We start from the raw sequence: 243,793 nt of genomic DNA, 5'->3' as shown, positions 1-243,793 counted from the left end.
CCGGCTGGTCTTGAATTCCTGACATCAGATGACACCCACCTCCGGCCTCCCAAAGTGCTGGGATTAGAGGTGTGAGCCAGCGCACCCCATCTGGGCTTAACTTGTTTTGCCCTATATTTGTGAGATTACCTATGATATTATATGTAGCAGCAGCTCATTTTTCATTGCTGTAGAGTATTCTACTGTATCACTGTATTAGTCCATTCTCACACTGCTATAAAGATACTACTCAAGACTGCATAATTTACATAATAAAGTAAAGAGGTTTAATTGACTCACAGTTCTGAATGGCTGGGGAGGCCTCAGGAAACTTAAAATCATGGTAGAAGGGGAAGCAGGCAGGTCTTACATGGAGCAGGCAAGAAAGAGTGTGAGAGCACAGAAAAAATTTACCGTTTATAAAACCATCAGATCTCGTGAGAATTCATTCACTATCACGAGAACAACATGGGGGAACCACCCCCATAATCCAATCACTTCCCTCCCTCAACACGTGGGGGTTACGGGTCCCTCCCTTGATACGTGGGGATTCCGATTCGAGATGAGATTTGGGTGGGGCACACAGCCAAACCATATCAATGACCATACCACAATTTATTCTGTTGCTAACAGGCAGGAATTTTTTACAACCTGGGGCTACTATAAATAACGCTGCTAGAAACATTTTTGTACACACATACTGGTAACATACACATAATATATTTCTGCTGGCCCACAACTAGGAATGGAATTGCTGGGTATGTTTAGCTTTAATAGATACCGCCAAGTCCTATCCGTGCTGTTATGAATTGGCAAATGTCTTCAAGCGTATAATGGACTGAACTGTGTGTCCCCAAATTCATATGTTGCAGCCCTAGCCCCCAGCGTGATCCCATTTGGAGATAGGGCCTTTAAGAGAATAATTAAGGTTGAATGAGGACATATGAGTGGGACCCTGATCCAACAGGACTGGCATCCTAAAAAGAGACACCTGAGCTCACTCACGTGCTCCCTTATTGTGTACCAAGGAAAGGCCACGTGAGGGTGCAGCAAGAAGGTGGCCACCAGCAGCCAGGAAGAGAGGCCCACTAGACCCAACCCTGTGGACATCTTTTGTCTTGGACGTTGAGCCTCTTGACATGTGAGGAAATACATCTCTGTCGTTTAAATCCACCTAGTCAGTGATTTCACATTTTATCAGCTGGAGCTGGCAAATCCAGAGGAGTGGTGAAGAACCTGAACTCACTTCAGTGTACTTCCTTTCTATATGGGATCTTGGCCTCTCCGATCCTGGCAGCTGGGCAACTTTGTGCCTACAGTCTTGTCTCCCTAGCCCTTTGATTCTGTCAAAGCTCATGTCAGGGTCACAGACTCTTAATGGCTTTGTAGCCTCATCCTGTGCCACTTCCAGCCTGGCAAAAGACTGGAGGGAAAAAAGTGCTTTAAGGGTGGTCTGTAAAACGTTACTCTATCATTACTGGAAATGGAAATTTATTTATAGAGTAAATAATTAACTCTAAATAAAGTTTAAATAAACTCTTTAAATAAAAAATAACTTTATTTTTTAAAGTTATTTGTAAGTCAGTTGTTTTTAACTTACAAATAACTTAAAAAAATAAAACCGTAGTGGGACTAGCTTACCAAATCTGGCTGCTGGCTTTTTTTTTTTTTTTGTCCCTAGACATGGGGTCTTGCTGTGTTGCCCAGGATGGTCTCAAACTCCTAGGCTCAAGTGATCTTCCTGCCTCAGCCTCTTGAGTAGCTGGAACTACAAGTGCCTGCCACCATGCCTAGTGTCTGGCTGCTTTTCATTAAAGTATTTCTCAGAGTCAAACAGCTATTCATTTGTGGTATTTGCTAATTTTTGAGATATCAATCTGATAGAATATTTTCCTTTAAGGATGTCTCGGTTTGAAAACCCATACTTTCTAGATCTTGTAAACTTAGAGAACTTATAATTTCCTAGACACTTAGAAAGGCGACTCCCCTCAGAAAGATTAGACTGGCTTGGAATGTTTTCCTAAGAAAGATGTTCATTTATAAGAGATATAACCATTCAAGGGCATCTGAATTTTTAAAAAACGATCACTTTTGATGGCTGTAAAACATAATCACAGATAAAACCAGAACAAAGCCCTGTATTTGAGAATGCCTGGTCCCGAGGCCCTTGCTGTCCCCCTTGTTAGCAGTGAGGCTCTGGGGAGTCACTTAGCTACGTAGGGCGTCAGTTTCTTCATGTATAAAGGGCATAATCATGCTTGTGAAGTGTTTCCAAATCTCCAGAGCACTGTTGGCTGCTTCGCCCTGGGCACTCCCTCAGCACTGCCGAGGTTAATCCTCAGCACTGACTGCAGGGCAGTGCTCCATGACTAGCACACACATCTTGGCCTCCTCCACTAGACCATGTCCTTGGTCAGGCAGAGGCCTATCCTGTTCTTTTATCCATAGTCCAGTGCCTTGTATGTGGCAGGTACTGAATGATGAACAACAAGTCCTCCTGCCAGCACCCAGCACACTGCCTTTAACTCTCCCGGCCTGACCCTCTGAATGTTCACTGAAATGGTGTGCCCCACGCTGATATATATATATATACACACACACACACACACACACACATATATATACACACACATATATACACACACATATATATATATATATATATATATATATATATATATCAGGGCAACTGCATCTTTGATGGATTTGGGAAGTGGATTTGCTACACGATGTGAGATAATCAGTATCACCCTAGAAAACTCCTTTAAAAGCCCACAAAGTACAGTATGATTGTATATTTAATCCAGTACAATCCTTAATGCACCATCAATTTTGAGAACCATAAGCTAGGGTAAAAAAAGGAACTGGCGTAGCAAAGATCTAGGCATTCAAACTCCTTTTTGAAATATCTGTTGAAATACACATTGAGACCAGGCGCAGTGGCTTACACTTGTGAACCCCACACTTTGGGAGGCTGAGGTGGGTGGATCACCTGAGCCCAGGAGTTCAAGACCAGCCTGGGCAACACACGAAACTCCGTCTCTACCAAAAATACAAAAATTAGCTGGGTGTGGTGGCATGTGCCTGTAGTCCCAACAACTTCGGAGGCTGAGGTGGGAGGATAGCCTGAGCCCGGGAGGTTGAGGCTGCAGTGAGCTGTGATCTTGCCACTGCACTCCAGCCTGGGTGACAGAGTGAGACCCTGTCTGAAAAGAAAAAAAATAAAAAAGATACCTATTGAGTCCCTGCCATGAGGGCTGAGGAAGGCCTGCTCGCCTGCAGTGTCCTTCATTCTGCTTTCACTGATACCTCTATGACTGCTGCACCTACGTGTGTTAGAGATTTTTTACTGTGAAGAAAACGAAGTGAGGCTGAGTTCTCAAGTCAACGACTAGCCTGGGTCCCTGGAACATCCCTCTTTTGAAACCCAGTACACATTAGCTTGGGATCTTTAAAGGCTTTGAAAAAGTCCTGTGGAATATTTACTTGGTTACCCCAGTTTCTCAACCTTAGTTTGACACAGAAGCTTGATTCTTCTTGGTATATGATACCTATTAATATTCTGTGGAACATCTTCAGTGTGACATGCTGGGAATGAAGCCTTAGGCCATTACTCAAAGCATTTCTGACTCTGATTTTACAAACAATTCTTAACACAAATGTTTGGCTTCAGGGCAGCAGTTGAAAACAAATTAGAAATGAGTAAGGAAGCCTGTCAGATTAAAAAGAAAATGGACAGCTAGCATCCTGGCAGGTATGGAAGGGACAGAGTATGACAAAGCAGCCACAGGGTTAGATTCAGGTATTTAATGAATATTGTTGCATGGTACAATCATGGAGGTTCAAAATAATAGCAATTGAGTCCATAAGGGAAGATGACATTCTTGCTTGACAAGAATGTCATTATATTTCACCAAGACTAAAATTACAAAGTTTCGGTGTATAAAGGCAAGATTTAATTGTTGGGAAAATTTATCAGAGCCAGCCACAAAAGCCAGGCTGACCAAATCAAATGGATTCTTTACATCTTCCAAGTTTCCAGAAGAACCTTGAACATCTTTAGCCAGAAGATATGGTAAATTTGACCCCAGACATTCTCTTGAAGGAGTAAGGTCTTCTAATGAGTGAATGTCAAGACATCAGCACATAAGTAATGGTTTATTTCTCCTGTAGGTCATATCCATCTGTGAATCAAGCTGCCTTGCAGTCCACATGGTCAGCATCTCTCCCATGGCTCAAGGTTCACTGATCAAGGTTGTTTAGCCAGTCTTGTAGTATATCAAAAGCCTCTCCATTTTTTCTGTTTGTTTGTTTTAGTGACAGAATACACAAGGGAATTCTTCACAGGAGGAGCAGTAGTCCTAAATCCCTTCTGCTTTCCATTGTATTGGATGTATTGCTTGTTCTCTTTAATAATCATTTTTTTCTATCCTCATTCATTGTACTTGGACAGTTTTAACCTGGGGATAATGTTCATAGACTGTAGCTCCTGGAAGAGCAGCTTGCAGGCATATGGAATACGGAGGGAAGACACGTGGCAGGATGACTTGCAGTAATGGCACCTGAAACCCAAGTCAGCAAGTGTTAGACAGCAACTCGGAAACAAAGGCCTTCACGTAGGAAGTGAAAACGGTCTCTATAAAGTTCTATTATTATTCTATCAAATTATCTTTCTGTTCCTAAGTGTTCAGTTGCACTGTCATATAAGTACATATGTGCCCAGAAAAAAAGAAACATCCAAGGAAGCAAAAGAAAAAAATGAAACAAACACCATTCCCTCCGGTGTTCAAAGCATGCAAGTTGAGTCAGTTGTTACCACACATCTAGCCCTTTCTCCTTAAAATGTAAAACATCTGCCTATATACTTGTTTTGAAAGAGCTCCAGAAATCTGAACCATTGGGAAATTTACCCAAATTTAATTTTTTTTCATTGTTTAAGGAGTTTTAAACTAATTCAGTCAATTTCCATGTATTTGATAAGCATCTACTATACTAGCAGTATATTATTCTAGGCAAGGTGCTCAACAATTATAACTTGGTTTCTGTCATTGAGATACATAAAGTCTGATGGAAAAGACAAAACTTCTGAATAGGACAGTGGTATTCAATCAAATGGTAATCAGGCTTGGTTATTTCTATGAGTGTTGGAAGGTACAACATGTTGTCCCTTGTGTGAAATTAAGAAATGTATGTATGTGTGTATGTGCATATATATTTCCACTTAACCCTAACAACAACAGACCATGTTCCTAACCAATTTGCCTCATATTCCAATTAGGACTTTATTTTCTCTTCTTTCCGGAAGAGCTGGTAAACTGAACTTAGTTCTTAAATCAATGGCTACAACTGTAGAAGGGTCCCTGGGGAGAAAGTGATTTATTCTTTCAGGTTTCAGATCAAAATAGGACCTTACCCTACTCCTCAAGGGTCCGCAGCAGCCGGGACAGTAGGTATCCAGTACAAATCCTGACTCTTAACAGGTAGAAAACTAGGTCCTCACAGTTAACGAGGAGGAAAATGAATCCAAGAAGAGTTGCAACTGAGGCTTGGAAGATCTGGTGCTGACCAGGAACTGGAAGAGGATTCCTTAGTGAACAAAGGATTGGCCATTCTGGAGGGCAGTAAGACAGTGTGTGTAAAAATGTAAATGTGCATATTCTTTGATTCTGTAATCCCAAAAGTGACAAAGGGATGTGTACAAGAATGTTGACAGCCACACTATTTGTAACAGCAGAACGTGAGACTATGCAAATGTCCACTGGGACATTTACATAGAAGACTGTGAAGCCATCAGACCTGCTGTTGTGGATGCACATTTATTGAAATGGAAGGTGTCCAGGACAAACTGTGAAGTGAAAAAAGCAGTTTGTTAATCAGCATGGTCCCAAGGGGGCCCTCAAACAGGTTTTGTAAGTGTATGGAGCCCCCAAAATCATATGTAAAATTTTAATTTTTTTGTGTGTATATTTGTATCTTTCTCCTCTTATCAGAATCTTGAAAGAGTCACCAAAATGTTAATAGTGGTCATCTCTGGGTGGTGCGAATTAACGTGACTCGCTTTATATTTGTGGTAACTTTTGAATGTTTTACAATGAGCAGGGATCATTTTTGCAATCAGTAAAATAAAGCTTGTATTATTTTAGAAAAGAAAAGCAAGCACTGAGGCTGAGAATGTACATGCGGTGCTGGTAACTATGCAGACAGTCTCCTGAGGAGGAGAACGAGAGAAGACCAACCCTCACAAATGCACAATTGAGGCTATGACGAGGCGACGCAGGGTGCTTAACCTGTATTTCATCCGTCGACAGTACAAATATAAACTTGGTGAGTTACTTTTTCTTAAAAGATTATTTAAATACCTATTTAATACATTCGAGTTTAAAAATTATCTTTTTAATGTGCTTGGGTGGATGTAATCTATCTAGGAATCATGTTCATGCTTTCATTAAATTGGGGAAATGGATTTAACGGGGGTAACTTTTCTCTTCTTCTCCTGACTAGTACATTACCCAATGACTCCAAGCTAATCTATTTTACATTTCCATATGTACTGATGCATATTCCAGAAAGCCCTTTAATCTTCTCTATTATTAAATATTTCTCCATCATTTAAAATGTTCCAGTGTGCATGTGTGTGTATAAAACCTGACCTTACCTTGTATCTGAACAATTTGCAAAGGTAGAAACTTGACCTGAACAACAATAAAATGAACGGATTTTTTTAGGGCAAAGGTAGCAAAAAGGGGAGGCTGTGGCTTCACATGAGAAATGACTGTCCAGTGAAACATCCTCTATGAGCTAATTATCTTAACAGGGATTTTCTTTTTCCTGAAGTCTTCCTTTTGGACCTTGCTTTTGTGACTTATACCCTTAGTGTCTTCTGTAGAACAACAGTCGTGCTGTAAACATCTCCATAGCAATGCCTCACTAATGTGCAAATCCCTGACAAAAGGCCAGTTTCAAGGTTCCGAACTGCTCTAATTACCCAGCCTCCATTGTGCCGCTCATTAAAGAGCAACTTCCTCCAACGATGCCCATGCTCCCTCCCACTCAACCCAGCACACATGATCAGGTAATGATGGGAAAAATGACAGCATCATTATGCTCCTCGGCCAGAAAGCAGCACCCGAGGCGGCGGCTAGACTACTAGAATGGATTAGGATTTTTTTCTGTTGGCAACAAGGGTATAAGTAGGCCACTCAAAATCAGACATACGGTATATATTGAGGTCTGTTTAATTACAGTAAAGACCCTCAAAGTGTATAACCTGATTTAGTTCTCTTTCAAAGGATTTCAAATACAATGCACACTGAACACATACGCTTCAAAATCAGACACTGCCATCAGATGCTCTCTAAATGAGACAGAAATGAAGCAGGAAAGAAGATATACATTTAGCAGAATGATGTTGAGGATCAATCACTGCTTACAGGTCTTCTTGCTTACATTACCTTCCCTGGGTAACCAGTGGCGGGGGGGGGAAGGTTCTCAAAGTGCATAAGTGAATCGGGTTGACTGTTTTCTTTTTTCTTTGGGGGTAGGGAGAGGGAGGAAGAATGCAAGGGGGAGGAAGAGAAAAGGAAACTCTTTTTGAAGTTCCATGACCTCTATTTTTAATGACATGATTCTTCTGTACCATCCTTTCGAAGTAAATTATTTAAAAATGCTTGTGTCAAATTTGAAGATTTAAGCATAGTGGAACGAGGATTCAGGCATCTACCTATTACATGATTTCTTTTCTTTTTTTTCTTTTTGGTTGCACAGCCCAGACTATAAAAAGCAAGCTCAATATGCATTTCAAAAGACAGACAGACATCTCAGGACTGAAGCAAACCCTCATCTCATTCATATAAGGAACAGCTAGGCTTATCCTCGGAGTCATGTCACCTCTTCTCTGCAACCTTATGAAAGATGAACTGCAAATGGCCGCCTCTTCTGTTAGTTTTTAAAGTGAAATCATCTCTTCACGGACAAAGAGTCTTCTACACCAAAATCATGAAATAACTGGCTAAAAGGTTTTGACATTTATCTGGCAAGGGATACACTGTGTTCTAAGAAGCCCACTTGTTCAACTTGTGATTGGCTTTTTTCAACTTAGAAATTAGTAGCTCAGGATGGCAAGAAGTTGAGACTCTGTCTGGAAGGAAACTACGGTGGGGACTCAATGGGGAAACGGTGGCCCACAAATTCCTCAAATTCCAGCAATGAATGTAATTTGGGCCTAACTATTATCTTGGGGATGGCCCCTATCTAGAGAAATAGCACTCCAGGGAGGGCAGGTGAGGGACAATGAGGGGGTGAGGCTGGAAGCTCTGTAGCTTCTGCCTTAGATCTTGTTGGACCTTGCCTCTGATTGAAAAGTTAAGTAAAGAACTCACTTTTGGCTGGGCGTGGTGGCTCATGCCTGTAAATCCCAGCACTGTGGGAGGGATCACTTGAGCCCAGGAGTTTGAGACAAGCTGGGCAACATGGTGAAACCCTGTCTCTACAAAACATACAAAAGTTAGTCAGGCGTGGTGGTGTGAGCCTGTAGTCCCAGCTACTCAGGGGACTGAGGTGAGAGGATCGCTTCAGTCTGGGAGGTTGAGGCTGCAGTGAGCCGAGATCACACCACCGCACTCCAGCCTGGGTGACAGTGAGACTCTCTGTCTCGAAACAAAACAAAACCAAAAACAAAATAAAAAACCCCTCGCCTCTGGGGAACTATGGATTCTCTTGCCCACAGGAGTGTTTTAGGAATAACCCTAAGCGAGCTTTTTGTTCTTCGGCAACAGAGTGGAATCATTACAAATAGGAAAGGTGGTGCAACTGCACAAAAACAAAAAAAAATCTAGTGTCATCTTTTAAGGTGACCTTTGTGTACCAAACTCTACACAGAAATTATAACCTTTACAAACAACATGATTTACTTATTGGCAATCCTACAAATGCAGGGTATCATTCAACCAGTATTCTTTCATGAAGCATCTACCAGGTCCCAGGCTGGAGAAATGAGGGTAAACATGACAGGATGCAATGAGAATAAAGTAGAAGATAAGCTCCTTGGGAGCAGCCATCATCTGTCTTGTTCACTGCTGCATTTCTGGGGCCTAGAACAGTGTCTGACACTTAGCAGATACTTACTAAATGTTTGCTGAATAAATTACGGAGACAGACCCGGTTTCTGCCCTCACAGAATCTACCGTACAAGTGTGAAGCAGCTAGCCTTGGCAGAGAGAGTACAGACAAGGGGGCAGGGTACCAGGTCGTCTTGGTCTTGGCTCTTGGCTCTGTCACCAATTTGCTGTAAGACCTGGGGCAGCATCCCTGGCTCTTTGGGTCTGAAGTTACAAATGAAAGCATTCAATGTAATCTTCCCTGAAGAGGTTTCTTTAACACACTGTGATTCTAACATCCAACAATGCATCTGCTAGAATTTTCACAGGCAAATAGTGTAATAAAAAGTACCTGAGATAATATTTAAAAGAAGATAAAGTTTGTACTCCTTGGGAGCTGAGCCTCTAGCTGTGTAGGAAGTAGATCACGATGCAGACAAATGAGACATGTACACAGAGTATCCCCAATGACAGGAATACATGCATGAGGGAGGGTATGTTAGTGATCACAGACAGAGGCTGGAGAATACGCGGATAGGATCCAGGGTCAATTCTTGAGCTGTGATTTAAGAGGCAAGAGGTGTGGTATGAGAGACATATGGTATCCACTTACCAGCCAGAATACCCCAGAAGTCCACACTGCCCACAGACATCAACCTCAAAGGCATCACTTGAAATCATTAGTCTCTCTAGCAAAAGCATACTGGCTCCATAACCGATTAAACAGTCACGTTCCATTTCCCCAAGACGCAAGCCACCATCACGAGACCGTCCTTCAGTGGGTTGCCTTTGAAACAAGTGATTAGACAAATGTGTTATTATTCTGCTAAACAAACAAAGAAGCAGCATCACATGCTGGCAGAGAGCACGAGGCTTTGGAGCAGGGCTCACCTGGATCCAAATCAATAACTGGACAGTGACCTTGAACATGCTACTCAGCCTCATCTGTAAAAGCACATAAGCACACCTATCCCAAACAGCCTCAATTGAGAAAAAATACTGATGGTTGTTATGGTTAAATGAAATTAATATATAATTACATAATCTCATATGATATAATAACATATTAATATATAATCACAGAAAACACCATTACTATTACCATCACTATCATTATGATTAGAACTTAGCAGAGTTTTCAAATCAGGAAACAATGTCTTTGAGTATTTTCAAAGATGTCTCAGTATTCTATTATTTAAAAGCAGAAAAACTAAGCAGAACAGACTGGGGGGGAACCTGGATCCTCCAGTAGTTGTGGCCAGAGCTGTTAGCCTCTTGAATGGATTCCCTGTGGTTTGTGTATATGCTGGGCTTGAGAATACTTCAAAAGGTTCAGAATCCAGGACCCAGAGATGTAGGTAAAATCAGGGGGATCTGAACAATTTAGGTAACCCCATGTAGGTATGGATCACACAAATTATTTGGGGGAAAAAAAAGCAAGCTCCCTGGCAGGCTTCTTAAAGGTAATCTTTGAGCAGGGGTGACCATGCAACCCTTGTTTGCTGTATTCCATAGCATCCTTTAATCTTTGTTGTTGCTGCCATCTCCCAAAGAATTAAGAAGGTGAACACAGGGTATGCCAACACATATCAAAATTTTACGATTTTTAGAATTGTTGTGGTTTTAAGTTTCAATGTGAAATCAAAGAAGTTGTAGAATACTTGTTGAAAGGAAATATGCACATGAATAACTTACAAATAGGTCTAAATAAACACATTATAGTGGAAACTTCATAACTGAGCACATCGATACATTTTTATCTGCCAGTAGAAACACGTATGGGCAGTTGCTCCCTCCACCTGAGGTCAGTGAACAAGGTAAAGGTAGACAGACCACATGTGGACAGAATCCAATACTTGGATTTTAACCAACTAAGATAACTGACTACAGACAAATGCACTCGAGGCAGTCTTCATATGGAAGGCACAAAAGTAATACCAAAGTAATAACTTTTTCTACACAACAAAGCAAAATATAGGAAATAACTGCTTTGACATTTATGTTACTCTGAAATAGTTTTTGGATGTTGTAACTGAAATGGAAGTTTAGGAGGGGACAGCATTTAGGGGAGAAACACATCTAACCCAATGAGGGTCCCATTGCTGAAGTGATTATTGTCTTGAGAATCTCAACTTCTCCTCCCTCTTTGCAGTTTTAAGCCCACATGTGTCTATCATTTCAACAGAAATGTGCAAGTGCTCAGTTTTAAATGGTCAAGGAATTGAGTCATCTACACCTCTCCCTTGGTTTTAAAAAAAATAAAACCCCCAGCATGAGCTGCCTCATCCTTGCCCCCTCTCCACATTGTTACATCCAGGCTGTGCTCAGTGAAAGTGGGGAGGGAACCGGATGCTTGCCGATGCCACCTGTGGATGGGCATTGTATACATTCTGTATTCACACTCTCGACATTTACCGGCACCTGTTAAGTAGGTATATTGTCTCTACTTTAAATATGAGAAATGCTGAAGCTGAGCATTTCATCAGACTGTGGTCATCAGTGATCTGTTCAAGGCTTGTGATGGAACGAAAAGGTGGAGATGAGAGCATAGCCTTGTCCGTCTGACTCCAAGGCCTGGGTTCCCTCCCTTAGCCCAGGGTTCCTCAACCTTGGCACTGCTGACATACTGAGCTGGGTGACTCTTTGTTGTGAGGGGCTGTCCCTATAGCATCCCTGGCCTTTCCCTACTAGATGCCAGTAGCTACTTCCCCAACCCCAAGTTGGGACATATGAAAATGTTTCCAGATGTTGTTAAATGTCCCCTGGGAGGCAAAATCATCCCTGGCTGAGAACCACTGCCCTCGACTATGCATTTCCAACTGGAAAAAATAGCACTAAGAACATGTGAAACTTAGTAGCTGTAATTCTCTTTCCCAAGAAATTTATCCATTCATTAACACACAGACACTGTGCTTGGGATCGAGGGTATACCTGTACGGGGTGCAGGTGGCCCCTAACCTCCTCTAGCTTACTCAAATAAGTCTGCAAGTGGAGGTGCCTTATGTTTCAATAACATTAGTTTTTAAAAACTCCAGTTGTGGTTTATGCTAACAAATAATGTATGCATGTGTCTTCTGTGTACACAGGGGCATATCAATGTGTGTGTGGGTATATACATACACATCTTCTTATATGAACCTTTATAAATAGGACCATATTTGCAGACATTTACACAGTAAATAGTTGTGTTAGGAGTCCACTGGCAAGACCTATGGTGGGTTTGCTCTTGCACTTGTGAAATATTTTTTAATTGGCTGCCACTTTTTCATGTTAATCATACATATATGATTTTCTTAAAGTCAAACTTGCCAAATTTTGACATCTCAGGAAAACAGAAACTTTGTTGAGTCTGCTTTTTGCCATATCTGGGAAATACAAGGTGGGCTTGACTGCATTATCAATTCTTTTTATAAGTACTTTTCTCTTACCTGGTAAGGACAGCTCTTGGGCCCCGGGCCCGGGCATGCATTTTATCCAGCACCATGTGTTTCAGCTTCTGATAGTACACGGGGCCAAAATATATGTATGCTTCTAAGGGCTCACTGAAAGAAAGATCAAGTGTTGTGGGTTAAGAAACTAAGTTTGGGCTAACAAGAGACAGCCTTTGGACCCATCACTGGCAGGTCCTTACTCATTTATGACTGACTGGATAAGAATGATTTTCAGTCTATAGTGAATGAAAAGAATAGTTCTAAAAATATGAAAAGTACCATAGCTATATTCAAAGATAAATAGTTTTACAAAGAAATAGACACTTAAACAGGTTGGGAAACAGTGTGTATGGGATGATCCCTCCTTCAGGGTGACCTCCCTGGTCAGGCCACCATCCTTTCTTGCTTGGGCTGCCACAGACCATCTTCTACTTAATCTCCCTGCTTCCACTCTAATCCCTCAACAATCTATTCTTTGCATAAAAAGTCAGGGGACTCCTTCTAAAATGTAAATCACAATAGGTCATTCTTCTGTCCTCAACTCACCAATGGCTTCCTATCATACTCGGAATCTGTACTGCCAACATTCTATATTATGGCCCTATGGTGAGACATACTCCAGTTCCTGCACACCTCACTATTCCTATTCCCGTGTCCCGACACTCATGCTACTCCAGCAACACTGGCCTCTTCATTACTCCTCAAATGGAGCAAGCCTGTTCCTCTCTTGGAGCCTCTGTCTTACTGTTTCTTTTGCCTGAAACACTCTCCCACCAGGTACTCACATGGCTCTGTCAAACATTTCACCTGTTCAGAGAGACTTTCCCTGAACATCTAAAGAAGTTCTCCTCCCAACTGACATCACCACTCCGGCCCCATCTCAACCTGACCCTTTGGCGCACTTGCCCCTTTTGATACCGTGCTGTACAATTTATTATCTCTCAGATTATTGTCTGTCTTCCCCACAAGAAGTAACTCTGCAAGGATAAGCACTTTGTCTCCTTTGTCACGGTGGCTCCAGCACCTGTGACCCTGCCTGGCACACAACTCGTACTCAGTAAATGTCTATTACATAACTGATTCAATGAATCTTTAGAAAGGCTGTAATAAGAGTTTAAGAAGAGGGTGAATATACATGTACTTTGACAGAAGAAACCTTTTCTCATTAGTCTGGAGCAAGAACAACCAGAGCACTGATGTCTTAAAAAATTTTTTTTAACTGCCTCAAACTTCCTTCTTCAAAGGCAAGGAAGCATCTACCATGTGCTACTTAATCCATACAATGATCCAGGGAGGAAGAACTGTCACCTCTATTTTGAAGATGAAGAAATGGACACAGACAGCCCGAGAGGTCAGGTAAGAGCTGGTGAGTGGTGCAGTGGGGATTCAAATCCAGGGCTCTCCCTGCGACACTGGTCTCATTTGGAACAAGTAAACTCTGGGCTACAGCATGATGTAAAAGCAGAAAAAGCAAAGGAAACAACAGACACAGCAGAGAGGCAAAGAAAAAGCTTGGCCCCTGCTTGCTCCATGTCCCTGATCACATTCTCAGCATCCTAAGCCAGGGCTTTTGCAGTCATCAGGCCATTCTGCTAACTTCAGCACAACCTGGTTCTTGGAAGACACAGAATAGAGTGGAAGGCACAATGGAGAGGGTATTAAGAGACCCTGTCCTTGTCTCAGTTTTGTCACACAGTAATTACATGACCTCTCTAGCTGAGCATTCTTAGTCGTACCAGGCGGTCAGAACAAGATTCTTTCCAGCTGTAACAGTGAATGATTCTATTCCTCAACGGTAGGGTTGCTCATGGTAGAATTTATGACACTCAGTTACCCAATGCTATTCCATCATCCATAGAGTAAAGCCATATGCAATTTTTCCTCCTACCTATGTTCAAGAATGAACAAAAGGCGAAAGCTGGTGGTGATATGTTTAAATGCCCTAGGGAATTTTTAACTAAACGGTGCTTCTCAGATTTTGTCACTGAAATAAATGGCAAAGAATGAAAACACTGGCTGGGGGCATAGGGGAAGGCAGTGTGGACTGGGATATAGACTAACCATTATCTATGGCAAGCAGGATATAACCCATCCAATTCTTTCAGTACAAATTATGTTCATGAAGGTCCACCAAATTGATCCTATGGTTTTGCACTTTCTGGTCAACATATGGCCAAAAATGTGCCTTATTTCTGGGTGGAGATGTGAAGAGAAGGTTAATGAATTTAGCAATGACAACTATGTTTTCTGAAATGGTCACAATTATTTTATTGAACCATTTCTGAAATGGTCCATTGGTCTTTTCCTGTAATGTGATTTTCTATAACATCTCAGGAATGATACACCTAAGAAATCCATATTATTATAGTCTTAATAGGCAATTTTTAAAAGCACTCCAACCATTTCAATCACATCTGGAGAGTCTATTTGCAGCACTAAAATCAAGCGCTGTTCTTACACATGCTTCCATGCTGAGTGTCACTAGTGTTCAAGTGGTTTAAAACCTCAGGGCGCGGTGGCTCACGCCTGTAATCCCAGCACTTTGGGAGGCTGAGGTGGGTGGATCACTTGAGGTCAGGAGTTCAAGACCAGCCTGGCCAACTTGGCAAAACCTCGTCTCTACTCAAAATACAAAAAATTAGCCAGACATGGTGGTGCGTGCCTGTAGTCCCAACTACTTGGGAGGCTGAGGCAGGAGAATCGCTTGAACCCCTCGGGGAAGCAGAGGTTGCCGTGAGCCGAGACAACACCATTGCACTCCAGCCTGGGCAACAAGAGTGAAGCTCTATCTCAAAAAAACCCCCCAAAAAACAAAAAACAAAAAACCCCAAAACCAACCAAACAAAAAACAACACCTAGAAGAACACTATAAACACTAGGTCCTGGAGTTTTATCTGGCATAAAATACATAAGTGTGTATTAATTTAGGCAACTAATTTGATCCTTTAAAACCACGGGGATTCCAGCTTCAGAACCTTGTCATTCATGATCAGTGCAGGGATCTGCTTCTCACAGGTTAACACAACAGCTCCCAAGCCTGGTCGCCTGGCTCTATCTCCCCTCCACCCTCAACTCGGGCCGCCAGCACGGCCTCTTCACTGCACCATAGCCAGGCTGGCCTCTTCCTGTTCCCTGAACTTACCAAGCTCTTTCCCTAGCAAAGTGTTAAACATAACTTTTCCTCTCCATTAAACACTCTTCGAAAGCCCTATCCTTGTCACCCTTTATCTCTCAGCTGAAATATCACATCCAATTCCTCACAGGGGCCTTCTCACCCACTCTGTCTCCATTTTGGTGAGAGCTATATGTACTTGTATTTATTTGTCTGCATTCCTTTTTTCAATAAATGTTTATGGAGTGCCTGCCGTATGTCAGGCCCTGTGCTATGCCCTGGAAATAGAACAGTAAACAAAACAGACCAACCCTGCTTTCATGGAGGTTACGTTCTAGTTGGGGAGACAGGCAATAGTATTATTATGTAGTATATTTGAAAATGGTGAGTGCTACAGGGAAAATAAAGCAGCAAATGGGCAGTACGGGGTTATAGTTTTAAATTAGATGGTCACAGTAGGCCCTACTGAGAAGTTACCTTGTGTCTGTTATTTTTTAATGTCTAGTAACACACCTAAATGGTCAGCTCCATAGAACTGGGACCATGTCCACTATATTTATTGGTATATACTCAGTGCCTAGCACATATTAGGTAGGTGCTTAGGACATCTTTAGTGAACACATGCACAAATGTTAGGCCTCGGTCTACCTGTCAAAGCATTTATTATTCTGATACTCATCACATAAATCCAGGGAAAGTTCAAGAGTTAAAGGAAAACTTTGCATTATATGTAATTGATGTGTTCCTTAAAAGTAGGTATAGGGTAAAAATCATATTATGGTAAATTAAATCTTTTCTACTTTATTTTTTTTGAGACGAAGTCTCACTACATTGCCCAGGCTAGTCTCAAACTCCTGGGCGATCCACCTGCCTTGGCCTCCCAAAAATCTTTTCTACTTTCTAAATTATAATCTTACTAGTACAAACAGCACTCCACAATTGTTAGTTTTCTAAATTTACATTTTCTGGCATCCAGTTTCTTAAAAAAATAAAGCTTAAGGCATATAGCTTTAACGCTTACACCTTAAGGTGGGGTGTCCAATCTTTTGGCTTCCCTGGGACGTATTGGAAGAAGAACTGTCTTGGGCCACACATAAAATACACTAACACTAACGATAGCTGGTGAGCTAAAATTTTCTTTAAATCATGAAAAACTCTCATAATGTTTTTAAACAAAGTTTACGAATTTGTGTCAGACCACATTCAAAGCCGTCCTGGGCCACATGCCGCCCACGGGCTGTACAAGCTTGCCTGCAAGTATACTTAATAGAGTACACCTTAAAGCTTTGTCTCCCCTATCCTAGTAAAAGCATTCTTTTTCTTTAAAATAGCTCAATCGCATGCTTACCCTGTGATGCCCGATGTAACATAGTCTTTCCCCAAGTAGTTATAACCGTGGCGAACGAGGTCCTCACACACATCCTTCACTTTACTGCCTCCAAACGCAGTGCCGTAGTGGAATCTGCCGTCCAGCACACCGGCCTTGCCAGCCAGCAGCTCAATGAGCTTCCCCACCTGTGGGATGTGAACAAATTAAGTGAGCACCTCCCTGCGGCACAAGCACTCTCTCTGCTTATTTATCTCCAGCTTATTTCCCCACGACCACTATTAATAACAGTGATAAATTAACAGAAGCAGTATTTAAGCTTGACATGTGTGATCTAATTTTATGACTCTCAATACCCTATGAGATAGGTCCTATATTTCTTCATTTTACAGATGAAGAAACTGAAGTATGGGGAGGGTAAGCAACTTGTCCAAGGCCACACAGCTGGTAAGAGGTGGAGCCAGGATCACCAAAAATAATCACTGAAAGGGAGATCCATTTAGGTTCAATACAAGGAGTTCTCTTCTGCTGAGGGGCAAATTCATCACTCAGAAGACTCCACTCTCAAAGGGAGGTATAGACAAGCTCCTCATTCTTTCTGTACAGGAGAGTGGCCCAGAATCGTCAGGGGCTGGAAGCCTGTTTATCTGGCAAGGGGCAAAAGAGCTCTACCTGAAAAAACAGCTTCAGAGTCCTTGTCACCTCCATTCTAACTAAACTAACTGCCTGCTTCTTCCTTAAAGGCAGTGCCTCTGAAAAACCTACAGGTCACTGACCGTCATTCGTGATGGGAAGCCGTGTGGGTTCATGATGATATCCGGACAGATGCCAGAATCACAAAATGGCATGTCTTCCTGGGGGACAATCAAGCCACAAACACCTGGGGGAGAGAAGATTTCATGCCACATAAAGCAAATCGGCAGAAAGGAAGAATACAGTACTTAATTGGGATTTCCCTGCTGCTATTTCTATTTCCACTGCTCTAAAATCTTCCCCATGGCCTCTATCAAGAGTAACAAAAGCAATTTTCAACAATCCTGCTGGACAAACAGTTCAAAAACGACTCTCCTTGCGAAAGGCAGTGCAGCCTTTCTGTGCTGCTGGCATGGCACACAATGGTGCTGTCAGGCTGCCTGCCCACCCTCCTGTGCCACAGAGACTGAAGAACAGCGGCTTCACTGGACCCCAGGCCTGTGGCCATCCCTGAAGCTTTAAGTCAGCAGCAGTTTTGCTCCTCATCAGCTAGTTTGTGATCTGCGGGGTTCTGCACCCAAGTTAAACAAATCCAAGTTCTCCGACCCCAAACACAGAAATGACTGGATGAGGGGTGTGCTTACAATGTGGTTTTAAAAAACAGTGACAAGAAGTACCTGTGTGTGGCTGATGTGCTAACAGGTTTACCTCTATATAGGCTGCAGTGCTCTGGCTGGTTGGCTGATTTTTGCCAGGGCTTCCCTGGCTGAGTCTAAACTGCCCAAAGGAATTTTAATTCCTATAGCTTACAACCCATTAGGAAAGTGATCTTTGATTGAACTTGTAAAGTTGAACAAGAAAATTAAATGCCAAATCGTTCTTGGAAAAAAAAAGGTTAGAATTAGAAATGGAATTCTAAGAATGAAAACAACAAAACAAAAATCTACCAACTCTATGCACTACTAATATTCTCTTAAATTAATTCCCTTAATATCATTCTAACCTATAGGGGATTTTGTTGCTAAATAGTTTTTTATTCCTCTGATTTCTTTTTCTTGGGAAGAGGAGTAGGAATAGAATTTAGATTGTTAACTACAATCTTCATAATTTAGAATCAGAAAACTAGTGTACAGTGGCATTGGATTAAGAAAACAAACGCTTTTACATTTGTAGTAAAAGATAAAATTCCTTTTCTCTGTGTGTAAAGTTATCCACTATCTGCCCCTATTGCAAAGAAACTGCTCTCAAATATTTCATTCAATTTGACTGTATGTAATTATTCAAACTATTTTAATAGTTTGTGATTTGTTATAATCACCAGGAGCTGAAGTCAAAAGAAAAAAGAATGCCATTTGCCTATGTAATACTGGTTATTAATATTCTGATTTCTTGTAGCTGCCCACAATATGGATATTAAGTTTGCGGAGTTGAATTCTAGAGCATGTAGTTAGTTTAAATTGGCTTTTGGGTTAAAATGGTATTGTTTATTATAAATATATGCTTTCCTACATGAAGAATAGAAACAATCATTCAGTTCACTTTATTTCAAATTCAGCTACAATGTGTTAGAATTTCAGTCAAGCAGAGTGTGTGACCCTTCTTTCTTCCTTCCAAAAATCCATTTTATCCACACTGAAATTATCTGACAAAACCCTAGGGCTACTGGGAAATCTACTTTGAAAGAGATCAAATTGTAAATCTAGGTGCACCGACAACAACATTGTTCAGCAGTGAACAAAATGTTAAAAACGGCAATCCCTAAAGGGGCCGGTTCTGGGACCAGCTCAAGTGAGAATGGAATTTTGGCTGGTGAGGAGATGGAGGGTTCAGCTATACCCCTGAAAAAACCAAACCAAAGAGAAACCTCAGCACCCCTTAAGCAGCGGTTCGCAGGAGGAGGCCGGCGTCTGCTCAGGAGGAAGCTGCCTGTCCACCCTCCATCAAGAGAAGGTGGGAGTGAGGGCAGGAGGTGCAGAAACTGACCAAGGAAGCATGACGTACTTATATTGGGGGTGGGTAAGGAGAGGATGACTTACATTTTGTGTTTACAGTTTGAATTGACATATTTAATTAAGCAAATGCAACTTTATTATGTTATTAAAATGAAAAAAGTGCTCGTTCCACTGAAATGTGAATCTCTAATACCTTTGCTTGAAATCTGATTAATCATATTTAGTGCAGAGCTTCCTTCTGGGGAAGCTGTTTTCTTATCAGCCCTCTTCTGACATTTTGTTAAAAAAATACACATAAGTAGCTTTTGGATCTTTTTCCTTCTATTATAGGAACTGCTTTGGCAATATCTGCACCAAGGGCACCTGTAAGTCAAAAATTAAATCTTAGCTGACTTAAAATTACTTTAGGCCCTGAAAACCCTTTTATATGCCAAGATGGTTCCCATAGCAGACAGCCCTGTGTTGTTTGTTTTGTGTGAAAGTGAATGATAAAAGATCCATGAAATCGACACAGAAAGCCAGAACAGCAGAAAGAACTGAGGGCTCTCCATCATTGCGGCTTCTACCCTCTGCTGACTTGAGGAACAATGGAAGCTACACATCCAACTGCAGATCTAACACAGCTGTGCATTTCATTAGATGAAGAGCACTAGTGACACAAGTAAATAATTAACTTATTCTGGTCCGCTGACTGTGCTTATGAGACCAGTCATAGCTGACAGATTTTAATACAAGTTAACACAAAGAGACCATAATGAGCTTAGAAGTTAAAACAAAATATTTAGACAGAATTTGATGATCTCGAATCTTAAATTAGACAGATGATTTTTAAAAGTTTGTATTTTACTGAATTCATTAGGGGTAGAAAGAGAGTTCTCAATCTTAGAACCAGACTTTTCTTTTTCTAACAGTATTTCTCTGTTTCAGAATTATTCAAATCCTTAATCACAGCGGGAAGGTTTCTTTTCTTATTTTCAAATGAAAGATTAAAACTGTTTTCTCCAGGGACAGAGGCATAAAGTCCATTCCAATATTTAGAAGTCTTAAAAGTTATGGTCATTTTCCCTTAACACTGGTTTAAAATGTAAATGATATGCGGTGCGCTTCAGTGTGTTAACACTCCCCTGGATCCTTGAAAAGAGGATGGACTACAAATAAACCATATCTAATGGAAGCTGTTGTGAAACAATTACCAATTCATACCTTAAATGCTTACACAGCATTTCAGATTTTAAAATAAAATTTCATCCCCTGGCTCAAGCTGGTGTCTCAACCCCACTGTTTACAGCACAACCTCCTGGCAATAAAATGCAAATACACCAGTTTAACATGCTCAGGAACATTTAATGCACTCAGGAGGGCCGAATGGGAATTGGACCACAGACTACAGTATAGAACTTTTAACAAATGCAAATAGATAGTAAGAAAAAAAAAATAGAATCACAGAAAGAGCAGAAAGGAACTGCCGATACCCCAATCAACAAAATATTATTCCATCACCATCCATCTTAATGTCTAGTTGTAAAGGGAAGAAATTTAGGGAGTCTAAATCTGACTGCCCATCCACTCAGGAGAGGCACTTCTGACATCCACTGTCACAGCTCTCTGTATCACGCTGCAGACACTGCTGGCTCCTACACCAATTTGTTATTTCTATTTCCAAGGCTTCACAGAACAACACAGTAATCATTTAAGAATAGGTTTGCTCAGGAAAAGTCGAGTTAATCTCAGGAATCATTTGGTTGTCTTTAAAAATATTTCTTTTTTCTTTTCTTGGACAGGGTCTCACTCTCTTGCCCAGGCTAGAGTGCAGTGGGCAATCATGGCTCACTCAAGTGATCCTTCCACCTCAGCCTCCCTAGTAGCTGGGACTATCACATCCAGCTGTGTGCCACCATGTCCAGCTAATTTTTATTTTTATTTTTGTAGAGATGAGGTCTCACTATGTTGCCCAGGCTGGTCTCGAGTTCTTGGACTCAAGTCGAAGGGCTGGGATGAGAGGCATGAGCCACCAAGCCTGGCTTAAAAAGTATTCCTAATTCTAAACAGCAACTGACTTATTCAAAAGTCATTTTTGGCCTTTAAAAAATACTGGTTTTAGTGTACTGTCTCTGTGTAATGGACTACCTTAACTCAAACAGGAAAAAAAGAAAGGTAAGAAAAGAAAAAATAGTAAGAAAAATTAATGCATTCTAGTAGCATATGAAGACAGGAAAGCAAATGGCAACTGCAGAAGACAACTGTAATGCCATCTCTAATTCAAGAGATGTTTTTGATGTGACTTCAATGTGTTGAGACCTGATTAGTAAATTGTTTCAATTTTGTTGATGGCCAGTTCTCATTTTAATATCACAGTCTGCTTTAATTTTTACATTTTTATTTAGCAAGTCTATCTTCTAAGTGGAATCACACTTGAATTAAATTTATCTCTCTGAGGTTAATATATATTATTACTCTTCCTTTTCTGATTGAGGAAAGAGAAAAAGAATCATTTCCCTCAATTGCTGGGGAAGTAGAGATTCAGGGCCTCAACTCCAGACAGGCAGAGGTAGCTTATGTCGAGTCATCTGAGTGAATATTGAAAACTTCATAAACATATTGTATATATTTATACAATTCAGCTTGCCACTTTCTAATGCTCTAAATGATGTGAAGCACATCTGGCAGAATGGTCTGCTGAAATAATCCCAATCAAAGTCTAAATTACCTCCTTTTACATTCTGCAGATACTCAGCCGTTGGACAAGACTATTTATTCTGCACAGTTTTACACTCTTTACAATGAATGATGAAATGATGCTGTGGTTTTTCTCCATCAGTCACAGTGCAAGAAGAGAGCCGTGTTTAGTAAGGGATGAACACTCAACCAGTGCCCAGTATTAGTGAGCTTTATAAATGTGGGCGAAATGCCGTCTGTAAAGAATTCATCACCCCTTGGACTCTTAGACCTATGTAGAGCAGGCGATCGAGGAATTGGGTGACTTTAATTTGACTCAATGCTTTTCCACTGATGTGTTACCTTGGGGGTGTGGGGGAAGCACCACTTTCTGGTGAGCCTTAGTTGTTTGCTCTTTGTAACGGGAATAATTAGCACCTATCTCATGAGGCAATTGTGTTAGAAGAACAGATGAGCTAATGTCTGAGAGGTACTTTAAGGTCCTTAGAGAAAGGCTGCATCTAAATACAAGGAATTATTATTATATAAGAAACCTAATTACTCTCAGCAGGAAGCAAACTAGCAAAGCAAAGGAGACCAACTTAATGAATAGAAGGAGCAGTTGCAGTTGCACTAACTTTGGCTGGAGAGGCAGAAAAGCAGATGACTCCTTCCTGGGTTGCGCAGGTCATTTAACATCATCAAGACACTGTCTCCTGATAACTTTCACGAGACCTGGGGTTGCAGATATCTATTGGGGAATAGTTTACCGCTGATGAACATGGTAGTAAATGGGGCCAAAGAAGCAGTAGGAATGCTTTCAAGTTTGACTGTTCCTATGAAGAAATGGTTTGCTTTGAGTAAACTCATCTCAATGAGCCATTATACATTCAGAAACGAAATCTCTAAATCAAAATGTTAAGGCTAACACAGGTGGTTATTCCTTTCTTCCCCTCCCCTTTTCCAGCTATCGAATTAACCTCCTTTTATTTTTCACACCACCACCTTAAATAATCCCCAGAGGGAGGGGAGTAGACAAAAACTGTTGAATCATATTGGCTTTGTTCTGTTGTTGAATCATTTCCAGATCTATCACATCACTTGCCATATCCCGGTTGACATAATTTTAATTCGGCTCTTCCTTACATGTTAACAGATAAATAATGCATAAGAAAACTTGATTAGCTTTCTTATTAAAACATCACTCTAAATGAGAGGAGGCGCTAGAAGACAATACAGTTTTTACACGGCTTTCCCATGAGCAGTTGAATGGTTTGATGTGATAAATTTGCATAGTCTGAAGCGCACAAAGGGCTGATTAATTGAAACCCTTACAATGCTTTTGCAAGCAGCTATTGTAAAACAATAACCATAGGAACTTTACAAAATACACACGGCTGAATGTGTCAAGAGCTTAATAAAATGTGTTGAGGCTACACTATTTGGAAACAGAATTGGAGATTTTTATTCTGGGCCATAAAACACTAAATACCCTAATTTCAAAGCTTTAGTTGGATATTTACTGAAAGGTCAGAGGGTTACTGGCGAGCTACTGAAGACCAAAATTTGTTCCTAAAAAAGCCAATTCGATAAAGTCTTCTTATAATAAAGTATCTGTGTGGAAGAAGAAACCCTGATTTCTAACATTAAAGTAAGAGCTGCTGGAGTTTTGGTTTTGGACTGAAACTCTGATGGATCGTTTGGCATCATACACCTTATGATGGGGCTCATACTGTGAGCACTACCAGCCTCCTTCTCCCCTCCCACTTAGAAACTTCCATTCAAACAGGATCAAGCAAAGTAGAGAGCCAAAGCTATCCAGACTGTTTAAAGCTGTGGACTTGCAGAGAGGATTTTAGACAGGCTCAAGTACTACATGAGTACAAGGTATTATTATTATTCTTACTTTAAATCGGGTTCTTTTCACTTTCTCAGTTTTAGAAAGCATAATACAGAAAAAAGGACTAACAAATGAAGGTCTAGCAAAATCAAACTTTTAAGCCAAACCTTGTTTAACAGATAAACTTTCTCCTTGGCTTTTCTGTCACACATGAATTACCATTTTCTTACTTCCCACAGCCTCTTTATATCTACTGTAAAAGGATTCTTTAACGTGTTGGAAACTCGGAGCAGGTTTTCTTTTCTTCTAAGAAACATTCAATCAAAATCTTAATAAATTAATTCAGCAGGTTATTGAATAACTTATTAGGGCAAAATGGAAGCAAGTGACCTTATAATGGAACTTTTTTTGTATAAGAGAGGGTCAAAGATGAATCTTCCAAACGATTTTATCCATATACGCATAATCCTTATCAATCACAGATAGGCAGACTAAATCTTTAAGTGAAAAAACTATATTTTTATAAGACTAGACTTCTATTGTAAAACAAAAGTTGACTTCACTCCATTTAAACTAGTTGTCTGGTCCTTAAGGATTTAGGGAGCGTATGCCATTATCTCAGATTTGCAGTTATTAAAAAGCTTCTGTTTGCCAGGACAAACACTCTTGCTCAAATACAGTTTTTCCTCTTCTTAGGAGTACTGCTTGGTATTGCTGCCTGATGCTGTGATCCACAGGACCTTTGTTGGAGGTGCTAATCCTTTTTCACATGAGAGACTGAGAAATGTTCTTTCAGGAAAGTGATATATTGCTTTTTTTTTTCTCTCTCTCCACATCAAAGGAGTCCGCTTTTTCCTCCTTCATTGTGAATGGCAGCAAAAGAAGAGGAAATCTGGAAATATAATAATTTGGTTTGCCTGAACACTGAAATGGAACTTAACTTGAGAATTCCTTGGGCTGTCAGATAATTTGTGTTGAAGAATTTTTTTAAAAAGGAGTAGTCAATCTTCTAATAAATGCACTAATCACCAGAGAAAACAAGGTTCAACATAAAAATATTTGCCCTTGATGAGTTCCCTCCATTAGAATTTACAACACAGTTGAAGAGGCTTACATATGTTATTTTGATTTTAATAGTCTAATTCCAAACATAATTTAAATCGGCATATGTGAATGTCTCTTCCTATCTTTAACTCTATCTATAAAAATGATTAGAATATACAGCGACACACAGAACATTCCACACCCATGTTCAGCTCTCTTTTCCCTTTGGAACATCATTATGCCTCAACCAGATAAGTCATGACTTCACTCAAAAATACCTAGAAGTCTAGACCACTTGGGAAAGGAGCTTAAGACTTCAGGGTTTACATATTTCTCCCCAAATAAATTTAAAACAAAACTAAACTTTCCTGCTTTTGTAAATAAACAAACAACAAATTCACAACTTTGGTGTATAGAAGGTTATTACTAAATAATTTCATTTTGGATGGCATTTTGCATACTACTAAAGGATGAACGGCTCTAGAGATTCTTGATCAAAGGTCCAGCTCTTTTGGGGGGCGCCGACTCACTTATCATTTATCATTTATCATTTATCACTTATCATTTACTGATAAGATATATAACTGACCTCACAATGCCCAAAGGAAGGTTGTACTTCATTAAGATTCTTTGAAAGTGTCAGTAGAAGACTGTATTGAAATGCCTTCATCGAAAAAGTACACTGTGAATGAATCCTGCCTGCCTCTGAGCCCACAGTAGTCTATGTTAATTGTGACGCCACCTTCTTTACAAAATATGGTTCCTCATTACTTGGTTCTCTGCTTAGTCCTCCTCCACTTTTGAGGTTACAGAAGGTGATGCTGCTTATTGACTCTGTCACATCTGTAACTGATAAAACATTTTCACTTCTCCAGTGGGCCTTCTCTGACCAATTGCATTCAATCTTTGCTTATCATGCAGCACTGATGTTGATTCCCAGGTACTCAGAATTGACTCCCTTATTCCAGTTTACCCATGCATTCTGCCCCCTTCAGTCTTCTCCATGAGCTGTGATCACATGCAGCACATAACTACCACTGTTCCGCCTCCTCTTCATGTTTGTTTCATTTAGCTACTAATTATCCTACCACCTTTGAAGTGATCAGGCTTGAACAGGACAGATGCACATGTTCTGTGAAACTAAACTTTCAAGTCTCCTTTAATTGTTAGAGAGGGTATCTGAAGAGACATTGGGCACAGAAATGTGATCTACACACAATTAATGTAAAAAAAAAGAACGCCTAACGACAGCTTTGTTAAAGTAAACTTTTAAGAAAAGACAAAAATCAGACAATCTGCAGGGCCATGTTACTTTCTGAACACCCAGAACAATACATTTAATGCTGTAAATGGAGAGAGAAAAAGAATGTGCACAAAGGTATATTAAATCAAAATAATTTTAAAATTTTCTCATAGATGATACATATGCGTCAACTTGCAGGAGATGCTACAAAAGAAAAAACAGGATTTCCAAACAATTCTACATCTCAGGATTAAAAACTAAGTTCAACTAACCACTGCTTTTATTCTGGCATGTATCTGGACCAAAACAGAAACAAACAAACAAACAAACAAATCTCTGCAGGAATCGTGGTGTGACACATATACCCTGAAAACTCAACACTTTGAAATTTTTATCAGCTCATTTCATGACAACTACAAATAGCATAGCTGATGTTGTGGACTACATTTTCTGTTTCGCTCACATTTTACTTGCCAATATCCAACTCCTTTAGGCCTGATGCAGTCCCCCTTTGGGCCCACACTAAGGGCTGGGTTATTGTGTGGCTCCTTACAGACACCTGCCATCTGTGCATCTGAAGGTTCCAAGTGCACTAACTGCAATCACTGTGGCCAAAACATTTTCTTCAAGTGCCCTCTTTTGTGGCTTTAACTATCACATCTAGCCAAATACATCGGGAGAACTGTCAAAGTTGAGGGCTCAAAAACTGACTTCCTTTTACAACTGTTTAAAATCCTGATAGATTTTGAATTTTATACAAGGCCACTAAAGCCTGACCAGAGGACCAGTTAAAGAAGGGAGTGGGGATAGTGTTTTACAATAAGCTGATTTTAGAAGGAAAGGGACACCAGAAAATACAGCTTTATTTTAGGAGTACATCTTAATATGGGGCCTTGGCAGGCATTTCTGTGACATGCTGTATGAGAGTAGTATTTATTCTGGATTTGTGGCAGCTGTAAAGCTGCTTATCCAGGAAGAATGGGAATTTTGAGAAGATGCCTATCTTAAGGAGGAGACAGAAAATAATACTAAGAAACAGCAGGATTCATCCTCAGGAAAGGTGGCGTCTTTCCAGTGAGAAATCTCCGGGTATATGGCAATCTCAGGAGCAGAGTAAGATATAAGAAGAGAAAAGAGCCACCTTTAACCAGATTTAACCAAATGGGCAATATGCTTGGAATCAAAACCCTGGATTCAAATGCAGGCTCTGCCAGCACTAAGCTGTAGGAGGCATGCTACTCACCTCCCTGAGCCTCAGTCTCCTTACTCTTTATAGTAGGAATAACACCACAAACTGGAACTGTACCAGTTAAAGGATGAAATATAGATAAAAGTGCTAACAAATGATCAATATGCCAAAAGTAAAATATTATAAATGTGGAGATAAACAGCATGCAAATGATTCCTCAATTTTTTCTCTAGCCCAAATCTCTCCCTGGAGCTCTAGACTCTATACCCAGTTGCCAACCTAATATCTTCACTTGGAGAAGACAGGCATTTCAACCTGAGGCCCAAACTCTCAACCTCTACCCTCATGCCAAAAAACTATTCTTTACCCAATCGATCCCATCTTGGTAAACAGCATTATCAGTTGCTCAGGCCACAGACTTCATCCTCAAATCCTGTATTTTCCTCTCACAACATCCATCCAAGCCATAAGCAAGTCCTTCTGGCTCTATCTCCAGGGTATGTCCAGAATCCAGTCACTTCTCTATATTTTTCCACTGCTGCTGTCCTAGTCCAAGTCACCAGCCTTTCTTGCCTGGACCACTGCAATGGTCTCCCTGCCCTCTTCCTTGCCCCTTCCAATCCACTTGTCATATAGAATCCACAGTGAGCTCTAGAAGTTGTAAGTTAGATCTTGTCACTCCTTTGCTTACATTCACTGTTACGGTTTGTATGTACCCACCAAAACTCATGCTGAGATTTAATTGATACAGGGCCTTTAAGAGGTGGTTAGGTCATAAGGACTCCATTCCCATGAATGGATTAATGCCATTATTACAGATGTGGGTTAGTTATCTCAGGACTGGCTTTGTTATAAAAGCAAGCTCTCCTGCCTCTCTGCCCGTCTGCCACGGGATGATCTTCTCCAGATGCTGGTGCCATGCTCCTCGACTTCCAAGTCTTTAGAACCATAAGCCAAATAAACTTTTTTTCTTTATAAATTATCCAGTCAGTGGTATTTTGTCATAGCAGCAGAAAATGGACCAAGATACCCACCATCCAACAGTTCTGTTGGTTCCCAGCCTATCTGGAGTAAAGTCCAATCTCCTTTCTTTTAGCCAAAAGGCCCTACAGGATATGCCACCATCCTCCTCCTCTCACCCCACAAGTCTTATACTACGCTCCTTGTCAGGCATATATGCCTGACCAGACTGGCCTTTTTTCTCTTCCTTGAATATACCAAGCTCATTTGTGCCTCAGAACTCTTACCCTAGTGGTTCTCTCTGCCTATAACTAAATCCTCCCAGACTTTTGCTTGGCTGGCTCCTTTGTATCCTTCATGTCTCAGCTCAATGTCGCTTCCTCCAATAGGCTGTTCCTGATCCTAATCTAAAGTACACACCCCCACCACTAAACCATCCATTCTTTTACATCATTCTTCATATATGGCACTTATCATTACCTTAAATTATCCTGTTTATATTTTTCTTTACATATTTTTTTTCTTGAAATGGAGTCTTGCTATACTGCCCAGGCTGGTCTCAAACTCCTGGGCTCAAGTGATCCTCCTGCCTCAGCCTTCTAAGTAGTTGGGGTTTATATTTTTGTTTACTTCTTTTCTGTCTGTTTCTCCCCCAGGAGAACACAAACCCTGGGAGAACGGAGATCCCATCAGTCTTGTTTACCTCTGTATTTTCAGTATCTAGAGCAGTGCTTGGCACACAGTGAAAGCTCAATAAATGGATGAATTAATCAACAATATAAGCACTTGAGATGATTTTCCATCATTGCATCATCTCAAGTCAATGAGACACAAATGCTTTGTGATTGGTGCCATCATTTACCAGGATTAAAACCACAGTCCCTGTGGTTTTTCTTCTTTATGCTGTCTTTATTTCAGTCAAGTCCATTGATTTGCTCTTCTCTGCTGTCCCCTGTTTTTCTTTCACATCTTTATCAAAGCCCTCTAAGCCTGAACCCCATCTAGTATCTGAAGCCTTCTTTTGCAAGCAGCCTGCAAAAGAAGACCCAAGACAGACTTGCCCGCAGCTCACCTTTACGGCCTGCTGCCTGTGCATCAGGCACTGCGTTCCCTGCTTTTACACATTAGTATCAAGGAGGCCAAGGCATAAAGGGACAAAATAGCTCACCTAGTTAGAATTCAAGACCTTTCTCTCTCTGCTATACTTTTCCTCAATCCAAGGGCTTTCTTTAAATACTGAACAGAGGGTGGTTGTGATGAAAAGGCAATGTGTTCATTCAGTATGGCCCACAAGACAAGGCAGGACTAACTGCAGTAACTTACAGACTCTTGAGCACTCTTACTAACTCTTGAGCACTTCTGACTCAGGAAAACCATCAGAACAGTGCTACTACAGAAGAGGCTGCCTCAGAAAATAGCAAGGGCCTCCCTTCACAGGCCACAATGAACATGGAAAACCATCTGCCAAAGATAATCTAAAAAGAACTCTTATACTAGAAGATGGATTTAGACTGGACTTCTAAAAGGACTTTTCAAACTCTAAGAATCTATTCCTATCTATACTAAACTCTAAACCTCTATATTTTTAGTGGTTTCTCCCATATAATTTAGCATGTAACTATGTAATCCTTCATATTGATCTTTTTGCTTCAGGTGTCAGTCAACTCCTCATGGGCATTAGTCAAGGGATTCATTTCCTTTCTATCCCCTAAAGTGCCCCACACAGTTTTGAGCCCACAACAGTGACTTAAATATGACTGAATAGGTTTCCCTGGGGCTGTCAAGGCAGGTTCTCATTTGTGCCTGGGGTGGACGTCGGGGGGCATGTATACAGTTGACCCTTGAATAACACAGGTCTTAACTGTGTAGGTCCACTTATATGGGGATTTTTCTTCAATGAAATGTGAAAAGAAAATTTGCGGAAGGTGAGCCCTTCTACACAGAGAGACAACTCTTCATATATTTGGGTTCCACAGGTCCAACTGTGGGACTTGAATATGTGCAGGGGTCCTGGAACCAATTCCCAGCATATACTGAGGGATGACTATATTTAGTTATTATGGTTGAAGAAGCTTTAGTGGGCCTGTGTGATCAGTTAGGGTTGGGAAGCTATGAGTTTCAGGTGTTGAAACTCCTGGTGCCAGTTTAGATAAAAATGAGGCATCTCATTTCTGGTACTTACTAGGAAGAATAAATTACACTTATTCTGGGAGTAATGAGTTTGGCTTGTTATATCAGTACAATTTCCAACAAGACCAATGAATATGTAAAATCCTTTATTTAATAAAGGATTCCTCAAACATCATAAGTGGATACCATGTTATATGCGAAGTGCTATGCTGGGTGCTTTGGGGTTAAGTAAATCAGCAGGGCATGTTTCCTAATCTCAATGAACCTAAAATATACAAATATACCTAAGTGATATGGTTTAGATTTGTGTCCCCACCCAAATCTCGTGTCAAATCCCCAGTGTTGGAGGAGGGACCTGGTGGGAGGACATTGGATCGTGGGGTGGATTTCCCGCTTGCTGTTCTCGTGATCGTGAGTGAGTTCTCACGGGAACTGGTTGTTTGAAAGTACGTAGCACCTGCCCCTTCTCTCTCTTCCTCCTGCTCTGGCCGTGTAAGATGTGCCTGCTTCCCCGTCGCTTTCTGTCACGATTATAACTTTCCTGAGGCTCTCCAGCCATGCTTCCTGTACAGCCTGCAGAGTTGTGAGCCAGTTAAACCTCTTTTCTTTATAAATTATCCAGTCTGAGGTATTTCTTTATAGTAGTGTGAAAATGGAATAATACACTAAGTTAGCCAAGAAGGTATTCTGGATATTTAACAACATATACAATTATTTTAACAAAACTATTAGTATCTTTGAATCTTTAGAATTTTATTAATAAAATTTCAAAAAATAGACTTTTGCTACTGTCATACCTCTGGCTTCAGATGGGTGACATTCAAGAAGAGGATCAAAGTTGTAGACCTTAGTTACAACAATGATCCAGAAAAAAGATAAGTTATTTTCAGATAAGAGCTGACAAACTATGATTAATGCTTCTCTCATGATTGTTAGCATTTATGTCATAATTCTCAGGGTGTGAGCTTTAAACATTTTAAAATTAATTTTCAATCTTGAAATGATTAAAGTAGACAAAAAAAAAAAAAAAAACCCCGAAGAAGCCTTAGAGGCAAGGCTCTGGTCAGGAAACAAAAGGTTAGTGCTCTGAAAATCCTTCTCATCTTTTACTAAAATAATTTTCAGTTCTATAAGTTGCACTGAAAAAAATCAAGCATACTCACTAAACATTTTTGTGTTGAATATTCTCAAATGATAAACAGATTTCTAGTTAAACATGACAGATGAAACACGTGTTTATCAACACTGCTTCTCTAAACCTTACTGAGTTTTAAAACTTAAGGTGTAAACCTACGTGTAAGGAGAAAGAACAAGCACAGTGTTATCAAGTGGGCATGAGATAATTTTACAACTTTGAAGGCTGATAAAGAGAGGAGAGAAAAGTAACAGAAGAGTAATCCTAAGTCCCTGCAGATGAGGTGTGAAGAGGCGAGCTGATGCGGCCTTTGGTGCCACCCCCACTCACCCACCCGATTCCTGGGAAGGTTCAGAAGACAGAGACACGAAGTACTAGTATTGCAAAAGGCAGTGTGAGGTGCGAAGCTGAAAGCAAGAGGACTGAGTCAAAGCCGACCAACCCATCAGCAATTCCAGGAGGCTCTACTTTCAAAATGTGTCCAGACTCTGATCCTTTCTCACCAATTCCTCATCGTTATGCTTTTCCAGCCCACCTCCAACTGTCATATAGCTTTTGAACTGGCACCACTGCAGTTTCTTTGAACACAGCAGCCAGTGTCAGTCAGATTATCTCTCACCAGCTCAAACCCCTTCTCCAGTGGCTTCCCTCTCCCTCAGAATAAAAGTCAAAGTTCCTGCTGTGACCTGTGAGCCTCATGGCTGCCTCCTCACCTCACACTCTGCTCCAGCCATAGGGCCTCCTTGCTGGTCTTCTATTAGGTGAGCTACAGCCGCAAAGCCTTCACCTCAAATGCTCTTCAGCCAAAGAGGGCTCACCCTCTTACTTCTCTCAGGTCTTTACTCAATGCCATCTTTTCAACATGGTGTTGTTCCCCAACCACTCTGCCTAAACATTGAATCACTAACCACATGCCCTCCCCTGATATGATTCCCATCCCCCTTCCCAGCTTTCAATCTTTTCTTATCTCATGACACATCATTCCCTCAGCACTTACTATTTTCCTTCTTGCCCACAAGAACACAAGCTCCGCAAGGGTTGGAACTTTAATCTATTTTGTTTACTGCCTGTCACCAGAGCCTAGAATAGTACCAGACTTAACAAATATTTGTATAAATAAATGTCTATATAAGAAATTGTCAGTTCTCTGTATTTCCTAGCCCATACAGCCAGGAAACCACACTTCTCCCCCAACTCTTACTTGAGTAGTCACTACTTCAGTACTTGATCTGAGACCCAAGGGTAGCAAGTACAGCAGAGGGTGGGCTGGTCAAAAGCTTGATACAGAGGAATTAAAAGTCTATGCACTGAAGAGTAAGCTCCAGTCCCTGCCCCTGCCTGACTCCTGGAGGTCAGCTGACAGACTTAAGCACTGTCCCCACCCTCATTCCAGCTCCAACCTTCAGGCAGGAGTTACAAAGATCCTAGTATGTTGAAACTGAATGGCACCAATAATAAAGAGGTTCAGTACCTGACCACCCTACGATGATATTCACTAGTCAACAAGTTCTATCCACACAGAGCTTTCAAATGCTTTCTAGGGTTCAGAGGTATTCCAGGTATTAGAGGAAAGCCTCCAACAACAACAAATCAGACACTAAAACAAATAGGAGAGGAAAATCCTATCGAAAGATAGAAATGGCCAGGCACAGTGGCTCATGCCTGTAATCTCACAACTGTAATCCCAAGGTTCAAATGCCACTTTGGGAAGCTGAGGCAGGTGTATCATTTGAGCCTAGGAGTTCGAGACCAGCCTGGGTAATATGGCAATACCCAGTCTCTATAAATAAAAAACAAAAAGCAAAAAACAAAAACAAACAAACAAAAAACCCAAAAATTAGCCAGGCATGGTGGTGCATGCCTGTAGTCCAGCTACTCTGGAGGCTGAGATGGAAGGATCGCTTGAGCCCAGGAGGTTGAGGATGCAGTGAGCTGTGATCATGCCACTGCACTCCATCCTGGGTGACAGGGCAGAGCAAGATACTGCGAAAGAAAGAAAGAAAGAAAAAGAAAGAGAGAGTGAGAGAGAAAAAGAAAAAAGGAAAGAAAGAAAATTAGAAACAGAAGAAAACTAAAAAGAAAAACCAAAAAACTAAAATTCAGAGACACTAAAATTACATATTTCTTGCTATAAGAATATAAATTAACTTTAAACATTTAATTAGAAATTTAAAATATGATAGGTTTTAAAAATCTGAAAAATAACATTGATCAAATCTAAAAAGAAAAACAAGAAGAGGGCAAAAAGATAAGAAAACTAGAGCATCAATCTGGAAGTTCCAATATTTGACCACTAAGAAAACCAGAAAGGGTATGGGGAAAATGAGGAAGAGGAAATTATTAACTAAATAAATAGAAGAAAATGTCCTAGAACTGAAGGAACTTAAACCTCCAGAATGCGAGGGTGTCCAATTTCCCAGCACAAGGAATGAAAAAAGGGCCTATGAAGTTTCAGAATTTCAAGAAGGGAGGAAGATAGTAAAAGCTTCCAGAGAGAAAGGAATAAAGTAGGAGGGAGATAAGCAGGGAAAAAGAGAAACAGGGCACAAAAAAACCAGGAAGAAGAGTGACATTACAATTTACATGGAATCTAGATGATGATGTGGCAAGGCCACCAAAATCCTTAGGGAAAACAATTTTCAACCTAGAATTTTATACCTAACCAAAGTTGGGTCAGGAGGAGAGACAAGGACTGATGGGTTTTTTTTGTACAAAGAACCCCTTCTTGTTCTGTTTGACCTTTTAAAACAATGTGCATTTATTATTTAATAATAAAATTATACTTAAGAGAAATAAAAACTATGTCTAGTTACGAGTCCCATGTCAATCCTTCTATTACTCTGTTAAAGTTTACACTACCTACTTTTTGTTTGTTTGCTTGTTTTTTCCCCAATCTTTAACATAAATTTGATGAAGATGTAAGAGAAGGGACTATCAAGGGAATCTAGGCTAATCAGAAGGTTTTTACCCTTGGATTAAAAGCCATCTGGAAAAAAAAAGGAGCAAGACAAACTCCTCACTACAAGGGAAAGGTCAGCTAGACCCAGGAGGACTCCTTCAGTTTTGTAAAGAGACATACAAGTCAAAGCTCCCCTAAGATTGAACAGCTCTCTAAAATCTGCTGTTTCAGATCACTGCAAATTAGAAAGCATGCCTGTTAATGAACATTATACCAATCATATTAACAGTCTGAAAAAATGCTATAGCACAAAGACCTTCCTGACGTTTTACCTAGATGTCTGTATTTTCAGGAGCTTACGAATTAGGTGTGTTGTTTTCACTTTTAAAAGCACTGCTTTGGCCGGGCACGGTAGCTCACATCTGTAATCCCAGCACTTTGGGAGGCTGAGGTGGATGGATTGCCTGAGCTGAGGAATTTGGGACCAGGCTGGGCAATATGGTGAAACTCCATCTCTATTAAAAATACTAAAAATTAGCCAGCCATGCTGGCGCATGCCTGTAGTCCCAGCTAATGGGGGATGCTGAGGCAGAAGAATCACTTGAACCCGGGAGGTGGAAGTTGCAGTGAGCAGAGATTGAGCCACTGCACTCTAGCCTGGGTGATAGTGAGACTCTGTCTAAAAAAAAAAAAAAAAAAAAGGCACTGCTTTGTCTATACACATACACGTAATCACACATAGCAGACAGATTAAAACCTGAATAAAATCAATCCATCAACAGTAGAGAATCTACCCCCATCACTTCCCTACCTCCAATTTATTAATTCATTCACTCATTCATTCATATACATTGTGAACTCACCTATTATCTACTATCTATTAAGTGTCATGTATGAGAAAGGCCTTATTGGGCTTTATGGAGAATACAAGGACATGGCCTCTGTCTTCAAGAAGTTTAGTGCAGACTGGTTGTATCCAAGATGGCCAAATAGGAACAGCTCCAGTCTACACCTCCCAGTGAGACCAACACAGAAGATGGGTGATTTCTGCATTTCCAACTGAGGTACCTGGTTCATCTCACTGGGACTTGCTGGACAGTGGGTGCAACCCATGGAGGGTAAGCTGAAGCAGGGCGGGGTGTCACCTCACCCAGGAAGCGCAAGGGGTCAGGGGGTTTCTCTTTCCTAGCCAAGGGAAGCTGTGAGTAACTGTATCTGGAGGAGCGGTATACTCCTGCCCAAATACTGCGCTTTCCCCATGTCTTCACAGCCAGCAGATCAGGAGATCCCCTCCCATGCCTGGCTTGGCAGGTCCCATGCCCATGAAGCCTTGCTCACTGCTAGTGCAGCAGTCTGAGATTGATCTGGGACTATGGAGCGATGAGTGGGGAGGGTCATCCACAATAGCTGAGGCTTGAGGAGACAGTTCTACGCTCACAGTGTAAACAAAGCGGCAGGGAAGCTCAAACTGGGTGGAGCCCACCGCAGCTCAGCAAGGCCTACTGCCTTTCTAGATTCCGCCTCTGAGGGCAAGGCACATCTGAACAAAAGGCAGCAGACAGCTTCTCCAGACTTAAACATCACTGCCTGACAACTTTGAAGAGAGCAGCAGTTCTCCCAGCATGGTGTTTGAGCTCTGATAACGGACAGACTGCCTTCTCAAGTAGGTCCCTCAGCCCCCTGTAGCCTGACTGGGAGACACCTCCCAGGAGGGGCTGAAAGACACCTCATACAGGCAGGTGCCCCACTGGGATGAAGCCTCCAGAGGAAGGATCAGGCAGCAATATTTGCTGTTCTGCAGCCTCCATTGGTGATACCCAGGCAAACAGGGTCTGGAGTGGACCTCCAGCATACTCCAACAGACCTGCAGCTGAGGGACCTGACTGTTAGAGAGAAAACTAACAAACAGAAAGGAATAGCATCAACATCAACAAAAAGGACATCCAGACCAAAACCCCATCCATAGGTCACCAACATCAAAGAGTGATAAAACCATAAAGATGGGGAGAAACCAGAGCAGAAAGGCTGAAAATTCCAAAAACCAGAACACCTCTTCTCCTCCAAAGGAACACAACTCCTCACCAGCAAGGGAACAAAGCTGGATGGAGAATGAGTTTGACGAGTTGACAGAAGCAGGCTTCAGAAGGTCGGTAATAAGAAACTTCTCCAAGCTAAAGGAGCATGTTCTAACCCATCACAAGGAAGCTAAAAACCTGAAAAAAGATTAGACAAATGGCTAACTAGAACAACCAGTGTAGAGAAGAGCTTAAATGACTTGATGGAGCTGAAAACCACAGTACGAGAACTTCGTGACTCATGCACAAGCTTCAATAGCCAATTCGATCAAGCAGAAGAAAGGATATCAGTGACTGAAGATCAAATTAATAAAATAAAGCAAGAAGACAAGATTAGAGAAAAAAGAGTGACAAGAAACGAACAAAGCCTCCAAGAAATATGGGACTATGTGAAAAGACCAAATCTACATTTGATTGGTGTATCTGAAAGTGATGGGGAGAATGGAACCAAGTTAGAAAACACTCTTCAGGATATTATCCAGGAGAACTTCCCCAACCTAGCAAGGCAGGCCAACATTCAAATTCAGGAAATATAGAGAACACCACAAAGATACTCCTTGAGAAGAGCAACCCCAAGACACATAATTGTCAGGTTCCCCAAGGTTGAAATGAAGCAAAAGTGTTAAGGGCAGCCAGAGAGAAAGGTTGGGTTACCCACAAAGGGAAGCCCATAAGACTAACAGCAGATCTCTCTGCAGAAACCCTACAAGCCAGAAAAGAGTAGGATCCAATATTCAACATTATTAAAGGAAATAATTTTCAACCCAGAATTTCATATCCAGCCAAACTAAGCTTCATAAGTGAAGGAGAAATAAAATCCTTTACAGACACGCAAATGCTGAGAGATTCTGTGACCAACAGACCTGCTTACAAGAGCTCCTGAAGGAAGCACTCAACAAGGAAAGGAACAACCGGTACTAGCCACTGCAAAAACACGACAAATTGTAAAGAGCATCGATGCTAGGAAGAAACTACATCAATTAACGGGTGAAATAACCAGCGAGCATCATAATGACAGGATCAAATTCACACATAACAATATTAACATTAAATGTAAATGGGCTAAATGCCCCAGTTAAAAGATACAGACTGGCAGACTGGATAGAGTCAAGACCCATCAGTGTGCTGTATTCAGGCGATCCAACGCATGTGCAGAGACACACATAGGCTCAAAATAAAGGGATGGAGGAAGATCTACCAAGCAAATGAAAAGCAAAAAAAAGCAGGGGTTGCAATCCTGGTCTCTGATAAAACAGACTTTAAACAAACAAACAATCAAAGAGACAAGACCATTACATAATGGTAAAGGGGTCAATTCAACAAGAAGAGCTAACTATCCTAAATATATATGCACCCAATACAGGAGCACCCAGATTCATAAAGCAAGTTCTTAGAGACCTACAAAGAGACTTAGACTCCCATACAATAATAATGGGAGACTTTACCACCCCACTGTCAATATTAGACAGATTAATGAGACAGAAACTTAACAAGGATATCCAGGACTTGAACTCAGCTCTGGACCAAATGGACCCAATAGATATCTACAGAACTCTCCACCCCAAATCAACAGAATATACATTCTCCTCAGCACCACATCACACTTACTCTAAAACTGACCACATAATAGGGAGTAAAACACTCCTCAGCAAATGTAAAAGAACAGAAATCACAACAAACTGTCTCTCAGACCACAGTGCAATCAAATTAGAACTCAGGATTAAGAAACTCACTCAAGACCGTACAACTACATGGAAACTGAACAACTTGCTCCTGAATGACTACTGACTAAATAATGAAATGAAGGCAGAAATAAAGATGTTCTTTGAAACCAATGAGAACAAAGACACAACGTACCAGAATCTCTGGGATACATTTAAAGCAGTGTGTAGAGGTAAATTTATAGCAATAAATGCCCACAAGAGAAAGCAGGAGAGATCTAAAATCGACACCCTAACATCACAATTAAAAGAACTAGAGAAGCGAGAGCAAACAAATTCAAAAGCTAGCAGAAGGCAAGAAATAACTAAGATCAGAACAGAACTGAAGGAGAGAGACACAAAAAAGCCTTCAAAAAAAATCAATGAATCCAGGAGCTGGTATTTTGAAAAGATCAACAAAATAGATAGATTGCTAGCAAGACTAATAAGAAGAAAAGAGAGAAGAATCAAATACATTCAATAAAAAATGATAAAGGGGATATCACCACCCATCCCACAGAAATATAAACTACCATCAGAGAATACTATAAACACCTCTAAGCAAATAAACTAGAAAATCTAGAAGAAATGGATAAATTCCTGGACACATACACCCTCCCAAGACTAAACCAGGAAGAAGCTGAATCTCTGAATAGACCAATAACAGGTTCTGAAATTGAGGGAATAATTAATAGCCTACCAACCAAAAAAAGTCCAGGACCAGATAGATTCACAGCCAAATTCTACCAGAGTTACAAAGAGGAGCTGGTACCATTCCTTCTGAAACTATTCCAATCAACAGAAAAACAGGGAATCCTCCCTCACTCATTTTATGAGGCCAGCATCATCCTGATACCAAAGCTGGCAGAGACACAACAAAAAAAGAGAATTTTAGGCCAATATCCCCGATGAACCTTGATGTGAAAATCCTCAACGAAATATTGGCAAACCGAATCCAGCAGCACGTCAAAAAGCTTGTCCACCATGATCAAGCTGGCTTCACCCCTCGGATGCAAGGCTGGTTCAACATACGCAAATCAATAAACGTAAGCCATCACATAAACAGATCCAACGACGAAAACCACATGATTATCTCAATAGATGCAGAAAAGGCCTTCGACAAAATTCAGCAGCGTTTCATGCTAAAAACTCTCAATAAACCAGGTATTGATGGAACATATCTCAAAATAATAAGAGCTATTTATGACAAACCCACAGCCAATATCAGACTGAATGGCCAAAAACAGGAAGCATTCCCTTTGAAAACTGGCACAAGGATGCCCTCTCTCACCACTCCTATTCAACATAGCATTGGAAATTCTGCCCAGGGCAATCAGGTAAGAGAAAGCAACAAAGTATATTCAGATAGGAAGAGAGGAAGTCAAATTTTCTTTGTTTGCGGATGACATGACTTTGTATTTAGAAAACCCCATCTCAGCCCAAAATCTCCTTAAGCTGATAAGCACCTTCAGCAAAGTCTCAGGATACAAAATCACTGTGCAAAAATCACAAGCATTTCTATACACCAATAACAGACAGAGAGCCAAATCATGAGTGAACTCCCATTCACAATTGCTACTAAGAGAATAAAATACCTAGGAATATAACTTCCAAGGGATGTGAAGGACCTCTTCAAGGAGAACTACAAACCACTGCTCAAGGAAATAAGAGAGGACACAAACAAATGGAAAGACATTTCATGCTCATGGACAGGAAGAATCAATATCTGGAAAATGGTCTTACTGCCCAAAGTAATTTATAGATTCAATACTACCCCTCCCTGCCGCCTCAAGCTACCAATGACTTTCTTCACAGAACTGGAAAAAACTACTTTAAAATTCATATGGAACCAAAAAAGAGCCCACATAGCCAAGACAATCCTAGGCAAGAAGAACAAAGCTGGAGGCATCATGCTACCTGACTTCAAACTATACTACAAGGCTACAGTAACCAAAACAGCATGGTACTGGTACCAAAACAGAGATTTAGACCAATGGAACAGAATGGAGGCCTCAGAAATAACACCACACATCTACCACCATCTGATCTTTGACAAACCTGACACATACAAGCAATGGGGAAAAGAGTCCCTATTTAATAAACGGTGTTGGGAAAACTGGCTAGCTATATGCAGAAAACTGAAACTGGACCCCTTCCTTAAACCTTATACAAAAATCAACTCAAATGGATCATAGACCTAAACATAAGACCTAGGACCATAAAAATCCTAGAAGAAAACCTGGGCAATACCATTCAGGATATAGGCACAGGCAAAGACTTCATGTCTAAAACACCAAAAGCAATGGCAACAAAAGCCAAAATTGACAAATGGGACCTAATTAAACTAAAGAGCTTCTGCACAACAAAAGAAACTATCATCAGAGTGAACAGGCAAACTATAGAATGGGAGAAAATGTTTGCAATCTATCCATCTGACAAAGGGCTAATATCCAGAATCTACAAAGGACTTAAACAAATTTACAAGAAAAAAGCAAACAACCCCTATCAAAAAATGGGCAAAGGATATGAACAGACACTTTTCAAAAGAAGACATTTATGCAGCCAACAGACACATGAAAAAATGCTCATCATTACTGGTCATTAGTGAAATGCAAATCAAAACCACAATGAGATACCATCTCATGCCAGTTAGAATGGCAATCATTAAAAAGTCAGGAAACAACAGATGCTGGAGTGGTTGTGGAAAAATAGGAACACTTGTACACTGTTGGTGGGAGTGTAAATTAGTTCAGCCATTGTGGAAGATAGTGTGGCGATTCCGTAAGTATCTAGAACTAGAAATACCATTTGACCCAGCCATTCCATTACTGGGCATATACCCAAAGGATTATACATCATTCTACCATAAAGACACATGCACATGTATGTTTATTGCAGCACTACTCACAATAGCAACTTGGAACCAACCCAAATGTCCATCAATGATAGACTGGGTTAAGAAAATGTGGCACATATACACCATGGAATACTATGCAGCCATAAAAATGGACGAGTTCGTGTCCTTTGCAGGGACGTGGATGAAACTGGAAACCATCATTCTCAGCAAACTATCACAAGATCAGAAAACCAAACACCGCATGTTCTCACTCATAGGTGGGAGCTGAACAATGAGAACACTTGGACACAGGGAGGGGAACATCACACACTGGGGCCTGCTGGAGGTGGGAGGCTAGGGGAGGGATAACATTAGGAGAAATACCTAATGTAGGTGATGGGTTGACGGGTGCAGCAAACTACCATGACACGTGTATACCTATGTAACAAAACTGCACGTTCTGCACATGTAATCCAGAACTTGAAAAAAAAAAAAAGTTTAGTGGAGTTAGAACACATTGCATAGCCACTGAAATATCTGCTAGTCTGCAACTCTTTGTATAATACCCTGACAGGATAAAGACATAAGGATTTGGGGTACCTTAGTCTTTTAAAGTGATTCAGAAGGGATATTCTCTTATGGTGTGCATTCTTGTGAAGCTTCCAGTGTCAATATTTTACAAGAAGAGTATCAACTTTGCTTTTGTCCAAGTAGGAGGCCAAGTAAGATAGAGACTACAAATGAGGTTAAGGTTACCCCACAATGACCTAGCAAATGAGGTTAAGGTTACCCCATAATTGACTCAGCAACTGTCAAGACCAAGAGAAAAGGGGAAATAGTTTCAATATACAGAATTTGATTTTTTACTGGCAAGCCATATAAAACGTTAGAAACTCAAGATACTTTAAAAAACACTCAAAGGGCATTAAGAGTTAGTATCTCAGGGAACTATATGAATTACAGGTGTCTCAAATTCACATTAACAGATGGAACCAATTATTTCTTAAAAATATTGACAGACTAAAATAATCTTGCCTCTGTCAACAGAACTAAAAATGATTTTGATGAACGAGTATCTTAGTCTGACATAGTTTCACTGGCAGAATGATAACTAAGGCTGGGTATACTTGACCAAGAGAACTGTAATATGGATATACTTGCTTGGCAAAGAAACTTAAAATCAGCAGAAACACAATGTGCAGTTATCTTCAAACCAATTAAAAATAAGAAGATATCGCACTAGTAATTTATAAGCAAATGTGAGAGTCAAGGTAGAAAAGTAGAAGTGATGTATTTTAAGTATATAGCAAAAGAATGATGGTCTTCTTGAGCACTTACTATGTGCCAGGCACATTGCTAACTGCTTAACAGTCAATGTGGCCCAGTAATTAAGAGCTAGGTCTCTGGAGCCAAGCTGCCAAGGTTCAAATGCCAGTTCTCCCATCAACTGTGTGACCTTGAGCAAGCTATTAATCTCTCTATGCCTCTATTTCCTCATCTATAAAATATGGATAATGATGCTACCTCCCTCCCAGAATTATGTGAGAATCAAATGAGTTAGCACCTGTCAAGTGCTGAGAACGCAGCCAGGCACACAGTTAGTGCTACAAAAGTGTTAGCTGCTGTTGTTCTTAAAGCTAAGCGACAGGCAGAGCTAAAATTCAAACCCCAGGACAAACTTTCCACTTTAAACACTGTGTATACTGACTAAACAAGACCTTACTGATAAATGAGTTAATTAACAGTGATACAGTGCTGTGTTTCTTGAAAATAAACAAAACTACAAATAGATGAAAACTGTGCAGTAACCATCAAAGGAATGAGTGAGGCTTGCCAATGGGATTAGATGTGGGAGACACACAAAGCACCCCTTGGGGTCAGGAGACCTAGGTTCTAACACCAGTTCAACAACGAAGTAGCTGCGTATCCTTGACTGGCCACTGAAAATGCGGGGTCTAAATTTCCTCATCTGTAAACAAGGGGACAGATAACTCTGAGGTGTCTTCTAGTGCTGACATCTTATGATACTATGACCCAACAGAACATATAGTAGTTTAAAGATGTACCTTTCAGAAAAAAAAAAAAAGGCACTACTATTTATTTTTTCAACAGCTACATGTATCTCAACAGGTGCATCACCTAGAATGTAGTTATAATTATAATTCTGGGCATAGCAACTGCAGGAGAATGAAATAGACAGCACAGAGGAGCAAGTCTACCATATATTTTTAAATGCCATTAAAACATAAACAGGTTAATCTAAGAAATAAAACAAGAATAATTTTTATAACCATGTAATACTTTTCCAAAGTAAATTTTATAAATGGGGTAATTTGATGTAAGTGGTTAACAAATCATTCATATCTTGTTTTATAATCACGTTGAGAAATGATACAGTTTACCTTTTTGCCCATGACGACTGCTGAATTTGTCTCCAATTTCTGGGCGCCTTGTCTGTCTCAGCAGCATTTTGATCAGAAAAGCATCTTCAGCATTTGAAGATATCATCACTTTTTCAATGTATGAATCTGTGGCTCCTTTATAGCTGGTGTTAAGAGAAAGTCACTAAAACAGAGTTTTCAAACTGCCCTTTGTGACCTTCTCACCCATGTTATATTTCATTTCACGCCTACCATAGAGTACTCTGACATTTTCATCTTAGGCTCTGAAAAATGACTTCCATTTTTTTAAAACATTAAATTCAAATTTCACAATTTCCCTTTTACAACACTACACATTTATTATGAGGAAGGCACAGTGCAATTTAATCCTCACAAGAGTCCATACTGTTATTCCCTTATTATAGATGAGGAAAACTGATGCTTAGAGGAGTTAAATAACTTGTCCAAGGGCACATGACTCATACAAAGTGGAACTGGGATTTCAGACTCAACTCCTAGCTCTTAATGGTAATAGTACTTTTACTTACTCAGTTTTTCAATTATTAATTTTTTTTTCACATAACAAACATTATTAGAAATCTACCACGTATCAGATCCTGGTAGCCTTTGGACACCTAACAATTAAGGAGACACAGTTACTGCACCAAAGGAGCTCACAATCCAATCAAGGAAGAGACAGGTAAGTGCAGTAATGACATCTGGTGTGAAGAACAGGAGAGGCTCAAGGGAGACAGTCAATTCTGCTGGGAGTGGGGGATGACAGTGGTGGCAGGGAGTGGCAGGCTGTCAAGCCCTGCCACAGAAGAGGTAACCCTCAACTTGAGACCTGACCAGAGTGGGTCACTGGCAGAGTGGCAGCCTGAGCGATTGCACAAGGCCTAATTGAATTAGGATGGCACATTTTGGATAATAAGAGGTGATTTCCTAGAAACATACAGCTTAGTGTGTGAGGGGGAGGCCAAGGAGGTGTGCTGAGGACGACTTTCCCACAGGCGCCCCTGTCATTCATACTTTCACTTAACTTACTCAAGTTTCACTCTATTTATCCAAGAGAGTAACATGGCCAGAGGAGTAGTTTAGAAAATCACCCAGCCAGGCACGGTGGCTCACACCTGTAATCCCAGCACTTTGGGAGGCAAAAGCAGACGGATCATGAGGTCAGGAGATCGAGACCAGCCTAACATGTGAAACCCTATCTCTACTAAAAATATAAAAATTAGCTGGGCATAGTGGCATGCCCCTGTAATCCCAGCTACTCAGGAGGCTGAGGCAAGAGAATTGCTTGAATCCAGGATGTGGAGGTTGCAGTGAGCCAAGATTGCACCACTGCACTCCAGCCTGGACGACACAGCGAGACTCTGTCTCAAAAAGAAAAAAATCACCCTAGCAGTGATGCAGAGAGAGCCTGAGAGGTACCAGCCTGGAGGCAGATGGACAGTTAACAGGAACTCCAGGCAGAGCAGAGGGCCACAGCACAGACACTGCAGCAGGAAGGAGAGAAGAGAGCTGCTAAGATGACAGGAACTACAGGATTGGTGTGTGTGGCAGGTAAAGGAAAGGAGTCAGATTGTGCTGGTGACCAGCTGGCTGCTGGCAGCTGATGCCATTTACCAAGACAGGGATCCAGGAGGAGGAGCCTGTTTGGGGCCACTGTAAAGCTGCCCAAGTGCTGATAGGAAGCTGACACCAGGCAGATGTCTATATGGGAGTCATCAGCAAAAAGAGGGTGACTGGAGTGCTGAGAATTGGGGAGCTTTTCCGGATGAGGCTCAAGAATCATCCCGGCCAGGGTGAAGTCACCACAAGGCCAGGAAGGATGGGGGGCTAAGAGTGAGTGATTAGACCGATAGGGAGGGCCAGGTGAGAGCAGTGTCACAACACCAAGGGAAGGGAGAGGTCAGTGGCGTCAAATGCTATAGAAGGGTCATATGAAATTCATTCATTCATATGATAACTATTTACTGAATGAATACCCACTATACCCACTATGTGCCAGGTACTATGCCAGACACTAGGGGGTACAAGGTGAAAAAAAGAGACAAAGTCCCAGTCTGCAAGAAGATTCCGATTGAAGAGTCTGTCTGATTTGGCAAATTCGACTACACATGGGTTTTGCTTATTTCTTTACTTCCTCTCTTCCAGCACTGGGGTGTGATTCCCACAAAGACAGGTACTGCTGGTTTTCCTCCCTGCACTATCCCATGCGCCCGGAATAGTTCCTGGCATACTGTTAATGCTCAAAAAGTATTTCTTAAGGGCTGGGTGCCGTGACTTATGACTCCCAGCATTTTGGGAGACCGAGGTGGGCAGATCATGAGGCGAAGAGTTTGAGACCAGTCTGGATAACATATTGTATTTTTTATTTTTGTAAAAATACAAAAAATTAGCCGGGTGTGGTGGTGTGCACCTGTAGTCCCAGCTACTCAGGAGGCTGACGCGGGAGAATCGCTTGAACCGGGAGGTGGAGGTTGCAGTGAGCCGAGATAGTGCCATTGCACTCTAGCCCGAGTGACAGTGCAAGACTCACTCTCAAAAACAAAAGTATTTCTTGAATGAAATGAACATATAGGATGTCTTTGGTGACCTCTTCTGGAGCTGTTTCAGGAGAATGAGGAGGTAGGTAAGAGGCCAGTTCCGAGGGTTAGGGAGTGAGCAGAAGGTAACAAAGTAGAAATGGAGATGACAGACGACTGCTCTGAGGAGCTTCAGAGTCAAAGGAAGAGGAACACAGTGGAAGCTAGAAAGGGACACAAAGACCAGAAAAAACTTTTATATTCCTTTACAGGTAAAAAGTATCTGAGCACATTTTCTAACCTGTAAAGAAGGAATCAATAGGAAACAGGTTGAAAATATGGGAGGATAAAAGAGAAGATGACAGAAAAAGGTCTCTGAAAAGAGTGAATAAAATTAAGAAACCAAAAGGAGAGATGAACTTTGCACAGAAAAAGAGATATCCTCCTTCAAGACAGGAAGAGAGCCAACCAGCATAGCCACCTCTGTAACTGTAAAATAGCTGTTCACCCTGTAGAAGTCAGTGTAAGAGTCTGGACCATCCCCTAAGCATAGCTGCCCATTTTCTCCTTGGTGCTCCTCCTCCAGAGACAAATCCATGGCACCCGAGATAACTCTCTTGCTGTGTTTAGCACAATGGTCAAGAGAAGCGCTCTGAAGCCAGATTGCATGACTTCAAATCCTGGTGCTGCCCCTTACTGCTGTGTGACCTTGGTAAGTTACTTAACTTCTCCTTGCTTCCATCTTATCTTTCTAATAAGCCACTAAGAGAACACAGCTCCTAGGGTGGTGGTAGGATTAACTGAGCTAACACATGTAAAATGTCCAGAACAGTAACTGGTACAGTATAAATTCCCAATAAGCTATTATGATCACGATCATTACCGCACTTTTTTTGTGTGGGGGTCTTTGCCAACTAAATACGACTCCTTGCAAGCAACGCCTGTGGCTTATTTCAGCTCTATATCACTGGCACAAGAGGCAGGGTGGCTGGCACACAGCAGGCCTCAGCTACTGTGTATTGAATACATTTGTAAAACTGCCATCACAGCTCAAGAATCCAGTTCTCCTATGTCACCCTCACTGCCACCTCCTAAACTCAGTTGGCCTAGTTCACCTTGGCTAGGTTAAATATCTCTTCTAGTTTGGTTTTTATATTACAATGTGGTGACTATCATTGGCCCTTCTCACTAGGTTCATACTTTATTAAATTTTAGAGCTTAGAAGAAATTTAGAGATTAACAAGTCTAACTCTTTCATTGTATTATACAAATGAAAAAACTGAAGCTAACAGAATTTAAATGCTTTACTCATGTAAGATACACAAGACAACCTGTACGAGAGCTGGGCTATGTTCTAGTATACTGTGATGCCATGCTGTGGCCAGTGTGTTTCACTGTTTAAAAATATGACTCTTATCATGTCCCTCTCTGCAGTGTCAATTTCACAACCTAGCCCCAGCAAGCTGCACTGATCCTCAAACCCAGGCACTATTATGCCATGTACCCTTCATCCTGTTGTTAATTCCATCAGGAACCCCTGCCTATGTGGTCCATACCTCAAACCCAGTTTAGGGTCTATATGATTCCACAGACTAGTTTTATATTCTATGCCATGCTTTTTTCATGACAAGTAATGTTACCCCAAATTGCTATTTCTAGTTCTCCAACACACCAAGACCTACCTTCTAATTTCTCCCATTCCTTCCCTTTTTTCTAACCTTTCTACATATTATCAAGGCACAACCAATACATACGTTATGGGTACATCTTTGTACTGTGGCTGCTGTGGTACATTACTTCCTTCCAAAGGAATCTGAGTCACCGTGGGCATGGACTTATTTACAAGCACTTGTTTGTTTTCTACTTTCTCACCTGAGAAGAAAAGAAAAGTGTTAGGCATATTGTTATCATCTGTGTGGAATAAAGATTACAAACTAGGCACAGATGAACATGCCTGTAGTCCCAACTACTTAGGAGGCTGAGGTAGGAGGACTGCTTGAGCCCAGGTTGAGGCTGCAGTGAGCTATGATCATGCCACTGCACTCCAGCCTGGGCAACAGAATGAGACAGACAGACAGACAGACAGACAGACACACACACACACACACACACACACACACACACACACACACACACCACAGTGTATATAAAATTAAGAAAATAATTCAGAGGACTATGTTAACATAAGAAACATCATCTCAGTAAATAGCAATTTTATATATCTCTTAGGATGTTAAGTTTTGATCACTTATTTTTATTTACAGTTATTTCAACCAGTAATAAGCCACCACCAATTCAACTTGGGCAATGAGAAAATCAAAATATTTCTTTGGTTTTGCTGTTATTCCCATTTTTGCTTTGTATCTCTTCCTGGTAAGCTCAAAGACCAACTACCTGTAGTACTGTCATAGCGCATATTTTCCAAGCCATACTGACCAGTGTTAGGATGAGAAAAATCCTCCAAGAAACAAAGGCAGACAGAGGGAGGAGAAGTCACGTACTCTGTGTCTCTTTGGAATCACAGCTTGATAAAGCATTCACCACCCACAGGCCAACCATGACAAAGTCATGTGGATTTTCCTCCTAACAACTGGGTTCTCTCCACCTTCACCACAGCTCCTGGTACCAGGTCTACCTTCTATTTCAGTGCCCTTCTAATCCTTTTTCTACACTGTAGTCAGAATGATCATTTCAAAACACATATCTGAATATATCACTGCTTTTAGGATCATAATGAAAATAGTATCACGGGCTCAGCATGGTGGCTCATGCCTATAATCCCAGCACTTTGGGAAGCCGAGGTGGGTGGAGAACTTGAGCCCAGGAGTTCGAGACCAGCCTGGACAAGATGGTAAGACCTCATCTCTACAAAAAATACAAAAAACTAGCCAGGCATGGTGGCACGCGCCTATGGGTCCCAGCTATCCAGGAGGTTGAAGTGGGAGAATCGCTTGAATCCAGGAGGCAGAGGTTGCAGTGAGCTGAGATTGTGCCACTGCACTCCAGCCTCGGTGACAGACTGAGACCCTGTCTCAAAAATAAAATTAATAAAATAAAATAAAGACAATACTAACACAGTTGCAAGGACTTGCTTACTCTGGCACCTACCCCGCGCGTCACCCACCAACTCATGCGCACCATGCTTCCCTGCACTCTCTTCTTGTTAGCCGCACTGGTCTTTCAGATCTTTCAACTACCAAGCTCCGGGACCCTTGCACAAGCTTTTCTTACTACTTAGAACACGCTCCCTGACCTTCTTCTTTAGTTAACTCTTCCCTATCCTTCAGATTCCAGCTCACTTCCTTGGGGAAGGCCATGCTGATCTTCCTAACTAGGTCAAATCCTCTTGCTATAAAATGGCCTCATAGCTACCTATATGATTTCTTAACCTGCGTTTGTGCATGATCCTCTGATCAATGTCAGTCTCCTGCACCAGCCTGTGAGACCCATAAGGGCAAGGACTATTTGTTTCATCAACAAAATGCATTACAAGTTTGTAATTATAATGGAGTCATACCTTTGCAGGGGGATAAAATTCTAAAGTAGTCTGTAAGCTAAATGCGTAAATGAAGAATACCAGTGCAGATGCAGGGACACGAACTACTCTAAATATTTCCTTAAAGTGGCTTTTCTATTATTCAAAATCATAACTAGAAAATTACAGTTAGCATAGATTACTGATAGGTAAAAACATAGTGTATAGAAAAACAAACTAGAAGGAAATTCATCAAAAATGACCTCACTGGTTGAGTCTGGATAGTGGTTTTATAGGTTGTTACGTTTTTCTGCCCTTTTTGTCAAATATTCAGAAATATTATGGAATAACACATGATTTCAAAGGTATATATTAAAAATATTTCTTTCAAAAGGCTTTTACCTGGAGAACAAATACCATCTGCATCTAAGATTTCATGTCGCCAGATAGGTTTCCTTGTAGCAGCATCCAACATGGGCCCCATTACTTTATCAAAAGTCTGATTGGTATATCGTTTCAATGTACATTTAGCATTTTTATATACAAGGCAACGCCCAAAGCCTAAAATGAAACCAAAATGGGCATTAGAACCACCAGTAATCCAAAGCTATAAGAAAACATGGATTTGTGCTACTCAGCAATCCACTCCACCTCACTCTCCCCCAAATCCCAAAGCTTCTCTGTATTTGATCATAATCTGGGACCAGTACAAACCAAATAAAAATCTGATAATCTGAAGAAGTGGCACAGGACTTGTCCCCTACCTACTGTCTGTGTAAACACTGGAATCTCTACAACCATTTTCTGCACGGAATACAACTGGAGAAGGGTGAGAGAAATCAAAGACTAGCACTGTGATTCTTTCAGAGGACAGAGCCATAGAATATTAGAATTGGAAAGGGCCTTAGAAATCACCTGCTTAACCTATCCCTTTCACAGGCACTAGGAGTGAGGTCCAGAGAAATTAAGTGGCCAAGGTCATCTAGCAAGCTGGCAGCAGAGTTGAGAATTGTGTTAAACAGCACAAGGCCACTGACTCCCGAGCCAGGACACACATCCTTTTGGTGCACAACTTCTGCTAACCTTCCCTGGAAAGTTTTTCTTTTTAAAATTTGGCATTTAGAGCAAGTTCTAAGCCAGCACGTAAAAACACTAATTTTCCTCCAGAGAAGAGACAGAATGAAAAAAGAACAATCAAATTATTTCAATGGGAAAAATAGTTCTCTGCCCTAAAGATTGGAGTTTAATGACATTTTTAGATTGCATTTATCTAGTGGATGAGGGAAAAGCTGTGAAGTCAACTAACAATCTGAACATTAAGAAAAAGAAGCTGTCTACCAATGGATCCGAAAAATAAAAGGAAGAAAAATAAGCAAAAAGGACAGAAGAAAAACCTTTGGGTGGGGCAAAAAAACTCAACCACTGAATCCCTAAAAGAAAAAAATCCATGAGTTGTAGAGTTACCCAAAACAGCTGTCATTCCTTCAACACTATAATTTCCTAAGATTCTGTGGCTACATTTCTTTCTTTTTTCCCTTTGGCCAAGCAGTTATTTTAAACTAGATTCTCTTACTAATCTCCTCAGGATATATTGAGCCATGCCAGAGTTCACTTAAATAAGAAAATGTCTCAGGATGCAATGCCAGTTATTACTGATGAAATAAATGCATGGCTGTAAAATCCTTCACTTAACAATTTTCCACCAAAAGCAGAAATCTAAGAATGTGACTTTAGAAATCAATCAGGTAAAAGTGGATTTATAAATAAAATCTCAGGGCTGTAATGTAATTTTTTAAATATGAAGGTGACTGTGAGATGAAGTAACAAATTTCTACAACTGGACGTCAGATGAAGACATTTGTGTCTTTAAGCAAGGCCGTAGTCATCATGGCTCCTAGGAAATTGTGTATGGCCATAATAAACTGGGCTCAGAATGCCAGCTGGTTTGGAAACATTTCATGATCTTGAAATTTCATACAGTAGCCATTAACTGCAACATGCTGGAGTGCAATGTGAATCTTAACTGCATGAAATCAAGAACTGTTTTCTTCAAAGTGTAAAGAGACATTTTATTCACAGGTGATAGCTTAAGAGCTAGCGGACAGTAAACTCAGATCATTAAATTGGGTTGCAGAGTTTCTGACAGACATCACAAAGTCTTCAGATTTCCACATAAATGTTACCAGTTAATCAGAAAGGAAAACATCTAGTTTTAAAGCATGGCTGTTGTCATTTGGAGGAAAAAAAGAGGCATAAATTAAGTGTGGCCAACATTAATGCCAAAGACACATGTCTAGGAGTACTATTATGGCTGCCTAGCAACTACAAAGAGGGAAGGGGAAGGCATAGTGGGTATGCCAGAAAGGAAAAAGAGAAATCGAGATTATGAATAGAGAAGTCAGACTTCAGATCAGGTGATGTCTAACAAATCACGAAGTGGTGACTTGCGAAAGTAATTGTCAAAAACAGAAAGAAAAGCAGAAAAACTCCACGCCAGAGTTTGCGGCCGTATATTTTTAACTTTCGTCACTTGGCCAAAGAAGGTACCAAATTATGAGGTTACGCAAATAAGAAACAGCTTTTTACATCCAGATATTGCTACTGCCCTCTCAAACAGGTTTGTTAATAATATATATCACTAGATACAGTGAAAACACATATTTCATATATTGTAATTCCTGCTGTAAAACACATTCTTACGTTTTTTTTCTCTTTGAAGGACTGTCTCACGTAACCAATACAATAACAGAGAAGAAAAATATTCTGTAGTAGTATGTTTAACAAATTATCTCCATATACTATTCATTAAAAATGACAAGAAAGCCAACATCAAAACCCAACCATCTCCTGTTTCTATATCATAAAATTCAAATAACTTGAAATGACATTAACCAAGTGATCTCTACATTAATCATCCCTATATCTAACTCTGCAAAAAGCACCTTTGGCATTAGTTTTGAAAATTCACTTACCTCTGTCTAAAGAGGCCTTGTTTAAAACAAGGGCATCTTCAATATCATAGCCACTATAGCTCATCACAGCAACTGTTGCATTCTGTCCAGCTGGCAGTTTCTCAAATTCTATCAATTCAATGGTTTTTGTCTTAACCATGGGTTTTTGTGGATATGCTAGTAGATACATGAGAGTATCAATTCTGTTTCGCTGGTTGTATCCTATAGTACCTGCATTGATATTGAAGAAAACAAAATACAACATTCTATTATGTGAAATAATAAGGTAGTAATGAAAATAGAGATAAATACATTAACATCACTAATTAAAATGAAGAAACTCTTCAGGTTCAAAATTTCAAAAGCAATACTCTCATGGTGGCTTAACAACTTGTAAAAGCAACTTTTCTCACTAATATTTAAAGTTTTAAAGTCCTACGAAGAAGGAAAAATATACTCAGAGTATATCTTAATCTAAATAATTTAGACTTTTTGGATTTATATTATCCCATTTAAGGGATTTAGTTTCCACTGGTTAACTTCACAATCAACAATTCTTTATTCGGTTCTACCATGTTCCAGGCCTGCTGGGGAGAGGTAATGTAAGATAACGCCCAGTGTTCACATCCAAGGAGCTTATAAAATGGATAAACAGGTATATTCCATAAAAAGAAATAAACAATTACAAAAGTTCTAAATGAAAAAGAATACAGGAGAGAAGGGAAGAAAAAGAATGAACAAAGAGGAATTAAAGTGAGAGCAAGGAAGAGGGGATTATTCATTTATTTGATGATTCACTTATTAAGCAGTTAATAAACATCTACTCTGTGCCAAACACTGGAGATAAAATGGGAAAAGGCTTGGTCCCTTCCTTAAGAAATCTAGGGTACAGCCCAATCAGGGGTGGGCTCTTCCCTCCTTAGCAATCAGTCTTTCCACCTGATTGTTCCTCAGAAGGGTGTTATTGGGTCACTGTCAACTGAACATGAAATCAGAAGGTTAACCCTTTCTCTCATCCCTTTCTCTCATTTCCCCTCATAAACACAGTGGGGTTCATGGACCTGTCTGAAGAAAAGTCTTTTAGTCTCCTGGGCTTGTGGGCACAGAACTGATGCTACACAGAGACGTTAAATTTGGAAAACTCAGTCTTGCTCTACCGTTGAGCTTGAGTGTGGGCTACAGAGCCTCTTTAACTTCTCCTAGGTATCTCTTTTTTTTCCCCCGTGAATAGCTAAGAACAGATGTTAGTGTTAGAAAAAAGAAGCTAGCTTTAAGCCTCTCTCTCTTGCACATGCTTCCATAGTGACACATGCACAACACACACACCACACACACACACACACACACTCCAAAGTACCTAAGTGCCATTTCACAGAGTTACACCCTAGGGTGTGCAGACACCAAAACTCAATATTCATTTCCTTTAACTTTTTCTCCATACTCATGTCATTAAATCAATGATGATTTCATTTTGGGGATGAAAGTAAGTTATTCAGGCTGGGCGTGGTGGCTCATGCCTGTCATCCCAGCACTTTGGGAGGTCAATGTGGGTGGATTGCTTGAGCTCAGGAGTTCAAGACCAGACATGACAAAACCATGTCTCTACTAAAAATGCAAAAATTAACTGGGCATGGTGGTGTGTGCCTGTAGTCCCAGCTACTTGGGTGGCTGAGGCATGAGAAGTGCTTGAGCCCAGGATGTAAAGGTTGCAGTCAGCTAAGATCATACCACTATACTCAAGCCTGGGCAACAGAGCAAGACCCTGTCTCAAAAAAAAAAAAAAAAAAAAAAAAAAAAAAGAAGAAGAAAAGAAAAAGAAAATAAACCAAGCAGCAAAAATGATATGGTACTCCTTGACAATTACTATTGAAATAAATAGTAAATATGTTGGGAATATCTAGTACAGTGACAGTGCCATGCTTATTATATAGATTATAGATGCTCAATAAATGTCAAGTGAATTAAACTGAAGAATCCCATTATACTTTTTATGACAGTATGTGCTTCAATCTCTAAAAATTTAACAGGATTCAGCTGAAAAACAAGTCGAACTGAACCTCATGAACTTTTTATCGAGTTTGCACTATAAATTGCCAATTAATTTATGCTATTTTAGTGCCAACTAATAAACTGGGCAGGATACCTGGCAATAGATCACTTACTGTTTTAGAAATAAGATTACTACTGCTGGGATTATGGTAAAGTTCACTGACAATAAGTTTGTCCTTTTATATGAAATCACTTAAAATTTATGTTGAGATTTCAGTTCCAATTGTATACTTTACTCAGCTGGAGACAAGGGTTTAGGCAATGTCCCACCAGGCTGCCAAACATGTCTTCTGAAACCTGAGACACGCATTATTATGCAGCAGGGAAACATAAATGGCTGCACCTCTAAACAATGGTGAAAGAGACTGGATCCTGCTATAAATTGTGCTAACAGGCCCAGAACATAATTCTCAGGCATTACAACTGACCACTGAATGGATGAACAACAAAATAGTTTAGCAAATGTTTAGTGCTTATGACATCAAAAAGTTTTCTCTAAAGGCTTTTCAAAAAACTTGTGATAGTATACATATACGTGCATTTTTAGCAGCACTGACTATGGGTGTGTAAGTTAAAATGTTAAAATAGGATTTATAAACTATTCTATGTCATAAAACTTCAAAATGCTATCAGATTCCCAAATTTTTATAAAAATAATGAATGGCTGACTAACCATTTTGCCAAGAAGCAATAGGCAAGCAAATGATAGGGCTTGTCTGTGTGCAGCACATGCTCAAATTCTGATTCCCCTATTACTATTTTCAGCTTCCTTAAAAAGGGAGACCACTCATATATGGACTTTCTTTTGCCTCTACTGCCCCTGAGACAGCAAGACCAATCTCTCCCTTCCTCTACACCTCAGCCTACTCAGTGTGAAGACGACGAGGACAAAGACCTTTATGATAATCCATTTCCACTTAAAGAATAATAAATATATTTGCTCTTCCTTATAATTTTCTTAATAACATTTTCTTTTATCTAGCTTATTTGAATTGTAAGAATATAGTATATAATACATATCACATACAAAGTAAGTGTTAATTGACTATGTTATTGGTAAGACTTTCAGTCAACAGTAGGCTATTAGTAATTAGCTTTAGGGGAGTCAAAAGTTAGACATGGATGTTCAACTGTGAGAGGAGTTGATGCTCCTAACCCCTGTGTTGTTCAAGAGTCAACTGTAACACTGGTTGAGCATCCTTAGCCAAAAATCCAAAGTCCAAAATGCTCCTAAATCAGAAACATTTTGAGCACCAATATGCTGCCACAAGTGGAAAACTGCACACCTGACCTCATGTGATGGGTTGTAGTCAAAACTTAGTCAAACTTTGCTTCATGTACAAAATTATTAAAAATATCATATAAATTATCTTTAGGCTACGTATATAAAGTGTATATGAAACTTAAACGGATTTCATGTTTAGACTTGGGTCCCATCCCCAGGATATCTTATTATGTATATGCAAATATTTCAAAATCCAAAAAAATCCAAAATCTGAAACACTCCTGGTCCTAAGCATTTCAGGTAAGGGATATTCAACCTGTAATAAATAACAGAGCCCCTGACTTAAAGGGGCTTATAATTTACATTCTACCAGAAAAGGCAGCCTGATCGTGATCCACAATGGACAGGAAAAAAATGAGAAAAGAAGTTAGTTTTGGTTGAGAAGAATTTTAGTAAGCTTTATAGGTAACATTACATAGAAGACATAGAAAACCTTTTATATGTTACTCAACAAAACTGGGATTCAGCTTCCTTGTCAGAACAAAAAAAAGTATGTATTATATTTCAAAGGATTATTATTATGATTAAAAAAAAGGGGGCTGGGCATGGTGGCTCACACCTGTAATCCCAGAACTTTGGGAGGCCAAGGCAGGCAGATCACATGAGGTCAGGAGTTCGAGACCAGCCTAGCCAACATGGTGAAACCCTGTCTCTACTAAAAACAGACACACACACACAAAATTAGCTGGGCATGGTGGCGTGCGTCTGCAGTCCCAGCTACTCAGGAGGCTAAGGCAGGAGAATTCCTTGAACCCAGGAAGTGGAGGTTGCAGTGAGCTGTGATTGTGCCACTGTACTCCAGCCTGGGTGACAGCAACACTCCATCTCAAAAAAAAAAAAAAGAAATAATGTATGTAAAGAATTTGGACACTCAGTAAGTGGCAACATTATTTATAACCAATATTAACAATATTAGTAATAATAAAAATACATATCTTATTACCCTATAATATCATTCATTCTACCTCCCACTCAAAGCTACATACTAAACTTAGAGTACTCAACTGTACCTCCGTATATATTCATTGCTAACATTCTAGTCTTAGAAAATACCACACAAGCTTATACCTAAAATAGCTACAATAATTAAAAAAATTTTTAACCAATAGCAGAATTTGAAAAATAATTTCCAGGGTAATTTGGCCAAAACATTTTTTGCATTTGTACCCTCAAATGGACAAAGAATAAATATGCTAAAAATCAAATCAAACAGAAAGGGGGAGGTGTAGGATGAAACAAAATTTTATGAGGATCTTTGTATATTGTGTTTTTAGTGTCTCAAAATCCTCCAGCCTATTTCTAGTACATCTCAGCCTACTGTAAAGTGGGGAACAGAAAGGAAGAAACTATCTACTTAGGAATAGAATCTATTGAAAACAAATACAAAAACAGAAGCTGCATTTGCTCCTGAGCTTAGAAAACAGTCCCAGTAGTTTGCAGTTGAAGCGGGAAGGGGTAGTGAGAAGGAGCCACTGTTGAGGTCTGCGAAGGTCTGTGCTGCATATTCATTAATTGAGCTGATAGTAACTGAATGATCCTTTTACACAGGAGAAAGTGTTCCACTAGAGGATTACCAACTAATGAATGGGCAGGATATGAAAGTGTGGCTCATGTGAACTTGGCATCGGGCACCAATGAGATGACACAAAAGGTGGCTCCAACACATAGCCCTTCCTGGTAGTGCTGAGTGAGTGACCTGGAGATCCAGCCATTTCCAGATGTCCACCTGACTTTCTTGCTCTGTGCCATGTCACAATACACACACTGCCATATCCATGGAGAAGTGCTTCTCAGTGGCACAGTAAGGTGCTGTGTGGGAACTCGAACTTTATTAATAACTTAAAGCGCCTAAGACTGAAGAAACACCCTCTGCTGGTGTTTTATCGTGGATTAGCTCCCTCTTACATACAAGGTAAGGCTTTCCATCTCTGTGGTTTGTGGGTCTCCTTCGTAGTAACAGAAAATGACTTTCATTTCTTCACTCTCTTGTGGGGTAGTGGGAGGGATAGTAGGGAATGGTAGAGAGCAAATTTTCCAGATTGGCTAGAATATTTAGTGAATTAATTGTGACCTACTATCTTCCATGTTATAAATGGACCAGACCAGCAGACAGATGACTAGCAACTAAAATATTATTTTAGAAAATCCACATAGAATCTCTGAATTTAAATAATCTTCAGCAATGGCTCATAGTAAAGACAGGATAGAGTGTGAGTTTTAGTTATCAGCTGTCAAGACTGCAAGGAATTAAACCGATCCAGAGAAGTCCTACTTAAAGTGCGAAGTCTGCATTACAGACCTGGGTATCTGCTGTGGGTTTTCTCCCTCTGCCGACCTTTTTCCTTTTGTCGTTTTGCAAGCAGACTTTGCTCAATACTTCTGCAGCTATTTCAGTGTCCACAGAGAAATGCTGCTGTGTTATATGCCAACTCTAAATGTACTTTTATCTCGCTGCTTTTCTTTCCAGTCAGGTGTTTTATAATAACAAACAGTAACAAAGGCTTTTTTTTATTACTTAAGATATTCAGTGGCTTTTGTCTTCCTAGCGTCAGCAGTAACGTCAGAGGATTGTATCCAAGGAGCTAAATGTGCAGGACCCAGGGTCAGAGCAGCTGAATACACCAACCTCAGAAAACACAGACAATGAATTGCAAATGACACTCAAAACAAAACGAGAAAAAAAACCTTCACACAGAAAACTACAAAAGAACTCTACAGACACTGAATTGGCTTTCTGTACACACTGATCCTGCTTAACTGTGTGTGGTAACTAACCAAACGTTTCAGATACTCATGGCCACATATAAAGGGTTTTTCTTTTCTTTTCTTTTCTTGTTTTGTGGGAAGCAGAGTTATAAAAATAAAAATATTATTTCTTTCTTTCAAGTCTATTCTTTATTTTTTAAAAAAGCTTCACTACATGGAGATAGCTGCAGCTCTTTCTGTTTCGATCTTCAAACACACTAAAGAGTGGCATTAGCGATGAAGTGATTAGTCTTCCGTTAATTCTGCTGAAGGTTCCACACAAAAGGTGTATTGTTTCAGCTGGGATTCACATCATGAAACAAAATGGTTTGGTAAACCCAATAGAAGTGATAGCCCTTTCATGACACACAGGGTTCAGTACTGTATATTTCAACTTGTTAGCAAGTCAGAAGCACAAGCGGGAAATCAGCCTACACCGCTGCTGAGGATGAATGGAAAGGCTAAATTGATGAGCTGCTGTTTAGATTTTCCCACTGGGAATGATTCTCAACTGTCCAGGCATTACATCATTCAGGTAAATACTAGCAGGATAAAATGCTTTTTATTTCTTGGTAGCTAACCAGAGGGCAATATAAAAACTTGAAAAGAAATATATCTACTCTCTATCCATAATGAAGAAATAGGGTTTCTTAATTGCCAAGCTATGGTCAGCTGCAGCTGGTTGTTGGTAACGGAGGAGCTAAATGCATTCCGGTTGTTACCCAAAGGCAATGCAATGCCTCCCTCTCTACATTTTTACAGTTTCTTTATGAAGCCCCTTGCATCATACTTTAAATCAGAGATGGCAATCATACTGGTGTCATGGGCATATACGAAAATAAAATTTATTAAATATATTAGGATTTAAATGATTTTAAAAAACATTTCAAAAAGCTTTATAAGTAAAACTTTTTTTGTGGCGGGTAAGGGGGCACCAGCATTCTCTCTGTATTACCTTCAAGATAAAACTCAAACTCCTCAACATATGGCACTTCCCTTTCACGCCTCTGTACCATGCTACACTAGGCAGCCACACCAAAGAACTGAGACCTCTTATGCCATACTTGCTCACACTTCCATACCTTCAAATATACTCAGTCTTCTAAGACTCAGCTCAGCTCTACCCTTCAGAAACAACCCACTCTTACTTTAAGTGACCTTCCTCCTCTAATTTTCTTAGATTTTGGTTTTCAATTACAGCATTTATTATACTAGATTGGGTTACTGTTTTATTTGTTGGTCTCCTCTACTAGACTCTGAACTCCCTGAGCACAGGACTCTGCCTCATCTCTCTATTTTCAGGCTCCAGCCTCATGTCTAGTCTACAGTTATGCTCAATAAATGTTACAAATGAATAAATAAATATATGAAAGGAAGAAAAAGAGAAAGAGGAAGCAAAATAAACTCAGGAATCAGTGTGACATGAATTGGGTAAGTTTTAGGAGATACATTAGCAATTGCAAGGGTATAATGGGTTCGGGGATTGTCAACCAGGCAATTACTAGGTACATTTGAATAGACATCGTACATCTTTATCTGTTTTTTTCTCCCTCTTCCTCCTTAAGCTTGAGTTTTTCTGCCCTTTCTCCCATCTCTCAAGGTTAACAAGTTACATCTTACAGGGCTTTTCTCTTTACATTTATCCCTCTTAATTATGTGACACTAATTATATATTGCTTTGTTTTCTTGAAGGAAACAAGTTTAGAGAGGTTTTCTCCATTTTTGTTTAAGCTTTAGACATGGCAGGGCACCAAGCCTTGCAGAGTTTCATACGTAACTCCCCGGGCTTGGTAACCCTCCGGTGTTCCCAGTGCCTGATTTGTTTAAACATATAATACTGGTGAAGCAGGAATAAAGGTGTAAGATTTTTTCCAAAAGTATTTCCAAGTATTTAGAACCAACTTTCAAGAAGGAAATCTTACCCATGGCTTGTTTCCCCATGGCACACTGGTAAGTGTTTCTCGGTGACTGGTTATGGTGAGGGTATGGGATCAGTCCAGCACACACGCCGAGAAGAGTGAAGGGCTCAATCTCCAAGTGGGTGGTGTCTCTAACAAGTTAAGTAAAAATCACATATCTTAAGCATCAAGTACAAAAATAAATTTCTCTTAAAGGGTATAAAAATATTGTTATTTAGGTCCTTAGGGGATTTATATGTCAATAAAATTTGATGCTAGTAAAACTGGTAAAATAAAAACATACTTAAATAAAATACAACAAAATGTAAGAACTTGTAATTCACACATAAATTACTATATTCAACATATAGAAATACATCAACAATATCCACATGGATGAGTAGACTGCTTTTCCTCATTCTTCTAACATATATCAATGAGCACATTGTATCACCATTTAAGAGTGGAATATACGTCCTTTAAGAATAGTTACTAGCTGGGCACAGTGGCTCACGCCTGTAATTCCAGCACTTTGAGAGGCCGAGGCAGGTGGATCATGAGGTCAAGAGATCGAGACCATGCTGGCCAACATGGTGAAACCCTGTCTCTACTAAAAATACAAATTAGCTGGGTGTGGTAGCGCGAACCTGTAGCCCCAGCTACTTGGGAGGCTGAGGCAGGAGAATTGCTTGAACTCGGGAGGCGGAGGTTGCAGTGAGCCGAGATCATGCCACTGCACTCCAGCCTGGCGAGACAGCGAGACTCTGTCTCAAAAAAAAAAAAAAAAAAGAATAGTTACTATAGGCCGGGCGTAGTGGCTCATGCCTATAATCCCAGCAGTTTGGGAGGCCTAGGCAGGTGGATCACTTGAGGTCAGGAGGTCAAGACCAGCCTGGCCAATACAGTGAAACCCTGTCTCTACTTAAAAAATACAAAAAATTAGCCACGCATGGTGGTGGGCACCTGTAATCCCAGCTACTCTGGAGGCTAAGACAGGAGAATTGCTTGAACCCAGGAGATGGAGGTTGCAGTGAGCCAAGATCTTGCCATTGTACTCCAGCCTGGGCAACAGAGCAAGACACTGTCTCAAAAAAAAAAAAAAAAAAAAAGAATAGTTACTATAGACCCACAGGGACCAATACCATAGCCACTAGACACTAGATAACTGTGGCTACTGAGCACTTGAAATGCTGGGCTAGTGTGACTGAGAAACTGAATTTTTTTAATTTTACTTAATTTTAATTACTTTAAAATTTAAAACTCAAATTGAAATTTAAATAACTCAGTTCAGTTACACAAAACCTTTTATCTTGGAACAACTCACATTTATGAATCTTTTAAAAGTATAAATGTTATGAAATGAGATCTAGTATTTCTGATAAAAAATTGGCATCCAAATTGAAATGTGCTGTAAGCGCACACCAGATTTTGAGGACTTATAGTAGGAAAAAAAGTGTAAAGTAGCTCATTAGTTTTATATTAATTACCTGTTGACATGATAATATTTTGGATATAGTCACAAATAAAACTATTATTTAAAATAATTTTACCAGTTTCTTTTTACCTTTTTAATGTGGCTATTAGAAAGTTTGAGGTTATATAGGTGGCTTGCATTTTATTTTACTGGACAGCTCTGCTATGGGTAGTATTGGACACAAAGTAAGATTTTACCTAGTAGATGTCAGAATCTTGGTTACTTTCACAATATATTTCTGTAGAAAATTCAGTTTTTTGGCCAAATGATGAAGCAACTCAGTTGTGTTAATAGGAAAGAGTACTCAGGTTAATTATAGGTATTTGTGGAAAGTAACAGATGTGTCATCCAGGATCTGTGATCTCTATGGACCTACTATTTTTCCCTCAAGCGCTTGTGAAGTGTAACCTTAAAAATGTCAGTGGTTTACAGCACCTGTGGACCGAAGTGATGTCCAATAAACCAGATCCCAACCCATCAATGGAATGTACCTGGTAAAAGATCTCCCATTTATCCAGTTTTTCATCTATTTTTTTTCCCAAAACACATGTATGAAATTATGTCCCTAGTTTGGTGACAGAAGGTGCCTTCCATGTAGTTCGTGAAGAGTACTGTTTTCACCTTATGACTTAACAGAAACCCAATCCTCTCAGACAAGCAGGAAGGGAAAAGACTTCCTTTGTCAAGCAGGAAGGGAAAAGACTTCAGGTTTTGTTTTGCTTTTTTCTTTAAAGAACATCAGCTTATAGCTACAGTTTGTAGTCTAGAAGAAAACAGAGTTTCTTTTAAATATACTGCTTTGTTTAAATATTGGCCAAGTTGACATTCTCCATCTAAGTAGAAACTACTTTTACAGATGTTAAGATTGGATTGAGTTGAAAAATGAAAAGAAACATCTGAAGTTTTTTTCTTTTATGGTGACAACATGCATAAACTCATATGTATCTAATAATTACTAGACATCCAAACACTCTAGATTCTGATTTTACAAAAAAGAAAATCATTCTCTTTAAAAGCATCAGTTTAGAAACTGAACAGGAATTGGGAGATTTCTTCTTTTCCTTTTTTTTTTTGAGACGAAGTTTTGCTCTTGTTGCCCAGGCTGGACTGCAATGGTGCGACCTCGGCTCACCGCAACCTCCGCCTCCCAGGTTCAAGCGATTCTCTGACCTCAGCCTCCCGAGTAGCTGGGATTACAGACATGCGCCACCACATCCAGCTAATTTTGTATTTTTAGTAGAGACGGGGTCTCTCCATGTTGGTCAGGCTGGTCTCAAACTCCAAACCTCAGGTGATACACCTGCCTTGGCCTCCCAAAGTGCTGGGATTACAGGCATGAGCCACTGCACTCAGCCAAGATTTCTTATTCACTGCGTATAAAGCACTTAAATTTAGTTAGAATGAAAACTAAGTAACCCGTTGTTTATAACAGTAGAACAATTGGAAACTACCTAAATATTCAACAGTAGGGAACTAGTTAATAAACTAAATACGTGTAAGTAGATAATGTAATAACAAACGGCAATTAAAAAATATATATATTTATATGTATACAGTCACACACCACAAAACATTTTGGTCTACAACAGACTGCATAAATGATGGTGGTTCCAAAAGATTATAATACTGCATTTTTACTATACCCTTTCTTTGTTTAGATATGTTTTGATACACACTTACCATTGTGTTACAACTGCCTACAAAGTTCAGTAGAGTAATATGCTGTACAGGTTTGTAGTCTAGAAGCAACAGGCTTTAGCATATAGTCTATGTGTGTAGTAGGTGATAGTGTGTGACAGACACCATCTAGGTTTGTTTAAGTACACTATGATATTCACAAAATGAAATCACCTGACAACAAACTTCTCAGAATGCATCCCCGTCATTAAGTGACATATGACTGTGTATACAAATATACATGTATATAAATATATATACTAATATGGAAAATGTCCAGAGTATACTGGTTAAGTTTCAAAATCAAGGCACTGGAAATGTTTTCACTGTTTTATACACACACATTGTGTGGAATCATGTGTGTATGTTTATACTCAGAAAAAAAAATCTAGAATAATACATAAGAAATTATTAGCATTGGTGACTTCTGGAGGGTAGAGTCTGGTGGGATGGGAAAGGAAGGGAATTCATTCTTTGTGCTTCATGCATTTCTACATTTTAAAAAACGTAAGTATGAATTAAATAATATAAAAACTTCTAGATTTTTAAAATGAAATTAATTTGATGTATGGAATAGCTTGGTAATTGGGTAATGCTGAGAGTTATATTCATTTACAACAATGAAAAACCAGATGAAAATCCCTGCTTTCATGAAGCTTCTAGTGAGGGGAGATAGACAATACATAGATACATCAGTAAAATACCAATTTTACTCTATGGTAATAGGCACAAGAAGGAAAAAAAAAAGTAGTAAAGAGGAGTAGATAGAGATAAGAGTTTCTACTTTCAACAGAGTGGTCAGAAAAGTCTCAAGAGAAGGAGACACCTGAGTGAAGACCTGGAGGAGGTGAAGCAGTGAGCCATGCAGGTATGTGAGAGAGTGCTCCAGGCAGAGGAAGCAGCCAGTGCAAAGGTGCTAAGGCAGAGGCATGCCTGGAATATTCGGAGAAGAGGCCAGTGTGGTTGAAACAGGGAGCGGGGAGAGGTAGAAATGGGAGCGGGCAGATTGTGCAGGAACTGGAAGGCCTCTGTAAGGACTTCTGAGGGAGATGGAAAGCCCCTGAGGGATTTGAGAAGAGAACGGACATGCCCCCTCTACTCTATTAGGAAAAGACTGTATGGGAACAGGTGTCAAAATAGGAGGCTTTTGCAAAAATCCAGGTAAGAAATGGAAATGGCCTGGACTAGGTGATGGATTGAGGTAGTGAAAAATAGTTCAGATTCCAGATATATTTGGAAGGCTCATATGATGAGCTAGGGATTGATGTCGATATAGAGAAAAAGGGTCAGGATGGAAATAGAGGGTTTTGTTGGCTTGAGTAATACAAGGATGGAACTGTCATTTATGGGGCTACTATAAAATAGTTCTATTTTATACTCAGGATATGTATCTATATCTACATATTTTTTGAGTCAGGGTCCCACTCTGTTGTCCAAGCTGCAATGCGGTGGTGTTCCAAGTATAGCTCACTGAAGCCTCAAAGTGGACTCAAGTGATCCTTCCACCTCAGCCTCCCAAGAGCTGGGATCATAGGTGCACACCACAACACTCAGCTAACTTTTTTTTATTTTTAGTAGAGATGAGGTCTCACTGTGTTGGCCAGGCTGATCTCCAACTCCTGAGCTCAAGCAATCCTCCTGCCTTAGCCTCCCAAAGTGCTGGGATTATAGGTGTGACCCACCACACCTGGCCCTCAGTCAATTTTGAAATGAGGGGTACAAAACAGTACTTTGAGAGATTCACATCTTTAAGGAAGAAAAATTCTGACTAAAAAGCACTATTTACAAAGTGCAAAAAATATATATATTTGCAATATATATATTGGCAACAGGGTCTTGCTCTGTCACCCAGGCTGGAGTGCAGTGGCATGAACATGGCTCACAGAGCCTCCACCTCCTGGACTCATGCAATCCTCCAGCCTCAGCCCCCTGAGTTACTGGGACTACAGGCCTGCACTACCACATCTGGCTAATTTTTAAGTGTTTTGTAGAGACGGGGTCTTGCCATGTTACCCAGACTGGTAAATTGTAATCTTTTAAAAAGTAATATATTTCATTTGGTAGCAGAAAACAGAAAAGTTTTTCTTTTTCCTGTTTTAATACATAGGTTCTCAGCCAGGCTGGAGTGCAGTGGCACGATCATAGCTCACTGTAACCCATAACTCCTGGGCTCAAGTGATCCTTCCACTCAGCCTCCCGAGTAGCTAGGACTACAGGTGTATGCCACTGCGTCTGGTTAATGTTTTATTTTTATTTTATTTTTTTAGACATAGGGTCTTGCTATGTTGTCCAGGCTGGTCTCAAACTCTTGGCCTTAGGCGATTCTCCTGCCTCAGCCTCCCAAAGCACTGGGATTACAGGGGTGAGCTGCTACACTGGGTCAGAAAAGTACTTATTCTTGATTGAAGACATAAATAGTTATCAGGTGGTAGTATTAAACTCTCTAGCAATATATCTGCAAGAATTCCAATTTCAGGTAAATGGCACATCAGTCACATGCATCAGACAGCAGGTTATATAGATGTTCTTTAATGTACTCCAAATGGAACACAGACACTTCTAAAAATATTGTTCAAGAAGAAATATTGTGAACATACTATCAATTCAAGTGTATACTACACATAAACTTAGAGATAGTTTTTGAACAGACTATGTAGAGAACTCCTGTACTGACAAGAATTCAGATGTCCATGGACAAAATCATCTCTAAAAGAGGTAAGTATATTTTTATACAGCTTAATTCATTAGTTCAATTTTGGCAGTAATCAAGTATTAAAATCAGAGAAACAACTCCTTTTAAAAAATATACATTAAGGCTGGGCATGGTGGCTCATGCCTGTAATCGCAACTACTCAGGACACTGAAGTGGGAGGATCGCTTGAGATCAGGAGTTTTAAGCTTCACTGAGCTATGTTGTACCACTGTACTCCTTCTGGGTGACACAGCAAGACCCTGTCTCAAAAAACAAAACAAAACAAAAAAACCAACTCTCTCTCTCTATATATATATAGTTATCTATCTATGTATATGCATATATCTCTCTATGTATGTATGCATGTGTGTGTGTGTATATATATATATAAACTGTCACATGAATAGGAAGGATAATGAAATATAAAGATGACTTGTTAGCTGCTTTGTAATACTCTTCACTGGGATAAATGATGGGTTATACTCTGCTATAAAATTGTATATTTCTATATGGTACACACAGAAATATACAATATACTTATATACCATGAAATACTAAGCAGCCATAAAAAGGAACGAGATCATGTCCTTTGCAGTTATGTGGATGAAGCTGGAAGCCATCCTCAGCAAACTAACACAGGAACAGAAAACCAAACACCGCATGTTCTCACTCATAGGTGGAAGCTGAACAACGAGAACACAGGGACACAGGGAGGGGAACAACACACAGCGGGGGCCTGTTAGGGGGTTGGGGGAGGGAGAGCATCAAGATAAATAGCTAATGCATGCTGGGCTTAAAACCTAGGTGATAGGTTGATAGGTACAGCAAACCACTATGGCCCACATTTACCTATGTAACAAACTTGCATGTTCCAAAAAAAAAAAAAAAGATTGTATGTTTCTAACAGTTCCTGTCAAAAGAAGTGAGTTTCTATAGTCAGAAAAGGTTTTAATTACAGTTGCTATGGATTCTACTTACTTATTAATTGTGTGTTCGTACAGTGCAATGTTACAATCATTTTCTTCATTCACATCTAAATATTCAACCAGACTCTCATGTAAGAAATCTTCAAAATTCCTGGGAAAATATTGGTGAAAGAGACATCATTAAAAAGCATTTTCTGCAGTATTTTATATAACAACAGGAGATACCGGCTTTCATTTAGGCCCAAAGCACCTTTCTCTCCCAGAGGATATCATTACATTGAGATACCTGAAACATGTTATTCTCAGCTCACACAGTAACCACAAATTGCTGAAATAAAAACAGCAAAGTGTCTGTCTGTAACTCTTGTCAACCTAGTCCCCACTTCTTAAAAAAAAAAATTCTGACCTTAGAAACCTCATGATGAGACCCACAGTGTCTACACTGACACATGATGTAAGTCCCTTTCTTACCAGAAACACTTGTGTACTAACTGACTTCAAGACTATGTAAGCCTCATGATCTAAATTGATGAATATTTTACAATGTCCAAGCAAGTTCACATGGAGCAAAATAGGTTTTTTAACAGGCTGGTAATTTGATGGAAAGAAATTAAAACACTAAAATGAAAATACACTTTTCTTAAATCATGTATGTGGGTATTAAGGAGATTGGTAAGTTTTACTTTTGGCTACTTACCTGTACCCTTGGGCCAGCTCTTCCATATGTTTATTTGTGACTGCTGGCTTCTGTTTCTTGACAATTATGTAGGGTCTAGAACGGAAACAGCAAAACCAAATTAATAGTAGTTCTAGGGAAAAATTACACTGGCAAATTAGTTTACCAAAGTGAGATGAAGGAAGATGTAAATACAACCAAACCTATTCCTGGATTGCTGAGTACACCAGGTATTTTTTGTATGTAAGAGCATGGTGTAGGGGCCTATGTTCTCTCTCACATATACATACATACATACCCAAGCCCATGTGCACATGTGAGTATGTGTACACATAGTCATGCACACACACAGTGCTTCCTGCAAGTATCTTAGGAAACATTTGGTTTTGAACGAAAAGGCAACACAAAAATGATACTCAAAGTCTGAAAAGGAAACAAAACCTTTAATGTCATATTTTTAAAAACGGTGTAATGTATCAATCTAAAAACATCCCCTGATTTCACATTGGAAATATTTTGTATACTACTCACAGAGTTAACAGTCAAAGAAGCACTGTCACCTAGGGTAATAAGTGGCATTGCGTTATGAGGTTCTGATGAATATCCAGATGTTTAGAGTAGTTTGATTTAGTCTAAACATCACTGAGCTAGGTTAGCAAGATACTTAAAGCTACAAGTGACCAAAGAGAGTGGCTAAAAGTTGGCAGAGAATAAAGCTTTCTTACTTTGTGGTTTTCAGCAACGTAATGGGTGGAAGGTGGAGAAGGCATTCTGGCAGATTAACCTGTAACTGTCAGTGGGGACTTGCCTCGGAGGGCTTTGCCACCATGAGGAAACCCCGACACAAAGGATGGCATGCGGCACTGAAACGTCAAGGGCTGTTGCTATTTGGATAAGCAGCTCTTACAGAGAGGAGCAAGTAACCACCAGACACTTGTACGCTCTACCCTAAAGTCCAAATAACTATTTGAGGACTAATGAGCACTTTTAAACAGTTAAGAAGAGGAGCTGCACAATTACAAAAGCGGAACACAAGTTGTTGAAAAATGAACTGGGTGAGCTTTTCATGGAAATCCACAGTACCTCGAAATTCTGGCTCCTTCTTGGTAGGGAAGCAGAGCCCGCTAATGCCTCATTTGAGCGCTGCAGTGGATTCAGGTTAAGCCTCAGATGAGACGACAGAAACCGGCGGAGGAGAGGGAGGGGATCACATTTAGCTGCCTCAGTTATCCTTACGTTAACTCAACACATTCTACTATTTTTTCCTGCTAGATCTGTCATGCCATTATAAAGTTGCTTCTATAAAAGAGTTTTCTTTTTTTTTTTTTTTTTTTTTTTGAGAGGGAATTGCTCTGCCACCCAGGCTGGACTGCAGTGGCCGGATCTCAGCTCACTGCAAGCTCCGCCTCCTGAGTTTATGCCATTCTCCTGCCTCAGCCTCCCGAGTAGCTGGGACCACAGGCGCCCGCCACCTCGCCCGGCTAGTTTTTTGTATTTTTTAGTAGAGACGGGGTTTCACCGTGTTAGCCAGGATGGTCTCGATCTCCTGACCTCGTGATCCGCCCGTCTCGGCCTCCCAAAGTGCTGGGATTACAGGCTTGAGCCACCGCACCCGGCCCGTTTTCTTTTCGAATATATATTATGTCGGATGTAATGAAATCCTAAAAAAGAGTAACCTAGAAATTGTCACTGTTATTCCTGCCCTTAACTGGACCATGCTATTAATAGTTATAAATAAGCACCTAATGTGTGCCTGGCACTCTACAGAGCACTTACCACACCTTATATCAGCTACTTCTCAAGACAATCTTAGGCAGGCATTATTGTTTCCATTTTATAGCCAGTGAAACCAAGGCTGAGAGACTGAAGTAGTACACTCAGAATCACACAACTCAGTAAGTGGGAAGTCAGGATTCAAACACAGGTATATCATCAGCTAACCATTCTTTGGTTGCAAAGAAGAGAAACCAATTCTGGCTAATTTAAGCAAAAATGAAGTTTACTGGAGGCATTAAGAATTTACCAGTGCTGGGTGCAATGGATCACACCTGTAATCCCAGCACTTTGGGAGGCTGACGTTGGTGGATCACTTGAGGCCAGGAGTTCGAGACCAGCCTGGCCAACACAGTGAAACCCCATCTCTACTAATAACACAAAAAATTAGCCAGAGGCGGTGGTGTGTGCCTATAATCCCAGCTACTCGGCGGGGCAGGGGTGGGAGGGGAGCTGAGGTATAAGAATTGCTTGAACCTGGAAGGTGGAGGTTGCAGTGAGACAATATTGTACCACTGCACTCCAGCCTGGGTGACAAACTGAGACTCTGTCTCAAAAAAAAATAAATAAATAAAAAAGTTAATGGAAGGATAAGAATCAACAAAAAAGCTGAAATGCTCAGCCTCAGAAAGAAAAGGAACTAGAGCAATTCCAAGGATCCAGAAAATGAGGTGTTAACAGGCAGTCTCTTGCATGCAGCACTGGGAGAATGAATCAGGTCCAACCACTTCCCTCCCTTGATTTATTTTACCTGGGATTCAAATTCTCTGATGAGGGGGTATGACTGGCCTCATTTGGGTCATATGCCCAACCCCTGGCTGAAGAGAAGAGGGCACTGGACTGACCATCCCAAGAAGCCTGCCAGTGGGGAGGGGCAGTCCTCAAAGGAAAATGAGGTAGTATCATATGAAGGAGGAATGGATGCTGGACAGTCACTCTCCCAGCTCTGACAGACTTCCAGCTACTGCTAGCTCACTGCCTCGTGCTTCAACTCTACCCGAGGTATACACAGAATAACTACGGTAATGCTAGAAAAGGCTTGTGAAACAAGGCAATGTCCTCAGCTGATGTCTCTGCATATCCCCTCAAACCAGACACTATGTCACATTCATCTTTGTACCTCCAGCTCCTAGATAGTACCTGTGCACAACAGGCCCTTAATAAATACTTACTGAATGAATAAAAGGAACCTACTTTTCCATTGGGTCTAGTGTTATTTTATTTCTTCATGTCTCCATGTTTTCATTCTTGCCTTGTTTCAGCCTTTCTCCTCCCCACCTACCTCCAAGTTAACACAATCCTACTCATCCTTTAAAGCTCAGTTTGTAGCAACAGACTATAGTGGGCAAAATCATGCATCAAACGAATCCTAAGGACTTTGAAATAAAAAACAGACTCCACCACTCTTTAGTTTTCAGTAAGTTACTCAGCCTCACTGAACCTCAGTTTCCTCATTTGTTAAACGACAAGAATAATCCAACCTCATAGGGTTGAATGGAGTTAAAGCCTTACACATATAGTGCCTCCATTAAAATGACAAATAGTGGCTAGCATTAACTACTAGCACAGATGATTGTTATTAGTCATTTTTTCTGCCTTTCCCGGCAGACTGAGCTCTCTGAGGGCAGACTCTGTCTCCCATATTAATTTGCATCCTCAGTACCTAATATGCATATTCATAAAGTGTTTGCTCATGGAATTAAATTTATCTTCACAATGAAAGAGGTTAAAACAGTTTCATAAATAAAAACAAGTCTATTTCTTTCAAGAATAAATATAAAGAGATTCTTAAAAACTCTTTTTAGTAACATATACCTGCATAGCCTTCCTCCATCAGAAGAAATATAGACACATCGATCTGTAAGATTTGTTGAGATGGAAACAAATTCATTGATATATCCTGCTCTTCTCATGAGTCGAAATGTATTCACCAGCTTTTTGTGGTCGCGAATGACACCCAAGATGTTACCTAGGCAAAAAGAAAGAATAGGTAAGACAGAAATAAAAAATAAACCCAACCTGATTTAATATATCCAACCAATAAAAATAGTAAGCAGCACTAAGCAGTTATTTGAAAATACTGTTATTAACACCTGCAGCCAGTCCACAAGGTTGCAGGGAAGCAACAAAGGAAGAATGGTTAAGGGCCAGTCCTTCCAGATGCTGACTGAGGAATACTGGAAAAGTCAGCTTCATTTTCCTCATCTTTCAGCACAGTGCTGGGGCATGAACTCAGGTCCAAACAACTTGGGTTTGAACACTGGCTCCATCACTTCCACAGGGTGGTAGTAAAGATTAAACGAGCTGATCATTTAAAGTACTGAGAATTCTGCTTAGCACCTACTAACTGCTACTATTAAACTGCTTCTTGTTGTAATCATCATCTGTGAAATGGGGAAAATGAACTTTGCTTCCCAAGGTTAGCGGGAGGATTCAAAGAGGCACTGGTTAAAGTGCAGAGTAAAAGCTCACTCAATGTTAGCCTCTGGGATATAATGAATGAGGCAGTCAGTTAACAGCTCTGCTGAGGCTCTGACCCCTTCCTCACCAGCCCATATAAAAAAGAGTTAATGCCTCCTAGAATGAGCAGAAGGGAGAGAGGAAGAGAGGAAAGACAAGTGATAAGGGATAAGCTCACGGAGCATACTAGTGAGAGGACAGGCACACACAGCAATAAATCAAAAGCAGAAAGGAAGAGAGCACACTTCCTGCTGAGTCTCTGGAAGACTTTGAAGGAGGTAGGAAGAGGTATATGAAAGAAGTAACTGGAGTGTGAGCCAGAGGAGAGGGATCCTCTTACCACAGGCTGCTGACATACTGATTATCAGACGGCTAGACAAAGTCAATTCATTATAAGAGCTGATATGATAATTTTTGCAGAATGACTCCAATATTTAACTTGTACTTAGAGATACCATGTTGAACCTTATTCCACTATGGATATGTCAGCAACTGCAAAAGGGCAGACAGCAGCCACTTTCTGCAATGTTACCCTTTAGCTCTGATAGCTATATCCTCTCAGAACCTTGGATAACCCAGCCAACAAAGTAACTATTTCTGTTATCACTGTATTTTCTACCTTTAAGTGAAGGTCAACCTGGGCCCAGAATTAAAGTCTATTTGTGCTTTACATACCAGGATAATAATGGATTCCCTCCCCCTCTTCATAGACTATCTGGGGCCAAGATGTCTCCATAATATACCCACCATTAAGAAACACAAGAAACACATTTGGGTAAGAGAGCTCTTCCCCACATAATAAATTCACATCTTCTACTCCCAAGTTACTGGCTAATTTAACAATGGGTCCATCTTCCATATCAGTTGTGATGTGTGTCATAAGGGCCAAGTTTTTAACCAAACCACATGCCTAAAAAACAAAAGACAGTCATTTCTAAGAATGAACATTAGTAATACAAAGTACAGTCTGCATCTGAAAATAGCTCACTACTTGGCTGGCGGCAATGCAAAGCAGTACAACTTTGTAGGGGATACTGTGGTGATTCACACAAATGTCTTTAAAATATATATATATCCCTTAATCCACAGGAATTTATCTTCACAACAAGCAAGGATATAAAATAGATTTAGCTACAGAAATGCTCAGCACAGTACTATTTGTAATTGTAAATGCTGACGGCATCATAAATGCCCAACAAAATTGACTACATTAACAATTACTCCCAGACAACGAAACATTACAGTCATTATGATGATACTGTATAAAATAAGTAAAGGAAAACATTAATAAATGCAGCTACATAAAAATATAAAATTTCTGGCCTGAAATGAGAGACTGTATAAAGTAACTGGCCAGTACCCTTAAGTTTCTTGGTCATTAAAGGTAAATAAAGACTGAAAAACTCTTTCAGATTAAAAGAGACAAGGAGACATGACAACTAAAAATAATGTGTGATTCTGGAACAGAAAAAAGACAACAGTGGGACAACTGGCAAAATTTGAATAAGATCCATAGATTATAGTATTGTTCAATGTCATGAGGTTGATAACAGTGCTATGGTTACATAAGATGTTCACAGTTGGGAATCTAGATGAAAGATTGTGGAAAATCTTTGTACCAGTTTCATCACTTTTTTGTACATCTAAAATTATTTCAAAATGAAAAGAAAATAAATATTTTAAACATCTATGCAACCCAGTACAGTTCTAAAACAACAATACCAACAAGGACAGAATATAGTAAATAGAAAAAAATACTTAAGACAGGTGACTTGTAAGATTGTATCTTCAAGTCTTAAAACCATCTGCTGCGGTAACTGTACAAAATAGCTACTTTTTTTTTTAGGTTAGCTGAAGCAATCTCTGGGAAATGAAATGTTTCAAAGTTGTATAAATTATACAAAATTTGACAAACTGGATAATTTTAGTGTCAATTTCCATATGGTTCCAGATAAATTAGATAAAAAGTTTCTAAAAATCGCAGCTCTATACAGACTCCTATTTTCATCCCTTCCAAATAATGATAAATTCCTACACTTTGGAACCTGCATCTTTTACTTGTCATAATTATTAATTCAGCATATATTCATGGGGCCTCTACTCTAACCAAGGCTCTATGTTAGGAGCTTGAGATACAACAGTGAACCTTCCTTCCTCCAGAATTTTACAATTTAGAAGGAATAGAATCAAGTGAAACTCACAATGTTAACCCAAGGGAGAAAGGACCCTGACACAGGGAGGAGCGGGTGCTACAGAAGCAAAACAATGTAAACTCCCTGGCTTGGTGTTTAGGCAATTGCTTGTGTTTCCAATACAAGTGAGTTAGAATCCACATTAGGTCATGGACTGTATACTCCTAATTGGCTGTGACTGAGCCTAACTAAGGACAATAAGGAGCTGCTCAAAAAGAGCCCCTCATGAGCATGAGAGGGGATAGGTCTTTCAATCTGCCTTCACAGTCTTATCCCCTCTGTGCATGATTTGATTTTGGGATAAACTAAAATAAGCAAGAGAAACATGGACTGTATTACTTTTAGCTAACACACAGAATCAAATGCTTCTGCAGGTCCTAGTTTTGGAATCATACGAATGTAGTCTCCCAAGCATGTCAATATTTCTTTGCCAGATAAATGATGGACAAAAGAAAGGATATGGCCTGGAGATGGGAACAGAAGCAGAACCCCCCACCCCACCCCATGCACAGACATAGGTATTGCCTCTGACACAGCATCAAGACTCCTCAGATTCCTTACCTCTCCTTCAGGAGTGTCCGAAGGACAAAGCATTCCCCACTGAGATGGCTGGAGGGAGCGAGGACCACTCACTTTTCTTGTTTTTTCAAACTGGGAAGAGATTCTTGTCATCATGCCCAGTGCGGATATATATGACAAGCGAGACAGCACTTGTGTTACACCCTGGCGGTCCATTTTAAATCTCTTTAGAGACCAATTTCCCTGTAGGGAGATGAAAGACGTAAGACTATTCCTAACCCAATCCTATGTTGTCTGATACTGTGCAGTCACTCCAAGAAGTTCATGGCAAGATCTTCATGCTTACGAAATTAGAACCATGACACATATTCAGAAATCAAAGTGTCACAATTAAAATGAAAGTTTAGTCAAGTCACTTGCTGGGGTTTTCTAGGAAGATAATGAACATTACTGTGTCTAGCAACCATCTCAGAATTGTTCGATGCATAAACTTACCACATCAGAGCTGTCACCTTCTCAGGAACTAATTCTATAATGAAGAGCCAGTTCAACCACAGATTTCCATGGGAAATCATAAGCTAACTGATAAAACACCAGCAATATCTATACACATTTAAGGGAAAACTAGTTTGAAGCTCAAAGAGATCATTTCATGTTGGAATGTGCTATTTGGATGTTTTCCAAAGTTAGTCTTAAGAACAGGAAAATGTAGCAACAGAAAAATAACTCAGGTATCATTTACTTAGGATAATGAACAAACTGAAGGCTTCTTAATTAAGTTTTAAGGAATCTAAAAATAGTATATATATTCATATTAAGAAACATATATTCTCTGTGGCCACTGTGTCATTATTAAAATAGATTCATATCAACTAAATCTTGAACATTAAATTTACTTTATCTTCTTATGCATTAAATATGTTGTATTATTTTGTAGTTGTATTAATTGTATACATTAAAAATATTCTCAAGAATAATTTAAAGATTAAGATTAGAAATTTTTGAAATTTAAATTCATGGCAACATGAATTAACAGTAGAAAACAGTATTCATCCAAAAAGCAAAGCAGGCTGGGTGTGGTGGCTCACACCCATAATTCCAGCACTTTGGGAGGCCGAGGTGGGTGGATCACTTGAGGTCAGGAGTTCAAGACCAGCCTGCCAACGTGGCAAAACCTCATCTCTACTAAGAATACAAAAACTAGCTGGGTGTGGTGGTGCACATCTGTATTTCCAGCTACTTGGGAGGCTGGCGTGTGAAGATCACTTGAGCCCAAAAGGCAGGGGCTGCAGGGAGCTGAGATCACACCACTGTACTCCAGCCTGGGAGTAAGACGGTGTCTCAAAAATAAAAAAAAAAAGAAAAAGAAAAGCAGACAATAAGATGTGAACAAAATTGTTGACTCAAGTTTTCTAATTCTAAAGAGAAAAACTGCACCTGCCGTGGTTCTTCATTCCTCCTCAGAGGACCCAATAAAAGCTAGGAATGTTCTCTTGAGAAAAATGCACATAGAAACAAGAATAAAAATTTTACATTCATTTTTGGACTCTTGTGGATCCCAGGTTAAAAACCCTTGTAGCAGAAAATCTGCTAGGGTTTCAGGAAAAGATTAGGTGATCTGTTTGCATTAAAATATGTAACTTTGGGGGAGCTCCCTCACAAAGTACAGTTTGCTCACCATTATAGTGAAGATCGATCACTTTGGAACCTTGAGTTTCTGAAACGTGGGAAAGAGCTAAACTCTAAGAAACCCTATTAAAAGGCAAAGAAATAGAGCAACTATATATATCCCACAAATTAACCTCTCATATTATCACTTATTTCATTAACTCCTTTTATCCTTGGAAGCAGAATGAATCTAGTAAACTGACTTATGCCCACAGAGTAAGAGTAAATAAGGTAAATAAGTATTCAGCACACAGCTAAAATAAGGCAGCAGCTGTTGGCAAGTAGCAAGTAGATGGGAGTGAAGCCAAGATGTTCAGCAAGAGAATTTGTTCTTGTATTCTGTAGGAGTATTACAAAAGGGAGAGACGAGAAACAGACAAGAGGGCTAAAAATGCTCCTTTGAGAAAAATGTATTTGGTAAAAGCATTCTGCTAATAGCAACACTAAGAATTTTAAAGGTTCATCTTTTTCTGTTGTCTAGAGTGTGGCACACCTGTAACTAGGCCTGCTACTGATTTTTGTAATAAGCAGTTCTATCAGGGAGGTAAAGCAGTTTCCTTTAGGGGTAAAAGAAGTACTCAAAATAGCTCTTTTGACCTGAAAATCATGGGCGAGCAAGCAAGGAAAAGTAATTCTAACAGAAGCGTGTTCAAGCACTCTTTGGAGGATTCTCTTCAAATACTCAGGGATCCACCTCAGACAAGTTTGGGCCACTAGAGTTTATGTGCCTAAATAGGGACAAAGGCCTGGTTCACCTCAAATTTAGATGTAGCTGTCACTGTATGGGCCACTCACACAGACCCACTATAAAGTTCTAAAGTCAAGTATTGAAGCAAGTCTGCACTCTTTCATCATTAAGGGAATCAACATGGTAGATTATACTATGCTTTGTTGGGGCAAAATGTCATCCATAAAACTAATTTTATGTCTGGCATGCAAAACATGAACCAGACTTCATCAGATAGACCTATAGTTGTTACGCTTTAAGAAAGGAAGCAAAAACCCATCTGATAACCTTTTCTGAATAGCCCGAGACCCTGACTACACAGCTGCTGCCGAGAACTGAATTCATCCAGCACAGAACTCATTGCTTATGTGAGGAACAGCTGACAGGTCTTCGAAGAATATAAACCTCCTGTGAAATGAAACATTTTGTATTATTTTGAACAAAAGGTTGGTAATTAATAAACCTGCCTGAAATGTGTCAATTTTACTACAGAAGAAAATGGGGGGAAGTATTCTTTAAAAGCATGGTTATTAACAGTTAAATGAAGATTTTTCCTCTGTGTAAGAGTATCTATTTTCTTATTGCCTCATATAACAGGAACTATAATTTGGCAGGAAAGTTATAGTAATAAACACTTCAGACTTCCTTTCAAAGTAGAAATTTGTGCTTTGTAAACATTCCTTTCTATATTTCACCTGGATTCTCAAAGTGCTTTAAGTTTTTCTTCTACCAAATAGATTTACAACTAAATTACAAGACCCTAAAAGAGTGACTGAAGACTTACGGTAGAAATAGCGTTCACCATGCCATTGGTGATCTGGTCTTGGCGCATGTGTTTGACAACATCAAACTGGGCTGCTCTTTGCTTAGGAATCACCTGGTCGGCAATCTTTTTCATTTCAGAATTAAATTTTTTGAACAAGTCTTCAAAAAGAAGAGATAAAAGCTAAAAAAAAAAAAAAAAAAAAAAGGTATATGGTGATTTTTCAAAAAGCACTGCTAGATTATTTTAATAAACTCTAGGTCTTAAGATTTTTAAAAAATATGATGGAGGAACTGCTTAAAACAGAAAAAAAATTGGTATTTTCAAATTCAGTTTGCCAGATATGTACATAATTTTCTATGTGCTTAACACTGTGCTAGGCATTTAAATGAGAGCAAAGATGACATACTCACTGCATTCAAAGACATTTCCTTTAGACCAGTCACTTCTAGACTTTCAGATTTCATTGATCAATGACCTAATTTTTAATTTTACAGATAAAGTTATGCATTAAAACCAAAAAGGATGCAGAGGGAGAAGAATTACTATTAAAAACTCTGAAGATGCCCAAGATGTTTCCTGTATCATTGGTAAAGGTGTAAATTGGTACAATCACTTAGGAAACAGTTTGCCATTATCTACCCATCCCTATGCCCAACAGTTCCTCTCCTAGGTATACCTGCTATAGAAGTGGTTCTCAAACTTTAGCATGTACAGTAATCACTCTGAGAGATTGTTAAAACACAAATTGCAGCTGGGTATGGTGGCTCATGCCTGTAATCCCATCACTTTGGGAAGTAGGTGAGTTGATCACGAGGTCACGAGTTCAAGACCAGCCTGGCCAAGATGGTGAAACCCTGTCTCTACTAAAAATACAAAAATTAGCCAGGCCTGGTGGTGGGCACCTATAATCCCAGCTATTTGGGAAGCTGAGGCAGAGAACTGCTTGAACCCAGGAGGCAGAGGTTGCAGTGAGCCAAGATTGCGCCACTGCACTCCAGCCTGGGTGACAGAGTGAGACTCCATCTAAAAAAAAAAAAAAAAAAGGCTGGGCACAGTGGCTCACGCTTGTAATCCCAGTACTTTGGGAGGCTGAGGCGGGCGGATCACGAGGTCAGGAGATCGAGACCATGGTGAAACCCCATCTCTACTAAAAATACAAAATTTTAGCCAGGTGCGGTGGCAGGCGCCTGTAGTCCCAGCTACTCGGGAAGCTGAGGCAGGAGAATGGCGTGAACCTGGGAGGTAGAGGTTGCAGTGAGCTGAGATCGCGCTAGTGCACTCCAGCCTGGACAACAAAGTGAGACTCCACCTCAAAAAAAAAAAAAAAAAACAAAAACACACACACACACATACACACAAATTGCAGGCCCTACCCTTACAGTTTCCAGCTCAGTAGGTCTAAGGTAGTGCCCACGAATATGAATGTCTGATCAACTCCTAGGAGATGCCAGTGCTGCTGGCAGGGGGAGGGCACTCAAGATACTTATACTAGCTATTTGTAGCAGCTAAAATCTGAAAACCATACAGATAATACGTAGACAAACTGTGGTATACTCATATAATGAAACACTATAAAACAATGAAAATGAACAAAAAATCACTAACCACAAAATCATGGCTGAGTATTAAAAACAAATACTCAGCAAAAGAAATCAGACACAAAACAATATACATATGGCACGATTCCATTTATATAAGGTTCAAAACCCAGCACAACTACATTATATTGTTTAGGAAGGTACAATTAGGTGGTTATACTTTAAAGATTAGGATGCAAATAGTGTAATAGAAGAATCAGCTAAAATTTTAAGGACTTCTTAAAGGCCAAATGTGGACTGTCACACAAGTTCAGAGTTCTTCTGAAGCCCAGGCACAAGAAGTGTCCACAGCCACTCACGAGTTCCTTTCTGTGGAGTGCTCATGAAAGGCTGCAGCGAGGCAGAAGACCTGAGAAAGATCCCTTTGCTGGAACACAGGCAGTAAAACCCTACCTACCTACTTCCCTGGGCTTTCTTGCATAGGAAGCAACACCTAAGTCCCTGGGAAGGGGGCAGGACACCCTCCTGCCTAGCAAAGTCCCGGGAGGCAAAAATAACCTCCTCTCAGAGAGGGATAGAAGCAAAAGCTATCTGTCCCTAATCACCCCTGCTCTCCCAACAAGCTCTGCACCTACAGTAACTAGCAACAACAGTCTCCCCCTGGAAGAGGTCCAGTAAACCCTCTGATTTCAGGACAAGGTGCAATGCCAGAGGGAAGAGAAGGGAGAAGCATCTTTCCCTAGGGGAGGAACAGGAAACCTGGTTGAGCAAAGATCCTGCACTGATACACAGCAGGGGCCAGATCTGCAGGGAAGGGGCAGGAAACTGAAAGCTTTCCTTTAGAAAAGGGGGGAAAAAGAAAAGATTGCCCATTCTCATCACTCCTATTCAACATTGTATTGGAGGTGCCATTCAGTTCCATAGGACAAAATAAAGAAATAAAAGATATAAATATTGGAAAAGAAGCAATAAAACTGTCTTTACTTGCAGATAATATGTTTATCCACATAGAAAATCCAAAAGAATCTAAGAAAAAGCCTTAACAGAAATATTACATGTGTTTAGCAAGTTTGCAAGATACAAGGCCAATAAACACAAAGCAACTAAAAATTACTGAAAGAAATTAAAGAAAACTTCAATAGGTGAGATGATAAGTTCATGGATTGGAAAGCTAAATATTATTTAGATAACAGTTCTCCCCAGACTGAACTACAAATTCAAATGCAATCTCAATGAAAGAGCTTGCAGGCTTTTATTATTTGTGAAAATGGAGAAGCTAATTCTAAAACTTAAGTACAAATGTTGAAATTCCTAAGTTTATAATAATACTCAGAAAAAAAAAAAACCTTCACTATTCACTTCTGGAGGAAATTAGAGAACTAAATCATTATTCTGCAAACAGGCTTAAAAAAAATGTAGCAAGCATTTACCCCGCCTTTCCCATGTAAATTACGTTTCAGGGTAACGAAAGGGATGACAATGAAAGTACTCTGTATTAAAAAATTCCAGCTAATAAATGGACCAGGATGAAAATGTTAGAATATCATTATTTTGCATGCCCTAATGAGATAATGAATAAAGGAAATGATCATCATCAGATGCTAAATAAAACTATCAGGAGAAAAGTTGATGGGGAACTTAATGGATGAATCAGGGACCCAAACACCTAAACCCAATGATCAATTTCAATGGCACAAAAAGTGTATAAAATCAGACATACAGGATAGGATATACCCCCACCACCCATGAAGTGTTCTAGTCCCAAACCAAACCAAACCAAAATCGGAATACCATTTATCCTCTAGATTTAACTTCTGGTTTATAAGAAATTTAGGAGGGAGAGGAATATATATATATATATATGTTAAAAGACACCATGAGGGCTGGGCACGGTGGCTCACATCTGTAATCCCAGCACTTTGGGAGGCCAAGGCGGGCGGATTATGAGGTCAGGAGTTTGAGACCAGCCTCACCAACATGGTGAAACCCCATCTCTACTAAAAATACAAAAATTAGCCGGGTGTGGTGGTGGGTGCCTATAATTCCAGTTACTCAGGAGGCCGAGGTAGGAGAATCACTTGAACCCGGGAGGCGGAGGTTGCAATGAGCCGAGGTTGTACCACTGTACTCCAGCCTGGGCGACAGAGTAAGACTCCGTCTCAAAAAAAAAAAAAACACCATAAAGATACGTGATAGTTAATTTTAGGTGTCGACTTGACTGGGTTAAGGAATGCCCAGAAGGTTGGTAAAGCATTATTTCTGGGTGTATCTCTGGGGGTGTTTCTGGAAGAGATTGACATTTCAATCAGTGGGCTGAGTAAGGAAGATCTGCCCTCAACCAATGTGAGTGGGCATCATCCAAACTGTTGAGGACATAGAACAAAAAAATCAGAAGAAAGGCAAATTTATTATCTCTTCTGGAGCTGAGACACCCATCTTCTCCTGGCCTTGGACATCAGAACTCTAGGTTCTCAGTCGTTCAGCCTCAGTCTGAGAGTAAACACCATCACCTCCCTGGTTCTCAGGCCCTTGGACTTTGACTAAACTCTACCACTAGCTTCTCTGGTTCTCCAGATTGCAGACAGCACATTGTGGGACTTCTCTGTCTCCATAATCACAAGTGCCAATTCCCATAATCAATTCCTTCCTATCTTATCTATCCATCTATCTAAAAAATTTTAACGTGTGAAAACATATGAAAAATTTTAAGGTGTGAAAAATTTTAGTCATGTCTTTTAGAGACATATTTTTAAGTATTTACAGAATGTTATTTGACAGCTGAAATAATGAAATGATTTGATGGCTACAATTTGTTTAAACAACACAATTTGGGGAATAAGGGGAGGGGAAAGAGTTGAGAAGGGTATAGATGAAACAACATTGCCTTCCACTGATAACAGTTGAAGGTCTGTGATGGATATATAGGAGTTAATTTTACTATTCTATTTTTGTGTATTTTGGAAAATGTTATTAATATTTTTATTTAAAATGTTAACCAAAAACCCTTAAAAACTTAGAAATAAATCTGAAAGAGGTGCAAGACTTTCATGAATAAAATTATAAATCTTTATTGAAAAACATCAAAGAAAACCAAAATAATGAAAGGAAAATATTCATGGATAAAAAGTCTACATATTTTAAGATTACAAATCTTCTCCAAATTGATCTACAGTTCCAATACAATGCCAATTAGAATCCCTAGAAGATTTATTTTGATGAAAATTGACAAAATAACTCTAAAATTTATATGGAAAAGCTAAGACCCTGAAATAGCCAAGATATTCCTAAAAAAGCTGAAGGTACTAATGAGTACATAGACAACCTGACCAATGGATAGATCAAAGAGTCCAGAAAAGATCTGCACATATAATAAAACTTGTTATATGATAGAGATGCATTTTGGATCAGTGAGGAAATGAAAGACTATACAATAAATGGAGCTGGGATAACCAGTTATCCATTTGGAAAACAAATGAAATTGGATTCCTTACTTCATTACAGATGAACAAAAGAACAAATACTAAACACACAAGCTTAAAAAATAAAGAGCACTGTATTAGTCTGTTCTTGTCTTGCTATAAAGAAACAACTGAGACTGTGTACTTTATAAAGAAAAGAGGTTTAATTGGTTCATGGTTTAGCAGGCTGTATAGGAAGCATGATGCTGCCATCTGCTCAGTTTCTGGGGAGGCCTCAGGAAACTTACAATTATGGCAGAAGGCAAAGGGGAAGCAAGTATGTCTTATATGGTCAGAGCAGGAAGAAGAGGGAGAAGGGGGCGATGCTACACATTTTTAAGCAACCAGATCTCATGAGAATTCTATCAAGAGAATGGCACTAGAAGGATGGTGCTAAACCATTAAAAACCACCCCCATGATCCAATCACCTCCCACCAGGCTCCACCTCCAGCATCGGGGATTACATGTCAACATGAAATTTGGGTGGGGACACAGATTCAAACCATATCAAGCACTATTAAAAGGAAGATAGCTGACAAATGACTGCAACTAAAAGCACAAATTAGTAGCATTTTAAAATACTATAAAGTTGGCTGGGTGCTGTGGCTCATGCTTGTAATCCTAACACTTTGGGAGGCTGAGACAGGTGGATCACTTGAGGTCAGGAGTTCGAGACCAGCCTGGCCAACATGGCAAAACCCCATCTCTACTAAAAACACAAAAATTAGCTGGGTGTGGTAGTACACGCCTGTAATCCCAGCTACCTGGGAGGCTGAGGCAGGAGGATTGCCTGAACCCAGGAGGTGGAGGTTGCAGTGAGCAGAGATCACACCACTGCACTCCAGCCTGGGTAACAGAGCCAGACTCTGTCTCCAAAAAAAAAAAAAAAGTGTGTGTGTGTGTGTGTGTGTGTGTGTGTGTGTATATAGTTATTTAAAAAAGAATGTAGACTGGAAGAGGATATTTGCAACACATATAACAAAAAATTAGGATGCAAAATACACAAAAATCTCCATGAAATCAATAACAAAAATGGGAAAAACCCAAAAGACATTTCAAAGAAAACAGGAATAATCAATAAGTACATGAAAAGGGGCTCAACCTCATTAATAATGTAGAAAATGCAAATTAAGACCACAAGGAGAAGCCACTTTGCACCTATTAGACAAAAACTTAAAAGTTTTTGATACTAAGTCATGGGATGGAGATCATCAGAAATTCATATACAATGTAATGTAGAAATACCTGGGAAACCAGTTTGGCATTCTCCAGTTCAGGTAAAAATTTAACTTGACTCTGACTCCATGACTAGGTAATCCTCCTTAGAGAAACTCTTGCATATGGAAACCAGGAGATAAAAATAAGAATGCCAGTGCTGCTGTGGTTTTCTTTTTTTTGCTTTTTTTTTTCAAATGTCAAATGGGGAGAAACAATACAAAGTCCTTGATCAGTAGAATGAATAAAGTGGTATTCATCATACTGTATCACATCTTGACACAATGGAAAACAGAAATGAAAATGAACTACAGTGACATGCAACAATATAGATACATGTTAATGTTGAAAGAAGAAAAAAATTGCAGAGAAATTATATGGTACGGATCTATTTCTATAAAGCTCAAAAGTAAGCAAAGCTTATACTGTAATAAATAATTTTAAAACTTTAAAATTAAAAATGTAAATGATATAATAAATCAATAAATTAAAAAATGCAAAAGTTCAGGACAGTAGGGGAAAGTGAAGAACAGAGTAGAGGGTACATAGGTAAATGAAATGGTATTGGTAATAGTCTAGTTGTTGAGTAGTGGCTTTGAGGGTGTTCATTTTATTTGTACCCTTCATAACATATAAATGTAACATTTTAATTTTTATGTTAAAAATTACCTATAAATGCTATTAAACCACAGTGATATTTTAAAACAGTGAGATTATGGAAGCCAAATCAATGGGATGGAACAGTGACTCATGAAAACAGACTAGGTGGCTGTGTTTCCCGAATTGGTAGAGTAGGTCCTATCAGATGGATTCATCTGCAGATAATAATTATAAATTCTGGACAAAACATTTAAAAACTTTTTGAAGGCACTTGGGAGTGTTGAAAAGCAGGACACTGAGAGTGAATGGCACTGGGTATATGTCTCATTTTTAAGGCTTTTCACCTAAGGGTAGGCCACATTAATAAAAAGAGTCCAAGCCACATTGGGAAGCTGAAACTCAGAGAAAGACCAGCAGTCTCACTGGACTGGAGAAACAGAAGAAAAAGATCTGAACTACTGGATTTGAGTAGCTGGAAGGTGAAGGGGAATTCCACAAAGGAGAGAACGCAAGGAAGAAAACTCCAAATTATGTATATAAAGTTTGCCCAAATCTCTGGCTGATCCCTGAACTAAACATTGAGCAGTATGGCCCATGCCCACCCCTCCCCTGCGCCCCACTGCCCCACATCTGGGTGGGGACTATTTGACCAATAGAATAAACATAAGTGATGTTGTGACTTTCAGTCTAGGTCATTAAGGTCACACAGTTTCTTGTCTACAGGAAACATTTACTCTTGGATTCCTGAGCCATCGAATGTGACAACTCTGGAAAGACCTGAGCCTAGCTTTCCAGCCCTTCCTACCATCCTCTAGCAGAACACCAACCAACCAACCTCCATCAACACCATGTGAAACAGAAGAATCAAATAGCCAAGTCCCGCCTGAGTTCTTGACCCACAAAACTGTGAGGTATGTATAATAAAATGACTGTTTTAAGCCACTGTTTTTAGATAGCATGTAACAGAGTAACATAACCAGAATGCCAGTTATATCAAGTTCATAAAAAATAAAAAAGCAAAACTAAATAGCTGGCTCACTACAAATAAAAAACAGGCAGACTTCTTCAATAATATAACAGATATTATGAATACTAAATACCCCTATAAAATTAATTTGATTAGTTTTTTCCCTTTGTACACATCTTTTTTCTTTGCAGTGGAAGAAAAAAGCCCAATATATTTGTGATCTAAGTTAAATAACAAAACATTAAAGTAATATGGGGGGCATATTTATACTAATTAATTTCTTAAAGAATTCTGAGGTTCAGTGAAATATGTTTAAGCAAGATTTTCCAAATTCCATATTGACTATATTCCTGCATGTTTCTGATAGGTAGTTTTCTGACTCAGAATGAAGAAGGTATTCAAAGCAAATGAATCTTCTCCTCTAGCTAGTGCCAAAGAAGGAATTTCCTAAGTGGAATTGGATTTCATGCTTTTCCTTCTTTAAAGTTAAGACATGTCCTTCCACTTTTCTACTAAGACCAACTTTTCAGATAGAAAAGACTGGATCTTGAATTTGAATTTACTATGTCAGAAGTGTTCTAAAGAGAAAACTTCCTCCTCTGAGGGCTTAATCCTTTCTTACAGTGAGACCCAGCAGTTTCACTCTTGGAAAGAAAGAATATGGGAATGGAAGCAGGTGCAGAGGGGTGAGAGGGGATGAAGAAGCCCATTCCAGCAACTTCCTGTGGAAACTGGCAAAAGGAACTTGAATAAGCATCCTGAACAGAATCGAATGCCCTTAACCTAAACAATAAAAGCTCAGCTCTATTTTAATTAGTTCCTTACACTTAGACACTTTTGTCTCAAATTATGACAAAGTTTTTTTGGATCCCAGCTGAATTTATTGTAGCCCCTTGATTCAAACACAAGGAAAGGTTCTGGTACTAAACAAGTAAAAAGTAAGAGCACAGTCAACAGAAATACTGCCTCATTATTAAATTTCCCCACTCCTAAAATTTCTGTTTAAAAGAAAAAATGCTGTCCAAGTTCACAGAGCAGTGAGAAACCACAAGGCCATCCACACAATAAACCACATTATTTAGGTCAAAAGTAAAATGACTAAAAGGGAAGGAATGCTGGTGATAATATTCAATACCTTGCTAGTATAAGGCCTTTCAGCCTGTTTAAGACAGGAGCAGTAAAGAGCAAATCATATTTCAGTGAAAAATTGATTTTCAATGAAAATGCTTAAAAAATTAATAAAGAAGTTAAGCTGCTGAAATACACTTTCACCAATTAGCTTAATGTCAGAGAATTCTAATTAGGCGTCTTGAGATTGCTATTTAGTGTTTAAGCCTTCAGAGTGCCAAATTCTCCTTTTCACACAAACTGGTTGCAAAATTAAAGACATTAGGCAGCCTTAATTACATTATCAGAACAGCTGGGATTAGGCAATCTCTGAAGTCAAGACGGCATTCTTTTGTCATAGGGTGGAAATCCCTGGCTTTCCAGGGTGCCGGATTTTGGTGCCATTCCATATCTCACCCATACAAAGCAAGCTGCATTAGAAACAAAAAATTTGCAGACAAAGAATAGAGTAATGCTCAGCAAATAATGAACACATTACCGAAAAAGAAAAGGTAGGTGAAAGATTAAGCCTGAAATCGGTAGGTTTTGCTAACACCTCTACTGGCGGCTGGCCTGCCAACCCTCTTGTGGCAGCAAGACTGAGGGAAAGCTCTGTGAACCTGCTTGGCCAGTGGAGACAACTCTGTTATCTAAAGCTGAAGCACATTTATGCTCCCTCATCCCATGGGGTGTGAAATTAGCAGCTATTGTTTTTACACATTTTTGCCAACACAATGCCTTTTGTGTCTTTACATTGTTTATAAAGCTATGTTTTCTTGCACATGGGAACCCTCTTTTTAATTCTAATTTTTTAAGCAACAGGATCAGCTCTCCTTTCCCCCCTTGTTACTCCATTCCTTATTCCTGTAAACAATCAACTTTTTTTAATGAACTCATTTAACACCATGATTTTTCCCAAGTAAAAAACAGTAAAAACGGGATTGATGGTGAGGATACCCATAATTCCTTGCACAGTGGTCAATCTGAAGGTGGCCAAAAACCTAACTGCTAAGTAGTGGCCATTAACCAAACAGAGCTTCCTCAGTAGTCCAGATACTAATTTTTTTTTTTCCGAAACCTAAAATTACTATAATTTCAGAATTCTAGTTTTTAAATTTTAGTTGTGGTACTATCTGCTATCTGCTGTGACCATCCCAGCCCCACTATCTCTCATCTGGAAAACTGCTACAGTTTCTAGCCAGTCCACTCTTGGCCTGTTCATCTCCACATCAGATCTTTCTAAACTAAAAATCAGATCGTGTCACTTCCCTGACTAAAACCCTTCAATAGTCTTCTGCTGCATGTAGAATTAAATCCAAGTCTCTTTTCATGACTCACAGGGCCCCAGATAATCCGGCCTCCACATGGGTCTCCAGTGTCATTTCTTACCATCCTGACACCTCACTCACTCCAGTCACACTGACCCTCTATCAGTTCCTCCAGTCCCTAAACTCATTCCTGCCTTAGGAGATGTGAACTTGGTTGTGTCTCTTGCTGGAATGCAGTTTGCAAGGCTGTATGAGAGCAACTTCTCCTTATTCAAATATCAGCCTGCACATATGTGGAAATAACGAGATGAATATAAATGGTTCCTGTCCTCAATGAGCTTACAACCTAAAAGAGGGAAGAAGCATGGAAGTAAAGAATTATATGTTAATTTAGCATGCAAATAAAGACTTGAATAAACTGCTACTGGCCTAAGGAAGACAGAGCAACTAACTGCACCTAGGAGGTTATAGTTACAGTTTCAGAGAGGGCTCAAATGATGAATAAGGAGGAGCTCCTCTTTAGAGAGAGGGTGAAAGGGATATGAGGGAGGCGCAGCTTCGGTAAAAGGCATAACTCAAAGGAATGGAGTGATAGAAGAGCATTATGGTATGTTTGAGAAGATGTAAGTGGCTCACTTTGGCATGAGAGGAGGCTGGAAAGGCACAGAGGGGCATGATCATCGAGGATCCTACAGGCTCTGTGAAAGAATCTAAACATTCTTCTACAGAGGAGACTGTGCTTATGAATTCCATGGAGGAGTTTCAGGTGAAGGGGAAGGAGGCAGAGAACCCCTCTGTCCCACCTCAACCAGAAAGGCTCAACTTTTATCTGTTTTAATATTGGGATTCCAACTAAGAGTTCATGCTTGAAAAACTCTGAAACCTACATCTGAAGCTCAGGTCTGCTGCGGATGCTCCTGGGAAAAGGATGTGTGCTTCACCTAATCACACAGAGAATGCTCAGGAATGTGTTGGGATTGCTTGGTACCAAGTGAATAGGCAGGCACATGGCCAGAGCCTCCAGACAGACAGATGGGAGGGGCAGCCAAGAACAAGAGAAGGCACACGGAGGATTCAAATGTATTGATGCTGTGTTTATTCTTAAATTGAATGGGAATATATAAGTATTTGCTTTATCAGACTTAATGCACACATTATATATAGTGGTGTGTATGCAATTTTTCATAACTAAAAAGCACATACACAAGCAGGTATATGTCAATTTCTGTAGCAACAGACACATTTAACTGATTAAATTCCCCCTTAAGTCAAAGGGCTTGGCAGTAATGGTCAAATAACATTCTCGGACATTACTGGTTTGAAAATCTGTTTCAAACTAATGACAGCAAACTGTTCCTTTATATAATTTCTTTTGAACTTGCAAAACCTGACTCCAAACTTGCCCATGACAAAAGTCCTCAAGGAAGCCCCACTAAGCATAAATTCACACAGAGGCCTGAATAGTTTTCAGGGCAAGAGTTTCCAATGGTTTAACTTTAAAATGCCAGTTAATAAAGACATTTGTATATGCATAGAGTGTCTCTGGAAGGATAGAGGAAAGTATAGGAAAAGTGACTTTCTGGAAAGGAGAACTGGGGAATTCAGTCAGATGGAAAGGAGGGTCACAGGTGGGTCACTTTTCACTGCAAACCTTTTTGCTTAAAATTCTTTGTGCTATGCTATTTTAAAAAAAATATTTGCTAAGAATGACTCCCGCTATTTTACTATGTTTATTATTTTTACTGCCAACATTTTTTTTTTAAATCATAACACTTTTTTTTAAAAAATTAAAGATATTTGTTTAAATTGGTAAAATAAATGAACAACCATCAGAATAACAAAAGAAGTGTCTTGGGCTCTGCAAAACCTCATTCTAGGCCGGGTGGTATCATTCATGGATATATATCTCCTGGGAAAATTCCAGGGGACTCAGGAAGTAGTACCTCTAATTAGGAACATGCCAGCACTTTATATAACCATATCCCTAAGTTACCATATCTTTAGTTATTATGGAAGCTTGGCATCCTCTTCTTATCAACCATACAATCATCCCTCTGTGACAACCACACAGACTGATCTCCTAAGAATTGTCACCAACAACAGACTCTACATTCCTAAAAGATGATTTGGCTGACACATTCCCTAACTTGGCATCTTCCATTAACCACATCGCATCTCACTGTAGTGACCTCACTGCTTTCAGAGGGAGCCATTCAAACAGCCTAAGCACAAGAGTGAGAAGATCGTGGCCGGGCGCAGTGGCTCACGCCTGTAATCCCAGCACTTTGGGAGGCCGAGGCGGGCGGATCACAAGGTCCGGAGATCGAGACCACGGTGAAACCCCGTCTCTACTAAAAATACAAAAAAAAAAAAAATTAGCCGGGCGCGGTGGCGGGCGCCTGTAGTCCCAGCTACTCAGGAGGCTGAGGCAGGAGAATGGCGTGAACCCAGGAGGCGGAGCTTGCAGTGAGCCGAGATCGCGCCACTGCACTCCAGCCTGGGCGACAGAGCGAGACTCCGTCTCAAAAAAAAAAAAAAAAAAAAAAAACAAAGAGTGAGAAGATCGTATTTGTGTGTTGAAATAATTTTATTAGCACTGTGGAAGATGAATGGAGTTGGGGTGAAGCTAAGAACAGAAAGGCTCGTTAGGAGGTTACACTGAAGTTGAAGGCCTGTGCTCTAACAGTTACACTGGAGATAAATTAGAGATGCATTTAGGAAATGGCACAGGCAGGATTTGATGATTTGACAAACCTGACGTGTAGACTGAAGGAACAGGAAGAGTCTGGAGTGACACAGAGGTTCCCAGCTCAGCAGCATGGGTAGATGGCACTGCTAACTGATTAAGACAGCAATGAAGAAAGAATATCAGAATTCAAAGGGGCTTTAAAGTAAACTATTTTAGAACATGTAATTAACTGATTCATTACTACAACAAATATGTGATGACACTATATCTGGGGCATCTTATTAGTTGCAAAGTTTAGTAAGATGAACAAGAAAGATGCAGTCTCTGTCCTCATGAAGCTTCAAGTCTACCGTGAAAATGAAGGGACCTCTGCTGCTTGGAGCACACTGGGTTAGATTCTCTGAGGAGTCTGGTTACTACAATATGACTAGATTCTGGATAAAATATGCTTCTCACATACTGCTGGGCTTGCAGGAAGAATAAGAAAATTCCAAGGTATCCTCTCCCCTAACCACCCCTTAGCTCTCCAAGAGTCACAAGATTAAAAAATGAGGTGAAGCCACGGTAGGGAGTAGGGAACAATAAGCAAATCCAAATGGCAGAGTTGCCCTAAGAATAAATACTGATATCAGCTTAGGGACCTGGAGACTAAATCAAAGTTCAGTGACAAGATGAAGGAGTGAGCCTGAAACTCAAAATCCTCAGAATCATGTAAGAAGACTTAGAAGTTCCAGGTCAGCACTATTCCCTGCAAAAGAAAATACATATCCCCAAAAGAAAATATCCCTAGTATAGCACCCAGAATCTGAGCTCAATTAAATATGAGTTCATAAATAAAGATCGCTGAACTTACAAGGAACCAATCTATCTTAAGAGTAATCAAAAACAACTAACTCAGCAGCTTTAGAACATTAGATACTGGAATTACTATATTTCACTAATTGGAATTTTTTTTTTTTTTCTAAACATGGGATACATCTTAACACTTAGCACTGTGTCATAATTTAACCGGTGATGTGTTTTGTTTCTTAGTAGAAATAAAAATAGTGGTCCACCTTATAATTAATGGCATATTAGATTCTAGATGCTAAAATATAGTTTTCTGATATGAAATTTAAAAAGCTATGTAAATCAATGATGAAATAAAAATACACACAAAATAAGATGATCAAAATCATTCTAACTTTTCTGAATGTTTGAGAATTTTCATCATAAAATGTAAAACCAATAAATTACCAAAAATATATGAAAAAGCCTTCTATAAAAGTAAACAACAAAAAACTCAATTACTGAACCTGGCTGGATAGAAAATGAACTAAGAGCTAAATTAGAAAAATAATCACACAGAATGCAGTAAAGGAACAAAGATAATAGAAGAAAGAAAACAGAGGTTAAGAGATATGGAAAAAAATGAGAGTTTAAAGCACACTTAATTGGAAAATCTGAAAAAGAGAATAGAAAGAAGAGAGGATAGGCAACATTTGAAGAGATAATAGCTGAGAATTTTTCTGAATTGATTAAAGACATTAATCCAGGGATAACAGGAACACGCACATACCAAGCAAAATAAATAAAAGAAATTCACACCAAGGCATATCATAAAGAAAACTACAGAATAACAAAAGTCAAGAGAAGATCTTAAAAGCACCTAGAGAGATAAGACAGAACATCTATGAAGGAATTACAATGGTTCTGTGCCATTCAAGGTACGGTATACATCATTCATCTAATCCTATAACAATCCTGTAAGGTACATGGCATGAACCCCATTTTTATAGACAGGGAACCTGAGGCAGAAGGAGGTGAAATATTTGCCTAAAGTAAAAAAACAAAAACAAATAAACGAGTAAATGGTGAGAGATAATAAATATCAATCTAGAAATGTACATCTAACAAAACTCTCACGTAAACTAAGGCCTAAACTTAAGAGCTAACATTATAAAACTTTTAGAAGAAAACATTCGGGAAATCTTCCTGACACTGAATTTGTCTATAATTTCATGAATATGACACCAAAAGCACTGGAAAGAAGAGAAAATAATAGACAAATAGGACTATTTCAAAATTAAGAACCGTTGTGCATCAAAGGACACCGTCAAGAAAGTGAAAAAGCAACCTACAGAATAGGAGAAAATAATTGCAAACTATTTCTGGAGCTTTTTAGATACTTGCTAACCAAAGATTTGTGGATGCTTGCTAGCCATTTGAAAGATACACACACTCTTGAAATAAAATGTCATTTATCAGCTAAGACTTAAAATGAGGTTAGCGATATCCTCACTAACCTACCTCTACCATGTCACTAAAACAATCAGGGAATTGTTTCCTTGATTATTGTCTCTCTCCCTCCCACTGAGACTACAAGGAGTAAGAGAAAAGAGGCTTTTGTCTGTCTCACTTCCTCTAATATAACTAGTACTTAGGAGTATGCCTAGAACATAATAGGTGTTTAGTAAATATTTGTTAACTGAATAAATGATATTACTTAAAGTCATACTTCACTTTGTATATTATACAGAATGAGGGTAAACATCCCAACAAAAGATATAGGTCATGTACTATTAACATTTAAAGAATTAGACTGGGCGTGGTGGCTCACACCTATAATCTCAGCACTTTGAGAGGCCGAGGCAGGTGGATCACCTGAGGTCAGGAGTTCAAGACCAGCCTGACCAACATGGAGAAACCCCATCTCTACTAAAAATACAAAATTAGCCGGGCATGGTGGCACATGCCTGTAATCCCAGCTACTTAGGAGGCTGAGGCAGGAGAATCGCTTGAACCCAGGAGGCGGAGGTTGCAGTGAGCCAAGATCGCACCATTGCCCTCTAGCCTGGGCAACAAGAGCGAAACTCCGTCTCAAAAAAAAAAAAAAGAAAGAAAGAAAAGAAAAAGAATTAATGTTTTTACAGTTAAAGGAATTATAAGAGATAATAAGTCAGGCATGAAATGTTTGCCTTCAAACATGCAAACTGTATTTCATTCAGATGTTTCTTCTTCTTACGTGAAACGAAAACCAAATTAACCTTCATTAAAGACAGATTTTTGACATAAAATAATTAAATCACCTGTCCTGCCAATTCCAGTCGCTTGTTCCCATAATAATCTCTGTCATCAACTTTATTATCTCCTTGGGCCAGAATTACTCTTCGCACCATCACTGCAGTATAGATACATTTGGCTCGGAAATTGAATTCCTTAACCTGTAAGTCAGAAATTGGAGAAAAAATTTGAGAAAATGGACACTAAAATTTAATGTACCTCATGAAAAGTATCAATATAACAACATTTAAGAAAATACTGAATTGTTATGATTCTCTCCATTCAAATAAACTCAAGTAGTCTGGAAACTTCCTGAGTTGAGATGACTTTTCATCGTTGTCCTCAGTACCTGTGAGTACCTTTGTGTCAAAGATGACTACTATCAACTCCTTCCCTTCCTATAAACTTTATGCCATTTCTTCATTAAAAGTGGAATCTGTCACTCCCTTGGGATTGGCCTATAATTAGTTTAACCAAGAGAATACAGCAGAAATAATACCAGGCCAATTCCAGAATTAACCTTTAAGTCAACTGGCAGTTTCCTTTTCCTTTCTCTTAGAGTCCTGAGACACTACATGAGAAGTCCAAAACACTCTGTTGTGCAGAGACAGAGGCTACATTTCATTTAGTAAAATCCCAATGAAATGGAAAACCAAGAAGGGGTCAGAGATATGAGTGAAGATGCCATCTGGAATGTCCAGCCCAGGTGACCTTCCAGATGACTCTAACCTCAGCTGCTATCTGTCTGCAACTTTGTAAGAGACCTGAAATAAGAACTCCCTCCTCCACCTTAAGTTAAGCCCAGTCAAACCACAGAATCACCAGATATACAATAAACAGTTACATTAAGCCATTAAGTTTTAGAATGTTTATTATGCAGTGATAAGAACTGTAGTATGATATTGTCTGGTATGCAACAAATACCTGCTGAATGAACGAACAGAGGAATGAATTTGTAGCAAATGTTCTAGTCAATCTTCTCTAGCAGAAACACTGAAACCCATATGAATGAATGGCTCAATCAGTAAGTTGACTCAGAACTGATAAAATAATTGCACTGGTTTGTTTGGAGAGGCAAAAAAACTGAAGTAGATCCTTTCACTACATCTAAAAAGGCAAATTTTGAGAATGTAGCCTGAGCTTCTGCCAATTCCAAGGAGTATTTATAGGCTTTTCCACAGATGATACATACTATTATAAAATTTCCTTTTTACTTACCTTAATCATTTAGTAAAATCCCAATGAAATCTCTTTTATTAAGTTTATCACTATGACAATAAATCAATAGATTGCATTAAAAAAAAAACAAGCATTCTCCTTCATACATTTTGTTGTTGCTGCTAAGTAATTCCACTAAATAATGTAGGATGTTAGAATTCTGTATGTGTTTCAAAAACTCCATTTTCCTTCAAAGGAAGTTTTATTTCTTCTCTAGGTCAATTTACTCTCTTTCTATTACTGAGAACTTTGGAATATGTTAAAAGAAATGTGTTTGGATGTGGTAAAAGAAAAAGTGGACCTAAAAGCTACTTTGTTATCTTGTACCCACAAAACAATTACATCAATAAGAAGGTATTTAAAAAGAAAAGTCTCTTGGCCATCCTCAAAAAAAAACCTCTACAATCATAACACCAGTTACCACAATACCAAGCAGAAAAACTCAGTGTCTGGGCAGCTATAAGTAATTTACATTTTCAATTGCTATTTCGAAAGCTGTGTGGTCCTCCATTTAAGCACATCTAATTTACATTTTATTGTTCTAATCTTAATGTGGTAAATTACATGGAACATCTAACTCTTCTAGTTGTAGTTATTTTTCTTGTTAATGAGAAAAATAAAGCAAACTTTCATTAACAAAATTTTCAATTTCTTTTGCATAAACACTGGTAGATTCTCCCAAGACATTTGTAAGTAGAAATAAATATGGATATTTATGGAAAATGCCCCTACTGAACTATATAATGCCACTTCTTGATTAGAGGTGCAGTCCATCACCCCCTTGGGACTGAACCCTAACTCACTTCACTCCCCTTTTTAATGACTATATGCTAGAAAGCAAAACTCTAGGTCTAAATTGAAATGGGTTAATACTTAGCACTGTTCCCACAGTCATATGGTGAGTGGGGATCCTCTCAATCCAGCAGCTGGTAACACTGGGAGAATGCTAAGAGTAGTTCAGATACTCCTTTGTGGGATACTAACCTGCAGATTATCTGAAAGAGGGGGAGAAAAGAGGACTAACAAATGAACTCGGAATGATGAAACAGAATTGTTGCCTGTTTCAGAACTCTGGAGACCTTTTAATACTACATTAGAGGAAAGAGTGATCTGGAACTTAGGCATCTTGGAGCCTAATCACCCTTAGAGCAGTGGTTTCTAAACTTTAGCATGCATAATCATCTGGAGGGCTTGTTAAGACACAGATTACTGGGACCCACTCCTAGGGTTTCTGATTCAGTAGGTCTAGGGTAGAGTTTAAGTATTTCTCACAAGTCCCCTGTGATGCCGATGCTACTAGTACATGGAATGCTCTTTGGGAACCACAGTCCCCAAGGAACTGAAAGGCCAGGATACCAAGACAAAGGCCTTTGGAGGCCCGCCCCCAAGGACAAGCACTGAGAACTAGTGAGTATCTGCCCATGCTTTTTCCTCTACACAGACACACCTAAACAATACTTTCCAAATGCTAGTCATTCAAGTTCCACTATCACAAATATCTCTGTTATACATTATTTATGTAACATGTTTAATCATCTTTAAACAACCAATTTTAAGCTAAGCTTCATCCTATGCAATAATACCATAAAATCACATGTACCACACCAATGGATTTGATGCTAGTTGTATTCTTTCTAATAAGTACATAATTACTTACATGAAAAAATGACCCTGTATCACAAAAATCATCCTTTATATCACACTTAGGTAAATACTGTCCAAAACAATTCTGGAAAACGAAGATCTTTTCCCTGATCCATCTATTCTGACTTTATTCCTCCCTGGATTATGTATAACTAAGCTTTTAAAATGGTAATTTAGGTTCCATGCAACCACAGAAAAGGATAAATTTTGTTGTTTTGTTTTTTTTTTTCAGTCGGAGTTTCACTCTTGTTGCCCAGGCTGCAGTGCAATGACATGATCTTGGCTCATCGCAACCTATGCCTCCCAGGTTCAAGTGATTCTCCTGCCTCAGTCTACGGGGTAGCTGGGATTACAGGCATGTGCCACCATGCCTGGCTAATTTTGTGTTTTCAGTAGAGATGAGGTTTCTCAATATTGGTCAGGCTGGTCTTGAACTCCTGACCTCAGGTGATCCGCCTGCCTCGGCCTCCCAAAGTGCTGGGATTACAGGTGTGAGCCACTGCGCCCGGCGTGTCTTTATCAGTCTAACTAAACAAGCGTTAATATCGGCAGGACTCTATCAACTAAAGCTCTTTAATTAACCCAACATTCTTCTCAGTTATAGTATGAAGGTAAGCGTAGCTCCTAATAGCTACATGGGGAGCTGTGGAAAATACAGAGCTTTACGTATATTATATCTCTGAATCATCATAAGAACCCTGCGAGAAAGTGGGAATTACTTTTATTATACAGATGAGAAAACTGAAGCTTAGAAAAGTTCGGATTTGCCCAAAGTTCATCAGTTAGGATGTGAGAAACCAGGATTTGAACAATTACGTCTCAGACTCCAAAAGCCCTTGTTGTTTCTACTATTCACTTTCGCTATTTTAAGTTTCAGACTCTTTCCAATCATCCAAAAGAGCTTAAAATTCAGTTCAGACCTAGCTTTAACATTCAAAATTTTCTAATTCTTAAGATTAAATCAACGACAGGCACAAATGGTAGCCAAGGGGCAGAATGAGAGACCTGTATTATTTGGATTGAAGGGTGTTTTAATACAGGAAAATCAGATCTGGATGCATTCAGGTGGTTACTCTCGACTTCCACAGATCCCTTGACCTTTCATTATTTTACAGTCAGCCCCTGAAGGTCGTGTTTGCAACCCTTGAATAAGATTATTCATGGATGGAACACATGGTAACTCATTACAAACCAGACTATTTAGTTAACAAGATAGTCTAACAAATAGTAATTCTATAACTTAGTAAAACATATACATTAAATGGGAAGAAAATTGAGGGCTGCTTCTTGCCAACACCCCACATGCCGATATGGTTGATCTCTGTTTAATAAGTTAATAAAAAGTAAATGCTACATACTAGTCCAAGGTCAGAAGATAGGTTCTAGCCCTTACTCTTACTGCTAACCAGCTGGGTGACAACGCAAATCATCTAGCATGTCTGGATCAGAGAATCTTCACAGTAAGTGAAGGAGGCTGGATAATGTGAACTTTAAAATTCAAGGTCTAGAAGATGAACTCATTCAGTAAGCATTTTTAAATCTATCTGCTGTGGGGATGGTTGTACAATAGTGTGAATGTACTTAACTCCAGAAAATTGTACATGTAAAAAGGTAAACTTTATGTTATGCATATTTTACCATGAAGCATATTTTACTATACAATAAGCATAAGCATATTTTACATAAGCAATTTTACCATACAATAAAAAACAGGTATGGACAAGGCACTGTAAGCTTATTTTAATTTATTTGTAAAACATGTAACACATCATCTTTGTCCTTCAAAATCATGAAATCTAGTAGCAGCAGAAATCTAGTACTAATATATGTATGAACATAAAATAACAATATTTTAAGACTTAGGGCCGGGCGTGGTGGCTCAAGCCTGTAATCCCAGCACTTTGGGAGGCCGAGACGGGCGGATCACGAGGTCAGGAGATCGAGACCATCCTGGCGAACACGGTGAAACCCCGTCTCTACTAAAAAAATACAAAAAACTAGCCAGGCGAGGTGGCGGGCGCCTGTAGTCCCAGCTACACAGGAGGCTGAGGCAGGAGAATGGCGTAAACCCGGGAGGCGGAGCTTGCAGTGAGCTGAGATCCGGCCACTGTGCTCCAGCCCCAGCAACAGAGCGAGACTCCGTCTCAAAAAAAAAAAAAAAAAAAAAAAAGACTGAAAGAATAACCACAAGAGAACAAACATGATGATGGCGATACAGCTAACATTCTCCGAGTATAAATAAACTGCTGATAATGGAAGGTTATTTCTGGTGGGGCAGTACAGTCCTCTTTAGAATTTTCTCTTGAGGAATTAGACTTTAAATGAGGTAAACTCTTATCACAGTCCTTATTCACAGTAACAGTGTTACTCACTGGGACATGGGTCAGAATGGTGGAAGCCAGGAGCTCTCTTGCTTCTTCTATTTTGGTTTTCTTTGGTCCACCTCCCCACATCCTTTGCCTTCTTACTTTGTTCCCTATATATTTTAATGCCTATAAAAAACAGATTATAATAACGTTTGAATAACATCACTGGAGGTAGTTTAGTAAGCACCTAACCACACGTATACTATGAGCAAAAGAGATAAAGACCCTGGTTATAGAGAAAGCTTTACTGGGTCTAGTCCAAAATCTACATTTATCATAAATCAATGACAAAAAGCATAGCACACTGCCTAATACACTGGTTCCCTTTTTATTTTTTGTTTTCTTATTAAAAAATTGATACACTGTCATTGTAGGAAATTTAGAAAATACAGACATAAGTAAAGTGTGTGTGTGTGTGTGTGTGTGTGTGTGTGTGTGTAGACATACAGCAGTCATCAGTCCTTCACCCAGAGAAAACCACAGGTAAATTTTATAGTAGTACTTTTTTCCTCTCAAAAATGAATCATACCATGTAAGACCTCTACATTGAAAGCTACAAAACAGTGCTGAGAGAAAACAAAACCTAAATAAATTAAGGGTCATGACATGTTCGTGGACTGGATGATTCAATGGTATTAAAAGTGGCTTAGTGTTAAAATTCTCTCCAAATTGACCAATACATTCATAATTGTTAATTATACCCTTAGCAGGCTTAAAAAGCAAGAACTGACTAATTCTAAAATTCTATATTCTAAAATTTTAGATTCTAAAATTTACATGGAAATGCAAAGGACCTGGAGTAGCTAAAATATTGAAAGAAAAAAATTGGAGTATTATATTACCTGATTTTAACTATAAAGCTAAGTAATCAAAATAGTGTGATACTGGCACAAGGATAGACAAATCAATGAAAGAGAATAAAAAGTCCAGAAATAAACACATACTAAAAGATCAGTTGACTTTTGACGAAAGTACCACAGCAATTCAATGAGGAAGGAAAAGTCTTCTCAATAAATGTTGTTGAAACAACTATCCATAAAGTGAAAAATTAATCTTGACCCCTACCTCACAACAAACACAAAAATTAGTTTAAGATGGATTTTAGATCTAACCATAAAAACTATTAATAAAACTATAAAGTTTCAAGGAGAAAACATTGAAGAATATATTCCTAACCATGGGGTAGGCAAGATTTCTTTAAACAGAACACAGAGAGCAATAAATGTAAAAGTGAAACAAATAAAAAAAACCCTAAGTTTTTTCAAAATTAAAAAATAGACTTAAGCAAACAAATAGAGAGGGGATGGACTGGGAGAAAATACATAATGCTGACAAGGAAGTTAGTTACATCCGGGATTTGTTTTTAAAAGGACTCTTAAACTCAACAACAACAAGAAAACTCACTAAGGAAAATGAACATTTGGCTTACACTTCACAGAGAAGAAAATACAAATAGCCAATAAACACATAAAGGTTCAACATCATTTGTTATCATAAAAATAAAAACTAAAACCACAATGAGATACCACTATACACCCATTAGAGTGGCTAAAATTAAAAAGACTGACAACACCAGATATTATGAGGACATGAAGCAATCAGAACTTTCTATCAGGCTGGGTGTGGTGGCTCATGCCTATAATCAGGCAGGCAGATCACCTGAAGTAAGGAGTTCAAGACTAGCCTGGCCAACATGGTGAAACTCCATCTCTACTAAAAATACAAAAAGATTAGCCGGGCATGGTGGCGCACAACTGTGGTCCCAGCTACTTGGGAGGAGAATCGCTTGAAGCCAGGAAGTGGAGATTGCAGTGAGCGGAGATCATGCCACTATACTCCAGCCTGGGTGACAGAGTGAGGCTCCGTCTCAAAAAAAAAAAAAAAAAAAAAAAAGAAAGAAAGAACACTCATACACTGGTGGTGTAAATGCAAAATGATACAATCATTTTGGAACAAGGTATATATAAAAGTTATATACATATCTGCTCTCTGATTCAACAATTCTATTCTTTGGTACTCATTCATGAGAAATGAAACATGTCCACATAAAGATTTGTTTATACAGTCTTATTCATAATTGCTAAAGACTGAAAAACACACCAAGTGTCTATCAATAGGAAAACAGATAAACTGTGGTATATTCATACAATGAAATACTATGTTGAAATAAAAAGAAATGAACTACATGGATAACTGAGATAAAAAGGAACAAAAAGAAACAACTTGGATGAATCTCAGACAATAAGCTCAGCAAAAGAAGCTAGACACGAAAGAGTATATATGGCCTAATTCCATATACATAGCTCTAAAATAGGTAAAACTAACTTATGGTGCAAAAATCACTAATTTATGATGCCTAATTCCATATATAAAGTTCTGTAATTGGCAAAACTAATCTACAGTGCAAAAATCAGAATAGTGGGGAAAAAATCAGAGAGTAGAGGTGAAGATTGACTAGAAAGGGGCATGAGGGAACTTTGTGTGATAAGGAAATATTCTGTATCTTGTAAAGTCATACAATTAAGATTTGCATATTTTAGTGTACATAAATTTACTTAAAATAACCAAGTAAGAGTGTTGACAACTTCTGAAGGTAGGCCTTGGATACATGAACATTTATAACACTATTATTTGCACTTTATATATGTTGAAATTTTTCCTAATCAACAGTGTTTAAAGAAGAAGAGTATGTGGTTCTTATTATTTTGGAACAACAATATACCTTTTTTTTTTTTTTTGAGACAGGGTCTCACTCTGTTGCCCAGGCTGGAGTACAGTGATGTGATGTCAGCTCACTGCAGCCTCAATCTCCTGGGCTCAGGCAATCCTCCCACCTCACTCAGCCTCCAAAGTAGCAGAACTACAGGCACATGCCACCATGCCCAGCTAACTAAAACAACAACAATAACAACAACAAAAAACCTTTGGTAGAGACAGGGTCTCATTATGTTGCCTAGGCTGGTCTCAAACTCCCAGCCTCAAGTGATCATCCTGCCTCGGCCTCCCAAAGTGGCAGTATAATAGGTGTGACCCACCGTGCCTGGCCAAGAACGAACTTAAAAAAATAAATAAATAAATAAAAAAGACTTTCAGTTTAGCAGAAGAAAAGGCTGGGATCTTTGATTCTTTATCTTGGAATTCCTGCCCAATTACCTGCTTGGGGAAGTCCTTTCTCATGCTTCAAAACCTAGATCAGGTATCACTTCCTCCTCGAAGGCTTTCCTAACCCCACTCCTCTTTCTCTGCAGTTTTAATTCCTTGTGCATTCAGGATTGCATATTTTAATTCATGTTCATATCACATTATGTTTTAATGATCTATTTACATGTATGTTTTTCCTACTAGACTTGGTGGGTGGGAATTCCGTCATCTTTTTCTTTGACTCCCAGTGATTAGTACAGTGTTTGGAATTGAATGAAACTCCATCCCATGATAAGATTTGGACTTCAAATCTAAATCTTTCCCATTAAAAGGCCATTAGAGTATAAGATAAATTAAAACCCTGAAAACACTTGCTGCAGTGACCTAGTAGTAAGTAGTAACTAAGTAAATGAAGAAAGCAGGTCAGTTGGCAGGAACCGTGAGTAGACAGGCAGTTCAGTTTTCCCCAAACTAAGCTGTCTTCAATAAATATTGACCTTCTAGTTTCCTTGTGAAAAAGCTTACAATTTTTCACTTGTTTGAGGGGGAAATAGAGGAACACAGGTGAGGAGGGTATCCCTTGCGATGCATAGGCCAAGATGACATGCCTAGTGCCTCTTATTCCTCACTACAGCGAATACTTTCTTCTCTATATATTAGAGCCCAAGACAACGATGGTGTAAAACATACATGACCAACACAGAAAGAAGGCTTCAGGAACAGAAGAAATGTGAGAGAGACTACAAAGGGAGGCATAAAAAACAGAGTCTCGCTCTGTTACCCAGGCTGGAATGTAGTGGCACAATCTTGGCTCACTGCAACCTCTGCTCCTGGGTTCAAGCAACTCTCCTGACTCAGCCTCCCAAGTAGCTGGGATTACAGGCACCCACTACCATGCCCAGCTAATTTCTGTATTTTTAGTAGAGGCGGGTTTTCACCATATTGGCCAGGCTGGGTCTTGAACTCCTGACCTCAAATGATCCGCCCACCTCGGCCTCCCAAAGTGCTGGGATTACAGGCATAAACCACCGTGCCCGGCCAAAAACACAAAACCCCACAGGTTTTAAGCAATCCATTAAAGTGCCACATCTTCCAAAGTTCTATTATATAAAACAAAGTGTGATATGCTTTGGATCTGTGTCCCCACCAAATCTCATGTCAAATTTTAGTGCCCAACGTTGGAGGTGGGGCCTGGTGGGTGGTGGCTGGATCATGGGGATGGATTTCTCATGACTGGTTTAGCACCATCATCCCCTTGGTGCTGTCCTCCTGATAGTGAGTTTTCCCAATCTGGTTGTTTAAAAGTGTGTGGCACCCCCTCCTCTCTCAAGCTCTCTTGCTCTCATTCCCACCATATGAGACGCCTTGCCCCTTCCTTTGCCTTCTCCCATGACTGAAAGCTTCTTGAGGCCTCTCCAGAAGCAGAGGCCACTATGGTTCCTGTACAGGCTGTAAAACCATAAGCCAATTAAACCTCTTTTCTTTATAAATTACCCAGTCTCAGGCATTTCTTTTTTTGAGGCAACGTCTCACTCTGTCGCACACGCTGGGGTGGCACAATCATGGCTCACTGCTGCCTTGATCTCTCAGGCTCAAGTGATCCTCCTGCCTCAGTCTCCCAAGTAGCTGGGACCACCAGTGCATGCCACCACGCCTGGCTAATTTATTTTTATTGTTTGTAGAGATGGGGTCTTACTATGTTGTCCAGGCTGATCAGGTGTTTCTTTATAGCAATGTGAGAACAGACTAATACAAAGTGTACTTACTACATTTTCATTTAGAATAGCATAGAATATTCATATTTTCGTAACTGGTAATATATGTTCTACATATCAACTATTTTGGATTACTTGCATCTCTATATCCTTTTATCAGTTTCAATAGCTAATATGTGCCTAAATCCAGCATACAGAGTACAAGCACTTTCAAAGTTATACTTTCCTTTCGAGGAAAAGGAACTTTTGTCTTTTTATGTTAACTTCCCTCCATCTTTTCCTGCCATCTTTTCACTAATCTGATCTGATTTAGTTAGCTGAAATTTTCTGTCAGAACCTATTTAACAGAAATAAATGAATGATTTTCCAACCTACTGTTTGGGCTCTGCTCAGCTTTACAATGCTAGGGTTATTTGACCCCAGTGATGATGTTTGAAATAAAATGCATAATGGATTTCATTGAAGCCACTGGGAAACCATTAAGGTAAACTGCTCTTGTAGGGCACTACACAGCATTAAAAAATAGGGTATCTCCCAAAATGGAACCAAATATTCCTGTTTGCAGGGTAGATTCTACATTTTCTGCCTCCTGGATATTTCTTAATGTTTTCTCTTCATGTTCTTGGAACCCTTGGACAATATAACTTCAGTGTATAACAAAGATTCATGTCTATCAAATATTTCATTTTTGATAAAGGCCAAAAATAGAATCTCCTAAATCCAAACCACTATTCCTGGTGCTGCCTGCCCTGTAACTGCAGTCAACTACTAATTAACTGTTGAAAAAGAGGAAGGCAGTGATGAGAATAATCCTTACTGATTTGTGCTTTGGAATTATATATATACTGACCTATTTCAATCTCTCTAAATATCTAGTGTAGTTACAAAAATATCAATACTGATTTGATTTCAGAATACACACTAACAGATATAAGCGGGAAATGCTTTCTCTACAAACATCCTGGGCGAGGAGAAAAAAAGCAGGCTGGAGTTTACATATGTCATACGTAACCCACAGAACAGACAATGTACATGTGGATAGGTAAGAACTGTTTATTGTGATTCTATAGTAGGGAATTCCCACCTCCCAGGATGGCTATGAGGGATGTTACCTTTGATTTATACTTAGGAAAGCACTTGCAAGTATGGGACTAAAATCCTAAGTATGGCTGCTGGGGCTCCCTCCATGTGGGAAGGGAAGTGCAATTATTTTTATTATGGGGTGTGTGTGTGTGTGTGTGTGTGTGTGTGCACGCACGCGTGCATTTCTCAATCTTCATCTTTGAGTCTTGTCCTAAAATTCCCAGGGTCCAACCAGGAGTGCCTGAGCAGGTCAATGAAGGCTCTGCAGCAGTAAAAAGGACTGATCCCTGGTTTTCCTTGCTGTCCAAAGTAGCACTGGGAATTCAGGAAAAGAAATAGAAACCACATACAACTGAATGCCTAAAGCAACTGAAGTAGGGAATAAAAAAAGATATGAAAGAGAAATGCATGCACACACACACACCCCCTTTACACGAGAGTTGCCATAGTTTAAAAAAATACATTATCACTCAGGCAAATAAGGAAAAATAAAACAGTACTTGCTATTATATCAAAATAAACACCTCTTGGCCATATATCCCTATTCTAAGTTAGGCACCATAGGCTCCTAATTTGTCTGAGGAAACTCCTTCCTCCAATCCTGACAAAAGTGAGTTAAAGAAACTTCACTCTTCCCATCTCCCCAATACCTTTCCCACATCCATGAGCCCAAAGCCATCACATCCGATGAGCTTTATCAATGAGCGGCATTAAGTCTCCAATTCCATTTCATGGCAAAGGACGACATGAAAAGACACACCTGCATCTGTGTGAAAATCTGAGCTTTCTGGCACTCTTCCAGACTGGGCCCAAATGCAGCCATCACGTGCTCCTCTGTTCCAATCATCTGCACAATTTCCTGGTCACTCTCAACACCCATGGCCTAGGAAGGAAAGAAAAGATAGAAAGAGTGTTGGCTTTGTGTTAACTCACTGACATTTGCTTATGCTAATTTGGCATTGTTTGTGGGTATTACTTCTAAGCAAAAGCTAGCTCTTCTCTCAGAAACGGTGCCATCTGGCATTGGCAGCCTTGCCCAAGCTGCAGAAAAACCTGAAACAGATATTTTGATTAGAAAGTGGAAAACAAACATTCGCAAACATTTTTTGCATGTGTACTATCTGCTAAAATTTTTAAATATTCTAAGAGTTTCATCACAAAAAAAGGAGGCTGGGAGGTATGGTAAAGACAACTGGTCATGACTACAAAGGCAAACTGTAAAGACCAACAGCCAAAGGGCAGTGAATCAGAAAAGATGCATTGCTGAAAATAAGCAGAACCCCAATCAGTCTTGTCACAAAATCAATTTTTCTGAGCACTGTCAAATCATTCATATTTAGGCTAAAAGAATTTTTCCTAAAACATGTTTTACCTCACTATCCTAGAGATATCGCACCAAACTTCATGCAGGTTTCAAAGGAGACTGTTAAAAAGTCGGAACACACGGGCCGGGCACGGTGGCTCACGCCTGTAATCCTAGCACTTTGGGAGGCCGAGGCAGGTGGATCACCTGAGGTCAGGAGTTCAAGACCAGCCTGGCCAATGTGGCAAAACCTCATCTCTACTAAAAACACAAAAATTCGCCAGACGTGTTGGCACGTGCCTGTAATCCCAGCTACTTGGGAGGCTGAGGCAGGAGAATCGCTTGAATCCGGGTGGTGGAGGTTGCAGTGAGCTGAAATTGCGCCACTGTACTCTAGCCTGGGCAACAAGAACAAAACTCTGTCTCGAAAAAAAAAAGTAGGAACACACTTAAGAGGTTTCAGAAACCCACTTAAGTGTTTCAAGGTGGCAGCAGTAACGTAGGTCTTTGTAGATTCCATATGGTACTCACTCCTTCACACATTTGCCTGGAATTTTGCCATATCAAGGAACACAGCATAATCTCACTAAATCTCTCTTGGAAGAGTAATAGTCTGCTTCTTAGAAGTGAGGGGAAAAGTTATGTTTGCATTAAAATTCTTCCTTCAGCTGTAGAGAAGACAAAACCAGAGGATAATTGTCTGGTTAGTGTTGATGCCCTAGTTCTCAGTTCTCCACACAAAAGAGAAAGGAAGGGAAAATCAAATCCCAAGTTCCAGTGCAGAACATCCAGGACATTATCCTGAGGACAACACAGGCATCTATCTAAAAGTCCAGAGATCTGAGGTGTTCATCCTAATATAATACCAACAACAGACACAGACATTACAACTACCACTGTCATGCAACCTCTTCGCCTCTGTTTTCTCATTTGCATAAATGAAAAACCAGATCCCTTCCAGCTCAAAATTCTGTGATTCTACATTTGACCTTCAGTGGTCTGCATTCTATAAATCTGATTTGGATACTTTGGGATCCGATGTAAACTTATAGAAAGTTTTGAAGATTTGGGGGGAATCTGAATAGATCCCATGTCCCTTTTAGGCCAACTGCAGTGGTTTTAAAAACCTTCATAGATTCTTTGACACTCCCTTCAAAAGGTGGAGACTAATTCCCCACCCCAAGTGTAGGCTAATGCCTCACCTCTATAGAAAAAATGTGAAGGTGGCACGTATGATAACTTTGAAGGACTGGTCACAAAAGGCACTACAGCTGCCTGCTTGCTCTGAGAGTGCTCTCTCTGGGGGAAGATTGCTACCATGTCACGGAAACACACAAGCAGTCTGTGGCAAGGTCCAGTGGTGAGGAACTATGTCATCTTACCAACAGCCAATGAGGACCTGCAGTTTTCTGTCAACTGCCCTCGGGGTGAGTTATCCTGGAAGTAGATCCTCCAGCCCACTTCAGTTCGGCCTTCAGATAACTGCAGCCCTGGCTGATATCTTTTCTTTTTTCCTCTTTGGAGAAGGGGTCTTGCTTATGTTGCCCTGGCTGAAATAGGTGGGTATTCACAGGTGCAATCACAGTGCTCTACAGCCTCAGGCTCCTGGGCTTAAGTGAACCTCCCGCCTCAGCCTCCTGAGTAACTGGGACTACAGGCACATGTCACTACACTTGGCTTGTGGCTGACATTCTGGCTCATGAAAGACCCTGAGCCAGAACCACCCAGCCAAGCAAGTCTTAAATTCCCAACTAACAGAAACTGTGCTGTAATTTGTTATACAGTGCAGATGGAATTAAATTCACTATCTGAATTTAAAACAATTCGTTTAAATGTACAACTTGTTTTGTTCCTTTTTTTGTTTTTTGTTTTTTTTTTAGCAAACAAGTTCTCAGGATGCAAACCCTTTTCCTATAGTTTTTGCAGTCTTTTTTTTTTAACCTCCAATTTGATATGGAAACATTTATTCAAATGGATACTAGAAATAAGCTCCACTATTTAAAAATTATACAATTTCATTAAAACACTTAGCCTTCCATGGATTAAAAGATAGGCATCCTAAAAAAAAAGTATCGGTTCTAATTTTTAAACAAACAAACAAAACTAGATTATTCTTAGCTCAAGCACACTGGCTTACATTTACTTTGATGGTGATGGCATATATGTAAAACCATCTGCACTTTCTCTTTGGTCTGCAAGTAGCCAGTCACAAATATTAGAACAGAATTCCTTTCTTTGGTGTTTAAATAACACAGGTTAAGTTTCCCTAATCTGAAAATCCAAAATGCTCCAAAATTTGAAACTTAAAAAAAAAAATTAGGGGGAGAGAGTTTTTTTGGTTGTTTCTTTTTTGTTTGTTTGCTTTTTTGGAGACAGAGTCTTACTCTGTCGCCCACGCTAGAGTACAGCAGGGCAATCTCAACTCAGTGCAACCTCTGTCTCTTGGATTCAAGTGATTCTCTTGTCTCGGCCTCCCAAGTAGCTGGGACTACAGGCATCTGCCACCACGCCCAGCTAATTTCTGTATTTTTTTAGTACAGACGGGGTTTCGCCATGTTGGCCAGGCTAGTCCCAAATTCCTGGCTGCAAGTGATCCACCTGCCTCAGTCTCCCAAAGTGCTGGGATTACAGGTATAAGCCACCACACCTGGCCAAAGCCACCACACCCAGCCAACTTTTTTACAAGACAGGGTCTCACTGTGTTGCCCAGGCTGCAGTGCAGAGGCCACTCACAGTCACAACTGCAGTGCACACTATCGCCTCAAACTTTTGGGCTCGAGCAATCTTCCTATCTTACCCTCTAAAGTAGCTGGTACTATAGGCACAGGCCACCATGATCAGCTTTCAAAATCTGAAACTTTCTGAGTACAGACATGACATTCAGAGGAAATACTCATTAGAGCATTTCAGATTTTGGATTTTTGGATTTGAGATGCTCAACCATAAGGATAAGGATAATGCCAACATTCCAAAATTTTAAAAAACCCTGAAATCCTAAACATTGCTTGTCCCAAGCATTTCAGATAAGGGATGCTCAACCTGTAATGAAAAGGTCTTTCCTCATTTGACGTATGGATTGCCACTTCAAGTTGTCCTGGTGCTGAACCTAAGTGGTAATTTTACAACTGCATAAAATTCTCAAATGTCCTAACAGGGATCTAAACAGACTGCTTAGGCCTTCCAAATATTTCTAAGCTATGAAACAAAGATATGCCAAGCACATGGTAAATGACACCATATGTGCAGAAAGCATGACTACTGCCAAAGCTTTGCTCTAAAAGGACTAAACTCTTCCTATATCAAGTCACTAAATACATGGGCGATAACTCAGTCAAGTTATCATCAAAGCACACCAGCTGCAAAGACCGAACTGACTTTATGACTATTTAGCCTTCAGTAGTCACAGCCACAAATAAATGACATATTGCTATGGAAACGACAGCAAAATGCTGAACCATTTTACTTTAAAGACATAATTTAGACATCTGAAAACTGGCTTTATATGGACCTCTTGGTACTCCAGATATCTGAAATCATTTTTCCTAATAAGTCAAAAGTAAATCCTACATAATAACCTTATGAAAAAATAGCAGAGATAATACATTTCAGCAGGTCCCCTACACTCCAGAAATCAGCAATACCACTGAACGAAAATAAGGGGAGGTGCACTATAAAAAGTGGCATGAAGTCTTTTTAGATATCTACAAGATGTGACTTTTAAAGACAAAAACAAAGAATACTAATGAGCAGAAGAGACTGATACACACACTAATGGTAACAGGTTGAAATATACTGTGTGAAGGCGGGAAAGGAAATAACTTCTTAAAATATCTACTATTCAGAAATCTCTAATGTTTCTTTAAAGTAGACCAAAATCAATCTATTATTACTCACAGTAGTCCCAGCAGGTAATAAGAGAACTGTGATGGCCCTCTCTAACTTTGTGACTGTTTCTCTTTAAAGAAGATAAATTTTGGCCAGGAACATTGGCTCATGCCTGTAATCCCAGCACTTTGGGAGGCTAAGGTGGGCGGATCACGAGGTCAGGAGATCAAGAATATCCTGGTCAACATGGAGAAACCTCGTCTCTACTAAAAATACAAAAATTAGCTGGGCGTGGTGGTGCGTGCCTGTAATCCCAGCTACTTGGGAGGCTGAGGCAGGAGAATCGCTTGAACTAGGGAGTCAGAGGTTGCAGTGAGCCGAGATTGTGCCACTGCACTCCAGCCTGGCGACAGAGCGAGACTCCATCTCAAAAAAAAAAAGATAAATTTCCATATAAGTTAGTTTCCAGGAAACACTGCCCAGCACCCTTGAAATCTGATCATCTTTTCTGCAAAATCTTTCAAACTACAGATGCCATCATAAGAACAGGCTGCATAGTTGCGAATACAAGACGTAAAGTGAGGAAGATTCATGGGCAGGAGAACCTTTGTAGTGATTCAAGTCCATAAATAAGGCTGATCTATGTCTTAAAAGCTTTCTCCATCATATTCAGACTCAGCATGGAATCTGGAAACCCTGCTGCTCCTGTCACTTTCAGCCAATTGTTGGTTACAATCAACAACCATCAAGTCCTAATGACTGTCAAGGTCTGTGTTAGGGCCACACAACACTCAAAGAGAAATGATGTGTCTTTTCTGGTATCCCCGTTTGTCTTCCCAGGGTTTCTGACTAAAGAGAACTAAGGAAAGCAAAAGGGCACTCCCCTTCCGGGACTTTTCAAAAAATACATGATCCTGTTTGCTCTTCACGGCAACTCTCTTAAACTTCTCACCTTAATAGATGCGTTATCCAAGCTTCAAAGAGACTGGAAATTACGCCCAAGGTCACATAGCTAATAAGTGCAGATGCTGGGATTCAACCTAAATCTGTCTGATTCTAAGATACCCAATACTCTATGCTGCCTCCCAGATGGAAAAGTCTAAACAGTGGTTATCAAACAAATTCCCATCAATTTATTAAAACATACCTATTGTGGGAGACCAATAAAAGTGATCATTCATGACCAAAATATTTAGCTCATTTATCCAAACTAAAAATTTTAAAATATTTACTGATTAGAATGTAGTGAATATGTTTCAGGAAAATAATTGGCAACATGTACCAAGTTTTTTTAAAAAAATTCCGATCTTAGGAATAAAGTCTCACAAAACAATCAGCAACGTGCACAAACAGGTATGTATAACAGTCATCCTACGGTTGTATTTAAGAGGAAAGCCTTCGGGAAAAAAAATGACACCTAAATGCCCCACTAGAGGAAAGTGGTTAAGTAAATTCCACCACAAGTATGCAACTTCTACACAACAGTCACTAAAAACAATGATGCAGATCCCTAACAGGGAAAGCTATTCATAATGCATGGTTAAGTGAAAAAAATAAAAATTTATGTGTATATCACAGAAGCACAGGAAAATGATCTGGAAAAATATATCCAAAAATGTAGATATACTTTTAAGTGGCTTTCTAACTTTAAATAACGCAAGGAATATCTTTATAATCAGAAAGGGAGAAGTCTGAAACCACAACTACTGGTTACATAAATATGCATAGTGTTAATTTACAGCCCTATTCTAAAAAGGATTTAAGTCAGCTGTGTGTATGTAAGCATATGTGTGTATAGATGTACAATATAAATGTTAAACAAACTTGACAGAAGAAAGCCTTTTTTTTTTTTGAGACGGAGTCTTGCTCTGTTGCCCAGGCTGGATGGAGTCCAGTGGTGCGATCTTGGTTCCCTGCACGCTCCGCCTCCCGGGTTCACGCCATTCTCCTGCCTCAGCCTCCCGAGTAGCCGGGACTACAGGCACCTGTCACCACACCCGGCTAATTTTTTGTATTTTTAGTAGAGACAGGGTTTCACCGTGTTAGCCAAGATGGTCTCGATCTCCTGACCTTGGGATCCGCCCACCCCGGCCTCCCAAAGTGCTGGGATTACAGGCCTGAGCCACTGAGCCTGGCAAAACTGTCTTACTAAACTCATCACCTAGCCAAAAAGCAGTACTTAATATGTTTTCTGATTTTAATGTATGCATGGGTCTAGTCATGCATTTTCCATGAGTGATAGAAGATTATATGCATTATAATTAATTTATAATTTCTGGTAGAAAGAAAGCAGTACTATGCATCTTCAAGGGTCTATAAAACCTTCTAAAAAAAAAAAAAAGTCCTTTGGATGCATGGGAACATACTGCCCTCTGCTGGAGATGTAATTCTACATCGTTAGATAAAATTGTCTTTTTTTTTTTTTTTTTTGAGACGGAGTCTCCCTCTGTTGCCCAGGCTGGCGTACAGTGATGTGATTTCGCCTCACTGCAATCTCTGCCTCCTGGGTTGAAGCAATTCTCCTGCCTCAGCCTCCCAAGTAGCTGGGGCAGGCATGAGCTACCATGCCCAGCTAGTTTTTGTATTTTTAGCAGAGATGGCGTTTCACCATGTTAGCCAGTCTGGTCTTAAACTCCTGACCTCAAGTGATCCACCCGCCTTGGCCTCCCCAAGTGATGGGATCATTGGCATGAGCCACTGTGCCCAGTCCCATTAGATAAAATTTTCAATATTCATCACTATGTACATAAAACACTGCATTGGACACTGTGGGATCCCTATAAGAAAAGCCAAAATTACTTTTGTGCTTAAAAAATGCAAACCCTGAAGAAAGAAAAGAAAAAGCATATTTAAGAATTCTTCCTGGGCCCTCTGATATGGTACTGCTACTATGACTATCATCATCATCATCCTGAAAAGAAAATGGCTCCATCTCATTTATAGAACTCAAAAGCACATTCGGCTACAATAAACATTTTTAAATTTCCTAAAACTTCCTTCACACAATTGCATTTAGAATATGGATGCTTCCCGAGTTAAAGAACCTGACTTGTCAACATCCATTCAATACTTATGAACCATCAGGGGTTCTCTCCCTAAATCCCAATCATCAGATTGATTTGAGGGCTACTTTTCTCCCTGACTCCTACCCTCTGTCATCTGGTTACAACTTTAACAGTAAAGACTCAATCCTTTCTTTCTTACTCCTCTGAGGTTTATACCCAAAATACTTTTCCGTTTTAACCAACTTAGTTCAACCTCAGAGGATCTCTTCCTTTGTTTTCTCTAATTTTGACTCAAAAATTATTTCCACTATCATACTATTGAAACTGAATAAATATCATACATTTCTAAAATTATCTGAAGCATCCAGTATCTCCTCAAATAATCTGAGCTCTTCATTTCAACTAAACTGGTTATCGAGATTCATTTTGTACCTATATATCGGTTATCATTATCCACGGTAGTTATGTTCTATCAAGTTGCTGAATCATACCAAATACTGAATAGTAAATACTGAACCATTGTTCCAGGAAAAATACAGGGCTAGGTTCCTGTGAGCCTATGGTTACATTTTCCTCAACTAATCAATACAGAATCTTATTTTCTGTGTGCTTCTTTTAAAAGATATTTAAGGCCAGGAGCTGTGGCTCACGCCTGTAGTCCCAGCACTTTGGGAGGCCAAGGCGGAAGGATCACAGGGTCAGGAGTTCAAGACCAGCCTAGCCAACATGGTGAAACCCCATCTCTACTAAAAATACAAAAATTAGCTGGGCGTGGTGGAGGGCACCTGTAATCCTAAGCTACGCGGGAGGCTGAGGCAGGAGAATTGCTTGAAACTGGAAGGGAGGTTGCAGTGAGCCAAGGTCGCACCATTACACACTAGCCTAGGTGAAAGAGCAAAACTCCATCTCAAAAAAACAAAAAAATATATTTATCACTGATTCATTAACTTTGAAGTCAGCCAACAGCACTATAACTCATGCCTGAACAAAGCTTATCTAACACATATTTCCTCCAGAAGGCACATCACAGCCTGTTTGTCCTTTGGAACACCTTGACGGAACTTTAGCATTACACTAGGGGGCCATCTTATACTGCAAATCAACAAAGCACAAAAATACAAAAAATACGGCACTAAATAGACTGCAAAACAGACACTTGATTACAACATAAGGGCTGAAACAAGAAGGCGGAGTGTTGCCTTGTTCAGTCTCAGCTGGGAATATGTGCACTGGGTGACTTAAGTTTTTACCACTCCATGTCAGTGCATATCTGTAAATAACCACAAAAGCACCGCAAGTATTGATTCTGGGGTTATGTATAAATTTTAGCAAGTAAGTGAATTCACAAACAGGGAATTTGCAAATACTGAGGATCAACTAACTGTATCACACAATGCCAACTATTTTTTTTATTTTGCTTGATAACTAATACGACAACTTAACTGTTCACTGAATGTATATAGTATTTATGTCTTAGAGCAGGTTAAATGGGTCTCTGTGTCACTATAGGTACATATCATTTTATCATGCTTTGCTTTATTGGGCTTTGTAGATATTGTCTTTTTCCAAATTGAAGGTTTGTCCCTGCTTGCAGACTGACCCTGCTTCAGGCAAGTCTATTGGTGTCATTTTTTCAACAGCATGTGCTCACTTCATATCCCTGTGTCACATTTTGGTAAATTCTTGCCATATTTCAAACTTTCTCACTGTTATGGTGACCTGTGATCAACGATCTTTTTTTTTTCTTTTTTTTGAGACGGAGTCTCACTCTGTTGCCCAGGCTGGAGTGCAGTGGCGCAATCCAGGCTCACCGCAACCTCCACCTCCCAGGTTCAAGCAATCACCCTGCCTCAGCCTCCCAAAGTAGCTGAGATTACAGACGTGTGCCACCACACCCAGCTAATTTTTATATTTTTAGTAGAGATGGGATTTCACCATGTTGGTCAGGCTGGTCTCGAACTCCCGACCTCAAATGATCCCCGCCTCAGCCTCCCAAAGTGCTGGGATTATAGGCGTGAGCCATTGCGTCCAGCTGATCAGCGTTCTTTGATGTTACTATTGTAACTGTTTTGGGGTGCCACAAACTGTGCTCATAAGAGATGAAAAATTTAATCGATAAATATGTGTGTTGTGACTGCTCCACCAACTAGCTATTCCCCCATCTCTCTCCCTTCTTGAGCCTCCTTATTCCTTGAGACACAACAATAGTGAAATTAGGCCAATTAATAATGCTAGAATGGCTTCTTAAGTATGCAAGTAAAAAAAAGGGTTGCATATCTGTCACCATAAATCAAAAGGTAGAAACGATTAAGTTGAGAAAGAAAGGCGTGTCAAAAGCTGAGACAGGCCAAAAACTAGGCCTCTTGCACCAATTAGACTAGTTGTGAACACAAAGGAAAAGTTCTTGAAGGAAATTAAAAGTGCTATTCCAGTGAACATATCAACGATAAGAAAGGGAAACAGGCTTATTGCTGATATGTAGACGGTTTTAGTGGTCTGGATAGAAGAGCAAACCAGCCACAATAAGTTAAAGCATAATCCTGAGTAAGGGCCTAACTCTCTTCAGTTCTATGAAGGCTGAGAGAGGGGAGGAAGGGGCAGAAGAAAAGTTGGAAACTAGCAGAGGCTGGTTCATGAGATTTAAGGAAAGAAGCCATCTCCATAACATAAAAGTGCAAGGCGAAGCAGCAAGTGCTGATGGAGAAGCTGCGGCAAGTTATCCAGAAGATTTGGCTAAGATCACTGATGAAGGTGTCTACACTAAACAACAGATTTTCAATGTAGATGAAACAGACTTCTATTGAAAGACTTCTAACATGCTGTCTAGGACTTTGACAGCTGGAGAGGTCAATGCCTGGCTTCAAAGCTTCAAAGGACAGGCTGACTTTCTTGTGAGGGTCTAGAAAAAGTTCAAGTCAGTGCTCATTGACCATTCTGAAAATCGTAAGGCTCTTAAGAATTATGCTATATCTACTCTGCCTGTGCTCTACCAATGAAGCAACAAAGTCTGGATGACAGCGCATCAGTTGACAGTATAGTTCACTGAATATTTTATGTCTACTGTTGAGAACAATTGCTAAGAAAAAAAGATCCTTTAAAAACATTACTGCTCATTGATAATGAACTCAGTCACCAAGAGTTCTGATAAAGATGTACAAGATCAATGTTTTTGTGCTTGCTAACACAACATCTATTCTGCAGCCCATGAATAAAGAAGTAATTTCAACTTTCAAGTCTTATGGCTATAGCTGCCATAGATAGTGATTCCTTTGATGGATCTGGACAAAGTAAACTGGAAACCTTCTGGAAAGGATTCACTCTTCTAGATGCCAATAAGAATATCTGTGATTCCCCTGAATACGAGAGACCCTAATAGTTAGGCAGGAATATCATCATTCCTATTCAGCCTGAAGAAGTTATGGAAGATGGGTCTTCATCCTTCTACGAACCTTAGGACTAGGGTTGTCTTATAAAAGGGGAAGAGGGAAATATGTCAGAGGTGTTCGAACCACAGTGACTCTCTCTTGAACAGGGGCTGAGACCAACTGGGCTGCATTCCAAGGAGGTTAAGGCATTCTTAGTCACAGGATGAGACAGGAGGTTGGCACAAGATACAGGTCATAAAGACCTTGCTGATAAAACAGACTGCAGTAAGGAAGCCAGCCAAAACCCACTAAAACCAAGATGGCAATGAGAGTGACCTCTGGTCGTCCTCACACTCCTACCAGCGCCATGATAGTTTATAAATGCCATGTCAACGTCAGGAAGTTACCCTATATGGTCTAAAAGGAGGAGGAAACTTCAATTCTGGGAACTCCCCACCTCTTTCCCAGAAAACTCATGAATAATCCACCCCTTGTTTAGCATATAATCAAGAAATAACCATTAAAATGGGCAACCAGCAGCCCTTGGGGTTGCTCTGCCTATGGAGTAGCCATTCTTTCATTTCTTTACTTTCTTACAAACTTGCTTTCACCTTAAAAAAAAAAAAAAAAGAATGTCTATATATCTGTGACTCATGAGAAGAGTAAAAATATCAACATTAACAAAAGTTTGAAAGAAGCTGCTTCCCATCCTCTAGGATGACTTTGAGGGGTTTAAGACTTGAGTGAAGAAAGTAGCTGCAGATGTGGTGGGAATAGCAAGAGAACTAGAAGTAGAAGTGGAGCCTGAAGATGTGACTGAATTGGTGTAATCTCATGATATAACTTGAACAGGTGAGGAGTTGCTTCTTAATGATGAGCAGAGAAAGTGATTTCTTGAAATGGAATCTAATACTGGTGAAGAGGCTGTATATATTGTTGGAATAACAAAAAAGGATGTAGAATATTACGTACACTTCATTGACAAAGCAGCAGCAGGGCTTAAGACAAGTGACTCTAATTTTTGAAAGAAGTTCTACTGTGGGTAAAATGCTATCAAACAGCATTGTGTGCTACAGAGAAATCTTTCACGAAGTAAGAGTCAATAGCTGTGGCAAACTTCACTGATGTCTTATTTTAAGAAAATGCCATAGCCACCTTCAGCAACCACCACCCTGATTAGTCAGTAGCCACCAACACTGAGGCAAGACCCTCTACCAGTAAAAAGATTCTAACTCACTGAAAGATTATGACTCAGATAATTGTTACAATTTTTTAGCAAAAAAGTATATTTTAATTGAGGCATGTATTTTTTATACATAATGCTATTGTACACTTAACAGACTACAGTATGGTATACACATAACTTTTGTATACACTGGGAAAGTAAAATATTCGTGTGACTCACTTTACTGTGATATTAGCTTTATTGTGGTGGTCTGGAACAAAACCAGCAGTATCTCTGAAGTATGCCTGTATCTAAGAACACTATACCATTTCAATATTGTTTCTATGGAAAATGTCTTTTGCATTCTAGGCCAACAATTCACAAATAAGCTGATTTTTTTCTTTAGTTTTGAGATAGGGTCTTGCTGTATTGCCCAGGCTGGAGTGCAGTGGCATGATCATGGCTCACTGCAGCCTTGACTTCCTGGGCTTGTGTGATCCTCCCATCTCAGCAACCCAAATAGGTGAAACTATAGGCACACGCCACCAAGCTTGGCTAATGTTTTTATTATTTGTAGAGATGAGTTCTCACTATGTTGTCCAGGCTGGAGCAGAGTGGCACAATCTCAGCTCACTGCAACCTTTGCCTCCCAGGCTTAAGCCATCCTCCCACCTCAGCCTCCTGGGTGGCTGGGAGTAGAGGTGCACACCACCACAGCCAGCTATTATTATTATTTTTTTTTTTGGTAGAGATGGGGGTTTCACCATGTTGCCCAAGTTGGTCTCAAACTCCTGGGCTCAGGCAGTCTGCCCATCTTGGCCTCCCAAAATGTTGGGATTTCAGGCATGAGCCACCATGCCCAGCCAGCTTTCAATTTAAAATACATCATATGACTGACAACTTACATCACAAATCTTTCTACTCCAAAAATTCCTTACCTTCCAAATCTCTAATTATATATGTAAATAAACCAGAGAAAGAATTCTTATAATTTTCAGAAGAGAGCTGCAGCTTTACCTTAAATATGATGACAATGGGTATATCTTCTGACAAAGTATTATGCCTCAAATAAAATCGTCCTTGTTTCACAGCCATATTGGTTCTGCTTTTTTTCTCATGGGTAGAGCTATGAGTAAATACAAGTTGGTTAAACTGCATCCCCACTGAGTTTCAAGCTAATAACATGCAATAGCAATGATCATTAATCAACAAGGGTCAACTGATCAACAACAATGACAAGGTCCTTTCTAGTAAGTACTTTAAAAAGACAATCCCTTTCCTGCCCAGCTGCCACTTCTGTGAACATTTAAAAACATGATAAATTTTTCTTTGACTTTGAGATTATGATGGAAGTTCTGTGTGTGAATGAGTGACAACTACTTTCTGACCAACTTCACTTTGACTCCACCTGAATTACTTTGATCCAGTGTAGAGCATATATACAAGGCCAATTTTATAATATGGGCCTTAACCATAAAGAGGAAATTAAAAAGAAATGAATTTATGTGAGTTTTTAAACTAGTAATTCAACAAAACATACCCACAGTCTTGGTATATAGTAAAGCCAAAAGAAAGGAATATCCTTCTATTGGTATCTGTGTTAGTTATAAAATTTCTAATGGATTTCAAAGCATTTTAAAAGCTCTAATCAACCACATTAGTAACACACACAGATTACCTGCTACTATGCATTGTTACCCACGTTACTTATATTAGCTCTAATCTTCTACATAGTCAAACTTTGAAGTATTATCTCAAAATCACATAGGAGGAAACCAAGACTTAGAGAAGTTAAGTAACTGCACGTTCCAGTGCCTCATATCTAGGAAACAAAGGCTTTAGGATTCAAACTCAAATTGAAATTGCCCTGGCTCCAAAGTTTAGATAGTGGGAAGACATGGACTATAGAATTAACTATATCTGGGTTCAAAGGCTATCTACCCCTTACAGTCAAGGTACCCCTGAGCTTAAGGCCTGTTAGTTGTAAAATGAAGATGTTAACAGTACCACTTATCTTGGAAGACTGAGGTGACAAATAATATATCTAGTATTTTGCCTGGCTGCTGGTAAGTACTCGACGAATGACCATCATTGTTAACTGCCTCTCCATCAGAAAGAAAAGTACAGAAACTCTGAGTTAATCAGTTCGTTGTAGGTTATCAAACGGGAAACTACTACACTCTGACATCTTATCTATGCCACAAATCTTTCTATTCCCAGAACTCATTAACCTCCACATTTCAAATTACATGTGAAAATAAAAAGTTACAGAAGCCTCGAAAGGGATACTGTTGTAAAAATGAGTACACTGTGAAAGAGGCTGGTCTAGAAAACTAACAATAGGGTGTTAAGTCCATAATATAGGTCATTTAGTATTAAGGGTCAAATAGTCCCTGATCATACTGCTGCAGGAATACACAAATAAATGGTAAAAGGCTGAAAAGGAGCATGAAAAACTTAAGAGTGGTTTTATATTTTTTCTCTTTAAAAATCTCCTTTCATGTTCTGTAAGCTAAGATAAAATTCAGCTTAAACAGTGACTTTTCAAATGATGTCTCAGACTCCCATCACTGAAATTTTAAAATCAATACCCTATGCTTCCAGACTTTCATAATAAATTGAATGCAGATAGCTTAACTATTACAATGCCTGCTTTTAGAGGTAATAACTGGCTCCCTCTGTATTGAAAGATAGCCATTTAGGACTAATTGAATGACCAATATTTTTTAAGGACACCATCTTACCTGGTAACTGAAGCTCCAACGGCTCCTTTTCTATCAGCCTCCACGATGATCCTGTTCTTAGACAGCTGCTCTTGGATAAGAATAACTTTTTCTACTCCTTTAACAATGAAGTAGCCACCTACCCAAAGGAAACAAGAAAAACTTAATCATTTATTCCTCAACCAGTGTTGATTTAGTAATGGCAAGAATCTTGTGAATCAGATTACCTTTTCTACTGCTTCATGGCACTGGCTAACACTTGATTCAAAGGGGTTTGCTGATTTTATTTTTTGAGAAAGGATCTCCCTCTGTTGCCCAGGTTGGAGTGCAGTGGCACAATCATAGCTCACTGCAACCTTGAACTCCTAACCTCAAGTGATTCGCCCGCCCCAGTCTCCTGAGTAGCTAGGACTACAGGCATGTGCCACCACGCCTAGCTAATTTTTAAATTTCTTCCAACAACAGGGTCTCACTATGCTTCTCAGGCTGACTCGCTGTCTTAAGCCATCCTCCTGCCTCAGCCTCTCAAAGCGCTGGGATCATAGGTATGAGCCATTGTGCCCATCTGATGTTGTTTTATGGACTGAAGATCAGCACATTATTTTATACAAATGAGCTATATTTGTATAAAATCTTGAGGACAGGAAATATATCTTATTGGTCTATGAATCACCAGCCCCTGACATATGTAGAAAGTGAATGAAAAAACAAGTTAAATAAATTAGATGTCAGAGCTCTTAAGTACAAGTGTAACTGACAATTTTCAATATAAACTGAAATTTACTCTAAGTTTTCTAACAAATCAGTGATAATGGTAGATTAAGATTAGGTTTCCAAATAATATTGCATATTCGAAAAAATTCATGCATCATCATTTATTTTTTTTGCACACAATTCAGAGTAGGATAAAGTAATACTTCATTTTATACCTGCAGAATATAAGCAAAAACAATACAACATATTCGACTTATGCAACATTCTGTTACAGTCTAGTAAAGTCACATTCTTCATTAACTTCTTTCCAAAACTTCTGAGATTCTACAACAATGTAACTTTACAGGAATAAGATTAAAGCAACTATAAGTTCAAATAAATCAATGTGAAATATGAGTTAAAGAATTAAGATAAACTTCCTGTTAAGTTCTAAGTTTGAAATTTTACAAAAGAAATTGCCTAGAAATAGGCACAAAAATAAAACTTTTCAAAATGTAAACCAAAAAATACTTTCATCTTCCCCTGGCTTTACTGCATTTAAAACAGCCTGAAGTGAAATACTTGAGCCTGAAGTGAGATACTTGATTTTTTTCAGCGAGGCAAGGCCAGTAACTTTGGAAGATTATTCTTGAATTTTTAGGCATACCAAAAGAAACTGCTGGCCAAAGATAGAAAAGACTGACAAATCATGGCAATAAACAAGAATGTGGCATATTAAAGTCTTAAGTCTGAAATAAAAGAAGAAACAGTATGTCTTTGAGAAATATAGACTAATAGGGCTGGGCACAGTGGTTCACGCCTGTAATCTCAGCATTTGGGGAAGCTAAGGTGGATGAGTCCAGGAGATCAGCCAGGATGACATAGCAAAACACCATCTCTACTAAAAATACAAAAATGAGCTGGGCATGGTGGCACAAGCCTGTAGTCCCAGCTGTTTGTGAAGCTGAGGTGGGAGGACTGCTTGAGATCACACCACTGCACTCCAGCTTAGGTGACAGAGTGAGAGACTGTCTCGAAAAAAAAAAAAGAAAAAAAAAAGAAATACAGACTAATAGCATAAAGCTAGATAAAGCTAGAGACAAATTTCTGGGTGTTTTGTGAACAAGTTCATTATAAAGTAGAAAAGTTGGCACTGTTTTGAGACAAAATGTTAAAACAACAGCAGCAGCAGAATAAAAGAATAAGGAAAGTGGGGCAAATCCAAGACTTTACACATACCTGGATCTAAAGGACATTCGTTCAGTTTGGCAAATTCTGCTGGCGTTTTTCCAGTAAGAACACAGTTTGAACTACGTAGCATTATGGGCATTCTGTATAAAATAAAACAAAAGAAAATATCACATGTAGGCTGTCAATGGTAAAAGCTGCAAAAAATACAAAACATGCAGTGCACACCACCTCACCAAGGGTCTGTCTATGCACTATGTTAGAAAAGGCAGAGAAATAGCAACTGCATGGAAGCCAAGCAAAACGAAGTATTTTCTCAGGCATGCTGCTCGTCTAGTACAGACGATAAAAACTCAGGCTGGGTGCAGAAGCTCATGCCTGTAATCCCAGCACTTTGGGAGGCCAAGGTGGGTGGATCATATGAGGCCAGGAGTTCAAGAGCAGCCTGGTCAACATGGTGAAACCCCATCTCTACTAAAAATACAAAAAATTAGCTGGGTGTGGTGGTGTGTGCCTGTAGTCCCAGCTACTCAGGAGGCTGAGACAGGAGAATCGCTTGAACTTGGAGGTGGAAGTTGCCATAAGCCGGGATCGCGCCACTGCACTCCAGAATGAGGCTCTCTTAAAAAACAAAACAAAAAACCAAAAACCTCAAATGTTTGGTTTAAACTTTGCGTACAGCTTTAGTGAGAGTCAGAAATGACAGCAATACTTCCTTCATGGAAGACAAAGTGATTCTCATCAGTTACTTGGCAATAGCATGACGCATCCAAGTGTAAGGAACAACAGGCTATGAAAACTAACCAGGCAGTCTGGAAAAAGAACTAAGCAAAACTTACTAGAAATGGAAATTTTAAGCACTGACTTAAAAATGTAGAAATAGGTTGGATAATAACAGATTTGATATTGCTGAAGATATAATTACTGGGCTGGAAAAGACATCTGAAGAAATTACTGAGAATGTATCTCAGAAAGACATAGAGATGGAAGGTATGAAAGAGAGTTTAAGAGTCAGGGAAGGATAGAGAGAGAGTGACTAATAAACATCTAATCAGACTTCTAGATGGCAAAAATACACAGAATGGGTGAGAAGTCCTATTCAAAGAGATAATAGCTGTAAAGTTTTAAAGATACATGAAAGACATAAATCCTCACAGTAACACCTGCACAAGATAATAAAAAGAAAGCTACACCTAAGCATATCACAGTCAAGATACTAAACACCAAAATTAGAGATCAGATTTAAAACCCAGCCAGAAAAAAAGGGAGGCTACCAAAAAGGAAAGGATACACAATAACTTCACAACAATCAATGACACAGAGCAATGTGCTCAAAGTGCTCAGAGGAAGTAACTGCCAACCTCAATTTGTGTATTCTGCTAAGTATTCACTCAGAATGAGGTCAACATAAAGATATTTCCAGACAAAAACTGAGAGAAGTTACTAATGTACTAATAGGCCCTCACTAATAAATTTGTAAAAAAAATTCATCTTCAGGAAGATGGAAAATGAACACTAACCAAAAGTCTGACGTGTAAAAATATTCAGTGAGCAAAGAAAATGGAAACTAACATGTGTGGATATAAACAAATATGAACTTCGTAAGACAAAAACAATTTCTAATTCATAGGTTAAAAAACATGACAGGGAGGCCAGGCGCAGTGGCTCACGCCTGTAATCCCAGCATTTTGGGAGGCCGAGGCGGGCGGATAACAAGGTCAAGGGAATCAAGACCACCCTGGCCAATGTGGTGAAACCCCGTCTCTACTAAAAATATAAAAAATATTGGCTGGGTGTGGTGGCGCACGGCTGTAGTTCCAGCTACTCAGGAGGATGGGGCAGGAGGATCGCTTGAACCTGGGAGGTGGAGGGTGCAATGAGCCAAGATCACGCCATTGCACTCCAGCCTGGGCAACAGAGTGAGACTCCATCTCAAAAAAAAAAAAAAAAAAAACATGCCACGAATGGTGGCTCATGCCTGCAATTCCCAGTGCTTTGGGAGACCGAGGCGGGTGGATCACTTGAGCCCAGGAGCTCGAGACCAGCCTGGACGACATGGCAAAACCCTGTCTCTACAAAAAATACAAAAATTAGCCAGGTGTGGTGGTGCACTTACAGTCCCAGTTACTGGGGAGGTTGGAGGTGGGAGGATCACTTGAGCCCAGGAGGTTAAGGCTGCAGTGAGCCTCAATGAGTACACTCAATAAGTGTACCACTGCACTCCTGCCTGGGTAACAGAGTGAGACCGTCTCAAAAAGACCAAAACAAAACAAGATAGAACAAAAATTTGGTACAACAAAAGCATATAAGTCAAAGTGACTGATTTGATCCAACTTAAAAGCTTTCTAAAGTCTTTGTTCTTGCCAGGAGGAGAATAAAGATATTGTTTATTTTTAAACTTTGTTAAGTATACATTTCAAAATTTCTAAGATAAACATAAACAATCAGAAATACTGCATATGACTTTTAAATCAATTGGGGAAGGGTGAGAAAAAAAAATCTTCCATTATCCAAAAACAAAAATGGAAAAAACTTGAAACATGAAAAGCTAGACAGCTTTAAAATATAGAATAAGTTGACAGATATACATTCAAATATATATGTATATATGTATGTATATATATAACAAATATAATTGAACTAAATTCTCAAGACAATTTTTTTTAAAATGTAGCCATATGCAGTTTACTTCAACTAAACTCAAAACGTAAGGACATTTAAGAGATTTTTTTTTTAGATGGAGTCTCGCTCTATTGCCCAGGCCAGAGTACAGTGGCATAATCTCGGCTCACTGCAATCTCTGCCTTCCGGGTTCGAGCAATTCTCATGCTTCAGTCTCTCAAGTAGCTGGGATTACAGATGTGCACCACCGCGCCCAGCTAATTTTTATATTTTTAGTAGAGGCGGGGTTTCACCATGTTGGCCAGGCTGGTCTCGAACTCCCAACCTCAGGTGATCTGCCCGCCTCAGCTTCCCAAAGTGCTGGGATTACAGGTGTGAGCCACTGTGCCCAGCCCATATAAAAGATTAAACAGACAATAATTTCTTTAATGATATGCCAGAAATATAACCAAAAGAAAGCAAACGTGGCTACGCTAAGAGCAGACAAAATAAGATTCAAGGCAAAGAATATTACAAGAGATAAAGAAGATAAATGTATAATAATCAAAGGTTCAATTTACTAGGAAGACTTAACAATTCTAAACTTCTATGCACCTAATATCACAGCTTCAAAAAAGCAAAAATACACAAAACCATAAAGAAAATGGACAAATCCACCACCACAGAGGGAGATTTTAACATACCTATTGTAGTAACTGATAGAACAAACAAATCAAAAAGCAATGCAGATACAAAACATCTAAACAACACAATTAACAAGTCCGATCTGAAGGAAAAACACAGACAATGGCACAAAACAACTGGAGAACACCCCTTGTTTCCAAACAAACACGAAACATTTATAGAAACACGTCTCTACAAAGCTCCAAAAATTGACATAAAGCACCAATTGGGAAATCTTAAGTCTTCAAAATAACTTACATTCAAAAGGAAATAGTAATGGGAAGATAGAAATAAGAATATTGTCATTTTACATCAAGGGAAATGAACACACTGACTAAAGTTATGTAATACGACATGAAGATATAAGAATATTACAGTTACTACAGTAACCAAAAAGAGAATTAAAAACAAGAAGGAAAATTCGGGAAGAGGAAGGGAGAAGCAAAGTAGGTGACACAGGTAAGCTAAGCCACACCCCATATATCAGGAGGCAAAACATAATGTTTACAGTTAATGTATCAAGAAATAGAGGTCAAAGCATCACATTTAAAGTTACGGATATTGGCCATGCACGGTAGCTCATGCCTGTAATCTCAGCACTTTGGGAGGCCGAGGCGAGTGGATCACATGAGGTCAGGGGTTTGTGACCAGCCTAACTAACATGGTGAAACCCGTCTCTAGTAAAAACAAGAAAAAATTAGCCAGGCGTGGTGGCAGGCACCTGTAATCCCAGCTACTCAGGAGGTAGAGGTGGGTGAATCACTTGAACCTGGGGGGCGGAGGCTGTAGACAGCAGAGATCATGCCACTGTACTCCAGCCTGGGCAACAGAGTGCGACTCCGTCTCAAAAAAAAAACCAAACAACCCCACCCCCTGCAACACACACACACACAAAATAAAGTTATGGATGTAACAACCCCCAGAAAAAATAACAGAAATAGTCACGAAGTTGGGAATGGGATGAAAGGTGAGGAAGGGGAGGGAGGTTACTGTTTTGAATCAAATGTTTTTATGTACTGTTTGATTTCTAACCAAGCACAACTATAATTTGGATTAAACTAAAATCTTTTTACTCCAAAAAATAAATGAGATTCTATATGTAATTTAGATAATGCATAGTACACATAAGCATTCTAATGACTAGAGGTCATTTTTATGAATGCGAGGCTACCAAACAACACTGCCTATCACAGTATGGCACGAAGCAGGTATTCAACAAATGCTAGTTACATGGCCCCTCTTTAAACCAGGATTTAAACCATCAATCTTACGAATTTATGTTTTCCTCCAGTCTCTCTTGCCTTTTCTTCACAACAGTCAATCTAGTTCATAATTTAGCTATGGTCCAAAACTTATACATGGACACTAGTATGGTCCATGTATAAGAAAGAGAGACGTTCTCATCTTAACGCTGATAGGCCAGGTGCGGTGGCTCACACCCATAATCCCCGCACTCTGAGAAGCCAAGGCGGGCAGATCGCCTGAGGTCAGGAGTTCAAGACTAGCCTGGCCAACATGGCGAAACCCCATCTCTATTAAAAAATACAAAAATTAGCTAAGTATGGTGGCACACGCCTATAATCCCAGCTACTCAGGAGGCTTACGCTGGCTAATTACTTGAACCCAGGAGGCAGAGGTTGCAGTGAGCCGAGATCACGCCACTGCACTCCAGCCTCGGTAACAGAGTAAGACTCCGTCTCAAAAAAACAAAAACAAAATCAAGAACAAAAACACTGATAAACAGTCCTGCTAAAACCAAGGTGAATATTTTAATGTCTTACTTATTTTTCTAATTGAAGAATGAGGAGAGAAACAATACAAATTACCCCTTCCTTTGAGGGAAGTGTAGGAGAAGGATTTGTTAAACCTGCATGTTCCCATAAAACTCTGGACTTCTAGACCCCTTACCAGATGGTGCCATAATTACATATGCCAGTCTTCCCTGACAGCTGTGAATGAAGGTAGCCAATAGGAACTATATTCTGTGTATCTTTTACTCACCTAAGTACTCAGCATCATACATAAGAAGTGATAGGCGGTTGGTATATATTTACTGAACAAATGGATATTTGTTCAAAAGTGCTCTTAGCACTTTTGAGAGGGGGAAAAACACTTGAACAGAAATTATGTGGACTAAGTTTAAAGTCTAATATCATTATTCACCTCATAATATTGTGGGTTTTGTCCATTTCTAAAAGGAGAGTCAATGTATTTCCCTAATCAGGAAAGGCAGATTGCAAAAGCACAAGTGGATGCTATCATTTCCAAACTTGTACCAGGCAAGTAAGTAATTTCTCCCTTAAATACTTGTAGATGAGAAAAAGTTAAATTCCAGGAAAACTCAATCTCAGAATATACCTGGAATCCACCAAGGCCTGTCCAGGAGAGTTCACGGAAATGCTATCATACCTAGTGTTTCCCTAGCAGCTTAGAGTTACAGTAGGAAAGGGAAACATTTTCCTCAACTTTTTAGAAAAGGTTTTACAATTAATAAATGGTAACGACCACAACTATATGCTGGACATTATTCTAAGTGCTTTACACATGCTGACTCATTGGACCTATGAAATAGGCAGCATTTCTTGCATTTTTCAGATGAGGAAATGGGGTCACATCATGGGGCTGGAATCCAGGCAATGTGGCTCTAATACAGATTTCATTTCTCACCTGCCGATGGGTAAGGCATTGCGGATGATCCTCTGGCTGCCTCGGGTATATTCAATATCCACTGTAATAGGGGCAGAGTATGTCATGTCTCTCAAACGGCACTGAAAGAGAATCAGGAATTTGATAGTTACTGGTCCTTCTCTCTGCAACAGGGTCCTGACCACTTCAAAGTGCTCCTTCTGTAGTAGAAGTATGGCCCACATTGAACTTTAATCCCTTTTTCTCAAAAGAATGTCCCCCCCATCCTGTTTTTAAATGATCTTTTAAGAGTATATATTAAGGGCACACTCTGAGTTAAAGCAAACAAGTCCAGTTAAAGTAAGGTCCGTAATTACCTCATGAGGGGACACTGGTCTAGTTACATTGAAGCTTTCTTCAACATCAGGAAGCCCAACGTAGATATTAAGATATCTGAAAAGCAAATTAATGTACGAATTATACTTCTTCAAAGATCATAAAAGCAAACAAGCTATTTTCCTTCCAAATACAAAGATTATGTTTTGATATATGCTTATCTTGCTAAGGACAACAAATTAAATATTAAAATTGGAGATCTTCTTGAACTGATAGTACATATAGCTTTACAAAGAAGGGAAATATTATCAAAGTATCTTTTAAAAAATATTACAAATCTCTTAACAAAAATACTGGACATACAGCTCCCTAAAAACGATACTTAATGAAAGAGCAAAGTGCAAAGAGTACTGATGATATGCTATCATTTGTAAAAGAAAGATGAGGCCATAAAGGCAAAAAAATAAATACGCTCATTTGTGCAAAAGAAGGATAAAAAGGATAAAGCGAAAACTAATGAGAATGGTTACCTATGGAGAGTGGCTGGGAACAGGGTGGAAAGAACTGGAAGTGGAACAACTATTTTCTGAATATACTTTTTTGTGCAAGTCTAACTCTTACACCATAATGTTTCACATACTGAAAAAATAAAGAAAAGAACTAAAGTAAGTAACCCTGGGAGACAATATTGTGACTGGACATTGAGAGGCTAAAGATAAAAAGGACAGTGCACAGATCTTATACTCTAGTAAATTTTATCTCACAGAGATATGAGTTAACAATTCTGAAACTTTATGTATAGTCTAGGATTGAAAAAAAAATTTTTTTAAATATTGCAGACAATGGGAGCCAGATTTCTCATTATTGGGATAAAAGTTAAGGAAAGGAAAAAGGTTAGAATGAGTCCTGCAGTGCTGAACTGAAACTGGAGGTATCAGTCTGCATGGTTTTTAATATATGTAAAAATGGATAGGATAAAGAAATATAGATGTGTCTGCATGTATGTGCTCATATACATACACATATTTCTGAGCTCTGCCTGCTGAAATCTTAGTGTTCATATCTTGGATTCTAAGTACTATTTTCCAACAAAAGGGAGACTCTGGGGCTCCTTGATTCCAAATCTAGGACAGGGGCATACCAGATGAACTACATCTTACAGTGTGAGAAAGCAAAGGAGTGCTCAAAAAATAATGGTGGCATCATGAAAGGACACAGGAGTCAATCTGAAGGGTCTCCCTATGGTCAAAGCTGAAACAGTCTGAACAACAGAAAAATGACAGTACTGGATACATATATGATAGTACTCATAGAATAAAATAAAACATCCATGAGTCCAAATTGATATAAATTAATAATATAGAGAGATAAGTGAGGGGAAGAGGAAACTATTGCGTATAGAATTCCAGTATCAATGCAGAAGGAATGATAGAAATAAAGGTTCACCCTTAGGTAAGCCCACAATAATAACTGTTATAGGTAAGAATCATCAATGTATGCCAAAAATTGTTGGTGAAATTATGATGAGAAAGGGTAGTTGCCTAGCCTCAAAGAATCTCCCTATAAGATACTTATTAACTACAAAAGGAAAAATAGTAACTTTTCAGTGGAGAAATCTGGAAGATTCTACCTTAACCAAGTGAACAAAGTTAAAATCATCAGTAATAAAACATACTGGCATCTGTAACCCCAATATGAATCAGTGAGAACACAAAACATTGCTTCTGTGGTATTCTTGCCAAAAAAGTAAAACCCAATCTAATAATGATCACATGTCATACAAACTCAAATTAAAGGAACTTCTACAAATACTGACTAGATTGTTCAAAAGTGTCAATGTCATGAAAGACCAAGAAAGATGGAGGGACTGTCAAAAATTGAGGAGACTAAGGATACAAGACAACTAAACATAACACGGAGCTCTGGACTGATTCCTACACCAGAAAAAGAACATTTGTGAGAAAACATCAAATAAGGTCTACAGATTAGTAGACCACATCATATCAGTGCTGACTTCCTGGTTTTGATCATTGTGCTATGGTTATGTAAGATGTTAGTATCAGTGAAGGCTTGGTGAAGAATATTGAAGAACTCTTTGTACTATTTTTGCAGTTTTTCTTTTAAGCTTAACATTGTTTCAAAATAAAAATTTAAATATATAAAATCTAATAGTTTCAAAAATTTCCCAACCATAACTCATTATAATTTGCCAGTTAAAAATTTAATTTGAGCACTTTATAGTTAATAAAAGACAATGATTTCTTTTTTCTGTTTTTTTTTTGAGTCGGAGTCTTGTTCTGTCGCCCGAGTTGGAGTGCAGTGGCAGTCTCAGCTCACTGCAATCTCCCTGTCCCAGATTCAAGTGATTCTCTTGCCTCAGCCTCCTGAGTATCTGGAATTACAGATGTGCACCACCACGCCTGGCTAATTTTGTATTTTTAGTAGAGACAGGGTTTAACCATGTTGGCCAGGCTGGTCTCGAACTCCTGACCCCAGGTGATCTGCCCACCTTGGCCTCCCAAAGTGCTGGGTATTACAGGCATAAGCCACTGCGCCTGGCCAAGACGATGATTTTAAAAGAGTTTTGATAGCAACTTCACTCACTTTAAAAAATGTTAGATGTAACCCACATAGATCTAACATAGCAAATTAAGAATAGTTGGTTCCTTACTTTAAGTACCACATAGGGTCAGCATCACTTGTAACCTTTTCATTGGCTTTCATTATCTTCTTTATCTGCAGTGGAAAATGCAACATTAGTAAAGACTCTGGCTTCCAATTAATCCTTAGTTTATGTCTATTTCTAATGTCTGATGCTTACCTCTACATTAATGAAATAGTTAAATGAATCTATATGCTGTTTCACAAGGCCTTTCACCTAAACAAATAGAAAGAGAAAGTAAACAGGTTAGCAACAAAATAATAAATCATATAATGGAATCTAATAATAGGTGAACATCAAATTTTTATCAAAACCAAAGTGAGAAAAAAAATCCATGAATTTTATTTAGTAAATTTTTTCATTAGTGTGTTCTCATTCCATTTCTGCATCATCTTACTAGTATATCCTCGACAGTTTTCCTTCTTGAGAAGTAATCTGACTTTCGGAAATCAAAATATGAGTATGTGAATATATGGTCATGTGCCACATAACACTTCATTCAACTATGAAGCATATATCTGACAACAGTCCTATAAAGATTATAACGGAGCTGAAAAATTCCTATCGCCTGACGACTTACGACTTGATTTGATTTCATAGTGTGTATTTCTGAAAAGAGTGACCCCCTCCTCAAGAAGAGCCTCCGGCAGGCCCCTCAGGAAGTATTCTAGAAGTAAGCATTGTTATCCTAGAAGATGATAGCTCCATGTGTGTTATTGTCCATAAAGACCCTCCAGTGGGACAAGGCACGGAGGTGGAAGACAGTGATACTGATGATTCTGGCCCAGGCTAATGTGTGTATTTGTATCTTAGTTTTTAACAAAAAAAAAAAAAATTTTTTTTGAAGACAGTCTCGCTGTATTGCCCAGGCTGGAGTACAAGGGTGCGATCTTGGCTCACTGCAACGTCCGCCTCCCTGCATCAAGTGGTTCAGGTGCCTTAGCCTTCTGAGTAGCTGGGATTACAGGTGTGAGCCACTGTGCCCAGCTAATTTTTGTATTTTTAGTAGAAACAGGGTTTCACCATGTTGGCCAGGCTAGTCAATCTCAAACTCCCAACCTTAAATGATCCACCTTGTCTCTTCCTCCCAAAGTGCTGGGATTACAGGTGTGAGCCACTGTGCCCAGCACCTTCTTCTCCATTTATGTGCAGCTCCTTTTAAAAAATAACAAAAAGCCGGGCAAGGTGTTACATTCCTATAGTTGCAGCTACTCAGGAGGCAGAGGCAGGGGGATCAAACTCAAGAGTTTAAATCCAGCCTGGGCAATGTAGCAAGACCTGGTCTCCTAGAGGAAAAGAAAAATTTATTGACCTTACGACCATTTTATTTGATTCTTGGTCAATCCACTACTTAGAAACTCAATAGCTTCCTATGGCTTTTAGAAGAAAAGCAAAATCCTTAACATGGCTTTCAAATCTGATCAGGAATCTGGCCCCGACAACTTTCCCAGCCTCATTTCCCAGCACTCTTCCCTCTGCCCATAACACCCAACTGAATTCTAGAGTAGAGTTCAAAATGAGTAGAGACAAAACTCTACTCATTTTTCTTTTTTTGAGACGGAGTCTCACACTGTCACCAGGCTGGACTGCAGTGGTGCGATCTCGGCTCACTGCAACCTCTGCCTCCCAGGTTCAAGCGATTCTCCTGTCTCAGCCTCCCAAGTAGCTGGGATCACAGGGGCCCACCACCACATCAGCTAATTTTTTGTATCTTTAGTAGAGATGAGGTTTCACTATGTTGGCCAGCCTGGTCTCAAACTCCTGACCTCGTGATCTGCCCACCTCAGCCTCCCAAAGTGCTGGGATTACAGGCATGATCCACCGTGACCAGCCTCATTTTTCAAGTCTCCATTCTTTCACTTAGCACAATGCTTTCAAGATTCGTCCATGTTGCAGCAGGTAATATACTCAATTTATTTTTATTGCCAAATAATACTCTGTTGTACAGATATATCGGATTTTGTGTATCCATCCAGCAGCTGATGTCCATTTGGGTTGTTTCCACTCTTGGCTATTATGAATAACACTGCTATGAGCATTTGTGTACAGGTTTCTGCATGGACACGTTTTCACTTCTCGTGGGCAGATATCTAGGAGTGGAATTGCTGGAGGATGTGGTAACTTTTTGTTTAACCATTTGAGAAACTGCCAGCCTGTTTTCCAAAGTGGTTATAACACTTTACGTTCCTACAGTGGACAGTTCCCATTCCTCCACACCCTTATTAACATTCTATTTTGATCATAGCTATCCTAGCGGGTACCAAGTGGTCTCTCGCTGTGGTACTCACTACTTCTTAGCATAAGCTCTTGGAAATTGAATTGAAGCCCGACACCACATCGTATCACATTCAGCAACTCCTCTTGACTGGTCGCTGTTTCCTGCAGACCCTGTGGAGGCTCCTCTTGAACACCTTGATTAAGCCATACTCTCTGCACCCAGCTTTCAGCTTAAACCTTCTTCTCTTAAGATGTGGTTTATGTCTCACTTCATTTGGGTGGCCCTCTCTGACCATCGCTCTTTTGCTGATAGCACTTTGGTTTTCAATCATGTGCCATGCTACTATGCATGTACTACTACTTCTCTCTAAAATTAGACTACCATTCCCCAAACCAGCACCTTTCAGGCAGGGATTTTACCTTATAATTCCTTGTATTTCCAAAACCTAGCAACACAGCTACACAAAATCAAAAAATGTTGATGACAAAAATTTAATCTTTAAAAAATGGCTTATTTCTTGACCTTTTCATCTGAAAAATAACCAATTATTATTAAATGTGAAACAATTACCTTTAAAAATGCTGGAAGCAGCCTCCATTTTTCCTGTGAGCCAAAACAAGAAGAATATCAGAACTCTGTACCAACAACAGTACATTCATGTTATTTTAATGTACCAAAATAAGCAAAGGAAAGTAAGTCAAAACAAAAAGAACAATTTTTAACATTTTTATGGCAATCACATGTGTGCATATGCATATAAATATGTATATACATACATACATAACACTACAGATTTCTTAAACAGAATATAACTTAATCCCTTCTTGATGACTCAATATTTTAAGCACTTTTCAATTCTTTCTTTTATGCTCATGACACTTCCTAAGTGAAGTCTGCCAGTTTGAGAAAAGGAAAATAAGGCTCAGAGAATCTGGTGGGAGAGCTGGTTCTCAAGACCCAAAGGGAGTTCTGTCTCCCTCCCACTCTCTCTCAACTACTGTCTGGTCAGAGCTCATCTCAGGGCTACAGAAGGATGGCACATATGGTGATAGCTTCCTACACTGCCTGAGCAACTAGAGGGACAGAGTTACAATTGATGGAGATGAGGAACACTGTAGGAACAGCAGGTTTAGGTGTGGAGGGGCTACCAGAAGTTTGGTTTGGGTATGTTAAGCTTGCATTAGACATTCAGGTGGAAATGTCAAGGAGGCAACAAATGAGACTGGAATTTGGGAATGGAGTGGCCGGGAGATATAAACTAGGGAGAGATTAACAAGTGGATGGTAATTAAAGGCATGTGATATATGAGATCACCTATGAAGTGTGGATGAGAAGAGTTCCATAAAGTGAGACCAACCAAGAACATTCAACAATTAGAGAGGAGGAGTAGAAGGCAGCTCCAGCAAAGGAGACCGAGGAGTGGCCAGGCAGGGTGGCAGACACCTGGATATAGTCAAAAACATTTTCCAGAAGGGAGGCACGCAAAGCTAATCTATGATGACAGAAATCAAAAGGTGGTTGGGGGGATAGACTGAAAAGGGTCATAAGGGAACTTTCTGGAGTGATGCAAATGTCCACATATAGCACATAAATATAAAACCAATGTAACCGAATATCTAGTATCCATACCTTTTATTATATAAATTACACCTAAATTTAAAAATAGAAGAATGACAATGATATAGGTTGAATTGTGTCCCTCTCAAAATTCACATGCTAAAGTCCTAACCCGAAGTATCTCAGAATGTGACTGCTTTTGAAGATGGGGTCTTGACAAAGGTGATTAAGTAAAATGAGTCATTAGGGTAAGCCCTAATCCGATACAACTGGTGTCCTCATAAAAAAGAGAAATTGGACATAGAGATGCACACAAGGACAATGCCATGTGAAGATGAAGGTAGAAGTCTCGGTGAAGCTTCTGCAAGCCAAGGGAGGCCAAAGATTGCCAGAGTTTTAAACACCTATAGTGGGGGAGAGCACAGAGCAGATCCTCTCTCAGAGCCCTCAGAAGGAGCCGGCTCTGCTGTCACCCTGATCTCAGACTTCTAACCTCCAGAATTAGGAGAAAATAAATTTCTTTTGTTTAAGCCACCTAGTTGGTGGTTACTATGTTATGGCAGCCCTATGAGCTAATACTCCCACATCTTCAAATTCCTTTCTCTACACCCCTTCTCATCCTCGCTTCCTCCCATTTCAAAGGAAGGACCATCCATTCCTTGGTCTAAGTCTAACCCTTCTGCCATGAACACAATCCTGCCAACCTTCTCCTGAAGACTGTAAACCTTGCCCCAGTTCAGTCGTTGATATTCAACCTGTTCTATTTAAAACTAGTAAATTATTCAAATCTTCCCATTTAAAAAGAACAAAAAAAATTTTAAGACCCAGCAGCTCCTCTGACTACTTTCTTCCCTGCCCTTCAGCTTATGACCTCTCCCAAATTACCCCATATTTAGCTTCTCGTTCCTCGCTTCCCACTCCTTCATTCCATTATAGTCAGGACTCTGACCTACCTGCCAGTGAAACAGCTCGACAGAGGTCACCAAGGCTGTGACTTCAAAAGACCTCCCTTGATGCCCCCTCACATTCCCTTTCCACAGTATCTGGCCATGCCAATCACTGTCTTATAACGACCTGTGACATCATTCTCTTATGTCTTTCCTTCCTCTGGCCGGGCCTTCTCACGTCTCTTTTCCTCTGCTAACCTGTAAACGTTGGTGTTCTTCAAAGTTCTATCCCTGGCGATGTCTTTTCTCATTCTCAAGTAAGGTTGGGAATGGAGGATTTCAAACAACACTGTTTGAAAGTGTTGTTTCGCTTCCCCCATCTCATCCCACAGCCCCCCATTTCCAAATGTGGGCTCTTTCAAAGGCAGTGACCCTGTCTATCCTGTTTACCACAGTGCCTGGCACATATAAGACTCCAATAAATACTGAATGAATAAATAAATGAGTGAGTGAATATCACTGCTGCAGTAAGCTACTGGGTATGGGCCTGTCGCCTCCAACTATTGACTGCGCAGTGATACCTTACAGCCTCAGAGGCTACTTAAACTCAGTACATCCAAAATTAAATCTTCCCCCAGCTCCATTCCCAATCTCAGTGAATATCACCATTTATCCTAGTCAATCCCAAATTAGATACCCGGTAGTCCTAACTTTCTGACTTCTCTTAATCGACAGGAAAACAAAAATTCTACTGAGTTGACCTCCTTGTAACCTTCCTCGCATTTATCCTCTGCTCCTGTGCCAGTTGAGGCCCTCGTAATCTTTCACCTGGACTGCGGCAATACTTCCTTTCTAATCTTTCTGCTCATCCCTTTCAATGCTAACACACTAAAGCCAGTGTGCATGTCCTCATGTGCACAGCTGAGCACCTCATTCTCTACACCTCTTCAGTGCCTCCCCACCCTCTTCACCATGTCTCGAGCCCACAGTGAGGCATACATCACACGCTGTGCTTGCAGCTGTACTTGTGCCCACGCCTCCTCCTTCTATCTGGAATGCTTCCCCACCACCACACTTCATCCACATCTGGCAAACTCAGTTCAGGCATCACATCCCAGCTACATTTGTAATACCAATACACCCCTCGCCTACTTGTATCACAGTACCTATTGCATGTTATTCCACCTGCTTACATGTCTCTCTCTATAAGCCTATAACACACTGGGAGGCAGAAAACACATTTTTTGAACTTATATAAACCCTGTGAATAATACACCACCAGGTAAGTACTCAGTAATACTGATAAATATTTATTCAACAAATAACTGATTAATTGGCTCCAAAGCTTGTGTTATTTCTACCATACTACCATGCTGCTGTACTACCATAAGCACAAAAAAATACACACCAGGCATGGCCAGTTCAAGTAAAACTGAGCTCTTATCTAGAAAAAGTTTTAGAGAAAACACTGAAGTTGGAAAGTTTAAGTAAATATTTTAATATCTCAATTTAAAAGGAAATGGCAGCAAGTAGTAGAGATCTACCATCTTCTAGGAGACTCAGGAAAGGCCTTCCTAGGGAAGTTGTATCATAGATATGTGGGATTTAATCTACAAATAGGAATGGGAGAGTGATCCAGAAGGAATTGTACGAGCAGAGTAGAAAGATCTCAAGGGAGGGAGAGGGGAGAATCATGGGAAAAGACGCTAGAGAAGTAACTACTGGTCAGACTGAGGAAATTTATTACAAACATGGTAAACACTAGATTTTGCCCTAAAAGCAACAGAGATTGAAGAATTTTAACCAAGGGAGCAACATAACCATGTTTGTGTGTTTAGATGGACAGCTCTGGCTGCAGAGCAAGGAAGAGACTGGATTGGGACAAGTCAGGTGCCAGGTAGGAGAGTTAGGATGTAAGAGAGGAGAGTGGTTCTGGGCTGGAAAACAGTGGGAATGAAGTTTCAGATAAGCATAGATTAAGAACTCAAGACTTTTTAGAGGTGATGGTGGACTGGATCCAGAGAGCAGGAAGAGGAACTGTTATTCTTGAATCAGAAGGCTGGAATTATAGCACTGATCACTTCATAGCTGTGTAAATTCACACAATACATAGAACTCTCCCAGGCTTATTTTTTCAGCTCTCTGGAGAAGCAATCCGATCAGCAGTTAGGGATGAAGACTAGAGTCAGACTGACAAGAGTCAGATTAGCCACTTACCAGGCTTCTAATGCAAGGCTATTTACTTCACATCTCTGGGCCTCTCTGGCAAAATGGGGGTGAAAATAGCACTTATTTCAGAGGATTAAATAACATAACGCATGTTATGGTTAAACAGAGCCTGGTACATTAGCAAGTGCTCAGGGAATGCTGGCTCCTTGATATTTACTTTTCATGGTTAAAATACAGTTTTGCAGCGGGGCGCGGTGGCTCACGCCTGTAATCCCAGCACTTTGGGAGGCCGAGGTGGCGGATCACGAGGTTAGGAGTTCGAGACCAGCCTGGCTAACACAGTGAAACCCCTTCTCTACTAAAAATACAAAAATTAGCTGGGGATGATGGCGGGCATCTGTAATCCCAGCTACTCGGGAGGCTGAGGCAGGAGAATGGCGTGAACCTGGGAGGCGGAGCTTGCAGTGAGCTGAGATCGCGCCACAGCACTCCAGCTTGGGTGACAGAGCGAGACTCCACCTCAAAAAAAAAAAAAAAAACACACACACACAGTTTTACCTGATGAAGATCAGCAGCCTATTGCATGCACTCATAGACTGAATCTGACGAACTGCTAATCCAATTTCCTTAACTTGTCAAATTATTATAAAGAGGTTTTGTTTTCTTTTCCTCAAGACAAGGTCTCATTCAGTCACCCAGGCTGGAGTGCAGTAGCACAATCACAGCTCACTGCTGCCTCGACCTTCCAGGCTCAAGTGATCCTCCCACCTCGGCCTCCTGAGTTGCCGGGACAACAAGTGCACAGCACCACACACGGCTAATTTTTGTATTTTTTGCAGAGATAGCGTTTTGCCATGTCGCCCACGCTGGTCTCAAACTCTTGAGCCCAAGTGATCCGCTCGCCTTGGCCTCCCAAACTGCTGGTATTACCGGAGTGAGTCATCACGCCTAGCCAAGGAGGTTCCTATAATCCGACAGATTTACTGATTATATCACTTTCCTGCTTAAACCCTTCAAAAGCTCTGCTCCAAGACAAAGTCCAAGCTCTGTCAGATGTTTATTGAAACTTTTCATAATCAAGACCCTTACTTAACCCTGTCTTTTATCTCTCCTCCTCTATTTTTCTTCACTCTAATACTACTGGATTTACTTTCCTTCCTCAAAAACATCCAATGGTCTTGCCGAGGAGGTTTCAAGTATCTTATTCTCTCTCCCTGAAATCTCTCCTTTGCTATCGTCTCCGGCCACGTCTCCACTTCCCTATTCCACGTCAGTGTAGATTTTGAGGCTCAGAGAGGTTATGATATGTGCCTTATCAGATAACAAAACATGTCGACAGCCATACTTCATTGGGCAGCTCGCTGTGAGACAGCTGTCCTTAACTTCTGAGAATCTGATGAAAGCTATGGACTCTCTCCCTGAGAAAACACACAGGCAAATTCTTTAGTAAATATTCAGGGCGTTTAAAATTCCCCTGCAACCCAAACTTGAACTTCAGGTTAAAAGGCAAGATGACTAGCTTGGAATTCAGACGATCTGGTTTTACCCCCACAGCCAGCTGCGGTGCTTCATGCAAGCGGCCTGAGCTCCCTGGCCCCCAGTGTCCTTTGTAAGACTGCAAACATGCAATACGTCCCCCACAGTAAGTGCGAGGGCCAGTCCTCCCCACGCACACCTATGCTGGAAGAGCTCCAACCCGAGAGCCAGCCGCGGGGCTTCTCGACCCCTGCAGCGGCTGACAGCTCCTCTGGGCTCAGCCTTCACTCGCGCACGCGGATGCCGGCTCTGGAAAAAGACTGGCACGCGCGACGCTCTGAGCATGCGCAGATGCCCGGCGCATGCGCACAAACCTCCAGCCCGCCCCTTAGCGGCCCGGCACTCCCGGCAACGCCCCCTCAGGGCGCATCCAGGCCCCTGACGCTCCATGAGTGCCTGGCACTCACCTCTACAGTCGGGATCGGCGCAGCCAGCTGCTCCGGAGTCAGGTTCCCAAACTCCTCCGCTAGCACGTCCATGCTGCTCACGAAGGAGGAAGAAGCAGATAGAACCTCCGCGCCCGCCTTCCCTGCACCAAGCGAACTGCAAGACTCCCGGAGAACGGTGCGCGGAGGCCTAAACTGTCCCCGCCGTGTTAGCTAGAGACGCGGTAGAAAGGTTCCGCCTGCTCCCTGCCCGAATCTGCGGTGGAACCCGGATGTGGCCGAGGCGGAGTAGGGAAACTGCGCCTCCTGGTGTAGCTCAGAGGTCTGGCGCGGGGAATCCTAAGCCCCAGCTGTCAGGTTTCTTGCCAATTCTCTGATAATTGAGACCAGGAAAACATAGTGGTTGTCATTTTAAAAGTAATCCGAAGAAAAGTGTAAACGCATAATTTACCCAACTTGAACCACTGAGGCAGAGAATTGTTTAATGTAGTCCAAAATTATATGCGTTGTTTAGTATGGAAGAGCAGGAAACGTCCCAAATGCCTACTAATAGGAGATAAATTAAATAAATGATGGTACATGCGTGTGATGGAAGAGTGTTCAAAATTCTCAAAAGCACTGATGGAAGATGTAGGAGTAAATACCAGTGTATGGAGAAATTTAGTATGAAAAGATGACATTTACGTTAGTAGGGGAAGGATGGCCTGTCCAGTAAATAATGTTTGAAGAGCTGATTACCCATTTGGGGAAAACACATGTTAGTGAAACCTTTGTGGATTAAATATTGAAATGTTAACAAAAACTTAGAAGAAAATGTAAGTGCAGATATTCATAACGTTGAGATGATGAAAGTTTTCAAGATAGCAACACTCAAGTCATAAAGGATTTCATAGTATAATTCTAAACACGATTTTATGATTCCACGGAAAATTTTTAATTTTCTGAACAGAATTTTTAAAATCGCCAATGAATAGAATTAATAAAAAAAAATTGGCAGAAGACAAAGGGCTGGTCTCTCTAGTTTACAATGAGCTCATACAAATCAATGGAAAGAAAAATCCTATTAGAAAAAACAAGGCAAAGTGCACCAATTAATTAATGGGTACGGAGTTTCGATTTGGGAAGATGCAAAAATTCTGTAAATGGATAGAGGTGATGGTTGCAGAACAATGTGAACGTATTTAATGCTGCTGACCTGTACATCATTTTAAAGGGTTAAAATGCTACGTTTTATGTATATTTTAGAACAATAAGAAAAGCTATGAAAATTTGTAAGTACATGTATGCTTTCCAATTTCTCCCTCATAAAGGTAGAACCCTTGCACCAGGTTAATTATTCTTATTTCCTAAAGAGCTACTTAAATTTCAGTACTTGTATTTTCTACGTGTTGCACTGACATCTGAAATATGAGAAGAATGGGAAAAAGACCAAAAGTAGAATCAACCCTGCCTTTGAAGTTCTTACAATTTACTTATTATGGAGACAAGATACAACTTGTGTCTCATCCTTGTGCATTACCAGATTGCAACCGATTTAGCATCTAGCCTGGAAGGGACTGCGAAAGTGATTTATAGATGGCAGAGGATCTCAAGGTTGGCTCAAGTGTGTTGGTTGTCTATGCCAAAGTCTTCTTTGCTTTCCATTATCAAGGTGGTTCTCCAACTTTAGGGTGTATTAGAATCACCTGGAGAGCTTGTTAAACCATTCTCAGCTTTCTGATTGGTAAACTGGGGCTGAAAGTTTGCTTTTTTTTTTTTGAGATGGAGTCTTACTCTGTCATCCAGGCTGGAGTGCGGTGGCATGACCTTGGCTTACTGCACCTTCCCAGATTCAAGCGATTCTCCTGCCTCAGCCTCCCGAGTAGCAGGGATTACAGGCACGTGCCACCATACCTAGGAAATTTTTTTTTTTTTTTTTAGAGACGGTGTTTTGCTGTATTGGCCAGGCTGGTCTCAAACTCCTGACCTCAGGTGATCCGCCTGCCTCGGCGTCCCAAAGTGCTGGGATTATAGGCATGAGCTAGCGTGGTCTTGGCTCACTGCAACCTCAGCCTCCGAGGTTCAAGCGATTCTCCTGCCTTAGTAGCTGGGACTACAGGCATGTGCCACCACACCCAGCTAAACTTTTATTTTTAGTAGAGACGGGGTTTCACCATGTTGGCCAGGCTAGTCTTGAACTCCTGACCTCAGGTGATTCACCTGCCTTGGCCTCCCAAAGTGCTAGGATTACAGGCATGAGCCACCACACCCGGACTGCAAATTTGCATTTTTAGTAAGTTCCCTGCTGCTGCCTTCTAGTGATTATGCATTGGAAATCACTAACCTAAGACTTATCACTCAATGCCATATCCTCTTTTTATGTGTCTAATTATCCAGACTGAGCTCTTGGTACAGGAACTATCTTGTTTGTCTTTGTATTTCCAACTTCTAACCCATCAGTTGTTCCTGAATATATTTGTGTAGAGTAAGTGAGTTGAAAGAAAAAATTGCAACGGGTGATGTTTGATATTATACTCACTTTTTAAGAATCCGGATTGCTTCTAGTTTCTCTTCAAAAGCAGGAGGCTCCTGTAGCCATGGTCCCAAAGTCCTATATGGCAACAATTGGCTAATGCTGAATGGTGTTGGCCCTTAGACCATAGCTGCCACAGTCCCTTACAGTCCTTCCCCCAGGTCAAATCTATAACTTCTTCCTGATACCCTGAGGAACTGGAGTTTTGAAACCAAGAAGCCAGGAACAGTCTCATGATTTCTTTGTTTTCTGCTGCCATGTCATTTTCCTGAGGTATTAGTACAAAAAGACCAGTGGTTTGAATAGAGGGGTGAGAAATTAGGGAAAAGAGATCACAAGGCCGGGCTCAGTGGCTCACGCCTGTAATCCCAGCACTTTGGGAGCCCGAAGCAGTGGATCACGAGGTCAGGAGTTTGAAACCAGCCTGGCCAACATGGTGAAACCCTGTCTCTACTAAAACTACAAAAATTAGCCCGAGGTGCTGGCACGCACCTGTAATCCCAGCTACTCGGGAGGCTGAGGCAGGAGAATTGCTTGAACCTGGGAGGCAGAGGTTGCAGTGAGCTGAGATCGCGCCATTGCACTCCAGCCTGGGCAACAAGAACTAAACTCTGTCTCAAAAAAAAGAAAAAAAGAAAAAAGAGAGACCAGATCACAGAGGGAAAAATGGTTAACATCTTGGAATACTATCTTATCACTTAATGTATAATGGCTTATGGTAGCCAGATGAAAAATTGACCATTGTCATGGAGGAATAGGGGATCTTGTTTAAGGGAGAGCAAGGAAAAAGGAAAGGCAGAGGTATACAATCTGGGTCCTGAAATACTAGGGAGAACTTCTGTTTACAGAGTGTTTACTCTTTGTCAGGCATTGCAATGACCACTTGATGTGCATTCTCTAAGTAAGTGTTCAACCCCAGGGGATGAATATGATTATTGCCACTTGACAGGTAAAGAGACTAAGGCTCACAGGGGTTAAGAAAACTTGCCCAAGCAGAGCTGGAATTTAAATCCGTAATTATTTGACCCCAGAACCCATGCTTTTAACCACTCTATCATAATGCCATACCAAAAGCATGGGGTAGCGGAAAACATTTCAAGTAGAGAAACACAGCATGAGCAATGGCATGAGGGCATTAGAGTACATTATACCACATCCTGACAATTGAGTGTGGTTCTCACATAGGGCTTTTCAAGGGACGTGTCTGTAGATGACACTAGAAAGATCCACTGGAGCTGTACCATCACGGACTGTTATGCCCTGTAAAAGAAATTAGACCGTGTTCTGAGAGGCTTCAACATGAAGATGCCAGAGACAAAAGAAAAAGATTATCCTCCCTTCTTGACACCTTGATGCATTCAGACTGGAAAAAAGCTATATATGGTTGATTTCTATGTCTCAATTAATTCATAATAGAACTAGAGAAGACCAGAAACAATGTCAGAGAAAGAATAAGGACTCTTCAGTCTCAAAAGGCAAGAGCAGAGGGAGAACCCTTGAAGTCAGAGAACATTCTGCATTTTAAGCAAGACTGGATAGTCCGAAAACTTTGAGCTGCCTGCCATGCCCCCAGATCTTTCTTTGTGTGATGTGATCTTATTATCCTGTCAGAACCAATAGGGCCAGGTACCTGCCCAAGACAGCTATGTGGGCTGGATTTAAGGGATGAAGTGGCTTATCATGAGAACCCTATCCAATGTGGGGTTTGAGGGTCATCTAAACTGATGCATGGCGAGCAAACTCAATCATATTCACTCTCAGGACACTTTTAATGAAGACACCCCAAAGGGGAGGGCAGCAACAGAAGCTGAGAAGTAAATGCCAAGTCAGCCTTTGGTATCAGCACCACAGAGATACCTTTTTTGTTTTTTTCAGATAGGGTCTTGCTCTGTCACCTAGCTCACTGCAGCCTTGAACTCTTGGGCTCAAACAATCTGCCTGCCTCGGCTTCCCAAAGTGCTGGGATTACAGGAGTGAGTCATTGTGCCTGGTCTGAGAAATACTTTTCTTTTTCTTTCTTTCTTTCTTTTTTTTTTTTTTTTTTTTTGAGATAGCATCTCACTCTGTCGCCCAGGCTGGAGTACAGTGGCGCAATCTCGGCTCACTGCAACCTCCACCTCCCAGGTTCAAGTGATTCTCGTGCCTCAGCCTCCCAAGTAACCGGGATTACAGACCTGTACCACCACGCCTGGCTAATTTTTGTATTTTTAGTAAAGATGGGATTTTACCATGTTGGCCAGGCTGGTCTCAAATTCCTGACCTCAGGTGATCCACCTGCCTCAGCCTCCCAAAGTGCTGGGATTACAGGCATGAGCCAGCAGGTCCGTGGCCCTGAGAAACACTTTTGAAGGATGGTACACATTCCAGAGTGAGACTCCTTGGGTTCAAATACACTTACCAGCTCTGTGACATTGTTCAAGTTCCTTAGCCTCTCTGATTCTCATTTTCCACATATGGAAATGAGGGAGCCTGCCTCCCAATGTGCTGTGCAGTTATATGGTATCTACATAAAGTGCTTCGGGTAGTCCCTGCCATAGGGTAAGTGCTCAGTGGCTATTAATATTTTTTTATTATATTCTGAAAGAGAATAAAGACTATATTCAGGTTCACCACATCTACAAATACAGCTGCTGAGACAAATTCCTGGATTTCCTTTTTTCTTCATAAAAGTTTACAATAAATCCCTCTGTTCCTTTCCCTTGAAATCTGAAAGAAGCTAACATAGTAAGTTTAGAAATGAAAAGGTAAAGCCTCACTCTGAAAACAGAACAAGAGGACACAAGTTGATAGTACAAATATACCTTTCGAAAGATTAAAGTAAATCGTAGAGGATAATGTTATAATTGATTACTAAATGGAATTAGAACATGTTGGATTTTGTCGCTAGCCTTTGAAGTTGACATCAAGGACAATAACCGCAGCCTTCTGCGTACCCTTGGGTTTCTCCGCCAATGACAATATTGGGCTTAATGAACCATGGTTCTGATGAGATACGAAAATTTTTGTTCTTATGTACTTAAGTATTTGATCATCACATCTCCAAATACTAAAACCCCTTGAAGCTTGAAAGAGGTTTAGGACTCATAAATTATAGTTATTATAATGTATTCTGGCTACATTGTGCTTTAGAGTTTGCAGACAATTTCAAATATGTCTCATTTTACTTTCACAATAACTGTGAGGTAGGCAGATAGTAGGGTAGGGAAGTAGGGTGGAAAATTGAGGTTTGGCGAGATTAAAAGACTGGCTCGCGTTCATATAGCTGTGAAGTAGTAGGAGTGAATTCAAACTAAGTTCTTACAACTCTTAGTCCCATGCTTTTACAGAACAATTAGTGGAAAATTTTTGGAATTGAACATCCCCAGAGGTAGAACAGGCTGAACTTCAGTCTTGAGAAAGATGCGACTGAAAAGTAAAAATATGTTGCACAAAGGAGGCACTCCCCATTCCTATAGCACACTTAGCCAATCAATCACAGAACTCATTAGTGATTCTCCTGGGTCTGGCTTTCAAATCCTCCCCTTTCTCGGGAGTTACCACTGAAAGATCAGGCACATGATTTTAAACCTATTTTCATAAAGAGAACGTTCACTGGCAGGGACCTGAAGTGGAGACAGCTAATGCTTACCAACAATATCCATGATCGCCTTTCTCCTGGGCACTTTTTCCAGCCTCCCTTGCAGTAAGGTGAGGTCACATTATTGAATTCTGGACAATGGAACATGAGTGGAAGTGGGCAGTCTTTTTCCTTCCCTATCAGCTGAGCGAATGAAGACTTAGAGGACAGTGGAGTCATGACATGGATGGAAGTTGGGTCTCTGGATGGCTGAATGGAAGACCCATCCCCCAACTCCACCCTACCCCCTGCTTTGAACTGTGCTTTGAGAATTTAGCTTATGAGACCACTGAGACTTGGGGGCTGTTTGTTCAGCAGTTCGCCTACACTTATTAAGAAAGGTTGACTTCTTGTAACTACGCCTTTCCTTAAATCATCTTTTGTATAATTCTCAGAAGCACTGCTGGTTTGGGTGGTCTCCTGACACGTTTCTCACATACAAATTTTAAAGATTTCATGAATGATCATTACAGTGGATTTATTTTTCTCTTTCTGCTTCTCAGCATGCCCTCTCAATTTGGGAGAAATCCCTAATTGGATGACTTTGGTGGGACCACAGGAGTGTAAGGATCATAATTCCCCTCCCTCACTCCATCCCCTGCAAATTAGAGCCTGGGCACTTGACTTAAGACTCACTCAACTGAATTTTCATATGTGGGACTTTAGATATTAAGCAAATGAGGCAAAGAAAGAAAGACAGTTGAGAAATCAATATCTGAAGCCGCAGCACTGATTCTAGAGTGGCTGCACTCCTGCAGCTTGCATCACCTTGGTTCCTGTCCATTTTCCAAACCTGGTTCCTCTCTGATTACCTAGATTCTGTGAGGTACTTCACGCCCGTCCAATAAACTCCTTTTCTGCTTCAGTTAACCAGAGTCCATTTCAGTTGCTGCTATCATGTCTTCACGTGTGAGTACATGTAAGCATACATACACTAGACATAGGAATATTTTAGCATCAACAAGTGTAGTCAGGGCCATCTTTCCAAAGCATAGATTTGTTTGTGACCTTCTCCTGTTTCAAGAGATGCAATGATTCTTTTTCCTTTTCAGGACAACCCCTGCCCCCCACCCAAATTTTAGCATGGCATCCGATAACCTTTTCGTCTTTCTTGTTTCACCTCTCATCACTTTTTTTTTTTTTTAAGACCAAGTCTCCCTCTGTCTGCAGGCTGCAGCGCAGTAGCACGATCTCGGCTCACTGCAACCTCCGCTTCCTGGGTTCAAGTGATTCTCCTGCCTCAGTCTCCTGAGTAGCTAGGATTACAGGTGTCTGCCTCCACGTCCAGCTAATTTTTGTATTTTTAGTAGAGAGATGGGGTTTTACCATATTGGCCAGGCTGGTCTCCAACTCCCGACCTCAAGTAATCCACCCGCCTCAGCCTCCTCAAGTGCTGGGATTTCAGGTGTGAGGCACCGTGCCTGATCACCTCTCATTCATCACTTTCATTCTTCCAACTTACTCTGATCCCTGGCTCACCATTTCTCCATACTGTTGTACTTACTGTGCACTTGGTCTGTTGTGTTTTTTCCTTTTGTGGCCTCTTGGCAAGTTCCTATGTATCTCTCGTGTTTTAGCTAAAGAATTATCTTCTTTATGAAATAGAGTTTGACCATTTTCTCCCTAGCACTATGCTTTTCTTTTTTTTTTTTTTTTTGGAGACAGGGTCTTGCCCTGTTACCCAGGCTGGAGTGCAGTGGCGCAATCTCGGCTCACTGCAACTTCTGCCTCCCAGGGTCAAGCGATTCTCCTGCTTCAGCTTCCCAAGTAGCTGGGATTACAGGCATGTGCCACCACACCCGGCTGATTTTTGTATTTTTAATAGAGACGGTGTTTTGCCAAGTTGGCCAGGCTTGTCTCGAACTCCTGGCCTCAAGTGATGCATCTGCCTTGGCTTCCCAAAGTGCTGGGATTCAGGCATGAGCCATTGCGCCCAGCTTTATTTTTTAACCCTCATTAGACTTTATTGTAACTGTTCACAAGTTTGTCCTTCTCACTAGATTACAAAGTTCTTGAAGACAGTGTTTTATCATCTATGTATCACAACCACTGGGATACTTCTTGGCAGGCACACAGCACATGCTCAATAGGTGTTTGTTGACTCAATGAATGAATTGTGAATAAACATGACTTGATGTCTGTAAGGCTCTGATGGTCAGCACAAGAATCATTCTAAAGACTATCCAATAAAGACTATCCAATATTCCAGTCCCAGGCTACCCTGAAGTGGTTTAGAAAACAGAGACACTGGCTATCTTGAAATAATTTTTAATGTTTTAAAATTTAGTAAGTGCACACAATACATGTTTTAGCAGAAGAATGAAAATGTGTGTATGACATTTAATACAAATTTACATTACAAAATGAGACCGTGTTAGGAAAACATTAAAAGCAGAAGTAAACATTTAAGTAAAAACCAAATAAACAACATGCTAAGGGATACAATTTTTAAAATCCTAGTAAATGTAGTTGCCTAAATCCAGACTTGAAACACTGAGATTTACTTTGCCACTTTAAAAAAAAAAAAAAAAAAAAAAAAAGCAGAATGCCCTTCATTTTAAATGCATTTTAAAAAATGTTTGTACATTGTTTTCCTGCTGGCCACTGTAGTATAATCGAGTATATAAAAGAGGATCAGCTGGATTCAAATCCGGTAATAAAGAAGTACACCACCTGTTAAGTATACAGTTCACCCCAGAAAGCAACAACAAAAAAAATCACACTACATATTACCTTTCTACTGTCAGATTCTCCCTGATGCCCATGCCCCAAAGACAGAACAGCTGAGAACTCTTTCAGCTTAAGAGAAAACCAAATGTCTTCAGCACCTTATAGTTTCTGTGCATAGGAAAACGTGGGCAGAAGAGGACTGCAGGAAGAGAAAAAAATAGCTAAGACCAATGGTGTACTCTTCAGTAAAACTCCACGTGCATGCAGCAGCTTCCGTGGAGACAATGGCTAATGTATTGGGCACTGTGAGAAAAAAAAAACTGACGTTCATAATTTCCTCAAATTTTGGCAGATTTCCCCAAATACAAACAATGGAGACAATTTATTCACACAATCACTTCCTAAAACTTCATAAAATAACGAAGTAACACCGTAATGGTGAAGGTTGTAGTGAGGAAAAGAAGGTTGGGGAAGAAAGGAATACTCCCTTTCATTTTCTACCCACTCTACCTCACCAAATTACTAGGGCTCAATTGAGTCCTTAGCAAACAAAACAATCAAAAATGTATTTTATGCAAATGAAGCTCCTTTCAGACCAAGTACCTCCCAACTGTAGTGCTTCCCTCAGCACTCCAAGAAGAGTAATTCCAGGATAAGCAGATTTCTCTAAAGTCTCAGTGATCACTAGTGCCCAACTTTGCAAGGTTTGATTTAATGCTCAAGAATGGCAAATGAGGCCAGGCGCGGTGGCTCATGCCTGTAATCCCAGCACTTTGGGATGCCGAGGCAGGCAGATCATGAGGTCAGGAGATCGAGAACAGCCTCACCAACATGGTGAAACCCTGTCTCTAGTAAAAATACAAAAATTAGCTGGGTGTGGTGGTGCATGCTTGTAATCCCAGCTACTTGGAAGGCTGAGGCAGGAGAATCACTTGAACCCAGGAGGCAGAGGTTGCAGTGAGCCGAGATCACACCATTGCACTCCAGCCTGGGCAATAGAGTGAGACTCCATCTCAAACAAACAAGCAAGCAAACAAAACCCACAAAACAAGAATGCAAATGAGGCTGGGCTCGGTGGCTCATGCCTGTAATCCCAGCACTTTGGGAGGCCGAGGCGGGTGGATCACGAGGTCAGGAGTTCAAGACAAGCTTGGCCAACATGATGAAACCCTGTCTCTACTAAAAATACAAAAATTAGCCAGGCGTGGTGGCAGGCGCCTGTAGTCCCAGCTACTCGGTAGGCTGAGGCAGAAGAATTGCTTGAACCCAGGCGGCAGAGGTTGCAGTGAGCTGAGATCACACCACTGCACTCCAGCCTGGGTGACAAAGTGAGACTCTGTCTCAAAAAAAAAAAAAAAAAAAAAAAAAAAAAAAAAAAAAAAAGCAAATGATAATGATCCTTAGAAGAGCATCTTGGTCATAACACAGTAAAGCTTTCATCAGCACAAAAGACATCTGCTAGTTAAGTCATATGGGTAAGAAATCCAAAGTTTAACTGTTTCTTTTTCAGATATGAACTTCATGGAGAACGGGTATCATTGACTGCCTTTCTTCTTCTTACAAGTAAACCAAATGAGCCCTGCCTCACATAAAAATATTAAATTCTTATATAAACCTTATCAATGGCCTGAGAAATGCAAGGACATTCACTAAGAGATTTGTGCAAAAATTGTTTTTCTTGGAGAGCAGGATAAATTGTAAGAAGAAACAAACTTCTAGAATACTTTGAGAAGGGAATTGCTTCTATTTTCACTAAACAAACAAGGGAGGTTTTATCTAAAGTTTGTATGTAGCATAAAAATGTACTTAATACATTCAAATTCTAAATAAATACTGACCATTGGTATTATAAAGTGTGATTTGGTACATTTGTGTAATTTGAGGACTTACTTTGTAAGTTTCTGTTAACACATTAATAAAATGTAATTGTACATTTCAAATACAATTATGTTTACTTCACATCATTTATTCAGAACATCAATTCCCTCAGTTATTCTCACAACCTTCAACCCTTTAAGGAGTTGTACCAAAATAAATCATTAGGTTTGATAATGACAAGTGAGAAAAACAGCTCCTTATGGGTTGAATGTCATAAGCCAAATATAAATGGTTAAGAAAACATTTACAAGTATTATATAGGTAATATAGTTCATTACAAATTGTTTTCTGTTCATTACAAATGTCTGTTTTAAACTTGAAAATGATGCACAAATAGGGTCTATGTGATGTTTGTGTCTTCTGAGGGTCTATGTGATGTGTGTGTCTTCTGTAATGCTAATATTACCCATTACACAGATTTGGGCTAATACTGCACCACAGTACTGAGAATGTGCTGGATCTCTAATGCCATCAATGGAAGTGGACTGGATACCAAAGTGCTGGATTTCCAATCTCTCATCCAATGTCAGTTCTTCTTTAGTTAGTAGGAGGTGAAGCATCTACCTTCCCCATGGCTTCCTCATTGAAGAGCAGCTTTCGAAGTATATTTGCATAAAATGGTCCATACACTTGTTTGTTGAGATTCACAATGTTTGCATATTGACAGCCTAGGGCTTCTAGCTCCTGCTGAATGACAGCTAGGCCTCCTGGCATAGGAGGCATGCATTTTTGAGGGCTTGGAAGACAAAGTAGGCTTTTCATGTAAAGCTTAATTCGTTTATCTGAAGGAAAAAAGAAAGATACCTTTATCTGTCCATTATTAAAGTACGTACTTTTTAAAAACAAGAACAAGTAAGTGTAATAGGTTGACTGCAATAATGTTCCCAATTCTTTACCCCTCCCTGTACCCATCCCCTTTCTAAGGTAGCTTTGCAGCTCCTCCTATCAAAGGCTGGAGTGTTTTCCCCATCCTTTTTATCTGGTTGGCTCTGTGACTTACTTTGGCCAATACAGAATGCGGTGGAAATGCCAGAGTACCAGTTTCATGCCTTGGCCTCAAGAGGACACTCTTGTTCATGTCCACTCTCTACCTACTACGGCCATGAGAATAAGCCTGGGCTTGCTGGAGGATGAGAGATCAAGGAGAGGGAAACCCAGCTGTTCCATCTGAGGCTATCCTAGACCAGTGCATAGCCGACCAGCATTCAATCACCTGAGAAAGTCCAGCCAGGATCAGCAAAGCTTCCATCCTGAGCCACAGCTGATCCACAAATACATTAGTGAATTCAGCAAGACCAAAAGAGTCATCCGGTTGCCTCACAGACTGGTGAGTAATAATAAATGCTTATTTTTTTTAAGCTTAGGAGTTTTGTGGTATTTTGTTTTGCAGCAATAGCTGACTGATAAAAAATGCAGAGCCCTATTTGGGGGGAATCTTTTACAAGTTAATCCTAAATGTTCACGATTGTAATTACATACACTAAAGCTGAGTTTGTAAACTGGCATTGCCAGTCTGGCTCATGCAGTGTCTTTTTTAAAAACAGAAGCCATTTAAAATCAGAAGATTTCACATAGAAATCCACATTTCTGCTTTCTCTTGAAAAATCTAGAGATCTGGCAAACTTGGGGGCCCAAATTACCACACGGCAAGGGGGACCACACATGTAGGTTTCCTCAGGACAGTCAAAATTTACACCTGTTTGGCATAATTTTAAAAAGAGACTCTCAAAAGTACCCTGGTGGAACAATAAATTGCATGGTGCCAGGCGTAGTGGCTCACACCTATAATCCCAGCACTTTGGGAGGCCAAAGTGGGAGGATCTATTGAGCCCAGGAGTTCGAGACCAGCCTGGGCAATATAGTGAAACTTCGTCTCTACAAAAAAACATTAAAAATTAGCCAGGCATGGTGGTGCATGCCTATAGTCCCAGCTACTTAGGAGGCTGAGTTGAGAGGACTGCCTGAGCTCATGAGGCTGCAGTGAACTGTGATCATGCCACTGCACTCCAGCCTGGGCAACAGAGGGAGACTCTATCTCAAACATAATTAATTAATACTAAATAAGTTACAGGGCACTTCACACATGGCCAAGAATCAGGAGACACTAAGGAAGGGCCACCCCAACTAGCACACCATTGTGCCACCTTCCCCGCCCTTCCTGCATCACTGCCTCGAAGTATCTGAGTTTGACACGACTACACAAAAGCACAGAAATGCATATGGAAATCAGGCTGCAATAGCATGGGACAACTATTAGTAATACTGGACAGAAAAGACCTGCTATAGCTCAGGCTGCTCCAAGGGCTTTCTCTGGCTTTGGGAGCAGAAACCTCACCAATAAGAAGGTTTACTAAGGAAAATACGCCACATTGAATATGGACAACTATGATACTACTGAAATTCCTATCACCCAAGAATGCTCACAAAGATCATACATTCCAGCTAGGTGTGACTTAGAACTTAAGTTTCCAATGTCCATGTCTTAGAATTCTTTCCTTTTACTAGAATGCCATGCCATGCCATCCCACCTCATCTCATCTCTGCCCAGAATCAAAGGCATCCTTCAATGTTGTGCCAAAAGTTACCTCCTTTCTGTGACTTTCCTTAGCATCTGTTACCAGACTATCAGGACATACGATTGCCAGTTGAGAAGTGTCTCTCTCCCTTCTTGGACAGTGGACTCTTTGAGTGGGAGGGTTATATCTTTTTCCTCTTTATATTCTTGGTCTGGCATGTGACAGACACATTGTAAATGCTGACTGAACTTAAGTGAGAATGGACTGAAAAGGGTCTATAAAGATAAATAACAAACTGAAAACCATGGCAGCCAGGGGTAAATGGGGACAGAAGAAGGCAAACAAAGGTGACTTAAGCCTTATCTGTAACTTTGTTCTTTTTTTATACAGACAGGGTCTCCATCTGTTGCCCAGGAGAGTCTCAAACTCCTGGCCTCAAGTCATCCTCCTGCTTTGGCCTCCCAAAGTGCTGGGATCACAGGCATGAGCCACTGTGCCTGGCCTTTGTCTGTAATTTTTCTACAAGGAGAAATTATTCTGTATCACCTGTACAACTGAAATTACTTGTTAAAAATGTAGATGGCAGGCAGGGTGCGGTGGCTCATGCCTATAATCCCAGCACTTTGGGAGGCCATGGTGGGCAGATCATGAGGTCAAGAGTTTGAGACCAGCCTGGCCAATATGGTGAAACCCCATCTCTACTAAAAATACAAAAAATAGCTGGGCATGGTGGCGTGTACCTGTAGTTCCAGCTACTCGGGAGGCTGGGGCAGAAGAATAGCTTAAACCCAGAAGGCAGAGGTTGCAGTGAGCCAAGATCATGCCACTGCACTCCAGCCTGGGTGACAGAGCAAGACTCCATCTCAGAAAAAGAAGTAGATGTAGGCATGCAAATAATTTACACAGCAGGTAATCCATAATTTTTACTTAGTATGTATTTCAAAGAAAAATCCCTTTCTAATATCTTCAAAAGGTTAAGAATTGTAATGGGAATTGGGGATTGTAATCCCTTCAGTAAATAAATAGCGCATCAATGAGAACAAAAGAAAGCACACTGTGGGTACCCTGAGCAGAGGAAAACCATGGCCAACACTGATGAAGCCCTTCTCATGTTCCAGGAATCTCTCTGTTTAATTTATTCTCACTCTTCTGCAGGCATACATTTAGAGTTAACTGTGTACTACTTTCCCTTTAGAATAGTTGCCTGACCCTCAGAGGCCCGGGTCTATATCATCACAGATATGATCCAAACACTTTCCCTTAAGAAGGTTTAAAGAATGAAACCCTTTCAAAATCGTTCTTAAGTCAGCAGGTGGTTCTGTCTCTCCTGCCTCGTTTGCAGATGAGTCCATTTTTAGGCAAAGGCTGAAGTGACAGGAGTGTTTGTCCAGTTAGGAGCAGCCACACGGAGTCCCTGCCAAAGGCGTGTCCTAGGCTTCCAGGGTCGAAGGAGAGACGCTCAAGTGAGTCACTTAAGTTGCTAGGGCAACAGTACTTTGAATGAGATTTAAAATGCTTTCAATTTGCAAAAGGACAGGCAAGTTGGACTGGGGAAAGCTGGGTGGACAAAAGTTGCTTTACCAGATTTTAAGAGGCATCTCCTGGCCCTCAGATTCCTTCTGATACTGCAAGCATTTCCCTTATCCAAAGAAAAGGCACAGAGTACACTCGGACACTCTGGCCACTCTGCCAGCACGCAGCAGGGCTCCAGCTCTGACTGAAGTGCCATTCAGAGCAGTGAGGAACATGAGCTCTGGAGTCAGACAGGCTGGGGAAGGATCCCTACTCCACCCCCAGCTCGTTATGGGACTTTGAGTGAAAGTTCCTTAACCTCTCCAAGTCTCCTATGCATTCACCCATTTCACAAATATTTATTAAATATATGTGTGGGTGCAGCATTGCACAAGAATACAGCAGTGAACAAACCCGCACACCATCCTCATGAGGACTGCACACTACTGGGGATTTGGCAGTTGGCTGCAGAGACTGCTGGACAGTGTCTCAATCCCCACTCTATCCCTCTTCCTCCTAGAACACCATCTCTCAGGTTTTACCTGTTCAGCTGGGATGGCATGCTCTGAGGACAGACACATGTCAGCACGTGAAGGTATATAGATAAGGGCTTGGTCACAGGTGATCATGGTCATGCTCTGTTTGTTATTGTTATTAACTGTCCCCTCTCAGGAGCAGCCTCCCCAGCGGCCTACAATGTTGTATACACCGACACTGTTCCTTTCTGGGGGCAAAGTTGAAGCTCTGAACCACTGAAGTAGCCTGTGTGGCCTGGATCCCCAGCATTCCGTGTCCCCAGGGATAAGGATGAACAACACTATTTGAAAGTCTCAAATTAATAGTATCTTAGGGCAGTCCATGTTGTACTTTGAAAATCTGCAGATTAATCTTAGCAGGTTAGTACATTCTAATTCTACACTCTTCTACTTTTGGTTTTCATCCTCGAACCTCTGCAGTAGACAACTGCTTTGTACCACACAGCAGCTTCTCCCCTTCTTTATGGCCACAATACTCTGATTTTGTTTCGGGGTAACCATCTCCTCCCTACTCTCATCAGGTGTTACAGAGAAAACTGACTCCTCCTTGGCTCCAGGAGGTGAATACGTGTCTCAGGCTTAACTTTCTTCCCCTCAGGCCACCATGACCAATTCAAGAACGGGACACGAACTATAGTCAGGCTAACTGGAGCCACTGAGACTCAAATATGGGGTCACTGTTTGAGCTAACAGGGAGGCAGATTCTTTGTTTTTCACTTAAATATGGAAGGTTGTAGGCTGGAGCTAAAACCATCTTGCTGTTATGAGAAAAGTCTGCCTGTGAAGGCAGCCGGCCCAGGAGAAGGTAGTGTTGAGAGTTGGAGGCAGGAAAACTAGTGCCAGTGACAGCTGGAACTCTCATTAGGCTGTACCAGAAGCCAGCCCTACCCCTGGTCTTTTCAGTTAGATGAGAAAATAAATGCTCATTTTGTTTAAGCTAGTTTAGAAGTTTAGATTCTTGTCACAGGTAACAGAAAAGTCCTAACTGATACATTATCCATTTTCCCAACTCACCAACACAGCTTGACTTTGAGACAATTTCCTGGCCTACCATTACAAAAAGCCTGCACACTATGTCTCCTGGATCCACGCGTTTTCAGTCTTTGTCTCTTTAAGCCTGACCAAGTTCCTTCAGAGCTGCTCACAGCAGAACTGATATCTACTATCTGTGAACATACTGCCAGCTGGTTTGAATTACTGCATTGATCTAGGATTTTAACATTACCCCAGCACTCTGTTATTCTCGTCATAAAATCTATTGGCTGAATAGATAATAGGTCCTGAAACATCCCCCCACTCCACGACACACAGAAGCAGCAATGAGTCCCAGGCCCTTGAAAACATGATTTCTTGACATTTTCAATGCTTATCCTCCAAAAGCAGGTAATGTGTTTAAGACAAAAATTTGACTGACTTAATAATTAGTCAAAATCAGCAAGTTAAAGCAAATTGGAATTGAAGCAGAAATCAATAAAAGGACTCACCAATCAAGGACCAGATAGGATTGTCCTCCTCTTCAATGCTTGAAAATTGACCTATAAGATTAGCTTGAATCTCAGCACTGAAAGTGGGTAAACCTCTCTCCATCAGGGTCTTGTTAACCTCAGCACAAGTCTGAACACCAATAGAATTCAGGACTTCCTTCAAGTTAAAGGTCCTGTGAAACATAAAATGAAATTCCACCAGGGAAAGTTTTTGTTCATCAAGTTACTATTTTGAATATACAGACTTGTTTTAGATGTCTACCAGTCTTCTCTTATACCGACAATAATAACCTCTATTAGAATGAACTTATAAAATAGTCACTCCTCCCAACCACCAACCTTCTTATGTAGCAGATTTTTAAATGCTTAAAATCATTAAATTGTGTAGCAGTGTTTAAGTAGAAAAGCATAAGCAGAAAAATATGGTCCCCAAAAATGCACCTGCAACTCCATTTATATTACAGGACTATCAGAAAGGGACAGAAAACACCAATTTGCTTCTTAAAATAAACTTGTTGGTTTGAGTGGATTCATTCACACATTTTAAAAAATGCACTTGATAAATGAAGTAGACTGAATTCATTTATCTATGCCTAAGTGGTAAATCTGTAACACCAATCAAAAACAACAAATAAAGATATTCAGTGGTCAAATACCTAAAACTCTTGGCTGATCATGACCAAAGATAATAAGCTCCTTCCCATTATTCAAGTAACTGATAAATAATCTCCAATATATAGAGTCCAGAAAGTTGTAAAGGTAATTAAAGAGTGAGTTATTTAGTAGGTAAGGAAAAATAGGTAATTAGAAAAGGCATTTGTTGGGTCTGCACTATTAGGGAAAGATGACTGAAAATTCTATCTCACTATCCAGAAAGGGTCCTTAAGATAACTCTGCAAAATGGCAATTAAAGGATGAGAGAAGGGCTCAATGATAGGAAGCAGTATAATGGAGTGAGTTGGAACATAAGCTATGGTATCATATGGAGCTGGGTTCAAATCCTGGCTCTACCACTGAACTTCTATGTGTCTAATATTTAGCTCTTAGCAGATTATCAGGCACATGGAAGAAGGAAAAGAGAAAAATAGGTCATCGTGTTGATCATCATTAAAAGCAGTAAGAAATGAGTTCTTGGTGTTCTGCCTTACTGGAATTTGTTATAAGCCCACATTGGACCTGATGTTGGAATTCTGTAACCCAAGGATAGACTGATTGTAATAAAATTATTACCTTCTGACTTTTTATCCACTACAATGTACTGCCCTAGTTTTTTCTTGCTTTTAATCAGTGAGTTCTTAGGCTAAAGGGAAACTGGCTAGCCATATGCAGAAAACTGATACTGGACTCCTTCCTTTCACCAGATACAAAAATCAACTCAAGATGGATTAAAGACTTAACTATAAGACCTTTAAAACCCCTAAAGGAAGACCCAGGAAATACCATTATGGACATAGGCCTTGGCAAACATTTCATGATGAATTATTCAAAAGCAAATGCAACCAAAACAAAAATAAACAAGTAGGACCTAATTAAACTAAAGAGCTTATGCACAGCAAAAGAAACTATCAAGAGAGTAAACAGCCTACAGAGTGGGAGAAAATATATGCAAACTATGCATTTAACAAAGGTCTAATATCTAGAATCTAAAGGAACTTACAACCAGCAAAAAACAACCTCATTAAAAAATGGGCAAAGGACATGAACAGATACTTCTCAAAAGAAGACTCACATGTAGCCAACAAGCATCTGAAGAAATGCTCAACATCACTAATCATTAGAGAAATGCAAATCAAAACCACAGTGAGATACCATCTCATACCAGTCTGAATGGCTATTTTTTCTTCTTTTTTGAGATGGAGTCTCACTCCATTGCCCAGGCTGGAGTGTAGTGACGCAATCTCAGCTCACTGCAACCTCCGCCTCCCAGGTTCAAGTGATTCTCCTGCCTCAGCTTCCTGAGTAGCTGGAACTACAGGCATGCGCCACCACGCTTGGCTAATTATTTTTTGTAGAGACAGGGTTTTGCCATCTTGGGCCGGCTAGTCTTGAACTCCTGACCTCAAGTGATCCACCTGCCTCAGCCTGCTAGAATGCTGGGATAACAGGTGTGAGACAACGTGCCCAGCCTGAATGAGTATTATTAAAAAGTCAGAAAATAACAGATTCTGGCAAGGTTGTAGAGAAAAGAGAGCGCTTATACACTTCTGGTGGGAATGTAAATTGGTTCAGCCACTGTGGAAAGCAGTTTGGAGATTTCTAAAATAACTTAAAACAGAACTACCATTCAATTCAGCAATCTCATTACTGGGTTTATTCCCAAAGGAACAGAAATCACCCTATCAAAAAGACACATGTACTCATATGTTCATTGCAGCACTATTCACAACAGCAAAGACATGGAATCAACCTAGATGCCCATCAGTGGTGGACTGGATAAAGAAAATATGGTATATACACCATGGAATACTATACAGCTGTAAAAAGAATAAGATAACATTCTTTGCAGCAACATGGGCAAAACTGGAAACCGTCATCCTAAGTGAATTATCAGAAACAAAACCAAATACCACATGTTCTCACTTATAAGTGGGAGCTAAATACTGAGTAAACATGGACACAAAGGGGAACAACAGATACTGGGTCCTACACCTAAAAGGTGGAGGTCTGGAGGAGGGTGAGGGTTGAAAAACTAACTATGCTCACTACCTGGGTGATGAAATCACTGGCACACCAAACCCCAGTGACCCTCAACTTACCCATGTAAAAAACCTGTACATGTGTCCCTAAACCTAAAAGTTGAAAAAGGTAAAAAAATTAAAAATCAACCAATCAATAAATCCTTTCAGCTCTTCAAAAAAAGTTGTCTTAGCATAAGCCATGCCTTCCACTCACAATGAAGAGGGAAAACTGTTTCTAGTTTTCAAGATGCGTCATCAAACCAAATATAAACGACATGTTGGTCTACTATTTAGTACTGTCCCTTTTTTAATACTATGAATGCTATTGCCCCGTCCATAATGAGGATAATTGAGAATTGATTGTATTCATTTCCTAACACCAGGGAAAAAATTAAACAATAAAACAACCAGATATAATTATAAAGATGATGATTTAATGGCTAGTTATTAATAGCTAGCATTCATTGAGTACATATTATGTGCCACACACCTGTACATGAATCATCTTAAGTTCTCACAACTCCAAGGTAGATATTAATACAATTATTATTCCCTTCTTACAAGTGAGGAAGTCAGGCTCATAGTAATTTGAGAACTTATTCAAGTGTTCATAGTAAGTCAATAGCAGAGCTGGGATTTAAACCCTGGTATGTCTGACCCAAAAGCCTGTCTTCTTAGTAACCACCTTCTGTATACTTTATATTAACATTTCAGCAGCACTGGGTGTTCTCTAAAGGCTTAATAAATAAAAGTTTCTGGAAAGTAATGATTACCCGTGCAGGGAAATGGTAAGATAAGACCAACTGCAAAATCAGAGGTTTCCTTTCATTATAGGTCTTGGGTCCTGGAATATTAATGAGCATCAGAATCAGGAGAAAGTTCAGATCAGGGCTCAGTCCTTGGTCTGCCCTTTTCTATCTGTGCAGCCCAAGGCAAATTCTACTCTATCTCTAAGCTTCAGTTCAAAATGAGAAGTTGGATTCTATAACTACTGGTACTCCTTTTGGCTCTTAATAGTCTAGGATTTCATCAAGTAATTTACATGCTCTCTGAATAACAGGTGGGCGGATGAGAAGACAGGTGCATCTTCCTTCAGTTACAGGAATAAAGAGGACATGCCTCTGAAGACACCTGAAAGGGAACCAGCAGGAGAAGCTGACCCATAAGAGACTCACAGAACCATCTGGCCATTCACCAAGACTAAGAATTTTCTGACTTGGATAGGAATTCCTACTGGATGATGTAAATGCAAAATCTAAATGGGATTCCAGCATTCATGAAGGTATAATACTGGAGATAAATTTAGCAAAAACCAAAATCTTCACTGGACTTGTATCACATCTCTGAAGGGCAGAACTGTCAGCACTTCTGAAGACTTCGTAGCAAGGTGGATTTGTGAAGTCAGTAAACAATTCATTGCAGAAAAATGATGAAGTCAGAACAAGCAATAGCACAATTCTAGGGAGGCCGAGGTGGGTGGATCATGAGGTCGAGAGATCGAGCCCATCCTGACCAACATGGTGAAACCCTGTCTCTACTAAAAATACAAAAATTCACCGGGCGTGGCAGTGCACGTCTGTAGTCCCAGCTACTCGGGAGGCTGAGGCAGGAGAATCGCTCAAACCCGGGACACAGAGGTTGCAGTGAGCCCAGGCTGCGCCACTGTACTCCAGCCTGGTGACAGAGCAAGACTCTTTTTTTTTTCAAAAACAATTTGCACAATTCTAAACACTGAGCTTGGCAGATTTCTGTGTTTCGCTTGTTTTTCTTCCAAAGCACTGTCAAAGAAAAGCTGTTGTACAAATTCATTGTGAGTGGAAATACTACACTCACCCTGGCACTTGTCATGGAAAGCATCTCTCCCTTCCTATGAGAGGACATCTAAGCCTTCAGAGAGATTAAAGGAAATTCTAGAAAAAGAAAGTGTAAGATAAGCTTCTCTAAAGCACAGTCCTGAATCTCACATCCAGATGTCCAAGGTCATTCTTGTTCTCTGAGACGCATGCAGAGCCTTAATACAAGAGGGAGCAGATGCAAAAATCTGGAACTTACTCTTTGTTCATGCCTTCGAGTAGAACAGCTGAAATCCTTTTTAACCTGTTTGCAAGCTCAGGCAGGCCTCCTGTAATAGCACCCACCATGTTGTTGGTAATTAGGGACAGGCAGGCAATAATTTTCAATTGATTCAGCTTTTCTGTCAGTTCCTGAAGACGTGCTCCATCTGTCATAAGTGTCTAACATATTTATTTAAAATATAAAAATAGAAAGGGTAGCTCAATAGCATGAAAATACAAAATAGGCAATGTCATTTCCAAATTCCCATTTTTATCTGATTTTTGCAAAATCATTAAACCACACGAAACACAGACCAGATGATTCAAAGTTAGAACTTAAGAATTAAAATACTAGGAAATTTGGGGGAAGAACAAAATCACTCACCTCTGGTAATTCTTTTTTCTGATAATCCCACTGTAACAGTTTCAAGTAACTATTATTTAGCACCAAAGTAGGGCTCAGGCTTGGCTTGGAGGTATTTTCGGCCCCAGGAGTTAAAGCACTCTCAGAAAGAGAAAACAATTCTTCATTTACAGATTCTTTTATCCATTCTGTAGTCTGATCAAGAGCACCTAAGAGTGAAGAGGCCACATATTTGTTCTCCAGCTGATTGATCCCTTCACTGGTGTATTCCACTTGACAGATGCTGTGTTGGGTACTGGGCATAAATGAAAAGACACAGCCATGCCCTTCAAGGAGTTTATAACCCATATGGAAAGACAGATCTGTAAACTAACAACTATAACACAGTACAATGAATGCTGGTAATTGTGGGAGAAGAGGCTGTCCAGGAAATAATCTAAGAGGAAGAGCTCTGTAAGTGCTCTGGAAAAGACAGCATATGGCACATTCTAGATGCCACATTCTGGATGCCACAAACAAATCTGTATTGCTGGTCCATAAAGAACTAGGGGTAAGAGGGTTGTAGCAGATGGCATTGGATGGGTGGTTAGAAGCCAGCCTTGAGTTTGTGCAGAGAAGGTATTTAGAGTAAAGTCATTAATTTTCACACATTTTTGGTAAAAGGTGAAAGATTTATACAATCTGAAGAGAAAACAGAGTATAATTATTACACATTTTTGGGTCTTAGACCGCCTTTAATATCTAATTAGAGATACGCCTTTCCCAAGGTGAATGTGCACACTCACATGCACGTGTCCACAAACAATTGTCATTCTCTCTTACCAGATTCATAGTCCCCAGGTTACAAACACCAGCGACGGGAATGGGGAGTTTTGGATAATATTATTTTCTTTCTTTCTTTTTTTTTTCCAGACGGGGTCTTGCTCTGTCACTCAGGCTGGAGTGCAGTGACGTGATCTCAGCTCACTGCAACCTCCACCTCCCAGGTTCAAGCGATTCTCCTGCCTCAGCCTCCTGAGTAGCTGGAACTATAGGCGTGCGCCACCACATCCAGATAATTTTTGTATTTTTAGTAGAGATGGGGTTTCACCATGCTGGCCAGGATGGTCTTGATCTCCTGACCTCATGATCCACCCACCTCGGCCTCCCAAAGTGTTGGGATTACAGGCGTGAGCCACTGCACCTGGATGAATATTATTATTTTCAACATGGAACCCATATGATCAGATATGTATGTTAGAAAAATTGCTTGGAAAGAAAGACTGAATTAGTGGAGGGAGAGTAAATTGTTGCAGTGGTTCAGACAAGAGAGTGAATGGATAAGGCAGTGGAAGTGAGGGGTAAGGAGGAGAAAAGTGACAAATATTTAGGGGGAGCACCCACACGTCTTGGTGACCACTTACATGTAGAGAGTAGGAAAGGAGTATTATAGGATGACTCCCAGATTTGTACCTTGGACACCTGAATGAATGCTTGTGCCATCTACCAAGATACAGAATATAGGCCAAAGAGGTTCTGAAATAAATATTTCCCATAACCTTTCTAAGGCCACCACCAATCTCCTGGTTATCAAATCCAACAAACATGTCCTTCCTATTTTTTTTAAACACCTCTGTAATACAGACATCTCTTAGTACAGCCCTCCAGAAACTCTTTCCCTGGCTTTTCTGATACCACTCTTCCTTAGTTTCCCCTAGCCATGCTTCTGCATTTCATACCTGGGTTGAGAAGACAGGATGAGAAGATAGGTACATCTCCCTTCAATTACAGGAAAATGTTCCTCTGCCTGTTCCTTAAATGGTGATGCTTCCAAGCACTCTACCCAATCCCCATTGATTTGGTACTCTTCAATCTCACTAGACCATCTTACTCGTTTCTGTGGTTTCTATTTCCACCCATTCCCCATAAGGCTCCCAAATCTGTATCTCCAGCCCTCACTTCTCTCCTGAGCTTTTGATTTCCTCATTTGTAGAATGAGCAAGTGGGAGGAGAGTCACTAAATATGAAGTTGAGCAGAGATGCCCAGTATAGTACACTGCTACATAGTGTTTCCATCATCCAGATATAACAGGTACTTTATACCTGTTATATGTACCATCTTGAGATTCTTTAATGTCAAGACTATAGACAATAGTAAGATAATTTGGAAGTGAAGAGTTTTTAGTATTTGTTTTCCTTTACTTTTTATAATTATTATTATTTTGTTTTTTCACACATATAAATATGTTTATATTTACAGACATAATAAATTCGTACAAGAAAATGTTCAGTTCTTAAGTGTTCAGTTTGGTGAGTTTTGACTATTCTATGTACCTGTGCAACTACCACCTAAAACAAGATATAGACAATATCCATTACCCCAGAAAGTTCTCTCGTCTCCCTTTCCAGTCAATGTGCACCTCACTCAACTACTTTTAACTCCTAACTGCATGAATTAGTTTGCCTTCTAGAAATTCATATAAATGGAATCATAAAGTACCTAGCATAGTGTTTCTGACATTTATCCACATTGTCTTATATATCACAGTTCATTACTTTTTAGGGCTTTAAAAATAACTTTTAAATTTTGAAATAGCTTAAACTATTTCAAAATAAAAGACTTAAAAAGTTGTGAAAATAGTACAGACAGTTCCTGTATACCCTTCACCCAGCTGCCCCCAAGGACAGCATCTTAAATAACTACAGTATATTGTCAAAATCAGGAAACTGACATGGGTACAATACCATTAACTTATACTGATTTTACCAGTTTTTACATGCATTCTTTATGTGTGTAGTTCTAAGAAATTTTATTACATATGTGGATTCCTGTAACCATCAGGATACTCAACTATTTCATCACTGTAAAATATCTCCTCATGTTACCTCCCAGTAGTCACACTCTCACCTCAACCCTAACTTCTGGTAACCAATGATCACCATAACTATGTCACTTCAAGAATGTTATGTAAATAGAATCATACAATATGTAGCTGTTATGGACTGTTTGTGTCCACCTGCCACCCAAATTCCTATCATGAAGCCCTAACTTCCACTGTGATGACATTTGGAGATGGAGAATTTGGGAGGTAATTAGGGTTAGATGAGGTCATGAGGGTTGATACCCTTAAAAGAGGAGACAAAAGAGGAGACTCTCTTTCCATCTGCACACACTGAGAAATAGGCATGTCTATAGTGCCAGGTGGAAAGCCCTCATCAGGAACCAAATCAGCTGGCACTTTCATTTTGGACTTTCAGCCTTGAGAACTATGAAAAATAAACTAATGTTGTTGAAGCTACCCAGTCTGTGGTACTTTGTTATGGCAGCCTGAGCAGACCAGTAAAATGACCCTTTGAGATTGGCTTTGTTTTCTAAGCATCCATCCAAGTTGTATGTATCTATAGTTCATTCCTCTTTATTACTGAGTAGTATTCTATTGTATGGATATACCACAGTTTGTTTATCCATTTACCAGTGGAGAGTCCTTTTGGTTGTTTCAGTTTGGGGTTTTACAAATAAGGCTGATATGAATATTTATGTACAGGTTTCTGTGTGAATGTACGTTTACAATTCTTGGGGATAAAGACTCAGTATTGCAATTACTAGGTTGTAAGTGTGTTTAATAAGAAATTGCCTAATGATTTCCCAGAGTTTTACCTTTGTTTTTAATATAATATATTTAATTGTAAATTTATATAATTTAATTTTTAGTAATGGGTATGTTTACTAGCTCACAAAATTCCTTCAAATATAGCAAATGGCTCCCAAGTCTGTACCAACCACTTCCAGCCTACCACTGACAGTGTCCATTTCTAAAATTAATTATGTCAAACAGAGCCCAGTATAATTGGGCAGACAAGTCTTTTACATTTATTCCTTGAAACAGATTTGACAAGAACACAAACAAAAGTTGCAGTGCAAAGAGACTCATCAGCAACAGTCTGTTCCGCAATAGGATTTAGAAAGCACGACAGAGAACGAAGCAGCAGCTTGACTGGGGAGTCAGCTTTGCATTGCAGATGAATGAATCTCAACTTAGAGCAACCTAATATCAAAGCAATCAACATGTGACTAAGAACTTGTGCTAGGCTCCCGCCCGTGCAGTAGTTGGGAGCGCGGGACTGAGCCAGACAGTCTCAACTTCAGTGTATGCTTTGGGCAGGTTACCTAACGTCTCCTCAGTTTCCTCTGTCTGTGAACTGGGGATAATAGTATTCCTCCTGAAGCTGTGGTAAAGATTCAACAAACTAGTACATACAAAACACTTGGAACCATTTCTGGCACAAAGGAAATGCCCCTAAGTGTTAGCAATTGTTACATTAGCTCATTTAACTCTGTAAACAACCTTTAAGGAGGGAGATTATTGTCTCTAGAGGGCTCCTCAGGTTCTCTGCCTGATACATGACAGCTGCCTTATTAATGAAGTTACCTCAGACACAGTGATCACCTGTGGAAGAAGAAGAGTGAGTAGGCTAAGCAGTGGGTTGGTTAAAATGAGCTTTTTTGGAAACTTGACTTTTTCTGTGTGTGTAAATACCAGTTAGTGTGCTAGCATGAGGGAGCAGAATCTAGGCAGGTCCCCTTAAAGAAAAGCCAATGCTTTAAAGGAGATGTTACCTAGAAAACGTGCAGACACTGAAAATCTAGTTTATGCAGTATAATCCCTGGTATTTGGCAAGGGTTATTCCAGAAGGCAAGATGGGAGAGGGAGAAGGAAGCAGTGAGGAAGGAAGAAATCACTGAACTTTAGTGTCATACTTAATTTGACCTTAAAGACTATGACCTTAAAGACAATGTCCAGTTCAATTGTCCTTCCACTTTAGACAAGTTTATCAAGTTCAGTTCTTCTGGATAAAAAATATGTATCACTGGAAATGAGGTTTTTTACTTGAATTCATTTCATTTTTAAGCATATGGCACTTAAATATTACTATAATATAGGTTATCAGGTGCCTAATAGTTATTATTAGCACAGTTCCCTTGATATTAACAGTTTCTATGACAAACAACTCACACAGAGTTGCTCCAAAAGGTGCCTCTGCAGGGGCTTGCTTCTGCAAGTGGCAATGGCTCCGTCTAGACAATGGAAAGAAGGCAAGAAGAAGAAAGCACCCACCATCAGCCATGACTAGCTGCAATGAGACTGATTCCACATACAAAACAACCCCCAAGTGCTCAACAGCCACCGGACTTCCTTGCTTATTGAAGCCCAAATTTTCCTGGAGCATGAGATGGTTCCTTGGGTCATCATGAAATGGATTCATTCTGATTCTTTATTTAGGGTGTCTCAACCTCGGCACTATTGACATTTTGAACTGGATAATTCTCCATTGTTGGGTGCTGTCCTGTTCACTATACAATGTTTAGCAGTATCCCTAAGCTCTACCTACTAGATGCCCTTCCTTAGCCTCCCACCCTGCCCTGTCAGGATGGGACAGCCAAGTGTCTCCAGACATGGCTAAATATTGTGGGGCGGGGGCGGGGGCAGTGGCAGTGGCAGTGGCAGTGGCAAAATCACCCCTAAGAGAACCATGTTGAGAACCATGGACTTAGATGACAAATAGTATTTATTTACTTTTGCTCATAAGTAGTTCTTCTAACTTTGAATAAAATGTCTCTTACATCATGAACTAAATGAAATTTGACATGCCAAGGCTATTCCAGGAGGCTGAAAGTTTGGAGGCAGTAATTCTCTACTGGGCCTGTCTGCCTTAGGGCAAAATTCACTTTATTTTGCTTTAGACCCAGTTCTAAGGTTTCCCACTAGAAACAAATTGCTTTTTATACCACAGTTCTTTTAAAATTATATATTTGGTAGAATTTATAAGGTGACAATTGCCAAGAAATACAGCCTGAATACAGGTGCAGATTAGAGAGGGAGAGTGAGAGTGAGGGAGAGCGAGAGCGAAAGAAATAGACTGAAATTCTTCCTGGGACCCAGCACTTGAGTAGGGATAATTTATGAGTAGTTCTGTTTGCCACACTAAAGCAACACCACCCCCAGAATTTCGCAACTCTTGTTTCTCCTCAGTTGGCAAATGTTGTTTTTGGTTTGCTGGTTCTGTTTTATAAAGATGGAAAAGACTTGCAGTCTTTCATTTAAGACATCCAACTGAGAAAGCACGAGTGGAAATCATCATCGTGAATATAATTACAATGTGGCAGTAATAAGCACTTATACTGCAAGTTTAATCATTTACAGCTGACACATTTAAGAGCCCATTTAGTTACCTTGAACAAAAGCAACAGTGTGGCATAGTGGTTCTCAATCCTGGCTGACTTTAGAATCACCTGGGGAGCTTTAAAACGAAAAAACTGTTCATGGGCACAGCTCCTGGAGACTTTGATTTATTCTGTCTGAGGCAGGGCTCAGGCCTCTGTGTTTAAATGCCCCAGATGATTCTAACTTGTAGTCCGACTTGAGAACGACTGGTAAAGCAGAAGGAGCATGCGTTTAGAGAGAAACGCTGGCTCTTCTCTCAGGGATCTGCAGAGACTTCACTCTCACAGGCTGGCACGGTGACTCTTCTCTGTGGCTCCAAAGCAAGGTCAGCCTCATGAGGCACCTGCAACCTCGGCTTTTCCTGGGGACAGGATTAAGAGTTTTTCCACTCATTCGTTTATTCGACGAAAACTACTGGGTACCTACTTAGTCCCAGGTATTGTACCAAGTACTGGGGATTTAAAGGTAAATAAGCACAGTCCCTGCACTCAAGAAGTTCCTAGTCTGGTAAGAGGGAGAGACAGACACCAGAATAAGCAATGGTATTACAGGTGCTTCTACCCCAATTTTCAGTTGGAAAAATGTAGTTTCCTTATCCACGACATCTCTTTTTTGCCTGGCAACATCTCACTTTCCCTTCTTTTGGTGCTGGTTTTCTCTGAGAAACCATTTCCTCTGGTTCTATGTTTTCTTTTGTGAGTCTCAATTCAGAGGCCCTATCTTCCCGACCAGGGGCTGGCCGAGCAGAGTCACGTGCCCAGCAGAGCCGACTCCTTCCCGGGATCTGAGTGGTGACAGTGTTCAGGGATGGCCCATGTTTATAGCCCACATCAACCATCGTGACAAGGGAGACTTGCTATCCCTTGGTTATTCTTATCCAGATTTGTGACATTCTTCTGATTTCTGACATTTTGGCTTTTCCTTTGATTCTGTGAACTTCCTCCATCCTTCTATTCACTTCCGTTTGGCTAAGTCAGCTACAGTTGGTTTCTGTTGCTTGCAATACAACTCAGTTGTATTGCAATATAACACAAAACTGAAAAATTCAAAGAAGGCTGAAAAAGTAGCAGCTTGGTTTAGTCTGGACTTGGATTTGGGAGACCTGGTTTCCAGTCCTAGCTCCACTGTTTTTTCTGTTTTTGTTTGATTTTTTTTTTTCTGAGACAGACACTCGCTCTGTTGCCCAGGCTGGAGTGCAGTAGTGCAATCTCGGCTCGCTCTAGCCTCTGCCTCCCGGGTTCAAGTGATTCTCCTGCCTCAGTCTCTCAGTAGCTGGGATCACAGGCACACGCCACCACACCTAGCTAATTTTTGTATTTTTAGTAGAGACGGGGTTTCACCATGTTGGCCAGGATAGTCTCAATCTCCTGAACTCATGATCTGCCCGCCTTGGCCTCTCAAAGTGCTGGGATTACAGGTGTGAGCCACTGCACCCAGCCTCCACTGTTTACTTAGCTGAATGACTGAGTCTAAGGAGGTCGTCACTGAGCATGTTTGCTCTTCTTTAAAATGTTCCATAAATATTTCTTGAATGCCTCATGTGACAGATGAAGAGAATCACAATAGAGTTTCATATATTCTGAAAGAGATATTTATGTCCCGCAGAATTTTTTTAAAGAATAATATGAAATAAAGTTCATGAAAACATTTGATCAGATATAAGATATTGTCTAAAAAAAGCCTTTCTTTCTGGGTATCTTCAAAATTACTTATGGCCCCCACCCAGGGATCATCTCTTGCTCTTTTCACAGATAATTTACATGTCGGATCTAATGTTATCTTGTTGCTACTTACTTAGTACAAATAATCATTCCTAAGGTTTTCCTGCCTATATTTAAAATAGGCAATTACATAAAATCTCCTCTTAGGCAAAAGAAAATATTTTCCTGGAGCCAATTCAGAAATCTGGAGTACTTCTCTGTATTAATTTTCTAATAATTCTTATATAATCATGTGTACACAAAAATCCAACACTTTTGTCCTTCTGTATGATACTATGAGGCTCTTATTTTGATATTAGGGCACAGGGGCCGACTTTTGGCAGAGTGACTTGGGGACATAATTAACAGCTGACATACACTCTGCTTCTGGGACTCTTAATTTCTCTTGCTAAGCAATAATGACCTATATGCAAAGCTGGGTTTGCTCTATTCTTAAATCTCTGAATATATCCGAGTCAACAGAAAAGTTGCAAATGGATTACAGGTCACTAAGCCTGGGTTTTAAAAAGAGAAGCAAGCCAGGTGCAGTGGCTCATGCCTGTAATCCCAGCAACTTGAGAGGCAGGAAGAAGCCAGTAGTTAAGAGACCAGCTTGAGCAACACAGTGAGACCCCTGTCTCTACAAAAAGTTTTAAAAATTAGCCAGGTGTGGTGGCACATGCCTATAGTCCTAGCTACTTGGGAAGCTGAGACAGGAGAATCCCTTGAGTCCAGGAATTGGAGGCTACAGTAAGTTATGATCATGCCACTGCACCCCAGCCTGGGCAATAGAGTGAGATTCTGTCTCTTAAAGACAAACAAAAAAACAAACGAACAAAAAACAGAAAAAAAAGAGGCAAATAATTTGAGATGAACAAAATCATAATTCACCCTATTAGGGAATTTGCTCAAGATTCCAAGCTATCTTGATTAAAGATATGCGTGCATTTGCACATGTGTTTACATACACAGGTACACAAATGAAACCAACCACTAAGTCTCAGGAAAATGCTGCTGTGGACAGTTGCCACAGTTCAGGTTTCAGATCCAGGTTCGACATAGCATTCTACTTCACTTTACTCCCTCCCCTTTGAAGCTAAAACAACATAGCCCTTGGAGTCATAGAGTTTTGGTTGTAGAACAAAACTTAGAAGTTATCTGACTAGATAACTGGCTATCCAGATGACTAAATCATCTGCCAGATGATGTGAGAGATCCCTCTGCAATATCCCCTACAGCTGATAACTTGTTTGAAGAGACAGGGTTTCACAGTATCTAAAGCACACGCTTTGAGTCAGAGACACATCTGGGTTACCCAGGCTCTACCCCTTACTAGTAGTCATCTAGGCTAAGTACCTTAACTTCACTTCCCTCAGTTGTAATTAAGGGGTGATAACAGTACCAACCTCATAGGGCTAGTGTGATGCTTGAATAGACTACTTAAGCGGTACAGTAAGGACTTAGCATGTAGTAAGTGCTCATACAAAATGTTAGCTAGCACTGACTACTGCTGTAATAGGCCCATTCCAAAGTTAAAACAGCTCCAACTATCAGAAAGGTCAAAACCAGCTGTCTGCTTCCTCCCTCTCATGAATCCTAGTCTGCCCTACAGAATTTCACCAGTCTCTGAGTCACTGGCAACAGAGAGGGTGGGTGGGGCCATGGCCCACCTGAGTCTCCTTGTTACCAAGCAGAACATGCCCAGCTTCCTCGACGGTTCCTCATGTGGCCTCCATGATCAATGTGTTCTCCTCTGGACGTGCTCCTGCCTGCCAGGGCCCCTTTAAATGTGGCACCTGTTTTGTCTTTTTTATATAAGGCCATTGTGTTGATTATTTGGGCAGAAACCACCTAACTCAGACTTAAATAGTGGTTAATTAAACCCCAGAGGCTTGTGTCAAAAGTTTGCCAAGAGCAGTTAGCCAGCTTCTTGCCAGCTGTGCAACCTCTAGCATCTCAGTTTCCTTGCCTGTAAGATAAAGGGAATAACAGTACCTACTTCACTGGGTAACTGGTAATTGTGAAGATTCCATGAGCTAAGATTTCTTCTACTCCTATTCTTCCCTGATCCCCCTCCAGTCTGGTTTTTGTTTGTTTGTTTGTTTTTGAGACAGAGTCTCACTCAGCTGCCCAGACTGGAGTGCAGTGATGCGATCTTGGCTCACTGCAACCACCATCTCCCAGGTTCAAGCGATTCTCCCGTTTCAGCCTCCTGAGTAGCTGGGATTACAGGCACCCGCCATCATGCCCGGCTAATTTTTATATTTTAGTAGAGAAGGGGTTTCACTATGTTGGCCAGGCTGGTCTTGAACTCCGGACCTCAGGTGATCCGCCCGCCTCGGCTCCCAAAGTGCTAGGATTACAGGCATGAGCCACCGTGCCCTGCCCCGTCTGGTTTTAATGCACACAAATCCACTGAAACCACTCTCATCAAGGTTACCGACCATCATCATACAGTCAAATCCAATGGTCAAGTTGGCCTGTGTCTTTCTTGACCACTTAGCAATGCTTGTCATATCCAATCATGCCTTCCTTCTCCAAATACCTTCTTCACGTATCTCTTACAGGACACCCCCCTCTTCTGACTGTCACACTACCTCTCTGGCTACTCCCTCACAGTCTCCATTGCTAGATCCTCCTCCTCATCTCAACTTCAGCTTCTAGCTGCTTGACTGCCCCATGTCAGTTTCTTTCAGAGTCCATACTCACTCCCCCTAGGTAGTCTCACCCAGTGTAATATAATGGATAGGAACATGGACTGTGGAGGCAAGCTGCCTTCCTAGGTGGACCCCTATACTTTTAAGTTGTGTTATATAGGCCAGTGACATAACCTCAAGGTGCCTCAGTTTCCGCACCCATAGAATGGGGGGTAACTTCATATAGTTGTTGCAAGGATTAAATTAGTTCATACAGGTAAAGTACTTAGAATGTGATAAGGATTTTCTAAGTGTTAACTAGTACCCAGTTCCATGGCTTTCTATATCACATATATACATCTACTGATTATTCCCAAATGTATATACACAGTTTCCATTATTCCTCTGAACTCCTCATTCATATCTAAATGCCTACCTGACATCTCCACATTGATGTCAAATGAAATCTCAAAAGTTCACATCACCAGAACTGAACTCTTGATTCCATGTCAGCTCCCAATCTTCTTTCCCCTAGTCTCCCCGGTTTCACTCAAACTGTATCACCATTCACCCAGTTGTACGGGCCAAAAACCTTAGAGTCATCCTTAACTCTTTTCTCCCTTATCCAACCTTCAGCAAATCTGATTACTCCACCTTCAAAATGTATCCAGAATCTGGTCTCTCCTCACTCCTTCCACCACTACCATCTGGAACAAGCCACCATCATTTCTTGCCTGAGCAACTGCAATGCCATCTAATTGGTACCTCTGTTTCCCTCGTTGTTCCCACATGATCTATTCTGTAGCCAGGAACAAGAATATTCTTCAAAAATGAAAATCAGATGTTGCTCCCCTGATTAAAACTCTCTGATGAGTTTCCACCACACGTGGAATGAAATCCAAACTCCTCTCATTTACTAACAGTGCTCTAAGTGATCTGCCTTTATCTCCTTTTCAGCCTCATCTCTTACCACTCTCCCCTTACCTACTCTACTCCAGTCATAATGTCTGCCCTGTGTTTGTCAAACTCATAAGCAAGTTTCTGCTTCAGAGCCTTTGTACTTGCAGTCCCTCAGGCTAGAATGTTCTTTTCCCCATCTTTACATGCCCCTTCCTCATTTCTTTGCAAACTTTACTCAAATGTTACTTATAGAGACCTTCACAGTCCATCACATCTAAAAAACAACCTGTCCTCACTTCTGACCCTTACTGTCCCTTTATCCTATTTTTCTTCGTAGCACTTAATAATACACATATATGTTTATTTATTTGCCCAGTTATACATAAATAAAGACGTTTATTTATTTGTCATGCCTACTAGAATGTCAGCTCCTTGGGGACGGCAACTGTATTCCATTCTGTTCTCTGCAGTATCCACTGCACCTAGGCAGTGTCTGAAACACAGGAGGCACTCAATAAATATATCTTGAATGAATGAAGAAACAAATAGTGCTTAGCACAGCTCCTGGACAGAATAAACAACTGTAAGTTTGTAATGTCAATTTTCGAAGGTAAAAAAATGTTTAATAGAGAGGCCAAAATTCTTTAGTGATACTATATATGATGTCAAAAATGAAAACATCACATTTTAACTTAATTTCAATATAAATACACATTATATTATACTCACTTGGAGTTTCTTCTAAAATTTCCTGGAACTTGGTTCTCTCATATTCCACCAACTGGCGTTGAAGGTGTGGTCTGAGACTCATAATTGTAAAATTGGCCATGTCCATTTTCATGAGGTCCAGGACATGGAATATTTGTCTAAAAATTTTAGAATTAAAATGGAGAGATGATTAAGAAGTGAAGCTGAAATTCACTAACAATGATCTATGTTCCAGGCCGAAAACAATAAACATCCCCAAAATGGTTTTAAAGTTTCAATTGCCATTTGGTAGGGTCATGTTTCATAGAAGGTCATATGTGTGTACTGCAAATGTGTTCTTCCACAGATCTCAAGAGTAATTATTTGAAGCATAAACAATCTTAATGATGTAAGAAAAATTCAAGAAGGAATTTTCATTTGAAAGCCCCTGAAATTTTAAAGAGCCTGGACACAGGGCATATGGCTTCTATTCCTTAGGGAATAAGAAAAATTAAAAAAAGAAAGGACAAGGCAGTGAGGCACTGAGGAAAAATACTTCCTTTTAGAGTTAAGCAGCCCTGTGCTCAAACCCAGCTTTGCAACTCACCAGATTTGTGGGCATATACACAAGTAAATCAGTCTCTCTGAGCCTCAGTTTCCTCATCTGTGAAAGAGGACAACCTTAACCTTGGAGGGATGTTGTGAACAGTCAATGAGATAACAATCGTAAAGTGCAGGGGGCAGTAGCATCCAGTAGGCGCTCAACAAATGACCATGATGAACATCACAGATTTGAGATTGTACTAGGGTAATAAGACAACTAGAAGCAAGGATCCCATAACTGAGGAATTACAATCTGCCAGAGCCAAGCACGACTCTAAGGGTACCTAACACCCGTTCGACAGACTGTCACTTTGAGAGTCGATCAACCTGCCCAAGATCACAAAGTAAATTACCCACTACATGCAGACTGGTCTTTCTCCTACCTTTCCAAAACATTTACATCAAACTCAATTCTCAATGTGGCCACCACACACAAAAAAGAAGAAAAGTCCACTTCAATGGCAAAAAGTGTGGCAGACTCTTCTTTCCTCTTAGATCACAAGGAAGTTGTCATCTATGTGGCCAGATGAGATCCTCGTGACATAATATGCACCCCACCTCCTCAGAGAAGCTCCAGCAGACGTGGCTGGCTGACCACTAAAGGCCCGTGCTCCCTCCCCGCAGTGCAGATTTGTGGCTGTGAAAAGTCTTTCCAGGCTGTGACTACCCTTCTCAACTCCCCTTTCAATCTAGGTGGGATCATGTGACTAGTCATGGTCAAAGGGAATGTGTCACTTCGGGGCTGAGGTGGCTATATATTACATATGTCTCCCCCATGGTCTCTTTCCCATTTGCCAGCTGAAAGGAGAGGACTCTACGGACCTGAGCAAGGGTAGAGCCAAGCAAAGGAGGTTGGGTCCTTGGATGAGATGTGGAGAGTTGTCCGATCAAGGACCCCTGAATTGGACTGCGACATCAGTGAGAAACAAACTTTTATTGGATAAACCACTGAGAATTTAGAGTTTACATGTTATAGCAGCTAGTGACCGTAACTAATAAAGAAGCCTCGACCAGATTAGGTCCCTTGTCGGAGACTCTGTTAAGACCCTCTACCTCCCCTTCCACTTATCACAACTGTAATTAATTGTTCAAGGTCTCTCTCCCCATTAGACTCCCGGAGTCAGGGATTATATCTGTCTTTTTCATCACTGCATCTCCAGGGCCCACTATGTGCCAACTAACAACCTTGTCAGATCATTCTATGTGAAAACTCTCTGCATACAGTAAATAATTGACATGGTCTCTGCTTATATGGTTTTCTTCTAAGGTCAGTAATTTATTTGGGGTACTAGTTGTTATTCTGTGTTCACCGATGCCCAACTTCCCTTCTGAATGAACTCAAAGATACTCTAGGAAATGCAAACAGCAAAAGTGCTAACCTCAGCACCTCCACGATGTTGCCAGTAGCCTTTAACTCTCTGATATCGTTATCTCGCACGGGAGCACACAGCTTTCCCATCGTACTGATGACATAGTTGGCCAGGCCTTGGATGTCAACAGCACTGTGCTCAGCCTGCTGCCTAATGAGGTCTGTGTCCAAAACTTCACAGATCTGGTTGCGAAGCCGGTTGCCACCGGGAGTCAGAAAAGAGAGAAGAATCTACAGAGAAACAAATAAAAATTAACAGCATCATGATGTGAATAAAAGCTGTCACTTTTCACCTCAGTGTCTAGATGACCAAGCCCTTTGCCCACATTTTAGTGCCTTACATGCCACAGAAGTTGACACTGACTGCATGGTGGATCAGAGGAGCATTCCAGTGTCTCAACTCTAAAAAGAAAGGTCTATCTTCTGAATTAAAGTGCCCCCACCATGGGAAATTCCTGCTCCTGTAAGAATAAAAACAGCTAGCAAGGAAGCAAGATTATTGAAAGCACAGTAAGTCCTTACTTAACATTGCTGACAGGTTCCTGGAAATTGCAACTTTAAGTGAAATGATATATAATGAAACCAGTTTTACTATAGGCTACTTGATATAAACAACGGTTAAGTTTCTATGGCATATTTCTGGTCACAAAAAAAAATCACCAAACTTCTCAATAAAGACCCCAAACACTTCTAATATTAAACACTGAGATAAATGTGAGCTATACATACAAGAAAAATTAATAAAAAAAAGAGAATGATTTACCCAATTTTTGGTGAATCAATGAGTGACAGCTGCCATGGTGGTACGTTAAATTGGGGAAGAAATGTTTGCAAACAAAAACTGTTAAGGAACACCACCTACCACCACACAGTTCAAAAATAAATAGTAATTATGACAGGCTCACTGAGCACTTTCATAGCACATTGTTTATTGTTGTGCATCTGTATGATTATCGAATACTTTATGAATTTTTATGTTACAATAACTTGTATTCATTCATTTTCCAACCTGCTTACTCCAGTTCAGGGATGCAAGTGGCCGGAGCCTACCATGGCAGCTCAGAGCATAAGGCAGGAACCAACCTGGGACAGGATGCCATCCCACTGCAGGATGCACTCACTCACACACCCACACTCACTCAGACTGAGACCATTTAGACTTGTCAATGAACTTAACATGCATATCTTTGGGATGAGGGAGGAAACCAGAGTACCCAAAGAAAAGCTATGCAGACATGGGGAGATCATACAACCTCCACACAGACGGCAGCCCCAGCTAGGAATCTATCTTTTTACTTTTTCTTTCTTTTTTTTTTTGAGATGGAGTCTCACTCTGTCATCAGGCTGGAGCGCAGTGGCACGATCTCGGCTCACTGCAATCTCCGACTCCCAGATTCAAGCAATTCTCCTGCCTCAGCCTCCTGAGTAGCTGGGATTATAAGTGTGCACCACCACACCCAGCTAATTTTTGTATTTTTAGTTACAGATGGGGTCAACATGTTGGCCAGGATGGTCTCGATCCCCTGACCTTGTGATCCGCCCACCTGGGCCTCCAAAAGTGCTGGGATTACAGGCGTGAGCCACCGCCTGGCTGGAATCTATCTTTTTGCTTATCAACATTGTAAAGAAAAAACATTGAACAAATCAATAGGATGCGAGGATCTGCTGCATTTCAAAACGTCTACAGGTAAAAGTTCAGGGAAAAAAGAACAAGTTGCAGACCATAGCTCTAAAAGAACTCTTTAAAAAAAGGATAGATGAAAATATCCCATAGGGTCCATTAAGTATATTTTACACATAGAATATTTATTATATATGAGCAGCCTATTTATTGATTATTCAGTTAACAGACGACACTGTGCTTATCCACACAGCACATGCTTAGGAGCCTGCGCTCTGAGCCAGTGTGGCTCAGTTCAAGTCCCTCTCTATCCCTCAAAGCTGTGTGACCCTGCATGAGTCAGAAAACTTGTTTTTTTTAATAAATAAGAATAACAGGAGCAACTACTGCACAGCATTCTGATAAGAAATGAACACTGTAGTACAAGTGCCTTGTAAATGTTGGCTAGCATTACAACTGTCACCTCATTTAGTTCTTATGACTACCCTAGAAGTACTCAGGAAAGAGAAACTTAAAGAGGGAACCTATCACTAAACCAGGACAACAATCTAACTCTAGAGCCTCTACCCTTTAGCATCACCCTAAGCTGTGTCCACAGCACTATTTTCCCAGCCTTCACTCTACTCCAGGAGGCGCAGGGGAAACCCTGTCAGTGAACTTGATCCTTTTTTGAAAAAAAGTGGCCAGTACTAAAGGACATACAACAATCTTTGGGGGAAAAAAAACTGCTATACTTTCTTTTTTTTTTTTTTTTTTGAGGCGGAGTCTCGCTCTGTCGCCCAGGCTGGAGTGCTGTGGCGGATCTCAGCTCACTGCAAGCTCCGCCTCCCGGGTTCCCGCCATTCTCCTGCCTCAGCCTCCCGAGTAGCTGGGACTACAGGCGCCCGCCACCTCGCCTGGCTAGTTTTTTGTATTTTTTAGTAGAGACGGGGTTTCACCGTGTTAGCCAGGATGGTCTCGATCTCCTGACCTCGTGATCCGCCCGTCTCGGCCTCCCAAAGTGCTGGGATTACAGGCTTGAGCCACCGCGCCCGGCCAAAAACTGCTATACTTTCAATATTTGTGTTTTCCTCTGTCCCCAAATTCGTATGTTGAAACCCAATCCCGAATGGAATGGTATTAGAAGGTGGGGCCTTTGGGAGGTGATTAAGTCATAAGGGTAAAGTCCATATGAATGGAACTGTACCCTTATAAAAGAGACCCTAGGCTGGGCGCGGTGGCTCACACCTGTAATCCCAGCACTTTGGGAGGCCAAGGCGGGCAAATCATGAGGTCAGGAGATTAAGACCATCCTGGCTAACACAGTGAAACCCCGTCTCTACTGAAAATATAAAAAAATTAGCTACGTGTGGTGGCACACACCTATAGTCCCAGATACTCGGGAGGCTGAGGCAGGAGAATCACTTGAACCTGGGAGGCAGAGGTTGCAGTGAGCCGAGATTGTGCCACCGCACCCCAGCCTGGGCAACAGAGTGAGACTCCGTCTCTAAACAAAACAACAACAAAAAGACCCTAAAGAGCTTCTCTGCACTTTCTGCCATGTGAGGACACAGCAAGAAGGCACCATCTATGAATCAGGGAGTGAGCCCTCACCAGATGCCAAATCTGCTGGTGCTTTGATCTTGGACTTCCCAGCCTCCAGTACTGTGAGAAGTAAATTTCTACTGTTTACAAGCCACCCAGGCTATGCCAGTCTGTTATGGCAGCCCACCTGGAGCAAGACGCTAACTGACACAGACAACACAGCAACTTGCCTCTCTGATTTCTTCAAACAGTTTGATGGCATGTTCAAACTCAGGAGGGTCAGCATTTAGTTCTGAATCCAAGACGTCCCAGAAGGCCTGGTGAACAATGTGCTTCACTCGACCAGCCAAACTATGGCAATAAAATGAATTGTTTTTTAAAATAAGCATCATTTTTTGCTGATTATAAAAGAAATATCCTCATTGTAGAAATCTTATAAAATGTAAAAAAAAAAAAAAAAAAAAAAAAAAAACCAGAATTGTCCTTAATCCCATTATTAATCTTTTAATATTTTTCTTGTTGAATGCATTATTTTAACATAGCTAAGCGCATATATGCAAAATATATACTTTTCATTTAACATTCTGTCCTGTTTCCCCTAGACCTTGAAAATGCTTTCAATAACTTCATAAAATTCTGTCCTAAAGAGATTTCATAATTTATGTAGCTACCCTTCTATTCAGATCTTTAGACTTGTTCTACATTTTTGGGATGAGATGGCAAAGTTGCTCTTCCTCACCAGCTGAAATTTCATGGCATGGAATAGAACAGATTGGCCCCAAGGGCACATGCATTTGAATGCCTGCCAACTTCAGCTTAGGTGTCCCATTTAAAGTTAGCCAGACCAAACTGCCGAAATAGAAGCCTTCTGAGGAAGCGCTCACAACAGAATAAGTGGCCACCTTGCTTCACCCCTTATGTCAATCCCTTAAAATAGGTGCACATTAAAATACACATTCCTACCTCACTCCTATACCATTTAGCAACAGCTTTTAGAAAACCACATCCCTCCACTGTAATTACTGACGAGGCTGTTTTCCCACAGAGCTATATACCTTTCCCAAGCAGAGGCCATAAGACCTTCATGTAGGTACTTACCATTGTGCCTAGCACAGTGCCTGATATATAGTGAGTGCTTGACAAATGCATGGTGAATGAATTCATAATTTGATAATTATATCTCTTTTTTTTTTTTTTTTGAGATGGAGTCTCACTCTGTCGCCCAGGCTGGAGTGCAGGGGCGCAATCTCAGCTTACTGCGGCCTCTGCCTCCCAGGTCCAGGTGATTCTCATGCCTTAGCCTCCCAAGTAGCTGGCATTACAGGCGTGCACCACCACACCCAGCTAATTTTTGTATTTTTAGTAGAAACAGGGTTTCACCACATTGGGCAGGCTGGTCTTGAACTCCTGATCTCAGGTGATCTGCCCGCCTCAGCCTCCCAAAGTGCTGGGATTACAGGTATGAGCCACCACGCCCAGATAAAACTTTAATAAACAAAGGCAATGTGTCCTAACTCTGTACTTTGTTTCCCTTGCTCACATTTTCTAGCCACGGCAGAAACTGAAGGTAAGAGAGATTAATATTTTTCATAGTATCAAAGTATTTATGTGCAAGGCACTTTTATGCTAGTGAGCATGCATTTGAAGTGAGTAGTGTAGCCCCCACCTTATTCTTGGGAAGCATGAGGTTCAGGTATGGTCTCAGCAAAGCCAGGATTCAAACCCCAGGGTCTGTCTGAGCCTAAAGTGCCTTCACTATGGCCTGTACTCGCCACTTTTGAATTTAAAGTACAGATATGCCCTGTCTTTTGCTTTACTTCATACAAAATACAAATTTTAACTTTAAAATGAGACTCCGTCTCAAAAAAACATTCATTTGTATTAGTCAATAAATGTTTATTGAACGTCTAATATCTGGGAAAAGAACATTCAAAAAGGGGAAGTCAGAGGAACAAAGTTTCTGAGACAAGATCCAGGTTGGTGAACCCTGAGGTCAGAAAGGAAGCCAGTGTGGCTGAAGCACAGCAAGCAGGAGAGACAGCACTGAGACAGGGTCAGGGGAGGGGGCCATCCAGGCCATACGGAAACACTTAGATTTTTAGTCTCTGAGTAACTGAAAACCATTGAAGGGTTTCTGGCAAAGAAATCATCTAATATAGCTTATTCTTTAAAAAGATCATTAAGGCTACTGTGTGGGTATGGAAGATGAACTGTGGGGGGCTAAGAATGGAGACAGGGCAACCAGTTAGGACTGAAAGGGTCCAGGCCAGAGATGATGGTGGCCTAGCCTAGGGTTGTAGCAGTAGAGCTGGTATCAAGGGTCATGGAGAAATGCAGTTACCAAAGGAAACCAAACAGATATGCCCACGATAGATGGCAAGCTTAAAAAATGTTCATATTATATGAACAACATCCCCAGGAGGACTATGATCCACTTTTTAAAGAAGAAAAATTATTACATTGACTTCCTTTACTTTTCCTGCTTTAAAACAAATGAAAAAGTTCTGAACGGGATCAAATATTCTCAGTTGTCTTAACTGATCGAATGCCTCAGGATTCATAATTGGTACTGCGAGGCTGAAAATTCAATCCATGAACCAACTTTGCTTCTAAAGATGATTGATCTGTAATAATAGTCTCAAGCCTCTTCTCCTCTTTGTCCCAGGAAACCTGTGAGCCACTGACTCTAAAAAGGCTGAAGTAGGATCCAAAGGGGTGGCTCCAACTAGAGGTCCGAGAGCGAGGTTAACCAGGAAGTACCTCTTGCAGCTGTGACTCCCATTTCCAGACATTTCTGGATTGCCTACTTTTAGCACTTTGACTGTTCAGGTGCATTTATTTATTCTTCAGAACCTGAATATCAGTTTTCAATAAATCAATCTGCAAATATTTCTTGAGCCCGTACTGTATGTCCGGCACTATGCTAGACAATAAGGATACAGCAACAAACACTACAGACATAGCTCCTCCATAAATGATGCATTTCAATCATGTGGGGAAGATGGACATCAAACAAAATTATAAGACCTCTTAACAAAAGGGAGGCAGCAAGGGCCACAGGTGTCTCTAGCAAAGGGATTAATTGTAGTCTAGGGGGTTCAGGAATGTCAGAAAAAGTTTCCCTCAGGAAGTGACATATAAACTGAGTTCTAAAGATTATGGGTAATATGTATCCTCGGGGAATTTTTTTTTTTTTGAGATGGAGTCTCACTCTGTCGCCCAGGCCGTGGTGCAGTGGTGCAATCTCGGCTCACTGAAATCTCCAACTCCTGGGTTCATGCAATTCTCCTGCCTCAGCCTCCCAAGTAGCTAGGATTACAGATGCCCCACCACCATGCCCGGCTAATTTTTGTATTTTTAGTAGAGATGAGGTTTCACCATGTTGGCCAAGCTGGTCACAAACAGGAATTTTTTTTTTTTTTTTTTTTTGAGATAGGGTCTTGCTGTGTCACCCAGGCTGGAGTGTAGTGGCATGACAGCTCACTGCAGTCCCTAAACTCCTGGGCTCAAATGATCTTCTTGACTCATTCTCTTGGGTAACTGTAATTACAGGCTCATGCCACCATGCCGGATACTATTTTTATTTTTATTTTTTGTAGAGATGGGGTCTTGCTTTGGTGCCCAGGCCAGTCTCAAACTCCTGGCTTCAAGGAATCCTCCTGCCTCCACCTCTCAAAGTGCTGGGTTTACAGGTGTGAGCTACCACACCCAGCCAGAATTTTTTTAAAACAAGTATAAGAACCTTGTTAGAGAACTAAATGTTTACCCCGAGGATATTATACAAGAACTTCCAGGAATCAGTGTGAGTATGTCTCTCTCTCTCTCTCTCTCTCTCACACACACACACACACACACACACACACATATACACACACACACACACACACATACACACAATCTTCAGCACAGTTTACATATAACAAATGTCCCCAGGTTACCTGTTTTCTGGGAGGGCCTCTTGTTTCAATTGAAAATTCTCATTTACAGCAATCTCGTGAGCAAGAGTCAAGTTTGATAAGTTCCTTGTTGCAGCCATCACTTCGTCAAATGTTACAACTCTTGGAGGGCTTGTTGCTGAAAGAAAAAAAAAGCCAGTTAATGTTGTGGAAGAAAAGTTGTCATCCAATGAAGCCTCCTGATGCAGATAAGGTTTAATTTATCAGAATGTACAGACTTCAGAGTTTTATAAGTAAGGAGACTATATATTAAAAGAGGTGAATTCCCTCACTTAATAAAGGCTTCAAAAATTTAAGAACTCCTTCAATAGCTTCAGTTACCATATTTGATAACATTGTCTCAAATATTTCTGAGACCATCTTATTAATATAGGCCCATTATAAGTTACTTTCAAAAATTAAATTACCAGGCCCGGTGCAGTGGCTCACGCCTGTAATCCCAGCACTTTGGGAGGCTGAGGCTGGCGGATCGTGAGGTCAGGAGATCGAGACCATCCTGGCTAACATGGTAAAACCCCATCTCCACTAAAAATAGAAAAAAATTAGCTGGGCGTGGTGGCTGAGGCAGGAGAACGGCGTGAACCCAGGAGGCGGAGCTTGCAGTAAGCTGAGACTGCGCCACTGCACCCCAGCCTGGGCGACAGAGCGAGACTCTACCTCAAAAAGGAAAAAAAAAAATTACCTCATTTTTAGTGCCCATTGAAACCTGCACTTACATGTATTATATAGGAAATTGATAAAATTATTTTTATTCTATAATTCAGAAGTCTCATTAAGTAGACTCAATATGAAATAACTGATTTTTAGAACTATAATATTTATTTATTTATTTATTTGAGATGGATCTCACTTTGTTGCCAGGCTGGAGTGCAGTGGTGCAATCTCAGCTCACTGCAACCTCCACCTCCTGGGGTCAAGCGATTCTCCTGCCTCAGCCTCTCAAGTAGCTGGATTACAGGCACGTGTCACCACGCCTGGCTAATTTTTGTATTTTTATTAGAGATGGTGTTTTGCCATGTTGGCCAGGCTGGTCTCGAACTCCTGACCTCAGATGATTCGCCTGCCTTGGCCAAAGTGCTGAAATTACAGGTGTGAGCCACCGCGCCTGGCCAAAAACTGTAATTTTTAAATGTATAGGCGGTATAGTATAAATGCTCAGGTTCACTCTAAGTTTTGCCAATTGGTATTTATCATTGGATTTCACTGAGGCATAGCGTTCCTCCTCATGGGGTTGGCCTGAGGTGACTGAATGAGATAATTTAAGAAAATAGTAAGAACTCAATAAATTTACATAATTAAAAGTAAAATAGAATAAATCTGAGAAGCCGGACATTGTACTTCTCAGTAGGAAGTAGTAAATGAAGAATTTGAGTTATTTCTAAAGATTATACTAAGAAACTATTCTAATAAATTATGTCTTTTTAAAATCACTGTTGGAAATCTTAGGTTCTTTTAATTAAAATCATAATGTCAAACAATAGCAGTGACAGGAAATATTTTACTACCTAATTTATTATTTTTTCTCAAGATGGAGTCTTGCTCTGTCACCCAGGCTGGAGTGCAATGGTGCAATCTTGACTCACTGCAATCTCCACCTCCCAGGTTCAAGTGATTCTTCTGCCTCAGCCTCCCGAATAGCTAGGACTAGAGGTGCATGCCACCATGCTCAGCTTATTTTTGTATTTTTAGTAGAGATGGGGTTTTACCATGTTGGCCAGGTGGTCTTGAACTCCTGACCTCAGGTGATTCGCCTGCCTCAGCCACTCAAAGTGCTGGGATTACAGGCGTGAGTCACTGTGCCTGGCTACCTAATTTTTAGGAAATGAGGAGGAGGATCAGGGAAAGAGGAGGAAGAAAAGAAAGGTGATGCACAGAATTGGTAAAACCCTTCTTCAGGATGTCTAGGTACCCCGGTGTCAGATGTGCCAACCCCACATACAGTATAAAGAGTGAGAAAAGGCACAGAAACCTGGGGTGGCTGCTGTTAATTTCTTTTGCCAGGTCTGACTCAAGATTCTCCTTAAAAATGTCTATATACTTTGGTCCAATAATCCAGTGATATCCAAAAGACTTTCCAGAAAGGCTTCATGAACTAAGATGTTCATAAAGCACTATTTGTAACAGCAAAAAAAAAAGGAAACTAACTAAATGTCCAATGATGAATCAATGGTTAAGTTTACCGTATATTCACTTGATGAAGTAATAGGTATTCATAAAACCAATGTTTCAAAAACATGTAATCATGAGTAAATGTTTTAGTTATAATACTAAGCAAGAAGAGTCCACACATATATACATACATATGTCTATGTGAAGGATAAAGATACGGCAAAGCACTGCCCGCTGTCGTCTTTGGGTGATATCATAGGCAATGTTTTCTTTTCTCTATTCTTACGTATTTTCTAAGTTTTAAAAAATAAAAATGTAAAAATTTAAAACACAAATAAAGCAATTTGTAAGAAGTGGACAGTTCAGCATATTAAACATTAGTTGCTTTTTCCTGCATTTGCTTTGCCAGTTAAAGGTGTTATACTTACTAAATAAAGCGCCAATTAAAAAAAAAGCCAAACACATCTGCTTTACACATCTCTAGTTTCTACACCCAAAAACGGGAAAAAGATATCTCCTTTTGCTGTGACCTCTCTTTTAACTCTTTCTCACACCCCTAATGTAGTAATTCTCCTTGTGGGTACCTTCCTGGGGTGATTTGCACAATATTTTTTGAAATCAACATGAAACCCTTTAGATTATTTCACTTCCTTCCTGACCTTTCAATGAAGACCAGTTTCCTTCAGTGTAAATCAGGAATACTCAGAAAAGACCAATTTGAATTTATCCTTGAGCGGGGATCTAAGAAGTAATCTCAAGGAGAAAAGACAGACGAGGTTGAAGTCCTGCTTTATCGTCAGACCGAAGCAGATCGGAGGCAGTAATCAAAATAAAAATCAGCAGGTTGTAAACTTTAGTGGCTATTTATTTCTGAGCATGTGTCCAGGAAAGCTGCAGTGCCCCTGCAGCGCTATTCTGGGGCATCTAGAAAGGAGGGGAAGTCTGTTGCTCTCAGGCATTTCTGAGTTTTCAGATCCAACACATATCTAGAAGTAGCCCCGCCACCCTCAACCCCTGCTCCCCCATTGACTCACAAGCAGGAGAGCTGGATTTGCTGGAGGAGTCACTTGTAAAGCTCTGCCTGGAGCACTCACAGTCACTGAGCGAAGCCATGCTTTCGGAAAACCGGGAAGAATCAGAATCGCTTGGCTGGTCCTCTCCCACACACTGCTTCTCGCCATTGAAGGGCATTTTGGGTCACTTAAGTGTGGGTAAAAAGGTAGCACCTGCACAGACAAACAGACCCTGCATCAATGTTCTAGTTTGCTTTTTCTCTTTGCCAACATTTGATGTCCCACTGATGGCATTTCTTGCAAATGCTACCTTCTCCAGGAAGCCTTGCTTTTAGCCAAAGTGAACAGCACTCCTCTTGGGATGTCTGCAGCACATCTCCTGCATTTCCAGGTGAGTACTTAGCTCCTTGTATATTAGTCCCTTGTTATTTTCTTCCCATGGCTACTTCTGAATCTCCTTAATAAAGCAGAGATTGTGTCTTGTCCACGACCAGTGCCAAGTATATGACAAGTATTCATTCAGTGTCAGCTAAATCAGAATCCCTGAATCTCATTTGGTAAGCTTCAACCAGAACATGTGCAAGCTGATATCACGACACGTTAACCAGCCTGGTACTGCCAAAGCCCAAGCCCTAGAGCAGAGAATTTACTGCGTAAGCCTATCTTATTAGATTTAAACGTCAAAATTCCCAGTTCCCTGTCATGCTCTTATTTGAATATCTTAAAGTTTGTTTCCACTTTAAGTTGTCTTTTTTCCCCCCAGTTATTCCCCTGTAATATAACAACTGTGCTATGCATGCTCTGCTCTTAATTTTTCTCTACTACAGTTGCCTCAAATGAGCTCTGGCTGCTTTTCCAAGTGAAAATGAGTAAGAGCTTCCAGCCATGAGAATTTATGAACTAGCTTAATAGTTTTAACTGTCCATTTCATTTTTCTACTTTAGCTGGATAGCACACTTGGTTTTTTAATTGTATTTAACAAGGCAGAAAAGTGCAAAGATTAAAATAATTGGGAGTCAGGAGTCCAGGGTTTGTGACCTGAGTTCATCATTAATGTGCCGTGTGACTTTATGCACATTTTTCTGAGAGGCTGGGCCAGTTATAAGGTTTCCCTCAGCTAGGAATATAAGATGCTCCAAACCCAGAGTTCCATGAGGCAACACTAGAAGTTCTGAGAAATTAAATGTGCTTATGCCAGGCATGCTTAATAATGTGTAACTATACTTGTAACTATACTTTCTTCCAGCAATTCACTGGAGGTAGAGTTCCTGACACAGGGGCTGCAATGGAAAATTTTAAAAATGTTTAGAAACTTGTTTAGTAGGTATACGCCTCCATATTACAACTGGGCCTTAGTGTATCCAAGCAGAAGCCTGTATTTGAAGCCAAAATGTCCATTATGACTCTATTAAAAAATTGTCTGTTTCCTCATACAGGCTTACTAAGAATACCTAATTCATAGGGTTGGTGTGAGATTTCAGGTACTCAATACATGCAGAGTGTTTGGAACAGTCACTGACACAGTAAACAGTATACAAATGTTTTCTATTATTTGCTTTTTCTTGTTAATATCATTGCCTCAGGACTTAAACACTCTGGAGGGAAGAACAGTTTTAGGTCAGGATAACACCATGTTCTTCAACAGACAAACAAGGCTGGTAGTTAACATGGAACAGAACTCTTGGCACTTGTTTGACAGACAAAAGCCAAGAGTGAATGGCCCATCACTGTGTGAATGTTCTTCCGTGAGTTCCTTCATACCTGCTCTTACCTTTCTCCGTCTTGAGTTTCCAAGTAAGTCACCTGGGGACAAAGCTACTCGATTCAAAAGGCACTGAGGATATTTAGACTGCTTTAAAAACTATTTTGGATTCTCCCTTAGACTGATGATCATGAAACCAGGCTGTTTCTTTAAGAAAGGTAATACTCCTTATGCAAACTTAGATCTACCTAACTTTTGACACTGCAACTCACAAGTAAATCAAACAACTTTTCAGAAACATCACATCTCATCATACCTGGAGAATTTAATCACTGGTCAAAGGTAAAGTCAACAGAAAAGACTGAAGATGACTCCAAGTAAAGCCTCCAACACGATAGCAGGTCACTATTCAAAGAAAATTAAGTACTGTCATATTTGCATTTTTTATTGTATTATTCCATCACTTTGTGATAATAGATACAATATTATGTCATTTCTTCTGAAACCAATCACTGGAATGCAGCAAGCATTCAAATATTTATTGTTGAATAAATGAATGGTAGTAAGACTACTGACATTCAAGAGGTGTGAATGGGTACAAGGACTTGAAGGGGCTAGTACTATATTTCACTATAGATAGACAGGAGATTGGTTTTTAATTTGCTTGTGATTCCTCAGCTTGTGTCCAGCTTTACTTCCTTATTTCCTTTCTGCAGCAACTCTATCTGCAAATAGTTCTGCACTGGTTCAGGATTGCAAAGATACACTGATGATAACACACGTCACTGAAGTCGTTAAGAACATTGCCTCTGGAGCTAGGTGGACTGGGTTCTCAATCCTGGCTCCTCTTGATTATTTACTGACTAGAAACAGAGAACTTACCATTTGTAAAATGGGGACAATAATAGTATCCACCTTGTAGAAGTGTTGTGAAGATTAACTGAAATAGTATCTGTCAAGTTCTTAAGCCCCTAGTAAGTGCCTGACGGATGTCAACTATTATTTTATTCTTACAAAAGAAGTTACAAGTCCCGAAAATGTAATGTCATAAAAAACAAAGAAAGGTTGAGAATATGTTCCAGATGAAAAAAAAGAAGAAAAAAAAAAACAAAAAAACACTTGATAACTGAGTGCAATAGGTGATCCTAGAGTGGATCCAGTACTGAAGCAAAAATGCTGTAAAGGACAGTATCAGTCAATCAATAACACTGTTAACAATATTTGAATCTATTGTCTATTGTCCAATGTTAAATATACTGAAGTTGAAATGTACTGTGCTTTTCTATTTTGGAATAAAGGGCCATGACATAATACAACTTTTTCTCAAATGATTCAAATGAAAGAGAAAGAGAAAAAATAATAAAGCACATAGGGCAAAATGTTAATAGGTGCATCTGAGTAAAAGGTACACAACACGGTATTCCTTGTATTACTCTCGCAACTTTATCTGTAAGTTTGAAAGTATTTCCAAATGAAAGGTTAAAAGAGAAGATGATGGGCTGAACTGAAACTTCAAGATTCAAATTCAGAACAGTCCAACCTCTTGCAGTTTTGAAATTTTGATTGTGCCCACCGCTGTGATAACTTAAATACCACTCTATTACAAGAACTCTTCTAGACAGTCAAACTTGTCCTGATGTCCTTCTTGAACAGTGCCCTCCAGAAGAGGCAAAACAGATAATCCTTTTTAAGAGTTCATCCCTAGGTGGGTTCCCTTTTCCTAAGTCTCTGGGCCATGGTTTACGACCCTCTGTGATCTTAACTCTGCCCATCTCATTCTGCAGTGTTCTCCCACTAACCCCTCATGATCTTCTTTGGGTTCCTCAGACATGCCAAACTTCCTATTTCAGGGCACTCACACCTGCTATTCTCTCCCTGTGAAATGTTCCTCTCCCTGATCTCCTTGTGGTTGGTTCCCTGTTGTCATTCAGATTTGAAATTTAATGTCACCAACTTCGAAGTAACCTTCCCTGATAGCTACACTCACTGCATCTAAATGAGCCAGCTAGAGCTTAGAACACTGCCTGGGCTAGAGCAGGAGCTCAATGAATATAGTTGCATGAACTAATTATGCCACACTCCTATTCATAAGACACCTTGAGTTTTCCTTCTTTTCTGCCTCACTCACATTACTCATATTCCCATTATGCAGTCACTTACAGTACTACACTTGTGTGCATATCTGTCTCCCACTAGATTTTAAGCTGCTGGTGGAAGCTGTGACTCTCCTCTCCAATTCCCAGTGCCTACTTCAATGCATTTGCAAGGCACCAAAAATTCAAACTAGCAAAGACCCACAGTTCCAGGAGCTTAAAGAAACTCACGTGTAGCAAATAATAACAATTACAGCTAACAGTCACTGAGTGCTTATTACTACCTCAATAATAAGCCATCAATAACTGCTCTATGATAAGTTCTTTATATATTTTATCTCCTTGAATCCTCATTATAACCTTGTTAGCTAAGGTATCATTCCAATTTTATCATAAGATCCTGAGGCCCAGAGAGGTTGCATTACTTGCCCAGTGATTCACAGCAGCGTAGAGGCACAACTCAAATCCAGGAAGCAGATCCCTGAAACCCATGCTCTCTACCACTCCAGGATGGCTGGAGAAAATTTGGTGTGCTGCTCACTCTTTCCACTCCCACTGGCAAATCGATCTACCCATCACCATGTGGACCCTCGCACACGTGGTAGCAAGCTGATCTTATCCTGGTATGGCTGCTCAAGTGCCATTCTGTGAAGGGCATCACCGAAGGAGTTCGTCACCCAAAACAATTCACCACCACCCCGCTACAGTGACAGAAAATCCTCTAGGAGGGAGCCATTCTTTATGCACCACAAAATCCCTAGTTAAACCCCACGTTAGCAAAAAGGTTAACTGTCATAAACATTTTGTTTACAGTCATAAACATTTTGGAGTGAAATATTCAGATTACCCAGCAGGGCCTTGAGGAATGGAACCCATCCAATTAAGGTTAGCTCATGTAAAAAAGAAACTTCAAGAAACATCTAGTGGGTACCATCCTTTAAGACCAGATCAAGGTCAGATGCAAGGACAAGCCTTCGCATACGTGTAGTAAAGGGAAGGGAGTCAGAGGACTAAGTCTGGGCTCTGAAGAAAAAAGTTGCAGATGATGTGAAAAATTTCCCTCTTCTGCAAAATGCTGCTTTAGAATCAGTCTCAAATAGCAGTGCTAAAGTTATTCATCCACAGCAAAGCAAAAACCATAGAGCAGAATAAAGTTATTCATCCACAGCAAAGCAAAAACCATAGAGCAGAGGGATAGGGGCCTACACCATTCATCTAGACAATACTGGTCTTCATCAAGTTAGAACCAACAAAGAGCTAGATAAAAGTCAACAAGCCAGTCACTGTCTACAAAGCAGATGTTCACGTTACATATGGCATTACAGCATCAGGGAGAAGGATTCCTAGGCACTTTTCATATTTGAAAGCACTCCTCCCACACTTGCTGGTCTGTTTTCTGTTAATACCTGTGCTTCCCCTTCTGGGGCCCTCAACCTCTCACAAAATGGCATTGAAGCTGCATCCACACATGACTGGGTATCTTTGGTCCTGGGCCTCTTCAAATCAGGCAATTTCCACTGGCTGTCAGGGTGATGCATGAAATCCCTAGAGAAGACAGGAAAAGGACCACAGAAGGGAGCCTCCTCAAGTGGGAACCACTGAGATAAACTCATTATCCGTTGGCAGGTAAGAAGAGCAAGGTCCCTGATTGGGCTGGTGACCATGGGTGCTGAGACGCCCACTGGGGACAAGGACAACTTGTTCAGTTTCTTCACAGTTAAGGTAGCAGGACAACCATCTAAGATTTTCCCAAACTGCAGTCATTTGAGTACCACTCTTTATGACTATTTCTACATCTCCCTCCTTACCTATGCTATAATTTACTAACCGTGTCTCTTTATCTTAGCTAGATTTTTGCATTTAAATGTATTTATTTTAAAAGGAAATTCTGTCATTGTGAAACTGCTTACTTAATGGAACAGATTTTCTTAATAGTAACGAAAACAAGTAACCATGTTCATCCATGTGCCACCTTAAATCATTGCTATTACCCCCACTGGTGCCACCTACAGTAGCAGCTTTGGGAAGCACAAGCAACCCCTGAGGGTTCAGCGTTCCAGCCCAGGCCCGATCGGCATTTCTCCACCTCTTCCCCTTAACCTAAGGTCCCGGCAAGGGGACGCAGCAGCAGTCTGCACGACCTCGCCCACGTCCTCTGGCCGCCCCTCCCCTCCAGCAGCACCACGTTTCCTGTCAAAACAAACCCTTGGGGGAGGGGACGGCGGAGGCAGAGCCGAGTGCCCGGGAAACCACGGCAACAAACTCCAAACACACGCGGCCGGGCCCGCCCGGCCTCTACCCTGGCTCAGTTCCCCACTCCAGCCCGGCCAAGGGGTGCGGGGGAAGGGGGTGCCCTGGGCAGTGATGGCGGGATGCCGCTGGTACCTGTCCAGCAGGATTTAAACAGCGGCGAAGCGGCCTCCGGGGCCCGAAGTCTGTGTCCACCCCGACACGCGGGGCGGCCACTCGGTGCCCCGCTCCCCGCTGCCACGCGGGACGGCAGTTCGAGGTCAAACAAGGGGACGTGGAGTGGTGAGACAAGAATTAGGAGACCAGCTTGATGGCCCCTGCCCCGCCGTCCCAGCATGGAGTTCCGAGATAGGGCGGAGGAGCCTTCGGGCTGCAGCAGTGTCCCCTCCGTTGGCCCCGGCCGGTCACCTGCGAGCCGGCAACGCCTTCCCCGTGAAGGATACGCACCGGGTCCAGCACGTAGACAAGAGGAGAACGGCGACGGAGTGATCCCGCGTGAGGGCTCTCTGGGCGTCCCCTCACCGAGCACAGCACTATCACCTCGAAAACTCACCAGTCCAACAACCCCCCCAACCCCAGCGTCCCCCCCGCGCAACGCGGTATTTAAAGGGCCCTGAGGGACTCTAGGGAGGCAGCCACGGCGCGGCCATCACAAAATCGGATAGCGGGGGGACGACGGCACGACGGGGCAAGGGGATCCAGGGCCCTTCAGGCTCCGATAGCCGAGCGCTCACAGACTGAACCTATTAGACAAACAGTCTTCGTCATGTTTAAACCAGAGAAGCCGAGGACAGCTCGGATGGGAGGGTGTTTCGGATGCGAGACGGCACGGTCTCCCCGCGCGGCAAGTGGTGCGGTCCGGGCTGCCGGGGGCGGGGAGAGAAGTGTTTACGGAACTGAGGCCGCCGCACCGACGGGAGCGCCGGGCGTTGGGGGCGGGGCTTGACGGAGCACTGGGGGCGGGGCCGAGCGGGGGTGCTGGGGTCGGGGTGCCGAGCAGGGGCTCTGGGGGCGGGGCGAAGCCGGCGGCCGAATTTCCAGCGGAGCGCGGAACGGATCCCCTGGGCTTCCGGGCGCACCCGCGTGGACTGCACCGCGAGCTCCCAGCAGTGCGTGGAACATTGAGTGCCCGTACACCCCTGTCTAGACGGGGCGATCCAAACTGGGTGCCCACCACAACACTGTCCACACTTACAGAGACAACCCAACTAACAACGCTGCTGGTGAGCTTTCCCACGGACGTCAGCGACTAACCGCGTCATCTCCAGTTGCGTCTCACCTCCACATAAACACGGATTCAGATTTGCACCTGCACGGGACAGTTAGCTCCTGGGAGTCACACCCATCCAGGCCCTCTGAAGACTTGGTGTGCGTGCAAAAGATAAAGCGTCTTACTTCCTCTGGGGATCTTGGCAGCACCTATCTCCCGGAGAAATTTCGACCTTGGTTAATGTAAATAACCAGTCCCAGGAGGGCTCTGTGCCGTCTGGCCTGCTGCTCCGCTCCTGCTGTGGGCGTGCTTGAGGGTGTAGAGAAACAAGCTTCCCCCAACTGCTCACATCAAAACCATGCCCTCTGCCAGGTGTAAATCGGTGCTGTATTACTTGGGAAATAGTTTCATGCAGGAACTACTTACATGAAGTTTGTATAGACTGAAGTATTTCTGTTTAGTGCCGAAATTATGTCTGGATTGTGGAGGCAAATTGGCCACCACCATTCAAAAACAACAACAGCAGCAGCAACAACAACAAACAACAGGCAACATTTTAAAGCAGGGTAGAAAGTCAGTTGTTTAGTGGTTACAACACAGACTACTTTATGGTTCCAATCCTGGCTCTGACATTCACTATGCATGAGATCGTGGTCTCTGGGGATAACAATGATAGCTATTTCATTGGGTTATTGTGAGGATAAAGTGAAATAAAGCTTGTGAAGTGCTTAGCTGGGTACACAATAAGCATTCAATAAGTATTAACTATTTGGCAAACCACTGTGGCCAAACTTAGCTGGTGATCTGTATAAATTTGTATCTGTGCCTCCTTTTACCACTTTCCTCTCTTCTCCTAAAATATACAACTTAATAATACAGGTTCAGAGATTAAATAGAAGGTGCTGTCCCCACCGGAGTTCTTCCCTACAAACATGCCCTTCTTTATGTCATTTGTTGGATAAATAATCAGGATGACAGAAGCCTCCAATTTCAATTCTTGCCAAATGACAGCCACCACACAACTGCCATCACCACCTTAAAAACTCCACAATAGAAAGATGAACACCCAAATCCCCCAAACTTCTGGTAACTCTGTGACAATGACACATGGCGACATTACTTCCTTTGTTAGCTTTGTAAGGATTTAAGTACTGTTTTGTGCTATGACACAAGTTGGAGCAGGTGACCATGAGTCAGGGTAGTTGTCTCTAATACCTGAGTGACCAGCTGCCTGACCCTAGGCATGACACTTCTTTTAAAGTTCAGATACATAGCTCTCAAAGCCACCAGGAAGCAGCTTTTGTCAAAGCAAGTTTCAACATGTGCTGGTGTACAAGCCTTGATGTGGAAGTGGTGGGGGTAACATCAGAGACCCAAGCTGAGATAAGAAATGATGCTGGAAATACTATCTTCTGTTACTTTAATGTTAAATAACTTGCTATCTGAAAACCCTTTGGTGAATTACCTGACCAACTGCCCTTGGCCTGACTTGTGTATAAAAGCACTTTGGGCCAGGTACGGTGGCTCAGGCCTGTAATCCAAGCACTTTGGGAGGCCAAGGCGGGTGGATCACAAGGTCAGGAGATGAACCATCCTGGCTAACATGGTGAAACCCCGTCTCTACTAAAAATACAAAAAATTAGCTGGGCGTGGTGTAATCCCAGCTACTGTGGAGGCTGAGGCAGGAGAATTGCTTGAACCTGGGAGGTAGAGGTTGCAGTGAGCCAAGATCACGCCACTGCACTCCAGCCTGGGCGACAGTGCAAAACTCCATTTCAAAGCAAAAACAACACTTTGAAAAAATGGAGTGCTGTAAAATATAAAGCAGTTCCCTCAAAAATGAGCCTTGTATCACATTGTTGCTCAGAGGGCTCAGACAGTCATAACATAAAATCTTCCCTGCTCAGGTTATGTTCATGACTTTCTGAGAAAAAACAAACAGACAAACAAACAAAAAAAACCCCAAAGTCTGAAAAGGCAACCTCTTTAGTAAGTAAAACAATTAGCATTTTATTTGAAGAAGACATATTATTACACGTAGTTTTTCTAACTTACCTTTTTTGAACCACTTGGAGAACTGACAGTAATAACAGTTTGTTTTCTCCCTATAAATTACACGGTAGACCAAATGTGGTCTATCACTCTTGGCAAAAGACTAAGGGCAGATAAAATTTTTGTTCGATGAAGAAATAGAAATACTCATTTTCTTTTTACACTTCTGAAATCTGAGTTTTAAATTATAATAAATCATGGACAAAAATCCAAAAATGTACTTACAGTTGGATTTGCAACCTCTCAGCCTTATAACTTTTCTAGTGGAGTTGCATCTTGTACTTTAATGTAATGCAAATTTAGCTATACGGGACTCATCTAGGACAGAATATGAGGAACACAAGAGAATAACTGAAATACTTCCAGTGATCTTGTCCCCTATTTCTCTCCATAGGAGTTTGAGGCTTCTCTTCCTGTGTTGATCAGAGTTTCTGAGCTTCTCATTATGTTCCAAACTTCTTTCCCATGGCTGGCTTCATGGGCGTGCAGTCTGGGCAGTCGCACAAGGTCCCACCCTTGGAAGAGCCCTGTGCTTGGTTTAACACTTTGCTGCTGTTATGTTGAGATTCTTAATATTGTGCTTTTTGAAAGAGGGGCCTTGCATTTTCATTTTGCACTGGACCTGGCAAATTATGGAACTGGTCCTGATCTCCCCACACAGAATATGAGTCTAGTGGTTAAAGACACTTATTTTCCTGCCCCTAAGTGCCGATCAATTATTTCAACTAGTGCTCAGTCGAAGAAACTTATGTCTGTTTCAATGCTGGAAGAAAAGAAATAGCCCCAAACAAACAAAAACAACAAAAACTTGGTGTATCCCAGGTCTTATGGCTCATTTAAAAATTTTCAAGAGTAATTTTCACTGCACTTTGATCTCATGGTCTTCCTTAAGAGCCTAATCCCTCATGTAAGATGTGAGTCCATTGTAACTGAAAAAAACAAAACAAAACAAAAAAATGGGCCGAACATGGTGGCTCATGCTTGTAATCTCAGCACTTTGGGAGGCTGAGGTGGGTGGATCACCTGAAGTCATGAGTTCGAGACCAGCCTGACCAACATGGTGAAACTCCATCTCTACTAAATAGAAAAAATTAGCCAGGCATGGTGGTGCATACCTGTAATCCCAACTACTTGGGAGGCTGAGGCAGGAGAATCACTAGAACCCTGGAGGCAGAAGTTGCAGTGAGCCGAGATTGTGCCATTGCACTCTAGCCTGGGCAACAAGAGTGAAACTCAGTCTCAAAAAAAAATGGCCGGGCATGGTGGTTCACACCTGTAATCCCAGCAGTTTGGGAGGCCGAGGCAGGAGGATCACTTGAGGTCAGGAGTTTGAGACCAGCCTGACCAACATGGTGAAACCTCGTCTCTACTAAAAATACAAAAAGTTAGTTGGGCATGGTGGCACACACCTGTAATCCCAGCTACTTGAGAGGCTGAGACAGGAGAATTGCTTGAACCTGGGAGGCAGAGGTTGCAGTGAGCTGAGATTGCACCATTGCACTCCAGCCTGGGCAACAGAGCGAGAGTTTGTCTCAAAAAAAAAAATAAAAACTAAAAATTAAATTAATTTTTTTTAAAAGGAATCCCACTTTTTTCTCTCCCCTGTCCATCTTCAGGTGCTACAGAAAGGGCCAAAAATCAGTGAGGGGGAAAATACAATAGAAAGCAAAAAGAAGAAAATGAATTTGGCTAATACACATACTAGAGAATTAGGCCCTGAATGTTCAAAAAGTAACTGCATACCTCCTACTCAGTTTTACTGTGAGCTCTAAAAATAAGGTCTATTAAAAAAAATTAACCATACCTTTTAGGCAAATTTTTTTGTTCTATATACTTTCATTTGGAAGACAAGGTAGATCTAGGCAATCGACCAGTTTTGACTATTAGCTGATGCTTGAACAATTTTCCAAAGCACCAAAACCAGTTTTCTTTTGACTCCACTGAACTGAATTAGTAAAAGATTAGCAGTTATTTCTCATTTCAATTGCCTGTACCTTCACATTTAGGCACTGCCCAGTCCCTGACCCTGTCACATACTAAAAAGACAAATATTCTTAGTAATCCCTACACCCCTCCCTGGGCCCCTTCCTCTTACCTGGGCACCACTGTTGTCCCCTGGGAAGCAGAAACAGAATGAAAACAAGCAGTGAAGACAACTCTGGGGCAGGAAGTGGGAGGGGCCAAAGAGAGTTGAAGCTCAAAGGAGCACCTATGGGAGGCCAAACAGGTGATGGCTCAGACCTCTGACCAAGCCAGTCACTCTCTTTAGCCCACCTCCAGGCCAGCAGGCGATCAACCATTTTCTAAATGATTGCTTTGCTAAAGTGTTCGTGGATGAACACTTAGGCCCTCAGTTTTAAAATAAAATGAAATAGCCAAATGGGCATGAGGAAGAGCTACTAAAATAAGATGCAATCTCCAGAAGACATAAAGGAAGGATTAAGAAATGTGACTCTTTAGATACACGATTCAACATGAAAACATGAGTTGCAGAACGCTGATTATGGAGTGACACGATTTATGCTAGGGAGAGCTTACACTAGAGACAGCACATATGCATTGTGCATATATGAAATACATAGAAATGGACTAAAAAGAAACTGAACTGTTTAGGAGGCTACTTAGGCAAGTTAGTTCCTCGTTTATTCCGTATTCATTCAAACAGCTTATTTCTTTTGCAATGAGAATGTCATCCATATATTACTAGTCTATTTCACACTGCCATACAATGCAACTACTCTTATCATTGTATGTCCTCCTAAATATACCTTAGTGAAGATAGGCTATGATACTGCACAATAAGCAAATTTCCCATCTCTTTTTTATTCATATTTAAGAAAGCCATGACAATAAATGGAGCTTTTCATATAAAGTATATAAAAGAACAGATTTGCAAAAAGTCCCTCACTATGGTATGTCAAAATTATTAATGCTGGGTGGGGGAATATTGATCCTTACTTTTTAAGTTCTTTTTCTCAAGCCCTATTCTTCGATAGCCAAAGTGCATGCAGTTTGCTTTCATTTTCAACATGTTTTTGCCCCAAACTCTGACCTATAAAACCTTACCTTTCTTTGATGATAAACTGGACAAATGTCCTTTCTCAAAGTGATATGGGACTTAAATAATTACACTACCTTTTCTTTTTTTTTTTTTTTTGAGGCAGAATCTCACTCGGTCAGCCAGATTGGAGTTCAGTGGCGTGATCTCGGCTCACTGCAACTTCTGCCTCCCGAGCTCAAGTGATTCTCTTGCCTCAGCCTCGTGAGTGGCTGGAATCACAGATGTGTGCCATCACACCTGGCTAACATTTTGTATTTTTAGTAGAGATGGGGTTTCACCATGTTGGCCAGGCTGGTCTCAAACTCCTGACCTCAAGTGATCTGCCCCTTGGCCTCCCAAAGTGCTGGGATTACAGGCATGAGCCACCACATCCAGCCATACCTTTTGAAGATAAAAAATTGAGAGCTCTGAACATTCAGATGCCTGTACAGTAGCTTTTACCTGAGTTCCAGGGCATTCTACAGGAAGGTCGTATACTAGGGCACTAAGGATTTATGTTGACTAAAGAGATACTCAGCAGTGACTCACTCAGTTGGCAGGTCAAGAATAGAAACCAGAAGAACTCACTTCATGGCTTCTCTCCGCAAATACACACATACACACGTGCAGTGTCACATGCAAAGTATTACCCATTGGCATAATTATCTAATTTCCATAACAACATGTCAACAAGCATACCAGCTCTGTACCAACTAAGTGCCCAAAGTATTTATAATCACATTCCATTACTCTTGAAGGGTGCCTGGACCAGATACTGGGGTGGCTGTGCCTTCCAGAAAGCAAGAATGGAATGCTGCTTTATACAAAAATATGAAGCTGTTTACATAGATATATATTCACATCACCCCCCCCCCCACACACACACACACACACACACGAAACATTTCTGGCCAATTCCCTCAGAGGGATCCCAGGCCATGCCGTTATTTATGTTACATGTACATCTGCATGTACGTTATCAGTAAGTTCCTGAAAAGCTCAGTATAGGCCAGGAGCAGTGGCTCATTCCTACAATCCCAGCATTTTGGGAGGCTAAGGTGGGCGGATCACTTGAGGTCAGGAGTTTAAGACCAGCCTGTTCAACATGATAAAACCCCATCTCTATTAAAAATACAAAAAATTAGCCAGGCATGGTGGCACACTCCTGTAGTCCCAGCTACTCGGGAGGTTAAGGCAGGAGAATCACTCGAACCTGGGAGGCAGAGGCTGCAGTGAGCCAAGATTGCACCACTACACTTTGGCCTGGGCGACAGAGTGAAACTCAGTCTCAAAAAAAAAAAAAACCCCAAAAAACCCCCCAAAAAACACCTCGGTATAATTATACAAATAAATTTTAATAAATTTTAATGTTCAAGCTGAATTCTTTATTTAAAGGAAGACCTCTGTGATTATACATGGACATTTTAAAAAATGGCTTTTTAAAAGTTGTAAGCATTACATAGATCAAAATTTTCAAAGAATCAACTGAGGTACAAAATCATTGTATATAATGAGGAAATGTGGTATGGTGGAAAGAGGGTGGGCTTTGGGTTCAGACAGACCAGAGGGTTGACAACTGAGTTCCACCGCTCATTATACATATGTCCTTATCCCTACAGGTATAAAATGGGGATAATAATGTTGTGGGGGCCATTTGTCATTTTGGTGATCCAGCTTCCCAAATGGTAAACTGTTATTTATGATAGAAGCCAGAGAGGGGATGATATGCTAATCCCATTCATACTTTACTGCTGGAGCTGGAAAGGCATTCCGTCTTCCCAGACCCCGGCGGCTGTAGCATGGGCATGGGACCTACGCATGTTCTATCAGATGCTGACCACCACAGGTAGATAAGAGTGATTCACAGAGCTACAGTGGTGGTGCCCAATGCTGATGACACCAGCTATGGCATCCCTAGCATGGTCTTAGGTATACCTGGCTTCCTTTAGTTCTTTCCCAAGCTTGGTTCTTCAGTCTAAAATATGTTAGAGTCAATCACTAGCTACTTCCGTGAGCTCCCAAGACCCTCTGGTCTCAGTTCCATGAGCTACGAAGACCCTTCTGGTCTAGTCAGACTAGGGTGTATTATTTGCCACTAAGAACCTTGCCTAGAACAAATACCCCATAACCCGTGGGAGAATTAAAAGGAATAATGTATATGAAGAGTTGAGCAGAGTGCCAGGGACATTGTATGGATCAGTAAACTGTAACTACTATTATTATAGTAGTTATTTTAATGATTCAATATTTACAGTTTTGACAGGTCCTAGGCAACTTGAAGGTCTGTGACATGTGATAATTTAAAATTCTGCCAAGGAGCAAATTTGAATCCAATAAGTTAGTGGTACAACACTCATTTATTTAGCTAACAAGTGAGCCTAACACATCACCCAGTATTTATATATCAATATGAGGATTACTATTCTCCACTCATTAGGCCAGTAAGTCAGGATCCATTCAGGAAAATAATATAACATTATATAGTGTTAAGAACAATGATCCAAAAACTTGGATAATTATCCAAACGTTATCCAAAGGCTTGGAAATAGGCAAAAGGGATGGATGGATGTCCTTTAGTAGGGTGCTGTGTAGTGCTGTGTAGTAGCAGACTCGTGCAAGGATTCATGCATTATCTAGGACTGTGTACCTTTGTTGGACTTACTACTCACTATTGGTTCGGATATTTCAGAACTTTGTAAAGGCAAATGTTACTTTATTAAAAACTGATAACAAAGGCCCAGTGTAGTGGCTCATGCCTGTCATCCCAGCACTTTGAGAGGCCAAGATGGGCAGATTGCTTGAGGCTAGGAGTTGGCGACCAGCCTGGGTAACATAGAGAGATCTTGTATCTACAAAAAAATACAAAAATTAGCTGGGCATGGTGGCATGTGGCTGTAGTCCCAGCTAATCAGGAGGCTAGAGCGGGAGGGTCCCTTGAGCCCAGGAGTTCGAGGCTACAGTGAGCTATCATCACGGCACCTCACTTTAGCCTGGGTGACAGAGACGGTGGGTCAAAAAATCAAAACCCAAAACCCAAAACAAAACAAAATACCAAAAAATTGATAACAATGCCAATTATTCTTGTCCATTTCTAATACAAGTAAAATCATTTCTGTTCTATAGAAAAGATAAAATCTTACTATTTATTACCTTGTAAGAAATTAACCAATTTTGTATCTAACCTAGTAAGATACAAATCTTATTGTAAGATTTTTAAAAATGCGTTTCTTGATGGGATATATAAACCCCTATTTCTCAAATGTTCCTTAAATCAACTTTACCATTTTACTGGCTAACTCTTTAATTGATGAAATAAATATTTTTTTAAGCCTGTGTTTGATCTATTTCATATAAGTCATGTTTTTAACTTGTTGAAAATTATATTTTGACAAACAGAAGTCAATCCAAGGGGCCACGTAGAAGGAGCATGTAATCCAGAACTGACAAGCCCCAGGTAGGCTTCTTAGAGAAAGGAGTAGCCAAGCAGAGACATGTACAAGAAGTTCTCAAGTGATCTCAATAAAGCAGACTCAGGCCCCTAAATCAGTATTTAGGTAAAATTCGTGGTTGAAAAATAAGGCTGATATGAGCTTAACTGATAAGGAAGAAAATTGGAACTGCTTAGCTAAAAATCTGGATTGATTTAAACTGCTTCAGTGTTGCTTTTATAATTTTCAAAAATGGCAGCAGATAGTTCACTTTGGAACCACAGGTACATGCTAACTGTGGGAAATTCACCATTCTTGCCAAATGAGGTGAGGAACTCAATTCACTTTGTAAATCTACATAGATGGTTCTGCGCAATTTCTTCAGGAGCCCAGAGCTCAATCATAAGCTTGGTGTAGAGGGCATTGCAATGAGTGGCTTTCAGCCCACAGGCGGACTTTGAATTTGAATGCCACAAGCCCACCTCTCTTATGTGTAGCCTACTTCATACACCTAGTTCTTTAAGCATTTTTGCCATCTCCATGAAGAAAAGTAGGGCCCTTAGCATTGTTTTCACCCATGAAATCTGCTATGCATGACTAGATACAAAAAAACAGACCTCAGGAAAGCTTTTAAATGTGCAGTATGTGTCACACATGTCCTGTGATTATTGGAGGATGTGAAAGTCACTCACTTTAGACTGTGAGGAAAATCTAGATAGTTCCTTGGGTACAAGGAATGTCTTCTACTCATGAACACAAGCAATTTAACTGTCTAAGGGCTGAACTCAGAGGCTCAAATTACCTGACTTTGGACTAACAAGGGTTTCAGGTTTTTTTTTTTTCCTTTTAGCAGGAGGGATTGTGCAAAAATTAAACTTCTCCTGAGCACCTAAAGTCTCCAGATGCTGGGCAGGTAGTGTTTACCAACAGTCCCCTCAATAGCTGCCTCTTATTCTCAGGCTACCTGATGGCTGAGACCATGATGTCTGTTTTGGGCAAGGTCATTCTCATACTTGCTCCATAAAAGGGGAAAATACAGGCATGGGAGCACAGCTCTGAGGCACATGCAGCTATGCCCTAACCCAAATGCACCTCTTGGTCGTGGGTGATGAGAATAGGAGTACTTCTGCCTGTGCATTGGAGCCTACAGTGAGCAATGCTTGCTTGTGTTTGCCCCAAACCCTTTTTCAGACAATAACTCTTTATATCCATCTTTGTTTCTTCATTTTTTATTTATTCATTTATTTTTTTTTAATTTGAGACAGAGTCTCACTCTGTTGTGCCCAGGCTGGAGTGCAATGGCATGATCTTGGCTCACTGCAACCTCTACCTCCCAGGTTCAAGCGATTTTCCTGCCTCAGCCTCCAGAGTAGCTGCGATTACAGGCGCCCACAACCACACCTGGCTAATTTTTTGTATTTTTAGTACAGATGGGGTTTCACCATATTGGCCAGGTTGGTCTCGAACCTCCGACCTCAGGTGATCCGCCCACCTTGGCCTCCCAAAGTGCTGGGATTACAGGTGGGAGCCACGGTGCCAGGCCTATATCCATCTTTTAAATTAATCTATGTTCTTTTGCACAGTGCCTGTGACATAGTAGTTTCTCAGTGCTGTATATACTGATTGGTAAGAGGACATTAAAGGCACACTTCTAAATACTGGCTGGGAGTGCAGGAAGTTAGTCGGCAGGGACAATCACTGATTAGGAGGGAAATTAACTCTGACGAACTTTGACTATAACTTTCTTTTTCCTTTTTTCTTTCTTTCTGCTTTGCCTGAAAACCAGGAAACAGACAAGGTAGAGCGGTCAGAGAGCTAATCGTGAAAATTAAGAAGCAAATATATTCCCTTATCTCTGCTTAAATTACAAAGGGATCTCTGTGTCCCTTTAAAGAAAATCAAAAGCTATATGACCACAGAGGCTCTTGAGGAAAATCTAGATCGTTTTTCTGGAGACGCAATAAGCTGAAACAAACCCCAGGCAAACCAAGAAAGATGAAGAATCATTTAGGACTACCCAGAATTTTGCAAAGTACGGTGATTAAGCAGTGTTTCAAACAATTACAGTCACGGTTGCTTAATGATCAGGATACACTCTGAGAAAAGCATCATTAGGTCCTTGTGCAAACATCATAGAGTGTACTTACACAAACTCAGGTGGCATAGCCTGCTACACACCTAGGCGGTATGGTCTAATCTATTGCTTCTAGGTTACAAACCTGTACAGCGTGTTACCATGCTGAATATTGCAGGGAATTGTAGTAACACTATGGCAAGTATTTCTGTGTCTAAACATATCTAAACATGGAAAAAGTACAGAAAAAATATGGTGTAAAAGATAAATTATGGTACACGTATTTAGGGCAGCTGACTGTAATCTCATGGGGCCACCATCATATATACAGTCCACCGTTGACTGAAACAGTTATGAGGTGCATGACTATATAATTATTTACAAAGACTCATAACAATATAAGCATTTCTTTTGGGGAATAGTAGCAGGGTTGGGAAAAATAGCATACAGGCAGTGGAAAGAGGGTAGATTTATTTTTAAAAAATCAACCTTCCTAAATACTGAAGGATTTTAGGCAAGCTGCGTAACCTTTCAAAGTCTGAATTATCTTATCTATAAAATGAGAATGATCAGGCCTAACTAATCGGGAATCCTGTGAAAGTAAAATGAAATGAACATATGTAGGCTATGTGCCAGAGAGTGACTTATCTACTTCCTTTACCTGCTGGTCACACAGCCTCCCTTATGGTTAGATATTGACATACTACGGGATTTACTGGATTCTGGCCAGTGAAATAGGAGGGAAGTGATGAATGGATTTTCACTCACTTTCTTGGGACTCCAGATTCATTTTTTGTGTGTGACAGGGTCTCGTTCTGTCACCTAGGCTGGAGTGCAGTGGCACAATCATAGCTTACTGCAATCTTGAACTCCTGGGCTCAAGATATCCTGCCTTGGCTTCTTGAGAAGCCGGGACTACAGGTACATGCCACTGTGTCCAGCTAATTTATTTTATTTTTGTTTAGTTTAGTTTTGTAGAGACAAGGTCTTGCTTTGTTGCCCAGGCTGATCTCGAACTGCTGAGCTCAAGTGATTCTCCTGCCTCAAGCCTTTCAAAGTGCTGGGATTACAGAGGTGAGCCACTGTACCTGGGTGCCCTGGATAAAGTTGTACCAATAAAATCGACACCGTCACTGTTTCATTTATATATCTGGTTACATCTGTTCATCCCACTGGACCCTGTGCAGATAGGGAATCTTCTTCACGACTGTCTTTCTAGTGCCCGGTGTGATGTCTGGTACAAAATTTGGTTCTTCATAAATATTTTGTAAATAAATAAATGAATGAGCTACCCCAAAGCTGAGTCTTGAGGGGAGAGTTAGCTAGAAGAAGAAAGGGAGTCAGAGTGTTCTAGGTAAGGGGACAGAATGACAAAACTCAAAGAGGTGAGAAATGGCAGTGTGTACCTAGCGGGGAAAAGCCAGACTTAAAGAGAAAGAGTGATAATACATTTCACATTATTTAGTTGATTTCTTTTTGTATAAGTCTCACCAATCAATTTTTTTCTTAATCCCATTGAAAACGAGGGGAGGCTGGGCATGGTGGCTCAAGCCTGTAATCCCAGCACTCTGGGAGGCCGAGACGGGCGGATCATGAGGTCAGGAGATCGAGACCATCTTGGCTAACATGGTGAAACCCCGTCTCTACTAAAACATACAAAAAACTAGTCGAGCGAGGTGGTGGGCGCCTGTAGTTCCAGCTACTCAGGAGGCTGAGGCAGGAGAATGGTGTAAACCCGGGAGGCGGAGCTTGCAGTGAGCTGAGATCCGGCCACTGCACTCCAGCCTGGGCGACAGAGCGAGACTCCGTCTCAAAAAAAAAAAAAAAAAAAAAAAAAAAAAAAAAAAAAAAAAAAAGAAAAGAAAAGAAAAGAAAATGAGGGGAGAAAAAGGCCAGGCGCAGTGGCTCATGCCTGTAATCCCAACACTTTGGGAGACCGAGGCAGGCAGATCACTTGAGGTCAGGAGTTTGAGACCAGCCTGGCCAACATAGTGAAACCCTGTCACTAATAAAACTACAAAAAAAATTAGCTGGGCATGGTGGCTCATGCCTGTAACCCCAGATACTTGGGAAGCTGAGGCAGGAGAATCACTTGCACCCAGGAGGTGGAGGCTGCAGTGAGCCAAGATCGTGCCACTGCACTTCAGCCTGTGTGATAGAGCAAGACTCTGTTTCAAAAAAGAAAAAAAAGAGAGGAAGAAAAGAGAAAACTAGCTTTTGGTCTAATATTCAGGTCCTGAAGCAGTGGTCTTATACATTGGTAGATCTTAGATTTTCCTGCACACCATGCTTCTGTTTTCATATTTCCCAGGATTTCCCAAGGAGACGAGAGAAAGCCACAGAGACCAATGCTTCTGTGTCCATACCACTTCCCTGGATCATGGACTCCATATCTTCCTCTCTTCCTCCTCTCATCGTGTGTCGTCATGTCACACACCTACTCAAAAACCATCAGTAGCTCCCCATGACTCCCAAGTAAAACCCAAACTTCAAGGCCTTCATTGATTGGGAAGCAACCAATTCTTTCTTCCTTATCTTCCAGCAAGCTTTCTGTAGTTATTATGATTGTGTAACAAATTAGTCCCAAAACTTAGTGGCACAAAACAACCTTTCATTATGCTCACAGATTCTTGTGTATCAGGAATTTGAACAGGATTCAGCAGGGAAGGCTTATCTCTGCTCCACAATGTCTGCCACCTGAACTGGAAGACTTGAAAGTGGAGAGTAAGAGTCACTGGAAAATCTCCACACTTGTGTGTGGTGGTTGATGCTGGGAAGACTCCAGTAGCTGGGCCTATGGGGCATCTCTGCATCTTACTGTGTGGCCTTTCCACATGGTCTCTCCAGCCCGGTAGCTTCAGGGTAGCGGGAATTCTCACACATGGGTTCCCAAGCACATGTCATGAGAGAGCATGCCAGGTAGAAGTTCTATCACCTTTCCTAGCCTGGCTTCAGAAGCCGTGAAGTGGCATTTCCATTATGTTCTCTTAGTTAGAAGCCTGTCATTAGAATCGGCTCATATTCAAAGGGAGGGGCATTAGACTCTACCTTTTGTAGGAAGTGTCAAAGCATTTGCAGACATGCTCTAAAACTACAGCAGTTCCCCCTTATCTGTGGTTTCACTTTACAAGGTTTCAGTTACTTACTGTCAACTGCAGTCTGAAACTATTACATGGAAAATTCCAGAAATAAACAATTCATAAGTTTTAAATTGTGTGCTGTTCTGAGTAGCATGATGAAATCTCGCCCCATCTTGCTCCGACCTGACCAGAACATGAATCATCCCTTTGTCTAGCATATCCATACTGTATACACTACCCGTGAGTCACTCAGTAACCCATTTGATCGACTGTGACAGTATTGCAGTGCTTGTGTTCAAGTGACCTTTATTTTATTTAATAATGGCCCCAAAGCACAAGAATAGTGATCCTCACATATTGTTATAATTATTCTATTTGATTACTAGTTATTATTATCAATCTTTTACTGTGCCTAATTTATAAATTAAACTTTATCATAGGTATGTATGTACAGGAAAAAACATAGTCTGTATAGGGTTTGATGCTATCCATGGTTTCAGGCATCCATCAGGGGTCTTGGAATGTATCCACCACAGATTAGGAAGGACTACGTACCACAAAACCCCACCATATTTGGCATACTTTAGGAATGCTAAGACACTCATGGATTCCTAAATTTGGGGTCCTGGTTTTACTTACACACTACCCTTTTCTTGCAATATCTTTCACCCCATAAATCCATCTGTCTCCCAAATTTCTACTTGCCATTTAAGATTCAGCTCAGATGCTACCACGCTACCTGCATCATAACCTTCCACGGCTCCACCTTTGGAAGTAATTACGCCCCTCTCTGTACTCCCTACAGACCTCCATTTCAATTTCCTCTGAGTGACCTGAATACATGTTTGTTGAATGGATAAATAGAATAGGATAATAAAATCTCAGGTGTGAAAGTGACCTTAAGTGCTACCAAGAACATCCTTTTTGAGTTTATTTATTTCTATTCACGTCTGTTCCTCCTTTAGATTTTTAGTGTCTGGAAGGCAGGGACCAAATTTCACTCACCTCTGTAATCACCCCTCAGCCCAACCTTTAGTTCTTCCAGCAGTGATTTGGCCTCATAAGTCTTCAAAGAAAGTCAGGTAAAGGAAGAAACCTACCTCCCAACACACACCCCCCGCAATGCACATTTGACTAATTTGCTATTTCTTTATTAACAGGTAATATTTGGTTCAAGGCAGGTTGGAACAGTTGGAAAAGATGATCTCCAAATGCTCTTAAACCACAAGAAGCCACAGGTCAGAATTAATAGTCTTTATCGTGGTTGCCTTCCACCAACAGCCACTTTTCTGGAGAAGATTGATGCTATTGTTCTAAACAGACCCGTGAAGGATGACAGGTTGTAGCCTCATTCTCAGCCACCCTTCCTAGCCCCTTATCCGTCTTATTTTCTCTTCTGCAAAAGCAGAAATTTCTGGGCCACAGCAAGTAGATGAATCAAGATCATTTTGTGTATAGTCAATATCAGCACTAAAAAAAAGCAACCCACTGTTGAGCAATTTATGATTTTTTTTTTTTAGATGGCATCTCCCTTTGTTGCCCAGTTTGGAGTGTAATGGCACCATCTTGGCTTACTACAACCTCTGCCCCCAGGGTTCAAGCGATGCTCCTGCCTCAGCCTCCTGAGTAGCTGGAATTACAGGTGCCTGCCACCATGCCTGGCTAATTTTTGTATTTTTAGTAGAGACAGGGTTTTACCATGTTGGCTGGGCTGGTCTTGAACTCCTGGCCTCAAGTGATCCACCCACCTCAACCTCCCAAAATGTTGAGATCACAGGCGTGAGCCATCATGCCCAGCCCAATTTATAATTTATAAACAAACGATGTCCCAGTAATTTTCAAGGATTCTTGGCAAGAATACCTGGTTACACATAGGAAACTTAGTTCCTTAGGTGGCTCATAAAACACGATTCAAGCAACAATGTCTTTGAAATACCAAATAGTTAAGCTGGGCGTGGTGGCTCACACCTGTAATCCCAGCACTTTGGGAGGCTGAGGTGGGTGAATCATGAGGTCAGGAGTTTGAGACCAGCCTGCCAAACATAGTGAAACCCTGTCTCTACTAAAAATACAAAAATTGTCCAGGCATGGTGGTGCGTGCCTGTAATCCCAGCTGCTCAGGAGGCTGAGGCAAGAGAATTGCTTGAACCTGGGAGGTGGAGGTTGCAGTGAGCTGAGATAGCACCACTGCACTTCAACCTGAGCGACAGAGTGAGACTCCATCTCAAAAAAAAAGAAAAAAAAAAAAAAAGAAATACCAAATAGTTGCAATGAAAAAAAAAATGATGCAATGCCAGTAATTAAACAAACCTGAAAACAGTAAGTATAGTTTTTTGAAAGAACTTCTTCAGCATGTTGATGTTTGAGGGGAAAGCAAACTGAAGAAAAGAAAAATAAGAACATAGTTGGAGAATTTGGAGGTACATTTACTAACGACTCTTTGATTCCATCCATGATTTTGATAGTTAATTTACCTGGTTCATTTTTATATCTAACTCAGATTTTCAACTCATGTTTTACTCCTGGTCTCAGTCCACACAACATTGTGAGTAGAAAATGAGGTCATACTTCCTTTTTGTATTCATATTATGATGGCATGAGTGCGTACTAGCTGTATTGCTAGAAATCAGTCTTCTTTAAAGCATCCTGCAGTTAGTTCTGAGCACTCATGCATGCCTCTGAGTTTACAAACACTGCATGCCATTAACCTTGTTTGTCCTCTCTTACTTGGATTCTCGCATGTACAGGTTTGCAGTGCATAGAGATGCTTAGACACCTCTGCCACTGTGAGCAACAGGACAGCCAAGACTCATGGCAGACAATCTCTGGATACTTCCATAGCTTCCAAAACTTGTGCTGGGCTCAGTGCAGAAGTGGGAAGCCAGTCCTCTCCCTGACCCCGTATGCACTCCTGTTTGCTTATGCTTGGAGCGTCGTGATGTCTTCCTTAATCAGTTCTGACATAGTTTAGCCTCCTGGAGACAGCTCTGTTAGTGCCTAGCCCAAGAACTTTGGCAGTTATCAGATTATTAATCAGACATGGCTTTGTGAAAAATTATATATATGTGTGTGTATATATATTGTGTGTATATATATTATATATAAAAATATACTATAAAATATATATTATAGGCTGGGCACGGTGGCTCATGCCTGTAATCCCAGCACTTTGGGAGGCCGAGGAGGGAGGATCACGAGGTCAGGAGATCGAGACCATCCTGGCTTAATATGGTGAAACCCCATCTCTACTAAAAATACAAAAAAAAAAAAAAATTAGTCGGGCGTGTTGGTGGGCGCCTGTAGTCCCAGCTACTCGGGAGGCTGAGGCAGGAGAATGGCGTGAACCCAGGAGGCGGAGCTTGCAGTGAGCTGAGATCGCGCCACTGCACTCCAGCCTGGGCGACAGAGCGAGACTCTGTCTCAAAAAAAAAAAAAAAAAAAAAAAATATATATATATATATATATATATATAAAAAATATATAATAAAATAAAAAAATAAAAAATACATAAACGTATATATATACACACACACATATTTAAATCAGGGTACTGAAAAGGTTAGATGGAAGCAAGGCTTTCCCAAAGATATGAGAATTAGAGGAGCGGAGAAAAGGAAGAACAGGCTTTAAAAGGGTGTGGGTCTGTGTGTGAATGTCCTCGCTAGGCCATGGAGTGAGGTGGAGTCTGTCAGGTTATCATCAATTCATTCAGAAAATATTTATTGAGCACCTACTAGGTGCCAAGCAGTGCTTAAATCTGGAGAACCCGAGAGTGATCAACACAGGAAAAGTCCTTGTCCTCAGGGAGCTCACATTTTAGTAGGGGAGGCAGGCGGCACAGAAATAAAGAAATTGATCCACGTGATAATTTCATATATGACAAATACTATGACAACAGAGAGGGGCTTGGGGGCCTATTTTAGGTAGCTTGGTCAGGTAAGGCTGCAACGCTGAAGTTACATTTGAGCAGAAATCTAAACAAAGCAAGGGCGTTAGCCTGCAGATGTCTGGTGAAAGAATGTTCTAGGTAGCAGGAATGGCAGGTGCAAAGGCTGGAATGGAAGAAGCTGGCATCCTAAAGGAACCAGCACGGGCAAGTGTCACTGAAGCATGGCGAGTAAGGAAGAAGTTTGGCAGGAGAAGCTGGAGCTAACCCAGGGCCAGATCATGCGGTGTCTGTGACAGGAAATTATTGGAGGGAAATGACAGGATGTGATAACTCTTTTAAAAGAATCACCTTGGCTGCTGTGAGGAGACTAGTTGGAAAGATGTGGCAGTGATTCAGGCTGGAGGTGAGGGTTGTTGAGCTGGGGTTGTGCAGGTGGCCTTGTCCCCGTGGACAGAGCATGCCCTTGAACAGCAGTTGCATGTTGATCCTTTTGAATCCCATCCTGGGGGTACACTTTGAGGTGCAGCTTTCTGACTCTCATGCTTGACAATGAGAAGGAGATTAGCTGGAGTGGAAATAATTGACTGGTAGGTGACAAAGAATATAGTGTCATCAGAGGCTCTCAGGAAAACCCTCAAATGAGAACGAAGACTCTGGCATCTCCTTGTAATTATTTTTCCTTGCCAAGGGAACAGATGGGACGACTGGATGACAAAGACTGCTCTTAAGGAATGCATGCCAAGGTGGCTCTTCCAGTTTAGTCAGGGTACTTTCAGCTTCAAGGAACAGAAATCCAGTCTAAACTGGCTTCCACAGTGAGGAAATCACCTCACATAGTCGGAAGTGCAGAATTCAACCAGGAAGTTCAACTCGGATTCCGCTCGCTTGAACACTTTTATGTGCATCTCTTTATAGACAGAGCGCCCTAACCTGCTCGACGTTTTCTTTTTTTCCCAACACTTGTCTTCTAGCATATGACGCAATGTATTTACTTATTCTGTTTATTAGTACTGTATTGTTTATTCTCATTAGAATTAAGCTCCATGGGTGCAGGGATCATTGTTTTGTTCACTAATGGATCCCAAGTGCCTAGAAAAGTGTCTGACACTCAATGTTTGTTGAATGAAAGAGTAAAAGGGTGAAACATCTTCCTTTGGATCCCAAATGAGGAAAAAGGAGGGTCACCATGATCCTACAATTTCTCCCCTGGGGAATTCGATAAAAGGAAACTCTTCATTTATTGGAACAATATCCTTATGGACCCCAAAGGAACAAGACTGTAAGCTGCAAACCAAACCCCTTTGTCATTTGTTCCGCAACCACTAATTGAGGAATACCAGGTTCAGGATGGTTCAAATGACCTTCAGGTTTGTCCAAGTGGTGGATGTTACTTGACAGTGTATTTGATCAACATTAAGATTAAAGAGTGTGTGGTTCCTGGCCGGGCATGGTGGCTCACGCCAGTAATCCCAGCACTTTGGGAGACTGAGGTGGGCGATCACCTGAGGTCGGGAGTTCAAGACCAGCCTGACTAATATGGAAAAACCCCGTCTCTACTAAAAATAAAAAATTAGCCAGGCGTGGTGGCTCATGCCTGTAATCCCAGCTACTCTGGAGGCTGAGGCAGGAGAATCACTTGAACCCGGGAGGCAGAGGTTGCGGTGAGCCGAGATCATGCCATTGTACTCCAGCCTGGGCAACAACAAGAGTGAAACTCCGTCTAAAAAAAAAAAAGTGTGTGCTTCCTTTGACTAGTCTGAGGCCCTGAACTTTGTGCCTTGCCCACAGCATTCCTAACTCTGGCAGGCCCTATGAACATGGAAAAAAGAAGCACGCAGTACCACACCCTTGAGACTGTGGATGTAGTTAGCTCTTTTTCTTTCAATATCTGCTTATTAAACCTTACTTTACTGTGTTCTGGGCACTGTGGAAGATGCTGGAGAGAGGATAATGACCAAGAGACAGTTCTGGTCCTCAGGTTTAGTGATGGGGTTTGGGGAGGCAGCCAGTTAGTACAGGAGACAAACATATAAACAGATAATTATAATCAAATGTTATGGGTTTGGTATTAGAGGTACAGTAGGAAGAGAAGAGTTATCAACTCCATGTGAGGGAAAAGGCAAAACTGCAGAGAGGAGGTGGGGGGTCTGCTAAGCAGGGTTCTAAAAGCTGAATAGGAGTTTGCCTGGCAAACATGGAATGGGAGTAGGCAGAGTGACACTCCAGAGAGAGAAAATAGTAGGTGGCAGTGTTACAGCTCTTTTACAATTTATGTGGCAGGTTTCCCAGTTTTTACCAGAAAAAATCTAAAGAAAAGAAAACAACAGGTACAAATATATGGATGTAGGAAGCAGCACTGTGTGTTTAACGAACTGCAATTGTTAAGTATTTCTAGGGTACAAAGTGCTAGGAGGAGAAAATTGAGGCTGGAGAGGTGGGCAAGGGTCAAAATATTCCTGCTTTGCATACTCTGCTTAGAGGTTTATGTTTGTTTTAGGTGATGCGTTTTCATCATGAGAGTGAGGAGATCAGATTTGTATTTAGGAAGATCACTCTGGCTGCCAGGGACAAGATGGATTTGAGAAGGGCAAACTAGAGACCAAGAGACTCTGGAGAGAAAAATACTAAACCTAGATAGTATCTCACATTAACCACCAGGTGGAGCAAGTAGGCCAGGACAGCTCGGTTGCAGGCTGCTGGGGTAAGCAGGAAGAACAGGGTAGGAGAAAGCGCCAGCATGGGACTGATGCGTAAGTAGGAAGCTTCTTAGTTCAGTGTTCATAACTCTGGAAAGATCCATAGTGAAGCACAAACAAGAAGCCACCTAAAGGTCCACAAATAGAGGACCCACTAAATATTACAAAGCATTCACGCACTGAATTCCCAGGTTCCAGCGAGGTAGATCTGTACGTATATACATGAAAACAAGTCCAAGTGACAAAAGCAAGTTATAAAATACTGTGTACATTATGACCCCTGTTGCATAAATGTCTAGAAAGATGATCATAATATTGATATCAGTGGTAACTTTTGGAGAGGATTTTGGAGCTATTGTGTGTGTGTGTGTGTGTGTGTGTGTATTTGTCTTGGTCTGTTAGAGCTGCTAGAACAAAATGTCAGAGTATTAGTGACTTATAAATGCTAGAAGCTTATTTGTCACAGTTCTGGAGGCTGAGAAGTCCAAGACTTGGAATCCAGTGAGGGCAACTTCCTGGTTCATAGAGGGCACCTGCTTGTGGTGTCCTCACATAGCAGAAGGGCCGATGAGTCTCTTTTATAAGGGCACTAATCCCACTCATGAGGACTCCATCCTCTTGACCTAATTATTTCCCAAAGGTCCCAACTCCAAATATCACCTAGGGGGTTAGGAATTCAACATACACATTTTTGGGGAACATAAGCGTTTAGTCCTTTGCTGTGTGCGCGTGTGCACGTGTGTGTTGAATTTCATCAAAATATAGTTGACATACAGTATGCTGGATATATTTAAAGTGTGCAGTTTAATACACATTTTGACAAATATACGCACCTGTGAAGCCATTGCCACGATCATGATAATGAATATATCCATCACCCCCAAAAGTGTCTTTACTGTCCTTGAAAACCCTCCCTATCATTCTTTTCTGTCCTCCATCCCCAGGCAGCCACTGGTCTGCTTTCTGTCACTAACAGTTTGCATTTTCTAGAGCTGTGTATAAATAGAATCATTCAATATGTACTATTTTTGGCCTTGTGTCTTTCATTCAGCAATATTAATTTGAGGTTCATCCACATTGTTAAGGGTATAAATAATTAATTCATTTTAGTTGCTAAATAGCATTACATTGTATGGTTGTATCACAATTTGCTTTTCCATGTATCTGCTGATGGACGTTTGGATTGTTGAGGGTTTGGGGCTATTATGAATAATGCTGCTCTGAACATTTGTGTACCAGTCTTTGCATTTGCACGTTTTCATTTATCTTGTGTAAATATGTACCCAGGAGTGGAATGGCTAGGTCATATGGCAGGTATATATTTAATTTTTTAAGAAGCTGCCAGGCTGTTTTTCAAAGCAGTTGTACCATTTTACATCCCAGCAGCCGTATATGAGTATTCCAGTTTTTCTATATACTTGCCAATATCTGACATGATCAGACTTTTAAATTTTAGGTCTTTTTATTTCTTTAATGACTGATGATGATGTACAGTTTTTTTATATGCTTATTTGCCATCCATAGATCTTTTTTGGTTAAGTGTCTATTCAAATTTTTGTGGGCTATTGACATTTACATTTTGCTTTATACTTCCATAAAGTTATAGCATTTTACAATGAGCATATGTCTCTTTTATATTTAAAAACAACAATTTAAAATATCTCAACCCAGAGGACATCAATAACTACAATTTGAACTTTAAACTTACTAGCAGTATATTATGCTAAGGTGAAGGCAAATCTTGATTATATCATTAAAAGATAAAACATTTGATTTTGACATCTGGCTTCAAATTATTAGAAATAACCTCAAAACCAATGCAATTTTTATTTCCATAGATTATTACGTTTGAGAGATATCATGAGTTTAGACTCAAATGAACCTGGCTTCAAATTCCAGCTCTTTTACTTATCAGCTGTGCAATCTTGGGCAAATTCATTTTCAAATTCATCAAGAAGCAAGGCCCAAAATAGTACACATTGAATGGCTCTATTTATATATAATTCTGGAAAACGCAAGAGCTTCCATTTTCTTCTTTTAGAAATCTGACATATCATTTACTGCATAGGTTCATTTTGAGGTTTAAATTGATATTATATTTAACCAGTCAGTGCAACAACTAGCATGTAGTATGTACTCTACAAATATTAGAGCTTCTATGACAAGACAGTTTGATTGTCTTGACAACCAAATTGTTGCATGCTCAAAATTCAAGCTGGTCGGTGAAAAACAGCACAGTCACAGCATTTTGTAAAGGAACTGTTGAAACCATTGTCAAGGCAGGCAACATCCTCTGTGATAACAGAGATCTCTCCCTTACCCCCATTTATTTGTAAAGACTCTGAAAGAAAAGCTCTGGTGTGCATTTGGTTTTGAGGAAACAATAACAACAAAAAAACAGGAACAGGAAACTTGGTTGAAATGGACTTTATTGAGCATCTTAGCACATTTTGGCTTTCTTTGTGGAACCCTCAATATCCTCTGTTGCTCAAACCACCAAATGATCTTGCAGAGATGCTCATGGTACCCCACAGGATGGTTCAGAGGTAGTGCAGAGCTACTGTTTTACACATTTCAAATTGGAGTTATTGTCAAGTTAGTGTTATTGGGGATAGTGTCATTATCATTCATAAATGCTGTATATTACATAATGCAGTGGAAAGAATCATGGCAGTAACAGGAGCAGAAGGCAGAGAAATTCTAGAGAAACAGGGGTGGGTCCCCAGTGAAACCCCACCTTCAAGCCAAAAAAACAGCCTGAAACCCATGGCCCAGAGTAAGAACTTCTATTTCTGTTTGTCTGCTCTTTCCCAATTGGCTCTTTCTGAATAATGCCTTTTAACCAATCAAATGTTGCCTTTTCCAATACTACCTCCGGCCTGTCTCACCCCTATCCTTTGCCTATAAAAACCCCAGATTCAGCCACAATGACACAGACAACCTGACTTTGGGGAAGAGATGATCTGACTTCGGGGAAGATGACCTGATCTCATCCCCTCTCCAGCTCCCTCTGCTGAGAGCTGTTTTTGTTGCTCAATAAAATTATCTGCTATCATTACCCTTCAATCGTCAGCATGATCTCATTCTTCTTGGATGCTAGACAACAGCTCAGGACCCACCGAGAGCAGATACCCAGAAAGGTGGTCACAGTGGCCCTTTGCCCTCCCTGGCGGAGGACAGCCAACCCATGAGATGGGGCCAGGGGCCGACTGAGCTGCTAACATGCCGCCGTCTGTCAGGCTGTGGATGGCAGAATTAAAAGAGCTAATTATCCCACTAACACCCCCTCTGGGGTTTTGGGGTTGCAGGCATCCCAGCCTGGGTATCGCCACATTCCCCTTGGGGTAACATGCCTGGTCTGGGCACTGGCCCTGCACAGAGCTTGCTCCGGTGTTGGTGCTCAGAGTGGCTGGCCGAACCCCACACTCACTCGCTCATGTGCTCCCTCCTGCAAGGGGCTGAGCATGGTGGGCCGAGTAGACCAGGTGCCCCTTGCTTCGAGTCCAGCAAAGGAGCCGAGAAGAATCCTGCATCAGCAGTTACACCCAAAATGAAGCTTTTGAAAGGGAGACATGAGGAACACCAGCTGAACACATGGCTAAAGAAAGGAAATCAAGACAGCTGCATGTCAGTCTCTTGAATTTCTAAGGGGTTCCAATCTACAGGCTGTCCCATCCCCTTGAGCCCCATGGTTATTTGCCCTGTCTCTATTATAGCATCAGTGACCTGGCATGGGGTTATTTGTTCCATAAGCTGCAAGTTCCTAAGGAACTTAAGGTTTACATTCTTAAAGATTGTTGCTTGCGTATTTTTCACTTTTGTATATCACTAGTATCTGGCACAAAGAAGAGTCTCAATTAAGTTTATATATTTAAGTATAACAGAAAAAGATAAAAATGTTTGCCATCCACAAACAGCTGCCTTGTAAGAAGAGTATGTTCTACTTCAATGAAAGCTCTTTTTATTCAACTGGGCACCTGGGAGGGTTAGGAGCTGAGTCTAGAGGTTGGGGCTTGCGTGAGCTGAATGGCTGTGCAGAGTGGAGAGAATTTGGAGTTCAAGTATAGCAGCAAGGTCAGGGGAGACCACGGGGAGGGAGGGAGAGTGGGGATCCAATGAGATACTACATAGAGCAAAGTGGCCCTAATACATCTTCATGGCTGGGTGACCAAAGAGTTTTGTTTTGTTTCATTTCGTTTTTACAAAGATGTCAAAGTTCATGTTGAAGTTCTTTGAATTTCAGCAGAGTAAACCCCTCCTTGGGCCTCCAATGTCTTCAGTAAATTCTGCACATGCGAATTGCCTTGTAAGTGTGGGCTTTCCACAGAAACCAAGGAAGGGGTTGAGTTTTCGTCTGGGTCAGAAACAGAAAGACGAGACTTTTCATGAATGAAGTAGCTTGGTAGAGTGTTAGGTGTTGGAAGCAGAAGAGGCTATAAGAAAATAATAAAACAAGCTCCTGGGGCATTTGGAGGAAGTCTTGGGTAAGGCATTTAAACATCCGCCTAGGACATGAATTTGGAAGTTTCTAGCTCATTTTATGTATGATGTAGTAAGATTGCCGCTGACATCTAGTATACAACAGGAAGGAAAGGGTGTAAAAAAAAGTAGAAAGAATAGAGTGAGGGGAAGATGCCCTTCCCACTGTTGATGAAGAAAGCCAGACTCCATAAATATTTGAAAAGGTTTATTCTGAGCCAAATATGAGGCCCATGGCCCATGACAGCCTTAAGAGATCCTGAGAATATGTGCCAAAGATGGTTGGGTTACAGCTTGATTTTGTACATTTTTAGAGAGATAGAAGCTACAGGCAAAGCCATATATCTATATATGTAAGGTATACATTGATTCAGCCTGGAAAGGCAGGACATCTTGAAGATCTTGAAAGTGGAGCGACTTCCAGATCATAGGTAGATTAAAGATTTTTCTGATTGGCAATTGGTTGAAAGAGTTAAGCTATGCCTGAAGAGTTGAAGTTGGCCTAAAGAAATGCTTGAGTTAAGATAAGGGGGGTTGTGGAAGCCAAATTCTTGTCATGTAGATGAAACCTCTAAGTAATAGGTTTCCGAAATAACAGATGATAAATGTCTCTTATTGGACCTTAAAAGGTGTCAGATTCTCAAGTAAAGAACTAGTAAGGGAAGGAGATTCTCTACAGAATGCCAGTTTCTCCTACTGGAGATTGCTTCGCAGGGCCATTCCAAAATACGTCAAAGAAATATATTTTGGGGTAAAACACTTCAATGTCCTTCAGGGCCTGCTGTCTGTCATGTGATGCTATGCCAGAGTCAGGTTGGAGCTGGGTATCTTGTTTCTACAAAGAGTTTGTTTTGGTCAGTTCTCTATTTTATGATCTCTATTTTAATGTTAATACCAGTCAGTTGGGCCTAAACTCCAAAGGGAGGAGGGTATAGCAGGCACGTCTGACCCCACCTTCTTGTCATGGCTTTAACTAGTTTTTCAAGTTTCTTTGGGATCCCCTTGGCCAACAAAGGTTCCATTCAGTCAGTTGGGAAACCCTCAGGCTTTCAGGTTATTTGATAGCCTAAATCCTATATATAAGAAAAGAGAGACAACAACATAGGACAATGTAAGAATGAATGAAGGGAGCAAACAGGAGCACAAGGGTTTAGGGACGGAGCAGAAGTTCTCACCTAAGAAGTAGCCTTGAAGGATGGATCTACTGCTTAAGTTTATTTTTTCTTTAAGATGTAATTCTTTATATGTAAAGTCATATGTAAATTACTTACCTATTTTTTTCTCCTGTTGGGAGGGATGGGTGGATAGTAGGCTTTGGTTCTGAAATCAAACAGATCAGCTGTTAAATCCTGGCTCCTCTACCAATCGGCTGTATGATTTTAGCCAAGTTACTTAAGCTCGCTGAGCCTCATTTGTAAACTGGAGATAATGAAAGTATCCAACTCATGGGGTTGCTATGAGATTAATTTTTTTTTTTTTTTTTTTTTTTTTTTAGAGAGGGCTTCTCACTCTGTTGCCCAGGCTGGTGTACAGTAACCATTCACAGGTGAGATCATCATGCACTGCAGCATCAAACTCCTGGCCTCAAGTGATCCTCCTGCCTCAGCCTCCAAAGTAGCTGGGATTACAGGTATGTGCCATTGTGCCCAGCTTGCTGGGAGAGTTAAACAAAATAATCTACAAAAAGTGCCTAGCATAGGGCCTGGCACATAGTACATGCTCAGTAAACTGGTATCCATTTTTATGTAAGTTTATTGAACACCACTTGCAAAACATGGAGAAAAGCAGAAGTGAAAAGCATCAATAGTTCTACTGCCCAAAGAAGAAAACCACAGTTAACATTTTTGAGTATGTTTTTCCAGTTTTCAGCCAATGCCTAGTTTGCCTTTCTTTCCTTTTTGTGTTACCTGTCATTCTGAATACAAAATTTATATCCTAATTTTTATTTAGATAACATAAGAATTTTTCCATCTTATTATAACCTTTACAAAACATTTTTCATGACTGCAGTGCATTACATTGAGTTAATATATTGTAATTTACTTAATCATTCTCCTATTGTTAGACCTTTGTGTGGATTCCAATTTTTTTCCTCGTCTAAAAAGCTCAGTAATAAACCAGTCTGTGCATAAACATTTTCCTTTATTTTGTATTATTTCTTTAGAAATGATTTCCAGAAATAAAGAAGTATGGACAATTTTAATGTTCCTAGTGTTGCCAAAATAATTCTGAAGTCATGTGGAGAAAGGGCTTTTATCTCCTGTTGCTTCTCTGAGCCCCTTTGTTCTTTCTTCATTTCCAAATGAAGGAAGAGGAAGAGGATGAATATGATCAACCAGAGGCCCAGGTACTTGTTGGGTTACCTTTACCATGGGCAGGGTCACTGGGCAGAAAGAAGTCTGGAGACGGATACAGTGTCTCCTTTTTCCGCCAATCTGTTGAATGCATTCCCAGATGAAAACTGACCCAGAACATGGACCCCTAAAGGAAGCCTGAGCATTTCCTTGGCTCTCTTTTCTCCCATGCAGCAAGTGGGCCTGACTCCTGCCTGGGTAGATCCTTGCTAAGCTCAGAGGCAAATGCACTTTCTGCTGAGGTCCCTTTCTCTGTGGCTTCATTGCATACAGCTCTGACAAATGTGCACTGTGTCATTTTTCTCTGCAAAATGGCCCACCCAAGATTCAGTTTAGGGGAGAAGTTGAACCTTTATATGTCTAGCTTTGGCTGTGCAGAACAGTTTCACACACCAGAATTCTGCTTTGGGGTTTGGGGCCTAAAGCCCAGCTAACAATAAGACTCCCTTTGGGTGTCACGTCCCTTTGGGACGGCCTAGGGGATGTTTCTTCATTTGTGAAAACTAGAGATAATGAAAGTCTCAGGTGGGATTTAGGTGTTCTCAGGATCTCTGGCTGCATCGTCCAAAATACTCTGGATTGTTGGTGACAGAACTGCTGCCCAGTTACCTTAAGGAAAGTTGGTAAATATTTAACAACTCGCTCTCCAGGGGGAAAAAAAAAGGCCTGATTTGTAGTGGGTAGTGTTTGCAGAGTTCCATGGGCTGGAAACGCCCATCAGTAGACTGAGAGTAAATACTTCCACCAGAGCTGATTTTGAGCTCCCAACCATTTAACACTCAGTTAACAAAATTCCTGAACATTTAACAATAGGCTGTTGCAAGCCAGAGAAGCCCACTCTACCACACTCAATGAAAAATGTAAAAAAGCGGAAAATGATTCACTCACTTCTGCAACATGTAGAAAGAGCAGGGACACAGAATGTGACCTCAGGAAGGAAGAGAACCAGGGAAACGAAGGCCAATAGGGTTCTCTCTGCAAACCAACCTAGTTTTTCCCAACTAGTTTTCCCGATCCATTCTCTCCGTGTTTCAAGAGACGTGGATGCCAGCAACTGCCAGAGTTACATCCTCACCAATTCCCAACCAGAGAAGGAGGGCTTCGGTGCTGGTTTGAAAAATCCCAGTGCCGGGTTGGCCAGTCTTTAATTGTGTACGCTCCCCTGGGGTCAGAGTGTAGGTGCACTGCCTGAGGATCATGGGGTCTGTCAGGAGGTGGGGAGGGAGGGTTGCTGGTCGGGAAAAAACCACTAATTCCCATTACAGTGACCATCTCAATGCCATCAGAACCTCGTTCCCATTTCTGCTAGTCTCCAGAGTGGCTGAATCAAGGATAGCAAGAAGGAGCTGTTTCACCTGTGTTTTGGCATTATATGTCACAGTTTTCTTTTCTATTTTTGAGATAGGGTCTCACTCTGTCACCCAGGCTGGAGTGCCACGGTGAGATAATAGCTCACTATAGCCTTGAACTCCTGGGCTCAAGCTGTTCTCCCACCACAGCCTCCCAAAGTGCTGGGATTACAGGCGTTTTCTTTATTGTTTTTGATCTCAGCTAATTTCATAGGCAAAAATAATAATCTATTGGTATTTTAAGTACTTCTCTCTTTCTTTTCTTTTCTTTCTCTCCTTCCTTCCTTCCTTCCTTCCTTCTTTCCTTTCTTCCTTCCTTCCTTCCTTCCTTCCTCCCTCCTTCCCTCCCTCCCTTCCTTCTTTCTTTTTTTGATGGAGTCTCGCTCTGTCGCCCAGGTAGAGTACAGTGGTGTGATCTCTGCTCACTGCAATGTCTGCATCCCAGGTTCAAGTGATTCTCCTGCCTTAGACTCCTGAGTAGTTGGGGCTACAGGCGTTCACCACCATGCCTGGCTAATTTTTGTTTTCTTTTGCACAGAGATAGGATTTCACCATGTTGGCCAGGCTGGTGTTGAACTTCTGGCCTCAAGTGATCCGCCCACCTCAGCCTTCCAAAGTGCTGGGATTGCAGGCATGAGGGAGCCACCATGTCTGGCCTACTTCCATTTCTCACATCACAAGTGAGGTTAGCAATATGTTCCTAAATGTGAAGTAATTGTATTTCTTCTCTTGTGAATGTTTGGATCCTTTGTTCATTTACCTTATGGATAAGTTATTTTTAAATCTCTTTATTCAACAAATATGTACTCATTTGCTGTTATAGGTCAAGCATTTATAGATGCAGAAAATATAATAGTAAACAAGGCAGACAGCATTCCTATGTTTAGAGTACTTACCCTCTATTTGTATGGCCTGTTTAGAAAATAATATACTAAGTCTTGCTTGTCATATTCACAATGAATATTTTTCTTATAAGCTGTTTTTATTCTTCCATACAGTAGTTTTACATTTTTATGTGGTTGAATCTGACCTACTTTCCCCTTTTAATAAAATATTTTTCTTCCATGCTTAGAAATTTCATTTCTCAGCAAAATTTTAAGATGATTCATTTTTGTTATTTCTGATTTTCCTAGTCATGAAACTTTTGTGTTCAATTATTTAATTTATTTATAATTTATCATAGTGTGTGGGGTGAGCTGAGCATCTACACTGGTTATTTTTTCCAAACATTGAACACTTACTGAACTGTACCTTTTTTCATTGATTTGAACAGATGACAATAGGCAGAACGTCGATCAGTGGAGAGGTGAGATAGGGGTTGTTGAAGGGCAATTGGAGTTGCTCAGTTTAGGTAATTTGGTAAGGGAAATGGCAAGGAAATGGGTACACACAAGGCATTAACGCAGGCAGAGTTTGTCTGGAATAAAAGGTCCATATGTTACAGTGATTCTTAACCAAGGATGGACAAATCTGTTGACTGGGGAGCTCTAAAGACATCCTTATGCCTGGGCTCTACCATTAGGAGGTTCAATGTAGAATTGGGACTCATTTATTTATCTTTTGGAAACAGGGTCTCACTCCAACACCCAGGCTGGAGTACAGTGGCACGATTACTGTTCACTGCAGTTTCGACTTCCCAGGCTCAGGTGATTCTCCTACCTCAGCCTCCCTAGTAGCTGTGACTACAGGTGTGTGAGCCACTACGCCCAGCTAATTTTTTGTATTGCTTGTAGAGATAGGGTTTTGCCATGGTGTTCAGGCTGGTCTCGAATTCCTGGGCTCAAGTGATCCTCCTGCCTCAGACTCCCAAAGTGCTGGGATTACAGGTGTGAGCCACCACTGCTGGCCAACTCATCTGTTATTTATTTATGTATTTATTATTATTATTATTATTTTAGACAGAGTCTCACTCTGTTGCCCAGGCTGGAGCACAGTGGCGTGATCTCGGCTCACTGCAAGCTCTGCCTCCTGGGTTCAAGTGATTCTCCTGCCTCAGCCTCCTGAGTAGTTGGGATTTACAGGCACGTGCCACCACGCCTGGCTAATTTTTGTATTTTTAGTAGAGACAGGGTTTCACCATGTTGGTCAGGCTGGTTTTGAACTCCTGACCTCGTGATCCGCCTGCTTTGGCCTCCCAAAGTACTGGGATTACAGGCATGAGCCACCGTGCCTGGCCAACTCATCTGTTCTTTAAAAGCTTCCCAATCACCACTAATGTGGGAAATTGTGGGAGATAAAGCTAGTCTGATAAGTAGGGAACAGATTGAGAGAGATAGCGATGCCAAGCTGAATCTAGTTGTGGGTTCAGGAAGCCTCTGAGGGCACAGCTGAAAGAGCATGAACTTTGGGCTCAAGCAGATAGAGGTTTCGATCATGTTTTTACCAATGTCAGGCTATGTTATCCAGTTTGCAGGTCCTCTCTCAGAGTCTTGTTTTTTTCTTTCTTTTTCTTACCTTGAACAAAATTAATAATATCTGCTTAACAGGTTGTGATGAGTCAATGGGAAATCAAGTACAAAATACCTGGCTCAGCACCTGATGCATGAATGAATTCTGCCTTCTTCCTCTTGAATGAGCCTTTGGCCTATGCCAGACCTGCCTCATAGTTGCCTTTGGGATGAACTAATGTAAGACATTTCCAGAGAAAACATGCGAATACATGTCAAGTTGATAAATGGAAAGAGATCCAAGTTGTCCTTTAATCCCAGAGGTTTCCAAAACCTTCAAAGAGGTTGTGCCTTTTAGGAGAGGAACTCTTCTTCCTTAGAGAAATGGAGAGAAGCTTTGAATTTCCCAAAGGCCTTGCCTTCATAGCTTGACAAAGGCAAAACTTGGCTCCACTACAAGCCACCTCAGCTCAGTTGCAAAGATAATCCTAGCCCCTGGAAAGCTTAGCCTGGGAACCAAGGTCAGCTGTTATGAAAATAACACAGCCATAGTCATTTTTATAAAAGAAAATTCCTCATTCAAATCTGTTTACAGAGCAAATAATCTCCTTTCTTGAAGATGGAAAATACTATTCCTTCTCAGGAGATCCACCCTCCTTAACTTTGTATCATTGATATTCATTCAGTGATTTGACAAATATTTATTGATGTCACTTCCGTTTGACAACTACTTTAGAACTGGCCTCTATACAGTAATAATTTTAAATCAATTTCCCATGCCTCCTTGTATTATAAATTGACACCAAATATTTATTTTGGGATTGGGTACTAATCAGCATTCCTTGGAGGTCACCCAACCAAGAGGTACTGTGACTGGAAGAAAGGGAGAAAGGTTTAAAATCAGACACACATGGTCTCAAACCTTGACTCTTGATAGGGACAAGCTGTGTGACTTTAGGCTAATCGTGAAGACACTGTGACTCAGCTTTATTTTTCTCTAAAATAAGAACAATGTCTTTCTCACTCCAAAGCCAGTTTTCTCTTCTTCCGAGTGGCATTCGGTTGGGTGGAGAGGAGGAAAGAGCTCATTCATCCAGAAGATGGGAACCGGTGAGGTACCAGAGGGACAGAAAGAGAGCAACCAGCCTGCCCAATAAATGGAGAGGGAGGTGCATTTGGGAACAATGAGAGGTTACTTTGGAACAGTGGAAGAAGAGCCCTTCTGCTTGATACACAGATCACAAAAGCCCAGATTTAGAATAGGTGTTGTGGAAGTCCCTGGGCAATGGTGGGGCTTGAGCTGCAGAGGATGAACACATTGAGACAATTTGCAGCTGAACTGAAAGCCTCCTAAGAATGGAGGGTTCTCTTCTGCTCTGCTTTTACTGGATATCAGAGAAATAGATCAAGAGAGAATGGCTTTTTGTGTGTGTGTGTGTGTGTGTGTGTGAGATGGAATTTCGCTCTCGTGGCCCAGGCTGGAGTGCAATGGCGCAATCTCGGCTCACTGCAACCTCAGCCTCCTGGGTTCAAGTGATTCTCCAGCCTCAGCTTCCCCAGTAGCTAGGATTACAGGCTCCTGCCACCATGCCTGGCTAATTTTTTGTATTTTCAGTAGAGATGGGGTTTCACTGTGTTTGGCTAGGCTGGTATCGAACTCCTGACCTCAGGTGATCCACCCGCCTTAGCCTCCCAAAGTGCTGGGATTACAGGCCTGAGCCACCATGCACTGCCGATGGCATTTGTTTTCACTTGAAGAAAGAACGAGGAGACCTAGGCTTATTGAAACAAGAGGGTCTTAAGTTAGATAGTAATACTGACTTTCTCACTGTGAGAAAAGTACAAAATTATCTTACTTCACCGAGGAGTCTCCTGTCTAAGAGACTTGAAATCTCCCAGCCGGCAGAGGCTCAGAAGGGAGTTCTTTAGCAACTCTCAATCTGTTTCATGTACAGCAGGTCTTGAATAATGTCTTTTCATTCAATGTGGTATTGTTATAAAGCTGATGAGAAAAAAACAATGGATTCCCAGCTGGGCCACTGTTGGTATGGAGTTTGCAGGTTCTCTCCATGTCTGCGTGGGTTTTCTCTGGGTACTTTGGTTTCCTCCCAAAGATGTGCAAGTCAGTTTCACTGGCATGTCTCAATGGTCCCAGTATGAGTGAGTGTGGGCATGGGTGTGCATGTGAGTGTGCCCTGTGATGGAATGGCATCCTGTCCAAGGTGGTTTCCGGTCTTGTGCCCTGAGCTGCTGGGAGAGGCTTCTGCCACCTACAACCTTGAACTGGAATAATTGGGTAAATAATTATCTTTCTTGTTTTTATTAATCTTTCTTAAATGTATGTGTAGCTCACATGTATTTCAGTGTTTACTATGATAAGTGTTTTGGTCTTTAGAAGTTTGGTGACACTTTTTTTTTTTTTTTTTTGAGAGAGAGTCTTGCTCTGTCACCCAGTGCAGTGGCATGATCTTGGCTCACTGCAACCTCTGCCTCCCTGCTTCAAGCAATTCTCCTACCTTAGCTTCCCAGTAGCTGGAACTACAGGCGCGTGCCAACACATCCAGCTAATTTTTGTATTTTTAGTAAAGATGGGGTTTCAGTATGTTGGCTGGACTGGTCTCTAACTCCTGACCTCAGGTAATCTGCCTGCCTTGGCCTCCCAAATTGCTGGGATTACAGGCTCACATGAGCCACCATGCCTGGCCTGTTTGGTGATACTTTTGTGACCAGAATAGGGTGTAGAAACTTAACTCTTGTTTATATCAATTAGCCTATGGTCAAATTGGTTTTGTTATATATTATTTTGCTTAACGTTGCAATTTCCAAGAACCTATGAACAATGATAAGTGAGGACTTAAGCATACTAGATACGTCTACTGAGTTATTGCAATGTCACTGTGGTTGAAAGTTTCCTGGTGAGCTCTGGTTCCCTCGCTCTCAACTACCTTCTTTTTGGCAGAATCCCTTCAGAGGTGAATCTGCATTTTAAACAGCAAGCTCCTCGTTCTGGCTGCTGGGTCCTGCATGATACTCCAAAGCCATGGAGATGCTGGGCCTGGTATACTTGCCCTTCCCTCGAGGGATCCTGCTGGTCATGGACCTATACAATGAAGGGATCCAGGGGACTGATTGGAAGTCAGAGTCCAAACACTAGACTCTATCATTTTGAAGGTAGAGGAATTAAACTAAATAAATACACTACTGCATTTATGTACAATTCTGGTACCACTTTAAGACCTGATGATTTTTTAGAGCAAAAAGCCCAATGTAAGGAAACAGTAAGTTTCCAATGCAGCTAAATCTCAAAGGATAACGAAGTGGTCATGGTTAGGGACAGCAGCCTCCACAGGATAGTGAGATTCAGTTTACTAAGCAGCTTCTGGGCTCTTACTAGGTGGCAGGTCTTGTGCTGGGTACTGGGTGATGGTGGTGGTGATGGGAGAGATACAGAGATAATAGTGGTAATGACATTGATAATAACATCACATGTGCTGAGAGCTGATTACGTGCTGGGCATTGTGCTAATTTATCTGTTAATTCAATAAACAGTTAGGGCAACATAAATACTTGCCGAATGAATTGCTCGCTTGCGCCAGCTCTCCTGGCCTCCTTTCTGTTTCTTGGATGCACCTCAGGGCCTTTGCATTTGCTCTTTTGTTCTGCCTGGAAGGCTCTTCTTCCATGTATTTGCTTGGCTGGCTCCTCACTCCTTCCGGTCTTTCCTCCAATGTCACCTTCTCAGTGAGGTCTCTGAACACTTAATCTAAAATTATAACCCCTGTCCCAATTCCAGGCCCTTTCTGTTCCCATTTCTCCACTTCACTTTTTCCTTTTAGCACTTAGTACTACTGTATCTAGGATGCTGTCTTTAACTTTTTTGGTTTTTTTTGATGGAGTCTCACTCTGTTGCCCAGGCTGGAGTGCAGTGCCATGATCTCCAGAGTGCAGTGGCACAATCTTGGCTTACTGTAACCTCCACCTCCTGTGTTCAAGCGATTCTCCTGCCTCAGCCTCCCGAGTAGAGTAGCTGGGACTACAGGTGCGCGCCACCACACCCGGCTAACTTTTGTATTTTTAGTAGAGATGGGGTTTCACCATGTTGGCCAAGCTGGTCTCAAACTCCTGTCTTGAGGCGATCCACCCACCTCCGTTTCCCAAAGTGCTGGGATTACAGGCGTGAGCCACCGTGCCAGGCCATGCTGACTTTTACTAATGTACTATTTTCTGTCTCCCTTGCTAGCCTGAGAGCTCCATGAAGGCAGGCACTTTGGACTGCTTTGCTCACTTCTGTAGTCCCTTGGCCTAGGTCTGACGCTCAAATTTGTTCCATGAATTGAATAAAAGATATTCTTTCTTAGTTTTAGTTATGTGCTCCACCCAACAATTAGCACCAGGATAGTGCAGTGAACAAGGCAGACAAGTTTGTTCCTTCCAGAGGCCTGTGGCCTGTTAAGGGTAAGATACCGAACTAACTACACAATCATCTCCATTCTCCTGAAATAGAACATGCTGGGTGCCTTACTGATATCATGTCACTGAAACCTTACCACAACCCTAGGATGTGGGTACTGTAATCCCTAGTTTACAGATGCTATCTTTGTTTTTCTAGAGTTGAAAATACCCAGATAGCCTCTGAGTTACAGAGAGAATGGACTTAATAAAGTCCATTAATAAAGACTTAATAAAAACAAAATAAGTTGGCACGTATTGAAGATAACTATATATGTAACTTACAGTTATAATGGCCTTTTTTGTATTTACTGCTTCTCATAAATACTGTTAAGAATTATCCTACTTTATAAATGAGGAAACTGAGGCTTAGAGAAGTTGGATAATTTACCAGAGCCACACACCTCCTAACTCTTCTAGATGGCATCAGAGCCAATTTGTATCCTTAAAATTCTTCTCCATTATAAAGAATCAAAATGATGGGGGCACTCGTTGGACAGGGAGGGGTAGTCAGGGACTATATTCCTCTAGAGAAGGAGACCACTGGGACTTACAGGTTGTAGGACTAGGGAGAAGAGCTTGAACAACAGACAAAGGCTTGCACATGGCTGCAGGGCAGGGAGTGGTAGGGTGAGTAGAATCCTGGGTGGGTGAGGAGGCATAGTTTCCACACTTCCAACCCTAACCCCCCACACACTCCTGGCCATTACGGTTTGATTCTAATAAGGAGATATGGCAGATCCCTGAGCAAGGCAAGGGCCGGATGAAATAGGGCTTCTACAGCTATTTTTTCATCCTACTCATTTAGAAATCAATTATGTCCATGCACCTTTTCTATTTTCTTGGTTAAATTAGCAACATATATTTATAATGTATTATCTGAACCTATCATAGAACATTGCATTTGTGTATAATACCCTCTTCTACTAATCACTTTCAAAGCTTTGAGACTTTCCCAACATTCTGTCCACCTAAAGAATGGGTACCCTGGGCGGGGCACAGTGGCTCACCCCTGTAATCCCAGCACTGTGGGAGGCTGATACAGATGGATCACGAGGTCAGCAGTTCGAGACCAGCCTGGCCAACATGGTGAAAGTCCACCTCTATTAGAAATACAAAAATTAGCCAGGCATGGTGGCGTGTGCCTGTAATCACAGCTACTCAGGAGGCTGAGGTAGGAGAATTGCTTGAACCCGGGGGATGGAGGTTGAAATGAACTGAGATCGCCCCACCGCACTCCAGGCTGGGCAACAGAGCGAGACTACATCTCAAAAAAACAAAAAACAAAAAACAAACAAACAAAAAAACAAAGCCTGACAACACAGGATGCTGAGAATCAGAACTCTAGCATTCTTAAATTTTTTTCTTATTTTTAATTTTCGTGGGTGCATAGTAGGCATATATATTTATGGGGTATATGAGATATTTTCATACAGGCATGACATGTGTCATAATCACATCATGGGGAATGGGGTATCCATCATCTCAAGCATTTATCCTTTGTGTTACAAACAATCCAATCATACTCTTTTAGTTATTTTACAATGTACAATTAAATTATTATTGACCATAGTCACCCTATTGTGCTATCAAATACTAGGTTTTATTCATTCTTTCGAACTGTTTTCTGGTACCCATTTGATGTAGTGTGGATATTTGTCCCTACTCAAATCTCATGTTGAAATGTAATCCACAATGTTGGGGGTGGGACCTCGTGCGAGTTGTTTTGGCTTATGGGGGCAGATCTCTCATGTCTTGGTGCTGTCCTTGCAGTAGCAAGTGAGTACTCACAAGATCTGGTTGTTTAAATGTGTGGCATCTCCCCACAACTGTCTCTTGCTCCTGTTCCTGCTATGTGAGATGCCTGCTCCCCCTTCACCTTCTGCCGTGATCGTAAGCTTCCTGAGGCTTCCCTAGAAGCAGATGCCAGCACTATGCTTCCTGTGTGGCCTGCAGAACCACAAGCCAATTAAACCTCTTTTCCTATAAATTACCCAGTCTCAGGTATTTCTTTACAGCAACGTAAGAATGGACTAACATACCATTGACCATCTCCACTTCCCCCTTCCTCACCCACCCACCATCCCATACCCTTTCCAGCCTCTAGTAACCATGTATCTCCATGAGTTCAATAGTTTTAATTTTTAGCTCCCACAAGTAAGTGAGAAAATGCCAAGTTTGCCTTTCTGTGCCTGGCTTATTTTGCTTAACATAATGACCTCTAGTTCTATCCATGTTGTTGCAAATGACAAGATCACATTCCTTTTTATGACTAAATAGTACTCCATTGTATATAAATAACACATTTTCTTTATCCATTCACCTCTTGATGGGCTTTTAGGTTGCTTCTAAATCTTAGCTGTTGTGAACAGTGCTGCAACACACATGGGAGTGCAGGTATCTCTTTGATATACTAATTTCCTTTCTTTTGGGTGTATACCCAGTAGTAGGATTGCTGGATCATATGGTATCTCTATTTTTAGTTTTTTGAGGAACCTCCAAATTGTCCTCCATAGGGTTGTACCAATTTCCACTTCCATCAAAGGTGTATGAGGCTTCCCTTTTCCCCACATCCTTGGCAGCCTTTGTTATTGACTGTCTTTTGGATGGAAGCCATTTTAACCAGGGTGAGAGGCTATCTCATTATGGTTTTGATTTGCATTTCTCTGATGATCAATGATGTTGAGCAACTTTTCATATAGTTGTTTGCCATTTGTATGTCTCCTTTTGCAAAATGTCTATTCAGATCTTTTGCCCATTTTAAAATCAGATTATTAGATTTTTTCTTAAAGAGTTGTTTGAGCTCCTTATATATTCTGGTTATTAATCTCTTGTCAGATTGATAGTTTAGAAATATTTTCCTCAATTCTAGGGTTGTCTTCTCACTTTAGTGATTGTTTCCTTTGCTGTGCAGAAGCTTTTAAACTTGATGTGATCCCATTTGTTCATTTTTGCTTTGATTGCCTATGCTTGTGGGGTATTACTCAAGAAATGTTTACGCAGTCCATTGTCCAGAAGAGTTCCCTCAATGTTTTATTATAGTAGTTTCATAGTTTGAGGTCTTAGATTTAAGTCTTTAATCCATTTTGATTTGATTTTTGTATATGGTGAGAGAGAGGGATCTAGTTTCATTCTTCTGCATAAGGACATTCAGTTTTCCCGGCACCATTTATTGAAGAGACTGTCCTTTCCCCAATGTATGTTCTTGGCACCTTTGTCAAAAATGAGTTCACTATAGATGTATGGATTAGTTTCTGGGTTCTGTATTCTGTTCCATTGGTCTATGTGTCTGTTTTTATGCAAGTACCATGCTGTTTTGGTAACTATAGTTTTGTAGTGTAATTTGAAGTCAGGTAATGTGATTCCTCCACTTTCGTTCTTTTTGCTCAGGATAGCTTTGACTATTTTGGGTCTTTCATGGTTCCATATAAATTTCAGGATTTTTTTTTTTCTATTTCTGTGAATAATGTCATTGGTATTTTGATAGGGGTTGCACTGAATCTGTAAATTGCTTTGGATGGTATGGAGATTTTAACAATATTTATTCTTCCAATCCAGGAATGTGGAATATCTAGCCATTTTGTATGTATGTCCTCCTCAATTTCTTTCACCAATATTTTATAGTTTTCACAGTAGAAATCTTGGTTAATTCCTAGGTATTTAGTTGTATTCATAGCTAATGTAAATAGGATTGCTTTTTCAATTTCTTTTTCAGATTGCTTGCTGTTGGCATGTAAAAATGCTATTTATTTTTATATGTTGATTTTGTTTTATGCTTTTGTTTGCTTTATTTTGTTTGTTTGTTTTTGAGACAGAGTCTCGCTCTGTCACCCAAGCTGGGGTGCAGTGGACAGTCTTGGCTCACTGCAACCTCCGCCTTCCAGGTTTGAGCAATTCTTCCTGCCTCAGCCTCCCCAGTAGCTGGAATTACAGGTGCCCTCCACCATGCCTGGCTAATTTTTGTATTTTTTAGTAGAGATGTGGTTTTGCCATGTTGGCCAGGCTGGTCTTGAAATCCTGACCTCAGGTGATCGGCCCACCTTGGCCTCCCAAAGTGCTGGGATTATAGGTGTGAGGCACTGTGCCTGGCCTATATATTGATTTTGTATCCTGCAACTTTACTGAATTTGTTTATCAGTTCTAACAGTTTTTTGGTGGAGTCTTTACGTTTTTTCAAATGTAAGATCATATCATCTGCAAATAAAGAAAATTTGACTTTTTCCTTTCCAATTTAGATGCCCTTTATTTATTTATCTTGTCTGATTGCTCTAGCTAGGACTTCTAGTACTATATTGAATAACAGTGGTAAAAGTAAGCATCCTTGTTTTGTTTCAGATCTTAGAGGAAAGGCTTTCAGTTTTTCCCCATTCAGTATGATACTAGCTGTGGGCCTACGGTATGTGACTTTTATTATGTTGAGGTATGTTCCCTCTATACCTAATTTTTTGAGGGTTTTTTTTTTATCATGAAGGGATGTTGAATTTTATCAAATGCTTTTTTGGCATCAATTAAAAGACTCATATAGTTATTATCCTTCATTCTGTTGATTTGATGTATCGCATTGATTGATTTTTGTATGCTGAACCATCCTTGCATCCCTGTGATAAATCCCACTTGGTCATGATGAATGATCTTTTTAATGTGTTGTTGAATTTGATTTGCTAGTATTTTGTAAGGATTTTTACATTAATGTTCATCAGAGATATTAACCTGTAGTTTTTTTTTTTTTTTCTATGTCTTTGGTTTTGGAATGAGGGTAATACTGGCCTTGTAAAATGAGTTCAAAAGTATTTTTTCCATCTTTATTTTGGAATAATTTGAGTAGGATTGGTATTAGTTCTTCAAATGTTTGGTAAAATTCAGCAGTGAAGCCATTAGGTCTCAGGCTTTTCTTTGGAGATTTTTTATTATGGCTTTGATCCTGTTACTTATTATTGGTCTGTTCAGGTTTTGGATTTCTTCACGGTTCAATTTTGGTAGGTTGACCATGTCTGAGATTTATTCATTTCTTCTAGCTTTTCCAATTTATTGGCATATAATTGCTCACAGTTGCTTCTAAAAATTATTTAAATTTCTGCAGCATTGGTTGTAATGTCTCCATTTTCATCTGTGGTTTTATTTATCTGGATTTTCTCTCTTTTTATCTTACTCTGGCTAAAGGCTTGCTAATTCTGTTCATCTTTTCAAAAAACCAACTTTTTCATTTTGTTCATCTTTTGTATTACTTTCTTCGTTTCAATTTCATTTATTTCTGCTCTGACCGGTATTATTAGTTTTTTTCATCCACTAGCTTTAGGTTTAGTCTTCTTGCTGTTCTAGTTCTTTAAGATGCATTGTTAGGTTGTTTATTTGAAGTTTCTCTTCTATTTTGATGGAGGCACTTATGATAATAAAATTCTCTCTTAGTACTGCTTTCACCATATGCCATAGGTTTTGGTATGTTGTGTTTCCATTATTATTTGTTTCAAAAAATTTTTAAGTTTCGATCTTAATCTCGTCATTGACCCACTGGTTATTCAGGAGCATGTTGTTTAATTTTAATGTGTTTGTATAGTTTCTAAAATTTCTCTTGTTATCGACTTCTAGTTCTATTCCATTGTGGTCAGAGAAGATATTTGATATTATTTCATTTTTTTGGAATGTTTTAAGACTTCTCTTGTGGCTTAACATGTGGCCTGTCTTTGAGAATGATCCATGTGCTGAGGAGTAGAATATGTATTCTATGGCCTTTGGATGAAATGTTCTGTAAATATTTGTTAGATCCATTTGGTCTATAGTGCAGATTAAGTCCAACATTTCTTTGTTACTTTTCTGTCTGGATGATCTGTTCGATGCTGAAAATGGGGCGTTGAAGTCTCCAGCTATTATTTTATTGAGGTCTCTCTCTCTCTCTTTGGCTCTAAAAATATTTTCTTTGTATATCTGGGTACTCCAGCGTGGGGTGCATATATAGTTACAATTGTTATTTCCTTTTGCTGAATTGACCCTTTTATCATTATATAATGAACTTTTTTGTCTATTTTTACAGCTTTTGCCTTGAAATCTATTTTGTCTGATGTAAGTATTGCTGCTACTACTTTTTTTTGGTTTCCACTGGCATACAATAATTTTTTCATCCCTTTATTTTCAGTCTATATGTGTCTTTATAGGTGAAGGGTGTTTCTTATAGGCAATAGATTGTTTTTTCAAATCCATTCAGCTACTCTATGTCTTTTTATTGAACAGTTTAGTCCATTTACATTCAATGTTACCATTGATAAGTAAAAGCTTATTCCTGTCATTTGTTTCCGGTTGTTTTGTGGTCTTCTCGTCATTCTTTCCTGTCTTCTCTTTAGTGAAGTTGATTTTATCTGGTGGTATCTTTTAATGTCTTTTTATTTTTTGTGTATCCATTGTATATTTTTAGATTTGATGTTACCATAAGGTGTGCAAAAAATATAACTCATTATTTTAAACTGATGACAGCTTAACAGTGATTGCATACACAAACAAGCAAAAAAACCCCTAACAGCTCTATGCTTTAATTTTTTCTCCCCACTTTTTAACTTTCTGTTGTTTGAATTATACCTTATTGTACTGTCTTGAAAAGTTGTAGTTATTTTTTATTGATTCATTTACTTATGATATGAATTTCCACACCATAATTACAGTGTTGTAATATTCTGTGTTTTTCTATGACCTGACTATAACCAATGAGTTTTGTACCTTCAGATGATTTCTTGTTGCTCATTAGCATCCTTTTCTTTCAGATTGAATAACTCTTTATAGCATTTCTTGTAGGACAGGCTTGGTATTGATGAAATGCCTCAGCTTTTGTTTGTCTGGGAAACTCTTTTATTTCTTCTTCATGTTTGAAGGATATTTTCACAGGATAAATTATACTAGGATAAAAGTTTTTTTCCTTCAGCACTTTAAAGATGTCATGCCACTCTCCTGGTTTCCACTGAAAAGTCTGCTGCCAGACATAATGAAACTCCATTGTATGTTATTTGTTTCCTGTCTCTTGCTGATTTTAAGATCCTTTCTTTATCCTTGACCTTTGGGAGTTTGATTATTAAATGCCTTGAGGTAGTCTTATTTGGGTTAAATCTGATTACTGTTCTATAACCTTCTTGTATTTTAATATTGATATCTTTCTCTAGGTTGGGGAAGTTCTCTATTGTTATCCCTTTGAATACCCTTTCTACCCCTATCTCTCTCTCTATCTCCTCGTTAAGGCCAATACTTCTGAGATTTGCCCCTTTGAGGCTATTTTCTAGATCTTGTCGGCATGTTTCATTCCTTTTTATTCTTTTTTTTTTTTTGTCTCCTCTGGCTGTGTCTTTTCAAATAGCCTGTCTTCAATCTCACGAATTCTTTTTTCTGCTTGATCAATTCTGCCATTAAGAGACTCTGATGCAGTCTCCATTATGTCAACTGTATTTTTCAACTCCAAAATTTCTGTTTGAGTCTTTTTAATTATTTTAATTTCTTTGTTAAGTTTATCTTATAGGAGTCTGAATTCATTCTCTGTGTTATCTTGAATTTCTTTGAGTTTCCTCAAAACAGCTATTTTGAATTCTCTCTGTGAAAGGTTTCATACTTCTATCTTTCCAGGGCTGGCCCCTGGTGCCTAATTTAGTACATTTTGTGAGGTCAGTAATGCTTTCCTGGATGGTCTTGATGCTTGTAAACATTTGTCAGTGTGAGCCAGATGCAGTGGCTTATGCCTATAATTCCAGCACTTTGGGAGGCCGAGGAGGGCGGATCACCTTAGGTGGGGAGTTTGAGACCAGTCTGACCAACATGGAGAAACCCCGTCTCTACTAAAAATACAAAATTAGCTGGGCATGGTGACACATGCCTGTAATCCCAGCTACTCGGGAGGCTGAGGCAGGAGAATCACTTAAACCTAGGAGGCAGAGGTTGTGGTGAGCCGAGATCACACCATTGCACTCCAGCCTAGGCAAGAAGAGTGAAATTCTGTCTAAAAAAAAAAAAAAAAATTGTCAGTGTGTGGGCATTAAGAGTTAGGTATTTATTGTAGTCTTTGCAGCCTGAGCTTGTTTGTACCCATCCTTCTTGGGAAGGCTTTCCAGATAATTAAAGGAATCAGGGTCTTGTGATCTAAGTTTTTGGTCACTGCAGCCATAACTGCATTACGGGAAAGCTCAGTATTACTGTAATTCTTGCAGACTTATAGAGGTACCACTTTGGTGGTCTTAGATAAGATCTAGAAGAATTCTTTGAATTACTAGGCAGAGGCTCTTGTTCTCTTCCACTACTTTCTCCCAAGGAAATAGAGTCTGCTTCCCTCTGTGCTGAGCTGCCTGGAGCTGGAGTAAGGGTGACATGAGCACCCCCGTGGCCACCACCACTAGGACTGCGCTGGGTCAGACCTGAAACCAGCACAATGCCAAGTTCCCCTGGGCCCAGAAAGGTCCACAGATGCTGTCCGGGAGCCGGAGCCTAGAGTTGGAAACCCTAGAAATCTACCTGGTGTGCTCTATTGTTTTGTCGCTAAGCTGACACCAAACCTCAAGACAAAGTCCTTCCCACTCTTCTTTCCCTTTTCCCCAGGCAGAGAAGTCTCTCCCCACGTCACCACCACCACAGACCCACGGGGATTACTGCAGGGCACCAGCGTTGTTCACTTAAGGCGCTAGGGCTCTTCAGTCCGCTTGTGGTGAATGCTGCCAGGCATGGGACTCATCCTTCAGGGCAGTGGGATCCCCTCTGGCTCAGAGTAGGTCCAGAAATGCTAAGAGCCAAGGCCTGGACTTGGGGACCCCAAGAGCCTGGTGGGTGCTCTTCTCCACTATGGCTGGGCTAGTACCTAAACTACAAGACAAAGTCCCATGTATTCTTCCCTCTGCTTTTCTCAAGTAGAAGGCATCTCTCCTCATAGCCACTGCAACTATGAATATGATGGGTCACTCTGAAGGCCAGCGTGTCCCTGAGTCTCACCCAAGACCCACGGTGTGCACTACTTGGTTACTGCTGCTGATTATTCAGGGCCCAAGGGCTCTGTTGTCAGCAGGTGATGAATCCTGCCAGGACTGAGTCCTTTCCTTCAAGGCGGCAGGTTCCTTTCTGGTCCAGTGTGTTATTTGGAGCTAGAGCCTGAAATGGGGGCCTCATGACTCTGCCCGGTGCCCTGTCTTACTGTGGCTGAGCTGGTATCCAAGTTGCAAAACAAAGTCCTCTTTACTTTAACCTCTTCTCTCCTCAAGCAGAAGGAAGTTGTCTCTTTTGGAGCTGCAAGCTGTGCTGCCTGGGGTTTAGGGAGGGATGACAAAAGCACTCCTTTAGCTGCCCCAGGTGGTGTCTTACTAGTCACGTGTCCCCCAAGTCCACTATCTCTGAGCCCAGCACAGCACTAGGATTTGCCTAGGAGTTGCAGTCCTTGTGGCCTAGACTGCTTTTCAAGTTTGTTTTGAACCCCACATCACTTGGGCTCATGGTCGCGAAACTTGCCGGAACTCAGGTTCTGACCACTGAGATGGGCGAGTCCCCTCTGGCTGGGGCTTGTCTATATGCTCCCTCCATGGGTGTCAACTGATTTCTGCCCATTGTTGGCAGCACTGTGTTCCAATGCAAAATTCCCTAATTGCTGTGCTGCCCCTCCCTCAAGTGCACAGATTCTCTCTCCACACCACAAGGGCACTGCCGGGGAATAGGGAGAGATGGAGTCAACAATTCAAGACTAACTTTTCTACCTTCTTTAGTGCCTCTTTCAGTAATATGAAGTTAAAACCAGGTACTGTGAGTGCTCACCTTAGTTTTGGTTCCGATGAAGGTGCTGTTTTGGGTGGCTAGTTGCCAGATTTGGTGTTCCTGTGGGGAAGACAATCAGCAGAGGCCTCTGTTCCACCATCTTGCTCCACCTCCTCCAGAAGCCTAGCATTCTAAGTCGTATCTACCCATTCACCAGTTATGGGCTGAATTGTATACCCCCAAATTCCTTATGATGAAGCCCTCTGGTACCTAATAATGTGACTGCATTTGGAGATAGTATCATTAAAGATAGTATCCATCCATCCATCCATCCATCCATCCATCCATCCATCCATCTAAACATCTATCCCTTCATCTATCATATATTGAGTGCATATGCAATATATCTAGCCAACAATCTAGGCAAGGTGCCTCATATTGGGACAAAAAAGGAACAGATTGGTCTCTGCCCTGAAAGTTCTAGTGTGGATGATAGTAAGTAAGCAGCAGTAAACACAATTACAATACATTGTGATAAGTGCCATGACACATCTGGGGGCTGGGGATGTACCAGGATGGGACACCTTATCCAGGTTGGGGATGAAGGCAGGAAAAGGGTCAAGGAAGGTGAGTTCCACAGAGAATATGGCAAATTAGGGCAACTGCAGGAAGGGTCAGTCTGGCTAAATGTATAGCTAAAGGGGTAACTTAAAATTAGGTCTTTAGGGTGAACCCTAATCCAATTTGACTGATATCCTTATAGGAAGGGGAAATTTGCACATACAGAGAGACAGTAGGGATGCATCTGCAGAGGTGAAAGACCATGTGAGGACACAGTGAGAAGGTGGAAGCCAAGGAGAGAGGCCTTAGAAGCAACCACACCTGCTGATAGATATCTTGATTTTTCACTTCTAGACTCTAGAACTGTGAGAAAATACATTTCTGTTGTGCAAGCCACCCAGCCTGTGGTATTTTGTTACGGGAGTGCTAGCAAACTAATATATAATCCATCCATCCATCCATCCATCCATCCATCCATCCACCCACCCATCCATCCATCCACCCATCATATGTTGAGTGCCTATGCAACATATCTAGGCAACAATCTAGGCAAAGTGTTGGGATAAAAAAGGAACAGATCAGTCTTTGCTCTGCAAGTTCCAGTGTGGATGACAGTAGGTAAACAGGCAATTGCAATACATTGTGATAAGTATCATGACCCATCTGGGAGTTGGAGATGTACCAGGAAGGGACACCTTATTCAGGCTGGGGGTGAAAGCAGGGAAAGGGTCAAGGAAGCCGAGTTCCTAAGAGAATATGACAAATTAGGGCAATTGCAGGAAAGCTTTTGTATAGTAGGAAGGGACTCGGGGAATGAGGCTAGAGAGAGAAGGTTTGAGAAAGGGATTTTTTTTCAATGTCATGTTAAGGCAGTGTTCCTCGTAATTTTTTTTTCTGCCTATAGCATACCTAAGGGATGACTCATGTCCATCAACAGCATGGTGAGAGGGAACAGTTGCAGAGGTGAAATACCAGTGTCAGGTTGAGATATGGCCCTGCCTTCCCCTTCACAGTTTGAGATTCATGATGCTTAGTAAGAATCTGGATTTTATCTGAAGGCTGAATGATATTGGCTTTGTCACTTTATCACACTAGGCCTTCTGTTCTTATCTCTTACCTGTTCATATGCTAGTTGAGAGTGTGGGCTTTAGCATTAACTGCCTGGATTCTACTCTGTCCCCTACCATTCTCAAGCTGGGTCACCTTGGATAAGCTGTCCACCCTCATCAGCAAACTGGATCAATACTACTGTGGTGCCTACATCAAAGATTCGCTGAGGATGAAAGGAGGTAATGCGTGTAAAGCTCCTGGCATAGTGTTTGGCATACAGTAATGCTCACTAAATGTTAAAGATCACAAGGGCCTGTGTGATTGCATCTCCCCTGCAGCTGAACAGTGTTAGTGATCAAATTCTCACTGTCATTATAGTGATCATTGTCTTTGTCATCATCCTTGCCATCCCATCATCATCCTCATATTGCCATCGTCATCAGCATACCCATCCCCACTATCACCATTGTCATCATCACCATCACCATTTCCATCATAATCACCATCATCATTGTCCTCCTTCTCATCATATCGAAGCTGTCAGAGGTCATTCCTCACTGGGTTCCTTGCTTCCAGTCTTCTTCCTTGTGGTTGTCTTATGAAAAAGAAGGCCCTACCTAAATTTTTATGATGTGATATTCCTAACATTTATTGGGCTCCTACTATACATCAGACATTTTTCTGGGCACAAAGGATACAGGGGTGAGCTAAATAAAATTCTCACTTGTGGAATTAGGTTAATGAGAACAGACAGACATAGACATATTGTCTGTCTCTTCTCATTAACCTAATTCCACAAGTGAGAATTTACAATACTACAAGGATTGACATTTATTTTCCTTTGACATACTACATGTGTCCTTGTAGAGTCTGACATACTACAAGGAACTATGTAGTATGTCAAAGTAAAATTAATACTGGAGAGAAAAATAAAGCAGGGAAAGAAGTTTCTGGGGTTGGGCAGTTGCCATTTTTATTTGGGATGGTTAAAGAAGGCTGATCTAGAGGTGACATTTGAATTGAGGAAGGGAAGGAGGCCCCACGTAGATACCTGGGGGGGGGGGTGGTGCAAAGGCCAGGAACAAAATTATAAAGGCCCCCAGGCAGCAACATGCCTGGCATGTGAGGAGCAAAGAGGAGGCTAGCGTGGCTGGATGAAAGCTAGGAGTAACAGTGGATGAGATCAGAGAAGCAGCAGGGGCCAGAACATGGGGACCAGGTCATTGTAAAAACTCTGGCCTTTACTCTCATTGACTTGGAAAGTCATCAGAGGATTTTGGAAAGAGGTGTAACACGATCTGACATATTCTAATGGAGTCACTCTGGCTTTTGTGCTGAAAACACAAGACAGGGCGACAAGTACTTAAGCAGAGAGGCCAGTCTAGCTTATTTCAGTAACCCAAGTGTGAGCTGCTGGTGGCTGGAATCAATGGAATAGCTGTGGAGGTCATGAGAAGTGAGAGATGCTAGATATATTTTGAAGATAAAGCCAGCAGGATTTTCTAATATACTGCATTGAATATGGAACAGGAGTGAGAGAAAGAGACAAGTCAAGCACGATTCCTGAGCAGCTGAACAGATGGAACTGGCATGTGCTGGGATGTAGAAGACTGTGAGCAGATGTGGAAGAGAAAATCAATTTTATGCTCATATTGTGCCTGTAAAGTAGGTACTATTGTTATCTTCCGTAACAACTGGGACTCACTGAAGTGTTTTGCTCAAGGTCACGTAAGTGGCAAGAGCCAAGATTTGAACCAGCTCTCCCTGATTCTACAGACTATAATCCTATAGCGAAGCCAAGTTCACAGAAGCCCTGGTCTTGACTTCCTTAGACCCGGGTTCCAACCAACCTCTTAGTCTCAAGGCCTTTACCACTGACCATCAAGGGTTACACTGATGGCTCCCACTCAAACTAAAAAGGTCCCTCTTCTCCACAGGAGTGAAACTTATGCACATGAAGGCTTCCCTTCCTCCAGAGAGAACACTGGCGGCCACTCACCTTCCAGACCACCAAATTTAACATCACTCACGCCAGCTGGAGGAGGCCCCAGATCCCTTTGGCCAGTGAAGTTTTGGTTGGTGAGTGAAATTCTAACTCATTAACTTGAAAATGAATGACCTTCAGTGACTGTTAAGGCACCTCGGACTGAGCTGTCTGATTTCCATTCCAACTCTGGGCGAGAAGATTTCTCCATCCTTAGCCACCCAGTGACCATTATTTACCCATTTCAGCCCTGGCTGGGCCTGCTAGGATTGTAAGCAGCTAAATGGTGCCTAATAGCAGGGGCTCTGGAGTCAGTCCACCTGGGTTCAAATCCTGGTTCTACCACTTATTAGCTGCGGGAACTAGGACAGGTATCTTAACTGTTCTATGCTTCCCTTCTGTTTTATCATTGGTAAAATGGGGAGAAGAGTAAGTCCTTCACAGGGTTGTTGTGAAGTTTAAAAGATATAATGGGTGCACCACGATGTCAGAAATCACCACTAAAGAACTTATTCATAATCAAACACCACCTGTTACCCAAAAACCTATGGAAATAAAAAATAAATTTAAAAATATATGCAGAGTGCTTAGTACAATGACCACACATAAGCAAGACCCAACAAAAGTTTGCTATTAATTTTATTATTATTTTATTAGGCATTTATTTTGTGCCAGGAGCAGTCGCTCACGCCTGTAATGCCAGCACTTTGGAAGGCTGATGCAGGAGGATCATATGAGGCCAGGAGTTCAAGACCAGCCTGGCTAACATGGGGTAACCCCATCTCTATTAAAAATACAAAAAATTTAGCCGGGTGTGGTGGCACAGGCCTGTAATCTCAGCTACTCAAGAGGGTGAGGCAGGAGAATCACTTGAACCCAGGGGGCGGAGGTTGCAGTGAGCTGAGATTATGCACCACTGCACTCCAGCCTGGGTGACAGAGCGAGACCCTGTCTCCTAAAAAAAAAAAAAAACTACCCCAAAAAGACTTTATTTTGTGCTCACTGTAGTCGTCATCATTCTTGTCGAGACTTCACTGCTTTGTATATAGCACCAAAATGTGCCCCACAGAAAATACAAGTAAGCAATTGTTTAGCACCCTGTAGTTTACAAAATATTTTCATGGGCATTATCAACTGATACCACCTGAGGACATGGATGTGTTAGCTGGAATTTAAAGGAGGGTGTAAGGTCAGTTCATATCATTCAGTCAATTTAATGAAGTGGCATCAAAATGTAAAACCATTTTATGTTCGCAAGTAATATGAACAGTAGGCCTTCCTTATCCTGTCCCCCATGCCATCTCTCCCTCAAGTTCACGTTAGAAGGGCAGGGATACTACTGAGCACTTATCTTAGGACTGTAAAAACAAGTAGAAAGGTGTTTATGTATTGATTGATTGTGACAGAGCGAGACCATCCCCACTATCACCATTGTCATCATCACCATCACCATTTCCATCATAATCACCACCATTATCCTCCTCATCATCATATCGAGTGTAGGCTGGAGTGTAGTAGCGTGATCTTGGCTCACTGCAACCTCCGCCTCCCAGATTCAAGCGATTCTCCTACCTCAGCCTCCTGAGTAGCTGGAATTACAGGTGTGTGCCACCACACCCAGCTAATCTTTTGTATTTTTAGTAGAGGCAGGGTTTCTCCATGTTGGCCAGGCTGATCTCAAACTCC

At 40.7% G+C, this 243,793-nt stretch overlaps 2 protein-coding genes across 14 annotated transcripts; both read right to left on the bottom strand.

Annotated features, from left to right (window-relative positions):
- Positions 1-3,771: 3,771 nt before the first annotated feature.
- On the bottom strand, positions 3,772-140,331 carry POLR3B (RNA polymerase III subunit B). 3 transcript variants are annotated; one of them, XM_077952563.1, is made up of 29 exons: positions 139,897-140,016; positions 138,270-138,314; positions 134,179-134,211; positions 131,550-131,606; positions 131,400-131,464; positions 128,770-128,845; positions 128,435-128,535; positions 122,534-122,625; positions 120,623-120,740; positions 118,896-119,004; positions 105,976-106,098; positions 99,283-99,402; positions 94,075-94,209; positions 78,182-78,343; positions 75,045-75,245; positions 73,039-73,201; positions 71,647-71,800; positions 68,080-68,154; positions 67,435-67,533; positions 60,638-60,765; positions 52,658-52,867; positions 50,088-50,246; positions 47,965-48,082; positions 43,698-43,840; positions 17,721-17,824; positions 16,966-17,132; positions 12,503-12,616; positions 9,688-9,861; positions 3,772-4,541 (listed from the first exon to the last, which is right to left on the bottom strand). In XM_077952563.1, exons 5-29 carry the CDS (start codon positions 131,450-131,452, stop codon positions 4,412-4,414), a joined length of 3,228 nt encoding a protein of 1,075 aa, XP_077808689.1. In that variant the 5' UTR covers positions 131,453-131,464; positions 131,550-131,606; positions 134,179-134,211; positions 138,270-138,314; positions 139,897-140,016; the 3' UTR covers positions 3,772-4,411.
- An 8,192-nt stretch (positions 140,332-148,523) lies between these two features.
- Positions 148,524-197,754, bottom strand: TCP11L2 (t-complex 11 like 2). Of its 11 annotated transcripts, XM_015152633.3 has the most exons (12): positions 192,777-192,891; positions 191,486-191,624; positions 188,303-188,391; positions 186,306-186,497; positions 183,145-183,280; positions 179,437-179,557; positions 176,072-176,292; positions 174,132-174,268; positions 161,985-162,172; positions 161,598-161,779; positions 156,868-157,040; positions 148,524-151,601 (listed from the first exon to the last, which is right to left on the bottom strand). In XM_015152633.3, the coding sequence occupies exons 4-12, from the start codon at positions 186,460-186,462 to the stop codon at positions 151,357-151,359; spliced, it is 1,560 nt and encodes a 519-aa protein (XP_015008119.1). In that variant the 5' UTR covers positions 186,463-186,497; positions 188,303-188,391; positions 191,486-191,624; positions 192,777-192,891; the 3' UTR covers positions 148,524-151,356.
- Positions 197,755-243,793: the final 46,039 nt, after the last annotated feature.

This window comes from Macaca mulatta, chromosome 11 (assembly GCF_049350105.2).
Source record: "Macaca mulatta isolate MMU2019108-1 chromosome 11, T2T-MMU8v2.0, whole genome shotgun sequence".
In the NCBI taxonomy this organism is placed as follows: Eukaryota; Metazoa; Chordata; class Mammalia; order Primates; family Cercopithecidae; genus Macaca; species Macaca mulatta.
This window is presented reverse-complemented; position numbering and strand designations above follow the sequence as displayed.

Excerpts from the sequence above, each read along its gene's own strand:
- POLR3B (XM_077952564.1), bottom strand. The coding sequence starts at position 131,452 with ATGAAAGCCAATGAAAAGGTTACAAGTGATGCTGACCCTATGTGGTAC. Across the intron at positions 120,741-122,533 it reads CGAATGTCCTTTAGATCCAG|GTGGCTACTTCATTGTTAAA; the intron begins GTATGTGTAAAG and ends TCCTTTGGGTAG. Across the intron at positions 17,825-43,697 it reads CAGTCGTCATGGGCAAAAAG|GTGTTTGTGGCTTGATTGTC; the intron begins GTAAACTGTATC and ends TCTCTCCCCCAG.
- TCP11L2 (XM_077952554.1), bottom strand. The coding sequence starts at position 186,462 with ATGCCCTTCAATGGCGAGAAGCAGTGTGTGGGAGAGGACCAGCCAAGC. Across the intron at positions 183,281-186,305 it reads CAAATCCAGCTCTCCTGCTT|CAACAAGCCCTCCAAGAGTT; the intron begins GTGAGTCAATGG and ends TTTTTCTTTCAG. Across the intron at positions 174,269-176,071 it reads AACATCGTGGAGGTGCTGAG|ACAAATATTCCATGTCCTGG; the intron begins GTTAGCACTTTT and ends TAAAATTTTTAG.